General features: G+C 46.9%; 9 protein-coding genes and 4 long non-coding RNA genes across 18 annotated transcripts; 9 read left to right on the top strand and 4 right to left on the bottom strand.

Annotated features, from left to right (window-relative positions):
* The first annotated feature begins 13,527 nt into the window (after positions 1-13,527).
* LOC309520569 (immunoglobulin lambda-1 light chain-like) lies at positions 13,528-44,899 on the top strand. Of its 2 annotated transcripts, none has more exons than XM_082202511.1 (6): positions 13,528-14,241; positions 16,457-16,777; positions 19,972-20,289; positions 22,064-22,162; positions 43,786-43,835; positions 44,703-44,899. In XM_082202511.1, exons 1-6 carry the CDS (start codon positions 14,199-14,201, stop codon positions 44,733-44,735), a joined length of 864 nt encoding a protein of 287 aa, XP_082058637.1. In that variant the 5' UTR covers positions 13,528-14,198; the 3' UTR covers positions 44,736-44,899. The 2 variants fall into 2 exon arrangements, with proteins under 2 accessions (XP_082058637.1, XP_082058638.1); XM_082202512.1 differs by lacking the exon at positions 13,528-14,241 and adding an exon at positions 15,251-15,385.
* Positions 22,168-23,114, top strand: LOC309520758. The gene is made up of 2 exons (XR_014214383.1): positions 22,168-22,312; positions 22,925-23,114. It is a non-coding gene; the product is annotated as an uncharacterized lncRNA (long non-coding RNA).
* On the bottom strand, positions 31,675-34,128 carry LOC309520781. Its single transcript, XR_014214414.1, has 3 exons — positions 34,015-34,128; positions 32,736-32,782; positions 31,675-31,820 (listed from the first exon to the last, which is right to left on the bottom strand). It is a non-coding gene; the product is annotated as an uncharacterized lncRNA (long non-coding RNA).
* LOC309520740 lies at positions 36,005-58,668 on the bottom strand. Its single transcript, XR_014214361.1, has 4 exons — positions 58,557-58,668; positions 56,302-56,500; positions 37,301-37,645; positions 36,005-36,308 (listed from the first exon to the last, which is right to left on the bottom strand). It is a non-coding gene; the product is annotated as an uncharacterized lncRNA (long non-coding RNA).
* On the bottom strand, positions 51,009-174,456 carry LOC309520579 (uncharacterized protein). Its single transcript, XM_082202544.1, has 5 exons — positions 174,140-174,456; positions 54,503-55,364; positions 53,198-53,542; positions 51,935-52,243; positions 51,009-51,331 (listed from the first exon to the last, which is right to left on the bottom strand). Exons 2-5 carry the CDS (start codon positions 54,537-54,539, stop codon positions 51,219-51,221), a joined length of 804 nt encoding a protein of 267 aa, XP_082058670.1. The 5' UTR covers positions 54,540-55,364; positions 174,140-174,456; the 3' UTR covers positions 51,009-51,218.
* On the top strand, positions 56,263-65,929 carry LOC309520583 (immunoglobulin lambda-1 light chain-like). Of its 2 annotated transcripts, none has more exons than XM_082202550.1 (5): positions 56,263-56,397; positions 58,667-58,987; positions 60,339-60,650; positions 63,219-63,317; positions 65,523-65,929. In XM_082202550.1, exons 1-5 carry the CDS (start codon positions 56,355-56,357, stop codon positions 65,528-65,530), a joined length of 783 nt encoding a protein of 260 aa, XP_082058676.1. In that variant the 5' UTR covers positions 56,263-56,354; the 3' UTR covers positions 65,531-65,929. The 2 variants fall into 2 exon arrangements, with proteins under 2 accessions (XP_082058676.1, XP_082058675.1); XM_082202549.1 differs by having other exon boundaries at positions 63,216-63,317.
* On the top strand, positions 70,613-74,501 carry LOC309520558 (uncharacterized protein). 2 transcript variants are annotated; one of them, XR_014214271.1, is made up of 6 exons: positions 70,613-70,870; positions 71,117-71,964; positions 72,120-72,576; positions 72,677-72,793; positions 73,218-73,264; positions 74,017-74,501. XR_014214271.1 is itself a non-coding variant. In XM_082202496.1 (6 exons), exons 1-6 carry the CDS (start codon positions 70,792-70,794, stop codon positions 74,065-74,067), a joined length of 942 nt encoding a protein of 313 aa, XP_082058622.1. In that variant the 5' UTR covers positions 70,613-70,791; the 3' UTR covers positions 74,068-74,501. The 2 variants fall into 2 exon arrangements, 1 of the variants encoding a protein (XP_082058622.1); XM_082202496.1 differs by having other exon boundaries at positions 71,117-71,452; positions 72,265-72,576.
* On the top strand, positions 78,261-93,002 carry APH1A (aph-1 homolog A, gamma-secretase subunit). The gene is made up of 7 exons (XM_082202545.1): positions 78,261-78,419; positions 83,027-83,197; positions 84,213-84,286; positions 85,126-85,248; positions 87,208-87,335; positions 89,627-89,750; positions 91,513-93,002. The coding sequence occupies exons 1-7, from the start codon at positions 78,307-78,309 to the stop codon at positions 91,575-91,577; spliced, it is 798 nt and encodes a 265-aa protein (XP_082058671.1). The 5' UTR covers positions 78,261-78,306; the 3' UTR covers positions 91,578-93,002.
* CA14 (carbonic anhydrase 14) lies at positions 96,029-127,976 on the bottom strand. 2 transcript variants are annotated; one of them, XM_082202454.1, is made up of 11 exons: positions 127,557-127,976; positions 118,376-118,396; positions 109,634-109,813; positions 107,835-107,977; positions 105,447-105,542; positions 105,221-105,287; positions 103,582-103,739; positions 102,527-102,653; positions 98,934-98,954; positions 97,079-97,163; positions 96,029-96,753 (listed from the first exon to the last, which is right to left on the bottom strand). In XM_082202454.1, exons 1-11 carry the CDS (start codon positions 127,612-127,614, stop codon positions 96,684-96,686), a joined length of 1,026 nt encoding a protein of 341 aa, XP_082058580.1. In that variant the 5' UTR covers positions 127,615-127,976; the 3' UTR covers positions 96,029-96,683. The 2 variants fall into 2 exon arrangements, with proteins under 2 accessions (XP_082058580.1, XP_082058581.1); XM_082202455.1 differs by having other exon boundaries at positions 97,027-97,163; positions 127,557-127,969.
* On the top strand, positions 128,167-140,308 carry LOC309520752. Of its 2 annotated transcripts, XR_014214376.1 has the most exons (4): positions 128,271-128,372; positions 130,070-130,311; positions 131,221-131,289; positions 139,718-140,308. It is a non-coding gene; the product is annotated as an uncharacterized lncRNA (long non-coding RNA). The 2 variants fall into 2 exon arrangements; XR_014214375.1 differs by having other exon boundaries at positions 128,167-128,372; positions 130,070-131,289.
* CIART (circadian associated repressor of transcription) lies at positions 161,531-168,783 on the top strand. Its single transcript, XM_082202338.1, has 5 exons — positions 161,531-162,733; positions 164,104-164,179; positions 165,924-166,002; positions 166,573-166,702; positions 168,044-168,783. Exons 1-5 carry the CDS (start codon positions 162,170-162,172, stop codon positions 168,602-168,604), a joined length of 1,410 nt encoding a protein of 469 aa, XP_082058464.1. The 5' UTR covers positions 161,531-162,169; the 3' UTR covers positions 168,605-168,783.
* A 13,166-nt stretch (positions 174,457-187,622) lies between the features above and the next one.
* Positions 187,623-193,171, top strand: MRPS21 (mitochondrial ribosomal protein S21). Its single transcript, XM_082202678.1, has 3 exons — positions 187,623-187,756; positions 189,307-189,468; positions 192,531-193,171. The coding sequence occupies exons 2-3, from the start codon at positions 189,386-189,388 to the stop codon at positions 192,709-192,711; spliced, it is 264 nt and encodes an 87-aa protein (XP_082058804.1). The 5' UTR covers positions 187,623-187,756; positions 189,307-189,385; the 3' UTR covers positions 192,712-193,171.
* A 2,500-nt stretch (positions 193,172-195,671) lies between these two features.
* Positions 195,672-217,247, top strand: PRPF3 (pre-mRNA processing factor 3). Its single transcript, XM_082202152.1, has 17 exons — positions 195,672-195,824; positions 199,858-200,014; positions 201,141-201,271; positions 202,892-203,038; positions 204,712-204,795; positions 205,637-205,860; positions 206,029-206,085; positions 207,038-207,344; positions 209,987-210,153; positions 210,989-211,071; positions 212,087-212,230; positions 213,250-213,349; positions 213,638-213,751; positions 214,458-214,576; positions 215,023-215,106; positions 215,978-216,039; positions 216,377-217,247. Exons 2-17 carry the CDS (start codon positions 199,870-199,872, stop codon positions 216,521-216,523), a joined length of 2,115 nt encoding a protein of 704 aa, XP_082058278.1. The 5' UTR covers positions 195,672-195,824; positions 199,858-199,869; the 3' UTR covers positions 216,524-217,247.
* Positions 217,248-222,023: the final 4,776 nt, after the last annotated feature.

Raw genomic sequence — 222,023 nt, 5'->3', positions numbered from 1 at the left:
TTTTTTTCATCTCATTATATATCATCTCCCAGAAGCATTTCACCTTTTTACATTCCCACCACATGTGATAAAATGTTCCCTCTTTTTGTTTACATTTCCAACATTTATTACTGACTTTATACATTTTCGCTAACTTGACAGGTGTTATATACCATCTATACATCATTTTCACCACATTTTCTTTTAGGGCATTGCATGCACATTCACCCAAAGTTCTTAAGGGCTTTAATATTCGAACAGTAACACCTTGAACTTGGCCGGGAAGCAAATCGGCAGCCAGTGCAGGTCTCTGAGCACGGGTGGCATATAGGCTGCTGAGAGTTGTAGACCAGTCCCCTCTGGAGAGCCAAAAGTTCCCCCATGCCCAGTCTAAATGAAACCTCCATGTACAGCAGCAGTCTACCTCTGAGCGAATGGATGCAGAGCACCCAGGGAAATCTTATCTCTGTTCACTGCTGTACCCACTGGCTGCTGATCAAGATGGAATGAAATCCATGCTATCAGCAGCCCGATCCACAAACATGCTCCTTGTGTTTGTTGCTGCGTGATTCAGATTTCTGGAAAAGGGAGAGGAAACTTGGTGTGTGTGTGTGTGTGTGTGTGTTGTTTGCTCTTAAGTGTTTGGTCTGGATAATTCAGCTGCTGTCTGTCCGGAACTAGGTATGACATAGTTTCATTGTTTAAGGAAGAGGCTGATTGCTAAAGCAGAAAACACCTGCAGGAGTTAGAGCCTTCTTGGAGGAAGTGAAATCCTTCTCCTCTTCTTCTTTTTCCCCCTTCCAGGAAATGAAGTAAGCCAGCTAATGAAGAATACACATTTTGCTCACTTCCAGATTGGAGACCATGCCATTTGACAGTCCTGCTGCCTGTGTTACCCAAGAACATAAGAAGAGACATGATGGATCATGCCAATGGCCTATCTTGTCCAGCATTGTGTCCTCGCAGTGGCCAACCCAGGGACCCCCAGGAGAAATCTGCAGTTAGGACCTGAGCGCTTTAAAGCCCTAAACGGCCTCAGCCCAGTATACCCGGAGCGTCTCCACCCCCATTGTTCTGCCCAGATGCTGAGGTCCAGCACCGAGGGCCTTCTCGTGGTTCCCTCATTGTGAGAAGCAAAGCTACATGGAACCAGGCAGAGGGCCTTCTCGGTGGTGGCGCCCGCCCTGTGGAACGCCCTCCTGTCAGATGTCAAAGAGATAAGCAACTACCTGAGATTCAGAAGACATCTGAAGGCAGCCCTGTTCAGGGAAGTTTTTAATGCATGACATCTTAGCGTATTTTTGGTCTTTTGTTGGAAGCTGCCCAGAGTGGCTGGGGAAACCCAGCCAGATGGGCGGGGTACAAATAATAAAAAATTATTATTATTATTATTATTTATTATTGCCCTTCTGCCCTCTCCAGCAACTGGTATTCAGAAGCACTGTTGGCTCCGATTGTGGAGGCAGAGTAGAGCCATTGTGCCTAGCAGCCATCAGTAGCCTTCTTCCCGAAATTGTTTGATCCTCTTTTAAAACCATCCAAGTCGGAGGCCATCACCAGGCCCTCCTAATTTCCAGGGACAGCCCCAGATTTACAGAAGCCATCCCAGTTTCTGATTTGATCCCGGAATGTCCTGCTTTTGCTTAAAGTGACCACTGACCATTCGGTCCAGTTGTGGACGACTCTGGAGTTGCGGCGCTCATCTCACTTCATTGACCGAGGGAAGTGGTATTAAGCTTCCGGGTCATGTGACCAGCATGACTAAGCCGCTTCTGGCGAACCAGAGCAGCGCACGGAAATGCTGTTTACCTTCCCGCTGGAGCGGTACATATTTATCTACCTGCACTTTGATGTGCTTTCGAACTGCTAGGTTGGCAGGAGCAGGGACCGAGCAATGGGAGCTCACCCCATCGCGGGGATTCAAACCGCCGACCTTCTGATCAGCAAGCCCTAGGCTCTGTGGTTTAACCCACAGTGCCACCCGCGTCCCTGCTTTTGCTTAGGTTGTCACTATTTTCATCAGAGAATGTTGGAGGGTATGGAGTTATGTGACCTCCCTGAGCCAAGGAAGGTAAAAAAGGGAAACGGAAAGGACCCCTGGACAGTTAAGTCCAGTCAAAGGCGACTATTGGGTTGCAGTGCTCATCTCACTTTTCAGGCCGAGGGAGCCGGCGTTTGTCCACAGACAGCTTTCCAGGTGCTGTGGCCAGCAGGACTAAACTGCTTCTGGTGCAACAGAAGACCGTGACGGAAACTAGAGCGCACAGAAACGCCATTTACCTTCCCGCCATAGCGGTACCTATTTATCTACTTGCACTGTTGTGCTTTCGAACTGCTAGGTTGGCAGGAGCTGGGGCAGATCAGCGGGAGCTCACCCCGTCATGTGGATTCAAACCTCCAACCTTCCGATCGGCAAGCCCAAGAGGCTCATTGGTTTAGACTGCAGCGCCACCCGCGTCAAGGAGATAAGTAACCAAATAACCTTCAGAAGGCATCTAAAGGCAGCCCTGTATTGGGAAGGTTTTAAATGTTTTATTATAGTTTTATATATGTTGGAAGTCACCCAGAGTGGCTGTGGCTGCCCAGTCAGAATTACTATTATTATTATTGAATATGATGTCCCTATTTTCATCGGATAAATGTTGGAGGGCATGCATCACTTCCTCCTGCAAGGCGATGAGTCTTCTCTACACTGGAGAGTATATGCCCCCAAATAATATTGATTTCTGGGAACTCTGAGTAGAGAGCTGTGCTGCTCTTGCACTGAGGTCTTGTTTTCAGGCTGTGATAGGAATTTTATGGCCTTAGATATATGGTAATGTTCATAAGTGTACGTCAAAGTGCAAGTAGATAAATAGGTACCTCTCTGGCAGGAAGGTAAACGGCATTTCCGTGCGCTCCTCTGGTTCGCCAGAAGTGGCTTAGTCCTGCTGGCCACATGACCCGAAAGCTGTACGCCAGCTCTCTCGGCCAATAAAGCGAGATGAGCGCCGCAACCCCAGAGTCGGTCACAACTGGACCTAATGGTCAGGGGTCCCTTTACCTTTACATTATACACTGCTTCACCACTTGCAAAAGGCCTATAGTAGGTGTTGTTCCTCCTTCTATGAGGTTGGCACACAATTCAAGGCAGCCAGCACCCAGAGGTGTCCTGGCCTAGAAAGACCCCTCAATGATCTTCCATCTTTTTTATGGGATTACCTCCTTTTTCTGCATTCACAGCAGACTCCACAAAATCAACACATACTTCCATGAGAAAGCCATTAGCCATTCCTGTCACGTGGCGTCACGGTCACCTAGGAAGAACTTTCTGATACCAAGAGCTGTTTGCCAGTGGAATGGACTCTTTCAGGAGGCGGCAGACTCGCCTTCCTTGGAGATTTTTAAGCAGAAGTTTGGTGGCCGCTTGCCAGGAATTCTCCAGCTGTGATTCCTGCTTTGCCGGGGGTGGGGCTAGATGACCCTCAGGGTCCCTTCCGACTCTACAATTCTCTTGCTAGTTGCTAAGCCCACATTTTATCCTATTTATTTGCCACAACAGCAGAGGAGGCAGGAGAAGGATTTGGATGGCTAGTGATGGGCAACGCAAAGACCCCGTTTGGCTGAGGCAAGGGAAGATCGCTTAGACCAGGGGTCTGCAACCTTTAGGACAAAAAGAGCCACTTGGCCCCGTTTCCGAAGAAAAAAAAAACTGGGAGCCGCAAAACCATTGCGACATTTAAAACAAATATAACATGCCTTTATCCGTGGCTGGCCTACCGGGGGTCCAAAACAGGGACGTCATCTTCCTCCTCGCAGTCGTAGACCTGCATGCGCGCCGCTGCCCTCCAATCTGACAGCGGGCGGGAAGGTGACATCGGGACGGTGCGTGACTGATGCACGCACTGCCCCCATGCGACGTCACAGCCAGTACAGCGCCCGCCACAGTGGGGAGTGTCGGGGTTCACAAATCACCTCCTCCCCTCGCTAGTATCCACCCCAGAGCCGCGGCAAAGGTGTAAAAGAGCCACATGCAGCTCCAGAGCCGCGGGTTGCAGACCCCTGGCTTAGAGGCAGGGATCAAAACAGCCGCCATAGGCATGTGCCCAAGTTTTTGGGGAAGGGGCCAATTGGGCGCTGGGGTTTCAGGATGCTTTGACTACAAAATGCTTGTCAGATGGGGATGAAAGTGAGGAACTGCTCTTTAGAAGACGCGTCCCCAGCCTCCTTTGGCTGCCAGCCACGGGTTTGTAAAGTTTCCTTCCGTTATTATTGTACATTGAGGTTCTTTCCCCTTTTCTAAATGCACGGCCGTCCCTCTCACGTGGCAGCTGCAGACACATAGTCCAAACAGTATCCTTCCTCAGACGTTTCCTTTTCCTCTGGCGCATAGAACACTTTGGGACATTTTTGGTATTCTCTGCGACTGAGACGAGTTCCAGCAGGAAACTCATTCATCTGTTCTTTCCCTTCTGGGTCCCTTAAAACTCCTCGCCTGATAATTAGGGTGTGATGCAATCACCTTCCAAAATAGAATCGAGCTACAAAAAACCATCACCTACGTAGCGGGGAAGGGCTGTAGTTCAGTGGTTAGAGCACCTGCTTTGTGCACAGAATGTCTCCTTCCTCGAAATCCTGGGGAGATGCTGCCAGTCAGTGTAGGCAGTGCTGAGCTACGTGGGACAATGGTCTGCTTCCACTGCTCCTGCCTAACCCAGTGCTTTGATTGGAACCATGAGGAATGGAATCTTGCCCTCTCATAGAAGCATAGAATTGTAGAGTAGGAAGGAACCACATCTAGTCCAACCCCCTACAACGCAGGAATCGCATTGAAAGCATCCATGACAGATGGCCATCCAAACTCTGCTTTAAATATTATTTATACCCTGCCCATCTGGCTGAGTTTCCCCAGCCACTCTGGGCAGCTCCCAATCAAGTGTTAAAAACAATACAGCGTTAAATATTAAAAACTTCCCTGAACAGGGCTGCCTTCAGATTTCTTTTAAAGATAGGATAGCTGCTTATTTCCTTCACATCTAGTGGGAGGGCGCTCCACAGGGTGGGTGCCACTACCAAGAAGGCCCTCTGCCTGGCTCCCTGTAACTTGGCTTCTCACAATGAGGGAACCACCAGAAAGCCCTTGGCACCGGACCTCAGTGTCTGGGCTGAACGATGGGGGTGGAGACGCTCCTTCAGGTATACTGGACCGAGGCTGTTTAGGGCTTTCAAGGTCAACACCAACACTTTGAATTGTGCTCAGAAACGTACTGGGAGCCAATGCAAACCTTCAAGTAAGGAGAGCCCACAACCTCCCTAGGGAGACCGTTCCTCTGTCGCTCAACTTTTCCTGAGGTTTAATCGAAATCTCCTTTCCTGTAACTTGAAGCTGTTGGGTCGAGTCCTACCCTCCAGCGCAGGAGAAAACAAGTTTATTCCCTCTACCGTGTGACAGCCCTTGAGATATTTGAAGATGGCTATCCTATCTCTCCTCAACCGTTCCTCATAAGGCTTGGTTTTCAGACCCTTGAGCATCTCTGTCGTCCTCTTCTGGACACGTTCCAGAATGACGTTGGATAGAACATTTCTGGAGCAGTGGGAACTGCTCCTCTCCCCAGCACACCCATGTTTCTTTAGAGGGAAATGAGCTGGTTTTTCAAGTTTGATGCAGCACTTGGATGAGAACAGCACCAATTGGCTAACACCCAGGAAGTCACGAAGGCGCTTCCTCCCTATCCAAGATCAGTCTCTTTAAAATGATTCTTTCTTTCTTTCTTTCTTTCTTTCTTTCTTTCTTTCTTTCTTTCTTTCTTTCTTGGCAAACCTTGAATGTGTGCGTGTGTGCAAGCAGACAAATGTGACGCTTGGGCATGGGGCAAAAGGAGATGCGCTCCATGAATTCAGCAGTGGAAAGGAAAGGCTTTCGACTCACCTGGCATTATAAATTATGTGCATATTTACATGTCTATTATAATTGCTCACTGTATTTTATTCATTATTATTTATGTTCCATTTGTTGTTGTTGTTTAGTCGTTTAGTCATGTCCGACTCTTCATAACCCCCTGGACCAGAGCACGCCAGGCCCTCCTGTCTTCCACTGCCTCCCGCAGTTTAATCAAACTCATGCTGGTAGCATTGAGAACACTGTCCCGCCATCTCGTCCTCTGTCGTCCCCTTCTTCTTGCGCCCTCTATCTTCCCCAACATCAGGGTCTTTTCCAGGGAGTCGTCTCTTCTCATGAGGTGGCCAAAGTCTTGGAGCCTCCACTTCAGGATCTGTCCTTCCAGTGAGCACTCAGGGCTGATTTCCTTCAGAATGGAGAGGTTGGATCTTCTTGCAGTCCATGGGACTCTCAAGAGTCTCCTCCAGCACCAGAATTCAAAAGCATCCATTCTTCAGCGATCAGCCTTCTTTATGGTCCAGCTCTCACTTCCATACATCACTACTGGGAAAACCATAGCTTTAACTATGTTGGCAAAGTGATGTCTCTGCTTTTTAAGATGCTGTCTAGGTTTGCCATCGCAAACCTCCCAATATATCTTCTCCCAATATATGTTCCATTATAGGTTATTATTTCAGGATTCTAACTTATTTTATCCAACCTTAACAAGTAAAAAGACACAAACACAACCCAAGACCCAAAGAATAGAAATGTTGTCCCAGGCAGAAGCGTGGCATTTATCAAGGGTGCCTCTATTTGGTTTGAGGCGCAGGACCTCGAATGTACCTGCGGTCTGTTTCAACCGTATAGATGGACAACTTCAGCCTAAATATAGCTCTGAAATGGCAAGTTAGAAGCCTGGTTTCCTGTTTTCAGCTTGGGGGGGGTGGAGACAGATGAAAAAGGCCATCAGATAACAAACACACTCCTGTGCTTTTCTAGGTAAACCTAGCCCAAATGATTTTGGGCATGGGGCTAGTCCTCATGAGTTTTGCCAGGCTGGCAAGTTAGTCTGAATCAGGGGTGGGCATCTCAGATGATGGCAACTATAAGGTAAAGGTAAAGGACCCCTGACAGTTAAGTTCAGTAGTGAACGACTCTGGGGTTGCGGCGCTCATCTCGCTTTACAGGCCGAGGGAGCCGGCGTTTGTCCGCAGACAGTTTTTCCAGGTCATGTGGCCAGCATGACTAAGCCGCTTCTGGCGAACCAGAGCAGCGCACGGAAATGCCATTTACCTTCCCGCCGGAGCGGTACCTATTTATCTACTTGCATTTTGATGTGCTTTCGAACTGCTAGGTTGGCAGGAACAGGGACTGAGCAACGGGAGCTCACCTTGTCACAGGGATTTGAACCGCCGACCTTCCGATCAGCAAACCCAAGAGGCTCAGTGGTTTAGACCACAGCGCCACCTGTGTCCCGATGACAACTATAGCTCACTCCTATTATCATCTCTGGCCAACTGGCCATGTCATCAATTGGGGAGCTGAACAACATCTTGGATGGCTGGAATAGATTGTAAGCCTGTGGCTCTATCTTTCTAAATCCTCTTGTTGCCTTTGGCATCTGTCTATCTTGGGAGACCCCGGAGGAGTGTGCCTTTGCAGGTGAAGCCAAACCATCGGAAAGTTACAGCGCCTTCTGTGGCTGTAGAGACTGATAGGGGAGAGACATGTTTTGTTGCAGCTGGGGCAGATGAAGGCGTCCGGTTGTGTTGCTGCAGATGCACCATGGTGTTTCTTCTGTCTGTGCTCCTTCCTGCCATCATTCCTCCTCCAAGGGGGATGTGACTCCAAAAAGTTTGGGAAGCCCTGATTTAATAGTGTTATAAATGAAGGAAGCGAGAAAGGAGTAGTGTGACATTTCCTGGAGCCCTGGGGATGGCAAAAAGTGTGACAAAGCTCGTCTCTTCTGCAAACCCTCCAAGTGTCCCTATTTTCCAGGGACAGTCCTGGATTTACAGAAGCCATCACAGTTTCTGATTTGATCCCAGAATGTCCCGCTTTTCATTAGGGCATTCCTATTTTCAACGGAGAAGTGTTGTAGGGTATGGAGTTATCTGACCTCTGAAGACAATCCTGTATAGGGAAGGGTTTTTTAAAAACAGTACAGTGGTACCTCGGGTTAAAAACTTTATTTGTTCTGGAGGTCCGTTCTTAACCTGAAACTGTTCTTAACCTGAAGCACCACTTTAGCTAATGGGGCTTCCTACTGCTGCCACGCCGCCGGAGCATGATTTCTGTTCTCATCCTGAAGCAAAGTTCTTTACAAGAGGTACTATTTCTGGGTTTCTGAGTCTGTAACCTGAAGCGTCTGTAACCTGAGGTACCACTGTAAATATGGGTTTATCATGTTTTTATGTATGTTGGAAGTTGCCCGGAATGGCTGGGGCAACCCAGTAAGATGTGGGGGGGTATAAATAGTAAAATTATCATTATGGAATGGGACGTCCCTGTTTTCATCAGATAAATGTTGGAGGGTATGCTTCTGCAGTTAGAGTCCAGGGTTCAGCAAACTTTTCCAGCAGGTGGCCAATCCACTGTCCCTCAGACCTTGTGGGGGGCTGGACTATATTTTTGGGGGGAGGGGGGAAATGAACGTATTCCTATGCCCCATGTTACGGAAAAATCTGGGTGCGGGGTTACTCTGCCACCCAGCTCATCGGACTAAGTCCGTGGGTCCCTGTGGAAGAAAATGAGCTCAGCCGGACGCAGGAGCAAACTACAGAAGATCCAAGTTTATTGCGCAACAGGTTCAAGGCGAGATTGAACAGCGAGAAAGGGGTGACATGAACTTTTGAAATTTCCCTCCATATCCCAGAATACAGTGCAAAATACATCCCAGTTACATCATGAATACATTAAGAGGTTGGGTTACACAGATTACATCACGAATACATTAGGAAGAGGTTGGGTTACACCGGATTAACATATGGAGGAGGGAGGGGGGAATATGCAGAGAGCTGGAGATATGCGCAGATAAGCACATCCTGAGAAGACAATGGTCCATGTACACATAGTCTGTCACCTGGCATCGCCCAGAGGAAGGGCTTGGCAGATGGAAATAAATGGATATATTGTAGCGAAGAAGAAGGTGAAGAAGACATGCCCCCCCCCCGTTCCGTATCACCCACAAGTAACCCGGAGATGCATTTTAAATAAAAGCACACATTCTACTCATGTAAAAACACGCTAATTTAGAAGGTGATTGGGCCAGATCCAGCCCCCGGGCCTTGGTTTGCCTACCTATGATTAGAAGCATGCAATCCAGTCCCCTTTTGCATCAGGCCACCTGAAGGCCAACTTCCCCTTCCGCAGGTGGAGGCGCCAATTATTTCCCCTCACAAGGCTCCTGCACCTTGAACAGTGTTGCAGGAATTTATGTATAGGTTGGGGGGGGTTGCCCCTCCAGCAGATATCATGCACATGCAGCCCACTACCAAAATCAGCACAATCACTTTTGCGACTTTTGTGATTTGTCCCCACAAAACACTTCATCACAGTTTCTTCCTATCTATTCAAAGGGCCTTTGCTGCATGATACCAAATGTAAGAATTCACTGATAAATGTATCTATGTACTGGCTCACTGGAAAACTTCAGAAATTCATATAGACATGTGAGCTCAGCTCCTCAGCAGCCCCTCTGCCTGAGGGATAATCCCTGGCCTCCTGATACCTGAGTGCCAGACAGGTAGCCATTCCAGAAATAACAAACCCAGATGAAGACAAAAGGGTGTGATTAACTTGGCTGGGAAACAGAGAAATGTAAAGATCTCTTTTGTTACACTTGATGGGTGTTTGGTGGAGGGCAAGGAGAACCATGGGGCAGGGTCCAGGATGCTCAGATTACTGCCACCAGACCTCCCCTTTCATGATGTAACCATGATCTATTAGTGATGTAGTTTGGGGGGGGTGTAACATGGGGATTTGGGACGCGGGTGGCGCTGTGGGTTAAACCACAGAGCCTAGGACTTGCCGATCAGAAGGTCGGTGGTTCGAATCCCCACGACGGGGTGAGCTCCAGTTGCTTGGTCCCTGCTCCTGCCAACCTAGCAGTTCGAAAGCACGTCAAAGTGCAAGTAGATAAATAGGTACCGCTCTGGCGGGAAGGTAAATGGCGTTTCCGTGCGCTGCTCTGGTTCGCCAGAAGCGGCCTAGTCATGTTGGCCACATGACCCAGAAGCTGTATGGCGGCTCCCTCAGCCAGTAAAGCGAGATAAGCGCTGCAACCCGAGTCGGCCACGACTGGACCTAATGGCCAGGGGTCCCTTTACCTTTAACATGGGGATTAGCAGCTAATAAAAGTTTGGGGGCCCTTTTGTTTGGGGCTTCCATCTTGTTCCACCTTGTGGCAGGTGGGAGTCCTGTTGCGACAAGCCTACTGGCTGCTGTTTTGCTCTGGTATTCCTGGCTGGTGTCCTTGTTTTTTATCCAAGGGAGCCCTCAGATTTCTCCGTTAACAACAGCTTCAGGGCGAGCAGAGAAGCAGAAGGGGAAAACGTAACCTCAGAACCACACCGTAAGGCCACCCCCATCCTCTCTCACCACCAAGGAAATGTAACGAGAGAGTAGTAAGAGAACCCACACAAGTGATGCTGACACAAACCTCACCCCACCCCACTCACCATTCCCCCTCTTCCCCCCTCTTTTCTTCCCAACCTAACACTGCATGCAACACTATGTCTCACAACAAATGAAAAAGGATCTGCAGGAAACACAGCCTGAAAAAGGAGACAATGCAGGGCTGTTGTTGTTTTTTGCAAACTAAGAAATCTTTAATAAAAATAAATTTTAAAAGTAACCTCAGGTGCGGTGCTGCACAAAGTACCCACTGTTCAATTTTTGCTTCTCATACAGCTGTTCAAGGCAGAGGAGCCTTGCCAGCAGGAAAAGTTGGCAACTCTTGCTTGTGCCCCTTCTTCTGTAATCAAATGCAGGGCTTGGGGAGATTTTGGAAGTAGGCAACGGAAACCTCATTCTTCTCTACCTTATCTTTTGTTTATTTGTTCTGGGCAAACAATTCGGGGGTTTCTTTTTCCACTGTTGCTCAGAAAAGTATAAATATCTTGACCAAAGCTGCCTCTATCTTTGTGCGGTTTCCTTCTCCTGTATGTGTGAGAGCCGCAATAATACAACTTAAACCGGCTCAGGTTTGGAGGTGCATAGACTTGCGTCAGAAATGCCCACAAACGCCTCAGGGACATTCAGATTCCAGCCCAACCCCAATAGCAACCCATCACCTCACCTTGCCTTCTAAAATAACATTAAGCAGGCTCTCTGCAGAGCAAAGGAGTGGATTTTTCATTTTTAAAAAAAATCTAAAGCTCTCTCTTTTTTTTAATGTCTCCCTTCAGCCAAAAAGGGTTCAGAGAATGGCTTGCAAATCACACACACACATGCAAATCAATCTTGACCTTCAGGCTTAGGAGTTAAAAATGTTGTTGTTGTTGTTTAGTCATTTAGTCATGTCCGACTCTTCATGCCCCCATGGACCAGAGCACGCCAGGCACTCCTGTCATCCACTGCCTCCCGCAGTTTGGTCAAACTCATGCTGGTCTCTTCGAAGACACTGTCCCACCATCTTGTCCTCTGTCGTCCCCTTCTTCTTGTGCCCTCCATCTTTCCCAACATCAGGGTCTTTTCCATGGAGTCTTCTCTTCTCATGAGGTGGCCAAAGTCTTGGAGCCTCAGCTTCAGGATCTGTCCTTCCAGTGAGCACTCAGGGCTGATTTCCTTCAGAATGGAGAGGTTTGATCTTCTTGCAGTCCATGGGACTCTCAAGAGTCTCCTCCAGCACCAGAATTCAAAAGCATCAATTCTTCGGTGATCACCCTTCTTTATGGTCCAGCTCTCACTTCCATACATCACTACTGGGAAAACCATAGCTTTGACTATACGGACCTTTGTTGGCAAGGTGATGTCTCTGCTTTTTAAGATGTTGTCTAGGTTTGTAATTGCTTTTCTCCCAAGAAGCAGGCATCTTTTAATTTCATGGCTGCTGTCACCATCTGCAGTGATCATGGAGCCCAAGAGTTAAAAATACATAACCCCAAAGGAAAAATGGATTGGGAGGGAGGAGGAATAAAGCAGCCAGGTTCAGGTTCTTAGTTGCCATCTCTGGGGTGGAACTGTCCAGGGTGAAGAGATACCAAAGCTTGCTTTTCTCTTCCCTTCTCTGCTGATTTCTTTATTTTATTATTATTATTTAATAAATTTGCATACCCTCCTACACCCGTAGATCTCAGGGTGGGTTCACAACAGAAATTCTTTGCTGTCTTTTGTAAGAACGATAATGTTTCTGCGTTTAGTGGCACCAATATGTGTCACCAGCTGCTACATACTGTTGTCGGGAAGAAAAACAGCATTTATCTCAGGCTCATTCTCTGAGCGGATGATAAGGATGGGGGAATTTCTCAGTTTCAGGTTCACTCAGGTTCTAGTTTTGCTGATCTTAAGTTTAATGTAATAAGGTCAAAGGGAGTCCATCTAGTCCACCATGCTTTTCTCACAGGGGTCAGTGGCGGATTTACGTATAATAATAATAATAATAATAATAATAATAATTTTTTATTTATACCCTGCCTTCCCCAGTCAAGACTGGGCACAGGGAGGCTAACACCAGGTATAGAAACAATTGATTAAAATACAACTTAAAAACAAGATTAAAGTACAACATTAAAATGCAGCCTCATTTCAGTAGAAACTCAAATAAAAAACGTTTCAATTTTTTATATTTTACATTTTTATTTTTGTTGTTAGCTGTCCTGTGCTCAGAAAGTCAGGCTATGAAAGCTTGATAGAAATAAAATAAATACGATCCTCCACTTTTCTTTCATTTTCTCCCTTAATTCAACTTATATGTTTCCTCATATTTCAACACAAACCACTAAGCAATTTGTATATCCCAACAGAAAAGAATCCATAGTTAAATGTATGTACGTTATCCATTCCAGGTTAAAGCTAAACACTACTTCTAATAGCATTTCCACCTTTTAAGCAATGTACTTAGGCAACCCAGTCAGATGGCCTGCATACAAATAATAAAAGTATTATTATTATTATTAACAATGCACATAAGTGAAATAAGAACCATTGAAGCAAATAATATATGAAATGTAAAAAAAAATCAATATATATGGTATACAATTATGCTATGCATCTTCTCGAAAATCTCAAACGTTTTAATTTCCAGAGATGTAAAAAACAACTTCCACTTTCTCAGAAATGTACCATCCTCTTGCAACCTCTCATAGCTGTGTATATTCTTTGACCCATCAGATGTCAAGGAGATAAACAACTACCTGACATTTAGAAGACTTCTGAAGGCGGCCCTGTTCAGGGAAGTTTTTTTAATGTGTGACATTTTGATGTATTTTTAACCTTGGTTGGAAGCCGCCCAGAGTGGCTGGCAAAGCCCAGCCAGATGGGCGAGGTACAAATAATAAATTATTATTATTATTGAATGATTGTGCAGCTGGAACCATCCTCGCTGTAGCGCTCCCCCCGCCACTAAAAGCACCCCCCCTCCCTGACCCCCAACCTGCATCTGATCTGCAACTTCAAGGAAGAGGTCTAGTCGTGTGGCCCCAGCTTTTTGCAAAGAAACACCTCCCTGTGGGCGGTTCAAGGTGGGGATGGAGCCACTGAGAAAGGTCACTGTCTGCTTCCCAGGCAGACAGCGAGGGGAAATCAACCACCTGAATTCAACAGAACCACCACTGAACCTGAATTGTCTGAGACGTCGAACCGACAGCAGGACTGCAGCTCAGTTTTGATGCCCCGGGTACTGTTTTGAATCCCAGAGCTTAGCTATCAGGTTTCAATAGGCAGATTTGGGTTGTCTCTGCAGCACAGATTGGCAGGTGTTTGGAAGCGCCCAAAAATAAATCTATTTTTTGATCAAAACTGGGGGAAGACTTGGGTTTGCTGCACCGAATTTTGAATCCCAGAGCTTAGCTCAGGTTTTGTCCTACACATCTCTGAAGATCTCTCATGCCGTTAAAAGCCGGCCCTATTATTAGACAGATTCGGGTTGTCTCTGCAGCACAGGTTGGTCAGTGTTTGCGAGCACCAAATGGTTTTCTGTTTCATAAATATATTTTTTTGATGAAAATTGGGGAAAGGTTTGGGTTTGCTGCACTGGAGAGCAAAGCACTAGTCCACATCTTCCTGCTTTCGTGGTTGAGGAGAAAAGAAATCATCTAGCATTCCTTCTCTGGATTTCGCCGGCTTCGCTCCCACGGAATTCGTCACACAATCCCGACGTTTCGCCCTCGCCCAACGAAGGACTACGCAGAACCAGGAAATGTTTGTATCTTTTCTTGGGATCCTGCTACTTTCTCTACGCAGTAAGTATTTCTGGAACCTGATCAGTTTAACAATTCATGGTGAGATGAGGTTTCGATGGATTTTATATACAGTGGTACCTCGGGTAAAGTACTTAATTCGTTCTGGAGGTCCGTTCTTAACCTGAAACTGCTCTTAACCTGAAGCACCACTTTAGCTAATGGGGCGTTCTGCTGCTGCCGCGCTGCCGGAGCCCGATTTCTGTTCTCATCCTGAAGTAAAGTTCTTAACCTGAAGCACTATTTCTGGGTTAGCGGAGTCTGTAACCTGAAGTGTATGTAACCCGAGGTACCACTGTATTGGTTCTGCTTTTAAGACTGCATTCCTGAGATCCCTTCTTATGAAGTAAAGCAGCATTGAACACTGTGAGACTTATTTCTGAGTAAATATTTATAGGATTGTAGCGTGCATGGATGTTTTTTGAATAAAAACATGAGTAAAATCGCCTGTCTTCACCAGCAATGGACAAACCATTCAGTTTTGCCTTCTTTCAGTTTGTCATCCCTTCCCAAGAAACCTGCTTTCCGCCACATCTCTGCATCAATTTGCAAATGTTTGTTAAAAGGCTGTATTGAAATATTTATCCATTTTCACAAGCATTTCCCATAATATATACCTCTTTGTATAACACATGCATATTTGTGAACAATTTTGCAAAACATGTGCATTTTTGCAAGCAATTTCCCATAACATAATGTAGCTTTGTTTTCGCATTGTTTTCACTAATAGCTGCACACTTTTGGGTTGGAGAACTACCCTGAAATATTCAGAGTAACGTGAATTTTGTAGGAATGCTGTGTTTCAATCTGCTTATGTTTTCAGGAAGCACAAATTAGGTTGGTTCCCATTAAAATGAAAGCTGAACAAACTTCTCTCCCATCCTAAATCTTCAGCAGAGTCTTGACAAATAGCAAGATGTGCTTCAATTAAACAATGAGCGTATCTTATATTTTGTGATGTCATGTCTTCTAAATTGGCAAAAAGAAACACTTTAATTCTATATAGTACAATCTACTGATTCAGTTTCAGTAATCAGTAAAGCATATTTATCTCTGCGCACATTGAATAAATATTTGAAGTTTCTTATTTGGAACCTGGTTTAGGAACTTGATTGACATGTCTCCTTCCCTAAGGAGCAAAAAGGAGGTTGGTTTTCTTTTTGCAGCTCTCAGTATATAAAGTTTCTTAAGCACATTTGTTTGGCAGAGCAATTGCTCCCCACAAGAAATCTGCTTAGAATTACAATAGTTGCTAATTATTGAACGTAAAAATTTTACGTTTTAACACTGCATCTCATTTTACGGGGTAAAACATAAATTTTGCAAACTATGTTTTGGTGTGTGGGGAATTCAAATCTGCCATTATTTTTGTGACCGGACAACATTTAGCTTGGTAAGGCCATGTTTGATGAAGAAGCATATAAACTGCTTTCGGAAAACCAGATAATATTAATTTTTCCTTCTGAAAATGTCAAGTAATGCTGAATTAGCAGCAGCAGCAGGAAATAATTAATAATAATAAATATAACTGCAAGTGCATGGCAATTATTTTACTTACCAAGTAAAATTACTTATATTAATTTAACCTAGATATCTTTTGAATTCTCAAGTTTTGTTACAACTTTTCAGCACCCCTCAGAAAATCAATTTTTGTGTGTGCATCCTTTTACTGAGGTTTAGTAATCCTGTATCTTACCCCCCATCAAGTGACAATCCCGACAGGGGCAGGGAAAGGGGGAAATCAGCAAACAGGTCTGTCATAAGGTAAAGGTAAAGGGACCCCTGACCATTAGGTCCAGTTGTGGACGACTCTGGGGTTGCAGCGCTCATCTCGCTTTATTGGCCGAGGGAGCCGGCGTACAGCTTCTGGGTCATGTGGCCAGCAGGACTAAGCCACTTCTGGCAAACCAGAGCAGCGCACGAAACGCCGTTTACCTTCCCGCCGGAGTGGTACCTATTTGTCTACTTGCACTTTGATGTGCTTTCGAACTGCTAGGTGGGCAGGGACCGAGCAGCGGGAGCTCACCCCATCGCGGGGATTCAAACCACCGACCTTCTGATCGGCAAGTCCTAAGCTCTGTGGTTTAACCCACAGCGCCACCCGCGTCCCTATTTTAAAATAAACGTTTTATAGTCATGGGGTGGTCATCTTGGTTTTCTATTTAGTGGGACCAACCAAATGGGACCAACCACACATCCCTTTGCTTCCCTGTTGCAGCTGCTGGATCACGGGGGATCAACGAAATCCCTCAGACGCTGGCAAGGGTCTCATCATCTCCTGGCGCCACTGTCAACATCAGCTGCAACATTCCAGAAAGGACTTTTGTGTCGGTAGTGAGCTGGTACAAAGAGGAACATGAAGGGGGACTGCATAAGATTGCAGACATGTATACCACTCAAAAAACAGGAGCAAAAGCCCCAAGCCAAGTGAATCTGACCCTACACAACATCCAGGGAAGAGATTCTGGGGTTTATTACTGTGCTGGAGCTATTGCTCAGAAATTCACCTTCCTGAGTATGATGAGGCTGATCGTCTTAGGTGAGTGGCTCAGCAGATTTCAAATACTCTTGTTGTTTATTTAATATACACCCAGTCCACTTCCAAATCTGCCATAGGCCCCTAAAGGTAAAGGGACCCTTGACCATTAGGTCCAGTCATGACTGACTCTGGGGTTGCGGCACTCATCTTGCTTTATTGGCCGAGGGAGCTGGCGTACAGCTTCCGGGTCATGTGGCCAGCATGACTAAGCCGCTTCTGGCGAACCAGAGCAGCACACGGAAATGCCGTTTACCTTCCCGCCTGAGCGGTACCTATTTATCTACTTGCACTTTGACGTACTTTCGAACTGCTAGGTTGGCAGGAGCAGGGACCGAGCAACGGGAGCTCACCCCGTCGCAGGGATTTGAACCGCCAACCTTCTGATCAGCAAGTCCTAGGCCACCCGCGTCCCTGCCATAGGCCGCTAGCAAGTTTCAAACAACAGCACACAAATAACTGCCCAATATCTCCTCAAGTGAAGACCCACAAAATGATTGAATTTCTCTGCAATCTCCCCAACACCTTTTAGTCAATCCTTTCACAGCTTTGTTATCTGCCGCACCTGCCTGCCTGCCTAGTTTCCTGCCGCAGATATATTTAAAGACATTTTTATTTGTTTGTCCTAATCTGTTAGAAGAAGAAGAAGAAGGGTTTGGATTTGATATCCCACCTTTCACTCCCTTTAAGGAGTCTCAAAGCGGCTAACATTCTCCTTTCCCTTCCTCCCCCACAACAAACAGTGGGGCTGAGAGACTTCAGAGCAGTGTGACTAGCCCAAGGTCACCCAGCAGCTGCATGTGGAGGAGCGGAGACGCGAACCCGGTTCCCCAGATTAGGAGACTACCGCTCTTAACCACTACACCACACTGGCTCAAGCAATCTGCTCCCCAAACCTTATCTTCTGTTAATTTTGCTTTGTGGGTCTCTCTCCACCCTGCTCCAATCCATGTCTGGACGAAGCTTCCACTTCTTTAAACAACCTCTCTTGCCTTTTTTGTTTTTAGCTTTTGTGACGCTGCTGTATAACCACGCTGGCATCTTCAGTGGCAGGGGTGGGAAATGTCAGGCCCAAGGTGTGTGAATGTGGCCTCTAGGCTCCTCACTCTCAGGGCCTGGGCAGACCCCCACAGGACATGTTCCCACATCGACCATGCCCTGCCCCCTTCAGGTCAACACCCCTCACTGTGTCTGTTCCACTCCCCAGTTTAAATGCTTTCGCCTGGCTGAAATGTGTCATTGAACTGCGATAACGCCTCTTGCTGGGTGGAGGAGGAAGACAGGGTTGCCATATTTCAGGAATCCAGACACAAGTTGTTGACCTTTCCTTTTGCAAAGTTGCTGAGCTTTAAAACCACTTTCTGAGCCATCTTTTTACAAACTTCGGCAAAAACCCCCACAGCCAACCCACTTCCAGAATGGGTTGCCATACGCCTGGGTTTTCCCGAAGATTCGAAACAGCTGCAGAAAATTGATGCTTTCTTGATATGCGGAGTGTTTGTTTGATTTTATTTTGTGATCATGGTAAGCAGCCAGAAGCGATCGTATCTTAAGTGACTCGCCCTTTCAACTTCCTTTCAACAGACCCTCTCCATTGTGACTGGTTTCCTCTCTCGAAAGTAAAAGTGGCTGCACTTGACTTTGCGAGGGGCTTTTTCCCACTGACCTTTGTCTCCCCAGAACCACACAAACGTGTGGCACTTGAAGGGGACGCATTGTGCAATAAAACAAAAGGAAATAACGCCTTATAAACACAGCATCCGGTTTGAAAGTCCCGTTTAGCCCCCACACAGCCCAGTAGAAAACCAGATAAGCCTTTGGGGCCTGCTTAAAATTTGCGAGAGGGGGGCATGTGCCTGGTCTCCGTTGGCTTCCACAGTTGTGGGGGCCACCCACAATTGATGTTGCAGGTGGACATCTGAATGGCGCCTCTGAAATAGATTCTGAAGGGACTCTGGTCTAAAACCAATTGGAGCCAGTGTGAAGCTCCCATTCTCATTTCTCCTGCTTTCATGGTCACCTGAGGCAAGAAAACAAGATGGCACCTTCTCCTTCCACATACAGAATCCAACTGGGTTGACATTGGGATTTCATTTAAGCCCCAGACCCAGAACTGCCTGTCCTCCTGTGTGTGGGGTGAGGGGATGGCAGGGAGGGGGTTACCCCCCCCCCAATATCTGCCATCTGAGGGTAGCTGTGCCTCACTCTAGCAAATTGTGATCTCTATTCTGGGACCTTCTGGTGCCGGGCAAGAAATAAATGTATTAATATGACTATTAATACTAATACAGTCCTACCTTGGAAGTCGAACAGAATCCGTTCCGGAAGTCCATTCGACTTCCAAAACGTTCGGAAACCAAAGCGCAGCTTCTGATTGGCTGCAGGAAGCTCTTGCAGCCAATTGGAAGCCGCAGAAGACCCATCAGACGTTCGGGTTCCAAAAGAGCGTTCGAAAACCAAAACAGTCACTTCCGGGTTTGCAGCATTCGGGACCCAAAACGTTCAAGAGCCAGTGTGGGGTAGTGGTTAAGAGCGGTAGACTTGTAATCTGGGGAACCAGGTTCGCGTCTCCGCTCCTCCACATGCAGCTGCTGGGTGACCTTGGGCCAGTCACACTTCTCTGAAGTCTCTCAGCCCCACTCACCTCACAGAGTGTTTGTTGTGGGGGAGGAAGAGAAAGGAGAATGTTAGCCACTTTGAGACTCCTTCGGGTAGTGATAAAGTGGGATATCAAATCCAAACTCTTCTCTTCTTCTTTGAGAACCAAGCTCTTCAAAAACCAAGGTATGACTGTACTACTAGTAGATATTGGTAGGGCTAGGCTTAATCAACTATGGCTTAGATTTAGATTATGGTCTGTAGCATTTGCTTTATTTATTTATTGCATTTACACCCCCACATTTTTCTTCAAGGAGCTCCAGGTATTGCACTTGGTTCAGCTGCTCCTCACTGATCCCCAAAGCAACCTGTGAGGGAGGCTAGGCTGAGACCGACCCAAAGCGAACTTCCTGAGTGGGGATTTGAACCCAGGTCTCTTCCAGGCCCTAGTCCAGCTCTCTAACTCCTGCAACGGTCATTGGGATGGCTGTCTATTGGGTCTAGTTCATTGAGGAGCCATGTCACCCCCATGAAACCTACGAGAGGGATTAATTAAAGATCTGAGGAGCCATTCTCATGTGATTCTCCTTCTCTCCTAGGTCCTTCTGGGCCAAGACTTTCCCTCCTTGCTCCTTCCGCTGCAGAAGACACTGAGCTCTCCCACCACGTTCCCCTCCTCTGCCTCCTGATTGATGCAAGCCCTGATGAGGATACTTTCTCCTGGGATATTGGTGGGGAAACCTCTCAGGACCGGAAGGATGGTGACGTGATCGATGGGGAAGGAGCCTTCAACATTTGGAGTCTGAAACTGATTCCTCCAGAGAGATGGAGCCAAGGGATGGCTTATTCCTGTTCAGACCAGGAGAAAAGAAACATCAGTGCAGTGGTCCCTTCGAAGACAGCGTCTACAACCCAAGGTACCTAGTAACCAAATAGCTGGTTCACTTTATAGCTTTTCCATGGACTCCATTTCCCTAAATGGTGAGAATTTGCAAGGGCACAGACCTTTCCTGTGGGGCCATCAGGACATGACTTTATTGGGATGTTGCAAAAGTCCTTAAGATCATAAGAAGTGTCTGCTGCCTCAGGCCAAAGGGGGGGCATCTAGTCCAGCATTCTGTCATCACAGTGGCCAAACAGATGCCCTAAGGGGAAACCAGTACAGTGGTAAAGGGACCCCTGACCTTTAGGTCCAGTCGTGGCCGACTCTGGGGTTGCGGCGCTCATCTCGCTTTACAGGCTGAGGGAGCCGGCGTACAGCTTCTGGGTCATGTGGCCAGCAGGACTAAGCCACTTCTGGAGAACCAGAGCAGCGCACGGAAACGCCGTTTACCTTCCCACCGGAGGGGTACCTATTTATCTACTTGCACTCTGACGTGCTTTCGAACTGCTAGGTTGGCAGAAACAGGGACTGAGCAACGGGAGCTCACCCCGTCGCAGGGATTTGAACCACCAACCTTCTGATCGGCAAGACCTAGGCTCTGTGATTTAACCCACAGCGCCACCCGTGTCCTCATAGTACAGTGGTACCTCGGAAGTCTGTTCTTAACCTGAAACTGTTCTTAACCTGAAGCACCACTTTAGCTAATGGGGCCTCCTGCTGCATGATTTCTGTTCTCATCCTGAAGCAAAGTTCTTAACCCGAGGTACTATTTCTGGGTTAGCGGAGTCTGTAACCCGAAGCGTCTGTAACCCGAGGTACCACTGTAGTTAGGAGCTGAATGCGAGAGCAACTCTCCCCTCCTGTGATTTCCAGCATTGCTGCTCCAACTGGGCAGACAGAGCATAGCCACTGTGGCTAGTAGCCATCAATAGCCCTCTCCTCTGTGCATTTGCCTAGTCCTCTTTCATCATCATCATCATCATCATCATCATTTATTATTCATACCCTGTCCATCTGGCTGGGTTTCCCCAGATACTCTACGTGGCTCCCAACAGAATTTTAAAAACACGATAAAACATAAAACATTGAAAACTTCCCTAAATGGGGCTGCCTTCAGATGTCTTCTAAAAGTCAGATAGTTGTTTATTTCCTTGACATCTGCTGGGAGGGCACCACCACTGATAAGGCCCTCTGCCTGGTTCCATGTAAATTCGCTTCTTGCAATGAGGGAACCGCCAGAAGGCCCTCGGGGCAGAACGATGGGGGTACAGACAAGGTATACTCAACCGAGGCCATTTAGGGCTTTCAAGGTCAGCACCAACACTCTGAATTGTGCTCAGAAATGTACTGGGAGCCAATGCAGGTCTTTCAGGACCGGTGTTATGTGGTCTCGGCGGCCGCTCCCAGTCACCAGTCTAGCTGCCGCATTCTGGATTAGTTGTAGTTTCTGGGTCACCTTCAAAGGTAGCCTCACGTAGAACGCATTGCAGTAGTCCAAGCAGGAGATAACCAGAGCATGCACCACTCTAGCGAGACAGTCTGCGGGGAGGGAGGGTCTCAGCCTGCGTACCAGATGGAGCTGGTAGACAGCTGCCCTGGACACAGAATTGACCTGCGCCTCCATGGACAGCTATGAGCCCAAAATGACTCCCCTTTTAAAGTGCTCCAAGTTGGTGGCCTTCGCTGCCTCTTGTGGGAGAGAGTTCCATAGATTAACCTGCTCTCCCCTTTGCCCTAGACTGGTCCACCAGCCTCCACAGTCACTGACCACCTCTTCCTCCCTCTCTCTTCCACCTCTCCTCTCGCAGAGGACTGCAGGAACATATTGCTGATTGGGATACCCTGTTTAGTCATCCTCCTGCTGATTCCCCCTTTGGTCCTGCTCTGCAGAAAACTTCGATCTGGAGGTAATGCCTTTGGGGAATGAACAGCATCACACGGATCTGTTCCTCAGGTTTTCCTTCCGGTTAACTTGTCTTCTTCTTGTCTCTTTTCTCTTCCCAGGGAATGCAGATGCACCACCAGTAAATCGACTGCCCATGAGGGAGACCCCACAGGTAATTCACCATCCCTCCATTGTGAAGTTTTTATTGATTGATTTATAAAAAAAAATCTGTACACTGCTGTGTCATAAAGAATATATCAAAGCGGTTTACAGCGATAAAAGTATAGAACCGTACAATAAAAACCATAAACAGAAGTTGAAAACAGACATTGTGAAAGGATGTGCTCTTAATTGCCTGCGCAGTCCTATTTTATATTTCATTTCATTTCATTTCATTTCATTTCATTTTATTATTTAGGACCTTTAAATGCCATAAATTACTACTGGGCAACTGAGAAAAGAAAAATATTCTAGGGCTAACACCCTGAATTTAAAAACTCCTTTTTTTATCTAGTGAAAATGCTCCTTTAAAAAAATAATAATGCATTACTTTTCAATAGTCGTAACTTTGTAATGTTGCTTTTGCAACGGAAAGTGCGTAAAGCGGCTCACAAGGTGAAAATGACTAATAACCACAGGAAAACAAGATCACTTTTTTAAAAAAATCAAAATGTTAAATTGGTCCAAGAAAAGCGGGGGGTGGGGGGGCGGGCGCTTTGCTTTTGCAAATGTAGAAAATAAAAAAACACTAAGTGGCCTCTGGCTTTTCCATTTCCCGTTCTAGACCGAATATGCAGAAGTCCGATGCAAGAAATGAAAAGTCCCGTTCAGACCAATCAGTGCGGTCAAGTGGTTAAAAAAAAACATGGTTTATTAGAAGGAGAGACAGAAGGAAGACAATCAAATCAAAGTTTAATATATTTTCCTCCCCACTTGCTGAATGTCGATGCTTGTATTAAACTTGATGTTTCCTCCACGAATGTCCTCATTCTCAAGAATGTCCTCATGTATTGTGGCTCAGAGCATCGGCTTCGCATGCAAACGGCCCCAGGTTCATTCCCCAATGGCACCTCCAGGGAGAGACCCTCCAGAGCTGCTGCCAGCCCGTGTGGGCAATATGGAGCTATATGGACCAATGGCCTGACACAGCTTCTGAAAATCATAGAGCTGTAGAGTTGGAAGGGACCCCAAGTCTAATCTGATTCAACCCCTTGCAACCCTGTGCCGTTGCCCTCTCTCTGAAGGACCTTGATATCTCCCCTACAACTGTTCAGTGTTTCTCAGACTTGCTGTTGGACTACAACTCCCATCATCCTTAGCTAGCAGGACCCAGCAGTCATGGATGATGGGAGTTGTAGTGCAACAGCAAATTTGAGAAATGCTGCTTCATCTGCTCCATGTGTATTAGGGATGAAGAATGTCCAGATACAGGTGGACTCCTGTTACGGAAAAATCTAGGTTTGAGGCTGCTCAGTCACCCAGCTCGTCAGGCAGAGCCTGCGGGTCCCAGCGGAATAAAGGAAGGAGTCCAGCCACCAACCAGAGCAAATAGCTGTAGACCAAAGTTTATTGCGCAACAGGTTCAAAGAGAAATTTTGAACCCCAAGGATGGGGTGACAAGGACTTTTAAAACTTTCCCACCATATCCCAGAATACAGTTCGTACAGCATCATTGCTACATCACTGACATGTCACAAAAGGGGAGGGGTAGACAGGGGTTAGGGATGCAGGTGGCGCTGTGGGTTAAACCACAGAGCCGAGGACTTGCCAATCAGAAGGGCAGCAGTTTGAATCCCCGCTATGGGGTGAGCTCCTGTTGCTCGGTCCCAACTCCTGCCAACCTAGCAGTTCGAAAGCACGTCAAAGTGCAAGTAGATAAATAGGTACCGCTCCGGTGGGAAGGTAAATGGCGTTTAAATGTGCTGCTCTGGTTCGCCAGAAGTGGCTTAGTCATGCTGGCTACATGACCCGGAAGCTGTACGCCGGCTCCCTCGGTCAGTAAAGCGAGATGTGCGCTGCAACCCTAGAGTCGGTCATGACTGGACCTAATGGTCAGGGGTCCCTTTACCTTTTAGACAGGGGTTACACTAGTTTAACCTTGGCAAACATGTCCAGACAAGTCCTTGGTACAAGATTAGCATAAGCAGACATGTCAGGGCAAGACTCGGGTATAAGATTAGTGTCAGGGAACTGCCATCAGCTCAGAGACAAGAGATGGAAGGGCAGTTGTGTTACAGGGAGCCTCCGAAAATCTTGTGAAGCAGTTCCTCTTCCGGCGAGGAGGAAAGCCCCACCTCCAGTGGAGAAGAGGTGCAAAGACCAGAGGATGCTAGGGAGAGCCTTAACACCGAGCCTGAGCAAACCGGAGAGGCATGAAGTGCGCCCTTGCCAGCACCCATTCTGCGCAGTAGTCTTCGGCGCAGGGAGGGGCGGAAAAGGCTGGGGGTGACACGACTTTTATGCTGGGGGAGGTACAAAAACCGACCACTCCTGGATTCTGTTACCGATTGAGCCAGACATGAACTTACAATGCCCTTCACTGTAAATAGTTTGCACAAAGAATAAAGCCTGTAAAAGACAGGTTGGAGTCTTGCCTGGTTACTCCTGAGCAACCACAACAGCATCTGACAGTTGGCATAGGCAAACACCTCTGAAGTCCCACCACCCAAAGTACAATAGAACTTCCTTTGCATGTCTGGACCCCTTGGCAAGTCTGGTGATGGGATTAGGCTTTCCTTGGCCAACAATCAGCTCTGCAATTGCCACCTCTGGCAACTTCCTGGAGTCCTTTTTTAAGGGGAGAATAGCTTTGGAATGGAGGAAACTGGCAAAGGAGTTGATTTTATATTATTTTTAAAGCTAGGTAAATTCCGTGAGCTGTCAAGTTGAAAGGATACATTCAGGCATAATATTTGCAACATTTAACAACTTTTAAGATGTGTCCCCCCATAATTTCCGTAACAACTTCCAACGCCCATCATGGCCCCAGCTATCTCTCCCCTGGTGGTGCTGCTGCTGCTTCTTCCTCCTCCTCTCCCAATATTTCCCACCTTCTCCGCTCTGCAGCCTCTGAACTGTGACCTTCCTCAAACCACTGTTCTAAATCTATACGGTCTCCCACTTCTCTGGGAAGTGCAGGAGGAGGGGGGGTCTCCACCATTCCTCCTCAGTCCAGCCCCTGATGTCCAGGAGGCCAAAAGGAGATGCCCTAAGCCATCTCCCTTTGGCGGTCACTCGTAGCCAAGTAAGATTGTCTTCCATAAACATGGTTTTAACAATGAGTCCATAAGTGACTGTGGAGGCCAATTCTGGATCCACACGTCCTTCCACAGTGGGGACATTGGTTTCTGGGAGGGAGTTGATCACGGTGTGGATTTGCCAAGTGTGCCTTCCTCTTAGCACGTTTCTCCCTTGCGTCCTGAGTTCAAGTGTCTTCAAAGCCCGTGACACCGTTGGTAAAGGCTGTTCTCCAACTGGAGCGCTCACAGGCAAAAGTTTCCCAATTGTTGGTGTTTATGCTACTTTTTTAAAATTTGCCTTGAGACAGTCTTTAAACCTCCTTTGTTGACCATTTTTTACACTTTCCATTTTTAAGTTCGGAATAGAGTACAGTGGTACCTCGGGTTACATATGATTCAGGTTACAGACGCTTCAGGTTACAGACTTCGCTAACCCAGAAATAGTGCTTCAGGTTAAGAACTTTGCTTCAGGGTGAGAACAGAAATCATGTGGCGACAGTGTGAGGCCCCATTAGCTAAAGTGGTGCTTCAGGTTAAGAACAGTTTCAGGTTAAGAATGGACCTCCAGAACGAATTAAGTACTTAACCTGAGGTACCACTGTACGCTAGTTAACAAAATGAATGGAGTTAAGATCTCGCTCCCCATTTCTTTTTCAAGCTACATCAGAGAGTGGCCGGTTTAGGAGCAGGGCATCAGAAGAATGTTGGAAGATCCTGGTTCCTGGATCAGGCCAAAATAGCCTCCAACATTTCTCCGATGAAAATAGAAATGTTGTTTATGTTGTTGGACTACAACTCCCATCACCCCTCGCTAGCAGGACCAGTGGTCATGGGTGATGGAAGTTGTAGTGCAAGTTGGACCAAGTTGGAAAGTCCATGGAACAAGCAATCGAAGGTGCATCTTTCTTCTTCGAAGGCGTTTGCAAAAGCATCACCCATGAATTGTAGGCCTGTGAAGAGAGGGAACTAAATAAGACATTTTGTGCAACAGGCTGAGGTAACTCCCTGAGAGTTACGACGGCTGATGCAACGAAAGCCAAAAAAAGATAGGGAAATGCCCAAAGCATTTGTGTGGTTAACAGAGATACGGAAGATACAGTGCAGAAGAACTTCATTACAGAAAAAAGCAATACCAAAAACCTGAACAGATGCTTGTTTTTAAAAGACATGACCCCAAAAAACTCTGAGGATGTGCTTGCTTTTCAATGTTTTGTGCAAAGATCATTTCATGAATTTTCATGAGGGAATTATTATTATTATTATTATTATTATTATTATTATTACTACATATTGATGTGGAAATGTGGAAAACTGAACTTATGACTGGGAAAACAAGAAACAGAGAACTCAGCTACATTGCTAATCTTCTCTGTATCGTTCCTATTTTAGTATATGTGCAGCCGAAGTGAGCACAGGACTCAGCTACCTTGGCAAAGAAAGGACGCTTTATATTGTTGTAAACAAAACCTGCCCTTATTTCCTTACGGGGTACACAAGAGCCCTTATAGAGTCCTTTTGTAGGTTCTCCATCTGTAGGAGAAAATAACAGAGGCCAGCCAGAGAATATTGAGAAGCAAAGCAGCTCGTAAGCCTGATCTTTATTAACTGTTGCAACAGGATGCTCCCCTCACACACAGGAAAGGAGGAGGAACTCAGAACAAAGGTGTGCCCGCCCTTATATGTTGCTGTTGTTTAGTCGTGTCCGACTCTTTGTGATCCCCTGGACCAGAGCACACCAGGCCCTCCTGTCCTCCACTGGCTCCCGCAGTTTGGTCAAACTCATGCTGGTAGCTTCGAGAACACTGTCCCACCATCTTGTCCTCTGTCGTCCCCTTCTCCTTGTGCCCTCCATCTTTCCCAACATCAGGGTCTTTTCCAGGGAGTCTTCTCTTCTCATGAAGTGGCCAAAGTATTGGAGCCTCAGCTTCAGGATCTGTCCTTCCAGTGAGCACTCAGGGCTGATTTCCCTAAGAATGGATAGGTTTGATCTTCTTGCAGTCCATGGGACTCTCAAGAGTCTCCTCCAGCACCAGAATTCAAAAGCATCCGTTCTTCGGCGATCAGCCTTCTTTATGGTCCAGCTCTCACTTTCAACCATCACTACTGGGAAAACCATGGCTTTAACTATACGGACCTTTGTTGGCAAGGTGATGTCTCTGCTTTTTAAGATGCCCACCCTCAAACTCCAGACCACCACCAGAAACATCATACATACATCACAGGGGGCAGTCTAAAACAGAATCCTGAGTGTGTTGTTTATCTCCTGTCTGGCAAGTTACCTGATTGCATTATCTGGGTTTTGGACACTCTTTTGTTATTATAACTACTTAATTCCTGAATCTGGGACGCGGGTGGCGCTGTGGGTAAAAGCCTCAGCGCCTAGGGCTTGCCGATCGAAAGGTCGGCAGTTCGAATCCCCGCGGCGGGGTGCGCTCCCGCTGCTCGGTCCCAGCGCCTGCCAACCTAGCAGTTCGAAAGCACCCCCGGGTGCAAGTAGATAAATAGGTACCGCTTACCAGCGGGAAGGTAAACGGCGTTCCGTGTGCTGCGCTGGCTCGCCAGATGCAGCTTTGTCACGCTGGCCACGTGACCCGGAAGTGTCTCCGGACAGCGCTGGCCCCCGGCCTATAGAGTGAGATGGGCGCACAAACCCCAGAGTCTGTCAAGACTGGCCCGTTCGGGCAGGGGTACCTTTACCTTTACCTTTAATTCCTGAATCTAGGTCACAGGTCACAGGCTCACCCTATCCACACCTTAAATGTGCCCTTAAGGCAGGATTTGTGAGCACAGAGACAATGGGGAGTTCCCCCCCCCCCAGTTCTTCCCTCCTTGCAGAGAAACATTTGGTCAGTCTGGGAGAGTCAAAATGGTTTCAGGGCTGTTTTCCTGTACTGTTTCAGACATGTGGTTTTTGTATTTATGTATGTGTTTGCCTTGTACATTTAATTTATATATTTGAGACCTTAAATTCTTGCATTGTATATTATGCTGTGACACAAGATGGTGCTGTGGAGTCCCATTTTTGCCAACCCGAATTCTCATACAAAGCCAGCAACACGTTTAACTGAATCGATTCTTTGATGCGTCTAGATCCAGCCAGAGTGAAACCAAAAGGGCAGTTTCCTCTTATCCGTAAGCCCAAGGGGTCTTTCCCTCCCTGCCCTGCCTTTCAGCTTTTCTCTCGGGACGCCCAGCTGAATTTATTTGCTCATTGTGCTTGCAACGCCGGGCCGTCGGGAGCCTTCTCAGGCCTGGCTGCTGGAGGCGAGGCGAGAGAGGCGATTCTCCTCACACCTGAAGTGTCGCAGCTATAAAGAGGGGCCCGGCCAAAGCCACACAAACTTTTGCAGAAGCTTCCTGTTTTTATTGTTTTTGCAAGTGAAGAACACGGGCTCAGGGGTGTCAAAACCAAGAAGGGCAGAAAACCAAAAGAGCAGAAAGATTGAGTCAGGCGGGCGCTTGGCTTTTTTTAAAACCGAAGGCGCCTCTAACTGAGGTTCGTAAGCAGGGACCCATGACGTCCCTGCGGTCAGCATCACCCAGAGCTGGACCGCAAAGAGCCACCTAGAACTCTGTGTTTCCACTTTCTTTTCTCTGTGCATCCATGAACAGGACCAGCCAAAGGATCTGTCGTGATGGTGACTTTATGTTGATGCCAGAAGGACAGTTCAGCTAAACTTCTGCCATCTGGGTGGAATAGATGCTGGAGTAGATGGGTGATTGGCTTGATATAGCAGAATCTTCTTATGTTACTCTGGTTCCTAGTCTGGGAGAGACCAGGGTTCAAATCCTCCCACAGGGCCATGAAGCTCACTGGTTGTGATCTTGAGAGCCAGACATTTGCTCTCAAGCTAACCTCCCTCACAGGGTGGTTGTGAGGGATATGAAAGGGGAGGGAGGAGAAGAACGATATACACCACCTTGGACCTCTTGAAGGAAAGAGTTAAATTGTTAACGGAGAAATCTGAGGGCTCCCTTGGACGAAAAACAAGGACACCGGACAGGAATACCAGAGCAAAGCAGCAGCCAGTAGGCTTGGTCTTTATTGAAGACTGTCGCGACAGGACTCCCGCCTGCCACAAGGTGGAACAAGATGGAAGCCCTGAACAAAAGAGCACCCAAATTTTTATTAGCTGCTAATCCCCATGTTACACCCGCCCCAAACTACATCACTCATACATCACGGTTACGTCACGAAAGGGGAGGTCTGGTGGCAGTAATCTGAGCATCCTGGACCCTGCCCCATGATTCCCCTTGCCCTCCACCAAACACCCATCAAGTGTAACAAAAGAGATATTTACATTTCCCTGTTTCCCAGCCAAGTTAATGACACCCTTTTCTCTTCATCTGGGTTTGTTATTTCTGGAATGGCTACCTGTCTGGCACTCAGGTATCAGGATGCCAGGGATTATCACTCAGGCAGAGGGGCTGCTGAGTAGCTGAGCTCACATGTCTATATGGATTTCTGATATTTTCCCTGTGAGCCAGTACATAGATACATTTATCAGTGAATTCTTACATTTGGTATCATGCAGCAAAGGCCCTTTGAATAGATAGGAAGAAAACTCTGATGAAGTGTTTTGTGGGGAAAAGTCACAAAAGTGATTTTGGTAGTGGGCTGCAAGTGCAAGATATCTGCTGGATGGGCCAACCCCCCCCCTCCACCTATACATAAATTCCTGCAACAAAATGTAATCATCATCATCATCATCATTGCTATTTTTCTAGAAAAAGAGGTGTCGGAGCTCACCACAAACTTCTCCCTTCTTCTCTTTGAATGGCAATGGTGCCTGCCTGAGAGGTGGCAAAGCTGAGCTCCAGTGAGCTTTGGCTGAAGGGGAAAAAAGCTCTGATGATTAATAACAACAACAATAATAATAGCTTCCCAAACACCTTGCATAAAAAAATGGAAACATGCCATAAATTATAATCTGAAGGCAATCCAGACAAATACCAAAAGCATCAAATGACCTCCAATCTATAAAATTGCAGGCAATTTTGAATGCAGGGGGGAAAACACCACCCTTGTCTTGTTGACTGGGGATGGCCTGATTGGTCAGTTTCGAATTCTGTTCGTTTCTCATTTTTCCAATCAGCTTTAAGCAATTTTATTTCCTGATAGGAGCTGCCCTGTAATAGGTCAACCTATAAACACTGCGAAACTGGTAAAGAAACAGACTGCTGGCCAATTTGGAAGGTTTATTGTTTTCCATCCACTTGGTTACAGGGCTTGCCGTGGAGCGTGGCAGATCTCTTTCCACCAACCCTCAAAAAATGTCTTTGCATGAATCAGGCTGATGCCAGAATGAGCATCTGTTACAGGTACAGCTGTACCTGCTGAACTCCCCTCTTTTGCCAGTCTGTTACATGCTCACCGGGGATGCAGGTGGCGCTGTGGGTTAAACCACAGAGCCTAGGAATTGCCAATCAGAAGGTCGGTGGTCCGATTCTCCGCGACGGGGTGAGCTCCCGTTGCTCGGTCCCTGCTCCTGCCAACCTAGCAGTTCGAAAGCACGTCAAAGTGCAAGTAGATAAATAGGAAAGGTAAACGGCGTTTCTGTGCGCTGCTCTGGTTCACCAGAAGCGGCTTAGTCATGCTGGCCACATGACCTGGAAGCTGTACGCCGGCTCCCTCAGCCAATAAAGCGAGATGAGCGCCACAACCCCACAGTCGGCCACGACTGGATCTAATGGTCAGGGGTCCCTTTACCTTTACCATTACATGCTCCCCAGTCCTGCTCTGTTTCACACTAGGCCAGCTAAAGACTACAGTTTCTCCTGCAGCCAGGGACGCCAACTATTTCCCTTGCAAGACTCCCGGACAAGGAGAAGCCAGACACTCAGCCATCAGCAATGCATCCCCAGTGGGATTTCTGCTTCTTGCTATGCTGCTTAAGGCAGAGGAGCCTTGCGGGGCGGGGAGTTGGCAACCCTACAATGTGTTCCACCTCGATCGGGAGTGAGCAGCCAGATTCTGAAAGCTGCCGACTCCCCCATCTAAGCAAACCCCACTCTTCTCTTCCTTCTCTTGTGTTATTTGTTCGATGCAAAACTTGTCTTACCTCCCTCTGACTCATAACTGTTGAAAGACCTTGACCAGCCTTCCTGCCGCCACATGTACAATTCCCCTATCTGGTGTGAATGAGCCACAAACGCAGAGCAGAGTTTTTGTCGCAAGCAATGTAGCCTTTCACGATTAAGGTGGAAAGTAAACACCGACTTCTCAAATCGGAGTCTAGCAACTAACGTTTAGCACAACGGAGGCAACAAATCCATTAAATAATTATTATTTTTTAAAATCCTCCCAAATCAGAGTCTAGCAACTAGTGCTTCTCAAAGGTCCTTCAAAGTTTTGGATTTCTTCCCTTGCGCTCCTAGTCTTCTCTTCCTCTCATCTTGGGTCTTTGCTTGGAAGTCCAGTTGGGCGTAGCAAATCCCATCCTGTTATGAAATTTGGAGGAGAGGGCTGTTAGTTGATTGACGGCTTAAATTCAACACCTTTATATCCCATGTGAGAAGCAGCCAGACCTCATGGGGACAAGACTCGTGGACATGTTTTTTGCAAGTATATAGTGTATTTTTGTACATTACGTTCACAGATTTGTTCATTTGCAGGCACACCTCCCCCTAATATATTCATTTTTGTGACTGTTGCTTGGATGGAGGAATGCAATGCAAAATTATTATTATTATTATTATTATTATTATTATTATTATTATTATTATTATTATTATTTATACCCCGCCCATCTGGCTGGGCTTCCCCAGCCACTCTGGGCGGCTTCCAAAAAAATTAAAATACTGCAATACATCAAACATTAAAAGCTTCCCTAAACAGGGCTGCCTTCAGATGTCTCCTAAAAGTCTGGTAGTTGTTGTTCTCTTTGACATCTAGTGGGAGGGCGTTCCACAGAGTGGGCGCCACCACCGAGAAGGCCCTCTGCCTGGTTCCCTGTAACTTGGCTTCAGATATACTGGACCGAGGCCATTTAGGGCTTTCAAAGTCAGCACCAACACTTTGAATTGTGCTCGGAAATGTGCTGGGAGCCAATGTAGGTCTTTCAGGACCGGTGTTATGTGGTCTCGGCGGCCACTCCCAGTCACCAGTCTAGCTGCCGCGTTTTGGATTAGTTGTAGTTTCCGGGTCACCTTCAAAGGGAGCCCCACGTAGTGCGGAGGAGTGCAAAGTTTCAAAGGATTCAAAACGGGTGGATTTGATAGCATGCAAACTGAGCTGATTTTATCCCTCATTCCTATCAGATGTGTGCCCAGATTGCACACCTAAAACTGTGTACGCCTCAAAACCTAGAGCATCTCAAAACCTATATATGTATATATATTTAAAATAGTTCCTACCTCTGTTATCCCTGAAGATGGGGGCTCGGAGATCTTGGTGTGGGAACCTTGAGGAGCAAAAAATGAATAGTAACACACAGGAAATGCACCAATCCATAAATATGAGGACTGCCCACATCCACACTGGAGAGCCAGTGTGGTGTAGTGGTTAAGAGCGGTAGTCTCGTAATCTGGGGAACCGGGTTCGCGTCTCCGCTCCTCCACATGCAGCTGCTGGGTGACCTTGGGCCAGTCACACTTCTGTGAAGTCTCTCAGCCCCACTCACCTCACAGAGTGTTTGTTGTGGGGGAGGAAGGGAAAGGAGAATGTTAGCCGCTTTGAGACTCCTTAAAGGGAGTGAAAGGCGGGATATCAAATCCAAACTCTTCTTCTTCATCATCACCCTTCTGCATTCCATATTTGAGCCTGATGGGCAAATCTGTAAATTTCCACTCTCCAAGTCCCTCATTTTCCCAACATTAAAGTCATTTCTCCACACTTCTGCAGCAATTTGCATTTTTAAAAATTATATTTAAAAAAATGCATGAATATTCATCAGCATTTTAGTGCAATTTATCCTAGTAAACACTTTCGAGATGCACTTTTTACTAATATACACTTCTTTGCAAACAATCTCCCCGATCATATTGCATCTCTGTACTTTTTCTTTCACTGATATATGCATTTTAAAAATCAGGTTTGTTTATTTCAATAGGACTACTCTGAGTAGGACTTGGTCCAATGTTTTGTGATGAGGAAAACGGCTGATTTTGTCTATTATTTTTTTTTGTTCAGTTTGTATGTCTGCTTGTTTTCAACGTTTGTGTAAAACCCTTTTTTGCTGATTAAGCAATATGTACGAATCTTGCTAACTAAAATATAAAATAAATCAGGGGGAGCAGAGGCTGCCTTGTCCACTTCAAGCGGAGAAATTCATTTTTGCCCTCTGCATAAGGAGAAACTGACATAGGGGGTATGTTTTCAGAGTATCTGAAGAAGTGTGCATGCACAAGAAGGCTTATATTGAAAACAACTCAGTTAGTCTCTAGGGTGCGACTTTATAATTTTTAAATTCTTTTAGAAGGATTATTTTAAAGACTTTCTTAGATCCTATAACTTTTCTGAAGACTTGATTCTTTTCAGAGTGTTTTTAGGTTTTTAGGTCTTTTCAACTATCTTTTTAAAGAATTGTTTTAATTTATTTTGACTACGGCAGACCAACATGGCCACCTACTTGAATAGGGGATATTGTTGATGTGATTCCCCCCCCCCGGCCCGGGGTGCGTTCCCCCATATTACCTAGCCTGGAATTGCCAAATCGGACCCAAAGGAAACTCAGGAAGATGATCAGTGATGCCAATCCTGCAACGAAAGCCAACGACACTTTGTGGGTTAAGCACTTTGCGCCATCTTCTGCCAACGAAGCTTTAGAAAGAAGAGAGAGAGAGAGGGAAAAGATTTGCTTACTCAGGAAACGCTGTTTTTGGCAAAAGACTAGAGAAGGACATAAGGAGAGCCTGGCCTGATCTAGTCCATCATTCTGTTCCCACAGTGGCCAAATGGCCCTAAGAACCTTGAAATCCAGATAGACTGCCCCTGGACCTGGAGGCTCCGTAAGAACCTAAGGATAGCCTCGGAGTTGAATCAGGTCCACTTAGTCCAGCCTCCTCTTCTCAAAGTGGCTAAGCAGATCCCCGATGGAAGTCCAAAAGCAGAACCCGAGCACAACAGCACTTGCACTACTTGTGATCAACTGGTGTTATTCAGAGGGATTCTGCCTCCGAAAGGGGGAGGAGATGCTATAAGGAAAGAAACCTGTTCCTTTTCCCTTATGGGGTATTCCAGAATCTGTATAGGTTCCCTATCAGTAGGAGAAAATAACAGAGGCCAACCAGAGTACAGTGGTACCTCGGGATAAGAACTGAATTCATTCTGGAGGTCCGTTCTTAACCTGAAACTGTTCTTAACCTGAAGCACCACTTTAGCTAATGGGGCCTCCTGCTGCCGCTGGAGCACGATTTCTGTTCTCATCCTGAAGCAAAGTTCTTAACCCAAGGTAATATTTCTGGGTTAGCAGAGTCTGTAACCTGAAGCGTCTATAACCTGAAGCATATGTAACCCGAGGTACCACTGTATACTGAGAAGCAAAGCGGCTAGTAAGCCTGATCTTTGTTCAAGGAACTGTTGCAACAGAGTCCCCACTCACCACAGGCAGGAGGGAGGAGAACCCTGAATAATGGTGTGCAAGCCCTATATAGACTCTTGAAATTGCCCTCCCTGTAGCCCAAGACCACCCCCTAAAACATCATCACAGAAGGAGGCAGAAATCCTGTCTGCCAGGATACCTGATAATGGTCACTGATTGCATTACCCAGGCAGCCTGGCCATTCTTTTGTGAAGGCAAATACTTTAGTTCCTGAATCCAGGTCACAGGCTCACTCTAGTCCTACACAAATGCACCCTTAAGACGGGATTTGCAAGCAAAAAGACAATGGGAAGGCTTTCCCCATTTGCCTCCCTTACAGCAGAGGAATATTTGAGGTCATGGGGAGAGTCAAAATGGCTTCAGGATTGCTCTCCCATACTATTTCAGACACATGGTTCATCTATTTAGATATGTGTGCATTTATGAATGTTTATTCTGTATTTGAGACCTTAAAATTCTTCTAACAGAGAACACAGGCATTGTGACAAGTCACCATTGACAACATGGCAATTTCAGTCTTTTAAGTCCAGTTCACATTTCCACATCAGATTGCAATTCTTTTTTCCCCTTAAAACCCACATGAATATTCAGCACCGTTTTAGACCAAATTTCTCCTAACGCAACTCAGTCTGTATGTTACTTTTCACTAATACAGGAGCAAGCAAACTATTGCCCACGGACCTTCCTTCAGGTGGTTTTTCGCATGTACAGTTTGACACGTGCAATTTGAATTCAGATTGTCACGCAATAAAATGCAACATATGCGGAATAAAAAAGCAACAGAAATACAAGCACAAATCACACAGACTCTAGCCCTGTGTATTACTAACCAGTCAGGAAAAAGCAAGCATTTCGGGGGCATGAATATTCAAGAGCCTTTGAGTAATTGAGCAAGTTTTGTAAAACTCTGGACATTGCTAAAAGCAGAAAAGGGCAGTCATTGGTATTATCAATGCAGGGGTTTGTTTTTTTTTTTTTTGGTTAAAATTCAGGATGGAGACAAGACCTTCCATAAGCGACATTGGTGAAAAAGGCCAGCTGATATTCTTATGTCAGGATAAAAAGATTCACTCACCTGCGTTGAACACAGCGGTTTTCTTCACGCTGGTGCTGGAAGAGTTGAACTTGACTTCACAGGTGATGTTTCCCCCAGTGTTTTGTAATTCCATGGGGAGGTGAAGGACACGGACGAAGGTTAACGACCCACTGCTGTTCTTCACCAAAAGGGTCTGGCCCTCTTGCTGGAGACCTCCTGGGATGTCCCAGGACACCTGGCATAAGTTGGACACGCCATGGACCACACAAACAAGTTGGTTCTTGAACCGGGAATCTGGGTCTTGGTTAGAGGGCTGCAAAAGCATCACCCGGGTGCTCGGAGTATAACTGTCTGAAGAGGAAAACAAAGCAAGAGAGTACAACAAGGAGACCCACCTATAGATAACAAAGGCTTCAGAATTTCATCCTGGTGTTGGGCTTTTACGCCAGGAAATCGTGGGGGTTTCAAGGGAAGCTTGTGTGACACTTCTCAGAAAAGATGCTTAGTAACTCCAGATCATGGGACGCGGGTGGCGCTGTGGGTTAAACCACAGAGCCTAGGGCTTGCCGATCAGAAGGTCGGCGGTTCGAATCCCCATGACGGGGTGAGCTCCCGTTGCTCGGTCCCTGCTCCTGCTAACCTAGCAGTTCAAAAACATGTCAAAGTGCAAGTAGAGAAACAGGTACCGCTCCGGCGGGAAGGTAAACAGCGTTTCTGTGCACTGCTCTGGTTTGCCAGAAGTGGCTTAGTCATGCTGGCCACATGACCCGGAAGCTGTACGCCGGCTCCCTCGGCCAGTAAAGCGAGATGAGCGCCGCAACCTCACAGTCGGCCACGACTGGACCTAATGGTCAGGGGTCCCTTTACCTTTAACTCCAGATCAGTGTCCTTAAAAGACAGATCACGGTCACCAAAAACACACTTCCCATGCAGTGCTCATTTGGAGACAAGATTCAGGTGTTGGTTCATAAGGAATGTGCATCGGAAACCCCGCAGCCTGGAATGTTTTACAATGCACAGGGGCGCATGCCTAGGAACCTCTCAGCCCACAAGGCAACATGGGGAAAGTTTCCTTGAGAGGAAGAACATTTCAAAACTTGCTCTGGAGGGCAACATCAACTTACTGAACTCAATAAGCTATCAATCCACCCAAATGTGGTTGCAGCCTGGCAGGGGGTCCATGCCACCTCCTTACATGAAAGCAGTGGCTAAAATTCAGCAAGAATCTTGCTTCCAGTGAATGGGATGATCCTGAGAACTGGCCCTTATTTGACTCTGCTTGAATTCAGACCCTGGTGCCTTTAACACACAGCAGCAAAGCTCCGTCAGCCCTGATCTCTTACCTCCAACAATCAGTGAAGATGTTGCAGTGCTGAAATGCAAGCCACTAAAAGATTCTTGGGCACAGAAATATTGGCCAGAATCAGAGCTCTGCACATGAAAGATCTCCAGTACGGCATTTCGACGGTTAGGATTAACTTTGCAAGCAAATCTGTCTCCGGGTTTTCTATCATTGCAACTTTTGATTAAAATCGGTATTCCATGTTCTCTTCTTTTGTACCAGATGAATGATAATGCCTGATCTTCAATATATTCTACAGAAGTGCATGAGATCTGTGCCGTCTTCCCAATATCCACAAACAGGAACCGCTGGGTTGGATGCAGGATCTGTAAGTGTGCTGGAAACACTGTGGAGCAGAAAGACCACAAGGACCGTTTATGGTTGCCATTTCTCGCTCTGGCTTTTCTTGCAAGAAGATGTTGAAGGAGACATCACACTGTTTGAGAATCCCTACACTGTCCTGCTGGAGGAGAGTCCATTCTGAAGGAAATCAGCCCTGAGTGCTCCCTGGAAGGACAGATCCTGAAGCTGAGGCTCCAGTACTTTGGCCACCTCATGAGAAAAGAAGACTCCCTGGAAAAGACCCTGATGTTGGGAAAGATGGAGGGCACAAGGAGAAGGAGACGACAGAGGACGAGATGGTTGGATAGTGTTCTTGAAGCTACCAGCATGAGTTTGACCAAACTGCGGGAGGCAGTGGAAGACAGGAGTGCCTGGCATGCTCTGGTCCAGGGAGTCACGAAGAGTCGGACACGACTAAACGACTAAACAACAACAACACTGTCCTGCAACTGAAGCCCTGGAAGCAAGTCACATGCTGAAGAAGAAAGTATTTTGCCTGAGCTGAGTGTGGAGGAACTCTCTGAGTGCATAAACATACAACCCACTGACTTTCTCATGCTTTAAGTGTTAAGAGTTTGGTAGAAGGAGCAGAATAAATGTTACCTGTTGAGGCCAGAACGATGTACGCAGCCCACAGCATTCTTGAAAGACGCAGCTGCCAGAAGCTCAAAACCCACATCGGATGTGCAGCAGCTACAGTGAGAAGGTCTAACTTGATGCCAGCTTCTTGTAGTGGACCCACCTCCTTGTGGGCGTGCCATCGAGGGAGCGGACTGGGGCAGAATCAGTCCTGGGCAGCCCACAAATGTCCCTCTTAGTATTGGAGACCTCTAAGCACTAGCAAGGCTATAGAAAGTTTTTTAATTACTGTTTTATGATTTAGATGCACAGATAATAGAACCATAGAATCATAGAACCCCCTTTTTAAAGGACAAATGCAAATAAGGAATGGGAAAGGAAATGTGGAACAGTTCTTGGAAGTATTATAACATGACATTAACCTCATTAGCTTCGCTGTCATTCCTGCATTGCCGGGGTTGGACTAGATGACCACCGGGATCCCAACCCTAGAAATCTACGATTCTGTTATTCATGAGCATGTTTTTTTGTTTCTGGTTTTTTTTAAGGTATCATATGGAGATAGCCAAAGGGAAAAGACTCTTGCCAGCATTGTTGACGCAGAAATTAAATCTCGTCACTGAATATTTATCCTGAGCCCTGTACCTTTGAAGTGTGCTGCTTTGATTTGTACATGAAATAAAATGAGGCCAAATTGCAGGTAGGCCTTTGCTTATTTCTGCTTCCGTCTTGGGAATTCTTATAGAATAGAATAGAGTTTATTATTTATATCCTGCCCATCTGGCTGGGCTTCCCCAGCCACTCTGGGCGGCTTCCAACAAAATATTAAAATACAGTGGTCTGTACCTTATCGTGCTAAAAGTTTCAACTTGGATGATAATGAAGATGAAGGTGATATTTTTCTCCTGAAGGAGCCTGGTGAGGCGACAATAGGCAGGCGTCTGAAGGAGCAGGTCTTCTGTGCCATCTAAGCCCAGCCCTGACATTAGACGTGATGAGGAACTGACCACCAGGAGCAGTTTCTGGCTGCCTTGAAGCACAGTTAGGCATTCCTGGGTACCAATTTGTTTGTTCATTATTGGCGTGTTAAGAATGAATCAGATGACTTTTGGTGGGTGTTATGAACTGCCGCGTGAATTGGTTTAAATCTGTTTTATATTTCATCATATGGGACTCTCAAGAGTCTCATCCAGCACCATAATTTGAAAGCATCAATTCTTCAGCGATCAGCCTTCTTTATGGTCCAGCTCTCACTTCCATACATCACTAATGGGAAAACCATAGCTTTAACTATACGGACCTTTGTCGGCAAGGTGATGTCTCTGCTTTTTAAGATGCTGTCTAGGTTTGTCATTGCTTTTCTCCCAAGAAGCAGGCATCTTTTAATTTCGTGGCTGCTGTCACCATCTGCAGTGATCACGGAGCCCAAGAAAGAAAATTTCTCACGGCCTCCATTTCTTCCACTTCTATTTGACTAAACAACTATACAACAAAAACAAATATTTTTCCTCTCAGAAAATTTGGCTTGTTTACCCCTCCATTTATCACATGTTGGTGTATGTTTGTGTAGGTAAACCAGCTTGGGAAATTTATGCTTTAAATATGCCTGTGCAGATCAAAATCATTACTGTATTTTTCGCCCTATAAGACGCACCAGACCATAAGATGCACCTAGTTTTTGGAGGAAGAAAACAAGAAAACAATATTCTGAATCCCAGAAGCCAGAACAGCAAGAGGGATCGCTGTGCAGTGAAAGCAGCGATCCCTCTTGCTGTTCTGGCTTCTGGGATAGCTGCGCAGCCTGCATTCGCTCCATAAGACATGCAAACATTTCCCCTTACTTTTTAGGAGGGAAAAAGTGAGTCTTATAGAGCAAAAAATACGGTAAATGGTATTCCTATGCTTTGTGGAAAATGGTTATCTCCCCCAGCCCCCATTTTCTTCCCTAAAATTTATGCATCACTTGAACCATTATGTGGTACTCTGTCCTGAGCTCATCTTCCTGCATGCTGAAAGCATATTTGCCACCTTTCTCTCAATCCCCCAGAAGTTGCGGGTGAAATTAGTTCTCCTCTTTTTCCCAAAATCTTCCTGCTTCTGTGGCTTCAAAGCAAAGGTGCTGAAGTCTGCCCTTGTGAGTCTTGTGTGGGGGACCCCGTGCAAGTCAGAGGCGGCTTTCGTTTCCCAACCTTTGACTTTCTAACCCACGGAAATTGGCAGGAAATTGAGAGACGTACGTCACACGCAGCACTAGGCTGGAGGAGAGAGCCATTGAACCAGCAGGCCTGCTTTCAATTTCAGCACCTGAAGATGTCTCTCTCACACTTCCTCGGGCTCCTTCTATTTTATCTGCTGAGTACGTATCTTTATTATCTATAATATGATTTTTATTAAGAATAACATGAAACAATGCAAGCAACAAATAATGGAACAATTATAAATATTGTACAATAGCACCTTACAGACCAACTCAGTTTGTTCTGGGTATAAGCTTTCCCTTAAAGAGGGCATGTATTGCGGTGAGACCTGGAAAACCAACACCTTGTGGGTGGGTACGATTGGTCAGCCACAACACCGGATTGGTAGGTCCCTCATAGCTGGGTGCAATCTGACCAATGGGACGCAGTCCAAATGGTTCGAGGGACCTATTTATGCCCTTGCACATGACCCAGAGCTTCCTCTTTTGGCGCGTGCATTCAGAACACCCACCCACCTCTCCCTACTTTTAGGGCTTTGTGCTTGACCTTGCTATGCCATCTGTGTCGTCTGTCGTTGGGACAGGGGCATGGCAGAAATTTTCCCCACTTGGCTGATTGGCTGTTGCCATTTGGGTTTCGCCTGCCGCGTAGCAAATCGTCACACCTTGGGGTGGAGCAAATAGTATTTCCTCTTCCTCTCGCCCTAACTTCCTGTCTCTCTTTTCATCCAGCCAAGTGCCTGTGTTATGTACTGAGTTGAATAGGATCCAAAAGGCAGCAGTCTGATTGGTGCTAGAACAATAGGGTCCAGAATGCAGCAGTCTGATTGGTCCACAGGAGCCACCCAATCCAGCTCCAGGTGGAAGTGAATCCGCAAAAAGATTGGCCTACAGGTGAATCCTGGAATTAGCCAATCACGTGGGGCCCATTGTGTAAATAACGTATATAAAGCAGACATTCTGGGGGAACTTCCATTCCTCCTCACCACTACAAGCTGAATAAAGAGCATGAAATCCACTCTCGACTCTGAGTATATTTCAGCCTGGAATGCCTGAAATCCACTCAGAGATTGGAGCGGCACATAAGACTATCTTTCTCAACATTCTTTCAGGTGCTTTGAGGCGGAGTCTTTTTGTCGCCATGCCATCCTCCTCAGAGCAGGCTCAGTTGAACCATGCCGCCCCCCTTCCCTGTGTCTTCTTAGATGTTGACCCCAAGGGGGATTTCAACGCCTGGAATACGAGTGGGGAAACATCTCAGGACCAGAATTACATTACCATGGCAAACAGAAATGGAGACTTCAGTATCTGGAGTGTGAAGCTGATTCCTCCAACACAGGTGCCTGATACCTGTTCAGAGAAGAGAAATGTTGGTTCTCCAGCAGGTATAAACACAGTGTCAACCAGCCCAAGTAGATTTGCACTGAATAAGCTCTTCAATGGGGCAGGAGAGAGTGTCAGGCGAAAGCAAAGAGGGGGAGAAGCAGGGAACAAATATGACCCCGACTTTTGTACGGGAATCTACATCCCACCCAGCAGAGGTTTCTCTTTCATCCAGGTGTGAGAAACCTTTGCCTCTCCTGATGTTGCTGAGCTCTCATCACCCCTGGCAAGCGTGTGAAGGGCCAGGGAGATTGGGGATTCTGGTTGAGAAGCATTTGTAGGGCCAAAGATTCCCCATCCTTGACACAGATGCACGCTCACCCCTCTCCATCCTCGATCCAGGCAAGCAGGAGGAGGCAGCGCCACTGGTCCCATATCCATTCCAGCTGCTGTAGATGTGTCTATCCGTCAGGAGTGGGCCAGCAATAAATCACACGGCATTAAGTGAAGTTAACTCTTTGGTAGAAGTGGGCCAGCAATAAATCACACGGCGTTAAGTGAAGTTAAGTCTTTGGTAGAAGTGGGCCAGCAATAAATCACACGGCATTAAGTGAAGTTAACTCTTTAGTGGAAGTGGGCCAGCAATAAATCACACGGCGTTAAGTGAAGTTAACTCTTTGGTAGAAGTGGGCCAGCAATAAATCACACGGCGTTAAGTGAAGTTAAGTCTTTGGTAGAAGTGGGCCAGCAATAAATCACACGGCGTTAAGTGAAGTTAACTCTTTAGTGGAAGTGGGCCAGCAATAAATCACACGGCGTTAAGTGAAGTTAACACTTTAGTAGAAGTGGGCCAGCAATAAATCACACAGCATTAAGCGAAGTTAACTCTTTAGTAGAAGAGACAAGGTCTCCTCAGGAGTGCCAGGCCTTGTGAGCACAGCAACGCTTCTCTGCAGGTCTTGCCCCTAGGAGGCAGTTGCCGAGGCTGAAGGTCCCTGCCTTCCCACAGCTGCCTAAGCCTCCTCCTTCTCCAAGTCCTCCCCAAGCAATCTGAGACTATGCCAGTATGCCTGCCTTTGTTCTTCCCACTTCATACCTCTCCTGGTCATTGGAGACCAGCGGGGAAGGGAGCTTGTTGCAGCAGGAAGGGCAGATTTCTTCACCAGCCTGCCTCATCTCTGCCTCTTGGCCTCCCTCCTGTTCCGGGTTCTGATTCTGGACTGCTCTCCGCCACAGAGGCCTGATGTTCCCCACCTTTAACCTAGTGGGGTTGTCTCAATTTTCTGAGCAACACGGATGAACCACGGATGTTTAGGGAAGCTTTTAATGTTTAATAGATTATTGTATTTTAATATTCTGTTGGAAGCTGTCCAGAGTGACGGGGTATACATAATAAATTATTATTATTAATTATTATTATAATTCTGGTGGTGAGTCTGCTCAGGAAACAGAGAGGAGACGTCTGTTTACAGGGTTGCCATATTTCGAAAAGTAAAAAACCAGGGCCTCCTGAAAGTTGTTTGGGAAGACCCCAAAATTGTCTGGGAAAATCCAGGCGCATGGCAACCCCGGTTTCCTAAAGTTTCCTCTGGTCATCCCAGGACAGGCAGCACCCCAGTCTTGTTGCTTTTAGGTAGCTAAGAGGACATTATTTTGGATGCTTTAGTTGAGATTCCTGCATTGCATTGGTCTAGATGACCCCATGGGTACCTTCCAGCTCTGCAGTTCTGTGATTCTATGAAATGGAGAGTCTTTGCTTAACATTGTTCTCTGCCAATGGCCGGTCTAGTTGCTGACCCATTTCCCTCTCCTTCTCATTGACAGAAAACTGCGTCTCCATACTATATTTTGGGGTGCCCTGCGTTGTCGCCATCATCCTCCTGATCCCGCTCTCAGCCCTATTCTTCAGAAAACTTCTTCACACAGGTAATCCTTTTGTAAGATAAACTGTGGTCGTTATTCAAGGGGCCGTGAGGCACACTGGGAGCTGGGAGCAGCTTCTGAGTAGACCAATAAAACGTCCCTTCTTTTTTCCTTCCTCACAGGGAATGTAGAGAAACCAGGAAACCAAATACTCATGAGGGAGATCCCACAGGTAAACTCTGGCTTTGTGTACTGAAATTTCAGAAAGATGTGTGTTCCTGTATTTTGCAGGAGGGTTTGGAAGGAACCAGTCCTAATTTTGGACAACCCAGGAACCCAGGAGGCAGATAGGCAGACACACAGAGAAAGCATACCGGTAGTGGCAATTTTGGCAATTTCTGGGAAAAATAGCTCTAAAACCTCTTTTTTTATTTTGCAAAATAAAAATGAACAACTCTTCTGTCCAGATTTTCTGAAATATGGCAACCCTAGGTAGTACAGAAGTGTGGGTTGCATTTGAATGAGGATTTTTGGATGTGAAAAGGCTTGTGAATGATCGCCTCTGGTGAGGGGAAATGGTATTCAGGTGACCAGGCATTGAAGCTTTCCTGAACTGAAAGAGAGTTTAAATGTGGTTTGCAAGCTGCCCAGGAAATGTTTATTGATGATGGGTAATGATTAAGGGTGGTGGTGGTTGAGACCACTCGGAGTAGAATTCTCTTGGATACAAATTATTATTAATTAACATAATCATCATTATTATTAGGCCTTTGATATTCAACAAATGCTAAAGTGAGGAACAGGACAGGTAAGCTTATGGTCTGCCAGTGACCATAAACACTTTTACTAGGCTGTAATGCTCTACTTTGAATATATCCTTCTCTGTAAGTAACTTTCTGGTAGAAACTACCTAAGGTAACTAAAAAGTTTTTTGTTGTTTTCCCCCCAAAATTACCATTTTTTTCCAACACCCATTCATGCAAAAGAGATAAACATTCTAGTAAAAACATCAAAAGTTCGTTTGATTTTACAGATGTGGGAAATCAACTTTTACAACGTGTGAGCAGCCTATAACTGCTCTGCTTCCTTCCCCTTCCAGACAGAGTACGCAGAGCTACGTTGCAGCAAATGAAATCTGGATCAAACTGGAGCAATGAAGAAAGAAAAGCAAAACCGAGACTTTCATAGAATTGCAGTGTTGCAATCCCAAAGGGCCACCTACTCCGACCCAACTTTGATATCTTTTAACTTGCTGAACATAGATACTTGTATTAAATATTTTCCCCCTTCTTTGGCGATCACTCGTAGCCGAGTAAGATTGTCTTCCATAAACATGGTTTTAACAATGGGTCCGTAAGTGACTGTGGAGGCCAATTCTGGATCCACACATCCTTCCACAGTGGGGACGTTGGTTTCCAGGCAGGAGTTGATCACGGTGTGGATTTGCCAAGCGTGCCTTCCTCTTAGGACATTTCTCCCTTGCGTCCTGAGTTCGAGTGTCTTCAAAGCCCATGACACCTTTGGTAAAGGCTGTTCTCCAACTGGAGCGCTCGCAGGCCAGTGTTTCCCAGTTGTCAGTGTTTATACTACATTTTTAAAGATTTGCCCTGAGACAGTCTTTAAACCTCTTTTGTTGACCACCAGCATTACGCCAGCCATTTTTCCTCGCCGGAAGTCCCCACATGATGTGTTGCGCACAAGATAAATCATATGGGGACTTCCGGCGAGGAAAAATGGCGGGTGCCACAGCAGCAAGCAGCGAGCAGCTTCTGAAGCCAGCCAGAGCCAACTGCGCTACCAGGCTGGCTCCGGGCTGCTGACTGACGCTGACGCCGCCACTGCCAAAAGGGAACCAGGGACATCCGGCAGCACAGATCAAAGGGGGAAGGCTAGGGAGTCACGGGCAGGTGGCACGCCATTGCCCAGGAGGGGTGCAAGGCACGCGGTTTCTCTGCCGAGCAAGGTGCAAAGCCCTTCTTTCGCACCCTGTGAAACATAAATGCGCAGAGTTTTTTAAAAAACTGGGCAACGGCGCGCTGCCCGCCTATGACTGCCAAGCCTCACCCGATCTCCTGCCCCCTTCCCTGTTAGGTACTGAGTTGAATAGGAACTGCAGCAGTCTGATTGGTCCTAGAACAATAGGATCCAAATTGCAGCAGTCTGATTGGTCCTAGAACAATAGGATCCAAATTGCAGCAGTCTGATTGGTCCTAGAACAATGCAGCAGTATGATTGGTTGGCAGGAACCACCCAATCCTGCTGCAGATAGAATTGAATCCACAACCTGAATGTCTTACAGTAGAATTCCGGGATTAGCCAATCATGTGCAGCCCATTGTGTAAATAATGTATATAAAGCAGATACTGTGAGGGGACATTCATTCATTCCTCCTCACCACTATGAGCTGAATAAAGAGCATGAAATCACTTTGCGACTCTGAGTATATTTCATTCCCCCTTTGTTTTGACTGATCGGGGGAGGCTCGGGAGTTTCTGGCAGACGGCCATTGCTTGGTTTTTTAAAACTGCGCATTTATGTTTCACAGGGTGCGGAAGAAGGGCTTTGCACCTTTATACAATATGCATGTGTGCTTGGGCCCAGGGTCTTTTGCCTCACCATCCCCACTACTGACTCCCTGTTGTTACCCAGCTTAAAAATAAAAAATAAAAAAGTGTCCCTGGATACATTGAAAAATATCTGGTAACCCTAGTTTAAGGCTGCTTCTTGTGAGCCTAAAACAGGGAAGACTTTAGCAGCACAGACAGCGGCTCCACACCCTTTCCTGTGAGCAGAAAAGCCCCAAGTGCAGCAAGACTGGTTCAGACCCAAAGACCACAAACGGTGTTTGGACCCTCACCGTAACAAATGTGGTCAAACAGCCTCGAGCCCCTTCACCCTCTGACATGCGTTAAGGCAATTATTGTGGCTTCTTCTGATACCCGCTGTGCAAGTGATAGCATCTCTTGTTTGCTCATCTTGGTCACAGGCTGCTGAGGGGTAGAAAACTGTTGTATGTTTGCTTTTGCCTCCTTCTGGTCCTCTCTGCCTGGGAACCACTCTGCCCTGACGATTCGTATGGCCAAATCTGGGAGTAGTTCCAACGCCAAGGGTGACCAGGGTTGGGCGTTTGCTGAGAGCCCACAATCCAGCAGGGCCCCTGGGTTGAGGAGGCAGGCCCGAAGAAGGAGGCTGCCTTGGCCTAAACTTCCGGAGGAAAGATTCGAACTCGGGTCTCCGTTTCCGCCAGATGTTTGAATGCCGAAATCCAAGCGATAAATGAGCAGGGCAAGGTTTAAAGGCACAGCGGGTGAATTGCACAGCGAAGCGCAAATTGGGATGTTGATAGAATCACAGAGCCGTGGGGTTCGAAAAGGACCCCTCCAATGTAGGAATCACAGCAAAATCATCCCTGACAGGCACACAGTGGCGTAGCGTGGGGGTGCAGGGGGTGCCGGCTGCACCGGGCACAACATCTGGGGGGGCGCGCTCGCACTCACAGCTCTCTGCCCCTACCTGGGTCACTCACTCTCTCACACTGCAGTGTTGGCTGTGTGAATCCGATCCGAGCCGCCGGGTCGCCGCCCACTGTGGAGGGGGTGGGTGCCAGGCGTGCGGTGCGGAGAGAGAGCGAGGGACTATCTGGGGGAGGGACAGTGCAGCGGCCGCCCAGCGCAGCGCTGAGCGCGGGAGAGAACCACACCAGACCAGACCAGGCAGCAGAAAGAAGAAGCTGGCAGCGGCGGCAGGTTAGGGGTTAGGGGGCGCAAATTACTTGCCGTGCCCCGGGTGCTGACAACCCACGCTACGCCGCTGCAGGCACACCACCTTGGGCTCGTTGGAGGAAAAGGTGGGATAAAAAATTTAATAAAGTAAAAACAGTGAATAATAAAATTCTTTATTTTATTGTGGAAACGCAGTTTTCCTGAGGAACTTAAATGCAAAGAGCAAATACTAAGTTCCTGAATCCAGGTCACAGGCTCATCCTATTGATACACAAATGCACCCTTTAAGACAGGATTTGTGAGCAAAGAAACAATGGGGAGGTTTTCCCCTTTCCTTCATCAGCTGCAGAGAAGAGTCGAAATGGCTTCAGGGTTGCTCTCCTGTACTATTTCAGACACGTGGTTTATATATTTACGTATGTGTTTGCCTTGTACATTTATGAATGTGATATATATATATATATATATATGCTTTCGTAGATTTTCACGGGTATAGGAATGCAGGTTTTGGTGTCTTCGGGTGTCTTCCCGTGTAAGAGTCGGGGTGTCTGGGCGACGTTTCGACGAGGTCTCACTCGTCATCTTCATGAAGATGACGAGTGAGACCTCGTCGAAACGTCGCCCAGACACCCCGACTCTTACACGGGAAGACACCCGAAGACACCAAAACCTGCATATATATATATATATATATATGCTTTCGTAGATTTTCACGGGTACAGGAATGCAGGTTTTGGTGTCTTCGGGTGTCTTCCCGTGTAAGAGTCGGGGTGTCTGTGCGACGTTTCGACGAGGTCTCACTCGTCATCTTCAGGCTGGTGCTTTCGGCTTCTTGTTACTGGAACAGAGCAGAATCTGGTATTTGCTTTCGTAGATTTTCACGGGTACAGGAATGCAGGTTTTGGTGTCTTCGGGTGTCTTCCCGTGTAAGAGTCGGGGTGTCTGTGCGACGTTTCGACGAGGTCTCACTCGTCATCTTCAGGCTGGTGCTTTCGGCTTCTTGTTACTGGAACAGAGCAGAATCTGGTATATATATATATATATATATATGCAGGTTTTGGTGTCTTCGGGTGTCTTCCCGTGTAAGAGTCGGGGTGTCTGTGCGACGTTTCGACGAGGTCTCACTCGTCATCTTCAGGCTGGTGCTTTCGGCTTCTTGTTACTGGAACAGAGCAGAGTCTGGTGTTTGAGTTCCTATAAATACTGTTGAGGGGTGTGGTGTATAGCCTCCAACGTTCTGGGCAAAGAGGAAGTTCCTAGATTAGTGTGCCTTTTCTTCTTTTGTTCCTTAATTACTTGAGGGATATCTTGGGTGATTTCATGAGTGATATTCTGAATATCACTGGGTGGGTCATTAAGTGTAGATTAGTTGCTAAAGCTTTCGTGTCTTGACCTCTTGAGCTTGTGAAGAGTTTTTCTGAGAAGATGGCTGTGCTGCATTTAGTTGTGCTCTGGCTTGGCTTCGTGTATAGGGGCGAGCTATGGTTTTGTGCCTTGTGCCAGCCAGATCTGTGTAGGGATTGCAGGGGGGTGCAGCATCCGGAGGTGCCACTATAGTTTGGCTACTGGATGGAGTCTGTAATATGTCTGTGGAGAGGGTCTGGGTTTGGGTCTGGTGTGGTTGATTGGTGACGGCGTTCTGTGTGCCTCTGGTTCTGGTGTCGGTTTTTATGGGGAGGGCTAATTTCCAGATGTCTGGCAGGCGGGACGTGTCGTCACGCTTGTTCATGTTGTGAGGGTGTTTCTCTATCTCGATGGCTTCCATGATTATTCTCTTGTGGTGATGTTCCATGTTAAAGAGCAATTTGGAATCTGCAAAATTAATTTCATGTCCTGTTTCTTTCATGTGTTGGAAAAGAGAGGAAGTTTTTTCTTCTTTTTTGACGGCATTCTTGTGTTCTGCGATACGTGCATTTATTCGTCTGTTTGTTTGTCCAATGTACGTGGCTGGGCAGACTTTGCAGGGTATTTCATAGACCCCTTGGTTTTCCAGCTGGATTTTGTCTTTTGGGTTTCTGAGGATATTGGCTATTTTTTGGTTGGTGCAGAAGGCTGTTTTGATATTGTGTTTATGGAGGATTTTGCTGATTTTGTCTGTAGTGTTTCCCCCCAAAAACCAAGACACAGAAGAAAACAATGGCATGGCCCTCCTTCCTTATATCAAGGGCACTACAGACAAAATCAGCAAAATCCTCCATAAACACAATATCAAAACAGCCTTCTGCACCAACCAAAAAATAGCCAATATCCTCAGAAACCCAAAAGACAAAATCCAGCTGGAAAACCAAGGGGTCTATGAAATACCCTGCAAAGTCTGCCCAGCCACGTACATTGGACAAACAAACAGACGAATAAATGCACGTATCGCAGAACACAAGAATGCCGTCAAAAAAGAAGAAAAAACTTCCTCTCTTTTCCAACACATGAAAGAAACAGGACATGAAATTAATTTTGCAGATTCCAAATTGCTCTTTAACATGGAACATCACCACAAGAGAATAATCATGGAAGCCATCGAGATAGAGAAACACCCTCACAACATGAACAAGCGTGACGACACGTCCCGCCTGCCAGACATCTGGAAATTAGCCCTCCCCATAAAAACCGACACCAGAACCAGAGGCACACAGAACGCCGTCACCAATCAACCACACCAGACCCAAACCCAGACCCTCTCCACAGACATATTACAGACTCCATCCAGTAGCCAAACTATAGTGGCACCTCCGGATGCTGCACCCCCCTGCAATCCCTACACAGATCTGGCTGGCACAAGGCACAAAACCATAGCTCGCCCCTATACACGAAGCCAAGCCAGAGCACAACTAAATGCAGCACAGCCATCTTCTCAGAAAAACTCTTCACAAGCTCAAGAGGTCAAGACACGAAAGCTTTAGCAACTAATCTACACTTAATGACCCACCCAGTGATATTCTGAATATCACTCATGAAATCACCCAAGATATCCCTCAAGTAATTAAGGAACAAAAGAAGAAAAGGCACACTAATCTAGGAACTTCCTCTTTGCCCAGAACGTTGGAGGCTATACACCACACCCCTCAACAGTATTTATAGGAACTCAAACACCAGACTCTGCTCTGTTCCAGTAACAAGAAGCCGAAAGCACCAGCCTGAAGATGACGAGTGAGACCTCGTCGAAACGTCGCACAGACACCCCGACTCTTACACGGGAAGACACCCGAAGACACCAAAACCTGCATTCCTGTACCCGTGAAAATCTACGAAAGCATATATATATATATATATATATATAAAACCTTAGAATTCCTATAACACCACCTGAGGAATCCTTGCAACGCTAAGCCTCTCTTGCTGCAACCCTGGACACACACAAATAAAATTCCTGACAGGGGGGACGATTCCATACCCGTCCTGCAACATGTGAAAATGACGTTTACCGTATTTTTCGCTCTATAAGACGCACCAGACCACAAGACGCACCTAGTTTTTGGAAGAGGAAAACAAGGAAAAAAATATTCTGAATCTCAGAAGCCGGAACAGCAAGAGGGATCGCTGCGCAGTGAAAGCAGCAATCCCTCTTGCTGTTCTGGCTTCTGTGATAGCTGCGCAGCCTGCATTCGCTCCATAAGACGCACACACATTTTCCCTTACTTTTTAGGAGGGAAAAAGTGAGTCTTATAGATCGAAAAATACAGTATTTGTTTGCTTCTACTTCCAGCATTGCACTTTGCAGCCTGGGCAATCAAGATACAGACAACATGTAAATATATTCAGTTATACGGTGGTCTAACTTCTGCCCACCCCCTAGGATATTATATAAACCCTCCTAATAATCCTGTGGATTTCCTTCTGCATGGAGCAACATGTTGTCCTCCTTTAAGTTTTTTCTCGGATGTGGTTCCTGATGCCATTTAGGAGTCTGAAGGGTAGAATCGAATCCAAAGGAAGTTTAGTGGAAGTAGCAGCAACATCAGTGTATCCAGGACCCATGTATATCTGAAGTGGCACTGAGGAATCTCTGCATCTACAGGGGAAATTTTACAAAGATAAGAAACATCAGATCAGTTCTCTTAGGACTTCCTTCCCTGGACAGAGAAGTCTTAACAGTTTCTCTAGCTCCTTGTTTATACCACCAGCCTCGGAGACAGTGACGGATACTCAAACATTTTTCTGCAGCCCTGGCACCGGTGGTGTTTGACGCAGCTGTGGCACGATGCCGTTCTCTATATTTATTTATATTGTACTAATAGGGGCTACACCCTTGTCCGCCCTGCTTGCCAGTCCCCCACCATTCCCCCCATATTAACTCCCTACAGCATCCCCGTCTCACCCCATTCTGCCACTAAGCTCGTAGCTCAGCTGACTAGAGCACGGTGCTGATAAAACCAAGGTTGCGGGTTTGATCCCCGTATGAGACAGCAGAATATTCCTGCATTGCAGAGGGTTGGGATAGATGACCCACAGGGTCCCTTCTGACTCTACAAGTCTATGAAATCACATTTCCCCCTTCAGATGTCTCCTTCTCCCACCTGAACTAGGTGGACCAAGGGTCTGATTCATAACAAGGCAAGATCCTCTGCTCCTGTGTCTTATGGTAGCAAGGTCAGCGGCTTGCAGAATTACTCACATGCATTGAACACAGAGCTCTTCACACTGGTGCTGGAAGAGTTGAATCTGACTTCACACGTAACATTTCCACCACGGCTGTGCAATTCCACGGGGAAGCGAAGGAGACTGACAAAGGTTAAGGACCCACTGTTGGTTTTGGCTAAAAGGGTCTGGGCTTCAGGCGGGTGATATCCCAGGACGTCCCAGGACACCTGGACTAAGTTGGACACGCCATGGACCACACAGACAAGTTGGTTCTTGAACTGGGAATTTGGGTCTTGGTTAGAGGGCTGCAAAAGCATCACCCGGGTGCTCGGAGTATAACTGTCTGGTGAGGAAAACAAAGCAAGGGGCACGGTAAGATCATTCTCCGAGGAAGAGATGCGTTTCAGATTTCTGCCCTGGAACTGCGCTTTTGAAAATTACAAAGATCAACGGAAAGGTCTAGTTCAGAATCAATGGCAATGATCTGCCTCCATGGTCAGTAATGTTTCTGGATGTCATGGACTGGTTGGAGGCAGAAGAATGGGGGGGCCAGCTGGGGAACCCCCAAGGGGGGAAAAAGCTCAGGGACTGGTGGTGGAACAGCGATGGGTGGCCAGAGGGAGAAGTCTGGGAAGAGGAGCTGATTTACATACAGGCTGCCTCTGATCTTGGGGGTAGTACAGTGGTACCTCGGGTTACATACGCTTCAGTTTACATACGCTTCAGGTTACAAGAAATAGTGCTTCAGGTTAAGAACTTTGCTTCAGGATGAGAACAGAAATCGGGCTCCTGCGGCACGGCAGCAGAAGGAGGCCCCATTAGCTAAAGTGGTGCTTCAGGTTAAGAACAGTTTCAGGTTAAGTACGGACCTCCGGAATGAATTAAGTACTTAACCTGAGGTACCACTGTATACAGTCATACCTTGGAAGCTGAATGGAATCCATTCCAGAATTCTGTTCGACTTCCAAAATGTTCAAAAACCAAGGCGCGGCTTCCAATTGGCTGCAGGAAGCTCCTGCAGCTAATCAGAAGATGTGGAAGCCCTGTCGGACGTTCAGGTTCCAAAGAACGTTTGAAAACTGGAACACTCACTTCCGGGTTTGCGGCATAATAAAATGCAATTGCACCTTTCTCGTTCTTCCTGACTCCATCTCTTGGTCGGAAATTGGGCTCTGCCTATCCAGGGAACGAACAAAGGGCTTAGTTTTTGCCCCAGTGGCTTTAAAATTAACAAACTGAAATCTGCCATTGACATGAGTAGTGCCACTGCAAAGCTCCGTCAGCCCTGATTTCTTACCTCCAACAATCAGTGAAGATGTTGCAGTGCTGAAATGCAAGCCACTAGAAGTTCCTTGGGCACAGAAATATTGGCCAGAATCAGAGCTCTGCACATGAAGGATCTCCAGTATGGCATTTCGACGGTTAGGATTAGCTTTGCAAGCAAATCTGTCTCCGGGTTTTCTAACATTGCAGCTCTTGATTAAAATCGGCATTCCGTGTTCTCTTCTTTTGTACCAGCTGAATGATAATGCCTGATCTTCAATATCTTCTACAGAAGTGCATGAGATCTGTGCCGTTTCCCCAATATCCACAAACAGGAACCGCTGGGTTGGATGCAGGATCCGTAAGTGTGCTGGAAACACTGTGGAGGAGAAAGACCACAAGGACCGTTTACGGTTGCCATTTCTCGCTCTGGCTTTTCTTGCAAGAAGACGTTGAAGGAGACATCACGCTGTTTGAGGATCCCTACACTGTCCTGCAACCGAAGCCCTGGAAACAAGATACATGCTAAAGGAGAAGGTGGAAAATATTTTAACTACCGTATTTTTCGCTCTATAGGACGCACTTTTCCCCCTCCAAAAATGAAGGGGGAATGTGTGTGCGTCCTATGGAGCGAATGCAGGCTTTCGCTGAAGCCTGGAGAGTGAGAGGGGTCAGTGCGCACCGACCCCTCTTTCTCTCCAGGCTTCAGGAAGCTATCCGCAAGCCTTCGGAGCGCGGTGGGAGTTCCCGCCGGGCTCCCAAGACTTGCGGATAGCAGCCTGTTCTGGGGGCTGTGGTCGGGGGAAGCTCGGGCTTCCCCCGCCCCAGCCCCGCGCCTGGGGGGGGGAATTATTTATTTTCCTTTATTTCCCCCCCCAAAAAAACCCTAGGTGTGCCCTATGGGCCGGTGCGCCCTATAGAGCGAAAAATACGGTAATCTGTAGAAAGTTTCAAAGCACATAAATATTCAACCCACCAAGTTTCTCAGGTGCTCAGACTGCTTCCAGAATCTCCTTGATTTGTGGGTGGGATTCAGTCCCATCCTGGTAAAATCTAGGTTACAATTAGAGCAGATTTTGCCTTAATGCACAACAACACCGCCCCCGCGCCCCCAAAGACCCATAAAACTTATTACAGTAAGGAAAGTGATGAGAAGCGTAGGGAAACTATTGCTTGGAGTGATGTTGCAGACAAATCGGAACTGAAACGCAAGAAGTAGCCAACGTAGTCTAACCTCCCTTTTGTGCAAACAAATCGGGATGAATGCTCAACAAACAGGGTTTGTCTGGAAGCATCCCAAGAGTTAAGAGTCAGATAAAAGCATCAGAAGAAATTTTACCTGCGGAGAATAAAAAGAAGTACGCGGTCAGCGGCATTGCAGCAGCCGGAAGCCCAAAGCCCACATCGAATGTGCAGCAGCTTTAGTGGGGAAAAAATCTAATGTGGCGCTGGCTTCTTGCAAAGAAACCACTTCCATGTGGGCGTTGAAATATCTTGATGGGCAGCACAGAGAAAAATCAGTGGTGGGGGCTGTCTCACTAATTCACCTTTGAATACTTTGCTGGTCAACAGATCACTGGCCTTATTCCAGAACAGTTTTAGGTTTTCCAAATCTCTTGCTTCTCTGCTCCTTTCCAGATATTTGTGTGTGCTATGTGTGTGTTCTGCTTCAGGTTTATTCAGCAGTCAAGTCAAATCACCCTGCTGGTTTCAGAATTTGGGTGCCTAGTCTGGAGGCAAGATTGCCTGTCAGCTGTTTGGGGACACCAGTTTGTTAGCGACTGATTGCCATATTTTCACAATGAGTTGGCAAGGGATCCGGTTTCCCACCTATTGATTCCTGGGCAAATGCACATCCTGCGTGGCATTCGCTGTGTCTCTGAGTCCCACAACTTGCAAAGTTCCTGGTGGAGTATAGGGTCAGGTTCAAGGTGCTGGTCTTGACCTTTAAAGCCCTTTGTGGCTTAGAGCCCTCGTATTTTGGGGACCACCTCTCCTGGTCTGCCCCACAGAGGACCTTAAGGTCCATGAATAACCATAGTTTAGAGGTCCTGGACCCTAAGGAAGTCAGATTATCCTCCACCAGGGCCAGGGCCTTCTCAGTGATGGCCCCGACCTGGTGGAATGCTCTGTCCCATGAGGCCAGGGCCCTTCAGGATTTAACCTCCTTCTGCAGGGCCTGTAAGACAGAGCTATTTTGCCTGGCCTTTAATTTGAATTCAGCCTGATCTTTCATTTCCCTTCTCTTCTCTCCCCCTCCCCTTTTATGAAGATCACCCTCTCTGAGACCCCACAGCTAATTCTCCCCTGGCCTCCTCGCTGGCCCAAGTAGGACCAATTGAGCCAGCTAACCATGGGTATTATCTAATTGATTTTTGATTTTGATTTTTGTTGTTATTCATGTTTTTATATTGTATTTTATGCTGCTTTTATAATTACCGTATTTTTCGCCCTATAGGACGCACTTTTCCCCCTCCAAAAATGAAGGGGAAATGTGTGTGCGTCCTATGGGGCGAATGCAGGCTTTCGCTGAAGCCTGGAGAGTGAGAGGGGTCGGTGCGCACCAACCCCTCTCGCTCTCCAGGCTTTAGGAAGCTCTGCGCAACCCTCCCTGCACTCCCGGCCTTCGCGCAACCCTCTGGAGCCTGGTGCGAAGTCACGCCGGGCTCCCAAAGGTTGCGCAGAGCTGCCTGCATTCCGAAGCCTGGGGCGCGCAGAAGAGTGTGCCAAGGCTTTGTGCACCTCTCCGCAAGCCTGGGGAGACCAGCGCGACTCCATAGGCTTGCGGATAGCAGGCTGTTCTGGGGGCTGGGGTCGGGGGAAGCTCGGGCTTCCCCCGCGCCAGCCTCGTGCCGGGGAGGGAATAAATCTTTTTTTCTTTCTCCCCCCCCCAAAAAAAACTAGGTGCGTCCTATGGGGCGAAAAATACAGTAAGTGTTTTAAATTTGTTGTTAGCCACCTTGAGCCCGGTTTTTGAACTGGGAAGGGTGGGGTCTAAATAAAAATTTATTATTACCGGTATTTTTAAAGGAAAGCAGCTGGTGGGAGTTGCTCGTGCCTTTATAAGCAACCTCTGCTTGTGTGTGTGTCAGCAGGAAATGAAAAAGTCACCAGAAGTACCAGGAACCAGGAACCCACCCCGATAATGACCAGATCTGCTTCACAGTTCAGAAGCCGAAGGAGCCTCTGAGATGCTCTTGCATTTTGCAGCGATGATTCTGCTCCTTCTGCATAGTATGTACAATTTTTTGCTTTTTAAATAGGATCTCTTTAAAAGTTTCTTCTCACACCCGTTGCTTATGTTCAGGAAAACCTCAAGAAACAGCTGGCGTTTTATCTGATTTACATAAAAACAAGTAGAATTAGTTTTTAAAACAGTACACACAATAAAGTTGGGTTTAAAAACAAGACAGAATAACCCCTAAGGCAGGGAGAGGCTTTCACCCAGGCAGGAAAACTTGTAAAAACAAAAATGTCTCCAATAGTTTTCAGAAAAATCATTTAAATATTCATAGTTTGTTATATCTAATACGGCTTCAGTAAATGTATATTTTTTGAACATGTTATATCTTTCTATCATCTATCTATCGATCGATCTGTCTATCATGATATGTTATTGATTAACAAAAAAGTGCAAAGATAACAACAAAAGAGAAAACAAAGAATAAAAAATGTAAACCACAAAGCCTGGGTGGAGAAAAGTACAATGCAAAGATTCCCTTTGCAAATAATAAAGATATATAAAAATGAAAGTATTATCCACCTCTGCATTCTTTCATTGTTAAGAATAAATGTACTGCAAAGGCTTACATGAGCCAGACATTTACATATACAGTACCAAGTGACCATGTGCCTCAGTATTTATGTAAGAATTAAAGTAATGCCCAACAGATAGATAGATGATAGATAGATAGATCATTGGAACTCTGCTGTTTAGATATTTTCACTTTATGAAAAGTTTTTCAAGAAGGACAGTTTGCAAAACCCTTGAATACCTGCACTCCAAATCATTATAGCTTAATTTTTTATAGCTTATTAAAATCAGAATATTTGTGTTCTTACATTCCCATTTTTAAAGCAAAAAAGAAAAGTGTGCCACAAATATTCCACCTTACCTAGGGCTTTAAGTAAAGCTTTGCTTGGATGCCTCAAGTAATGGTTAAAGAATAGGCATGCCTGCCGTTAAAATGCATGAAATTGACAGTCGCCAAAGACCCACGGTCCAAAACTTGTGATGTGAATTAATAATATCAATGCCGGTTGTATAACACATGCGTATTTGTGAACAATTTTGCAAGCAATTTCCCATAACATAACGTAGCTTTGTTTTCACATTGTTTTCACTAATAGCTGCACACTTTTGGGTTGGAGAACTACCCTGAAATATTCAGAGTAACGTGAATTTTGTAGGAATGCTGTGTTTCAATCTGCTTATGTTTTCAGGAAGCACAAATTAGGTTGGTTCCCATTAAAATGAAAGCTGAACAAACTTCTCTCCCATCCGAAACCTTCAGCAGTCTTGATGCGCTTCAATTAAACGATGAGTGCCATTTCTTTTAACTTGGCAAAAAGAAACACATCTTTAATTCTATATAGTACAATCTACTGATTCAGTTTCAGTAGTCAGTAAAGCATATTTATCTCTGCGCACATTGAATAAATATTTGAAGTTTCGTATTTGGAACCTGGTTTAGGAACTTGATTGACATGTCTCCTTCCCTAAGGAGCAAAAAGGAGGTTGGTTTTATTTTTGCAGCTCTCAGTATATAAAGTTTCTTAAGCACATTTGTTTGGCAGAGCAATTGCTCCCCACAAGAAATCTGCTTAGAATTACAATAGTTGCTAATTATTGAACGTAAAAATTTTACGTTTTAACACTGCATCTCATTTTACGGGGTAAAACATAAATTTTGCAAACTATGTTTTGGTGTGTGGGGAATTCAAATCTGCCATTATTTTTGTGACCGGACAACATTTAGCTTGGTAAGGCCATGTTTGATGAAGAAGCATATAAACTGCTTTCGGAAAACCAGATAATATTAATTTTTCCTTCTGAAAATGTCAAGTAATGCTGAATTAGCAGCAGCAGCAGGAAATAATTAATAATAATAAATATAACTGCAAGTGCATGGCAATTATTTTACTTACCAAGCAAAACTAAATTATATTAATTTAACCTAAATATCTTTTGAATTCTCAAGTTATGTTACAACTTTTCAGCACCCCTCATTTTTCGAAGTTGAAAGTTGAAAAATTCAACATGTCATTTTGTGTGTGTGTGCATATTTTTCTTAAGATTTAGTAATCCTTCTGTATCTTACCCCCCCCATCAAGTGACAACCCAGACAGGGGCAGGTAAAGGGAGAAGCAGCAAACAGGTCTGTCATATGCACCCTATTTTAAAAGAAATGTTTTATAGTCATGGGGTGGTCATCTTGGTTTTCAGTTTAGTGGGACCAAACAAATAGGACCAACCACACATCCCTTTGCTTCCCTGCTGCAGCTGCTGGATCACAGGGGATCACCGAATTCCCTCAGACGCTGGCAAGGGTCTCATCATCTCCTGGCGCCACTTTCAACATCAGCTGCAACATTCCAGAAGGAACTTTTGTGTCGGTAGTGAGCTGGTACAAAGAGGAACATGAAGGGGGACTGCATAAGATTGCAGAGATGTATACCACTCAAAAACCAGGAGCAAAAGACCGAAGCCAAGTGAATCTGACCCTACACAACATCCAGGGAAGAGATTCTGGGGTGTATTACTGTGCTGGAGCTATTGCTCAGGAATTCACCTTCCTGTGTGGGGTGAGGCTGATCGTCTTAGGTGAGTGGCTCAGCAGATTTCAAATACTCTTGTTGTTTATTTAATATACACCCAGTCCACTTCCAAATCTGCCATAGGCCCCTAAAGGTAAAGGGACCCTTGACCATTAGGTCCAGTCATGACTGACTCTGGGGTTGCGGCGCTCATCTTGCTTTATTGGCCGAGGGAGCTGGCGTACAGCTTCTGGGTCATGCGGCCAGCATGACTAAGCCGCTTTTAGCGAACCAGAGCAGCGCACGGAAATGCCGTTTACCTTCCCGCCTGAGCGGTACCTATTTATCTACTTGCACTTTGACGTACTTTCGAACTGCTAGGTTGGCAGGAGCACGGACCGAGCAACGGGAGCTCACCCCGTCGCAGGGATTTGAACCGCCAACCTTCTGATCAGCAAGTCCTAGGCCACCCGCGTCCCTGCCATAGGCCGCTAGCAAGTTTCAAACAACAGCACACAAATAACTGCCCAATATCTCCTCAAGTGAAGACCCACAAAATAATTGAGTTTCTCTGCAATCTCCCCAACACCTTTTAGTGAACCCTTTCACAGCTTTGTTATCTGCCGCACCTGCCTGCCTGCCTGGTTTCCTGCCGCAGATATATTTAAAGACATTTTTATTTGTTTGTCCTAATCTGTTAAGCATTCTGCTCCCCAAACCTTCTGTTAATTTTGCTTTGTGGGTCTCTCTCCACCCTGCTCCAATCCATGTCTGGACAAAGCTTCCACTTCTTTAAACAAACCCTCTTGCCTTTTTCGTTTTTAGCTTTTGTTAATACAAATACAGTCGTACCTTGGAAGTCGAACGGAATCCATTCTGGAAGTCCGTTCGTCTTCCAAAACGTTTGGAAACCAAAGTGCAGCTTCTGATTGGCTGCAGGAAGCTCCTGCAGCTAATTGGAAGCCACGGAAGACCCGTCAGACATTCGGGTTCCGAAGAACGTTTGAAAACCGGGTTTGCGGCATTCTGGAGCCAAAATGTTCAAGAACGTAGCTGTTTGAAAACCAAGGTACGAGTGTACTACTAGTAGATATTGGGAGGGCAAGGCTTAAGCAACTATGGCTTAGATTTAATTTAGGGTCTGTAGCATTTGCTTTATTTATTTATTATTGCATTTACACCCCAACCTGTGAGGGAGGCTAGGCTGAGACCGGCCCCAAGCAAGCTTCCTGAGTGGAGATTTGAACCCAGGTCTCTTCCAGTCCCTAGTCCAGCTCTCTAACTCCTGCAACGGTCGTTGGGATGGCTGTCTATTGGGTCTAGTTTGTTGAGGAGCCATGTCACCCCCATGAAACCTACGAGAGGGATTAATTAAAGATCTGAGGAGCCATTCTCATGCGATTCTCCTTCTCTCCTAGGTCCTTCTGGGTCAAGACTTTCCCTCCTTGCTCCTTCCGCTGCAGAAGACACTGAGCTCTCCCACCACGTTCCCCTCCTCTGCCTCCTGATTGATGCAAACCCTGATGAGGATACTTTCTCCTGGGATATTGGTGGGGAAACCTCTCAGGACCGGAAGGATGGTGACGTGATCGATGGGGAAGGAGCCTTCAACATTTGGAGTCTGAAACTGATTCCTCCAGAGAGATGGAGCCAAGGGATGGGTTATTCCTGTTCAGACCAGGAGAAAAGAAACATCAGTGCAGTGGTCCCTTCGAACACAGTGTCGGCAGGTAGAGTGATATGAATCTGTGGGGTCAGACTGTATGATGATGATGATGATGATAGTTGTTGTTTGTTATTTATGCCCTGTCCATCTGGCTGGGTTTCCCCAGCCACTCTGGGCAGCTCCCAACTGAACATTAAAAACACAATATAGCATTAAATATTAAAAACTTCCCTAAACAGGGCTGCCTTCAGATGTCCTTTAAAAGTAAGATAGTTGCTTATTTCCTTGACATCTGAAGGGAGGGCGTTCCACAGGGCAGGAGCCACTACCAAGAAGGCCCTCTGCCTGGTTCCCTGCAACCTCACTTCTCACAGTGAGGGAACCGCCAGAAGGCCCTCAGAGCTGGACCTCAGTGTCTGGGCTGAAGGATGGGGGTGGAGACACTCCTTCAGGTATACAGGACCGAGGTAGTATGATGCCCTGAGTCCCTTCCAGTTCTTGGGTTCCTGCACTTTGGAGCATAGAAGTGATGAGAGCAAGTTTGTCAAACCAGTCCCTTCGTCTGGGAAGTGGTTGTGGCTCACACCGCAATTAGTGTAACCAAATATTTTGCTCTGTGCCATACAATGAGTGAATGTACCTTCCCATCCCCTCACCTGCCTGCTAGGTAGGTGAACCATTGCAAGAAATGTTGGTATCTGAAGAAGTGTGCATGCACACGAAAGCTCACACCAATAACAAACTTAGTTGGTCTCTAAGGTGCTACTGGAAGGAATTTTGTTTGTTTGTTTCCACTGCAAGAAAGAGAGTGGTTTGTAAAGCTGAGCAGGAATCAGGCTGGAAGCTGGAGATACAGGGACCTGCCTGCTCTGCGCTGGATCCAAAGTGGTGAATAACGGAGCAGCAATATATTTTGGGGTGTTAATGTTGCCATGCTCAGTTTGAATATATATATGTGCAAATGTTCCTACTGGAAGACCGGACAAATGCTAGAACATTAGCAGTGGCAAAGTTTTTATCGGTGGTTGCAAGAACAAATGATTCCTATATTCTGAACAAAATGCTTGTTTAACCTGGAGGTAGGCTGTCTGAATTGTGTATTGCTTTGTAATGATTTGTTGGGTCTCTGGACCGTAATAAAGATTGTATTGTACATATGTGCAAATATAACCAGATATCCTGACGACACCACAGTCTCCGCTGACCTTCATTCCAAGGAAACCGAACTCTGGTTAAGTGCCCTTTCACCTCTCAGAGATTGGGGTGGCATGCAACAGTATGATATAATGGGTAATTCAATCTATCTGACGTACAGGGCACAAAAATACTATTCAAACAGAAATAAATATTATTGCAAGAATAGGAAACTGCAAGCGCTGCAGTAGCTGGAAGCACATCATCATCTGTGGATGCAGGTGTGTTACGATGTAATATCGCTCTTCCAGACCATTTTTCAGGGCATGTTGTGCTACACAAGCACACCCTTTTATGGTTAGAATTTGAAGATAGCGTAGAGCTTCTAGCAGTGCTGCCAGGGCAGGAATCTGAGGCACAAGTCTATGTCCCTCAGCGGTCTGTGAGGGGGTCCCCAAATACAGGACAGATGGCTTACCCCCCCCGCCGCATTTTAAAGGAAATTAAGTACAGTGGTACCTCAGATTACAGACGCTTCAGGTTACAGACTCCGCTAACCCAGAAATAGTACCTCGGGTTAAGAACTTTGCTTCAGGATGAGAACAGAAATTATGGGGTGGCGGTGCAGCGGCAGCGGGAGACCCCATAAGTTAAAGTGGTACCTCAGGTTAAGAACAATTTCAGGTTAAGAACGGAACCTCCAGAACGAATCAAGTTCTTAACCCGAGGTACCACTGTAATCCACAATCCCCGCAAGACCCCAGCACCACCCTCCATCTCAAGCTGCCAAGAGACACTAATCCATGTTGTTGTTGTTTAGTCGTTCAGTCGTGTCCGACTCTTCGTGACCCCCTGGACCAGGGCACGCCAGGCACTCCTGTCTTCCACTGCCTCCCGCAGTTTGGTCAGAGTCATGTTTGTAGCTTCGAGAACACTAATCCATATCTTTATTTTATTTATGTTACTTACAAATCACCCTTCCTCCAGAATAGCGGGGTGGGGGTGGGTTGTACAACAATATACTAAAAACAAAATACTTAAAATCGAAAGCGTATTCAGACTAATCTTTAAAAAAAGGAAACCACTGATTCACATCGCTACCGATGGCTAAACATCTCATAATCTCAAACTGTGCAAGTTTGGATGTGTTTAAAATGTCGTTCACGCTGACATCTGAAGACCAGCAAGGTGCGAGAAAGGCAGAATTCTATGGGGGAGACTGTTCCAGAGTCAGGGCCACAAAGAGAGCCCTTTTAGGGGTTCCCTCGCCGCAAATTGTGGCAGGGACTATAAGTGGACTCGGGGTTGCCATTATGGAACTCAGTAGGGAAGAGAAAGGTGGAGGCAATGCTGGGATTAATTGGCTATGATTGTCACTGGCTCTGCCGCCACCTGCTGGTGGCCTCCCTGCCTTCCGCCCTACCAGTCTCAGTGAGAACATGGGTCCATGGGTTACTCGGCTTAACACTGCTGTTTCTCTGTGTTCTTCTTTTAGCAGGAACCTGCTTCCTTACGTTGTATTATAGAGTCCCCTGCTTAGCCATCCTCCTGTGGATCCCGCCGCTGGTCCTCTGCTTCAGAAAGCGTTGGAGCAGAGGTGATTATGTGTTTGCAAGCGGGAGTAAGAATTGCTGGAGGAAATGTGGAGTGATGGGAACGTACAGTCATATGTGGTGGGATTGTCCGTTAGTTAATGAATTCCGGAAACAGATTGGTATAGAAATATCGGGAATTGTGGGTAGGAAGGTGGAAATATCTAAATTAATGGTTCTTATTAGCCTGAGTGGCACCGAGTTAGAAACAAAAGAGGAATGTAAATGGGTAAAATTGATAGTAACTGCAGCCAGACAGGTTATAGCGAGTAACTGGAAAAATGCAAAAAGAGCTAGGGGTAAACCAATGGAGGAAAAAACCAAAAAATATTATAATTTTAGAATATCTAACTATGAAAATACACAAAATGAAAGGGTATAAGGTCAGTGAGAAGAAGGAGGGTTGGTCTGAGAAGATATTGGATTATTTGGGCAGGTTTGAACAATTTGGGGCAATTAAAATGTTAAAAGTTAAATAAACCTTGTGGAGGGAGGAGTGTTAATGTATATAGAATTGAACATATGGTTGATTTGAATATGTTATTATTGATTATGTATACCCAATGTATCAGCCGCCTGGTGGGGTTTCACTGTTTGTGTTTTGGTTGTTGGTAAAAAAAAAATTACTGTAATTTAAAAAAGAAAAAGAAAAAGCGGGACTGCATTGAACCCAGCCAATCGAAGCCTTTTATGCCTCCTTGGGAACCCAGAACCACCAGCAAACAAGGATCAAAGAGGGAGACCCTATAGGAAACTGCTGGTGGGGAGAAGGGCAGGTGAACCCCATAGAATTCAATGGGTTCTTTTCTCTTCACTGGCTGACGTGGGAAAGGAGGGGGGGGGAATCAACTAAGGTTGCAATACTTTGGTCCCAAATGTGCAGCATTAGCAAAGAGGGTTCCAGATCTGACCCCCCCCTTCCTACTATTGCAGGAACTTCCAACTCTCTGTCCTGGTCAGAGATTTGATGTCAGTCAGGCTAAAACGGAGTTTGGGGTTTTTTTTGCGGGGGGTTGCAAACAAAGAAACAACTTGGATCTGAAGTACAGGGGTACCTTGCTTCCCGAATGGCTTACCATATTCTTCGCTCTATAAGACACACTTTTCCCCTCCTAAAAAGTAAGGGGAAATGTGTGTGCGTCTTATGGAGCGAATGCAGGCTGTGCAGCTATCCCAGAAGCCAGAACAGCAAGAGGGAGCACTGCGCTCCCTCTCACTGTTCTAGCTTCTGGCTTAGCCGCGCTCTGTCCCTTCCCCCACCTCCTGCAAAAGCCCGCAAGAGCTGCGCGGAGCGTGTGTGAGGCTCTTGGGGGCTTTTCCCTGAGGAGGGAGCGCGGCTCTTGGGGGCTTTTGCGGGAGGCGGGGGAAGGGACAGAGCATGGCTAAGCCAGAAACTAGAACAAGTGTGTGCAAGCGCCGCACACACGCTCCACGTGGCTCGTGAAAGGGAGCGCTGAGCAGAGCCTGGGATGCATACAGGCTCTGTTCAGCGCTCCATTTAAAGAATTTTTTTCTTGCATTCCCCCCTCTAAAAACTAGGCGCGTCTTCAAAAAAAATCTAATATCTTTAATACGGTCAGTGACCAGGAAGCAATTTATAAAATATGACATTAAGCGTAGTATTGTGCTACAAGTAGCAGTAAAAATATGGCCAATTCTCAGAATTGGTGCTTATATTTATGACCAGGTTTCGAGTTTTAAGTTTTTAAAATTCAATTCAGGAGTCGCTACTGTTTATTAGCGTTCTTTCGATGTTTACAGTTTGAACTCCTTTGTAGACATCATTGCTCGTCTTATTCTTGTTGCAATGTAACAGTACGCGTCTTGTGGTCAGGTGCGTCTTATAGAACGAAAAATACGGTAGTTGTCGAACAAATCGGATCCCGAACGCAACAAACCCGGAAGTGAGTGTTCCGGTTTGCGAACATTTTTTGGAACGTCCGGCGCAGCTTCCGGTTGAGTGCAGGAAGCTCCTGCAGCCAATTGGAAGCCGCGCCTTGGTTTTCGAACAGTTTCGGGAGTCAAACGGACTCCCAGAATGGATTAGGTTTGACAATCAAGGTACCGCTGTATGTCCAAAGCGGTCCAGGTCCCCCAACATGGGATCTCAAGAACCACTCTAAACCTCTCCATGCGATTTCTCATCCTTCGATCCTAACAAAGCATCTCTCTGGAGTCTGGCTTTTGACCTTTCTGTTTTCTGTTCCAAGCTGAATAGGTCACAGCAGCTAAGAAGAAACATGGAGTCTGCAGCAGGAAGGTGGAGAAGTAGGAAAGGAGACTTCTGTATTTAACACCCTTTGCTAGCCTATTCTCTATTATTTCTTTCTAGATTAGTTTGCTTCTTATTGTATAACATGTTGGAAAACCTTTAATAAAATTGTAAAAAATATAAAATGTGTTTTATTAGGATCATTACTATTATGGTGGTTTTTACTATTTTATTTTGTTATTTTTCTCTTTTTCCTTCTTCCTTTCCTTTTTTATGCATTGTTCTCTATTATTTCTTTCTTGATCAGTTTGTTTTTAATTGTATAATACGTTGGAAAACCTTTAATAAAATTGATTGTAAAAACAAGAAATCATTCTGAATGATGGACACCCAGGGGAATTTTTGTAAGGGAATTCTGCAGCATATTCCTTTTTTTAAAAAAAAATAATATTTATTGAATTTTAAAGGGTTACAAAAAGAAAAAAAGAAAAAACAGCATATTTAAGAAATACAAAACATCACATCACAATAATAAAAAAAGAAACAAGAAAAAAAGAAAAAATACAATAAATCTTCCCATATCTTATCTTTCATTTGCTTATTTCCTTGACCTCCTCACACCTCCCTTTTTTGTATTCTAGTTCAATTAGCTATTTCAGCAAATCCTTTCCATCTTTTCCAGTTTTTGTCCTCTATTTTATCTTAATATAATGTAACTTTACTTTCCCTCCTTCACCATTTAGCAATCTATTTTTCCTTAATCCGCATTCTGCTGCATATTCCAATGGCCCAGTTTTACGTGCCATTGCGGAAGGGAGACTCCTTTAATTTGTGTTTCTCTCAGTTTATCACTTTCTCATTCTTCAGTACCCACTTCTCTAAATTTCCACATCAGATTGTGAGTCTTGAAAATAAATCAGCATTTTGGTGCAAGTTTCTCCTAATATACATAGGCTAGAATGCGATTTTGCCTAATACGCACATAATTATTTTTTACAAAGCAATATACTGGAATATGTTTGCCACAGAATACTCATTCTGAATTTGTAGAATGATGATGATGATGATTTATTATTTATACCCCACCCCAGTTTCCCCAGCCACTCTGGGCAGCTCCCAACCAAATATTAAAAACACAATACTGTACAGCATTAAACATTAAAAACTTCCCTAAACAGGGAATGTGTGTTTCAGTCTGATTTTTATCTTGTTGAATGTTTCAAGTAATGTTTTTAGCTGTTTTTACGCACACTTTTTTATTATTATTCTTTTTGTAAACTGCTTCGAGGTTCTTTACAATCAAACAAGCACAGAAGTTTTATGAAATCAATAAATAAAACAAACCTTTCAGTAATAGCTTCATTTTTATGTGTATTTTTTATCTTTTTAATTTTCAGACCAAATCAATATTTATCTGCATAAGAAAATGCATTGCAAAATTAATGTTAAGTATAAATATGAATTAACTCTCCCTCTACCCTGGAACACTATTTCAGAATTATTTTCCTGCACACGTTACCCTAATACATGTATGTTTATTTTATTTTTATTTTGCACACGTTACATGAGAAGAGAACCGCATTGGAAAATTGGGGTGCAAATGCAAATTTCAGGCGATGGCTAGGTGCAGTTTGCAGATTGCTTTGGGAAGTGCAAATCAGTTCGGTTCCACTTTAAATGCAAACTGGATCAAGTTTCTCCCCCCTTTCTCTCTCCTAGGCTTTGTTTAGGAGAGAGGCAGAATGTTTTTCCCCCTGGCAGAGCAGGGAAAACAATTCAACAATTCAAGTTGACTTAGCAGGCCATTTTGAGCTACGAGGCGTCCTTCCTGCCCAGTCAGACTACCAACATTTCATTACCGTTACAAACAGCATCGAAGCCAAAGCTACACAAACTTCTGCAAAAATTTCCTGTTTTTATCGATTTTGCAAATGAAGAAAATAGGCTCAGGGGTGTAAAAACCAACAAGAGCAGAAAGATTGAGTCAGGAGGGTGCTGGGTGCTTTTTTCTTAACCAGAGTTACCTCTGAGATCCACACCCAGGGATTTTGTGTGTCTGTGGTCTGTTGAAGCTGCAGAGGTGGCCAGCCAGCTACTACCTAAATATAGCTCTCAAAGAGAAAGCTTTTAGTTTGATTTCCTACTGTCTTTCTTGATCTATGGAGAGGGGTACTGAGGATAAATGTGCCCCTGGGTATCTCCAGGGAAGCCTAGCCAAAAGATAAAGCTCTTGGCCTTTTGTAGAGCCTAGACTAGGATTTAACTGACCTGGTTAAACTTGCAGCTTCTGGCACCAAAGAAATAATAATAATAACAAAAATAATGTTACTTTTAGGGTCGCGGGAGGCACTGTGGGTTAAACCACAGAGACTAGGACTTGCTGATCAGAAGGTCGGCGGTTCGAATCCCTGCCACGGGGTGAGCTCCCGTTGCTCGGTCCCTGCTCCTGCCAACGTAGCAGTTCAAAAGCACATCAAAGTGCAAGTAGATAAATAGGTACCACTCCGGCGGGAAGTTAAACGGCGTTTCTGTGCGCTGCTCTGGTTCACCAGGAGCGGCTTAGTCATGCTGGCCACATGATCCGGAAGCTGTACGCCGGCTCCCTTGGCCAATAAAGCGAGATGAGCGTCGCAACCCCAGAGTCGGTCACGACTGGACCTAATGGTCAGGGGTCCCTTTACCTTTACTAATGTTACTTTTACGGGTACCAAGCATAAAAACTCCTGGATCTATTTGACTGTAGTTTGAAAAGTTTTGTCAACTCAGGAATGGGCTACTCTGCCTGCAGATTTCATTCACTTCTGCCAAAAGGGAAATAAATGCCCTAGACATGTTTTGCAAGAGAAAAGGCGTTTCAGGTTCAATCTTTGGCATCCTCCAGGCCAAAGTAATGTCCTGTGCCTGAAACCCTGGAGAGATGCTGCCAGTCAGTGTAGACAGCACTGCGCTAGATAGGTCTAGCTTAGCAGAAAGCAAGCTCCTGTGCTTCCTATAAATCAGGATGGAAATCTGTTGCCAGAGTTTCAGCCTGGACCTGAAGGCAGTGTGTCCATTTTTTAAAGGGTAAGATGTGTCATGCAGACATTTTGCCATTGCATATACATTTAGGCAATAACAGGGCATTGAATAAAGCAGGGAGTGCTGTTAGGGGGCTTTCTGGGAGTGATTCCTCCCTGTTGACCTTTCTCATTTATTTTTTTACATATAATTTTTATTAATTTCTTTTTTAACACAATATTTCCAACATTACAACAGCAAATAAAAATACTCTTTGCTCTGCTGAGCTCGTGACTTCCCTCCACTCCTTCAACTTTTTTTTGTTTTCAAGTCTTTATGTCGCTGTCAGGGCTGCCTCAGGTCTCAGCTCACAAAAGACCAACGCCAAGCTCTTCTTCTATACAAGGATGTTTATTGCAGTTCATTATTGGTTCCACAACCGAGGCGCGCAGCCCCGCGTCTCTTTCCCCTAGACATTAGAAGTCCCCTCTGAATCGGTCCCTCCCCTACACCAGTTTAATAAGCTAACGCTGCTCCACCTCTTTCTCTCTTTCCTTTTCCGCAGGGTCTTTCTGCCCGTCGGGGTTCCCCCCCCTCCTGCTTTCTCCTGAAGCGGAGTCTCCAGACTGCTCCTGCCCCCTCCTGCGGGCTTTGGGTCCTGGCCCCTCCTCCTCCGGGCTCCCTGTTCTCCCGCGCGCCTCCTCATTTGAACTCGGCGCGCGCGCCCAACTTCTGACCTTCCTTTTGACAGTTATGCTACTCCCCTCACTGCCTTCCCCCCCTTCCGGGAGAACGGCTTGCTCTGATCCCTCCCCTTTCTCTGTCGCCGGAGCTGCTCCCTCTGACACACTGGAACCTCCCCCTCCCTCGCTGCGCTCTGGTGGGGAGGCTGGCCCCGATTCCCAGCTGCCGCTTTGGGGTCCCCTGCTGGCCCCCCCACTTTCCACCCGGGGCTCCCCTTGCCCTTACCACAGGCGCCCCTTTCTGGGAATCCTCTGATTCGCTGGAGAGACTCATGGAATCCCCTGCGTCATTCCTATCCTCTTCCTCGCTCTCCTGGGATTCCTCTCCATCGCTCTCCATTTCCTGCCTTCCCTGTGCCTCTGTCCCTGTACCCCTGACAGTCGCACTTTAAAACCTCCACTTCTGACCTTTATATCCTAATAATAATAATAATAATAATAATAATAATAATAATAATTTATTTATACTCCGCCCATCGGACCGGGTCTCCTCAGCCACTCTGGGCGGCTTCCAACCAAATATAAAAAACAATAAACAGGGTCGCCTTCAGGTGTCTTTTAAAAGTAAAGTAGTTGTACTAGTTATAAAATAGTTGTAAAATAGTTGTTATAGTCAACTCTGTCTCTTTGGTCTAGAAAGTTATAAAATGTTTTAGGTTTCATTGCAGGATTTATTTCAATCCCGCTAGTGTCTTCACATTTTTGCCACAATTATTCATATACCCAATAAATTTACTCCAGCCTCTTTGAAACTTTTGGTCGTCTTGGTTCCGGATTCTACCGGTCAGCTTGGCTAATTCCGCATAGTCCATCATCTTCGTCTGCCACTCCTCAGTCGTTGGCAATTCCTGCACTTTCCACTTTTGAGCTAATAAAGTTCTTGCTGCCGTCGTGGCGTACAGAATTAGTCTTAGCAATTTCCTCTCCCGTCAAACCCAGCAAAAGTGCTTCTGGATTTTTGGGGAAAGTATATCTAAGCATAGGGACGCGGGTGGCGCTGTGGGTAAAACCTCAGCACCTAGGACTTGCCAATCACATGGTCGGCGATTCGAATCCCCGCGGCGGGGTGCGCTCCCGTCGTTCGGTCCCAGCGCCTGCCAACCTAGCAGTTCGAAAGCACCTCCGGGTGCAAGTAGATAAATAGGGACCGCTTACCAGCGGGAAGGTAAACGGCGTTCCGTGTGCTGCGCTGGCTCGCCAGATGCAGCTTGTCACGCTGGCCACGTGACCCGGAAGTGTCTGCGGACAGCGCTGGCTCCCGGCCTATAGAGTGAGATGAGCGCACAACCCTAGAGTCTGGCAAGACTGGCCCGTACGGGCAGGGGTACCTTTACCTTTACCTTATATCTAAGCATCTTTTTTAGCTCGTTATAGATCAATTCCCAGAATGCTTTTACTTTATCACAAGCCCTGCTGACCTTTCTCAATGGCCCCCATCACCCCACTGCAACGCCCACATGAAGGTGGTTCTCTGGCAAGAAGCTGGTGTCACATTAAACCTTTTCCACTGAAGCTGCTGCACATTTGATGTGGGCTCTGGACTTCTGGCTGCTGCCGCTACTTTCAGCAATGTTGTTGACCACATACCTTGTTTTGTCCTCCGCAGGTAAGATTTATTCTGCTGCTTTTGCCCAACTCTTAAAACCTGAGAAAGCGATTGAGTTGAATATTTTTTATAGACTCTGAAACTTTCTGTAGTTTTGGTAAAACATTTCCCACTTTTTCCTTAAATGTGCATCTGATTTCTAATGTTTCAGTCACAGGGCAATGTAGAGATCCTCAAGCGGTGTTAAAAAGTCAGGGGTGAAAAACTGCAGCCGTTAACGGTCCTCGTGGCGTTTCCCCTCCACAGTGCTTCCAGCCCACCTTTTGTTCCTGTATCCAAATCAGAGGTTCCAGTTTGTGGGTATTGGAGAGTCGGCACAGATTCCGTGCACTTCTGCCGAAAAAATTGAGGACAACGGATTATCATTCAGTTGGTATAAAAGAAGAGAAAGCAGATTTCCAGTTTTAGTCAAACGTTGTAACGATGGAAAAACTGGGGACAGATTTGTCTGCAGAGCTAAAGCTTACAGTCAAAACTCAACGCTGGAGATCTTGAATGTCCAGAGGTCGGATTCTGGCATATATTTCTGTGTCACAACAAATTATAATGTCAGGAAAGGATTATGCCTACTGGTTGTTGGAGGTAAGAGATTAGGTCTGAGATTTACACTAGAACCACTCAGTGGGGCAGTTAAGTTAGCATCTGTTCTCAAGATCATCTCATACGTTGCAGGCAAGGCTGTTGTTGAATTCTAGCCTTGCTCTTACATATTTCATCCTGTCACAAAATACCAGAAACCAGCCTCGTTCGGCCTCCATTGGCACCAAGAATCTCATGGAGGGTCTGCCACAGCCCTCAACTGCTCGGCTGTTTCCTACGATTCTCTCTAAGAAACTGCTCTGGCCTTTGCAGGAGCAAAACATTAGCCCAGCCCTTCCCCATAGCATTTAAGGGGGCCTCACCCCAAACCTCCTGACGAAGATACAGCTTTCCTAGAACAATTGAGAAAGGCAGATCCATCCTAGGGATCCTTAGGAATGGATAAAAATTAAAACCGCCCGCATCATAATTGCATGACCCAAATATCTCATGCAAGCCACAATTGGGATACTGTGTACAGTTCCAGTTACCTCACCTGAAAAGGGATATTGTAGGCAGTGGCGTAGCGTGGGGGGTGCAGGGGGGGCCGGCCGCACCGGGCGCAACATCTGGGGGTTAGGGTTAGGGGGCGCAAATCCACGGGTTAGGGGGCGCAAATTACTTGCCTTGCCCTGGGTGCTGACAACCCACGCTACGCCACTGATTGTAGAGCCAGTAAAGGTTCAGAAGACGATGGAGGAGGAGAGTTTGGTGCTTTTTAGTTTTTAGAAAGGGCAAATAAGAGGGGGCAGGATAGAGGTGGATGAAATTATGCAATGATGAATCTGTCCTCTCCCTGTTTTTTTTGTCATCAGACAGTTATACTGCAAGCACCCGGGTGATGCTTTTAAAACCCTCTAAGCAAGGGCCGTCTTCCCAGCTGCAAAACCAGCTTGCTTGCGTGGTCCATGGAGCGTGCAACTTAGTCCGGGTTTCCTGGGACGTCCCAGGAGCTCTCCCTCATGAGCCCTGGACCCTTTTAGCAAAAAACAACAGTGGATCCTTAACCTTTGTCAGTCTCCTTCGCTTCCCCGTGGAATTACACAGCAGTGGGGGAAATATCACCTGCGAAGTCAGGTTCAACTCCTCCAGCGCCAGCGTGAAAAGGACCGCCATGTTCAATGCATGTGAGTGATGCGTTGTTGACTTCTGTCGACAGCAGAAATTCCTGAGTAAGCAACGCTGGGGTTTTTTTTTTAATATATTCTTTCTCTCCTTTTTTGAAAGCTTCTTCCACAGACGATAACGGGAACTGCCAAGTCTACACAGTGTTCTTTGCTGTCGTTGGTGTGTTGGCATCACTGCTCATCTTCCTGAGTTTTATTTGGATACGAATTGCCCCAGGTAATATGAGGAGCTACACCCCGGGAAAGAACCATGACAATATGCCCTAGGTCAGTGTCTCTTTACGCAGAGGGGAAAAGGAAATTTTGCTGCCTGTAGTGGACAAGGCAGCCGGGGCTTCCCGCTATTTGTTTTATGTTTTAATTAGCAAGATATATATCACCTAATCAACAAAAATCAGTTACATAAAAAGTGCAAAATGTGCATAAGAAAATACTGTAAAAATCAAATATTAAATTTGTGTGCATGTTTATCAGGGTGGTCCAACCACTTTTTGGCAGCGCTCGACAACATTCAAGAAAAAAACACATCTTAAAGCCTTTTTTAAAAGTGTGTCATGTGTTGTTAATGATAGCACATACATCTGTTTGTGTGTTAAATTTGTTTAATAATAAAATATAGTAAAACTGTTTTGCTCCCGAAGGGTGTCACACCAAGATCTCTGAACCTCCTCCTTCAGAGGAAGTACAGGTAAGGGGTCTTTTTTAAAATATAGATGGGTGATAGGGATGGGGAATAAATTTGATTCCGTTTGCATTAAATTTAGAACTATCAGATTTGCACTTTCTGAAACACTATGAGAACTGAAACGCAGCCAACCTTTGAAGTTTGCACTTCCACAAATTTTGCCCATATTTTGCAGTGTAGCTCTCCATTCAAACAATGTTCACAAAAATGAATATATTTATGAAAATAATGTACAAAAATGCATCCCATTAGGGATAATTACTTGAGAAAATCTGTTCATGAGTCAAAAGTGCATACAAAATGGAATCTGCACTAAAATGTTGTATGGTTTTCTTGAAGCTTTTTTAAATAAAAAACCCCCTCAAATTGCTGCATAAATAATAATCATTATTATTTATACCCAGCCACTCTGGGCTAAGGTTACCAGATTTTTTTCAATGAATCCGGGGGCACTTATTGTTCGCTACATACATGTGAATGCTGAGAAAGCTGTAAATCCGGGTACTGTCCCCAGGAAACAGGGACGTCTGGTAACCTTACTCTGGGCAGCTCCCAACAGAATTAATGATAATAATATGAATAAAGTGATAAAACATCAGACACTGAAAGCTTCCCTAGATGTGGAGAACTGTATTTAAAACTGGAAAAATAAGAAAGGGAGACAGAGAGGTCTGGATGCTTTTCACATGGCCAAAAAGGCGTCGAATTTAAGCCATCAAGCAACTAACAGTCCTCTCCTCCAAATTTTATAACAGGATGAAATTTCCTATGGCCAACTGGTCTTTCAGGCAAGACCTAAGATGTGAGGAAGAGAAGACCAACAGTGCAAGGGAAGAAATCCAAAATTTTGAAGGACGTCTGAGAAACATCAGTTGCTATGAAGTGACAGGATACCCAAATCCTGTCTGTGAAATTACCCCAGGCCTCAAAACTGTCCAGAATTCCTTTTGTCTTGTAAAAATCCAAAACAGCTTTTCTCTGCTCTCCTCTGCTCTATCACAAGATGCTGTGCATAGGCAAAATGTTACTTTTAAAAGCAAATGAATAGCCTCTGTCAATGCCAAGAATACTCAGGCCTGAGAAACGAATGTTATCTCATTCAGTTGCAACATCTTTGGACATGCTGAACTGCTCTCATTCCCCCTTTCCTGGGAAGAGTCCAAAATAGTCCCAAGACAGCTTTCTGTTCATGCTCAGAGGAACTCAGGGGCAGGACTCTGGAAGAAGGGGGAGGGATCTGGAAGGGTACAGTGGTGCCCCGCAAGATGAATGCCTCGCAAGACGGAAAACCCGCTAGACGAAAGGGTTTTCCGTTTTGGAGGTGCTTCGCAAAACGAATCTCCTATGGGCTTGCTTCGCAAGACGAAAATGTCTTGCGAGTTCCTGCGGGGTTTTTTTCCTCCCCCCCCCTTTTTCCCAAGCCGCTAAGCCGCTTATCAGCTGATCCTAAGCCGCTAAGCTGCTTAACAGCTGATCCGCTAAGCCGCTAATCAGCTGATCCGCTAAACCGCTTATCAGCTGATCCGCTAAGCCGCTAAGCCGCTTATCAGCTGATCCGCTAAGCCCACTAAGCCGCTAATAGCGCTAAGCCGCTAATGGGCTTGCTTCGCAAGACGAAAAAACCGCAAGACGAAGAGACTCGCGGAACGGATTATTTTCGTCTTGCGAGGCACCACTGTATATATGTTTGTGCACATGATTGTGAACTCGTGCATGCTTTTTGTGAACTATCACACTTGCTCCTTCTACCAGTGCATGGATGGTAGAAATAAAAAGCCTTTTCTCCGAAACTATTCCTTGAGTGTCTGTTGACTCCCACTTCCCTTTCCCGGGCGCAATATTTTTCCCAACCGAGGGCAAAGCCTCATAAGGCTACAGCTAGACTCTGATTTGGGAAGATATATATATATATATTTATGTGATAGATTTGTTGCCTCAGAGCACCTTAATCTCTCTCAATTGTGCAAAACTTCATTTCCAGCAGGCAGCTGAATCCCTCTTGCAAAATGCAGACACTCTGCAGGTGGCCACAAATAAAAATAAAAAGCGGCGAATGTAAGATGTAACGTCTTTTGCCTTTTGCTGCTCTCTGTGGTAAACCTGCTGTGACCAATGCAGGAGCTTTTGAGACATGGAGATCTTATCGCTCTCAAGGACCACAACGGGGCAATTTTGCATTTCACAGGCCGGGGGAGACTGTGGCTTTTTGCAAGTGCAGGAATTTGAGGTGTGACGATGCCATGGGCCACTTGTGACAAAAAGCGTTTGCTGTGCCTAACTAAAAGCCACTTTTGCTGTGTGTTTGTGGCTTGTTGACATCAGATAGCAAAATTCTACATGGGGAGGAGGTGGTTCAAGAAATTTCTACCATTCTGAGAAAGTTTTACACTGAACAAATCACACAAGCGAAGAGGGAGGCTTGTTGACGTGGGGTATTGACATTTCTCAGAAAGGAGCCCTTCCCCAAATCTCTGAATAAAAAGAAACTTTACTCGGAGCCCTCCATACTGAGCTCAGAGCACCCAAAGCTACACTATTAATAATAATAATAAAGCAGAAGCTGTTAAAATAATCAAATTAATTGTTGTCAAATCCAGCAATGCACGCAATAGACCCTCCTCCCCTTTCTTCCTTAAGGCGTTTTGTCTTGAATTTAAATTATTGGCCTGCAGACAGAATCTGCTTTAATTTTCAATTTAGCTGATTTGAGAAATTTGTAAGTGCCAACAGTGTTTCATCAACAAATCCATGAGCTGACAAGAAACAACTTTTGCCCAGAATATTGTTAAACCCAGCAATGCCTCTTGAGTTTTGCAAGTGTTTCTTTAAAAGGTGTGTCTTATTTTTTGTTTGGTTTACATGCATATTTTCAGCTTTTGGGTATTGCTTTTTTTCTGTAATAAACTTGATTTGCTTCACAGTGTGTCTTCTGTTTGAGTCTGACTCTGCTATTTGCAAAAAACAAAACATTTTTCATTTTCGCACCTTTTTTGGCTTTGTGTCGGCCATCTTCGCTCCCTCAGTTACCTCGGTCTGTCGCACAAAACATTATTTGGTTTTCTCTCTTTACAGGCCATGCAAGACAAACAAGTACTTAAAATTATAGATTCCTAATAGGCCAAAACATAATAATCTTTTCAGTTTCAGTTTAATTTGGGCTACGGAGTTTTCAAAGCAACCACAGCAAAAAAGAAAGAAAAAAAGGACAATCAACTGTGTCTTTTAAAATGAAACATTAGCAATATATTTAGACGTAAACCAAAGAATTTTGACATGGGAGGTTGTTTATTTATTTCCCTCACCAACTTTTGACATTTATTTATGGTTTCATTAGGAAATGGAGCGTTGTTGGTTTTTTATATTTACTTATCAGTAACACACACACACACACACACACATATATATATATATATATACACACGATTTTGAGTTTAAGTTGCTGTGACCTTGTCCAGAGAACACAGCTGGACATAACAAAATAGCTAGTCAATACATTAAAACTTAAAAGGTTCTTTAATTCTATCTATAAAGAATATTCAGATGACACAAACTTGATGGAAGAAAGTGAGGAGGAATTAAAGAACTTTTTAATGAGGGTGAAAGAGGAGAGCGCAACATATGGTCTGAAGCTCAACATCAAAAAAACGAAGATCGTGGCCACTGGTCCCATCACCTCCTGGCAACTAGAAGGGGAAGAAATGGAGGCAGTGAGAGATTTTACTTTCTTGGGCTCCATGATCAGTGCAGATGGTGACAGCAGTCACGAAATTAAAAGACACCTGCTTCTTGGGAGAAAGGCGATGACAAACCTAGACAGCATCTTAAAATGCAGAGACATCACCTTGCCAACAAAGGTCCGTATAGTTCAAGCTCTGGTTTTCCCAGTAGGGATGTATGGAAGTGAGAGCTGGACCATAAAGAAGGCTGATTGCCGAAGAATGGATGCTTTTGAATTCTGGTGCTGGAGGAGACTCTTGAGAGTCCCATGGACTGCAAGAAGATCAAACCTCTCCATTCTGAAGGAAATCAGCCCTGAGTGCTCACTGGAAGGGCAGATCCTGAAGCTGAGGCTCCAAGACTTTGGCCACCTCATGAGAAGAGAAGACTCCCTGGAAAAGACCCCGATGTTGGGAAAGATGGAGGGCCCAAGGAGAAGGGGACGACCGAGGACGAGATGGTGGGACAGTGTTCTCGAAGCTACCAGCATGAGTTTGACCAAACTGCGGGAGGCAGTGGAAGACAGGAGTGCCTGGCATGCTCTGGTCCAGGGGGTCACGAAGAGTCGGACATGACTAAACGACTAAACAACAACAACATAAAGAATATCCATCTAGCTTTAGAGGAGGTCCCCTCTACACTATAAAAAAATTCCTTCCAGTAGCACCTTAAAGACCAACTAAGTTAGTTCTTGGTATGAGCTTTCGTGTGCATGCACACTTCTTCAGATACACTGAAACAGAAGTTGCCAGACCCTTCTATATAGTGAGAAGGTGGGGAGGGGTATGACTCAGAAGGGTGGTGGGAATGGGAGATTGGCAGATGGCTGAGATGAGCCTGTTGACGACTCTTAACGACTGTAATAGGTCTTACAGGAAAAGGCAATTTTTCCCTTCTGAGTAACACCCCTCCCCACCTTCCCACTATATAGAAGGATCTGGCAACTTCTGTTTCAGTGTATCTGAAGAAGTGTGCATGCACGCGAAAGTTCATGCCAAGAACTAACTTAGTTGGTCTTTAAGGTGCTACTGGAAAGAATTTTTTTTTTATTTTGAACGTAAAGAATATCTCTCTAGCTTTAGAGGAGGTCCCCTCTACCCTATTCACACATCTATGGAGCTGAGGGCGGGGCGAGTGGCGCGCTCCGCCCTTTCCCCCCCCACCTCTCACCTGAGGGACTACAATTCCCATGAGGCCTTGCGGGACCGGCCCCTCCTTATGGGCGTGGCTTCCCCTCCCATTGGCCGCCTGTGGCCCCGCCCGGGCTCTCTGCCGGAGCCTCCCTCTTTGCCTGGCTCCCGCTGCCTCCGGCGCTGCTTCTCGGGGCGATGGGGGCGGCGGTGTTCTTCGGCTGCACCTTCATCGCCTTCGGGCCGGCCTTGGCCCTCTGCCTGCTCACCGTGGCCGGGGACCCCCTGCGCGTCATCATCCTGGTGGCTGGGTCAGCAGGGGGCTGGTTTTTTTTGGGGGGGAGGAGGGGGCTGCTGGGGGGGGAATCCTCTCTTCTTTCTGGGGGGAGGAAAGTGGGTCCCGGTTGGGGGAGGGTGACGTGGAGAGGGGGCTCCGGGGCATGTGCAGAAAGACCTTCCGTGGCAGGTCTCTGCCTAGCAAAGAGAGGAAGGTTATGATTGAACGGTAAATTGCAAAACAAAAAACAGGATTATTCCCACATTTCCTGTTTGCAGGCAGAGAGATCATAGCCTTGTTTTGTTCACGTGTTTTTTTGTTCTTGGGGAGGGGAGAAGGCTCTGGCCCCAGCCTCTTGGTTTGGGGGGAAGGGGGCTGCTGGGGGGGGGAAATCCCCTCTTCTTTTTGAGGGGAGGTGATGTGGAGTGGGTGGGTGACGTGGAGAGGGGGCTCCGGGGCATGTGCAGAAAGACCTTCCGTGGTAGGTCTCTGCCTAGCAGAGAGAGGAAGGTTATGATTGAACGATAAATTGCAAAACAAAAAACAGGGGAAAAAACAAGATTATTCCCACATTTCCTGTTTGCAGGCAGAGAGATCATAGCCTTGTTTTGTTCACGTGTTGTTGTTTTTTTGTTCTTGTGGAGGGGAGAAGGCTCTGGCCCCAGCCTCTCAAAGAGAAGGGGGGGGGCTTTCCATAGAATCATAGAATGTAGAATGAGGGGACCCCCTCAGTGCAGGAATCTCAACTAAAGCATCCAGGAAAGGTGACCCCCCCCCCAACCTCTGCTTTAAAACCTGCAAGGAAAAGAGCTCGCCGCTTCTTCCTGATGTTTAGCTGGAATCGCTTGATTGCAAAATTACGAGGCCCACCTTTTCCTTTTAAGGCAGAGATCGTAGTCTTGCTCACAGATTCTGGTGGAGGGGAAAGAGGAATCTGGGGCATGTGCAAAGCACTTCCTTTGCAGGCTCCAGGCAAGAAGGGGGCAGGGAATTAATGACAGGTTGCAAAATTGTTACTACCACTTTTTTTCATTTTAAATCGGAGATCACAGTGTTTTGCTTGGTTTTGTTTTGTTCATATAAGGTGCAAACTTCCACCCATTTCTAAGGGTGGAGTAAGCTCAGTTTGAGTAGACCTGTAGAGGGTTGTGGGGCCTGGAGTGGGGGAGGGGGCAAGAGTCCCTCTGGGGGCAATAGGGCTGGTGGGTGGAGGCCTCCTCTTTTTTCTAGGGTCAGGGTCTTCTTGAGGTTATGTGGGTGATATGGAAACACACTTATGAAGGTGAAGGTGGGGAGGGGAGCTCCATTCACAGACCCGCCCCCCCCTTTGAAGGTCGCAGTGTAACAACAAGAGGTTATAACTGATGGGTTGCGAAACTATTATCTCACCTTTCCATTTTAAGGCAGCTTAATTATATTTGGGTTTTTCATTTATGTTTGCTTAGGTAACCAGCTCTATATCCATACTTTCACCGGGGAGTAAATCCCATTGTAATCTGTGTCATTTTAGTTCTTGAGGATTATTTATTTATTTGCGCATAACCGCGCAACGATGTGAAATCGCTTAAGCGTCTTACATAGAAAGGCGATTCTCGAAATTGTTTTGATATGCTATTATAGGAAGCAACTCATAAATATAAACAAACAAACAATCCTTTGTAAAAGAAAGAAAAGTATATTTCTCTCTCCCTCTTATTATAACCAACAACACGGTGCAAAGTGGTTGGGCATAAACTGGCCCATTTGCAGTTTATTGGCCAATTCTGCCCACCTGTGCCCCCTCCCACCAAGACATTAACTAACTTTTCAGGCACTTCGTCTTCCTTTCTCCCTGATAAAGTACCCGGTTTAAAATACTGTACTATCTTAGCATCAGTGCTGCTATCCCAGCATGGAAATAATCATCTTTTTTTTAAAAAAAAACAGAAACCATTTTTCTTGTGGTTTTTCTAAGGAGCTTGTCTGTCTTAAGAGCTCCTGGAAGTCACACAGTCTTCTCTGGGTCCTCTTCCCTTAAAACCCATAATTTAGGACCAGTGGGATTTAAGCTGAGTCAGACCCCTGGATCCATCTAGCTCAGTATTGTCCACTCAGACTGGCAGCAGCTCTTTGGGGTTTCAGGCAGTGGGACATTCCCAGCCTGACCTGAAGATTTTGAGGATTGCACTCTGAGATCTCCTGTGTGCAAAGTACCGTATTTTTTGCTCTATAAGACTCACTTTCCCCCTCCTAACAAGTAAGTGGAAATGTGTGTGCGTCTTATGGAGTGAATGCAGGCTGCGCAGCTATCCCAGAAGCCAGAACAGCAAGAGGGATTGCTGCTTTCACTGCACAGCGATCCCTCTTGCTGTTCTGGCTTCTGAGATTCAGATAATTTCTTTCTTGTTTTCCGCCTCCAAAAACTAGGTGCGTCTTGTGGTCTGGTGCGTCTTATAGAGCGAAAAATACGGTATGTGCTCTTATCACTGAGTTGCAGCCTTGCCCTCATGATTCCAAATAAAGGGATTGATTTACTGCTTTGTCAATGATGTAGAATCATAGAGTTGGAAGAGACCCCAAGGGCCATTGAGTCCAACCCCCTGCCAAGCAGGAAACACCATCAGAGCACTCCTGACATATGGTTGTCAAGCCTCTGCTTAAAGACCTCCAAAGGAGGAGACTCCACCACACTCCTTGGCAGCAAATTCCACTGTCAAACAGCTCTTACTGTCAGGAAGTTCTTCCTAATGTTTAGGTGGAATCTTCTTTCTTGTAGTTTGGATCCATTGCTCCGTGTCCGCTTCTCTGGAGCAGCAGAAAACAACCTTTCTCCCTCCTCTATGTGACATCCTTTTATATATTTGAACATGGCTATCATATCACCCCTTAACCTCCTCTTCTCCAGGCTAAACATGACCAGCTCCCTTAGCCGTTCCTCATAAGGCATCGTTTCCAGGCCTTTGACCATTTTGGTTGCCCTCCTCTGGACACGTTCCAGTTTGTCAGTGTCCTTCTTGAACTGTGGTGCCCAGAACTGGACACAGTACTCCAGGTGAGGTCTGACCAGAGCAGAATACAGTGGCACTATTACTTCCCTTGATCTAGATGCTATACTCCTATTGATGCAGCCCAGAACTGCATTGGCTTTTTTAGCTGCCGCGTCACACTGTTGGCTCATGTCAAGTTTGTGGTCAACCAAGACTCCTAGATCCTTTTCGCATGTACTGCTCTCAAGCCAGGTGTCACCCATCTTGTATTTGTGCCTCTCATCTTTTTTGCCCAAGTGCAGATTTAACCCCAGACCTTCTGTGTGCAAAGGCAGGTTCCCTACTGCTGGGCCAGGTACTGTTGGCTGTGATTTATTTATTTTTTGCAGAAGTTACAATCCATGTCCTTGTTTATTATTGCCTCCAGAGTGTAGGAAGCCTGGTCCGGAGCACATTTTGCTGGTGACGACTTGCTAGGCTCTGTTACAGATGGCGGGAGCTTGCTATGATGAGTTTTGGAGATGTATTGAAAGCAAGCAAGGTGGAGTCGATGCCTTCCTCTTCCTTGCATTTGAAGCCTGTACTTGTAAAATGCGCCTGCAGCATTTATTCCCACTGAGAAAATCACAGCCCCAAAGGTGCCAAAACGTCCCTTTGGAAACTGTGAGAAAGCGCCTTTGGTTGACAAAAGGGGGCATTGTGTGTCTCCTCTGCAAATCTAGATTTTCCAGTTCTGCTGTTTATTTACAAAAAAACAAACCCCAAAGCCTGCATTGCATTCCTTCCTTCCTTCTTGCAATGGAGCGCATGACAAAGGTTTGCATCTGACCAAACTTCCCTTAGATAGCTCAGAGGAGAGAAGTTAGATACATCATCGGCGCATGACAGCCTTAAAGAATTTTTCTCCTTCCAATAAAGTACATCAGAAAAATTGTCCAAACACTTCACTTACTAAACCTCACAATAATGTCATAATTATCTGTCTATGTATTTCTAATCATAGTATAAACCAAATCAGTAATTTTGGATATGACTGTAAAAGCTACTCTGAAAATTTATTATTCAAAAAATGAAAACTTCATCTGGTTGTAAATGTTAAGATTATACCAGCAAGAATGAGTCTTTCTGGGGGAAAAAAAATATTTAAATCAAGTCTTACTGACTAGTGATTTAAATCGTGATTTAATTTGATTTGATTTTAAATCAAATCCACCCTGATTTAAATAACGGGGATAAGGCTTGACAGGGTGGGGTTTTCTGGCAAGTGGTACAGGCATGGGAGAGGGGCTGTTCAACTCAGCTGTTGTCAGCCTGAGGCCTTGCAGCTGTTTTGAACTACAACTCCCATCAGCCCCAGCGGTAGTCTGGAACATCTGGAGGGGCCCAAATTTTGATGACTGTTGGCCTTAGCTTCTTCCCGCGAAGCAGACAAAATTCTGCATAGTAGCACATGATTTAAACAGGTAGCAGAAAGTGGGTTATCCTGGTGTGAATCTCTCCTCCCCAAGTTCAGAGTAAAGTGGTACCTTCGTTCTCAAACGCCAAAAACCCGGAAGTAAGTCCGTTTTGGAACGGACTTCCAGAATGGATTAAGTTTGAGAACCAAGGCACCACTCTGTGTGCACACCTGTTGATAACGGTTAATGTCCTTTTATTCCTCTCGCTGTCTATCCAGGGCCTTTTTCTGGCTGGTCTCCCTGCTCCTCGCCTCTTTGATCTGGTTTATTTCGGTGCATCTGAGTGACCGGGAAGATGGGCGTCTACAGTACGGCCTTTTGATGTTCGGGGCGGCTGTCTCGGTCTTGCTCCAGGAAGCCTTCCGCTTTGCGTACTTCAAGCTCCTCAAGTAAGAGTGCCTTGCTAAGCTGTGGCAAATATTCCCACTTCTGTGCCAATTTTTATTTTAGTTTTTTATTTATACTTTTCAAATTTATGCATCCCATTAGTTTTACAATCAATTTGACATTTCGAAATTTGACTTCCTTCTCCCTCTTTCTGTGGTCCATTTTTATAATGGTCTTTTATTGATAAATTTAATGCGGCGTCCTTTTTTTAAAAAAAGGAAACCACTCAAAAGGTTTTTTATTGCAATCAAGTGGTGTGTATAAACCTTGTTGAATAAATAAAAGTAAATTGATCCATCCATCTCCTTTATATACACACAAAGGATACAATAAATCAAAACATAAAATTGGAGTCTGTTCATAAAAGGAGATACTGTGAGATAAAACTAATAAACAAATGGAAAACAATTGTTCACTGAAATTTCCTAAATACAGTGGTGCCCCGCAAGACGAATGCCTCGCAAGACGGAAAACTCGCTAGACGAAAGGGTTTTCCGTTTTGGAGGTGCTTCGCAAAACGAATCTCCTATGGGCTTGCTTGTGAGTTCCTGCGGGTTTTTTTCCCCTTCCCCCCCCTTTTTCTAAACCGCTAAGCCACTTATCAGCTGATCCGATAAGCAGATAAGCCGCTAATAGCGCTAATCCGCTAATCCGTCAATGGGCTTGCTTCGCAAGACGAAGAAACCGCTAGACGAAGAGAATCACAGAACGGATTCTTTTCGTCTTGAGAGGCACCATTGTAAAAGATGGCAGGGGGAAATGCAGCAGTGCATCGCAAATAAAATCGAGTATGGTTCAAAAGAAAAACAAAATTAAAGAGTCGGAACCTAGGAGCTCTTGGGTAAACATGGAAGTTTTTAAAGAGCATTCGGGGATTATTTAGTTGTGATTTCTGCATTGCCAGACTGCCCAACCCTTGATGCCTCTTCCAACACTATGCTATAAAAATCTCGTGACTGTCTCTGCCTCACAAACCGTCGACCAATTTCCTGCTTTCTTTTTGCATCCTGCCCTCAGGAAAGCTGACGAAGGGCTGGTGACCATCAGCGAAGACGGCCGGTCTCCCATCTCGATCAAGCAGATGGCATATGGTGAGTGAATTGCTGGCTGTTCCCTTTCCTGCGTGTCTGTCTCCCTACGTGCGTCACAACTGTCACTGAAACAGTTCCTCCTTGTAGAATCCAGATGTCCTTTTCTGGCCTTAAAAAGCAGCCGCCTGTAACCGACAAAGCTAAGGCAGAAGCCCTTCACGCTTCAGAATTCGGTTTCCTTTAAAGCTCCATTTTCAAAGCGGCCTCTCCCAAGTGAAATACAGTGGTACCTCAGGTTACATACGCTTCAGGTTACATACGCTTCAGGTTACAGACTCCGCTAACCCAGAAATGGTGCTTCAGGATGAGAGCAGAAATCGTGCTCCGGCGGCGCAGCAGCTGCAGGAGGCCCCATTAGCTAAAGTGGTGCTTCAGGTTAAGAACAGTTTCAGGTTAAGAACAGACCTCCGGAACGAATTACAGTGGTACCTCGGGTTACATACGCTTCAGGTTACACACTCCGCTAACCCAGAAATAGTGCTTCAGGTTAAGAACTTTGCTTCAGGATAAGAACAGAAATCGGGCTCCGGCGGCATGGCAGCAGCAGGAGACCCCCATTAGCTAAAGTGGTGCTTCAGGTTAAAAAAAGTTTCAGGTTAAGAACAGACCTCCGGAACGAATTAAGTACTTAGCCCGAGGTACCAATGTAACAACTTTGCTGACTTTTTCAGACCTCTTGAGTTGCCCTTCCCCTGTGTGTGCAAATTCCATTATAAACTGCTCTCACAATGGAGGTTGCTAGTTTGGAAAGTAATGTCCTGTAAGATGAGGCACAGCATAGCAATAAACGTTCTCAGAGTGCTGTGAAATGGGTTTGTCCTTCGTACTCTCTTCCGCAGTGTCAGGTCTCTCCTTTGGAATCATCAGCGGGGTCTTCTCCGTCATCAACATCCTTGCGGACTCCATTGGGCCAGGCACTGTGGGAATCCATGGGGATTCGCCCCATTACTTCATCACTTCAGGTATTACACACCTGTAAGGTTATATCATATTGCAAAATCTGGGAGTAAGAATTGCTGGAGGAAATGTGGAGTGATGGGAACGTACAGTCATATGTGGTGGGATTGTCCGTTAGTTAACGAATTCCGGAAACAGATTGGTATAGAAATATCGGGAATTGTGGGTAGGAAGGTGGAAATATCTAAATTAATGGTTCTTATTAGCCTGAGTGGCACCGAGTTAGAAACAAAAGAGGAATGTAAATGGGTAAAATTGATAGTAACTGCAGCCAGACAGGTTATAGCGAGTAACTGGAAAAATGCAGAAGAGCTGGGGTGAACCAATGGAGGGGAAAATTGAAAAAATATTATAATCTTAGAATATCTAACTGTGAAGATACATAAAATGAAAGGGTGAGAAGAAGGAGAATTGGTTTGAGAAGATACTGAATTATTTGGGCAGGTTTGAACAAATTGGGCAATTAAAATGTTAAAAATTAGATAAACCTTGTGGAGAGAGGAGTGTTAAGGTATATAGAATTGTACGTATAGTTGATTTGAATATGTTATCATTGATTATGTATACCCAATGTATCAGCCGCCGGGGGGGGCGGTTTCATTGTTTGTTTTCACTGTTTGTGTTTTGGTTGTTGGTAAAATAAAAATAAAAAAATCACTTCAGGTGGCATACTTTTGGGGACATAGGAAGGCCATCGATACTGAGCCAGAGCTCTGGGGTCCATCTAAGTTCTCAGTGTTCCCTATGGGTGGGGAAAACCTTTGGCCCTCTAGAATCCTAAAGGAGAACATGTGGAATGGTCTCAGCCCTTATATACCTGGCAGACACCTGCACTCCCCAGGTGAGGATAGCCAGCTTATCAGGAGGCCCATTCCATACAATAGAGCAGACATCCCCAAACTCGGCCCTCCAGATGTTTTTGGGACTACAATTCCCATCATCCCTGACCACTGGTCCTGTTCGCTAAGGATGATGGGAATTGTAGTCCCAAAACATCTGGAGGGCCAAGTTTGGGGGTGCTTGCAATAGAGAAACAAGGCCTTCAAGGTTGTGGCACCTCTCATTTGGAATTCTGACATGCTAAATATTGGAGAGGTGCACCAAATGAGGGGAAACTGTTGAGTTTTCTGTTTTATAATTTAAAAGATTCATTTAAACAACCTTAAAATATCAATGACTTCTTCTCTTTCCATGGTTCATTTTGCATAACATAAATCCCTGCATATTTTATATAAACTAAACCATTCAGTAATCCATTATTGCACCCATCAAAGCTTATTTACACTGTCGAATTTATCTTAATGCTGCCAGTGTTTTCAAATGTACACAATTCCCTCCCCCCCCCCCCCCGTATTTAATAAACGCTTTCCAATCTTCTTTAAACATACGTTCTTCTTGTTCTCTTATTCTATAAGATAGGTCTGCAAGCCACGCATACTGTGTTCTGTCAGTTTAAGTTGCCATTCTTCTTTGCTTGGGACCTCGCTCGTTTTCCATTTTTGGGCTAACAAAACATGGGCCGCAGTAGTAGTAGCATACGTAAATAACCTTTTTTTTGTCTAGAAGAGATCTTTCCTAGTCTTTGGTGTGTAGCGGGATGGATTTTAAGAAGTCTGATCACTCCTGCCTTTGGGAGGAAGGATATATGTTTAACAATAGATAAAATAAAACACGCATCCATCATCTCTGAATGTTGGCTAATGGGAGTTGCTGTCTAAAATTATCAGGATGGCCAAACTTTCCCCTGCCCTGCTCCACACTGACTAATAAAGCCTCTCCGGTAATGGGACAATGGCAGCCCTACCTGGGGTGCTGGCCACTTGGCAGTCCAAAAAAGATTGTCAAATGCTTCTGTAAACTGGCACTGTCCACATGGAACAGACTGCCAAACCACCGATTTTGAGAAACAGCGTAAATCGTACTCGCCGCAATATGGCTTGACCATTCTCCTGCCCTCCTTCCAGCCTTTCTCACGATGGCGCTGGTTTTCCTACACACGTTCTGGGGCACAATCTTCTTCGACGCCTGCGAGAAGGGCCGCTACTGGACTCTGGCGTTGGTGGTCATCAGTCACCTGGTCACGTCTGGCTTGGTGAGTAGAATGACCCGTGTTACATCGGAACATCAGGAGAGCACTGTTGGATCTGGCCCCAGTCTATTCCAGCATCCCGTTCTCGCAGTGGCTGAATGCCTCCAAGAACCTAGGAATTCAGATAGACTGCCCCTGGAGCTGGAGGTTCCATACGAAAGTTAGAAGAGCTCTCTAGCTGGGTGAGGTTAGACATGGATGCAGGAACACTCCTGCAGATTTCTTCACGCAGTGCGTGGGTTAAACTACGGAACTCCCTCCCGCAAGAAGAAGAAGGAGGAGAGTTTGGACACAGACTCCCTCGCTTTACTGGCCGAGGGAGCCAGCGTACAGCTTCTGGGTCATGTGGCCAGCATGACTAAGCCGCTTCTGGCGAACCAGAGCAATGCACAGAAGCGCCGTTTTACCTTCCCACCGGAGTGGTACCTATTTATCTACTTGCACTTTGACATGCTTTCGAACTGCTGGGTTGGCAGGAGCAGGGACTGAGCAACGGGAGCTCACCCCGTCGTGGGGATTCAAACCGCTGACCTTCGGATCGGCAAGCCCTAGGCTCTGTGGTTTAACCTACAGCGCCACCCACGTCCCGACTGAGCTAGATGGGCCCAAAGGTTTAGAGAATAGCTTCTCTCTCTCGTAACCTTAGATCTTGGGGATATCCAATGAAGTTGAACGCTGGAAGGTTCAGGACAGATAAAGTACTTCTTCACGCAGTGCATAGACTATGGAACTCGCTCCCACAAGAGGCAGTGATGTCCACTAAGTTGGGTGGCTTTAAAGAAGGATTGGACAAATTCATAGAGTGAAGCTATCAGTGGCCACGAGGCACAACGCTTACGTTCTACCTCCACGGCCGGAGGCGGCGATGTCTCTGAATTCCAATTGCTGGAAACTGCAGCAGGGGAGAGATTCTCTTGTGCCCGAATTCTGTTTGTGGGTTTCCCACAGGCATTGGGTGAGAGCACGATGGGCTTGATCCTGCTGTTTTTATGCTGTCCATTTATCCTGTTGTTTATTGGTGGGGTGGGGATTTCTCCATTTAATAGTGAATATTGAATTTGCACAGTAACGTGAATAGTTTTATTCCTGCGCCCCTTTTAAAAATCTTCTGGTGTTAAAGGTCTCAAATGAGATGTGGTATCCCGGCTTAGTTACAACCACCCCTCTCCCCAGATTTCCAAAGGCTTTCCTGTGTGCTTTTCCTAGTGTTGCAAAGGAGAGTGAGGCCTTTGAGCAGGACTCTTGATTTGTTTTCCTCGCACCCGCTACCTGCTCCGCTCTTCTCCTTAGCAGTGTAGGAGGAGGAGAGGCTGGTGGGAGGACGTTAAATGCGAGATTTGCAGTCACATGAAAACCATCTGGCCTTCTAGAACAGCAGGGAATTATCCCCTAAGCCACATCGGTCAGCCGCAGTTGCCGTGGAGACGAGCCTGGGCTGCCTGCTTTGAAGAGGTTTATGGGATGTGGAAGGGATTGGCAGCAACCGCAAGGAGAGGATACAGGATCAGATCATACAGCTGGAAGGGCCCTCCCTAGGTCATCCAGCCAACCCCCTGCAATGCAGGAACCACAGCTAAAGACTGGATTTGGAGCTCCATTTGGTACGCAGGATGAGACTCTACCTGCTCACGGACTGTCTCGCCAGACTGGTGCATGCTCTAGTTATCTCCTGCTTGGACTCCTGCAATGTGCTCTACATGGGGCTACCTTTGAAGGTGACCTGGAAACTACAACTAATCCAGAATGCAGCAGCCAGACTGGGGACTGGGAGTGGCCGCCGAGACCTACATTGGCTCCCAGTACGTTTCCGAGAACAATGCAAAGTTGGTGCTGACCTTTAAAGCCCTAAATGGCCTCAGCCCAGTATACCTGAAGGAGCGTCTTCACCCCCATCATTCTGCCCGGACGCTGAGGTCCAGTGCTGAGGGCCTTCTGGCGGTTCCCTCGCTGCGAGAAGCCAAGTTACAGGGAACCAGGCAGAGGGCCTTCTCGGTGGTGGCACCCGCCCTGTGGAACGCCCTCCCACCAGATGTCAAAGAGAAAAATAACTACTAGACTTTTAGAAGACATCTGAAGGCAGCCCTGTTTAGGGAAGCTTTTAATGTTTAATAGACTGTTGTATTTTAATATTCTGTTGGGAGCCGCCCAGAGTGGCTGGGGAAAGCCAGCCAGATGGGCAGGGTATAAATAATAAATTATTATTATTATTATTATTATTATTATTAATGGAGCAGATTTATTGTGGTCTGAAATCCTTTGATCTGAAATCCTGTCTTTCTCTCCCGTCTCCACAGACGTTTCTAAACCCTTGCTACGAAGCCAGCCTCATCCCCATCTTCATCATCACCTTCTCCATGGGGGTCTGGGCTTTCTTCACCGCCGGAGGTTCCCTGAGGAGCATCGTCACCTGCCTGTCATGTGAGGGTCGCACTTCTGTGTGGGAGAGGAACGGGTGCAGGGCAATAGCTAAAACAGACACACACACACACACACACACACACACACACACACACCAAGCCCACCTGGGTTTATACAGGCATGGGTAGGAGCAGAAACAGCTTGCTTGACCTAAGCAAATCCCGTATCTTTCACTCTATAGGACGCACTTTTTCCCCTCCAAAAATTAAGGGGAAATGTGTGTGCGTCCTAGGGAGCGAATGCAGGCTCCTTGGCAGCAACGCGAAGCCTCCAAAGCGCAGAGGGAGTGCTCCTCTGCATTGCTTTCGCTGAATCCTGGAGAGCAAGAGGGGCTTCAGGGATAGCTGCCTGAAGCCTCCGGAGCACAGCGCAAAACTCGCACTGCGCTCCGAAGGCTTCGGGTTCCTTTTGCTGAAGCCGGGAGACCCAGACTCTGCTGGCTTCAGCAGAGAGGGAGAGCTGCGCAGCGCCCCTTCAGCGAAGCGGGAAGAGAAATGGAAGGGGCTCCGTATCTCCTGCCGCTTCGCTGAAGGAGCACTGAGCAGAGAGGGGGAGAATTATTTTTTTTCTTGTTTTCCCCTTCTAAAACAAGGTGCATCTTATGGTCAGGTGCGTCCTATAGAGCGAAAACTGCGGTAGCTTTAGTTTAAAAAAAACCATTAAAACCCAAGTTTCTAGTCCATATGTCTGCAGGGATTTCAAGTGTTTGAGCCTTGTTGGTTTAGAGAAAAAGGCAAGCGAGAGGTGACGTGATAGAGGAGTCTTATCAAATTCTGCATAGCATGGAGAAAGGGCAGAGAGAAATGTTTTCCCCCCTCTCTCATAACATTGGAACTCATGGGCTTTGGAGTATTCAGGACAGATAAAAGGAGTTCTTCTCCACACAGCGCCGTGTTAAACTTGGGAACTCGGTCCTGCAGGAGACTGAGCGATGGTTCCCAGAGTGGTTTAATAGCCGGTTCCTTCTTTCCAGGGAATTCTGGGAGTTGTTTCTCTGGTGGGAACAGAGGGTCTCCTCCTAGCAACTCTCAGCACCCTTAAAAATCTACAGTTCCCAGTGGTTATGTAAGCTTTCAGAATATTTAGAATTAGCCAAATCGACAGGCCTAATAAGAAAAAAACCAAAAAGCGAAGAGAAAAAAGTGCCTAAATGAATACCTTAAAAGCCAAGGTTCGAGGGCAGAAATCTGTCTGAGTCTGGAATAACCTTGTGAAGTGAAAGGATAAGAAAGAGGGATTTATATCTAGATGTTAGAATGGAGACGATCAGGAAAACAGGAAGAGGCAATGAGAGGTAAAGGAGGTGCTGTGGGATTGGTGGAAGTCAATGTTTGTTTTTCTTATTAGTGTTTATATTATTAACTTGTAAAATACGGATTTGTGGTTTTTTTGTTTTTTGAATGTTGGTTTTTGTGTTTTGTGTATTGTTATTTTTCAGTATTTTTCGTGTTGTTGTGTGGAAAATACTAATAATATATATATATATATAGAGAGAGAGAGAAATATTCTGAAACACACACACACACATATATATATAAACTACAGTTCCCAGGATCCTTTGGGGGGAAGCCATGTCTGCCTAAATTGATCCAGTTTAAAGTGCTTAAGATAGGGCCAGAGTCTTACTAGCAGACAACTGGCCCAAGATTGCCCAACTGGCAGCAGCGACCACCCAGATAACGTGGTTTAGATGGATTCCAGCCAGTGGTTGCCTCTATGCGTCTCTCTTTCTCTGCACTGACACAGCCCCCTTTTCTTCCAGGCCGGCGGAAGGAAGCTGACCAAGTGATGGTCTACTCTGCGCTACAGCTTCCCGTGGAGGACTGAGCCCACCCTTTCTCAGCATCCTGGATCTGAGGATGCTCCTGAAGACCACCCAAGTGCCCTTCCGTTGGCTGCAGCCTCTGCCAATCAAATCCACGCCCTCTCTCTTCCCTCCCCCCTCTGTCTGGGAGGCACAAGTCCAGAGTCGACCCTCCTAGCCCAAGGGATGATTCCTTTGGCCCGAACTGACAGCTCTGATGGCAGGATGATAACTACTCCCAAGAAGTGCTCATTACATATTCCATGTGGTTGGGAATTCAATATTCCATGTGGTTGGGAATTCAATATTCCATGTGGTTGGTTTCCCTACCGTCCCTCCAGTGTGTGTAAGGAGGTATATTTTCTTGACTCTGATCTGCAAGAGGGAGAACGTCGGCTAATCTCTTAAGCAGTTTCATCTTTTCGGTAGAGGCAAACAAGGCCACGTAATTTGTCCTCCGATGTTTTCTTGGGACACACAATTTCTTGGAGCCAAAATGAGCCCCTTTTCCCTCTTCTTCAACGTCGGGGAGCTCAGGATATACAACCAGTTCTCTTTCTGGGATGTGTGATGTTGACGTAAAAGTGGTGCGAAGTTAGTTGTGCCTAGGCTAGCCACCCATTTCTCCTGGTCGGCAACTTTGGCCGGAGGGCCAAGAGAGGAGAGCAGGCCTGCTTGACCACAATCCACCCTCCCCGAATGAAGTGATTCCCATCAGCATCGTAATAGCAACTGGAAGCTGGTTGGAACTGTTCAAGAAGGCCCGGATTTGGCCCTGCTGCCGGGAGTTGCCGATCCTGCTCTAATCTGCAAAGAGAGCACGATCCCTTCAAGTGACCAGGTTACTCTAGATCAGTCTTGCTGACGGCAGTGAAGGTCGGTCACCTACTTTTTGCTGTTAAAACTCCCAAACCGGAATGATCCCTTGTTCTGAAAGAATCCTTCCTCTGTGTGCAATTGATTTTGTTTTACTGTCGTGCTTTTTCAAGGACAAAAACTGAACTGAAGTTTCTTTTTTTTCCTTCAAGAGGACAGAAGAGGTGGCGCATGAAAAGCCTTTGGACTGAAATGCCTTCCTGTTGTCCTCGATGTGTTGAAACACTGGAGCCCTGGATTTTTAATATATGTGTGTCTGAATGCGCAAGGGCAGCCCTAAGTTGTTGGGGGCTCCCAGCTCCCAGCATTCCCTTGCTCCTTGGCCATCGTGGCAGGGGCTGAAGGGAGCTGGACTCCTAGCAATATCTGGTGGGCCACAGGTGGACTGACTCCCTCAACTCTGGCTGCGGTCAAGCCCAAGCACCACGAAAGATAGCAGGCCCCTTAGACGATGAGAGCGGCCTTCATGGGATATTTGAGGAAGGGAAGAAGGTTTACGTCCAGCTGAGTGTGTACGGTTGCCATATTTCAGAAAGTAAAAATCCGGACAATAAAGTTGTTGATCTTTCTTTCTTTCTTTCTTTCTTTGCAAAAAACCCCCACTTCCAACATGGATTTCCCCGGACTTTTTAACCAATTACAGTGGTACCTCGGGTTAAGTACTTAATTCGTTCCGGAGATCTGTACTTAACCTGAAACTGTTCTTAACCTGAAGCACCACTTTAGCTAATGGGGGCCTCCTGCTGCTGCCGCACCGCCGGAGCACGATTTCTGTTCTCATCCTGAAGCAAAGTTCTTAACCTGAAGCACTATTTCTGGGTTAGCAGAATCTGTAACCTGAAGCGTATGTAACCCGAGGTACCACTGTAATTGCGTAGTTCTTCCTAAGCCTAGTGGGAATCTCCGTTATTGCTGTTTGAGTTCATCGGTTCTTTAAAGCCCTAAATGGCCTCGGTCCAATATACCTGAAGGAGCGTCTCCACCCCCATCGTTCTGCCCGGACACTGATGTCCAGTGCTGAGGGCCTTCTGGCGGTTGCCTCACTGCAGGAAGCCATGTTACAGGGAACCAGACACAGGGCCTTCTCAGTGGTGGCAGCCACCCTGTGGAACGCCCTCCCACCAGATGTCAAAAAAGAAAAACAACTACCAGTCTTTTAGAAGACATCTGAAGGCAGCCCTGTTTAGGGAAGCTTTTAATGCTTAATAGACTACAGTGGTACCTCGGGTTATGAACTTAATTTGTTCCGGAGGTCCGTTCTTAACCTGAAACACCACTTTAGCTAATGGGGCCTCCTGCTGCCGCGGCGCCACGTCTGCACAATTTCTGTTCTCATCCTGAAGCAAAGTTCTTAACTCGAGGTAATATTTCTGGGTTAGCGGAGTCTGTAACCTGAAGCGTATGTAACCCAAGGTACCACTGTATTGTATTTTAATATTCTGTTGGAAGCTGCCCAGAGTGGCTGGGGAAACCCAGCCAGATGGGCGGGGTATAAATATATTATTATTATTATTATTATTATTATTATTATTATTATTATTATTATTTTATCAGTTTGGCCTCTGCCCTTTGGAACAGCAGGAAACAAACTTGCTCCATCTTCCATGGGGCAGAAGGAAGAGGTCCGAGGGGGAGTTTTCCTCCCCCAACCCACAGCAAAAGCCCAGAGATACCCCACCTCGCAGACCGAGGGGTCTTCTTTGCTGGGAAAGGTGGTGTTTTTAAAACGCCCGACTCTCAGAGGCCTCTGGCTATTTTTGGCAGGGAATTCTGGGATCAGCTGATCCTGTGTTGGCAACGCTCCCTGTGCCCCCGCCACAAACTGCATTCCGCTCCCAAGTGGTGGCTGGTGTGGAATGTAGCGGAATTCCTAATTGCGGTTCCCATGTCAACACGCAAATAAGGAATTGCAGGGAGGGGGGTTGTGTTTGGCCATTCTCATGTACAATCTGTGGTGTTGTTTAGTCGTTTAGTCATGTCCGCCTCTTCGTGACCCCCTGGACCAGAGCACGCCAGGCACTCCTGTCTTCCACTGCCTCCCGCAGTTTGGTCAAACTCATGCTGGTAGCTTTGAGAACACTGTCCCACCATCTCGTCCTCTGTCGTCCCCTTCTCCTTGTGCCCTCCATCTTTCCCAACATCAGGGTCTTTTCCAGGGAGTCTTCTCTTCTCATGAGGTGGCCAAAGTCTTGGAGCCTCAGCTTCAGGATCCGTCCTTCCAGTGGGCACTCAGGGTTGATTTCCTTCAGAATGGAGAGGTTTGATCTTCTTGCAGTCCGTGGGACTCTCAAGAGTCTCCTCCAGCACCAGAATTCAAAAGCATCCATTCTTCAGGCATGCTATATATGAAGGTGGGAATCCTAGCATCATAGCACTGGAGAACTGAACTGTTGGAAGGGACACCCAGGAGCCATCTATTCCAACCCCAACTCACTTGGCAGAGCGGCGCCGGGTTCAGTCCCCAATGGCGTCACTAGGCAAGGCTGGAAGAGAGACCCCTGCCCGAAAACCAGAGACCCGCTGCTGCCAGTCAGTGTATAGAGTCTATAGTGTAAGTTATGCTGCACTTCATGGACCAAGGGGCCAATTTGGTACAGGGCAGCTTCCTGTTTGAATCAGTCCAGGACCATGAGGACTAGACACTTGCATCGTTTACAATGGGAGGGCTGTATCTCAGTGGTACGGCATCTGCTTTGCTTGCGGAATGCCCCGGGTTCTGTTCCCTGCCACCCCTTGCCCAAAACCCTGGAAAGCCAACTGCTGCCAATCAGTGTTGGCAAGTACTAAATTGGACCCTGATGACCTGATTCAGAATATGGCGGTGCCCTGTTGTCTGTTGGCTTGGGAATTACAGAAACCATCTCTATGCTTTGTGGCTCCTCCCCCCCACCCCACATTTCAAAGAGATTGTGAAACAGATCATTATGAACCAGGCAGAGGGCCTTCTCGGTAGTGGCACCCTCCCTGTGGAACGCCCTCCCATCAGATGTCAAGGAAATAAACAGCTATCTGGCTTTTAGAAGACATCTGACGGCATCTGAAGTTTTTAATGTCTGATGTTTTATCGTGTTAATGTTCTGTTGGGAGCTGCCCAGAGTGGCTGGGGAAACGCAGCCAGGTGGATGGGGTATAAATATTATTATTATTATTATTATTATTATTATTATTATTATTATTATTAGCTTTGCTCACGCTACCTAAGCTAACAGACCATCCCCAAAGGGTCTCGTAGTGCTAATCCGAAGCAAGCATAAAATGAGCAAAGGTTTGGACCAGCTCCCTTTCAAATCCACGTTTATATCCCCTAATCATTCATTCATTCATTCATTCATTCCATCAATATAGGTGGGAAACCTGGTTCTCTCCCCTCCTCTTTTAACCCACACAACAGACCTGTGAGGTTGGCCGACAGGCAGCTACCGGCCTAAGTTCACCCACTTCATGTCCGATCAGGGATTTCAACCCTGGTCTCTTCCCAGTTCCGACACACTAGAGATTTCCTCCCCAAAGAGATTTGTGCCCCATCTCCCCTTGTCTCCCCACCACCCTTTCCCCCACCCCAAATCCAAAGCAGTATGCAGTCACTGGGGCAAAAAGAGGGGAAGAGACTTTTATTTCTTTTATAAAGTGGTTAGATGGAAACACTTTGCTCAAAAGGGGGCTCAGTCTACATCTGTTTGCAACTGGCTCCAGGAAGAAATGCGGTGTGTATGTGTGGGTGTTTTAAATCCATGAAAATAACAAGAATGTTCTGATTCTGATTCCCCCCCCCCCCCGGGTGGAAAGAAATCGCAAAGCGGACAAACCCAAAACTCTTTGTACATCTGTTCCTTGTCAAACCTAGCAGGCTTTTTTCTTTTTAAACAACTTGGATTTTCCTCCCTTCTTATCAGCCTTGCATCTCCAGATGTTGACCCTGTGAACATCCTCAACTCGTCAGTTGCACTGGCCGATGGGAGTCGGAGTACATTATCTGGAGGGCAGCTGCTTGAGAGAAAGGCCGCCCTAAATTCCTGCTCTCTGGGCAGAACAGAGGTGGGGGACCTTTGGCGATCTGGGTGCTGCCGAACTATAACTCCCACCCAGGGAAGGGGGTGGGAGTTGTAGTTCCTCAACGTCGGGAGGGCCAAATTTCTGTGGCCTCATCCGCTGCCCTTCCTGGCCCTGCAAAATGCGTAATTTTTGTGTGTGAGTGAGGGCAAAGGAGGAGGAGATGGTTCAGAAGGAGCCTGTTTGCGTCGCAAGTCAAGGTGTCAGTCCAAAACGGCTCGCCGGGAAGAAGATGTGAAGACGACGCCCTTTTGTTCCTCCATCCTCTTCTCCCTGGTTGAGAAGGAGGGAGGGCGAAAGTCATGGAGGCGGCAGAAATAACTTCTTGAGATCCTACAGCAGCTGTGGGGATTCTGCTCTAAGGCGCTGGCTGAACTACAATTCCCATTGCCACTTGCTGAGCCTAATGGGAGTTCCCCAGTCCTGATAGCGTCTTAAGAGGCACCACAGCCCTCACCCCAGATTAGCACCCATCTCCGGGGGGGGGCATGTCTGGGGTACCACTTCTTGGGGTTTTTTTGGCATCAAGTTAACCAGGGGGGATACCTCCTGCCGGAAGAAGGAACCAGCTCGGCCTCAGTCTGTGTCCGCATCTCACCGTATTCTCTTCGCCACAATCCAGCCGGCGAGGAAAATGCCCAGGCAACCCAAAATCACCCCGAAAATGATGGCCACAATCTCACCTGGAAGGGAGAGAGAGGGAGGGAGAGAGCGCCATTCATGTTTCTTCTTTATAGTTGAATATTTTAGACTGTCTCCTACAAACCTCTTAGAGGCCTCATAAGCGGTGCATAAATTTTGTTAAATAAATAAAATACAGAGTCCCGAGTTGGTTGGGGTGGAATGTGCGTAGCTTCCTCACTGAGGACTAGCGCAGTGGAGCAGCTGAAGAGGCTATTTCTTTACATACTTGCTTGAAACTCAAGGAGAAGATGGAGAGCGCTGTTCTCTCTCTCCTGGAATATAGGAAACACTCCTTTCTGCCGCCCAGCCGCCTAGATCAGTAGTGTCTGCACTGATTGGTAGCAACCCTCCACAGCTTTGGGCAGGAGTCTCTCCCAGTCCTGACAAGGTGCTGGCGGGGACTGGCTCTGGGACCTCCCGGGTGCCAAGTAGCAGGCACTCTAGCACTTTCACTTAAAAGTAATAGTAAGGTTCCAGTCCTCATGGTTCTTCAGGAAGGGCTGGCTTAAATAGGAATAAAGGAAGCTGTGTTATACAGACCCCTCTAGCTCATTATTATTGGCACTAACCAGCAGAGGGTCTACCTGGAGATGTTGATGGGACATTATGCACGCTCTATCCCTGAGCTTCAACATAAAAAAAAAAGATCATGGCCACTGGTCCCATCACCTCCTGGCAAATAGAAGGGGAAGAAATGGAGGCAGTGAGAGATTTTACTTTCTTGGGCTCCATGATCACTGCAGATGGTGACAGCAGCCACAAAATTAAAAAACGCCTGCTTCTTGGGAGAAAAGCAATGACAAACTGGACAGCATCTTAAAAAGCAGAGACATCACCTTGCCAACAAAGGTCCGTTTAATTAAAGCTCTGGTTTTCCCAGTAGTGATGTATGGAAGTGAGAGCTGGCCCATAAAGAAGGCTGATTGCCGAAGAATGGATGCTTTTGAATTCTGGTGCTGGAGGAGACTCTTGAGAGTCCCATGGACTGCAAGAAGATCAAATCTATCCATTCTGAAGGGAATCAGCCCTGAGTGCTCACTGGAAGGACAGATCCTGAAGCTGAGGCACCAATACCTTGGCCACCTCATGAGAAGAGAAGACTCCCTGGAAAAGACCCTGATGTTGGGAAAGATGGAAGGCCCAAGGAGAAGGGCAGGACAGAGGACGAGATGGTTGGACAGTGTTCTTGAAGCTACCAGCATGAGTTTGACCAAACTGCGGGAGGCAGTGGAAGACAGGAGTGCCTGGCGTGCTCTGGTCCAGGGGGTCACGAAGAGTCGGACATGACTAAATGACTAAACAACAACAACAAATCCCTGAGCTTTGGCCCTTTCCTTAAAAACTAAGCAGGATTCTAGTCCTCAAGATACTGAGAACACAATTCTAATACATGGGCCTCTCCTAACCCTGCCTGGAGATGTCAGAAGTGGGGACTGAACCCAGGACCTTGTGGATGAACAGCAAATGTTCTTCCACTGAGCCAGGGCTCATTCTCTGGGATGTTTAAATAAATATTTCCAGTTGCGGTCACCTCTTCCACCTGCCACCTCGATGCCCCCTGCCAGGCTCTGCAGGATTTGTGACCACCCCCAGATCCTGCCTGGCTCCCTCCATAGCCCTTTCCCAGCTCCCACCCTCCATCCCATCATGTCAAGCCACCACCCTATGCCATTCTTGCAAATTTCACCACCCCGCGGGTAACACCTCCAGGTGACCCCTCCATAGAGCAGCTCCGTCCATCCCGCTGAACAAACAAGAGGTCCACGTACCTGCAGAATATCCTAGCGACCCTGAAAGGTAAGATGAGAGGAATTTTCAGTGTTATGCATTTTCAGGTATGCATTACATACCGTATTTTTCGCCCTATAAGACGCACCAGACCACAAGACGCACCTAGTTTTTAGAGGAGGAAAACAAGAAAAAAAATATTCTGAATCTCAGAAGCCAGAACAGCAAGAGGGATCACTGCGCAGTGAAAGCAGCAATCCCTCTTGCTGTTCTGGCTTCTGGGATAGCTGCGCAGCCTGCATTCGCTCCATAAGACACACACACATTTCCACTTACTTTTTAGGAGGGAAAAAGTGAGTCTTATAGAGCAAAAAATACGACATGATCTCTTTCAGCTTCTGCCTTCTGGAAGAAGGTACAGTGGTGCCTCGCAATACGAAATTAATTCGTTCTGCGAGTTTTTTCGTCTTGCGAATTTTTGGTCTTGCGAAGCACGGTTTCCCATAGGAATGCATTGAAAATCCAAAAGGAAACAAACTTGCAAGACGTTTCCGTCTTGCAAAGCAAGCCCATAGGGAAATTTGTCTTGCGGAGCAACTCAAAAAACGAAAAACTCTTTTGTCTTGCGAGTTTTTCGTCTTGCGAGGCATTCGTCTTGCGAGGTACCACTGTACAGGGTTATAAAGACTAGGACTAGCTGCCTGAGAAACAGGTTTTATCCAAATGCAATATTGGTTTTAAACGCAGCGTAAGGTAGTCTCTGTGAGAGTATATTGTATTTAATTATGGGGTGTTTTTAGGGGGTTAACCAAGCTGGGATAGCTGGGATAGCAGGTTTGTTGGTTTTTGAATGTCTGGGGTAGATTTTTTCAATTTCGTTGTTCTGTATGACACAATGACAATAAAGATTATTGTATCATATCGTATTGTATATATAGCTCAGTTGGTAAGAGCATGACACTCTTAATCTCAAGGTTGTGAGTTCCAGCCCCACGTTGGGCAAAAGATTTCTGCATTGCCCAGGGTTGGACAAAGTGACCCTCGCAGTCCCTTCTAACGATTCTATGATTTTATTAAGTTTGATTGTTTCTAGTCCTCAGGGACCATTGCAAAACAAAGGTTCAACCCAGTGGTTTCTGGAATTTGGGGGGGGCACCATTCCGCCCCCACCCCCGACACTAGATCCACGAACTTCATCCCCAGTACTCCCTGCTCTACCCTATAAAAAGCATTATTCAGAATAGCAGTTTGCACAACCTGCTAAGGGAGATAACAACACAATAAAATTCAGAACAGCAACGATTAATTGCACATTTATTGAAAATCCAGTCAAAACTCTGCTTAGTTTGATTAATTAAAAGAAGAAGAAGGATGACTTTGATTCAGCAATGCCGACTTTTCAAAGCCGATAGTCATTTGCACCTCCGACACCTTGCCCCCTGCCACCCTCTTGCCTATTAGCACCCCCTTAAGTAATCCCACGGGACGCGGGTGGCGCTGTGGGTTAAACCACTTGCCAATCAGAAGGTCGGCGGTTTGAATCCCCGTGACAGGGTGAGCTCCCGTTGCTCGGTCCCTGCTCCTGCCAACCTAGCAGTTCGAAAGCACGTCAAAGTGCAAGTAGATAAATAGGTACCACTCCAGTGGGAAGGTAAACGGCGTTTCCGTGCGCTGCTCTGGTTCGCCAGAAGCGACTTAGTCATGCTAGCCACATGACCCGGAAGCTGTATGCCGGCTCCCTCGGCCAGTAAAGCGAGATGAGCGCTGCAACCCCAGAGTCGGCCACGACTGGACCTGATGGTCAGTGGTCCCTTTACCTTTAAGTAATCCCACCCGGATAGGGGAAAATACCATCCGTTTGGGGAACCAGAGACATATGTAAGTAAAACATGGTAGCAGAAATAGAAATGGACCAGGACATGAATATTCCACAGCATTGCAGGGGGTTGGTCTAGATGACCCTGGATCCCTTTCCAATTCTACAGTTCTATGATTCTGCAACATGAGCCAGTTTAGAAGGCTGGATTTCCTTTGCAAATCACACCTCGGCCCTTAAACATGGAAAGTTTATTGCTCTTAACCAGGGGTCGGCAAACTTTTTCAGCAGGGGGCCGGTCCACTGTCCCTCAGACCTTGTGGGGGGGCCTGGACTATATTTTGGGGAAAAAATAATAATGAACGAATTCCTATGCCCCGCAAATAACCCAAAGATAAATTTAAAATAAAAGGGCACATTCTATTCGCTGATTCCCGGGCCATCCAAGGGCCGGATTTAGAAGGCGATTGGGGCGGATACGGCCCCTGGGCCTTAGTTTGCCTACTCATGCTCTTAAATTCAGGACCCATCACCTGTACCCAACCCTCGCTGTTCATATTCCCTTTGTGGCTGCTGGGCCACTTTTGTCCACTAGAGGGTGGCACCTCCCTGCCTGTTTTCCCCACCATTCCTAGCTGGCAACTTCGCCCAGAAAGAGCGAATTCCATTTGCCCATTCCGAGCCTCTCAGACAGCTTCTCCCGGAGCCCTCAATTACCAGCTCAGCACATCAAAAATTAACAGATTTGCACAGAAATAAATGCCATCCCCCTGCTCACTGCTGCAGGTGAAGCTGCTGGGAAAGTCGTAGTCGCACGGCCCCGCCTGAAAAGTTGGCAACCATGATGCACAAGGAAGGGCTGCTATGCCAAATGCTCACTTTATTTATCTATTGGTTCCTTAACGTCTTTGCCACCCCCTCCATCCTCCCATCAGAGTGAAACCTTTGGCTGCCGCGCGGAAGACGGGGCGAGCTTTTTTTCTCCTGCTCCGGAGGGTAGGACTCGAACTCGTGGCTTCAAGTAACAAGGAAGGAGATTCCGACTAAACATCAGAAATAACTTTCTGGCAGTGAGAGCTGTTCGGCAGTGGAACCGTCTCCCCTGTGAGGTTGTGGACTCTCCTTCCTTGGAGGTTTTTAAGCAGAGGTTGGGTGTCCATGTGTCATGGATGCTTGAGCTGAAATTCCTGGATTACAGGGGGTTGGACTAGATGACCCCGGGGGTCCCTTCCAGGTCTTCAATTCTATGATTCTAATCGCTCGATTGCTTTGCACGGGCTTTGGAAATTCTTCCCACTGCTCCATTGTGTGGTTGTACTTTGGAAAGCGAAGGCAGACGCTCTCTGCGTACTTAAATATGAAATAAATCATTTTGGGCTCAGTGAGGCTTACATCTGAGTAAACGGATTTAGGGCCGGCTTGTGTGTTGCTAGGATTCTCTATGCATACATACACACTGTAGCAGTGGCGTAGCGTGGGTTGTCAGCACCCGGGGCAAGGCAAGTAATTTGCGCCCCCTAATCCGTGGATTTGCGCCCCCTAACCCTAACCCCCAGATGTTGCGCCCGGTGTGGCCGGGCCCCCTGCACCCCCCACGCTACGCCACTGCACTGTAGGAGCTGCTATCCCTGCTTGGGTTGCTCACCAGCCACCCCTCCTTTTACACCTCCCCAAGGTGGGGTTGTGGGGAGGGTTGGTGAGCAACTGGAAGAGAGCCTTGCGTGTGCATCTCCTCCAATATTTATCCGACTTACAGAGACAGACAGAGAGATATGCGTGTTTAAGCAGAATTTTCCTGCGCAAGAAGGTGGCACTCACCCACGGGGAAAGAGGCAAGAACCACTCGGCCATTCAAGGATTGCGGAGCCCGGAAATTATCCACGAGGAGCTCTGGGTGAGCTTCGCCTTCCGCTGTACTATAGACAGATTTCTGCAGCTTCTCTAGCTGAAAGAGAAGAGGTAGATAAAGGTGGACTTGAGGCAGCCCTGTCTCTGTACTGTGGGAGGAGGAACTCTCCACCTGTCCCCCGAAAAAAACCTCGGCTCGTTGACCCAGAGTCACCCAAGGAACTGACCTTTTCCATAGTTAAAAGCCCGCTCCTCATTTAATCCCCTCTTTTTAAAAAAAGATATTTATTGAAGTTTTACAAATTATATCAAACAAACCAATACACAAACACAAAAAAAACCCAAGTATAATTTCAGAACCTTATTTTCTTAAAACTTACTTCACCGACCTCCTCATACCTCCCCTTTCTGCATTCCCATTTTAAATATTTAGTTCAGCAAATCCTCACCCTTAATTTTATCTAATTGTCAACCTTTCTTTTCTTTTAACTTAATCTTTACAGCTGTACTCCGTTTAATTTTTAAAGCCGCCTCATTCTAACACACATTGATTTTGCAATATTTCTTAAGATAGTTCTTAAATTTCTTCCAATCTTCTTCCGCCATCTCTCTTCCCTGGTCCCGGATTCTGCCGGCCATTTCTGCCAAACCCATGTAGTCAATCACCTTCATCTCCCCTGTGAAGGAGGCCAGGCTGAGAGGCTGTGACTGGCCGCAAAGCCACACCCAACGAGCTTCATGGATTTGAACCCTGGTTTCCAGGGTCCTAGTCTGGCACTCTAACCACTATGCCACACCGGCTCACGAGCTAAAACCCCCTAGGATTCTCTGTGGCTGTGAAATGGGTACAAAACCAAGGGTAAGGTAAGATTCCGGCATTTCGGGGGTCAGGCTAGAGGACCGCCAGGTCCCTTTCCCCATGATTCTAAATTTCCAGTGCAGCCCTTCCCCACTCACCTAGCACTGAACATCGCTCTGGGTTTTCGGGGGGTGAGCCTAAGGGTTTGTGTGTGATGAGAAGATACCTGGGCAGCCGAGAGCTGGACGGGCTGGTGGAAGACAGTCCACAGCACGCTCTGGAAGCAAGGCGGGGTGGTCAGAGAGCCGTTGTAGCGGAAAAAGTGGCCCAAATGTACCGGCAGGAGGTCGCGGACGTTGAACGGGGCAACGGTGGTTTTCTGTTCTGTCCGGGAGATGTGAGCAGAGGAAAGAGAGGAGGAGAATGAAGCGCCCATAACGCAACAGGACAGCTTCAGTGGCTGTTTATCAGCTCCACCTGGTACGCAGGTGGAGACCCTCCCTGCCCTCAGACTGTCTTGCCAGAGTGGTGCATGCTCTGGTTATCTCCCCCTTGGACTACTGCAATGCGCTCTACGTGGGGCTACCTTTGAAAGTGACCCGGAAACTGCAATTAATCCAGAATGTGGCAGCCAGACTGGGGACTGGGAGCGGCCGCCGAGACCATATAATACAGGTCTTGAAAGACCTACATTGGCTCCCAGTACATTTCCGAGCACAATTCAAAGTGTTGGTGCTGACCTTGAAAGCCCTAAACGGCCTTGGTCCAGTATACCTGAAGGAGCATCTCCACCCCCATCGTTCAGCCCAGACACTGAGGTCCAGCTCTGAGGGCCTTCTGGCAGTTCCCCTACTGTGAGAAGCCAAGTTACAAGGAACCACGCAGAGGGCCTTCTTGGTGGTGGTGCCTGCCCTGTGGAACGCCCTCCCACCAGATGTCAAAGAGAACCCACAACGCCACCTGCGTCCCTACAATTCTCTGATTCTATGTGTGATGGCCTGGGACTCGGACTCAGGCTTGGGCTCGGAGCCAGAGGAGTCTCAGTCCACACCGGATCCTTTCCCTCAGGCGGCAGCTGAACCTAGTCTGGGGCCTGATTCTGAAGAGTCCCAGTCTGCACAGGCTCCCCTGCAACAAGCACCAGCTGGGCCGAGTCAGGGACCTGATCCTGCCCTGGCTCCAGATGTGGGGATGACCTCGTTGCCTCCAGCTGGGCCATCCCTTACAGCTGCTCCACTACCGGTTGGGTCAGGGGAGGCTGAGGCGGCCTCTGGGTCTAGTAACCCACCAATGTCTCCCGAGCTGCAGAGACTGAGGTCTGAGAGAAGGTGAGACCTGAGTACTCGCAGGAGGAGTGCTTGCCTTCGGCTGAAACAGGGAGGTGAGTCGCCGGGGGATCAGGACCGGCCAACAACGATAAAAGGCTGCTGGACGTCGCCCCAGGTTGCGGGAGCAACATTGCTGTTTGCCAGAACCTGCCTGTGACCCTGTGCCTGACCTTGCCTGGTTTCCTGCCTCGTGTCCTGCCTTGACCCTGTCGGACTGACTCCTTGCAGAACCCTTGTATTCGGGACCAGACCTGGACCGCGTTACTCGGGTTACCCCCGGGCCCAGCACACTGTGTGCCATTGGCTTGATCCAGCAGGGCATTTCTAATGAAACCTCCAGCTCCAGAGGCAGTCTATCATCCTTTCTAGGTGCTTAGGGGTATTTGACCACTGGGTGAATGGGATGCTGGACTAGATGGGTCCTCCTTTTTCAAACGCTGCTCTTTTTCACGTTCCAAATCCCATTTCTCTCTCTCTCACACACACACACACACACACAATCCTGCCTGCCCTAATTGGTCAAGAGGGACGATTCACCTGCATACTGGATCTTGTCCAGGAGGTCCAGGATGTGGTCGTAGGCAGGATTCTCCGCATCGCCGGCCTGCCAGACACATTGGGAAGAGAGGAGATCGGACGGGTGAGCTATTGTTATTTCCTTATTTCTGTGGTGCCCTGAGAGGTTCCTGCCCCAGAGAACATACACAAGCTTCATATGGACAGCTTTTCAGGCGCATTGTGGCTTTGCTATTGTAATGCTTACCTCCAGGAAAACGCCCAAGACCGCCAGTCCATCTGGGTGGTGCATTGCCAAACTCACGTTGCTGTACTTCTCCGAGTTGTAATGGACAACGTGAAGCTGAGAGAGAAAGAGAGACAGAAAGAGAGATTGAGAAAGAGAATCAGGAGATCTACTGCATGTGGCTTAGCGAGGGGCGCAGATCACCTGCGATTAATAATAATAATAATAATAATAATAATAATTTAAAAAAAATTTTATTTATATCCCGCCCTCCCCAGCCGAAGCCAGGCTCAGAGCGGCTAACAACAGTAAAAGTAACACACTTTACATAAAATCACAATCAATTAATTGAAATACATTCTAAAATCAATTCATTGCCTTGCTGTAATCTAGCTTTGACCTTTGATAATGCCTGTGACTTTTAAAAGCAATTTGGGGGGAAAAGAGGACAGAGCAGACCCAGTCCTAGCAGCCACCCGTTCCCTCATTCTGCCACAATCCTTTGTGAATCCTTCAGGCAGGCTCTGTAAGTCACTTTCAGGCACTTTTGTGTAAGAAGCAATAGATAAATGTAATAAACCAGCACCTTCAAACCTAGTGATGCTCAGGAATTCTAAGCAACAAACAAACAAACAAAATCGGTCCAATTTTTTGAACTCTGGGTTCAGAAACAGAGCAGTTTTGAAAGCGGTGCTTAAAACCGGCGCACTTTCGGTGGTGAAAATCAGCACAGTTTTTAAACTGGTGGGTTAAAATCAGCATTCTTTTGAAATCGGTGGTTAAAATCAGTGCCCGCTTCGACGGCCCAGTCAGCTATCTTGATTTCAAAATGGCATCCAAAAACACAAGAAGGAAACCTGCTTCTCGTCCTCAGGAACCGCCGTACGAAATTCGGCGGTGACATCTTAAGGGGTGTCCGAATGCACCGCGAACAAACGGCCTTCCATAGCAGGGAAGAAAATTACAAGGATGAGCCGTCGTCCTGCCCCGGGTGCAAAAAAAAAGGCGTTTCTGATTCCCCCAGCCCTCGGGGCGTCTGCTATGAGTTTTAAGCCGGTCACCCGTCTACTGTTGCCATGGCTGGGTCAGCCCAGGTCTCCTTTAGCGCTTGCTCTGACAAAAGAACTTCAGCCATTTCCCTCCCCTCTTTCTTCCCGCGCTCTTAATTCTCGCTGTCCCGGGCTGCCCTCATTAATCCCCCACCGCCCCTCCGTGAACTGGAGGGATCTTAAATCCGGCCAAAGTCCTCCATCTTTCTGGAGCAATTACACAAATTTGCAAAGGTGGCTCTGCCTCCCGTTTCAGGGCCTGAAGCTGCCCAGAGGAAGGACGCTAAATCTCCTGCGTCGTGCATTTTCGTCGCACGCTACCTGGTTATATTTTCTACGGAAGTGCAGTTTTGTACAAATAAAAAAAATTAAGTGTGTGAGAGAGAGGGAGGGAGGGAGGGAGAGGTGAACTTGTCAATTCCAGTGTCCTTCAGCTTCTCATTTTTCCAATCATAAGTTCAACACTCTGCATTAGCTTGAGAATCTAATTTTAAGTTCCCCGTGAAAATTCACCGGCAAATTTTTAGCACAGATTTCCCCCTGATTCATACATTTTTAGAGAGAGTCCGTGTGGACTGAAGAGTGGACTGAAGAGACCAGGGCTCCAATCCCTGCTCAGCCAGGAAACTCGGTGGGTGACCTGGAAGGAGGTGTGGGGTGGAAGCAGTTCCTGCCTCTAGGCCTGACCTACCCCACAGAGTTGTTGAGAAGGTTAATTGGGGAGGAGACATGTGTACGCCACCTTGATCTTCTTGAAGTGTGGGCTGCAAGAATAAATAAATGTCTGATAAAATGAAATAACTACATGCAATTTTGCCTAACATGCTTGTTTCTGCAAAGCCTCCTCAAGTTAAACCTTTTTGTGTGTCATTTCCCCTGATATATCGATTTTTGTGCGTACTTTAGTATATATACTTTACTTTAGTATATATAGGGACGCGGGTGGCGCTATGGGTTAAACCACAGAGCCTAGGACTTGCCGATCAGAAGGTCGTGGTTCGAATCCCCGCAACGGGGTGAGCTCCCGTTACTCGGTCCCTGCACCTGCCAACCTAGCAGTTCAAAAGCACGTCAAAGTCCAAGTAGATAAATAGGTACCACTCCGGCGGGAAGGTAAACGGCGTTTCAGTGTGCTGCTCTGGTTCGCCAGAAGCGGCTTAGTCATGCTGGCCACATGACCCAGAAGCTGTACGCTGGCCAATAAAGTGAGATGAGCGCTGCAACCCCAGAGTCGGCCACGACTGGACCTAACGGTCAGGGGTCCTTTTTTTAGTATATGCATTTTCGTATACGTGACTCAGCTGAAGAACTACAGTGCAAAATTTGGAGGAGTGTGAATGTTTTGCTCTGGCCTACTTACTTCTGCCGGGAAGGGCCTCCCATCCACCTTGTGCTCTGAGCCTTCGATGCTCCCCTTCCTCCCCCAGTGGAGGTGCAGCTGAACGGCCGTAAACATCTTGGGCAAACCGTGCAGTTGCATGCTTGGGGGCAGAGACATCTGCACTGCAAGAGAAAGAGGGAGGGAGAGAGAAGCCACAAGGTCCTCATTCTGGTGGTTGCAAACCCTCCAACCTTTCTCCGTTGAAAACAGGGACGTCCCATTCCATATTGATAATTCTATTATTTATACCCCATACCGTCTTACTGGGTTGCCCCGGCCATTCTGGGCTACATACAGTCATACTGAAGGGACAGGTTACCCAAACCTGACTGTGTAGTCACCCCAACTAGGCCCCAAACTTCCCAAATTCTTTCTTTGAGGGTCCATTAGCTAAAATTCATTAGCTTGAGCTATATAACACAAAGTAGCTGAATAAACAAAGCCTTCTCCTTTATCAGTCCATGAAGGCGTAATAGATGGCCTTGTCAGTTCCGAGTAGAGACGGGATGGCGCTTCCAACTTATCTTACCAGTTGTAACACGCTGATGCACAGACCCCAGGAATGGCGCCAGGAGTGCCAGATAAAAGTACAGAAACAATTTCTACTCATGCTCAAGGATGCAAATTTATGTGTACAAATTCATGAGGCTGGATTCCTGGGGAGGGGGAAAGGGGACCTACAGGGAATATAGGCTGTATGTAACTGCTCTTTAGGTGTGCTTGCTTGTGACTGATCACGCAGTGCCTTTCTGCTATTCCAGAGAGCAGAAATAAACTCTTTCTCTGAACCTACCCTCGGTGTCAGTTGGCTCCTTCCTCCCTCCCGGGAGCAACCTCCCGGGAAAGGTCTGAAAAGCTACATTTCCTCCGGTTACGAACCCTGCGGGTTGCACGTTTTCAGATTGCGGACCACGCCGAACCCAGAAGTACCGGAACGGGTTACGTTCGGGTTTCGTGCTTGCGCAGAAGCCCAAAATGACATCACGCGCATGCGCAGAAGTGCCAGATCTCGTCATGCGCGTGCGCAGATGTGGAGCTGTGGGTTGCAAACCCTGCGGGTTGGGAATGTGCCACCCGCACCGATCACATTCGCAACTCAAGTTACGACTGTATATAAAAACATAATAAAACATTAAACATTTTTTAAAAAAACTTCCCTATACAGGATTGCTTTCAGACAGCTCAGGGGTCAGATAACTGCATACCCGCCAACATTTTCCCAAGGAAAATAGGGACGTCCTAAGGAAAAGCGGGACATTCCGGGCTCAAATCAGAAACTGGGATGGCTTCTCTAAATCGGGGATGTCTCTGGCAAATAGGGACACTCAGAGGGTCTGTGATTGGATGGGGAGAACCATTGCTTTCTTCAGCCCTTCATTGCAAGAAGAAGGATTATTATTCGCATGTGCAAGGAGAATGGATCTTGCCCTGGAGTTGCCAGGTGAACAACTGGCCACATTTCGTCACCATGGTAACGGACCAGCATCTTCCCTGGTACAGAGGTCTCCATGGCGACGTGGAGGGGAGTCTTCCTGGCACCAGAGATTTTGCAGGCCTGGGCTGTAGCCATGGGCCAACCGCTGTTCAACAAGGTGATTATACATGACAGGACATGTGCTAGCATCTTGCATTTTTCTATTTTTGTGTATCGAATCTGCCTTTCCATCCTGCAGCGTTCTGGCAGGGAGCGTTCCCTAACCCCAGGAAAATAGAAAATACAGATGGCAGATGGGGTTGGGGAAAGGGGGAGTGCCGTTAAGTCCCATAAACAGCCTCACCTGTGTGTCCGTTATTTATCAGGGTGAAGTCATCGCCTCCTGGATTCCGATACCCCGATGTCTCAACCGGAGGCAAGGAAGGGTCGTATTGGACTGTTCCCGTGTCAATATCGATAGGGGACTGAGCTTTCCACCCACAGTCTGGGTAATTGTCCGGCCAGTGCTCCTGTCCGTGGGACCCTGAGAAGGAAGAATATAAACTGTTATGTACTGAAGTTCTCACCCTGGGCCAGCAGGGGGATACTGTAGATAGTTATGCAAATAAGGGTTCGAAAATGACGTTCAGTGATTGGATAGATTTAGAAAATTGTTACAGTTACGTTGTACTGGAGCTCTATATAAGCAGGCTGACTGAACCCTTCAGTTCAGTTCTGTCCTGGCCTATGAATAAAGAAGAGCTGTTTGAAGAATCGCTGTGTTGACTGATATGTTCACCCACAACTTAACATAAACACTGATCACTGAGGCAGCAATGTGCTAGTGGGGAGGAGAGATTCGGGGCAGATAAAAGAGCATCCTTCTTCACACAGTGCATAGTTAAACTATGGAACTCCCTGCCACAGGAATCAGCGATGGCCGCCAATACGCAGGCAAATTTGGAGGGGAAGGCTATTGATGGCTACTAGCCAGGACAGCTCTGTTCTGCCTCCACAGTCGGAGGCAGAAATGCTTCTGTGGATGCTGGAAACCACAGGAGAGGAGAACCGGTCCTGTGTTCAAGTCCTGATTGTGGGTTTCCTGAAAGAGGCATCTGTTTGGCCACTGTGAGAACAGGATGCAGGATAAGATAGGCCTTTGGCCTGATCCTGCAGGGTCTTATTCTGTTTTTAGGGAAAATCAGGAGTTGGTAAATGCACAACTTTGAGCCATCTCTCTCTCTCTCTCTCTCTCTCTCTCTCTCTCTCTCTCTCTCTCTCTCCTTCCTCTCTATTGTTTAATTTTTATTAAGTTTTTCTATTTCACATTTTAGAATCTTCATTTAAACAACTTTAAAATATCAGTGACTTCCCTTCTTCCCTTTCCATGGTTCAGTTTGCATGCCATCGATCCCTGCATATTTTACATAAACTAAACCATTCAGTATTGAATTTTTACATCCATCAAAACTTATTTACACTGCTGAATATATCTTAATGCTGCCAACGTTTTCATACGTACACAATCTTCACCCATATATTCAATAAACATTTTCCAGTCTTCTTTAAATGTATATTCTTCTTGTTCTCTTATTCTATAAGTTAAGTCTGCAAGCTGAGCATATTCCATCAGTTTAAGTTGTCATTCCTCTTTCGTTGGGACCTCGCTCGTTTTCCATTTTTGGGCTAACAAAACACGGGCCGCAGTAGTGCCATAAATAAGTAACCTTTTTTGACACCTGGGAATTTCTGTCTGAATTATCCCCAACAAAAAGGACTCTGGGTATTGGGGGGGGGGGTGTTTTTGTTTTTGAAAAAGTGCTTTTAAACATTCCCTTGGTGCATCAACCTCCCAGCAGTGCCATAAGTATATCGCCAAGTGACTCTAATTTCATGCCCCACACTGGATACAGTGGTACCTCGGGTCACAGACACTTCAGGTTACAGACGCTTCAGGTTACAGACTCTGCTAACCCAGAAATAGTACCTCGGGTTAAGAACTTTGCTTCAGGATGAGAACAGAAATCGCGTGGCGGCAGTAGGAGGCCCCTGAAGTGGTGCTTCAGGTTAAGAACAGTTTCAGATTAAGAACAGACCTCCGGAACAAATTAAGTTCTTAACCCAAGGTACCACCGTACAACCCTTGATTTCATTCATGAGAGATGTTCTTTCAAATCACCTATCCCTGTACAAGCCCATTCAGACCTTGAGGTCAATCTCCAAGCTCCTTCTCTGTGATCAGCAAAAGAACGGTCCTTTTCTGCCATAATCATTATTCATTTAAGGTTCTTTCCCCCCATCTAACTTTTATTGAAGTTTTGAAATTATAAGAAAAGGAAAAATTTCCAGAACGAAAGCGAGAAAGAGAAGAGAGAAGAAATTGTGGGGATTAAGCATTAAGCACCATCAGGGCAGAGACGGAACATCGGCAGAGGAGAATATCTTCCGTGGTGTAAACAAATGCTTCTAAGTATTTGGAAAAGGAAACGTTGTGCTAATACATGTGATGGATCAAACAAGAATGTGTTAATCTTAATTCCCTTGCTTTCTTATCACATACAGTGGTGCCTCTGGTTGCGAACGGGATCCGTTCCGAAGCTCCATTCGTAACATGAAAAGAGCACAACCCACAGCGGCGCATCTGTGCATGCCCAGGTTGCGATTCGGCACTTCTGGGCATGCACGTGACGTCATTTTGTGCGTCTGCGCATGCGGCAAAACCCGGAAGTAACCCTTTCTGGTACTTCCGGGTCGCCGCAGGACGTAACCTGAAAGAACGTAACATGAAGTGGACGTAACAAGAGGTATGACTGTATACAACATAGGAATAGAGAGATGATAAAATTAAAATAAAAAAGCAAGGGTGTGCTGTATCTTGCTGATAGTATGTTCTTGTAATGCTTACTCTATAGTAACCTGCAAGGACCATCTGAAAAAGCTATTGCTTAGCTTTGAGGAGCACATGGAAAGCTTTGAGATGTCCCTAGTCCTCCAGCCTAGAAGGCTGGAAGACATCAGACCAACCGCTTGGGCGCGATGACAGCTCCTCAGACATGGCCTCTCTCAACACAGGCCGCCGGGCGCGAGAGCAGGCGGAAGGAACTGGTAGCGCAGAGGTGTTCTGGGGTGATTATTTGGGGTCCAGACCGAGGGAGGAAGGAAAGGGCATCATCTTTGAGAGCCTGTTGCTGACAGAACACCAAACTACTGGCAGCCAATTTGGAGCGAAGGGGCCTCCAATTTGGACCAAAGCCCCCAAGCCAGATGAGCGCGTAACCCCAGTTGGTCTCTAAGGTGCTACTGGACAATTTTTTGTTTTTTTACATATTTCGAGATGGGTGGGGTATTCTTATTATTATGGAATAGGGCGTGTCCCTATTTTCTTCAGAGAAATGTTGGAGGGTACGAAATCTTGTTGCTTTCAGTAAGAACTGATGCCCAGTGCAGGCTCAAAAACATTTCCCCCCGTAGTTGCTGACTGATACATAAAAGCACTTGCTATGGGCAGGAACTGTGGAAAAACGGGATTTTTAAGTATATATGCGTGTATAATTGGACACCCATGTGAAAAGGCATTTTAAATTCTGGAGTTTCTAAGCCAGCAAACGTAAAAAAATGAAAAAGCATGAGACCAGAAAAGATTTATTCAAATTAACCATAAAAACTGATCCTGATGAATACACAGCCTGCATCTGACCATGCCCAAAATCTGTGCCACTGTCCACCGCGCTGCCACCCACAAAGAGTTTTTTGTCTGTCCTCATCTGCTTCCTAGCATTGGCACCCAGTGCCAGTTCCGCCAGTAATAAGGGACGTCTTTTCCTCGCCAAAAAAAAAAGGCGAAAAGGCAAGTCAGGTCCTCTTTCTTTCTGTGAAAGAGGTTTGCTTCTGAATGCCCCCCCCCCATGCAAGGCATGAGAAGCACATCACACGCTCCCTTGCATCTGAATTCAAGCGCTCGCCGGGCTCTGCGCTGGCTGCAAAAGTTTTCCTTCCATGCGGGGAAGCAAGGATAAAGCTGTTTGCTTTTTCCCTGCCTGGCGCAATTGTCATTCCGGTGGCCTAAGAGCTTAAAATGACAGCAGCATGGTTGGAGGCTTCGGGAATTGTTTTCCCGTCCCTTGGAATGAAAATTCGCCGCCACCACCAAACAGTTAGCCCGACCTATTGGAAAAGACATTTGTTTAGTCGTGTCCGACTCTTCGTGACCCCCTGGACCAGAGCACGCCAGGCACTCCTGTCTTCCACTGCCTCCCGCAGTTTGGTCAAACTCATGCTGGTAGCTTCGAGAACACTGTCCCACTATCTCGTCCTCCGTCATCCCCTTCTCCTTGTGCCCTCCATCTTTCCCAACATCAGGGTCTTTTCCAGGGAGTCTTCTCTTCTCATGAGGTGGCCAAAGTCTTGGAGCCTCAGCTTCATGATCTGTCCTTCCAGTGAGCACTCAGGGCTGATTTCCTTCAGAATGGAGAGGTTTGATCTTCTTGCAGTCCATGGGACTCTCAAGAGTCTCCTCCAGCACCAGAATTCAAAAGCGTCCATTCTTCGGCGATCAGCCTTCTTTATGGTCCAGCTCTCACTTCCATACATCACTAAAAGACATACAGATGACTAAACCTGAGCCCATGAATTTCACTGGGTTCTACTCTGAGTAGAGCTTCGTCTCGTGCAGCCCTTTGTTTTTCTGCAACTACGAAAAATGAATGAGGCAAGTGAACAACCTATCAGGGCAAGATTTGTATTAAAAAATAACTTTTCGGGAAATGAAGTCCTCGCAATTTCCCAGCCGTCGCTCATGCTTCTCAAGCCCTGCCCATTGTAGGAGGGGCCTGGGATGAACCAATGAGAGCTCAAGAGCCTTCCGGGGACTTTGACACCATTCTGCTTGGTTGTTGCCCCTCCGATTTTCTCCAACAGAGCGCCAACAGGTGAACTGACTAACCATCATGGTACACTGTTTTCTCCAATTTGGGGGTCATTTTTTATTATTTGCTGTTCAGGAGAGGTGAAGACATCAATATCAGCTTGTCTTGTAGGCTCATAGACTTGTCGGAAAAGACCCAAAGAGTCATCACAGGCAATGAAGGCATCCCAGTTTCTTCTTTTTTCAACATTTCCGAATCTATTTACCCTTTTTTTAAAAAGGTACTGGTCCTCATGAAAAATGATCAGCATGTTAAGGCAAATTTATTCCAATATGTGCACTTTCCCCATGTGATTTCCCTTAATAGAATACTTTTCTAAAACATTATTTTCACTGATAGATTTTGTGTGTGTGTGTGTGTGTGTGTGCGCGCGCACACACACACACACAATTATTAGGGAAACGATCACCCCCCAAAAAAAAAGCATCTCCATGCTTTCCCCTGCAAATGCATTTTTGAACGCGTTGCTTCGTCAGAGGCCTGCGTTGCAAAATTCAGAGAATTCCGAATTTTAAAGGGTGGCCGTGATTCGCTCTGCAGGGCATTTTGGGAAAAGCAAATTCGGATAGGTTCACCTTTAAACACGAACCAAAGAGAACCTCTCCCCCTTCATTGCAAATAACGCCAATCCCAGCTGAGGGATCTCAGCCGGCCTTCGCCGCCACCACGGCTAAGCCCTTTTCAGCCCTTCAACATCAACAATGCCTTTGTTTCTTTCCCATGAGTTGGCCACTCTGGGTGAGCTTAAGGGGGTGGGATGGAACTGGATTACTCCCCGTGAAAGAGGATCAAGCTTGCCTGGCTGAGTGCCGCAATGCTAACCTCATTGGAACGTCGCCGGTTCCTTTGCTAATTGGGACGGTGATTTGGTGCGGAAGGTTTTAGCTGGGGGAAAACAGCCGTGCGGCTGTAGAAAACACACTCAGCAGTTACAAAAGGGAATTTGGGGGCTTAGAGGCCAGAGGGGAGAATTGTTTTCTCTCTCTCCATGTAACACAGCCGTTCCCAAACTTTTTAGGGCCTCTCCCCACCTTGATTCCACAAACTCATCCCCGGTGCCCCTTACCCTGCCCTATACAAAGCATTATTCAGAATAACGGTTTGCGCGACCCAGTAAGGGGAAAATACTAACACACACACACACAAACTGAAAAAGCAACAACTAGTTGCACATTTATTGAAAATCCAGTGGAAACTATATGGTTTGATTAGTTCAGCAAAAGGGGGATTTGATCCAGTGGTGCCAGCCTCGAAAGATTCCATCAACGGTGTCTCCGAAAAATCTTACACATCACTTGGGAAGACAGGTGAACTAATAACACTGTACTGGAAGAAGCAAAGATCACCAGTGTTGAAGCAATGATTCTTCAACATCAACTTCGTTGGACTGGTCATGTTGTGCAGATGCCTGATCGTCTTCCAAAGCAACTACTCTACTCCGAACTTAAAAATGGAAAGTGTAATGCTGGTGGTCAACAAAAGAGGTTTAAAGACTGTCTCAAGGCAAATCTTTAAAAATGTAGTATAAACACTGACAACGGGGAAACACTGGCCTGTGAGCACTCCAGTTGGAGAACAGCCTTTAGCAAAGGTGTCATGGGCTTTGAAGACACTCGAACTCAGGACACAAGGGAGAGGAAGGCACGCTTGGCAAATCCACACCGGAATCAACCCCTGCCCGGAAACCAATGTCCCCACTGTGGAAGGACGTGTGGATCCAGAATTGGCCTCTACAGTCACTTACGGACTCATTGTTAAAACCGTGTTTATGGAAGACAATCTTACTTGGCTAAGATGATCGCCAAAGAAGAAGGAGCAGCTTTGCAAAGTCTGAGTCATTTATCCCTCCAATGCCCCCCCTTGCCTCTTGGCACCCTCTGGGTGATCCCACCCACCCTCAGGAAGACCACCTCTTGCTTTGGGAACCCCTGATTTAATCTATTTACATCCCGCCTTTTCCCCAAGTTGGGATCCATATTGTTGTTGTTTAGTCGTTTAGTTGTGCCCGACTCTTCGTGACGCCCTGGACCAGAGCACACAAGGCATTCCTATCTTCCACTGCCTTCCACTGTCAAACTCATGCTGGTAGCTTTGAGAACACTGTCCCACCATCTCATCCTCTGTCGTCCCCTTCTCTCCTTGTGCCCTCCATCTTTCCCAGCATCAGGGTCTTTTCCAGGGAGTCTTCTCTTCTCATGAGGTGGCCAAAGTCTTGGAGCCTCAGCTTCAGGATCTGTCCTTCCAGTGAGCACTCAGGGCTGATTTCCTTCAGAATGGATCAGTTTGTTCTTCTTGCAGTCCATGGGACTCTCAAGAGTCTCCTCCAGCACCAGAATTCAAAAGCCTCAATTCTTCAGCGATCAGCCTTCTTTATGGTCCAGCGCTCACTTCCATACATCACGACTGGGAAAACCGTAGCTTTAACTATACAGACCTTTGTTGGCAAGGTGATGTCTCTGCTTTTTAAGATGCTGTCTAGAGATCCACATAGAAGCATATAATTATAGAGTTGGAAGGGACCTCTGAGCATCTGCAATGCAGGAATATGCAGCTGTCCCGGACAGGGATCGAACCCACAACCTTGATGTTACCAGCACCATGCTCTAACCATCATAACGCAGCTTATGACATTTAACGGCAGTGTTATAAAATGCAAGGTGGCAAAAGCAAACTTGCTCAAAGCAGCCCCTAAAACACATCAGAGCACACTGAGCCCCTGCAATTTTCACTAGTGGCCAAAATTGTGGGGGAAAGTGTATTTTTGAGGTTTGATTGCCCATAACACCACCTTTTTGGGGAGCAATGCCATAAAATTATATATCAGTGGAAAGATAATTTAATGGAGAATGTAATGCAACAATGTCCATTCAATTATCTGTATTCTATCAAAGGTTATGGCCAATTAACCAGAAAAAGGAAGCAAAACTTGCTTAGGCTGCTATGCAGTACCTTTCCTTCATTTGAATGTAGCCAATGCGCATGAGTGTTTGCCCAGACAGCAGCATCATCTGAACCTTCGTTTCCAAAGGCCTGTCTGAGCAGGAAGGCGTCAGCCTGCCGGCGGAAGGATAACAAAGAGGGAGCCAGTCTAGACTTTCCCGGGAAGGAATTCCACAGTCTGGGAGCTGCCACAGAAAAGGCCCTGTCTCTTGTCACCACCAACCGGGCCTCTGATGCTGAGGAGACCAAGGGAACAGGAGCAGATCCTGGTAATATGCCTCCGCGTGTGAGGCCACTTCACAACCTCCCACCAGCCCTCGCAGCGCTGGCTTAAGCCAGGTAAACAAGGCGTTGGGTTTTGGGAAGGAATTGCAAGGCTCTGGCAGTCTGGTAATGGCTTGCCCAGCTTTGGGGAGGGGGGAGAGGACTCTAGGACCCTATCAGACCCTCCTTCCAGAAGCTGGGCAAACACCTACTAAATAATAATAATAAATTTTGTTTATACCCTGCCCTCCCCAGCCAAGACCGGGCTCAGGGCGGCTAACAACCGATATAAAAACAAATTAATTGAAATACAACTTAAAAACAAGATTAAAATACAACATTAAAATATTAAACCGCAGCCTCATTTCAATGGAAAGCTTTTTGGGGATGAAAACATCCGGTCTTCACCAAGGCTAACTAAGGCTAAATCCACCTTTGCAAGGTAATCACCAGGGATCTTAACACCCCGGTTGGTTTGCCTAGGGAGAAGCAATCTTTCAGGTTATTTGCCTCTCCCAAACCTGCATGAAACGAGCTTAATTATTTACTCTCTCTTAATTTATTGCATATGTGTTGCATTTATTTGCAATGTACATAGTAGTCTCCATTTGATCCTTGCAACAAGCCTACAGGAAAGGTTAGGACAAGAGTGAGCGACTGCTTCACAGGTCGCCCAACCAGCTTCACGGCAGAGTGGGGGATTCGAACCCTGGTCTCCCAGGTCCCCCTCTAACCGCTACACCACGCTGATGCCATAGGGAAAGAAGGCCGCTAGGCAAAGACCTTCTGTGCATGCTCAGGAGCTTTTTGTCGGACTACGCAGCCTGGCATTGCTTCCTTGGTGCTGGCTGCAACTCCGGGGAGGGGGCCTCCTCGAACGTGGCGCTGTGGCAAACTTACCACTGGCAGCAAATGAATGTGTTTGAAATTCTGGAAAGCAAATTCAGACACCGGGAGGACGAACAGCCTCTCCTTACCTTCGTATGTCCAGTGGGATCCTGCAAAGGGAGAAGAGAAGTGGTGAGTCAGTGTTGCTAAATCTTAGTATCGTCAGCAATAATCACCATGTATAAGTTAGATAAAAGAAAGGACTTAGTCACACAACACATAGTTAGACTCTGGAACTCCCTGCCACAGGAGGCAGTGAGGGCCAACAAAATGGGGGTCTTTGAAAGAAGATTGGTCAAATTCACAAGGAGAGGGCTATCAATGGCTACTAGGCATGCTGGCGATGCTCTGCGTCCACAGTGAGACGCAGTGATGCTTCTGAATACCAGGTGCTGGAAATTGCAGGAGGGGAGAAGGGTCTTGTGCTCAGGACTCTGTTTTCCTCTATTGCCCTCCCCCCCCCCAGCGATGCCCCATTGCAGGGCAAGAAGACACCAGCCCTCCCCTGCTGCTGCTCATTTGTATCTTATAATCTGAGGTAAAGGTAAAAGTAAAAGTAAAAGTAAAGGTAAAGGGACCCCTGACCATTAGGTCCAGTCGTGACTGACTCTGGGGTTGCGGTGCTCATCTCGCTTTAATGGCCGAGGGAGCCGGAGTACAGCTTCCGGGTCATGTGGCCAGCAGGACTAAGCCGCTTCTGGCGAACCAGAGCAGCGCACGGAAACGCCGTTTACCTTCCCGCCGGAGCGGCACCTATTTATCTACTTGCACCGGCGTGCTTTCAAACTGCTAGGTTGGCAGGAGCAGGGACCGAGCAACGGGAGCTCACCGCGTCGCGGGGATTCGAACTGCCGACCTTCCGATCGGCAAGTCCTAGGCTCTGTGGTTTAACCCACAGCGCCACCCGCATCCCATAATCTGAGGTAGACTGCATCTGATCCTGAGGTTCCATCTTGTCCTGTTAAGACACCTTTTGACAGCCGCAACTGCTCTCTCACGCACATCCCCGTCATCCCCATAATCCCATGTGGCATTTTGAAAAGTTTATTGGCCAGTACCACAGCCTTGCTCTCAGAGAGGTTCTGCCCTTTTAAGCTGGCTCCTTTCATACGTTTTGTTTTTTTAAAAAGACGAAGGAGCTTTTACAAAAGGTCATTCCATCCCCAGGGAATGTTTGAGAGTCCGCTCAAACACCGAATCTAAAAAGCCCATCTCCGATTACACTTTGGGAAAGCCAGTGAATGCTTTTAAATTTATTTGTAGCCGAAATATACATATCTTTACGTATACATGAATGCATGTATGTAGAGAGAGGGATATGTTAAATCACACCTGGGACCTAAAAGTGGCGAGCAGTCAGCTTCAACAGAAGAAACCTGAGTCGAAGCCGATAAGTGAATTGGAATTTCGTTCCATGCCTGGAAAGGAAGCCAGTCCCTTGCCAGGGATCTGATTTGCAGGAGAGTTTATCTCCGGCCGCTGCTAAATTTACCTCGGTCGCGTGAACTTGGAAAAAAGTGGGGGGGGAGTCTTCCTTCCCTCCCCAATAGCTTGGAAGAAGTTAGGGCTACAAGACGGGAGATTTCTGCAAGAGGAAATTCCGACGAAAGAAGAATGGCTGACAAAATTAACGGACTACGCAGAATTAGATAAAATGACAAGAAGGATTCGAAACCTGCGGGACCAGAGATTCACAGAAGATTGGAAGAAATATACGAACTATTTGAAGAGCAACTGTAATCAACAAATTATGCTAGTAGGACTACAAGAAGTTTTGTAAGGAGGGATATATGAAACATTGTAAAGTAGAGAAAGAATAGAGGTATTTGTTATGAGATTTGAATGTAATAGTGAAAGTAAGAAATGTAAATTAAGTGAATAGATTGGAAAATGTTCAGATGTGGTTGATGGGAGTCAAAAAAATTGTATAAGGGTGGGGAGGGCGGGGTATAAATAAACATTTTATTTTTATTATCATCATCATCATCATCATCATCATCAACAGGTTGTGTTTTTGGGGGGGCGTTATCTAGCCTCGCTATTTACATTTCCTCTCCCTCTCTTACACCCACGTGCTATGTGTATAAATGCCCGCCAACATGATGAAGTCCACTCCTTTACTCCATAAGACCATAGGAAGAGTCTCCTGTATCAGGCCAACGGCCCGTCTAGCCCAGCGTCCTGTTCTCACACTGGCCAAATTACCCCCAAAGAACCAAAGAATCAAGATAGACTGTCTCTGGACCTGGAGGTTCCATAAGGACGTCAGAAGAGCCAATGGCTTCCGTCGCACGCTCCTAAAAGACTTCAATGCAGGCACCAGGCTGAATTTTGTCATGAGGACATAAAAAGAGCTGGAGGGGATAAGGGCAGTGGTCCATCTCTCCATCAGGCAAGGAAGCTCCCTGCGGCTGCTGAGTCAGTGTCTGGGACGCTGCCATGGGCTGGGCAGGGGCCAGGAAGCTGAGATTGGGTCTTGACAGACAAAGGGAGCTGGGAAGTTATTTTTTGAGGCATTTCTTGTGAAAATAAGAAGAGCCGGCTGGATCCGGCCCGCCCAGTCCACAACCCTGGCCCCACAGAGGCATGTGGGAAAACCAGCAAACAGGATACAAGATCAATCTCTCCTCCTGAGGTTTCCAGAAACTGAGATTCAGAAGCATCGTTCCCTCACAGCAGTGGAGCAAGTTGATCGGGCGCCTGGGGTGGTGCGCGTGCCCTGCACCCAGAGGCCGGGCTAATAATAATAATAATAATAATAATAATAATAATAATAATAATAATTTATTTATATCCCGCCCACCTGGCAGAGTTTCCCCAGCCACTCTGGGAGGCTTCCAACAGAATATTAAAATACCGTAATACATCAAACATTAAAAGCCTCCCTAAACAGTGCTGCCTTCAGATGTCTTCTAAAAGTCTGGTAGTTGTTTTTCTCTTTGACATCTGGTGGGAGGGAGTTCCACAGGGCGGGTGCCACTACTGAGAAGGCCCTCTGCCTGGTTCCCTGTAGCTTTGCTTCTCGTAGTGAGGGAACTGCCAGAAGGCCCTCGGCACTGGGCCTCAGTGTCCGGGTAGAACGATGGGGGTGGAGACGCTCCTTCAGGTATACAGGACCAAGGCCGTTTAGGGCTTTAAAGGTTAACACCAACACTTTGAATTGTGCTTGGAAACGTACTGGGGGCAGCCAGAGCAGGATGTCCCATGGTCTGCCCCGCGGAGGAGCTTAAGGTCCACAAATGACAACACTTTGGAGGTCCCAAGTCACAAGGAGGTTAGATTGGTCTCAACTAGGGCCAGGGCCTTTTCAGTACTGGCCCCGACTTGGTGGAACGCTCTGTCCCAAGAGACCAGGGCCCTACGGGCTTGACATCTTTCTGCAGGGCCTGCAAGACGGAGCTGTTCCACCAGGCCTTTGGCCAAGGCACAGTCTGACCCCCTCCTTCTGTAATCCTCATAGAACTCTAGCCCAATGGTTGCCATTAATTTGATTCTGAATTGATTTTAGAATGAATTGATTTCAGAATGTATTTCAATTAATTGACTGTGATTTTATGTAAACTGTGCTGTTTTTACTGTTGTTAGCCGCTCTGAGCCTGGCTTTGGCTGGGGAGGGCGGGATATAGAAATATATACCGTATTTTTCATCCCATAGGATGCTGCGTCCCATAGGACACACCTAGTTTTTTTGGGGGGGAAATAAAGGGGGGAATTTCCTTTATTTCCCCCCCAAAAGCAGGTCGGGGAAACCGAACCAGGTCGAGGAACAGCGGGATGGCGGCGCTGCGCCTCCCTGCTGTCCCCCGAGCTTGTGGGGCTGGCCGATGTCTGCCCGGCGCGAGGGGCGCTCTGCTTCAGGGCGACCCGCCTGCCGGGCGGCAGGCTGCTATCCGCAGCCTAGACATCCCTGCAGGACCTCCCGTAGGGCTGCCTAGGCTGCGGATGTGTTCCTGAAGCCTGGAGAGCGAGAGGGGTCAGTGCGCACCGACCCCTCTCGCTCTCCAAGCTTCAGCAAAAGCCTGCATTCGCCCCATAGGACGCCCCCAGATTTCCCTTCATTTTTGGAGGGGGAAAAGTGCATCCTATAGGGCAAAAAATACGGTGTGTGTGTGTGTGTGTGTGTGTGTGTGTGTATATAAAAAATTGGGGCAGCGGGTGCCCAAGTCACCGCTTCACTCCCAGGAGAGATGTGTGGCTCTGGCACGCTGCAGGCCCCGCGGTGAGTGCCGGCCGCCATTTTGTCACCCCCCTCAGTGCTGACACCCGGGGTGGCCTTCTCCCCACTGCCCCCCTTCCTCCACCCCTGCTCCCTCCGACTATGGCAGCTAAGCATCGCCATCCTGGCTAGTAGCCATTGATCGGCTTCTCCTCCTCTGTGAATTTCCCAATCTGCTTTGGAAAGCATCGAAGTTGGTGGCCTGTGGCAGGGAGTTCCGTAGTTTCTTTCCATCTGCCCTGAACCTTCCAGCATTCAGCTTCACTGAACGCCCAGAGTGTTAGGAAAGGAGTGGAAAACCTCTTTCTGTCCTGCCATAGCTAGTTTGGTAGAGCACAAGGCTCTTAATCTTAGAGTCACGGGTTCAAATCCTGCATTGGGCAAAAGATTCCTGCCTCGCAGGGGGGTTGGACTAGATGACCCTCAGGGTCCCGCCCACCTCTACAGTTCTATGATTCGATTATTCTATCCGCTTTCACCATGGCAGGCCCAGTTTTGCAGACATCTGTCATGTCAAGAGAACAGGATGTTGTGGTAGTTTTCTCCACAATAAAGCTGTTCGTTTCTCACCTGGAGGATGTCCGGCTAAGACCTCTGAGAAATGCAAACACGTGCAGAGCTTAAGCACACTTTCCATGCACCATTCATGCTTCTGTGTCTGAGAACCCTCTTTTTGCCCCAGAGGTTTCCCCGTGAAATCGTGCTCTTTGCCACTGAACCAGAGTAAACAGCTATCCACCCGAATTGCCGCTTGTTGTGCTTCAGCGGCGAAAAACAGTGCTTGGATCTGGGCGAAATGGATATGCCTTTTAAGATGGTTTAAAGAAAAATATCTCCCTCTCGCTCTCAATCTCCTCTTGAGTTAGGCTGGCCACAACCCTCTTACATTTCGGACAGGTCTGTCCAGTTAGGGCTGGGGGGAATCCCTTCCTGTAAAGCCAGCAGTTCTCAACCTGTGGGTCCCCAGATGTTGTTGGACTACAACTCCCATCATCCCTGACTAGGCTGGCTAGGCATGATGGGAGTTGTAGTCCAGCAACATCTGGGGACCCACAGGTAGAGAAACACTGGGGAACCCTGGAGGGAGGCTGGAGAGATGCAGACAAGACTGAGTGAAAAGGACCCAAGGGCCGACGTGGTGAGAAGCATCTCCTTCTCTTCCTCTTTAAATCAGCCGTCTGTTCGCTAGCACCTTGCTTTCTCTCCTGCGCAACAGTCCAGTGAGAGAGCCCCAAGCGGGAGGTTCCAGGTTTGATCCCCAGCATCTAAGCCTGAAACCCTGTAAAGCCTCTGCTGGCCCGTGTAGTGGTGCCCCGCAAGACGAATGCCTCGCAAGACGAAAAACCCGCTAGACGAAAGGGTTTTCCGTTTTTCGATGCGCTTCGCAAGACGAATTTCCCTATGGGCTTGCTTCGCAAGACGAAAACATCCTGCGAGTCTTGCGATTTTTTTTGCTTCCCCCCCTTTTTTCTAAGCCGCTAATAGCCTTTTAGCCGCTAAGCCGCTAAGCCTTTAATAGCCGCTAAACCGCTAATAGCGCTAAGCCGCTAAGCCGCTAATAGGGTTGCTTCGCAAGACGAAAAAACCGCTAGACGAAGAGCCTCGCAGAACGGATTATTTTCGTCTTGCGAGGCACCACTGTATTGAGCTAGGTAGAGCAAGGGTCTCTTGGTTCAAGGCAGCTTCTGATATTCCTGTGTACCAGCAGCATTTTGCAGGCCTCGAAAGCCTTTATTTTCTGACCACGGCTCTTCTACGTGGAAGCATATTTCTTCCAAATACGTTATCTGCTCTGCTTCGTCAGAGCTCTGCTTTGGTGTTTTCTTTCTTTTTATTTCACAGTATTCAATACGATCATCTTTATTGTCATTGTCCCATACAGAACAACGAAATTGAAAAAATCTACATCAGACATTCAAAAACCAACAAGCCTGCTATCCCAGCTATCCCACCCTGGTTAGCCCCCTAAAAACTCCGATACCCCATTTTAAAATACAATATACTCCCATAGAGACTACCTTAAAGGTAAAGGGACCCCTGACCATTCGGTCCAGTCGCAGACGACTCTGGGACTGAGGTGCTCATCTCGCTTTATTGGCTGAGGGAGCCAGTGTACAGCTTCCAGGTCACGTGGCCAGCATGACTAAGCCGCTTCTGGTGAACCAGAGCGGTGAACGGAAACGCCGTTTACCTTCCTGCCGGAGCGGTACCTATTTATCTACTTGCACTTCGTGCTTTCGAACTGCTAGGTTGGCAGGAGCAGGGACCGAGCAATGGGAGCTCACCCCGTCGTGGGGATTTGAACCGCCGACCTTCTGATCAGCGAGTCCTAGGCTCTGTGGTTTAACCACAGCGCCACCCGCATCCCTATAAGAGACTCCTTACACTGCGTTTAAAACCAAAATCGCATTTGGATTATTCTCCACTGTTTCCTCCTAATGTATTAGTATTAGTATTAGTATTAGTATTAGTATTAGTATTAGTATTATTCTCAGCATCAGCATCATCATCACCTGGGTGCAAAGGTGTGGACAATTCCAAATAAACAAACCACTCCCTGTTCTTTTAGGTAGAGTATGGGATTTCCACTCCTCAGATTTTGAGTCATTATCCTCTCTTGACTCCTTGAGAGTTTTGCCTAGGAGGCTGGAAGGCAGGGGTGTGTTGTTGTTGTTGTTGTTGTTTGTTGTCACACACCTCTTTGCCCTGCCCTTTGACACCTGAGATAGACATTTACAGAATCCACCCTAGTCCTTCAACTGCTTTCAATACAGTGGTACCTCGGAAGTCGAATGGAATCCGTTCCGGAAGTCCGTTCTACTTCTAAAACATTTGGAAACCAAGGCGCACCTTCCGATTGGCTGCAAGAAGCACCTACAGCCAATCGGAAGCTGCAGAACCCTGATTGGACATTTGGCTTCCGAAAATAGTTCACAGACTGGAACACTCACTTCCAGGTTTACGGCATCCGGGAGCCAAAACGTTCGACTCGCAAGGCGTTTGGGATCCAAAATATGACTGTATTGAATTTTAAATTGCTGTAACCTGCCCTGCAGTCTGGTGGAGAAGGGTAGGCAAGAAATCATGATAAGGCTTTCTGGGAAATGATATATAATGAACTGAAAAAGGTATTTAAATATACCTTCCTGAAGAAACCAGAGGCCTTTCTCCTGGGCATTGTCGGCCAATTGGTGCCAAAGAAGGATAGAACTTTCTTTATGTATGCAACAACAGCAGCAAGAATACTCATTGCAAAGTACTGGAAGACACAAGATTTACCCACTCTGGAAGAATGGCAGATGAAGGTGATCGACTACATGGAATTGGCAGAAATGACCGGCAGAATCCAAGACCAGGGAGAAGAGTTAGTGAAAGAAGACTGGAAGAAATTTAAAGACTATTTACAGAAATATTGTAAAATTAATGAATGCTAGAAGGATGTTGGATAGAAACTAAGGGGTTTCCAGCTGTAATGCTTTAGGAGATACGAAAAAAAGGTTTACAAATGGGTAAAAGCTTAATGGTAAGGATTTGCTGAACTAACAAATTGAAGTGGAATACAAAGAAGGGAGGTATGAGGAGGTCTGGGGAAATAAGCGTAAGGAAGATATGTTATGGAAAATTATTGGTTTTTTAATTGTTTTTATGTTGTATTTTGTATTTTGTTTTTTTATTTTTCATTTTCATTGTTATATTTTAAAAACTTTAATAAATATCTTTTGGGGGGGAAGAAATCATGATAATGGTGATGATGATATTAATAATAATAATAATATCAACAAAAACAGAAATAACTAATATTGATGAATTGTTAATAATATCTTACAATCACTAGTAATTAATAATCATTTACTATTAATGATAATAAAAACAGATAATAATAACTAGTAATCTATATTATTACTGTTTGTAAGAGCAATAACGTTTCATAGAGGTTGCAGATCAGAATGGATGGGTCTGTCAGTTCCTCCTTTCCCCAGTCCTAAGTTCAGTTCGCCACACGCTTGCGTGTGTCCACATTAGTTTTGTTTCTTAAGCCCTCTCGAAAATTCACCAGCGTTTTTGTGCATATTTTTTGCACGCAAAAAAAAAATCAGCACACTTTTTGACACGCAATTTCTGCTGACGTGCTTTTGTAGACTCCTCTGGCATGCACTTTGTGGACACTTCCCCCGCCAAGCCACCCCCCCAAAAAGTACGCATATTTTCACTTTTTTTGGGTTGGCTGGTTTGTTGTACAGCTGCATTGCAAAATTCAGAGAAGGGCAATGTCAAACGATAGTTGTGTTCCTGTACTGTCTTGGGACGCGTCATGCGGGAAGCAAAGAGCAAATTCCTCCCCTGTGCCAAGTTAGGAATAGCAAAGTATATGTCCTTCTATATGACATTTGTTAGCTCTGGTCTAAATGAATTATTATTATTATTATTATTATTATTATTATTATTATTATTATTTTGTTGGAAGCCGCCCAGAGCCAGATGGGTGGGGTATAAATAATAAATTGTTGTTGTTGTTGTTGTTGTTGTTACTATTATTATTATTATTTGCACAACTGCGAGGGAGGCTGAGCTGAGAGAGGCAGCGTCTGCCCAAGCAAACACCCAGTAGCCTACTGGGGCTTCGAACCCTGGTCTCCCCCAGGTCCTAGTCTTCATTTAATTCCCACAACCCTGCAAGATTGGTTAAGCTGAGGTCACTCAGTGATCTTCAGGGCCAAGTGGAGATTCGAACCCGGCTCTCCCGGGTCCTAGCCCAACACTCTAACCACTAAGCCACACTGGCTCTGCAACGGGAGCAAAGTCTTTGCAGATGCCCTTCAGGGGCACGTCTGCAGCAGAGGTAGTAGCCGTCGATTCCGTCCGAACACTGATTACTTGGGGGTTTGTTTGTTTGTTTGCAAAAAGAGTCGGGGCTGCTCTGTTTATTTGGGGGAGAATCATGCTCTAGCCACCCACAAACGGTTGACAACAAGGGGCTCAACTGCACCTCATTCCAACAGAGGGGAAATCCACCCGGCGGCAAAAGAGCAGAAATTGTCAAGGTGAAGACTTACCGCCGCTCCCAGTCCAAGCTTGGGGCAAAACTTGCAGGAAGAGAACAGCAAGGAGCATCTTGGAATGGCAGAAGACAGGTGGATGAGGATTTTTTTAAAAAAATAGATGGATGTTCTCTGGTCCAAATAATAATAATAATAATTGCCTTTTTATGCTTCCTTCCACTGTGGCTTTAGTATGCGCAAAGGTATACTCAGTTCCCCAAAACAGAATGGATTCAGATGGATGTCCAGGTCACCACGAATGAGGTCTGCCTTCTTTTTACCTTGTCCTCTCCCAGGGAGTCATCGGAGCCACTTTGCCAACCACAAAAAAAACACCTGGACTTTTAAAATTTTGTTTTTAAGGTAGCTCTGAGCAACAGAGGGAGTTTGCCCGGCGCCCGAGGTCCCTGCTCCTTAAATACGTCGTCCACAGAAGTCTGTGGAGTCCCAACGGTGTTTGGACAAGGCGAGAGAGAGAGAGAGAAAGGGGACGCGGGGAGGGGGGGCTGGAATTTGGCCGCTGTTCAGGCCTGTGCCAGCCAAGTCCCTCTGCAAGAGGCCGTCCGCTTTGATCCGCTGGTGCTAACAGAGGAGACGGGCTGGAGTGGGGGACGTGGGAAAGGGACGGTTCTGGCGGTGATTATAAAATGGCAAAAGAGGGTCTGAGGCCAGGGACTCGTTTGCCTGCGCCAGGAGCCTGTTAGGACGCCTCTGATGTAACAATGAAGGCAAGGGTTCCACTGAGCATACACAGAATGCCCTGGAGTGCAAAGGTTCCAGTTGTCACCGTCTCCCTTGTCCCTGAGATATGGGGCACCCTCTATTGAAAAGGTCAGTGCCCTACAGATCCCTGACTCTGTGCCTCAGCCGTCTGAGTTAAAGGGCAGAGTCACTCCACCTAGAGGAAATTGTCCAGTTACTATCTGCCACGTGGCGTTACGGTCGAGGGTCCGAGGGTCGGGGTTTGGCGGTGGTAGGGAGCAACTGATTTGCATGCAGAAAGCCCAAGCCTGATGGAGCCCAGGGTCTGATTTGGTGAAAAGCATCTTCCTACCTTCTTCTCAAGGGACGCAGGTGGCGCTGTGGGTTCAACCACAGAGCCTAGGACTTGCCGATCAGAAGGTCGGCGGTTCAAATCCCTGCCACGGGGTGAGCTCCCGTTGCTCAGTCCCTGCTCCTGCCAACCTAGCAGTTCGAAAGCACATCAGAGTGCAAGTAGATAAATAGGTACCACTCTGGCAGGAAGGTAAACGGCATTTCCGTGCACTGCTCTGGTTCGCCAGAAGCGGCTTAGTCCTGCTGGCCACATGACCCGGAAGATGTACGCCGGATTCCTCGGCCAATAAAGCGAGATGAGCGCCACAACCCCAGAGTCGGTCACAACTAGACCTAATGGTCAGGGGTCCCTTTACCTTTTTACCTTCTTCTCAAATCAAAACCATGAGGACTAGACTCTTACTTTTGCAGGAAGATGTCGAGAGAGCACGTGCCCTGCACGCAGAAGGGGCCAGGTTCAATCGCCAGTGGCTTTTCCCGGTAGGGCAGGGAAGGTCTCCTGCCCAAAAGCCTGGAGAGCCTCTGCTGCCAGTCAGTGCTGGTAATGCTAGATGCTAGATGGAACAATTGGTCCCGGACACATTGTTGTTGTCAGCCAACAGCTTCCTGCATTCTTACACAACGCAGAACTAAAACCCGGACTCTGGCAACGTGGCGTCTGTTCCACAAAAGCTTATGGATGCTGTCAGGGGTTCAGGAGCAGAGGCGAGGGCAAGGGAGGAAACAGAGAGCGAGGGGGAGGAGGCAGAAGAAAGGATGAGTGATGACGACGACCCGAGATCTCCGAGTCTTTCCAGTGAATCAGAAGATTCACAAAAAGGAGCACCAGTGGCCAGGGCAAGGGGGGAGACTAGGGGGACACCCCAGGAAGAAAGAGCCAGAGGGGACTCAGAGGGGAGCAGTTGGAGATCGGGACCAACGTCACCGCCAGAGAGTAGGAAAGAGGAAGAGCGCCAGGGAGCAAGCGCTGGCAGCTCGCAACAGGAGGGAGGGCACGAGTCAGGAGTGGCCACACCTTCATCGGGGAGCGAAGTGACGGTTAGACGGAAAGTGGAAGGTTGGGCGCGCGCGCCAAGTTCAAATGCACAGGAAGGTGGCGCAGTAGGCAGCCCGGAAAGGGAGCCAGGTCCTAAAGCCCGGCGCAAGGAGACAGGAGAGTCAGGGGGGTCAGCGTCAGAAGAATCCCGGAAGGAAGAGACCCAGGGGGGCAGAGGGACCCAGAGGAGAACTGTCAGGCGGAAAAGGTGGAGCAGGGCTAGGATATTAAGTTGGTGCGCAAGGGGCGGAGACTCAGACGGAGCTTCGCCGATCTAAGCATAAGACGTAGGGTTGCACGCAGCAGCTTGAGAATGGAGACTGTAACTCAATAAAGACTTTTATTTAACAATCGCTGGCTAGCGTGATCCTCTGTGAGCTAGGATCTGGAAGTAACCCTGACAGATGCTCAAATGTGCTTGCTTTTTTCTTTTAAGGCATCTGTTGTACCACGAGGCTCTCCCTCGATTTGGCTCTCCGGAGGCCTGGAAGGCAGCGAAGATGACCAAAGAAGAATGCAATGTGGAGTCCAGCCAAAAACAGAGGCTGTGGGAGACTTCTCAAAGCTGTTTGTCGGCCTCGGCAATGTGTCCAGGACGGATGTCAGCCCCTTCTGGACCTCTGCGAGGAGCATCAGTCTTCAAAATGAATATCTGACGGGAGCGTAAGGAGGATTAAGGTGGCTAGCATTGCACTCTGACACAGATGCTTTTATTTATTTTCAAGTTTAACTGCTTTCGCAGTTGGGGTTGCAAATATCGACGTTTGCAAACCACCCGAAATACTTAGCTACATAGGTGGTAAACAAACAAACAAGCGTGCTCCTTCGTGGGGCCAAAGTGTGGAACTCCCTGCTGCAGGAAATCATCAAATTAGATGGCTTTAAAAAGGGGAATCGGAGAAATTTGGAGAGGGTAAGGCAATCAGTGGCTGCTTAGCTTGAGAGGGATTTATTCTGCCCAAGTAAGCATGCACAAGATTGCAACCCTTAAGCGTTTTTAAATTCCACTGATTTCGGTGTTGACTCCTAAAGAAATATTTCCATTCCTTTGAAGGCTTCCAGACTGGCGTCTATTTATGAGGTGAGGGGCTTCCCATTCATGAAAGTGTATTTGTAGCAATCACGTGCCGCCTTGCTTGCATTGAAACTCCAGCCTCCCCCCTCTCTCTTTGCATTTAATCTGGGTTTTACCCTTTCTGGGGGCCGTCCAGTAATCCCTTTCTGGAAGGCCAATGCTACCCTCATGATCAGCCTTGCTTTGAATATTAGTTGTGAGTTAGCAATAGCAGGAGAGGGCAGTTCGACACCTCGCCCTTCTTGTGGGCTTCATAAGAACGGAAGGACTCCCCTGCGGCTGGTTCAGGCCAAAGGGATGTGGGAAATTGCAGTTAAACATAATTTGCAAGCATAGAGCTAGTTAAGGCATGAAAGGGTTAAGACCACAGAGCTGCATTGCTAGACTCACACCCCCTCGCCTCCATTGAGGGAGGAAGTGAATCTTCTTTCCTTATTCTTCTTTGTGCCATGTAACATACCAGGAAGGACATGTCTGATCTTGAAACTATCTTTCTATATATTGTACCCAAGAGTATTCTACCTGTGTTCTCCTTGCTGCCACGTGGAATGATACATGAACCAGACCTTTGGATTTTGCAAGTAAAACTTTTAAACTTACTTAAGAGTGTGGTCTGTTCATTGCGATGAGGGAAGCACGTAAGCAAGCTATTTGGGGTACATAAAAGCATCTAACAGCCTATTATTCCCCTGCCTGGCATTATGATTGTTTTAAAATCTGCAGGGGGCTCTCTCCCACAGGAGATTGTGCTAAGACCAATCTAGGTGTCCAACCAATTCTTTTATTAATTACAGTCATACCTCGGGTTACAGCTGCTTCAGGTTGCGTTTTATCACTTCCAGGTTTCAGCGGTCACACATGCGCAGAAGCACTAAATTGCGCTTTGTGCATGTGCAGAAGCACCGAATCGCAACCCACACATGCGCAGACGCGGGTTGCGAACGTACATCCGGCACGGATCACATTCACAACCCGAGCATCCACTGTACTCCATACGGGTGAGCTAAATATATTTACCTCCATCAGGGGCGCACATAATAATAATAATAATAATAATAATAATAATAATAATAATAATAAAAAATTTATTATTTGTACCCTGCCCATCTGGCTGGGGTTCCCCAGCCACTCTGGGCGGCTTCCACAGAGACCAAAAATACACTAAAATGTCACACATTAAATACTTCCCTGAACAGGGCTGCCTTAAGATGTCTTCTGAATGTCAGGTAGTTGTTTATCTCTTTGACATCTGATGGGAGGGCGTTCCACAGGGCAGGCGCCACTACCGAGAAGGCCCTCTGCCTGGTTCCCTGTAGCTTTGCTTCTCACAATGAGGGAACCGCCAGAAGGCCCTTGGCACTGGACCTCAGCGTCCGGGTAGAACAATGGGGGTGGAGACGCTCCTTCAGGTATACAGGACTGAGGCCGTTTAGGGCTTTCAAGGTCAGCACCAACACTTTGAATTGTGCTCAGAAACGTACTGGGAGCCAATGTAGGTCTTTCAAGACCAGTGTTATGTGGTCTCGGCAGCCGTTCCCAGTCACCAGTCTAGCTGCCGCATTCTGGATTAGTTGTAGTTTCTGGGTCACCTTTAAAGGCAGCCCCATGTAGAGCGCATTGCAGTAGTCCAAGCGGGAGATAACTAGAGCATGCACCTAGTTCAGGATCCTCTTCTCACAGTGACCAACCTGCGGGAAACTCTTGAGCAAGATTTCAGCACAAAAGCAACACTCTCCACCAACTGGGATTCAAAAGCATTTCCTGCTTTCTTGCAGAACAAGGCCTCCGTGACTGATAGCCATCTATAGTCCTTTCTGCACACAGAGAGATTCACACAGAGACGCACAAGGTGAGGTGGCAGATTCACCAGCGCTCTCAAAAATAAATGCGTGGACCTCCTGAGGTGTAGGAATCACGCCAGGCTCTGCTGCCCATGAGGCATGTTGGCATGGCCACAGCGGCTGGATCCTGGACACGTCATGTTGTAACATTAGCCGTGGCCTCTTCAGGATTTGAACTGTACCCTTGTCAAGTCAGCTCCCTGACAGACCAAACATTGCGGGCCGGAGTTCTGCTCTATTCATAGGTCTGCTCTTCGCCGCTGCAAACGGAGTCACGGTCACAGTGCCCTGATTTCTACACCGCAAGCAGTTTGCTTACCTTCCGTTAGGTTTTACCTGCATCCTGCTCCCGCCTCGCCTTTCAACAATGCGATGTCAATATAAACTCTTTATACAATCTATACAGGACATTGAACAATATGAAATATATGAAATAGGCACTCTCTGCAAAACCAAAAACAGTGGTACCTCGGGTTAAGTACTTAATTTGTTCCAGAGGTCCGTTCTTAACCTGAAACTGTTCTTAACCTGAAGCACCACTTTAGCTAATGGGGCCTCCTGCTGCTGCCACGCCGCCGGAGCATGATTTCTGTTCTTATCCTGATGCAAAGTTCTTAACCTGAAGCACTATTTCTGGGTTAGCGGAGTCTGTAACCTGAAGTGTATGTAACCTGAAGCGTATGTAACCCGAGGTACCACTGTAAACAGAAATCTTCTAAATCTTTGAAAGTCACAAAATGTGCACTCTTGATGGATTCTCTTGAAAACCTAGAACCAAATGAACAGGTGTCTTATAGGTCTCTGAAAGTCTGTGTGGGCTATGCAGGTCTCTGAGAGAAGCAATGGGTAAGATTCTTATCTGGTGAAAACAAGCCGTAAAGCTTTGTTTTATGACGTCCAATGCTGCCAAAGTGGTCTGCAAGGAGACATTGTGAACAGTGATTCCGGATATCCCCCCCGTTTCGTGGAATTCTTCTTCAGCACAGCAGAAGGATACAGAAATGCCTCATAGCAATTGTTGTTATACAGTTCCATTCACCATATAGCTGGGTTTATGAAGCATTTCTGTAGGTTCTAGGTTTTCAAGAGTGCATATTTTGTGACTTTCAGAGATTTAGAAGATTTCTGTTTATTTGGTTTTGCAGAGAGGGCATATTTCACATATTTCATATTGTTCAATGTTCAGTATAGATTGTATAAAGAGTTTATATTGACATCACATTGTTGAACTTGCTCATCGTGTTGCCACTGAATATTACTGATATTTGTTTGAAACATAGGGGTTTGATCGTTTGGTTACCACCTCCCCTTTGTCGGAATGGCAGGGAGGGGAGAGCTTTAGTGGGACGAGAGCCAGTGTGATGTAGTGTGTTCGAGTGCCGGGCTAGGACCTGGGAGAGACCAGGGTTCGAGTGCTGCCACTTGGCCCTGAAGCTCTCCCTGGGTGTGGCCTTGGGGTTTCCTCTCAGCCTGACCTACCTCACAGGGTTGTTGTGGCGACCAGGGAAAGGAGAGAACCACGTTTGCCCCTTGGAACTCTTCAGAGAAAAATGTGGGGTTTGAATGCAGTTAACAACCACCTTTCGGCTGCGTCTAAAGGTAAAGGTAAAGGTACCCCTGCCCGAACGGGCCAGTCTTGACAGACTGTGGGGTTTGTGCGCCCATCTCACATTTATTGGCCGGGGGCCAGCGCTGTCCGGAGACACTTCCGGGTCACGTGGCCAGCGTGACAACGCTGCTCTGGCGAGCCAGAGCCGCACACGGAACGCCGTTTACCTTCCCGCTGGTAAGTGGTCCCTATTTATCTACTTGCACCCGGAGGTGCTTTCGAACTGCTAGGTTGGCAGGCGCTGGGACCGAACAGCGGGAGCGCACCCCGCCGCGGGGATTCGAACCGCCGACCTTTCGATCGGCAAGCCCTAGGCGTTGAGGCTTTAGCCCACAGCGCCACCCACGTCCCCCTCGGCTGCGTCTAGGCGCGGGCAAATCTGTCAATTCCATTTTCTCTCAAAATCTCTCTTTTTAATTATTGACTTCAATTCTCCACATGACCAAATTAGTTTGCGATTTTATTAATCGTTAAAAATCGGTCATTATTATTCAAAATCATGAAAAATTATTAGCATTTCAGTACCAATGCCTGCACACACAAACACGTGCTTGCAATTTTACCAACTTTGCAGTTTTGCAAAGCAATGCTGCCTAATATTGTTCAGTTCCTGTATGTCGCTTTCCTTAAAATTGCATTTTAGGTGCACTCAAACCTAGCCTACATTGTTCATATTTGTCAGAGCTGCTTCCAGATCCCAGCTCACATAGGACCACGCTAGCCAGCGTTCACTTTATAAAAGTCTTTATTGGGTTACAGATTCCATTTCCGAACTGCAGCGTGCAGCTCTACGTCTTCTACGCTAGACCGACGAAGCTCCGTCTGAGTCTCCGCCTCCTGTACACCAACTTAATACCCTAGCCTTGCTCCACCTCTTACGTCTTTTCTTTCTCCTCTGGGTCCCTCTGCCCCCCGTGGTCCCTTCCTTCCTGGACTCTTCCGACGCTGACGATCCCCCGGACCCTTCTGCCTCCTTGCGGCGGGCTTTAGGACCTGGCTCCCTCTCCGGGCTGCTTACTGCGCCGCCTTCCTGTGTATTTGAACTTGGCGCGCGCGCCCAACCTTCCACCTTCCGCTCGACCGTTTCTTCGCTCCCCGATGGAGGTGTGGCCACTCCTGACTCGTGCCCTCCCTCCTGCGGCGAACTGCCTGATCCCGATGCCTGGCGCCCTTCCTCCCCCCTGCGCTCTGTTGGGGACGCTGGCCCCAATTTCCAACTGCTGATCTCTGAACCCCCTCTGGTTCCTTCTCCCTGGGGTGTCCCCCTAGGTTTCCCCCTTGCTCTGGCCACTGGCGCTCCTTTCTGTGAATCTTCCGATTCACTGGAAAGACTCGGAGATCTCGGGTCGTCGTCATCACTCATCTTTCCTTCGGACTCCTCCCCCTCGCTCTCTGTTTCCTCCCTTTCCCGCGCCTCTGCTCCTGAACCCCTGACAATATTGAACAGGGCTTTTTTCTCTTTTTAACCAGTCAGTATTTAATGAATGTTTTTAGGGGTGCCTTTCTTAAAATTTGTAACACGTGGGACTCAGCTCACCCACCTAGAAATATACTTTGACCTTCCTGTTCCTCCATCCCCATCTCCCACCCCCCAAAAATATATTCTGGTGCTGCCCCTGTCTCCGTTCCCTTCCCCTGCTTTCTCCCCATGTCAATTTCTAAATTGCAATTCCCTTGGGGCAGAGACCTCTCTCCCCTCCAAATGTCACACCAACTCATAGGAGTGGGGATTAAAAGTATCAGAAATAACAGGAGAGGGGAAGTTGTCATCCTTTGCCCTAAAAAGCTCCCAGTAGTTATTCGCCTAGCTATGATCCCTCTCTCTGGTGAGGGATCTTTTTGTGTACACCTCCTTATCTGATGAAGTGGAGCCAGAGGCCTTTGAGGCGATGAAACTCAGCACCGGCCGTGCACACCATCTACCTCTTTCCAAGTGATGGAAAAAGAAGTTCACCATGAGCAGGAAAAATAAGCAGGTCCAGAAACTGCAAAGACCTGCTTGGCGCTCATACGTAAAAGATAATTTGAACAGTAGAAGAGTGGCAGCAGAAGGTTATGGAATACGCAGAAATAGCCAAACTAACGGGGGAAATTCGACAACAGGGTGACGAAAGGTTTCAAAAAGAATGGGGAAAATTTATGTCATATATAGGAAAGACAAGGTGAAATAGTGAAACTAGTAGAAATAAATCTCATAATGGGAAAATACAAAGAATATGACTAGAAAATAATAAAATGTAACATGTGACCAATGTAACTAACAGTATTTGTAAATGAATATAGACAGACAACAAGAAACGTATATATAGAAATATTTATTTGTTTACAGACATTTTATGGACAAAAGTGGAAGAAGAACAATATACAAAATGGATAATGCGGAAAATTTAGAGACGATATAAAAAAGCCAGAAGAAGGAAGGAGGGAAGTCAGCTCCTAGGAGCAAGTATACATGTAAAATGTAATGTAATATGTGTGTGTATACAGTGGTACCTTGGGTTAAGTACTTAATTCGTTTTGGAGGTCCGTTCTTAACCTGAAGCACCACTTTAGCTAATGGGACCTCCTGCTGCCGCCGCGCCACCAGAGCACGATTTCTGTTAGCCCAAGGTACTATTTCTGGGTTAGCGGAGTCTGTAACCTGAAGCGTATGTAACCGGAAGCATATGTAACCTGAAGCATATGTAACCTGAGGTACCATTGTAGTATGTAATTAAGGGACATGGTTGGTGCTGTGGGTTAAACCACAGAGCCTAGGACTTGCCGATCAGAAGGTCGGCTGTTCAAATCCCCGTGACGGGGTGAGCTCCCATTGCTCGGTCCCTGCTCCTGCCAACCTAGCAGTTCGAAAGCACGTCAAAGTGCTTATCAAGAATGTATAACTTGCTGTTGAAATGGAATACACAAGATGAAACAGTGAAATCAGCTATGATAAAGTGGGCACAAGATATTGGTCATAACATTATGTTTGCTGACTGGGAACAGTTGTGGACCACAGGTATGAAATTTACGGCATGTAATGCCCTAAGAGAGAATATTATGAAAATGATTTACAGGTGGTACATGACCCCAGTCAAGCTTGCAAAAATCTATCACTTGCCCGATAATAAATGTTGGAAATGTAAAGAAACTGAAGGTACATTCTTTCACCTTTGGTGGACGTGCCCAAGGATTAAGGCTTTCTGGGAGATGATATATAATGAAATGAAAAAGGTATTTAAAGATACCTTCTTGAAGAAACCAGAGGCCTTTCTCCTGGGCATGGTCGGTCAATTGGTGCCAAAGAAGGATAGAACTTTCTTTATGTATGCTACAACAGCAGCAAGAATACTTATCGCAAAGTATTGGAAGACACAAGATCTACCCACCTTGGAAGAATGGCAGATGAAGGTGATGGACTATATGGAACTGGCAGAAATGACTGGCAGAATCCGAGACCAGGGAGAAGAGTCGGTGGAAGAAGATTGGAAAAAGTTTAAAGACTATCTACAGAAATATTGTAAAATTAATGAATGTTAGAATGATGTTGGATAGAAACTAAGTGGTTTATAGCTGTAATGTTATAAGGGAATATGAGAAAATGGATTATTAACAGGTAAAAATCCAATGTTACAATATTTTAAGATTGAAGACGAGGATAAACAAAGAGGGGAGGGATTTGCTGAACTAACAAACTGAACTGGAATACAGAAAAGGGAGGCGTGAGGAGGTCCGGGAAATAAGCAAATGAAAGATAAGTCATTGAAAGATTGAATTGTTTTTAACTATTTTGATTTTGTATTTTTCTTTTTTTCTTTTTTTCTTTTGTAATATTTTGAAAATCTTAATAAATATCTTTTTTAAAAAAAACACGAAAGCACGTCAAAGTGCAAGTAGATAAATAGGTACCGCTCCGGCGGGAAGGTAAACGGCGTTTCCGTGCGCTGCTCTGGTTGACCAGAAGCAGCTTAGTCCTGCTGGCCACATGACCCGGAAGCTGTACACTGGCTCCCTCGGCCAATAAAGCGAGTTGAGCGCCGCAACCCCAGAGTCGGCCATGACTGGACCTAATGGTCAGGGGTCCCTTTACCTTCACTCTGATTAAAACATAGCTTGGATACCACCATCCACTGATCTGGCTGATAGGAGTCACACTTTGCTTTGTTATTGAAAACTGTGCATTATGTTCTGAAATCACATTGGTTTACACTGCCCTCTGGTGGCTCAGATAACAACATGCAGAAGAAACATGTGGCGAGTTTAGGATTTGAAACGGGGACATTCGCATCAGCGATCAAAACTGAGACCACCTGTTTGCAGTCCAGGTGCTCAATCACTGAGCTACGGCCCTTCCCCTTAAAATAAAGCAGGATTCTAGTCCTCATGGTTCTCAACCAAGGGCTGGTTTTTAATTGGGGCAATTGGCCCAATTGCTTAGTATTAAGGTCCGTATAGTTCAAGCTATGGTTTTCCCAGTAGTGATGTATGGAAGTGAGAGCTGGACCATAAAGAAGGCTGGATGCCGAAGAATGGATGCTTTTGAATTCTGGTGCTGGAGGAGACTCTTGAGAGTCCCGTGGACTGCAAGAAAATCAAACCTCTCCATTCTGAAGGAAATCAGCCCTGAGTGGTCGCTGGAAGGACAGATCCTGAAGCTGAGACTCCAATACTTTGGCCCCATGATGAGAATAGACCTCCTGGAAAAGACCCTGATGTTGGGAAAGATGGAGGGCACAAGGAGAAGGGGACGACAGAGGACGAGATGGTGGGACAGTGTTCTCGAAGCTACCAGCATGAGTTTGACCAAACTGCGGGAGGCAGTGGAAGACAGGAGTGCCTGGCATGCTCTGGTCCAGGGGGTCACGAAGAGTCATACACGATTAAACGACTAAACAACAACAAAGCTTAGTATTGTCAGCACTGACTGGCAGCACCTCTCCAAGGTGCTTTCCCAGCCCTAGCTGGAGATCCTTCCAGGAACTGAACCTGGGACTGGGGCGGAAATAGACTCGCAGCAAACTTTTACTCATTTCACACGTCTCCCCTCCTCGGGCCCTTTCCCAAAAAAGCACACCCAGCAATCAGCTCAGATTGCACAGCAGCGCTTCCTGAACCCGGTGCCAACCTTTTCCAGACGGTTCAGGCCGGCCACTTTCACCAGTTCGCCGTCACCTTCCTGGCCCAACAGACCGGTTTGCTCACACGTGGCTTCCCTTTGCTTTCATAAGCCCAACCTTTGCCCTGCCCTGGAGAGGCTGGCTTGTTGACAGCTGAGGTTTTGCAAATGCAGCCGCCCCTGGGATGGCGCACTGTGTCAGCACATCACTCTTTCCCACCTCCCCAGTAAAAAGGCTTATGAAACATCCCTCTGTTGTTGCAGGCCTGAGAGCATTTAGAACATGGGTAGACAAACTAAGGCCCAGGGACCGGATGCGGCCCAATCGCCTTCTAAATCCGGCCCACGGACAGTCCGGGAATCAGCGTGTTTTTACATGAGTAGAATGTGCCCTTTTATTTAAAATGCATCTCTGGGTTATTTGTGGGGCATAGGAATTCATTCATATTTTTTCCCCGAAATAGAGTCCGATCCTCCACAAGGTCTGAGGGACAGTGGACTGACCTCCTGCTGAAAAAGTTTGCTGACCCCTGGCTTAGAAGATGCCTGCTGGAGACCTCCGAAAAAGCACCCCAAGTCTTTCAAAGCTGGGCCAAGCTTCGCCTGTTGGATTTCTGCCTGCTCTGCAGCTTTTTCAAGGGTTGGGAGGGGACGAAGTGGCCACCTAACACCCAAGGATACAATGTCTGGCACACAGTAACAAGAAAGAGTTATTTGGTAGCAATAATAACAGTAAATTTGTTTATTTGCAAGTATCTCTAAACTGTTCAATCTAAGAGCTCTCTAAGCAGTGGACACACCTTTAAAATTGTAGCTCAGATACGGCTAAAATCCACAAAACTATTCAAAAGCAAATACAGTGGTACCTCGGGTTACATACGCTTCAGGTTACAGACTCCACTAACCCAGAAATAGTGCTTCAGGTTAAGAACTTTGCTTCAGGATGAGAACAGAAATCGGGCTCCGGTGGTGCGGCGGCAGCAGGAGGCTTCATTAGCTAAAGTGGTGCTTCAGGTTAAGAACAGTTTCAGGTTAAGAACAGACCTCTGGAACGAATTAAGTACTTAACCCGAGGTACCACTGTATGCATAAAACAAGTATCACTAAAACACAGAGAAAATAAGTAATATTTTTTTTAAAAAAGGGAACATAGGAAACTGAATTATATGCCTAGGGAGACTTCTGGAAATAAATCAAGCTTTATGGAGGCATCTAAAACAATACAGAACGGGGCGTTGTGATGGTGTCGGTGTTTGTGACGCAGCGACGAGGCCATTTTTTTGTTGTTCCATTATAAATTGTACATCTCTTTTCTTCTGTTATGCAAACCATGGCAGCACTAGATGGGAGCATAGCTGTCAACCGTCCCTTATTTGGTGGGAAAGTCCCTTATCTCAGCGCCGTGTCCTGCTGCTGTCCCTTATTGATGATGTCCCTTAAATTTCCCGGGTTTCAAAGGAAGCAGCTCCTCTCCCTCCCTCCCTGCCGGCCAGGGAGGAGGGAGGCTCCAACTGTGTTGCTTGGCTGCGTTGCTCACCCAATAAGGAGTCTGAGAACGACTGGGGGGTGGAGCTTGCATGCCTTGTGCCGATCAAATAGGCTGCGTTGCCTGGGGACTCGCCTTTGCTCAGCGCTTCCCAGCGGAGAGGTGACGGTGGTTTTCCTTGCTGCATCCCCTTTGCCGGGTTGCTGCGCTGTGGGAACCACCGCTTGACGCTTCGTTTGGCTCCCGGCTGGGCTTTCTGCCTTTGGCTCAGAGGGGCTCAGAAGTTGAACATACCTGTGTTTGGAAAATCCCTTATTTTGGCTGCTGGTCCCTTATTTTCAAATCTGTAAGTTGACAGCTATGGATGGGAGTCTCTTGGCATCCTCTGTCGATATTGTGTACTGGTTAGAGTGCTGGACTGGGACCTGGGAGAGACCTGGGTTCGAATCCCCACATGGCCCTGAAGCTCACTGGGTATGACCTCTCAGCCTGGCCTTCCTCCGAGGGTTGTTGTGAGGGTGAAATGGAGAATTGGAGAAGTGCGCAAACACCATCTTGTGCCCCTTGGAGAAAAGGAGGGATATCAATGAAACGATAAGTAAATAAGCAGGTGTTGATGATAGAATTTGTTTATTTATTTATTTATTTTACATAAACCAGATTGAGGTTCCTTGTGACCAAAAGCGGCATATAAACATGCGAAAGGAAATAAAATACCTGTCAGGCGCTGCACAGGATTTTAAAGAAAAGTCTCAGCAGAATCTCACAACTTAATTTCCCTGAAGCCAAACCCAGCATCAGCTATCCCTGGGAGAAACTGCTACGGACCAGGGGTCAGCAAGCTTTGTGGGGGCCGGACTATTTTTTTTGGGGGGGGGTAAATGAACAAATTCCTATGCCCCACAAATAACCCAGAGATGTATTTTAAATAAAAGGACACATTCTACTCATGTAAAAACACGCTGATTCCTGGACTGTTTGTGGGCTGGATTGAGAAGGCGATTGGGCCGGATCCGGCCCACGGGCCTTCGTTTGCCTACCCATGTTCTAGTCCATAAGAAGTACAGTCATACCTCGGGTTGAAGTCGTTTCAGGTTGAGGGTTTTCAGGTTATGCTCTGCAGCGACCTGGAAGTAACGGAATGTGTTGCTTCTGGGTTTTGCCGCTCACGCATGCGCAGATGCTCAAAATGACGTCATGCGCATGCGCAGAAGTGGCGAATCGCGACCTGCACACGCAGGTTGCGTTTGCTTCAGGATGCGAACGGGGCTCCAGAACGGATCCCATTCACAACCAGAGGTACTACTGTACTTAGCAGACATGCATCTTTTTTCATTTTTATTTTTATTCTATGCATTCATTTATATCCCACTTTTTCTCCAAAGAGCGCATGGGTAGACCCGGGGGTGACATGTTACTCTCCCCCCCTTTTCACTGCTTTCTCCTCACAACAACCCTCTGAGGAAAGTTAGGCTAAGATAGCTCCTAGGTCACCTTCAGCGAGCTTCATGCGACTGAGGCATGGGAGTAGCCGGGGGGGGCAGCTGCCCCCCATCAATAAAAATCCATAGCAAACTGAGGTTCTGCCTCTCCCCCCCCCCATAACAAAAGGCCTGCCTCCTCCCCCCCACCAAAAATCCTGGCTATGCACATGGCCACTGAAGGGAAATTATTTGAACCCAGGACACTCTACACCAAACCTTATTTTTTGTGATTGTAGCTTTTTAAAAAACAAACAACCCCCCCCCTTTTTTAAAAAAGTTGTGCTTTAATTGTTGCAACCCACCCGTGAGACTTAAGAGCGAAGGAAGAGTAATTAATACTACTAATAGTAATTAATAGTTCTACTAATAATAAAATAAAAAATAATACTAATAGTACATCTAATTGGCTCTTCAAACGTGAGTTCCCTCCGCGTGGCAAAAAGCAACCTATTTATCTATTTTAATTTAATTTATGCTGCTCTTGCACATACAACTCACCCACCCAGAAGTGAAATTATTCACGTTATTAACTAAAAAAAGGAAGGGGATCTTTTCTCAAGACCGATCAATAGGTCCAAATAAATTTTCCAGATGCGCCATGAATCAATAAAAAATGGTGACGTTATGAAAAGCGAATTACACTTCTATTTGGGAGCTAAGAGCCCCATTCGGATCCTCATCCCCACGACCCTCTCTCGTCCTGCGCGTCGCGGGTGGGGAAAAAACCGAAAGGGACACGCGGCGCGTGCGAATGCGCGCTTGATTGACGCGGCAGGCGACTCATTCATTCTTATGTAACTTTCACACACGCCGCGGGTGCCGAGAACCGCCAGCGGGCTCCCCATTGGCCCGTCCCCGCCGGATGGAACGCCGCGCCATTGGCCGCCGCCTGGGTGTGGGCGTGGCCCGGGGAACCCATTCATGGCCCGGCCGCCGCCTCCTTACTCCTGCTCAGACACGTGTGCGGCCCGGAGGGGAGGGAGCGGGAGGCGTCGGCGGGCCGCTGCCTTGTTTACCTAAAAGTGGAAGGAAGATCACTGCAAAGAGAGAGAGAGAGAGAGCAGGGAGAGGAGTTTGCCCTCCCAGAACATTCCTGCCCATCCAGATTCCTCAAAGCAGGCTGCCTTTCAGCACCCATAGGTGCAGCACCCATAGGCGCAGCTGCGGTGTGGCCGGATGACAGAGTGGGGCTGGGGCAGGGGGCATGACCTGTGGTGCCCTATTATTTCTCTGTCTGTTTGTTTATTTTTAATTACCCAGCCTCCTTAATGGATCGCTGCCTTGCCATGGCGACGGGGCTTGAATAACTCAGAGAAGCTATGAGCTATGCCATGCAGGGCCACCCAAGATGGACAGGTCATAGCCGAGAGTTTTGACCAAACGTGATCCACCAGGAGCAGGAACCTGCAAGCCACTCCAGTATCTTAAAAAAGATTTTTAAGACAGCATCTTAAAAAGCAGAGACATCACCTTGCCAACAAAGGTCTGTATAGTTAAAGCTGTGGTTTTCCCAGTAGTGATGGATGGAAGTGAGAGCTGGACCATAAAGAAGGCTGATCGCCGAGGAATGGATGCTTTTGAATTCTGGTGCTGGAGGAGACTCTTGAGAGTCCCATGGACTGCAAGAAGATCAAACCGATCCATTCTGAAGGAAATCAGCCCTGAGTGCTCACTGGAAGGACAGATCGTGAAGCTGAAGCTCCAATACTTTGGCCACTTCATGAGAAGAGAAGACTCCCTGGGAAAGACCCTGATGTTGGGAAAGATGGAGGGCACAAGGAGGAGGGGACGACAGAGGAGGAGATGGTGGGACAGTGTTCTCGAAGCTACCAGCATGAGTTTGACCCAACTGCGGGAGGCAGTGGAAGACAGGAGTGCCTGGCGTGCTCTAGCCCAGGGCGTCATGAAGAGGCGGACATGACTAAACAACAACAACAGCAAAAGGTCCCAGGGCAGGTTGCAGCTTTAAACCACAATATTTAGAACAATTAAAAACAACTTAAATCATGCACTAACCATTGGTCATGCTGGCCGCTGAGGGTCGCTGGGTGTCCCAGGATCATTCCCCTCCAAGCAGGGCTGGGGGAGACTTTTCCTGAGACCCTGGACAGGCACTTCCAGTGAAAACCCTGGAGAGCCGCTGTCAGTTATGGAAACGTGATTGTAGAGTTGAAGGGACACCTGGGGGTCATCTAGTCCAACCCTCTTCAATACAAGAATCTCAGCTAGATCTTACATGACAGATGGCCTACCACCCTCTGCTTAAAAACCTCCTAGGAAGGAGAATCCAACACCTCTGGTGGGAGTCTGTTCCGCTGCTGAACAGCTCCTACAATCAGAAAGTTCTTCCCAATGTTTAGTCAGAATCTCCTTGTAATTTGAAGTCACTGGTTTGAGTCCATCCTTCATGCAGACAGCCCTTCAGCTATTTGAAGATGACTACTGTATCTCCTCTTGTTCTCCTTTTTTATAGGCTAAACCAGGCTTCCTCAACCTTGGCCCTCCAGATATTTTTGGCCTACAATTCCCATGTTCCCTAGCTAGCAGGACCAGTGGTCAGGGATGATGGGAATTGTAGTCTCAAAACATCTGGAAGACTGAAGTTGAGGAAGCCTGGGCTAAACAGACCCAATTCCCTCAACCATTCCTCATCAGGCTTGGTTTCTAGACCCTTGATCATCTTGGTTGCAGACATTCCAGCTTGTCAACATCCTTCTTAAATTGCGGTGCCCAGAATTGGACACAGTATTCCAGGTGTGGTCTGACCAAGGCAGAATAGAGTGGTGCCATTACTTCCCTTTTTTGCTGCTGCGTCACACTGTTGACTCCTGTTCAGATTGTGGTCTGCGAAGACCTGTGCATCCTTTTCATATGTACTACTGGTAAGCCATGTACTGCTGGGACGCGGGTGGCGCTGTGGGTTAAACCACAGAGCCTAGGACTTGCCAATCAGAAGGTCGGCAGTTCGAATCCCTGCAATGAGGTGAGCTCCCATTGCTCACTCCCTGCTCCTGCCAACCTAGCAGTTTGAAAGCACTCAAAGTGCAAGTAGATAAATAGGTACCACTCCGGCGGGAAGGTAAACGGCGTTTCCATGCGCTGCTCTGGTTCGCCAGAAGCGGCTTAGTCATGTTGGCCACATGACACGGAAGCTGTACGCTGGCCAATAAAGTGAGATGAGCGCTGCAACCCCAGAGTCGGCCACGACTGGACCTAATGGTCAGGGGTCCCTTTACCTTTACCTTTACTGGTAAGCCTGGTGTGTCTCTCATATTTGTGCAGCTGGTTCTTCCTGCCGAAGTGCAGAACCTATTGAACTTCCTTTTCTTAGTTTGGGCCCAGTTCTCCTATCTGTTAAGGTCATTTTGAATCCCAATTCTTTCTTCTGTGACATTAGCTACCCCTCCCTGCTTGGTAAAAAAAGGTAAAGGGACCCCTGACCATTAGGTCCAGTCGTGGCCGACTCTGGGGTTGTGGCGCTCATCTCGCTTTATTGGCCGAGGGAGCCGGCGTACAGCTTCCAGGTCATGTGGCCAGCAGGACTAAGCCGCTTCTGGCGAACCAGAGCAGCGCATGGAAACGCCGTTTACCTTCCCGCCGGAGTGGTACCTATTTATCTACTTGCACTGGTGTGCTTTCGAACTGCTAGATTGGCAGGAGAGAACTGCCGACCTTCTGATCGGCAAGTCCTAGGCTCTGTGGTTTAACCCACAGGGCCACCCGCGTCCCTTGGAATCACCTGCAGATTGAATGAGCATCCGCTGAGTACCTCATTACTGAGCTAGATTCAGTTGAAGGCACCTTCCTGTCCCTGAACAATGAGGGCTGGAATCTTACTTTTATTTTTAAGGGAAGAGTTGTGGCTCAGTGGCAGAACACCTGCTTTGCAGGTCCCTGATTCAATCCGTGGTAGAGACGGGGGCGGCTCCCGGCCTGAAACCCTGGATAGCTGCTGCCAGTCAGTGTGGGCAATACTGAGGTCGATGGACTCAGCAGCCTGAATCTTTGAATTGACCCTTCATTCAGAACCACGAAGAGCAAGGTTTCTATTTTAAATGGTACCCTCTTTCCTCACTTCTACGAGGACCGGGCGAGACTGTACCTTAGTTACGTTGCGTGCAAAAGGTCCCAGCTCCTGGAACACCAGGAGACCTGCTGCCAGCCAGTGTCAGCAATACTTAGATGGATGGACCGAAGGTCTGACTCAGTGCAACTCCTGTGTAGTGTGGCGTTGCTTGTTTTTAATACAAAGCGGTGTTCAAAAGCATGACCCGCCCTTGCAGTCTAAAATGGTGCGCTTTGATAATACCACCCAGGGCTTTGCCATCTTCCCACCTCATTTTGTTATGTAAATAGTTCAACCTGTTGGCAGAAGACAGGGCTCATCCAGAACCTGTTTCCGCTGCCAGGGTGTGGGCTACCTTCGCTTGGAACACCTTAAAAAAACTGCTTCTGAAGATTCTCCGTAAGCAACTTTTTTCTCCCTCTGGCATGAAGTGCAACCTGGAACTGCACCTGTTGAATTTCTTCCTCACATGCAGCAGAAAAACGGACTTGCCTTGCTGCCTTCCCCACACCACCGCAATGGCAAGGGTCAAAAAATTCACAACTTTTCTTCTGGTGGCATCTGAGATCTTTGCCCAAAGCTTCTCCAGTTGAAACTGCTTGGTAGTGTCAGCAAAGGAAAAACGGACCCAGAACGATGGTGTGCAAGACCTTATAAAAACTTTTGAAATTTCCATCCTCTAGGTCAAGCCCACCCCCAGAAACATCATGCATACATTACAGAAAGGAGAGGTTGAGGGAGGAGTTGTGGTGGTAACCTGAGTGTCCTGTCACCTGGCTGGTTCCTCCTTTCCCCCTGCCCATGAGTCACTTCCAGGAGACAAAGGGGAGTTGGCAGTTTCCTGCCCCCAGAGGGAAGATCTGATCATTGTCCTTTGTTTCAGTCCAGGCTGAATCCACTCCCATATGCAAGTTCTTTGTGATCTTGATTGTCTTCTGTCTAGGACCATCAGGGTTGGCATAGCAACTGGGCAGGGCTCCTGTGGATGTGCTGGGATGGTGAAGGGATTATGGCTGACCAGAACCAAGCCACCCCCCTTTGATAGTCCTTGTCATATGGAGTAAAACAAAAATGGAACAGTGCAAATCCGATGTATGGTTGATTTTTCTATGAATTTATAACAGAAGTGTGGCCTATGTAGTGTGTGAGTGTGAGTGTGTGAAGTTTGTACAAACTGAATGATTGGGGTGGGGGATTCCTGCTACACCACCATTAAAGGCAAGACAGGGGAAGATGCAGTGGTGATTCCCATAGGGAACATATCTACTGGGAGGTTCTCCTGTGGAAACCTCCCTAAGGACATAAGGCCCTTGTTTTTCCCGATGCATAGGTGGCCACCCTATCATTCAGTGAGCATCAGGTGCAAGGGCTGCTATAAACTACTGTGCTGCCCCAGAAACAACTGCATCATTGGCTAAATAAGTACCGTATCAACCTGGAAAAACAGTGACCATTGTGCTAGGGAACTTGTTCTCTTATACAGTGGTACCTCGGGTTAAGTACTTAATTCGTTCCGGAGGTCTTTACTTAACCTGAAACTGTTCTTAACCTGAAGCACCACTTTAGCTAATGGGGCCTCCCGCTGCTGCCGCACCGCCGGAGCACGATTTCTGCTCTCATCCTGAAGCAAAGTTCTTAACCCGAAGCACTATTTCTGGGTTAGCGGAGTCTGTAACCTGAAGCGTCTGTAACCCGAGGTACCACTGTAGTATTAATCAGGTTATGGCCATGTCCTTCCTCCCTCGTCAGAGGCAGTGCGCTTGACAATAACACTTGCAATTGGTTGAGTGTGTTGTTGCACTCCTGCCCTGCTTAGGGCTCCTCACTGAAGCATCCGATGAGCCACTTTGAGAACAGGATATTGCACTAGGCGAGCCGGATCCTGCCTGACTCATCTTACATTGCTCCAGTCACCAGTCTCCAAGGAAGGGGTCAGCAAACTGTTGCCGGTCTGTTGCCATTGCTCTGGTGGCCGACAGCCAGAGCCTGTCGACAGAGCTGCCAAACTTAGCAGCAGTTTTTGGAAGGGGAAAAAAATTATCTCCCTCGATGGCGCGATGTTGCTGCTGACTCACCGCTCTGTTCCAGGCAGCTGGCTTGGGAGAGGCTGATGTCGAACAGGAACGCAGTGTTCCCTGCGCTCAGGGCGGGAATATCTCCCCCCACTCTCTTAAAACAGAAAGGGCCATAAAACTTCACGACCTGCCAGTTATGTAACAGATTCCGGAGTTTGGATAGAGAAGTGTTATTGCAACGGCTAATCGGCGGAATTTGCGGTGTGGCGCATTGCGAGCCTCTTGAAGGCTCGGCAAAGCCACATCTTGGTGTGCGACCATGCTGGGGGGGGGGAATCAAAGCTCTCCCCTGCCCCCTTGGACTCAGCGAGAGTTGCTGCAACAGAAGGTTGTTGGTTTATTCATGCCACCTTTTCCTCCCCCGACAGGAAATCAAGGCAGCTTTCAAATAAATGAAGAATAAAGATAAAGGTAAAGGGACCCCTGAACTTTAGGTCCAGTTGTGACTGACTCTGGGGTTGCAGCGCTCATCTCGCTTTATTGGCCGAGGGAGCCAGCGTACAGCTTCCGGGTCATGTGGCCAGCATGACAAAGCCGCTTCTGGCGAACCAGAGCAGCACACGGAAACGCCGTTTACCTTCCCGCCAGAGCGGTACCTATTTATCTACTTGCACGTTGATGTGCTTTCGAACTGCTAGGTTGGCAGGAGCAGGGACCGAGCAACGGGAGCTCACCCCGTCGCGGGGATTCGAACTGTGGACCTTCTGATCGGCAAGTCCTAGGCTCTGTGGTTTAACCCACAGCGCCACCCGCGTCCCTTTAGCTGAATTTATTATTATTATTATTATTATTATTATTATTATTATTATTTACTTTATACCCAACCCATTTGGCTGGGTTTCCCCAGCCACTCGGGGAGCCTTTCAACCAAATATTAAAAACAATACAGCGTCAGACATTAAAAACTTCCCTAAACAGGGCCGCCTTCATGTGTCTTTTAAAAGTAAAATAGTTGTTTACTGCCTTGACATCTGCTGGGAGGCCGTTCCACAGGGCAGGCGCCACCACCAAGAAGGCCCTCTGCCTGGTTCCTTGTAATCTCACTTCTCGCAGCGAGGGAACCGCCAGAAGGCCCTCGGTGCTGGACCTCAGTGTCCAGGCAGAATGACGTGGGTGGAGACATTGGGGGGATGGGAACAGTGTTTTTAAAAATAAATAGAAATTGATAGATAGATACAGGTTAAAGTTGCTTCAGGTTGAGCGTTTTTGGGTTGCGCTCCGTGGCAACCCGGAAGTAACAGAACGTGTTGCTTCCAGGTTTCGCCAGTCGCGCATGCGCAGATGCTCTAAATGACATCACGCACATGCGCGGAAGTGGCGAATTGCGACCCGCACATGCGCAGACGTGGGTTGCGTTCACTTCAGGATGCGAAAGGGGCTCCGGAACGGATCCCGTTCGCATCCAGAGGTACCACTGTATTTAAAACATACTGATAATTGCAATAAAAACACCACAGCATTAGCCCTTTTATTAAAAAAAAGTCAGTTCCCCCAAGCCTGTGGGAACAAGAAGAGTTTCACCTGCCAGTGGAGGACAGCAAGGAGGGAGCCGGTCTGGCTTCTCCAGGAAAGGAGCTCTAAAGTTGTCTGAGAGGAGCCACCACCGAGAAGGCCCTCTCCTGTATCCCCACCAAGTGGGTCTGGTAGATAAGGGCCTCTCCCGAAGATCTCAAAAGCCAGGCAGGTCCGTATGGAGGGTCCAGTCATTCAGAGAACTTGGACCTGAGCTTTGTAGGACTTTGTAGGGGATAACCAGAATGGTACTCGGAAACAGACTTGATTGCCCGTGGAGCCGTTCCAGCGTGCGAGTCTTGTCCGCTCCCGATAACCAGCCCAATCAGCACTCTGGCTGTAGCAATCTTTGAGCCAGCTTAAGTTTTGGAGCCCTTTTCAGAGGCAACCCCCCATAGAGAACATTGGTAAAGGTAAAGGGATCCCTGAACATTAGGTCCAGTCGTGGCTGACTCTGGGGTTGCATCGCTCATCTCGCTTTATTGGCCGAGGGAGCCGGCGTACAGCTTCTGGGTCATGTGGCCAGCAGGACTAAGCCGCTTCTGGCGAACCAGAGCAGCGCACGGAAACGCCGTTTACCTTCCCACTGGAGTGGTACCTATTTATCTACTTGCACTTTGATGTGCTTTCGAACTGCTAGGTTGGTAGGAGCAGGGACCGAGCAACGGGAGCTCACCCTGTAGCGGGGATCTGAACCGCCGACCTTCTGATCGGCAAGTCCTAGGCTCTGTGGTTTAACTCACAGTGCCACCTGCGTCAGTCACCCAAATGGAAGTAACTAAGGCGTGTGTGTCACTGTGGCCAAAAAAGACATCTCATTAAATGAGAAAGTGGTACACCAAGTTGAGTTCTTTGGAGAAAAAGATTGGATTCAAATGCAATGGAATAAATAAACATAGACCATGGAGAGATGAGGGAGGGAGTAGTTCGTAGGATAAAATGGAGGGGGACAACTTTTTCTTCAGATTTGCTTCAGCTACCCTGATGGTGATGACAACTTACGGCAGCAAAGACGAGTCAGACATTTTTTAAATCAATGGCCAGTTTCTGCTGGCAGAGTCACACTACGCCATGCTCAGCGATGCGCCGCTTGCCCTTACGACTTTCTCAGACGAGCCAGCGGGAGGAACTTAATGAATCACGAAGCCGCCGCTGCGATTGGCGGAGAGTCATTCACAATTACGCTCCCTCCTTTTGAGAATGGGCTTGCTGCGCAGGGGAGGGGTCTCCCTGTCGCTTTCATTCGGGCTGGGGTGACGGAGCATGCGCTCATGCGCAAAGGGCGGCAACCGGAAAGAGAATGAGATGCCTGCAAAAACAAAAACAAAAAAACACAAGATGCCGGCGCTCCAAAAAAGGCGATTCTTCCATCACAGCGAAACTCCTGTGGTGGGTTTACAAGTGCGCTGAATCAATAAATATTGGCAGCGCTGCAGCAAAATGTTGCTGCGTATATTTCTTACCACGACCCACAAATATCACCCCCATGTTTCTCCAAGGCCCCTGCTTAGTACCCCTTTCTGAATCAGCACTCACCATTTGAGTTCACAGTTAGAATGATGGTCTAGAGCAGGGCTAAGCAACCTAAGGCCTGGGGGCCGGATCCAGCCCAATTGCCTTCTCAATCCGGCCCGCGGACGGTCCAGGAATCAGCGGGTTTTTACATGAGTAGAATGTGTCCTTTTATTACAAATGCATCTCTGGGTTATTTGTGGGGCATAGGAATTTGTTCATTATTTTTTCCCCAAAATATAGTCTGGTCCCCCACAAGGTCTGAGGGACAGTGGACCAGCCCCCTGCTGAAAATGTTTGCTGACCCCTGGTCTAGAGGGCAAGAGGGTTCATTTCGGGGTACAAGCCTAATGGGGTACAATCCACTCTCCTGCACACCAGCTTCCGTTGCAATTATTAGCTAGACGACCGCGCTAGCAGGAGCCCTCACCAGAAGCTGCCCACACTTCTCTGTTTTTATCCACAATGAGGACTAGAAGATTGCTTTCAAAAAACAGAAGTGGAACACCAATAAGGTTCTCCTCCCCCCCCCCAATTCCTCCCTCTGCACATAAAACAGAGGCATAAAAATGAGAACTGCCAAGTGGTTAATGGAATTTCAGTTACTTAACCTGTTGGGCACGTTTGAATATGAGTAATCTATATATTTCCAAAGGAGGAAGCATAATTCATTTTGAGATGCGGTGCAACAGACATTGAACTCCCCCCTGTGTGTCAGAGAAGGAAAAATTAATATATTATCTATTAGTATTTATAGACATCTACACATACACAGAGCTGCCTGATTAATTGGGCACACCAATTAATTCACCACCCTGGCATACAAACTTAGCTGGGAGTTAAGTCCCAGTGACTTCAGTGAGGCTTCCTTCTGAATGGGCACAGTGGAAGTTTGTATTTTTTGGAAAATAAAAATGTTGCAGCTTTAATAATGGTAATAAATATTTGCGGAGCTTGCCGTGCGGCGTGCAGAGGGGCTATTGAGTCACGATATCTTAAGCAAGCCGCTCCAGTCCTCTCCCTGCTGGAGGGGCATCATTCTGTCCTACCTTAGAGGGCTTTGGAGAGGAAGTACTAAGAGATAACACATGAGCTACTGTGAATTAGGGATGCAGGTGGCGCTGTGGGTTAAACCACAGAGCCTAGGACTTGCCAATCAGAAGGTCGGCGGTTCGAATCCCCGCCACGGGGTGAGCTCCCGTTGCTCGGTCCCTGCTCCTGCCAACCTGGCAGTTCAAAAGCACAAAGTGCAAGTAGATAAATAGGTACCTCTCCGGAGGGAAGGTAAACGGCATTTCCGTGCGCTGCTCTGGTTCGCCAGAAGCGGCTTAGTCATGCTGGCCACATGACCCGGAAGCTGTACGCCAGCTCCCTCGGCCAATAAAGCAAGATGAGCGCCGCAACCTCGGAGTCGGCCACGACTGGACCTAATGGTCAGGGGTCCCTTCACCTTTACTAAGATATAACTCCTGAGCTACTGTGAAATATCTGAAGCTCAAATAGATCCATGCAGAATCTCCGGTGGCCTGCTAAGGACAGTCTCCACACAATAGGTCAGGCTCCTCAAACTCGGCCCTCCAGTTGTTTTTGGCCTACAACTCCCATGATCCCTAGCGAGCAGGACCAGCGGCCAGGGATGATGGGAATTGTAGTCTCAAAACATCTGGAGGGCCGAGGTTGAGGAAGCCTGCAATAGGTTTTTGGAAACAGGAGTGTAGCAGAGTGGTTACAGCAGCCGACATCTCTGAACTCGGTCTGTTCTACCCTGCCTGAAACCCCGGACAGCTGCTGCCAGTCAGTGTAGACAATACTGAGCTTGATGGGCCAATTGCTCTGACTTTATTCATGAGGAATAGAATCTTACTTCATTTCACAGGGAAGGCTCAGAGAACCCGCTTTTCCTGCAGAAAAGGTCCCAGGGGTTCAAGCCTTTTCCGGGAACCCTGGGGAGTCACTGCCAGTCAGTGTTGGCAATGTTGAACTAAATGGACCCAGAGGTCTGACTCAGCTCCTTTTGTTCCAAACTTAGGCGTAACAGCAAAGTGACTCGCTTTTGCTGGAAGAGCCTTACTATGCCAAGACTGTTGGAACATCCTGACCTGCTTGGATCAGTGGGGAGGAGCTGAGAGGTGGAACCAGAGCTTGGCTATGGGGCAGCGAGGCAGAGGAGCAACAGGTTTGGCTCTGTGGAAAGTGGGGGGGAGCAGGAATTGCAGGAACAACAGAGTGGGAGCTCTCCTGCATCGAAGTCATCTGGGCCATCTGGGGCAGCACCCCACAGCAGCCGGCAATGTTTCCAGGAAGCCCCAGAAGTGGGTCATGAGGCCACAGAGACGCCCTTTGATTTTCCATCGGCAGGAGAAGTTCTTTACGCAAGATCTGGTTTTTGACGCAATGCGAGGTTCACCTGTGGAACTCCCACAGGATGTGGCAATGGCTTTCAAAGGTCCTTAGGGAAATCCGGAGGAGCTTCATCGAAGGCCACATCAGCAATGATAAAAAAATGATGATGAGCAAAAAATGGAGATAGACTGCCCCTGCTCATGGGGGTTCCATTTTTTTAATTTAAAATAATAATTTATTGCTGGCACCACAAATAAATCACTGGTGAATATGCAATTCAATTTCTGGTAGCATCTTAAGGGCTGGGAATGCCCCCCATTTCTGAAACCCCGGAGAGCCCTTGTCAGTCGCAGTAATGAGCTAGATCAGGCATAGGCAAACTCCAGCCCTCCAGATGTTTGGGACTACAATTCCCATCACCCCTAGCTAACAGGACCAGTGGTTAGGGATGATGGGAATTGCAGTTCCAAACATCTGGAGGGCCAGAGTTTGCCTACCCCTGAGCGAGATGGACCTCAGTGGTCTGGCAGCTCCTAATTTAGCTAATTCCCTTCTGCAGCCATTGAAGCAGGAAAGTAGTTTTTGAAAAGTTCCTGTTTTGCAGAAGCGATCCAGTCCTAGCCTGTCTCATATAGCAACAACACCGCCTCTTGCTTAAAACTGCCACCCATTTTTCTTATTTATTCAAAGCTGTGTTCTTTGCTTGGCAATGCAGGAACATTTTAATAAGCAGACTAGAAATAATTCCGGTGCATACCTTTCCTGACGCAGCCGGCAATTTCATTGCTGACGAAGGGACTTTTCAAAACAAGGACAGTGATAATTAAAGGTTCCGGAAGTGGGGTGGTCCTTACGTTCAGGGCCGACAAAAGACAAGGAGTGTGTTTGTTTTTTCTTCACCTATTGCATGATTATTATTTTTTTCAGGGAGTTTCGTTGCTACAAGCAGTGCCGGATTTATGTATAAGCTAAATAAGCTATAGTTTATGGCCCCACTCCCTTAAGGCCCCCCAAAAAAATTAAAGGGGAAAAAACTGGATGTACATTTCCAAAATATAAGATAAAAAACAAATAAAATAAAACCTACATACAGCAACAGTATTTTGTGTTGTGTAGGCTCCTATGATGTAAGTAATGGGTCCATAAATTACCATATAGCCTATATTCAACACACAAAAACAGTGGTAAACGGCATTTCCGTGCGCTGCTCTGGTTCGCCAGAAGCAGCTTAGTCCTGCTGGTCACATGACCCGGAAGCTGTACGCCGGCTCCCTCGGCCAGTAAAGCGAGATGAGCGCCGCAACCCCAGAGTCAGCCACGACTGGACCTAATGGTCAGGGGTCCCTTCACCTTTACTTTTACCATTAAGAAGAAGTGTATTAATCATGTTCGCAACCCACAGCATTCGCAACCTGCATCTGTGCATGTGCGGGTTGCGATTCGGCGCTGCGCAAAGCACGATTTAGCGCTTCTGCTCATGCACGACCGCCGAAACCCAGAACTAACCCATTCTGGTACTTCCTGGTTTCAGCGGTCCGCAACGAGGTGTGACTGTATTAAGCTCAAACGGTATGTAGGTTTTATTTTGTTTTTTATCTTCTATTTTAGAAATGTACATCCAGGGTTTCCCCCCCCCTTTACAGTGGTACCTCGGGTTAAGTACTTAATTGGTTCCAGAGGTCCCTTCTTAACCTGAAACTGTTCTTAACCTGAAGCACCACTTTAGCTAATGGGGCCTCCTGCTGCCGCCGGAACACGATTTCTGTTCCCATTCTGAAGCAAAGTTCTTAACCCGAGGTAATATTTCTGGGTTAGCAGAGTCCGTAACCTGAAGCGTCTGTAACCTGAGGTACCACTGTAATTTTTTGGGGGCCCCCAAGAGAGTGGGGGCCTAAGCTATAGCTTGATTAGCTTATATACGTAAATCCAGCGAGTGGCAACGGCTCTTCAGCGACCCTCCTCCTCCTCCCCGCCTTCTCGACCCCCCCCCCCTATCCTTTGATATTTGGGTCCCTGCCCCACTGACCATCCATTTACCCATGTCTTAGCCCTCCCACTCCCCCCCCCCATGTTTCTTCTTACACCAGGGTCTCCACCCCAGAGATCTTCCCTCCCTGGCTCCTCCTCCTCCTCCCCGCCCTGCCTGCATTTGCCTCGCCTCCCTGACTCCGGCTGGCACGCCGCTGCCACGTGCGGAAGCCGCCGGCCCCAGACACGGGGCGGGCCACCCCACCGCCAGCCCTCCGCTCTCTCTCTCTTTCTCTCTCCCGTGCAGGCCACGTGTAGCAGCCTGCGCCCTCGCTCCTCGCGGCCTGGCCAATCCGAGCTCGGGGCGGCGAGGGGATTGGGCGGAGCCGGAGCGCGGAGGGCCAATGGGGGCGCTCGGAACGCGGAGGCGGGGGAGGGCCGCGCTACAATGTATCGGCTGGGCGTTCCACGGGGGGCGGATGAAAGGCGAGCGGGGCGGGGCCCGGGCAGCACGTGCGGCGCCGCACGTGGCCGCGTGGCGCCTGCCCTGAGCCCGGCGCGCCTGGGCTCCTGCGCCCGCCTTGGTGTAGAGGCTGAGCCGGGAAGCCGGGAGCTCAGAGCCGCCGAGAGGAGCTGGTGAGTAGATCGCTGCGGAGGGAGCCTCCGCTCCGGAGCCCCGGCCCGGATCCTGCCGGCTGCGGGGCTCAGAGCCCCAATCCTGCTTTTATATATACTGTATATACTAATATATGTACTGTATATACTAATATATACTACTTATTTATTATATGCTATTCTATAATACGGGTGTAAATACGTATGTATATATTATAGATGCTTTTAGAATCGAAGCAGGTTTTCTGCATCTGCGGAACATTCGCGACTAAGGCGAGCTGCCTCTGGGCGTACGCAGAGTGCACTTTCTGATTTCAGAGCTTTCGGTGCAGCATTGGGGGATAGGGACTCAGAGCCGGAATCCTGCTTTTATATATACTGTATATACTAATATATATATACTATTTATTTATTATATGCTATTCTATAATACGAGTGTAAATCCGTATGTGTCTATTATAGAGGATGCTTTTAGAATTGAAGCAAGTTTTCTCCATCTGCGGAACATTCGCGGCTAAGGCGAGCTGCCTCTGAGCGCGTGCAGAGTGCACTTTCTGACTTCAGAGCTTTCGGTGCAGCAGTGGGGGATATGGGAAGCCGTAGCGGAGGAGGAGGAGGAATCCGGATTATCTCTCGGTTCCTTTTATTTTCGGGAACTCGTCCGTAGTCTGGTGGTGTTTCCGATCTCTGCATTGGGGAGATCGGGGTCGGGGGCGGCGGATGAATCGGGGCCGGAGAAGGAGGCGAAAGGGGTCGGATTAGTGGTATGGGGAAGGATCGGGAGAAATTTTATGTACAGTCGTCCACCCAAAGCGCCTCCTTTTAGGTCATTAGGATTGGAATTGACATCTGAACTGACGTCACAACCATTTATGTCAGAAGAAAGTCGGTTTGAGTTTTGTGGGGCTTTGATTCCCAGGTTGGCCGGGGGTCTAGGATTGCATGCCTACCTGGGAGTAAAGTCGGAATGGACGGCTAGCCAGCTTAGATCCTATGCAGCTACTCACTTATTTGTGACTTGTTTAATTTTTGCAGCGTAGATACATAATTTTTTTAAATAATTGCAATTGTGCTCAAAGAAAGGAATGCGATTTAACTTCATTTGCAGCGCTTTGGGGTGCCCTCCCTATAAATGTGCAGATAGACTAGCGTCTGTTCTTTTTACTACGCCTTGTGCAAATAAAACGTTTTATTGTATGCTATAAACTTGCGAACACTAGTCATAAAATCTTAAGTCCTGCCTGGAAAAGGATTTGCAGGCTCTGTTGGGTTGATGTCTGCAGACTTATTAATAATAATAATAATAATATGAGCATGTTCTGGTATACTTTAAAAATTTGCTAGTCATTTAATGCTTTAGTGTTGCAGGTTGTTTTTTTTAAAAAGATGCATAGATAACTTCCACTGATGCTAAAAGTATAGGTGGATCCTGACCTGTTTGCTGAAATTCTTTGCTTGCCGGCTCAAAAATAAGTCCAAATGGGTCCTGATTCCTGTGAATGGTTACAGACTCTTGCTTTTATTTGGCTTTGTGAAAACACCTTTTAAGATTTCCTTGTGGGTATATATATATTAAATATTGGCGTTATAGCTATAGCAGCCTGCAAGTTCACTGATAACTGCTTGCCTGTGGCGCTTAGGACCAGACGACCAGACAGATAACATGTTTGCAAACTGGGAGAAAGTTTGGGTTCTGTGTGTTTCTCACACACAATCTCACTTTCCTGGCATTATCCAGACAGTTCCAGGAATAGAGAGAGCTCAAGGAAGTTGTTAGATACATTCACAAGGATGGCATCTTGCGTTCGATGAATTCTACAGTTGGTGTTGTGTTGCTGATTTGCTATTATTAAGTAATAATATTAACCTTCACTGCCGCAAGATGTGGCAACAGCAGTGAGAGGTTAGACAAGTTTGTGTCTAATAATTTGATGAGCGGCTATTAACCAGAACAGCTAAGTAGAGCCTCTGTGTTCAGGAGCAGTTTAGCATTGAAGTCCAGCTACTCCTTTTCCATGACCCACTTGTGGGCTTTTTGAAAACAATTGGGGTTGGTGGCCGCTGTGGAAAAATGGGATGCTAAGCTTTTTCAGTCGCAAGCTGCTGTTGTAGTAGCAGCAGCAGAAAGGGTTCCTTCCCATGCACCTGATCCTGTACATGCTTACTTGGGAGTAAGCCCCATTGCTGCCTTTGGGAACTCTTTGCGCTCCTAGCAGCAACACTCAAAACCTGCCTGCCTGCCCTGCAGCTCAGACTTCAGGCATGTTTTTACCCAGGAGTAAACCTCACTGGCTTCAGTGGGGCTTTCTCTGAAGTAAGTGTGCAGCTTTGCAGCAGCAAAAAAAAAGGTGTGCACTTATTTATTTACTGGTAGGTGAATCTCACCTATAGGATTTACTCCATATTTTCTGGAATTTGACTGATACCTGATTTTTATCCTTATTTATCATGAGCATCCCAACCTCCAGAAATAGGTAAGAATCATAAGAAATTGAAGGTGGTTTGGGGGTCAGCCAGTACCTATCATTTTCCCAGCTCAGTGCTGGAATTTTGCAACTTCCAGCATCCCTGACAGAGGTCTGGTCTCTGTTGCAGCATTCCTGGAGACTGTCTTGCCTCATATTCCCAGATCTTGTTGGGTAGCAAGACAGATTTCCATGGAGCAAGAGTTAAGGCACACTGTTCTCTCTCTTTTTTTGGTGTGTTTAAAATCAAATTCCGTGGCCCCTAGCCTTCTCCTCCTCCATGAATTTGTCCAATCCTCTTCTAAAGCTGTCTGGGTTAGTGGCGATCGCTGCCTCATGTGGCAGCGAGTTCCACAGTTTATGCTCTGCACAAAAAAGAGCTTTTCAAATCTTCTTGGGCAACAGAGGGTTAAGCCACCTTCTGATTTGCTGATGAATGGATCTGATTTACTGGGAGGGCTGTATGCATGAATGGGGAACCTGGGAAGCAAATGGCCAATGAGATTTGCAGCTCTGGTACCCAGGGAAAAGCAAGGCAAAAGGGGGATCTTTTTAAAAACAAAACAGAGGCTTTCTCGCTGATGTAATTATTTGTGGGGGGGAAATGTGTGCGGCAGAAAATCTCTGCCCCTTTGATAGTCTGGCTGCATGTATCTTTTGGCTGCGCATCATCGGAGGCAGGAGGTGGGGGCACATGGTCTGCTTGCGTAGAGAGAAGCCCAGGCTCCCGGCTGATGTGCTCAGAGTCACTAGCCCACCCCAAACGCCCACATTAAGTGCGCAGAGTTCCCAATGGCTTTATTTCCGTCGCAGCATTTCCCGTGGCGGAGAAATCGATAGCAGTGGCTTATCTCACGCCCCTGTGGGAAACTCGCAAGTAGGATTTGAACCCAAGAGCAGCTGTCTTCCCTCCTGCGGTTTCCATAAACTGCTTTTAGAAGCATCCACCTGTGTTGTGGACTAGGAGCCATCAGAAGCCCTCCCCTCCTCCTAAATTGCTGGCCATCTCTGGGAGGGAGTTCCATAGTTTAACTGAGTGAAGAAGGGCTTTTTATCTGTCCCGAATTCAAGTTCTGGTGTTCCGAGAGAGGAGAAGGGAGAAACCCGTTTCTCTGCCCACTTTCTCTGCACCGTGCATCATCGGTTCTGGGTTCGAGTCCTGAAGGCGTCTCCCGGAAGGGCTGGCTGGGAGACTCCCTCCCTGGAACCCTGGAGCGCTGCTGCCAGTCAGTGTCTGCTGAGCTGAGTGGACCCAGTGAGCTTCCTTTGCTCCTATTTAAAGCTAGCCCTTTGCTCAGGATCCTGAGGACTAGAAACTTAGTTTATATCAATGGCTTTAACCTTACCTGCCCAAACCTATAAACTTTATTTCTCTGTCCACTCAGTGCAACAAGGGTGGAGGGCATTTTCACAGTTGCATATCCTCCCAGTGAAATCAAATACCCCTAACTTTAATTTGTCCATTTCGGTGGGTCTACTCTCGAGTAGGGCTTATTTGGAGCCTGAGCTCTGAGTTGCATCCTCCCTGCCCCCTTGGAATCTAGTGGCAGCTGAGCTATCCACATTGGTTAACCACAGTGGGTCTACTCTGAGCAGGAGGAGCAGCTGCGGGTGGCTGCCCTCTTTTTCTTTGAATCCTTGGCGGGGCCGACTTGGCACCGATCCTTGACCTACTTTGACGGGATGCGTGGCCTGCCACGAGGCTGGCTGTTGTTCAGGAAGCGCGCCGTGGATCCAAACCTCCGGAGGACAGGGCGCGGGTGTAAATCTCTTCCTCCACTTTTCAAGCTGGTTGTTACGTTCAGTCCTGGGGAGGACACAGTGGGCAATTAGCAGGGCATTGTGTGTGCATCACCGGGTTGTGGACGGAGAGGTGCGTGGCACCCTCTCTCTCTCTCCCTCCCCCATACTCTGTAGGCTCTGCCCAGGTGGCTGTGCAGGAGATCTTCCCACAAGTGAGGGCTCAGCAACACCCCTTTGAGGTAGGGCGACAGTGGGTCGAGTTTCTCTCCCAACGCCAGAACGCTGGGAGATTCGGGGAGGATAGGAGAAAGGACTTCTTCGTGCAGTTAGACTGCGGAACTCACTGCTACTGGAAGCAGCGATGCGCACCGGCTCGGATGGTTTTAAGAGAGGATTGGACAAATTAAATGGAGGAACAGAGGGCTACCGATGGCTGCCAGCCAGGGTGGCCGCACTCTTTCAACACAGCTGGAGGCAGCGGGGCTTTTCAATGCCGGTTGATGGACGCTGCATTGCTCCTGTGTTTGGATCCTGTTTGAGGTTTCCCCTTGGGGCATCGGGTTGGTCACTGTGAGAACAGGACGCTGGACTGGTTGAGTCACTGGACTGACTCACCTCTTCCGGTGTTCTCATGGAACCTCCAGGTCCAGGGGCAGTCTATCTCGTTTCCCAGCTTTTGGGGGGTGTTTGGCCACTGTGAGACCAGGATGCTGGTCTGGATGGGCCGGGGGCCTGATCCAGCTTGCAAAATGGCTGCTTAGCCACTAAAAAAAGTGCTTCCCCGTTTATTTTATGTGGTTATTTACATTTTATAAAGTCAGCTGGCCTGTGCTGACTAAATTACTAATGTAATCAGTAATTACTAATGTAATTAGTAATTTAGGTTGGAGGGGCCTGTCTTTTGAGGAATTACTTGGGCGCAGAATCCAAGTGTATTTTAATTTTTTTATCTTGTTCTAATTCTACTAGAGTGTAGTTACTTTTTAGCAGTTGTCTTTTGTAGGTTTTTAGCTTTTTTATATTTTACCTGTGTTCTTTTAATTTGTGCAAGCCATCTTGAGTCCCAATCTGGGGGGAAAGGCGGGATATAAACCAACATTTATTTATTTTTTGTTTCACAAGATTTAGGCTGTTTGATCACCCAAAAAACCTCAGAGTGGTTTACCAAGGGGAGAAAACTTGTCAGGAAAGCAACTCTTTGCTGATTAATATTCTACATCCTTTTAAATGGTGCTTGTGGGAGTAGGGATAATGGGCTTGTTCTGTTCTTGTGATGCATATTTTGTTTTTAGATTGTGTTGTTGTGCCGTGAGTCACCATGAGCTCTTCAGAGGAAGGGTGGTTTACACATTTAATAAATAGGCAAAATAAATAAAACCGGGAATAAATAAACTAAAAAACAGACTGGAACATGCCTTAGCATTCCACCTGCCTGTATGGAAGCTTGTCTAAACAAAAAAAAGGGTTTTAGCAGGCTCCGAAAAGAGCCATTTGCTTGATGTCAACAGGCAGCGAGTTCCAAAAGTGCCATGTGAAAAATTGGTTATTGTTGTTAGTAACAATGCTAAATGTTTTCTTAACTGCCTGTCCGCAAGCTGCGTTGGTTAACTTTCCCCGTGTCTTTCCTTTGCTGCAGATATTATCTCAATGGCAGCCATGGATTCTTCCTCAAAGAGTGTCTCTTCCGGCGAGTCTCTGTACTCCGTCGAAAGCGCCACGAGCGAGGACGACGACGACCGCAGCGCCGACTTTGACGTCTTCTCGGACGGCGGGAGCGATGCGGAGAAGGAGCACCCGAAGCACCGTAGGGGTGCCTACTCAGGTCGGCAGCCTTTCCTCTTCTCCCCGGAACCGCTGGGGCGGACTAGTCCAAGCCTGCCATGCCGGGAGCGCAATCGCCGGACGAGAAAGCCGCTCGGTTTGCTGGCTGCGGCCAGGCTAGGGCCTACGGGACCTTGCTGCCGTCACCCGGTGACCCTCGACGAGGCGTACTATAGCCGCTTGGCGGATACGGGCAGTGGCCTGCGGAGGAATCCCACGGGCCGAAGACGGGCAGAGAGCAGCAGGTGCCAGAATGGGGGCGTCCAGCCCCACCCATACGCAGCGCAGCCGCCTCTCCGTGGAGTAAAGAGGCAGAGGAACCATGTGGCGGACCGCGAGGACGTACGCTCTCCTTGCTGGACCGAGAGGGACCATATCTTCGCACAGAAGGTCAGTGGCCAAAGATGGCGGAGTCAGTCGATTCACAAAATCAAAACGCAAGCTTCTAGTCCTCAGGATGGGTGGGGAGCGCATAGGTGATGCTAGGGCTATTGATACATCCTCCAAAAATTGGTCCGAAGTCCACATTGTGATACCAGTTTCATAATTTCCGGCTTTTCGATGTACAGTGGTACCTCGGGTTACAGACGCTTCAGGTTACAGACTCCGCTAACCCAGAAATAGTACCCCAAGTTAAGAACTTTGCTTCAGGATGAGAACAGAAATCGTGCTCTGGCGGTGCGGCGGCAGCAGGAGGCCCCATTAGCTAAAGTGGTGCTTCAGGTTAAGAACAGTTTCAGGTTAAGAACGGACCTCCGGAATGAAATAAGTACTTAACTTGAGGTACCACTTTATCACAAATCGTCACGTTCGTGTCCTGGGCCAAAATCACACTGTGCCTTATTTAGCTGGTAATCTATCACGATGTTGGAAGACAGATAAATTTGTTTCTTGGAACTCAAACGCCTTGGCTCCCGAACGATCAAAATCAGGAAGTGGGTGTTCCGTTTTTTGAACGTTCTTTTGGGAGCCAAACGTCCGACGCGGCGTCCGATTGGCTGCAGGAGCTTCCAGCAGCCAATCGGAAGCCGCGCTTTGGTTTCCGAACATTTTGGTAGTCGAATGGAGTTCCAGAACTGATTCCGCTCACCTTCCAAGGTACAGCTATATTGCCCATCCCTTGGCGATGCCGAGCGATATTGTAACAGCGAGAGAGGGCATTGTAATCAGGATTTGTTGTGCTTACGGGGTTGAGTGTCCTATGTGCAATTTTCCTGTCTCCGTAACTTAACATGAGGTGCTTAGTTATAAAAAATAAATGAGAATGAACATGCTTGGTAGTAAAATCAATTTAAAAATCACCGTATTTTTCGCTCTATAAGACGCACCAGACCACAAGACGCACCTAGTTTTTGGAGGAGGAAAGCAAGAAAAAAAATATTCTGAATCTCAGAAGCCAGAACAGCAAGAGGAATCACTGCACAGTGAAAGCAGCAATCCCTCTTGCTGTTCTGACTTCTGGGATAGCTGCGCAGCCTGCATTCACTCCATGTGACGCACACACATTTCCCCTTACCTTTTAGGAGGGAAAAAGTGAGTCTTATAGAGCAAAAGATACGGTAGTTAATGCCGTATATGTTATGTAAAACTCACTTTGTGCACATTATAGAGGACCCATTACTCTGCATTTCTTAGAATCGTGGATTTGCAGAGCGTGAAGGGGCACCCAGGGGTCATCTATCCCAACCCCCTGAATTACAGGTTCCTGCCTGTTTCAGTCTGCTGACGCTTCTCTCCTTTTACCCCCCTCTTTTCCACAGTGCTTGGAACTCCAGGGCTTCATCCATCCGTTGGTGGAGCTTCTCAACCGGCTGAAGATGGGCCGCTTTGACCGAGGTAAGAAAGTCTGGCAGCTGGATGTTTTGAGTTGTTGAGGAAATTCAGCTTCCTCTTCCCCACCCCTCTTCTGTTGGTTCGGATTTGAACATCTGTTTGTGTGGTCGCCAGCCAGGTGTGGGGCAAGGCTTGAAATGTACCATGAAGCGCCTCCACTTTGGAACTTCCCTGCCACTTGAATATCAGGCCGGCGCTTTCACTGCCCTCTTTTCAGTGCCTGCCGGAAACGTTTTTGTTTAGACAAGCCTAGATCCTGACATGCAGAACGTTGAGACTCCTTCTAATCCGTTTTTAGTCTAATGTCGTTTTTAACTTTTCGAAAGCCTTAGAATTCAGCCTTTCTCAACCTGTGGGTCCCCAGATGTTGTTGAACTACAACTCCCATCACCCCTAGCTAGCAAGGCCAGAGCTCAGGGATGATGGGAGTTGTAGTCCAACAACATCTGGGGACCCACAGGTTGAGAACCGCTGCCTTAGATTGTTGTTAACCTTTTTTAAAAAAATTGTAAACCACTTTGAGGGGTCCTCCCCCCCAGTCATAGAATTCTAGAGTTGGGACCCCTGAAGGTCCTCTAGTCCAACCCGGGTTCAAACCTTAGCATTTCCAGATGGGGCTACAGATAGACTCCCTGCCTTGAAAACCTGGGGAGTTTCTGCCGGCCAGTGCCAACAACACTCAGCTAGGTAGGCCCAAGGATCTGACTCTGTCTAAGGCAGCTAGCTCCTAGTGGCCTCTCGGGGTGTTGCCAGCTAATCAGAGGCAACCTTTCCACATTGCAGATGCCTTCATTGCATATTTTTAGGTGCCTGGCAAAAATTTTCCTCTGGCGCTGTGGGTTAAACCACAGAGCCTAGGACTTGCCGATCAGAAGGTTGGCTGTTCGAATCCCCATGATGGGGTGAGCTCCCGTTGCTCGGTCCCTGCTCCTGCCAACCTAGCAGTTCGAAAGCACACCAGTGCAAGTAGATAAATAGGTACTGCTCTGGCGGGAAGGTAAACGGCGTTTCCACGCGCTGCTCTGGTTCACCAGAAGCGACTTAGTCCTGCTGGCCACATGACCCGGAAGCTGTACACCGGCTCCCTCGGCCAAGAAAGCGAGATGAGCGCCGCAACCCCAGAGTCGGCCATGACTGGACCTAATGGTCAGGGGTCCCTTTACAGTGGTGCCTCGCAAGACGAAATTAATCTGCTCCGCGAGTCTCTTCGTCTTGCGGTTTTTTCGTCTTGCGAAGCACGGCGCTTAGCAGCTATTAGCGGATTAGCAGCTATTAGCGGCTTTAAGAAAAAGGAAACAAACTCGCAAGAACTCGCAAGACGTTTCGTCTTGCAAAGCAAGCCCATAGGGAAATTCGTCTTGCGGAACGACTCAAAAAACGGAAAACCCTTTCGTCTAGCGAGTTTTCCGTCTTGCGAGGCATTCGTCTTGCGGGGCACCACTGTACCTTTATCTAATAATAATAAGTAATACCTAGTAATAATAAGAATTCCCTCCTGGCAGGAGCTGGGATATCTTCCAGCTCCGAAATCGTTCTCACGCACTGCCTGCTCCCATTCCCCAGATGGTAAATTTTGAGGTCTGTAAGGGGACACTTTTTGATGGGGGACGCAGTGAGTGAGTCCCCTGGCTGCTTGCTTTAACATGATCCTTCCTGTTTCTGTGAACCTTTATTGATCAGGAGATGACTTTGAATGCCCAGGAAAGGTGGACTAATCTTTCTCTCTCTCTGTCTTTGATTTTTCCAGGGCTAAGCAGTTTCCAGCAGAGCGTAGCCATGGACCGCATCCAGCGCATCATTGGTGTTCTCCAGAAACCAGAAATGGGGTAAGAACCTGGCAGCAAAGGGGGAGGAAGGAATCCCCTCCGGTTCGGCATTTAAAGGCTGATTTAACTTTTAAATGGGAGGGAGTTCCATAGTTTACGCTCTTTGTGGAGAAGTGCTTTTCTTTTTCCAATCGTTGAATTCGTTGAATCGCCAAGAGTTCTAGTCTTACGAGAAAAGGAGGAAAAAGCTCCTCTGTCCATTTCCTCCATGCCATGCGATTCCCCTAAAAATAATAGCAAGATTCTAGTCCTCATGGTATGAAAGAATGGACCGATTCAATGAGGAATTGTGGAATTTGCCTGATGCTAGGTCAGGCTCTTGATCCATCTTTCTCAAGAGTTTCCAAAACTTGGGTCTTCAGCTGTTTTGGGACTACAGTTCCCATCATCCCTAGCTAGCAGGTGAAGGATGATGGGAATTGTAGTCCAGAAACAGATGGAGGCCCAGGTTTGGGAAATCCTGACCTAGCCCATTGTTTCCAACTGTGTGACACGACAGCGGCTCTTCAGGGCTTCTGACTGCCTGGCCCCCAGGTGTTTACGAACTTGTTCTCCTTTTTTCCTTTCCAGGGAGCGTTACCTGGGCACTCTGCTGCAGGTAGAGAGGATGCTGAAACTCTGGTTCCCTCACATCGCCGTGAGGAATGCATGCGCTGACTGCGGTGTGGCAGCAACGCAGGATTCGTGCGATACAGCCGAGGTGAGATGAAGCATACTTCCCTCCTTCCACTTTCCTGTATTTCTTTTGAGCAAAAATAATCAGCCACTATCTTGTTTTGTTTTTTGTTTGATTTTATTTTGTTAAATCGTTTTTATTAATTTTCCAATAAAAAACATCCAATTAACATATCAAACAATCCAATTAAAATAAAAAAGACCAAATTATTATTATTATTATTATTATTATTATTATTATTATTATTATTATTATTATTTTGGGGACTTCCCATAGTCTGGACCTTGAAGCATATCTCCAAATCTCGATCCTGCCTCTCTTCGTTGTTTCCATATTTTCCACATCTTGATTTTTAACGCTTTACTATCTTGAATCCGTTGGTTTGAGGTCTCAGGCTCTGGAGCAGCAGAAACAGGCTTGGTCAATCTTCCCTGGAACAACCTTTCGCTTGTTTGAAGATCGCTTCTTTGCCTTCTCCAGACTAAACATACCCAACTCCCTCAACCGCTTGGTTCCGAGGCCCTTGATCATCTCAGTCGCCTGCTCTGCCTCCTTCCAGGCTTGGCCTTCCTAAATACTTCTCCCCACCCACCCACCCCATGGAAATTCTCCCAGCATGTAAAAAACTAGAAGGTCAAGGTTGAAAGGCCTGATCTTGACGTCACACACATTAATATATGGGATACAGAACTCCTCTTGCTGAAATAAAACGTGTTAATACGAATGGAAGTCAAAAACTCTGCAGCTGTTGATAAGGGATTAAGATCAAGACTGAGTGTAATTGGATTAATTAAAATTTCGGAAGCAGAGTGAAATAAAATCATCTCGCCTTGAAATCTAGCAAGCGGAAGGCCGCACAAAATGTATAATTGGCTTTATGATTGATATATATTTGAATTGCAATCTGAGATTGATAAAAGACTGAAGGCAGTCCTGTTTCGGGAAGTTTTTAATGTGTGAAGTTTTGTTGTATTTTTAATATTTTGTTGGAAGCCGCCCAGAGTGGCTGGGGAAAAACGGCCAGATGGCTGGGGTATAAATAATAAATTATTATTATTATTATTATTATTAATTATAAAATGTGGTTTATATTGGATTTTAGTAATGGCTGGGGAAACACAGCCAGATGGGCAGAGTATAAATACCAAATAATAATAATAATAATAATAATAATAATAATAATAATTATTATTATTATTATTATTAGTGGTTTATATTGGATTTTAGTACTCTAAAATTGATAAAAAATTGCATTTTTATTTACATAGAAAGGCTTGATCTTGGCCTGATCCAACAAGCTCTACTTAGGTTCTCAGTCTTGTGCCTCTCAACCTCTGACGCCATCTTATTTTTCCTTTTGCGTAGCCGTCATCCATGGAGGAGAACCTCCCCGAAACCCAGGGCCCCGCACAAAGCCCCCCCACGCAGGAACTCCACCAGGCGCACCTTGGGGACCTGGCTTCCCCCGGCGACAAAACCACCGCTCCGCTGGGGGAGACGCCCCGCTTCCTGGGTGGCGACTGGCCCGCCATGAACTTGACGTGGATTCACACCTCGCCCATTTCGACACCCCCCTTGGGGAACGCGGACGTGGGCCGGGCCACTTCCGTCTTCGGGCAGACCCTGCTGGCGCCCAACTGCACAGCCTACGGGCTCGTCGTCTTCCTCCAGAACAACCCCTATGGCCGCCCCACCTCCTCGGCGCCCGCCTATCTCTCCATGGGCTGCCGCCACAACAACAGGCTGAACCCGGGCCCAAGGGAGCCACCGCGGTGTCAGAGCCTGCCGGGCGCAACGGCGGCGGGCAGCTGCCTCGGGCAAGGGCCCCATAGCGGCTTTTCTCGGTCTATGCCCCACTTGCCCACATCGGGCGAGGGGCACACGGCGGCCAGCGACGGGAGAGCCGCCTACCACTGCGATTCCTGATGCCCGCCTGGCAGGCATCTCCCGAAATGTGTGAATTTTATTTTATTTCTCCATCCCGTTCTCCCTTTTTACAAATGTTCTGCCTTTTCTTTTTTAACTTAAAAGCATTTCATGTGTGTCGGCAACGCGTAGCCTGGTCTCCGTTCGCCAGGACATGTTTGGTTTCAATAAAAGGCACCGTGAATGGTTGCCAAATGAGGTTTTTGTTATGTGCGTTACTTTCTCTACTGTTCGTGCATCACCCACGAACCTACTTATTTAAAAAAAAAACATGCCTGGGTTGCTTTTCCTGAGTGTTCAGAGCAACTAGGTTTCCTTGGAATAAAAGAAAAAATCAACAACAACTTGAACTTGGAATAAAAGAAAAAACAACAACGTGAACTTGGCTCAGTAGAAAATCCGCAACCAGCGCAGATTTCTTATCCCCACCAATATATTTTATTCAGATTTGAAGGAAAATAATAGAAACGTTAAGATGGAATATCCAATATCTTTTTATTTAAAGAGAGGGGAAAAAAACACAAATCAAAAGGGGGGAGTGAAGAATGAAAGCAGAGGGGGGCGGAGGAAGGGAAGGAAAAGAGGGAAGGAAACTTCCAGTTCTCTTGTTAGCTATATGGAGAAAATGATTCAAAACACCCATTCCAAAATAACACCTAACAATTCCTCTTTCTACTGTATAAAACAATATTTTATTCTTTCCTCAAAACCCCAGATAACATAAGTTCTTTTTCATGCAAAAAGTCTATAAGGAGTTTCCAATCTTTGGTAAAAGTTGACAGTGATGTTTCCCGTGATTAAACAACCTGGCTAAATCCAACCATTTTAACCATGGTTTGACCACTGCTGAAGATTTCTGAGCAGAGATATTGAATGCTGAGAAGGCCCCACTCCTGTCAGCAATTACACTGCAGCATTTTGCAACCTGCACTAACCTGTGTGCTGGTTTTTGAAGAAGAGGAGTTTGGATTTGATATCCCGCTTTATCACTACCCTAAGGAGTCTCAAAGCGGCTAACATTCTCCTTTCCCTTCCTCCCCCACAACAAACACTCTGTGAGGTGAGTGGGGCTGAGAGACTTCAAAGAAGTGTGACTAGCCCAAAGTCACCCAGCAGCTGCATGTGGAGGAGCGCAGAAGCGAACCCGGTTCCCCAGATTGCAAGACTGCCGCTCTTAACCACTACACCACACTGGCTCTCAACGCATTTTAGGAAGGGGATGGAGGTGGGGTGTGGAATTTGGATTCTGCCTCGAGACAAAAGTCCTGCGGTGTCCGTGTCCGTGTCCGTGTCCGCCCCAGTTGCAAAACTGCCTGGCTTACTGTTGTTTCCCAAACACACACGTGCTCTCTGGCTTCCAGAAAGATCTCCAGCTAGTTAGTTTCTGTGGCAACACTTTGCTCCCAAGCTTACATAACAAAGCAGATACTTAACATAGCCTGTTTAAGCTATTTATGCAACAAAAGAATTGGTCTGGACCAGGCATGTACAAAGTCTGTTTACGGAGGCAGTCAGTTTAATCCGGCCCCTGTGACAGTTTATTTCCTGGGGTAAAATCCTAAAAAAAAAAAAGGTCATCAACTTTGGGGTAAAATCATAAAAAAGGTCAACAACTTCAATCCTGAAAAAAGGTTAATATCTTCCCTCACGGCCCTTCACTTCATCAAATCTGGCCCTCTGAAAAAAGTTTGGACACCACTGGCTGGACATTCTAGCTCCCCTCCACCCAACAAAAATCCAATCTTGTAGCTCTACAAACCACAGGTGGAGGTGCAGGGTGGGAGGAATTTGCCAGAAAGGTAAAGGGACCCCTGACAGTTACGTCCAGTTGCGGACAACTGGGGTTGCGGTGCTCATCTCGCTTTACTGGCCAAGGGAGCCAGCGTACAGCTTCTGGGCCATGTGGCCAACATGACTAAGCCGCTTCTGGCGAACCAGAGCAGCGCACGGAAACACCCTTTACCTTCCTGCCAGAGCAGTACCTATTTATCTACTTGCACTTTGACGTGATTTCGAACTGCTAGGTTGGCAGGAGCAGGGACCGAGCAATGGGAGCTCACCCCTTCGCAGGGATTCGAACCGCCGACCTTCCGATCGGCAAGCCCTAGGCTCTGTGGTTTAACCCACAGCGCCACCCGCGTCCCTCTAACACAACCTCAAAACATTTCACACACTGACTGCCCTTTTTGTAATTGGTGTGTTACCTGCTTACGTTTTTCCCCAGGTCTAGGGGAGGACAATTAGTGGAGCAGGTTAGTTGAGCAGGCGGATTCCATTAGCAATGTGGGTTCCTCTCCTCCCCAAGGGAAAAAGGTGGTTCTTTTATAGATAAGGCTCCAAAAAGCTCTGCATCTCTGGATGCAAAGGCAGGCTTCTCCCCACTTGTCTCGTGGGAAGCACCTGGTGTGCAAAAGTGCTCACCTGTGGTGCCGTTGCTGAGGAAAGGTGTACATTTCCCCCCCCATTTTTTGGGGGGGGGGTTGGTTTCAAATTTATAACAAACATATCCACAAACATAAAAAGAAGACATCAAAAAGAAAAGAAAAAGACAAGCAAACAAACACATATCTTGACTGTAAAAATTCCACTTTTGTTATCATTGTTAAGTGACTTCCTCAAATCCGCCTGCCTGAGTTTCCATATAAATCATTGTAACAGTTTTCCAAAACTGAGTTCACATAAAATTTGCCTAGTCCATTAACATCTTTTTTTTCATTTTAACTTTTATCCATAGTATTCTATGACATCACATATTTAAATCCTAGGCCAATCTGATACCTGCAAGTATTTCTATTTAAGTCATTTTAACATATTTAACTAAACAGTCTTTGAATTTCTTCCATTCCTCTTGATACTCCTCCTCCTCCTGGTCACGGACTCTTCCAGTCAGGTTGGCTAGCTCTGAAAAATCCATCATCTTCACCTGCCATTCCTCCACTGTTGGTATTTCTTGTGATTTCCAGTTTTTGGCCAACCAAATTCTAGCTGCAGTAGTGGCATACAAAAACAATCTAACATCTTTCTTGGGCAATTCCAAACCTATTATTCCAAGTAGAAAGGCCTCTGGTTTCTTAATAAATGTATATTTCAACATTTTTTTTCAATTCATTATAAATCTTTTCCCAGAAGTCTTTCACCTTGGGGCAAGTCCACCACATATGGTAAAAGATACCTTCTTTTTCTTTACATTTCCAACATAGATTATGACTCTTGTGGTAAATCTTTGCTAGTTTTACAGGGGTTAAGTACCATCTATACATCATTTTCATAATATTTTCCTTTATTTTTATTTTTTTATAAAATATTTATTAAGAATTTAAACAATAAAACACCATTCACATACACAACCCAAAAAAGAAAAAACACCATACAAAAAAAAGACAAAGAACAAAAAATCATAAAAAAGACATGAAAAATTGTTCAGTTTCATGAATAAAATTTCCATAACCCTCTTTTCTGACTCCCTCACATCTCCCTTTTCTGTGTTCCCATTTACAAAATATTATTCAGCAATGCTTCACCTTCTCTCAAAACTTATTTTAAATTATACGTTTCAGCTATTATGTCTCCAATTTTCCCCTTTGTTATCAAATATTTAAGCTTGACATAATATTATTCAAATTTCGCCTTTGTTCTTATGAATCAATTATTTTCATACTCCTTTCAGCTATGTCACTAATGCCATATTATCTTTATATCCTTCATAATATTTTCCTTTAACACTGTACATGCAGTGAACTTGACCCTGTGGGAAGGGGTACATTAAGCTCCAAGCTTTGCAGCAGAATCCCAGGCTACCCCAGCTGGTTAGGTGTGGCAAGTTTAAAAATGGCCTTGGACGTGACCAACTTGGGCTTCCTTGCTATGGCTGCTGATCTCTCATTCTCTGTGATAGCAAGGGGGCAGGGGGAGGAATGTGCATGCTGTGGGTCAATAGGAGCCTGGACCAATCACAGTGGGGCAGAATTGAGAGGACAGGCACCCATAATTGGTTGACCACAAACTTGACATGAGCCAACAGTGTGACGCGGCAGCTAAAAAAGCCAATGCAATTCTGGGCTGCATCAATAGGAGTATAGCATCTAGATCAAGGGAAGTAATAGTGCCACTGTATTCTGCTCTGGTCAGACCTCACCTGGAGTACTGTGTCCAGTTCTGGGCACCACAATTCAAGAAGGACACTGACAAAATGGAACGTGTCCAGAGGAGGCAACCAAAATGGTCAAAGGCCTGGAAACGATGCCTTATGAGGAACGGCTAAGGGAGCTGGGCATGTTTAGCCTGGAGAAGAGGAGGTTAAGGGGTGATATGATAGCCATGTTCAAATATATAAAAGGATGTCACATAGAGGAGGGAGAAAGGTTGTTTTCTGCTGCTCCGGAGAAGCGGACACGGAGCAATGGATCCAAACTACAAGAAAGAAGATTCCACCTAAACATTAGGAAGAACTTCCTGACAGTAAGAGCTGTTCGACAGTGGAATTTGCTGCCAAGGAGTGTGGTGGAGTCTCCTACTTTGGAGGTCTTTAAGCAGAGGCTTGACAACCATATGTCAGGAGTGCTCTGATGGTGTTTCCTGCTTGGCAGGGGGTTGGACTCGATGGCCCTTGTGGTCTCTTCCAACTCTATGATTCTATGATTCTATGATTCTATGAATCCCAGAGTATCCAATCAGAGGAGTCTGCTTCCTGCCACTCTGTATGATGTCCTGTCCTCTGAGACTTGAATTCTGCCCCTTACCTGGGTTGGGCGCATTGCAAAGGGCGCTTCCCTGGGAATTTTGTTCCGCCTTTGGGGTGGGGGAGAAATTGGATTCAGTTTGCATTTCAAAGCAAACCACCCTAATTAGATGTTTCTGGAACAAGAGGAGAACTGAAACTCGGCTGCCCTTTGAAATCTGCACGCTTCTGAATTTTGCAAGCCTAGTAATGTGTACAAAAACACCCCCACTGAATAACCTGTTGCGCTTACAAATTTCTAGATTTGTGATAAGAACATACACAAATGCATTATATTACAGGATATGGCTATGCAAAATGGTGCCTTTTCAGGCAAAATTGCATCCCAAAATATGTGTCTTGGTAGTGGTGGTGAATTGCATTTAAATGAGTTTTCATTCATTCATTTATTTCATAAACTTGATACACTTCTTGACTGTTTAAAAATAAAAGTCCTCAAAGTGGTTTACAAAGAGAATAGAACATTATCAATAAAACCAACTCTTTAAAACATTCAAAAGATAAAATCAGCAATAAACTAAAAGCTGATTAAAACTTACCTCCACATTTTACGTGTCTGGGAGGCCTGCCTAAACAAAAATGTTTTTAGCATACACCAGAAAGTCCAGTGAAGCTGCTTGCCTGATATATAGTTTAGAGGTCCCGGGCCCTAAGGAAGTTAGATTATCCTCCACCAGGGCCAGGGCCTTCTCAGTGGTGGCTCTGACCTGGTGGAATGCTCTGTCTCATGAGACCAAGGCCCTGCAGGATTTAACCTCAGGGCCTGTAAGACAGAGCTAGTCCACCTGGCTTTCAACTTGAACTTAGCCTGATCTTTTATTCCCCTTCCTTCCCTCCCCCTCCCCTTTTTATGAAGATTACCCGCTCTGGGATCCCACAGCTAATTCTCCCCTGGTCTCCTCGCTGGTCCAAATAGGACTAATTTAGCCAGCTAGCCCTGGTGATCATCTAATGTTTATTGGATGGATTTCCCCCCTAAATTGATTTTTCAATTCTGAATTGATCGTTATTCACGTTTTATACCATATTTTATGCTGGTTTTTTGTTGCATCAATTAAGTGTTTTAAATTTGTTGTTAGCCACCCTGAGCCCGGTTTGTGAACCGGGAAGGGCGGGGTATAAATAAAAATTTATTATTGTTTTATTATTATTATTATTATTATTATTATTATTATTGGCAGGGAGTTCCAGCGGTCAAGTGGGCATATAATGGGGTAAGGCGATCTCACAGGTAGAGTGGTCCCAAGTTGTTAAGGACTTTATATGCTAATACTAACACCTTGAACTAGACCCGGTAGCAAATCCGTGGCCATTGCAGCTCTGAGAACAGGTTTTCATAGAATCATAGAGTTGGGAGAGACCACAAGGGCCATCGAGTCCAACCCCCTGCCAAGCAGGAAACACCATCAGAGCACTCCTGACATATGGTTGTCAAGCCTCTGCTTAAAGACCTCCAAAGTAGGAGACTCCACCACACTCCTTGGCAGCAAATTCCACTGTCAAACAGCTCTTACTGTCAGGAAGTTCTTCCTAAGGTTTAGGTGGAATCTTCTTTCTTGTAGTTTGGATCCATTGCTCCGTGTCTGCTTCTCTGGAGCAGCAGAAAACAACCTTTCTCCCTCCTCTATGTGACATCCTTTTATATATTTGAACATGGCTATCATATCACCCCTTAACCTCCTCTTCTCCAGGCTAAACATGCCCAGCTCCCTTAGCCGTTCACATAGCTGTTTCTATGTTGACAAGGCCTCCCTCCTGTCAGCAATCGGGTTGCAGCATTCTGCACTGACCTCAGTGTGAGGGGAAGCCCCACAGTGAGTGCACTGCAGCAATCCAGTCTTGAAGTAACCAATGCAGGAAAAAGCTGCAGCCAGCTCTTTCAGCCAGGTAAATCTCAAAGCAATGTGGGAAGAGATTACAAAGCCGAGATGGACAGGTTTGCCCATCGCAGGCTCTGAAGTGGGAGAGACAGCCTGGGCACGTGCGTTCCACCTGCTGCCCGCTTCGGGAGCCCAACCCGTTCCAGGTGTGCCTGGCTTCACCTCTTTGCCTCGTGATGATGCTGACAGGTGAGGCGGTCCATGCCCTGACTTGCAAGAGTCACCGCAGAGTCTGGTCTCAGCCCACATCAAAAGCAGCTGCTGCTCTCTATCACCCACAGGGAGATCTTGTGGGTGAACCAGCTGTTTCGCTTTGGCAAGGAGATGCTTTGGCAAGGAGAACGTCTCTCTCTCTCTCTCTCTCTCTCTCTCTCTCTCTCTCTCTCTGTCCTGTAAAACAGGAATTGGGGGAGGATAACCAGAGACATCACCTTGCCAACAAAGGTCCATATAGTTCAAGCTATGGTTTTCCCAGTAGGGATGTATGGAAGTGAGAGCTGGACCATAAAGAAGGCTGATCACCAAAGAATGGATGTTTTTGAATTACGGCGCTGGAGGAGACACTTGAGAGTCCCATGGACTGCAAGAAGATCAAATCTATCCATTCTGAAGGGAATCAGCCCTGAGTGCTCACTGGAAGGACAGATCCTGAAGCTGAGGCTCCAATACTTTGGCCACCTCATGAGAAGAGAAGACTCCCTGGAAAAGACCCTGATGTTGGGAAAGATGGAGGGCACAAGGAGAAGGGGACGACAGAGAATGAGATGGTTGGATGGTGTTCTGGAAGCTACCAGCATGAGTTTGACCAAACTGCAGGAGGCAGTGGAAGACAGGAGTGCCTGGCGTGCTCTGGTCCAGGGGGTCACGAAGAGTCGGACACAACTAAACAACAACAACAGTGGCATAAGAACTTAAGAAGGGCCTGGCTGCTGGATCAGCACTCTGCTTTTCACAGTGGCCAAATGCCCCATAAAACATAGGGATCCAGACAGACTGCCTTTGCAGAAGCATTTTTGTTAGGGATTGTAGGACAAGAGCTGCCAAGGAAAATAAAGAACTTACGTATTTATGTATACTACAACAGCGGCAAGAGTCTTGATAGCACAAGGATGGAAGAATGAGGAAACCCCGACAGAAGAACAGTGGCAAGAGAAATGGATGGATTATGCGGAATTGGCGAAACTGACATGCAAATTGCGAGATAAGGGCAACTGTGACTTTAAAGAAGAATGGGAACTTTTTTTACAAATTATTTAAAAAGGCAACAAAATGAACTGGACTCCTTGGCAGGTTTTGAATAAACATGCAGAAATTTATTGAGGGTTCATATAGTAGACAGATAATATAAGGATGTATACAATTTTACAATATGCAGAGGACAACATGAGTTGAGAAATCAGAGAGAGGAGCTGAGGGAAGTTTTGGGGGGGTGGAAGGGAGGGTTGTTGGGGAGGGGGGAAAGGGGGGAAATAATGAAGATGATTTGTTTTGATAATTTGTTCTGTTTAAATTGTTAAATAAAAATTTATATATATAAAAAAACAGATAGACTTCCTTTGCACCTGGAGGTTCCATCAAAGCATCAGAAGAGGCCTACTGGGTCGGGACAAAGCAGGCCCATTTAGTCCAGTGTCCTGCTCTCACAGTGGGCAAACAGATGTCCCAGTGGGAGCCCCCCCCCCAAAGCAGGACCTGAGCATGAGAGCTCTCTCTTTCCCCTCTTGCTATCTCCAGCAACAAAAGGTTCCCTAAACAGGGCTGCCTTCAGATGTCTTCTAAAAGTCTGGTAGTTATTTTTCTCTTTGACATCTGGTGGGACGGTGTTCCACAGGGAGGGCGCCACCACTGAGAAGTCCCTCCACCTGGTTCCCTGTAACTGTGCTTCTTGCAGTGAGGGAACCGCCAGAAGGCCCTCGGTGCTGGACCTCAGTGTCCGGGCAGAATGATGGGGGTGGAGACGCTCCTTCAGGTATACTGGACCGAGCCCTTCTCCTCCATGAATTAGCCTAATCCTCTTTTGAAGCCATCTAAGTTGGTGGCCTCATGTGGGAGGGAGTTCCAGAGTCTAACTATGCACTACACTTCTTTTATGTGCTCTGAATCTCCCAACATTCAGCTTTCATGAGTTCTAGCGCTGAGAAAGAGGGAGAAACACTTGCCTCTCTACGCTTCCTCCACGCCATACAGAATTTTATAAGCTATCATGTGACCTCTTATTCGTCTTTCCCCTGAGTTGAAAAGTTCCAAACGCCGCAACTTTTCCTTACAGGGGAGTTGCTTCAGCCATTTGATCGTTTTTGCTTGCCCCTTTCTGTACTTGCAGTCCAACTAGCCCCCATCCTCCATCAACTTAGGTGACCATCATCCAGGCAAAATTGCAGCTCAGGGACGCTGCCTGTGTCTCTGTAACGAAGGCCTCTACCTTGAAAGAACGACAACAGGTTCGTGATTCAATTAGTTGACGCACCATGCATCAAAGTGGAGTTTGGCCTGTGTGTGTGGACACCTGTCGTGTATCTGCTTGCAAATCTGGGTACTGCCTGTTGGCTGGGAGCCTCGGCTTTCAACGCAGAGGTTACTGTGCTTTTTCTACAGTGTTGCGAAGGATCAGTTCTCCATGTGTGGTGCTGCTTGTTCTCTGAGGATCTGAGTAGATCAGCAATACCATCCTTTGGTTTCGGGTTGTTTTTTTCGTTTTCGCTTTTTCTGCATAAACTTCAGTTTAAAACAAAAAAACGCTTCATGTCGGTATTTTGAGATAAATGGGCATTAATGATTCCAATGGGAACACTTCAATTTCCTTAGAAAGTTACTCATAATACTGAAAGCGTGCTGCAGTTAAGCCAGAGAATTTTAGGTTGGACGTTTGCCCCCAAAGATGGACTTCTTGCAATGCTTGGAAGCACAGCTAACGAATCCCTGAGAGATCGGCCAATCAGCCTCTGCTTAAAGATCTCCAAGGAAGGGGAGTCCATCACCTTATTATGCAGTCTGTTCTTCCATTGAACAGCTGTTACTACCAGAAAGTTCTTCTTAATGTTTAGTTGGAACCTCCTTTCCCATCATTTGAACCCATTGGTATGGAGCCGTTACCGTTCAGAACAGCAGGAAAGCAAGCTGACTCCGTCCTCCATGGGACAGAAAGCCCTTCGGGTATTTTAAGATACCGTATTTTCCGATCCATAAGATGCACGTGACCATAAGAAGCACCTTATCAGTATGCAGATGACACCCAGCTCTACCTCTCCTTTAAATCAGAACCAGTGAAAGCGGTGAAGGTCCTATGTGAGTGCCTGGAGGCGGTTGGAGGATGGATGGCGGCTAACGGATTGAGGTTGAATCCTGACAAGACAGAAGTACTGTTTTTGGGGGACAGAGAGCGGGTTGGTGTGGGGGATTCCCTGGTCTTGAATGGGGTAACGGTGCCCCTGAAGGACCAGGTGCGCAGCCTGGGAGTCATTTTGGACTCACAGCTGTCCATGGAGGCGCAGGTTAACTCTGTGTCCAGGGCAGCTGTCTACCAGCTCCACCTGGTACGCAGGCTAAGACCCTACCTGCCCGCGAACTGTCTCGCCAGAGTGGTGCATGCTCTGGTTATCTCCCGCTTGGACTACTGCAATGCACTCTACGTGGGGCTACCTTTGAAGGTGACCCGGAAACTGCAATTAATCCAGAATGCGGCAGCTAGACTGGTGACTGGGAGTGGCCGCCGAGACCACATAACACCGGTTCTGAGAGATCTGCATTGGCTCCCAGTACGTTTCCGAGCACGATTCAAAGTGTTGGTGCTGACCTTTAAAGCCCTAAACGGCCTCGGTCCTGTATACCTGAAGGAGCGTCTCCACCCCCATCATTCAGCCCAGACACTGAGATCCAGCGCCGAGGGCCTTCTGGCAGTTCCCTCATTGCGAGAAGTGAGGCTACAGGGAACCAGACAGAGGGCCTTCTCGGTAGTGGCGCCCACCCTGTGGAACGCCCTCCCATCAGACGTCAAAGAGATAAATAATTACCTGACATTCAGAAGACATCTTAAGGCAGCCCTGTTCAGGGAAGTTTTTAATATGTAACGCTGTACTGTTTTTAACACTGATTGGGAGCTGCCCAGAGTTGCTGGGGAAACTCAGCCAGATGGGCGGGGTATAAATAATAATAATAAATTATTATTATTATTATTATTATTATTATTATTATTATTATTATTATTACCTAGTTTTTTGAGGAGGAAAACAAGAAAAAATAAATAGTCTGAACAAAACAGTGGATGTATGATTTTTGTGGTTCATGCTGTGGCCACAGACATGTGATTTGATGGTGAGTTTGGGGTAGCCCAATGCAAAAATACTGAGAACCCATGTGGATCCGTGCCTTGTAACCACGTTTTTGCACCATTGTGGCCCCACGCAACAGTAGGTGCTTGATTTTTTTTGGTGCAGGCTGTAGCCATGGACATGCTATGTGATCTGATGGTGAATTTGGGGTGACCAAATGCAAAAATCTTGAGGCTCCAGGGACCATGCATTCGCTCCATAAGATGCACAGACGTTTTCCCTTGCTTTTTAGTAAGAAAAAAGGGCGTCTCATGGAGTGAAAAATACGGTAGCTATCATATTGTTGGACAATTCAGTGCAACTCGGCTTGCAGAAGAGGGTGCATGCATCAAAAAAGCCCACGCCAACCCTTGAAAATTTGGCGCAGTCAGCAGTACACCGTCAGTAACCGTCAGAAAGCAGTGACTAACAAGAAGCACACATCACCGTCACATGTCAAAAGCAGGCAGCCAAACCGGACTTGCCAATCTCAAGCCAAATCAGCAAATTGTTGGGTGATGCCAACTTCTAAGGATGCGGCTAAAGGGCTTTGTTTGCAGGTTTCCAAAGTTTATGGTTTAAGAACTTAATATGTATGCAGTGGCATTTTTGAGCTCGGCACTGCAAGGCCATACCCTCCAATGTTTCTCCAGTGAAAATAGGGACGTCCTATTCCATAAGAATAGAGGGACGCGGGCAGTGCTGTGGGTTAAACCACAGAGCCTAGGGCACGGGTGTCAAACACAAGGCCCGCGGGCCGAATCCGGCCCGCCAGACCTCGTCATGTGGCCCGCGTAGCCGCCGTTCTCGCTGCTGTTCTCGCCCGTCCAGTGCACCATCGCCTGGTTGTGCGCCGCGTCGCCTTTCAGCACGAAGGAGGTGGTGAGCAGAGAGGCCGCCTCCGGAGGTCCCCCACCGGCGCGACCCCGCAGGCTGCCCGCCTCGTCCCACGGGCTGCCGCGCCTCTCCAGGGGGGGGGGGGGGAGGCTTCGCAAGGCTAAAGAGGAAGCCAGGGCAGGGAACACATCCATCCCGTTCGCTGCCTTGGCTTCCTCTTTAGACTTGCGCGCCTCTCCAGGGGGGGGGGGAGGGGGGAGGGGGGAGGAGGCTTCGCAAGGCTAAAGAGGGAGCCAGGGCAGGGAACGCGATCCATCCCGATCCATCCCGTTCGCTGCTCTGGCTTCCTCTTTAGACTTGCGTGCCTCTCCGGGGGGGGGGGGGGTGGGAGGCTTCGCAAGGCTAAAGAGGAAGCCAGGGCAGCGAGCGCGATCCATCCCACTGCCCTGGCTTCCTCTTTAGCCTTGCATGCCTCTCCAGCCGCAAGAGATCTACCAGAGGTAGATCTTAACCCTTGCCTCACCTGGGAGCTTCTCTGGGCAGGAATTCCCTTAGCTTAAGTGGGGTGGGAGAAGTGTGGCAGGTAGGGGGGTACCTGCCTAGACACTGAAGCCACATGTCTCTCAGATGAAAATTGGGAGTGGGCATTGTGTGAAGTGGTCTGATGGTGTTTCCTACTTGGCAGGGGGTTGGACTCGATGGCCCTTGTGGTCTATTCCAACTCTATGATTCTATGATTCTAAGTGGCTGTGGATCTCCTGCTGCAGAACTGTAGGACTGTATAGAGTTGGGAGGGCCACCCAAGGGTCATCTAGCCCAGCCCCCTCACAATGTAGGAATCACAGCTAAAGAACGCCAGACAGATGGTCCCCCAACCGCTGCTTAAAAGCCTCCAGTGGTGGAGACCCCAAACACCTTCCGAGGTCATAGAATTGCAGGGTTGGAAGGGAACCCCAGGAGTCATCTAGTCCAGCCCCGGTGGACAGCGGGCGCAATCCATCCCGTTGCGCAAGACTAAAGATGCTGCGCAAGGCTAAAGAGGAAGCCAGGGCAGTGAGTGGGATGGATCGCGCTCACTGCCTTGTCTTCCTTAGCCGCGCTGGAGAGGTTTAGCTCCTAGCTGGAGAGGTTGCGCGGCTATGGATCCCGTGCGCTGTCTTGGCTTCTTTGCTCTTTGGGGCTGGTGGGGGAACCCGGGCTTCCCCCGCAGCCCCGAGAAGCTCTGGGAGAAGCAGACAGGCTGCACGCAGCCTGTCCGTTGCTCTTTGGGGCTGGGGGGGAGGGATAATATTTTTTTTCCTTGATTTTCCCCTGTAAAAACTAGGTGCGTCCTGTGGTCCAGTGCGTCCAATAGAGCGAAAATTACGGTAAAAGCCCATCAACTTCAGGGGGCTCAGCCTGCTCAAATATTTTAGGCCGATACAACCGGCCCTTTGAGGGTGACCAAACTGCTGGTGCGGCCCCCGATGAATTTGAGTTTGACACCCCTGATCTAGATCAAGGGAAGTAATAGTGCCACTGTATTCTGCTCTGGTCAGACCTCACCTGGAGTACTGTGTCCAGTTCTGGGCACCACAGTTCAAGAAGGACACTGACAAACTGGAACGTGTCCAGAGGAGGGCAACCAAAATGGTCAAAGGCCTGGAAACGATGCCTTATGAGGAACGGCTAAGGGAGCTGGGAATGTTTAGCCTGGAGAAGAGGAGGTTAAGGGGTGATATGATAGCCATGTTCAAATATATAAAAGGATGTCACATAGAGGAGGGAGAAAGGTTGTTTTCTGCTGCTCCAGAGAAGCGGACACGGAGCAATGGATCCAAACTACAAGAAAGAAGATTCCACCTAAACATTAGGAAGAACTTCCTGACAGTAAGAGCTGTTCGACAGTGGAATTTGCTGCCAAGGAGTGTGGTGGAGTCTCCGACTTTGGAGGTCTTTAAGCAGAGGCTTGACAACCATATGTCAGGAGTGCTCTGGTGGTGTTTCCTGCTTGGCAGGGGGTTGGATTCGATGGCCCTTGTGGTCTCTTCCAACTCTAGGATTCTATGAAAGTTGTATAGTTACTTATCTCCTTGGCTTGGGGATCGCATGATTCCATACCCTCCAACATTTCTCTGATGAAAAGAGGGGTGCACTAAGGGAAAGCGGGGCATTCTGGGATCAAAACTGGGACGGCTTCTGTAAATCTGGGACTGTCCCGGGAAAACAGGGACACTCGGAGGGTCTGCAAGTTGGGGAAAGAGTTTGTATGGACACAGGGCTCCATGTGTCTGGTTTAGAAAAGGAACCACTAACTTCTCCTGACAATGACCCCCCTTGGCTAAAGAGTCCTCCGCCAAAAAAACTGACCGGCAGCTTGTGCCGTGTGTCTCAGGGAAAATAAACCGATTCTCATCAAATGCGCTTTGTGCCAATCACCTCCACTCATGGTTCGGGTCAATCATAGGATCACAGCCAGGTCTCTACACCCCCTGCCCCCCGCCTCTGTCAGAACCTATTAGAGCATGGAGGCCTTAGTAGGGGATTGGCTTTCGTCTCTCTGGGCTGTGGGTTTGCGTGTCAGAGGAATCCTCAGAGATTGTACTAATTCCATTTTCTGCCAGAAGGCTTAGGACCCAGAGATAGGCGTGTGAAACGCAACCTGTCCCCATAAGGCCTTTTTTTTGGGGGGGGGGCTCTCAGGTGTATTAGTATTACCTAGGAGTATGGGCAGTGAGGAATGGAGGCAGTGAGAGATTTTACTTTCTTGGGCTCCATGATCACTGCAGATGGTGACAGCAGCCACAAAATTAAAAGACGCCTGCTTCTTGGGAGAAAAGTAATGACAAACCTAGACAGCATCTTAAAAAGCAGAGACATCACCTTGCCAACAAAGGTCCATATAGTTAAAGCTCTGGTTTTCCCAGTAGTGATGTATGGAAGTGAGAGCTGGACCATAAAGAAGGCTGATCGCTGAAGAGTTAATGCTTTTTAATTATGGTGCTGGAGGAGATTCTTGAGAGTCCCATGGACTGCAAGAAGATCAAACCTATCCATTCTGAAGGAAATCAGCCCTGAGTGCTCACTGGAAGGACAGATCCTGAAGCTGAGACTCCAAGACTTTGGCCACCTCATGAGAAGAGAAGACTCCCTGGAAAAGACTTTGATGTTGGGAAAGATGGAGGGCACAAGGAGAAGGGGACGACAGAGGACGAGATGTTTGGACAGTGTTCTCGAAGCTACCAGCATGAGTTTGACCAAACTGCGGGAGGCAGTGGAAGACAGGAGTGCCTGACATGCTCCATGGGGTCACGAAGAGTCGGACACGACTAAACGACTAAGCAACAACAGGGGTATGGGGGCACTCTGGGACAAGCTAGATGCCCCTACCAGGCCTCCAGGTCTGTCCTGAAGTCTCCAGGTGGTATCTGGAGGGCTTGAATGTCCAGGTGGGCACTGCAGGAGTTGGGTGCAAATTATAGCATCCATACTCTGGGTTTGCCTTCCTCTGCTCCCCTCTCCTAATAAACTTGTCCGTGGAGCCAATCCCTGTGACATCTTGGGGGGGGGGTGTTTCCCTTGACATCATCAGGGTCCCACCCTAGGTCTCCAGTTTGTGCCTTGAAATTTCACGGTCTGGGATGCTCCATCTACAGACAACAGACTTCTACACATTTCTTCCATTTGGGGTACTCTCACGAGGACCCTAGTGCATATCACCCATAAAATGCATCAGGGGGGTGGATGCACCGGGGGGGGGATATCCACTAGAAATAAGTCAGAAATTAGACCGTTTTAACAAAAGAAAAAAATCTCTATGGAAAATTGTGTTGGAAAATTTGCTGCTCTCTGGTGCCATCTGGTGGTGCATGTTTATAGCGCATTCAAATCACTTTTTCTTTACAGTGGTGCCTTGCAAGACGAAATTAATTTGTTCCGCGGGTTTTGTCGTCTTGCGATTTTTTTCGTCTTGTGAAACACGGTGTCGGGAAAGTTTTGGAAAAGCTTCCAAAATCACCAAAGTCTTTAAAAACCTCAAAAAAGGCTACCACACCGCGTTCTATGAGTTGCTCCTCGAAGTCAAGTCGCAACTGTATTAACGGTGTTAAGAAAAAGGAAACAAACTTGCAAGACGTTTCCGTCTTGCGAAGCAAGCCCATAGGGAAAATCGTCTTGCGAAGCAGCTCAAAAAACAAACAACCCTTTCGTCTAGCGAGTTTTTTGTCTTGTGAGGCATTCGTCTTGCGAGGTACCACTGTACTAATGTAGCTGAGTCCATGGTTCCAAAAGTATTTAAAATCATCATAATCATCATTTGATGCCTTCTTGCTGCCGCACTGGAAGGATAATTAAGTGTATCATATTTTAGACAGTGCTATGTCAAGATTGAAGCTTAACAATAGCAGCCAGCATTGTGTTATTCATTTGTTCCGTTTGTTAATCACCTGATACAGACCAGTCTCTGGGCAGCTTTAAACCAAGTTAGAAGCTTGCAAAGAATGTAAAACCATAGCAACCACAATAATAAAGCACCATGAGGGTTGTCCTTGGTTATCGCAGTTTATTTATTATTTGTAATAGTGCATTGTTATATTAATTTATTAATTTATACACACCTCTTTACCCTGGCTTTTAATGTTTGCATTTCTTTAATTGTTTGAAACTGTTTATGATATTATGCAATTTCAATATTAACCTGTCCTGTGAGCTTAGGTTGAAGGTCAGATAGGAAGAAGAAGAAGAAGAAGAAGAAGAAGAAGAAGAAGAAGAAATATTGTGTATTGTGTCGTCTATATAAGGTATTTTGTGTGTTTAATACATTTTTTAAACTAACAACCCCCTTTCTTGGCATCACACCTTGACCCACTTAAATATTGCCCTCCTTTCCATCCATCCACCTTGAAATGGGTTGATTTCTCTGTCCTTTGGTTAACCAGAATGCACTGAACACCAGAATTAAGTACTGTAAAGTCCTAGCTCCCCCTCCTGGCCACTAAAGCAATAGCCAATCCATGCATGTCAATATACCTGAATGACTGAAGAAAATAATTTGCATGGTGCTAGTTCTGTTTTCTGAACCAATCAAAATGGAATAACTGATTGGTTATGAATAACAAGATGGTGGGACAGTGTTCTCGAAGCTACCAGCATGAGTTTGACCAAACTGCGGGAGGCAGTGGAAGACAGGAGTGCCTGGCGTGCTCTGATCCAGGGGGTCACGAAGAGTCGGACACGACTAAACGACTAAACAACAAAAAGTTCTGTTTCAAGGGTCAGTTGGCTTTCACTGCTGCTGTCTCAGTCCTGTGTGGAAAAACATTTTTGTTGTTGTAAAAAAAAAAAAAAGGTTATTAATTGCCAGGCAAGCCTTTATTTATTTATTTATTTATTTATTTTAATCAACCCATCAATACATAACAATAAAAAAATCAGTGCAGGCACACATAATAAATGCTTGAACCTGTGCTTTACATATTATACAATTATTAAGCACTGGTTTTTTATTTTTATTTTATAAAAGATTTGCCTAGCAGTTGAGAAGCCACGGATAGTTCAATGCTTTTATTTTCATGAATAGTTTTGCATTGACTACTGGCTGATTTTTTTTGTAAAAAAAAGGTTGCAGTGGGAAAGCTATTGATAAATCAGCAACGAGCTTAATTCGTTTATTCATAGAGTTATTAGTCATTTTATTGCTATGGGGTTGGTGTTTTTTTCCTACCTCCTTCCCCCCCCCCCCCTTATGCTATTGCTTTATATATTTGCACAAGGCCTCTTTCTGAACATGAGCCATTGCTGGCTCTTTTATTTATCATGCAATGTTCTTAGGTAGGGGCAGGATAGTGATTTCCAATATGGCCTTTTAAATGTTTAAACTACTAGTCTAAAGCTTTTAATATTTGATGAATTTTTGTATCTTAATATTTTGCTGGAACCTGCCCAGAGTGGCTGGAGAAACCCAACCAGATGGGCGGGGAAGGAAGGAAGGAAGGAAGCAAGGAAAGAAGGAAGGAAGGAATACAACAACAACAAGAAGAATGGCAGATGAAGATGATGACCTAACCGGAAGAGTCCGCAACCAGAAGGAGGCGTATCAGGAAGAGTGGATTAAATTTAATGATTACTTAAATATGTTAAGTTAAATGAACTGAAAACAGCTTGCAGATCGTTAATTGGCTCAGGATTTTATTTATGATGTGTCGAATTAATATGTTTAATTTTATAATGTGAAGATCTAAGAATGTTAATGTTTAAGTTGAATTTTATAAGAACTGTGATTTGGAAAACCGTTAAAAGGACATGCAATGAAATTCAACCAAGGGGAAGCGAGGAAGTCACTTAACAATGTTAACAAGTGTAATTTTCAATAAGGCTACGATTTATGTTTGTTTGTCTTATGTGTTTGTTTATAATGTTGTGAAAACCATTTAATTTTTTTTTGGAAAAACATCAACAACAAAACAACCACCACAACTATTATTATTATTATTATTATTATTATTATTATTATTTTGCAGAGCATGAAAGCATAAGGTGCTTTATTTAATTTTTTAAAGTAATATTTATTGAACAATCAAAAGCTTCAAAATTTAAACATAAAATACAAAAGCCAAAAAAAACCCTACAAAAATAAGAAAATACAAAACAAAACACATAAAGGTACACAATAGAAAACAGTTAACAGAATAGAAGAAAAAGAAGAAGAAAACACCAAAAAACAAAACAGAAAAAAGATTAGTATTTTCATATCCTATACTTCATTCACTAGTTTCTTGACCTCCTCACACCTCCCCTTTTTGTATTCCAGTTCAGATATTTAGTTCAGCAAATCCTTACCCTCTATTAACATCTTAATATGTTTAATTTTATACTGTGAAGATCTAAGGATGTTAATGTTTAAGTTGAATTTTACAAGAACTGTGATTTGGAAAACCGTTAAAAGGACATGCAATGAAATTCAACCAAGGGGAAGCGAGGAAGTCACTTAACAATGTTAACATGTGTACTTTTCAATAAGGCTATGATTTATGTTTGTTTGTCTTATGTGTTTGTTTATAATGTTGTGAAAACCAATTAATTTTTTTTTGAAAAACAACAACAAAAACAACCACCACCACAACTATTATTATTATTATTATTATTATTATTATTATTATTATTATTATTATTATTATTATTATTATTAATTGATTGGGGGGGAACCGAAAATAGCAGTAAGGAGGCCGTCCCTATTCGGTGACAACGGGAGAGGATAACTTTAGCGCAGGAGTTTGACCTCCTCGTCTCCCAGCAGGCCTTCCCGTTGCCATGGTGACCAGGACTAGGCCGCAGGCCGGAGAAGCAAGAAGGGGGGGAAAGGAACACGCGTTTCCGGTTCCGGTTTGCGGCTCCGTCCTGACTCCAGCGGCGGGTGAGTGTAGTCCTTGGCGGGGGCGCGCGAGGAAGCCCCTCTTGGCCCCGCTCCCCTTCGGGTCCGCCGTAGGCCGCGCGCATCCCCGGCCTCTATTAGGAGCTCCTGCCCCGGGAGGAAGCGCGGGAGGCGGGCTGAAAAATAATCATGTGGCGGTTCCCTCGAAAGATACTGTTCCTCTCCCTGTCGCCGTGGAAATTATTAATTTTTTTTGGGGGGGTTAACCTCCCCCATTGAGGGGGGGGGCTGCCCTTAGTTTTTGTTGACGGGAGAAGTTGGGGCGCTCCCCGTTTTATCTGATTTGTTGCATTAAAATATATTTCGTGCCCCTTCTTTTCCTCCGAGGGAGGTCGAGGCGGGGGAAATTCATAACCCCCCCTCCTTTTCCCCGTTTTACCTTCTCACGGCGACCCTGTGAGGTAGATTAGGTTGAGAGATGAGTGACTGGCCCAAGGTCACCCCAAAAAGGGGGAGACCCCTCCGCAGTTTCCTCCAAATTGGGGTGTGTGTGTGAACGGCCTCCCTTCATTATCCTCCCCTTCGTACATAATTTTATGTTGTTTATTATTGTCAGGTAAATTGGTTTAGGTGGCCCCAAAGAGCCTGGAAGGGGCAATGAAAACAGCCGAGGGTTGCCTCCAGCTTATTTCTACTCAGTTGGAATCAATGGACCTAAGTTAGTCATGTCTCTTAACTTCAGTGGGTTTGCTCTGAGTAGGAGTTAGCATTGGATAATAATACTGATTTTCACAATTTCAGAATTGGGCCATGAACTGAGAAAATAGAAAAACCCAGTATTTTATTTTTTAAGAAACAGTGCCTGGAGTTTCAGCACTCTGCATGGATCTACTTTGAGATCTGCCAACTGGACAGCCAAATGAGAAATGATTACTTTACTACATTTATTATTATAATTATTGACTCTTGTTGTTTATCACATGTATTGCCTTTTTTAAAAGTATCTCAAAGTTACTTACAGCAATAAATAAATAACATAGGCATTTAACACCAGCATAAAAACAGAGAAAATTCATTCATATTTTTCTAAAGGCAGGACTAAAAAAATCCCACCCACTGAAGGAGGCAGCCAATAATAAAAAGCCAAAGGCCTGTGTACCCACACAAGACACTTAGAATTATTGTTTTAGGTATGAATTCATGAAGTGCCTTTTACGTGTATGCCTTGAAGCAATTCATGGTCATGTCATTAAAACAGCTATAATAGTTTTTAAAGCAATACAAAGAAACCCCAGATTTGTAAGAAGGCTTTAAAAACAATACAAAAGGGGCACCGAAGTCAGAGAGACACCTGAGTGGTGGTGGTCTCCTAACAACTCTCAGCAACCACAACAAAGTCCAGTTCCCAGGATTCTTTGGGGGGAGCAATGCCTGTCAAAAAAGTGGTATGAAAACTTTAAATGTATATTGCAGATGGGGGTCAGAGAAATTTGAACCAGGACTTTCGTGTGCATCTAGCACTAACAGTAGTCCCCCAATATATTTTATTTATGTTTAGCTGTGAAGTGTCCTTTTATTATTATTTTTAAAAGGTATCTTTGGGAGATTCTCTTGTTTGGGCCAGAAGCCGATGGCCTCCAGTTCCTGGAGTTAGAAACAGCTACACCTAAGATGGCCAATCACTTGAAATTCATCGCTCGGACAGTGATGGTGCCCAATGGCAATGTGGAGGCTGCCTATCGAGTCCTCAACAGGTAAAGACATCCTTTGGCCTTGCTGCACCCAGGACTGGCTGCAATGTTTTGAATCTGCGCTATGGGGTGAGCTCCCATTGTTTTGCTCCAGCTCTTGCCAACCTAGCAGTTTGAAAGCATACCAGAGTGAGTAGATGAATAGGTACCACTGTGTTGGGAAGGTAAATGGTGTTTCCATGCGCTTTGGCACTCGTCACAGTATTCTGTTGCACCAGAAGCGGTTTAGTCATGCTGGCCACATGACCCGGAAAACTGTCTGCGGACAAACGCCAGCTCCCTCAGCCTGAAAGTGAGATGAGCGCCACACTCTAAAGTCAGATTCAACTGGACTTAACCATCCATGGGTCATTTTCACAATGTTTCTATGAGTTGAATGAGTAGCTTTTGCTTTTATTTCCTGGTTGTATTTTGAGCAGCCATGTGTGACTGCTAGGGCAAAAGCACGTAGGCGATTTGTGTTGTCAAGTTAGGTGGTTTTATGCAACCTTCATCAGGAGAAAGGGAGAGTCGTGACTTGTAATGCTGTCTTGTAAGCAAGCTTTAGTCAACATGTGGCTGTCATGCCCTCTGCTGGCTGGATATCATAAATGGAACTTTTTAAATGATGGGCTCAGGCTGTATGCTTTAAAAATATATATACAAATAGCTTGAGTTCTGTTTTTCGGAACCAGCGCCTGCTGCTATATGAGTGTTCAGGCTTTTGAGTTGCAAAGTGTGCCTTTACAGGATTCATGTGATACTTAATTTGGCTGCAGAACTTTATTTGTGTGTGTGTATCTTGCAGTGTCTGCTTATAATGTGGAGGGTGGGTGACCATTCAGCAAAAATGGGTGCCCATGGCATGGTAACCCAAAAGCATTTTTGTTCTTGGTTAGTGTCTGATACCAGCTATGGGTCTGTGATGGGGAGATGGGCTATGCCCTGTTCCCATGAAATATTACCTGTTTTTGAGAGAGATTTACTGCATAAGGCAGCTTCTTCTGTTCTTAGATTGCATGCAAATGCAAGGAGGGTTGAGTGAGACAAGGAGAGAATGAGAGGGCTCGGTAAGGACTAAAGACTAGATGTTTGAGGCTGCAGGAATGTTTTGCAACACCTGTCTTCAGCTGGTGGACCTGCAACTGCGATGTGGCCTGACCCATGCAAATATTTAGTAAAAGATTAAGAAACGAGTCCCCAAGTGCATGTCTGGTTTAAAAGTGAGCCCTGAGCTTCAAAGGTTGAAGATACCTGTGTTATGATATATGTGCTGGCTGCGAAAACAAAATTGTCCAATGGACAGAATTGCATAGGCTATAAAACCTAAAGGCCTTTACGTCCAAATTGCTTGGGGATGAGTGCCCACCACATTCTGCTGGAAGTTTGGGTGCCAGGAAGGAGAAGGCAGAAAGTTGCAAGGACACCAGACACGGCAGCGTCTTGGCAGGCTGAGAAAACAATCGTTCCTGACCTCCCTGCTACCTGCGATGCATCAGGGAGCTTTCCTCAGAGAGCGGGGATAATTGCAGGGTCAGAGCAAATTGCTTCCTGGTTGCGGGGGAAGCGATTTCCCCTCCAATAGCTCGCCTGCCTCTCTCTGCGTTTTTCTCAGGCTTCCAGTGAAGGGTTTAAAAATAGCTAGAAGTACAGTTGCTGTGTGTGTGTGTAGCTTTTTTTGCTGCGCCCTCTGCATGTTCCCTTCAGATGCCTGTGTCGCCAGCTAGCCAAACATGTGTCTTCCCTCACAGTCCCAGCCCATGAGACTAGGAGCAAGGATGTGCACGAGGTTGCATAAGCCCATTCTGAGAAACCTCTGGCCTCGGGATTGGCTGGCCCGCTGGGTGGAGGGGGCCACCGAGCTCCCTCTCGTTGGGTGCCGGGTGCTGGTGGGCGGAGCTTGGAGCTCATTCAGGATTATTTTTCATCCAACCCTGACAGGCTAGCACTCCCAGGCCATGTGAATGCAAAACGAGGCAGAGCAAGCCAGAATTGCTTTTAAACTCTCATAAAGAGAAAATTGGCATTTATATTTTTCGTTTTGTTTTGTTTTTAAAGCTATCCGGGCTGCTGCTTCTGTTGTGCAGAAATAAATTGCAGATTTCATCTTATAATTCATGCCTGGGAGAATTGCCGTTGAATAGTTTTTGGAATCTCATGGGTCCATGCAATGATTGGCAAATATCTTTGTCTCAGCTACCTTACCGTACGGTAAGGTAGGCTGATATTATCCTCATCCTGCAAAGCAGAGAGAGCTGATTCTGTGACAGGGGAATGACTTGCTGGCTAAGTGAGATTCGAATCTGCAGGGCTCTCCCTGAGCCACTATCCAGCTTCCATTTGTCAACCTCTCAGGGTCGGTTAGCTACAAAGGTGTTCAGTACTGTATATGGCTTTCCATAATTGCAGCCTCACCTCCTAATTCTCCTTCTCACCCGCCAGCCTATTGCAATGCATTGGGTCTCCAGCTTTTTTTGGTGGGGGCTGTTTTTATTTTATTTTACAGCCTTCCTGCGAGTCCCTAGATCGCCTTGCCTGAATCTCAGGTTTGGAACCAGGATGTGGGGGGGGGGGGACCCTTGCCCCAGTAAGATGTCCTTTTGCCAAAATTATGATAGCCCTAATTGATATTAGAGAATTTTTGGTGGCCTAGATACTTTGCAAGTCATGGTGGTGATGATTAAAGATTCAGTTTATCACCCACCCTTCACCATCAGGTCCCAGGGCGGGATCCAGCAATTTAAAATTCAACACTACAAGCTGTTCAAACAAATCACAGTCACGGAAATAGGGTGGGTCCTAAAAATACATATCTCAAGTGTCAAAGGCTGGGGAGAAAAGGCGTGTCTTCAGCATGATCGTCGTGTTTTTATGGCATTTCCTCTAAAGTGCTTCAGCATAAAAAAGAAGAGGAGGAGGAGGAGGGTGGTTATTTTAGTTCTGTATTTTTAGAGTGGGAGTTGGGCACAGCTGGCAGCTATCAGCTTTTCTGTATTTGGCACAGAGGAAGATGGTGGGTTGCTAGCCTGATTCTGGCCTCATCTGACAAGAATTTGACCCTGTTCTTCTTTTTGTTCTCTGCTCAGGGTCCTAACTATGGACGGGATCATTGACAGGAGCAAGCGCCAACGGTATTATGAGAAGCCCTGCCGCAAGAGGCAGCGGGAGGCGTACGAGACGTGCCGGAGGATCTATAACACGGAAATGGCTCGAAAGATCAACTTCCTCATGCGGAAGAACCGCTCAGACCCCTGGATCGGTTGCTGAGCTTGGAAGGCACATTCAAGCATAGTAACTGCTGCAAAACCGAGATGAGCTGTTTATGACTTTTCTGAGCAAAGCTAACACCCCCCATCCACTTCAGTGGGATCTCTGAAAGACTGACTCCCCCCTTTTTTTTGTTTGAAAATATTTTTATGTTATCTTTTTTTTTAAAAAAAAAATCAACATTCTATATTGTTTGTCAGCAACAAACTTCACTAGTGTGCTACCCTTTGATATCTTGTGTGTTAAGCAAAAGTCGCTGGGCAGTCCATCCCAAGCAGGAGGTGTTGACTTGGGTTGTTGAACGCTTCAGAATTATGGGGAGGATCGGCCCTTTGCTGGGAGAACTAATACACGAGGCAGAGACTTTGTTGCATACAGTTCTACATGCTGGCATGTTTGCTTTCTTGGGTAAACATTAAAAAAAATAAAAACAGGCTTCTCCCTCGACAGTTGACAGACACTCTCATTGTAGCTTTGCTTATTGACTTGGCTTATGTCCAGCTTCCGGCCATTTTAATGGACTTCTCTTTCAGAGGCCAATAAAACGAGTCAGTTTTTAAAGCAATTTTGAGGTGCTCTTGTCTGGATAAGGGCTAAAGTAAGAAATACTCAACGTGGTAAAGGGGAGAAAATGTAAAGGAAAGATGTACAGCATGCAAGGATGTAGTAGTAGTAGTAATATATTATTTATACCCTGCCCATCTGCCTGGGTCTCCCTGTTGTTGGAAGTGGAACTGAGGAAGCTGTCTTCTGCTGAGCCAGACTCTTGGTCCATCTAGCGCAATACTGTCTACAAGTGACTGGGTTTGGGGGCAGGGAGCAGGTGTATAACTTGCACCACACTGTTCAACACCCCTGATTTATTGCACAAAGGTGTTGCTGCATAACAGCGCTTAGCAAAAGTAGGCTACACTCCAAGGGTGATTTAAATTGTCTCTTTATAGCCACTTCCAGGATAATTACAGTAGCCTATTCTGCAGAGTTGTTGTTCGCCATTCTTTGCCTGGGCCCACCTCCCACCTCTGATATTGCCAGGACTACATTTTATAGGGTTTTTGCAAGTCATGGTCTCTTTACCTCCCCCACCCCCATGCTGCACACACACACACACACACACACACACACACACACACACACACAGCAGCCTTATGCAGAATCAGCTTTGATCAAGCTAGCAGAAGTTTGTGTGCTCTGGAAGCAACTCTCGGAGGTTTCAGACAAGAGTCTTTTTTTCTAGCCCTATCTGGAAATGCTGAGAAGTGAACCTGGCATCCTCTGCATGCAGAACAGGTTCTTTTCCACTGAACTATGACTCGCTCATGAAATGTTCAGTGGCCTACTTTTAAAAAAAGAAAATGATTTTTTGGGTCATTTTTCATAATAGAAGGGATACAGACATAAGCAAATACAGAATGCAGTAAAAATGATGGTGCAAACAAGAATACAGAAGAAAGGGAGGAGGAAACTGCGGAACAAAGGAGTGTGCAATGCAGCTTGAAACAGCAATTGTATATAAAGAGAAGAAAGAGAGTTAATTTAGTTTTCAATAAAACCTCCACGTTTATCCACAAAATGGGGAACTAGTGGGCTGTGCATCTGGTTTAACATAAGATCTTCTGCCATGTTCTATTTTAGACAAACCATTAAAAACACTCTTTTGGGGTGTCAAATGTCCCCTTCCCTTCCCTTCCCTAGCCATTCCTCCTGTGAAGTGAGTGAGTTGGGCTTTTAGTGGGAAGCCACCCTACTGCAGTGAGAAGCACAAAAAGATCGATGCAAAATGGATGGGTTAATGCCGCACTCTAGGGGAGAGGAGCACCAGGGCTGGATCCGGAGAGAGCACCTGGGATGTGATTGTAGAGGTGGTGCTATATATTTGACTCCAGGATGCCTGAATGGTGGCAGCAACTACAAGTGGTACCTCTGGTTGCATACTTAATTTGTTCTGGAGGTCCATTCTTAACCTGAAACTGTTCTTAACCTGAAGCACCACTTTAATTAATGGGGCCTCCTGCTGATGCCGTGCTGACGTGCAATTTCTGTTCTCATCCTGAAGCAAAGTTCTTAACCCACAGTACTATTTCTGGGTTAGCGGAGTCTGTAACCTGAAGCGTATGTAACCCGAGGTACCATTGTACCTGACTTTCCGAAGACATCAGATGGCAGCCCTGTTTAGGGAAGTTTTTAATGTTCGCTGCTTTACTATTCTGCTGGGAGCTGCCCAGTCAGATGGGCGGCATACAAATAATAAAAAATATTATTGTTATCATTAGCAATCCCAGTGGGTGTGAAGCAGCGTCCCAGGCAGCATAAATCACGGAAACCTTTGCCAAATCTGGGCAAGTGGAGTCTAGTGCCATCTCGACAATGTTTTTTTTAGCCTACACTGCAGGGCTTGCATCACATGCGATTCCACGACGGGGCTGTCCTAAGCCCCCATTTACAATATAGGATCAATCAAGGCAATCCTTTGTTGTCATTTTATTTATTCAATATATATCCCACCCTTCCTCCCAAAGGAACCCAGGGTATGAACTGCACTCGTCCAGCATGGTTTGCAATTCAGGACCAGCGGCCTACACGGCAGGGCTGTTGTGCGCAATTCGCTATGCAAAACACACAGGCTTGGCGGCGGCCTACAGCACCGCAGGGCTGTTTTAAACACGCAGCCGCCTTATTGGCTTATAACGTAATTTTAAACGCCTCCGGGTTTTATAATGGCTTTTTTTTTTTTTTTTTGGTATCACACAGCGATAGAAATCAGCGGGGAGGGATGGGCGGTTGATGGCTTAGCCGTCGCCATGGTTACCAACGGGCGGCCCCCGCCGCCACCAGAGACAAAATGGCGTCGGAGGCGGCCCACCCGGAAGTCCCGCCTCTAAACGTGAAGACTCTCCGTAAGACTTTCGAAGCGCGAGGGAACGGCGGGGAGGGAGAAGCCCGGCACCTCTATGGTTCGGGGCCAACTTCCGTTTCCCGAGCACGCCTTCCGCTTCCGGCCCGAGCGCGCCGACGACGTTCCGTCTCCGTCCGTGGGAGTTCTGTGGCGCGGCCTTTTCCCTTGCCTGGCCGAGGAGGACGAGGAAGAGGGAGGGCCGCCCCTCCGCCGCCCGGTGAGTGAGAGGAGGGCGAGGAAGGAGAAGGGCCGGCAGGGGGCCGCTTGAGGGGATTCGGGGGCCGGCAGGGGGCGTGGCCTTTCCTCGTTGGGGGAGGGGTTGGGGGCCTCCTCTCCCCCTCTCAGGAAGGGGGAGGGGATGCTCTTTTTGGGGTCTGTGGGTCAGGCCGAGGTGGGTTTGCCAGGCTCGCTCCTGGGAGCCCCACAAGCAGGTCCTGAAGGCGGGAGGTCCTCCTTTCTCCCCCAGCATTTTGGGACTCTGTACAGGTAGACTGCTCTGGTAAGTGGAGGCTCCGTCCCCGTTTACAGCGGCTCCTTTCAAGAGAACCCCTCCTGGGTCGATCCTGAGGTCCTAAGAACGTCAGACGAGCCCTTCTGCTGGATCAGGCCAAAGGTTTTTGTTTTTATCAAGCCCAGCCTCCTGGTCAAATAACCCCAAGAACTTAGGAGGTTAAATGGAGTGCCTCTGGGCCTGGAAGCTCCATAACAGCATTTGAAGGACCCTACTAGATCAGGCCGGGACGCGGGTGGCGCTGTGGGTTATACCACTGAGCCTAGGACTTGCCGATCAGAAGGTTGGTGGTTCGAATCCCCACGACGGGGTGAGCTCCCGTTGCTTGGTCCCTGCTCCTGCCAACCTAGCAGTTCGAAAGCACCTCAAAGTGCAAGTAGATAAATGGGTACCACTCTGGCAGGAAGATAAACAGTGTTTCCGTGCGCTGCTCTGGTTCGCCAGTAGCGGCTTAGTCCTGCTGGCCACATGACCCGGAAGCTGTACACCGGCTCCCTCAGCCAATAAAGCGAGATGAGCGCGCAACCCCAGAGTCGGCCATGACTGGAACTAATGGTCAGGGGTCCCTTCAACTTTACCTTTACTAGATCAGGCCAGAGGCCCCCCCCCCCATTTAGTCCTGTATCCGGCTCTCACAGTGGCCAACCAGATGCCTCAACAGGAAGCCCCTAAGCAAGCGGATCCTGAGCGCAAGACCAACTATGCCTAGCAGGACTCCCTGAAGAGTGAAACATTTTTTCTCCTTCCTCTGCCATCCCTTGTCAGCCTGATTATTATTATTTTCTTCCCTTTTCATGGCTTGTTTTCATATTCTGGCATTCAGAGGCATGCTGCTTCTGAACATGGATGTTCCATTGTGCTATTGTATTTATTGTTGTTGTTTACTAAATTTTTATACTGCCTTCATCCAAAGATCACAGGGTGGTTCACAACATAAAAATACGGAACGAGAACACAGAATACATAATAAAACAAAAACAAGCCAATTGTAGTTTATGCAGACTAGATTAGGGAAGGAAGCTAGCAGGCAGTCCAATTCATGGGCCTGCTCTGTCAGAGAAAGAGTTGAATAAGAGAAGAGCCTGGCTGAATCAGACAAAAAGAAAAAGTCTAGTGACCTCTGGAAACCTCGCAAGTTACTGGTCCTCAGAGATAAATTGCCTTTCCACATTGAGCTTCCTCCAACTTCTCCTGCATGCTAGCTCCTGAGGGAGCCATCCAGGAAAAGAAGGAAAGCAGCCAGCTAATTTCTCTGTTGTGAAGTTCACAAGCAGAGAATTAAGGAAGGAGTAGTCTCCAGTTGTTCGTCTCCAGCGCTGTGTTTTCAGATATGCTCCCTTTGAACGTGGAGGTTCTGTTTCTTATGGCTGCCTTCTTTTCCTCTTGTGAATTCATCCAATTCTTTTCTAAAATGACATCAGGCACAACTGGAATCAGTGGAATTTGCTGCCAAGGAGTGTGGTGGAGTCTCCTTCTTTGGAGGTCTTTAAGCAGAGGCTTGACAACCATATGTCAGGAGTGCTCTGATGGTGTTTCCTGCTTGGCAGGGGGTTGGACTCGATGGCCCTTGTGGTCTCTTCCAACTCTATGATTCTACAACTGTGTCTTGTGGCAATGAATTCCTTTCTAAAAATTGTGCTGTGTGCAGAAATACTTTATTCTCTCAGTGATGAATGAATTTCCAATCAGTTTGAGGCATTGTACCATGAGATAGGGAGAAAAAACCTACCCTTCACTTCGTCTTCACCATGCATATTCTGTCATGTCTTCTTCCTCCCAGACACCTATTGACAGGAAGTCCTGAATGTCGGCCCTTTTTCATTGGTGAGGAGGTGCCTTTTTGCTCTCCGCTGATCAGTTCGCTTTCCTTTTGCTTGAACCTTTTGCAGTGCTGTAGTATCATTTTTTTTAGCAGGCATAATTGGAACTGTGCACAATATTTCACAGGCCACTGTGACTGCATTTAATAATATGTATTTCTATAGGGAATTACGTGCAGGCTTCCAATAAAATAAAGGCACCCTCACCCTGCTGCCTCCTGCACATTCCCATTTATGTTGCAGGCCCCTTCTTGGGTAGGGACCCTCTGTTTTCTGGCCCCCAGCCTGTGTTATGCTCTAAAGCTGAGGCTTGCAGACGTCAGATTTGTGGGGATCTAGTTTGTGTTTTTGGTAGAGCTCCCAAGATCCACCAAGAGAGAGGCAAGTTGTAAAATAGTGCCTCAAGGGGAGAAGTCCTATCAACATTCCATGGACATAGCATGCATAGATGCATATAGATCTACATCTGAGGCTACACAACTGATCAGACATTTGAACACCTACATCTCTAAAACTTCACCCAGCAGAGACCTGGCAACCAGGTAATCATATTTTACAGGAACACAAGGGCTGGCAAATGATTTGCACAAGGCCAGCCATGATATATAATTATTGGGTGAAGTTCATTGCACTAATATAATCATACAATCAGCGCAAACCTTTCTGCTCGCCAGAGATACCTCCTTGCCAGAGGGGGAGCCCTTCACACTGTTGCAGGGGTTCTTCTGACTAAGAACTTTGGGGGGGGGGGCATTGTGCCAATGGCACTCATTGCTCTGGCTCCTGCTAGTTCAACTATTTCGCTGAATCCCTCTCGTTTATTTTTAACTTGAGATTTTTCTTGCAGTCGTTGAATTGTTGGGAGTCAGATCCCGAATTACCTTTTGCCCACCCTTGTTCTAAAGCACATACTGCTGTGATGTATGCTTTGTCACATAGGTAGCAACCTCTCCCCCAACCCTTTACATTTTCAGGTGCCCAGCGAAAACATTCCTCTTCAACCAGGCCTTTGGCTGATTAATATCTTTTAATATCTTTAAAATATCTTTGCGGGCATTATTATATTGTTTTTCTTTTAACTATTTATATTGTGCTTTTATCCTGTATTTTTATCTTGTGAACTGTCCTGAGATCATCAGTATATAAATTTAATTGATGAAAATAGATAGATAGATAGATAGATAGATAGATAGATAGATAGTCTTCCAGTTCGAAAAGCTTTTGCTGTACAGCACAGAGGCTGGGGTAAGGTGGGGGTGCTTCCATTGAAGAAAGGCAAGCCAAAGGCTCAATTGGGCATTCAGAACCGGTTGTGTGATTCTCTGGATCCCAGCTAGATAAAACCCTGGAGAGATCTGACCACTAATCTGATAGCTTAAGCCTAAAAGAAGATATTACAAAGACAGTTTATTTGTTCTATTGTTCAGTACAATCTGGTAACAAATGGCAATGTTCAATCTCATTGGAGTCTGGAGTATTCTTAGGTGTCCCTCAATAAGTAGGAAGTGGATTTTGGGCTGGGAAGAAGAGGATTCCGCCCCCCCTCCTCTGCTGCCATTGGTGGACAGTGAGGGAAGAGGCAGCCTGACAGGCTATGAGAAAGCTACGCTGGCTTATACCCAGCTAACCTATACTCAGAGTAGACCTACTGAAATTGATGGTCCTCAGTTAATTGTGCCCATTAACGCCAATGGGCCTAATTAGTATGGCTAATGTTGAACACAACCCAAATAGTGCTTCTTAGGAATTACATGCCTTCTTTGTTGATGTGTACAAAGTTTGTTGATGTGCACTTTGTTGTGCGTGTACAAAGATACATAAAAGGAGCACAGCTATTCTTTCTAGCGTGAGTGTGACTGGTTTGTGATCACTTTGTGACAGCTTTTTCAAGATGTGCTTTCCTTTCCCGGACCACTCAGACTCTCCTGAAGATGGCGCTCTCCAAGCGGGAGCTGGACGAGCTGAAGCCATGGGTGGAGAAGACCGTGAAGCGAGTCCTTGGCTTCTCGGAACCCACCGTGGTCACTGCTGCCTTGAACTGCGTTGGGAAGGGGATGGACAAGAAGAAAGCTGCCGGTAGGTCCTTGGAGCCAACTCCTGGGGGCAGAGAATTGAGTTCCTCTGTAGCTTGTTAAATTCTGATTTTATCCTTGCCGACCAACCCCCAAATACTTCACGCTTTAGTAACTCATCTATATCAACATGCAGTGGTTTCTTGGTTTAAGAACAGCTTAGTTTATGAGCAACTTGGATTAAGAACGCTGCAAACCCGGAAGTAGGTGTTTCGGTTTGTGAACTTTGCCTTGGAAGCAGAACATGTTCCGCTTCCTGTTGAGTGTGTTCCATTTGTAAATTGAGTCCCCCGCTGCTATGGGAAAGCACGCTTTGGTTTAAGAACAGACTTCCGGAACGGATTAAGTTCGTAAACCAAGGTACCGCTGGACAGAGCGATTGTCCATCCAGCCCAGTATGCACTTATGTTTCTCAGTGTGTTGTAAGTCACTTTGAGACTTTGGGGTAACAAGCTTAATATATTATGGAAACAATGATAATAATATGCTTGGTCTTGAAGATGAGATCTAATCTGCCTAACTTCATGTAGAATCAATTTCCTTAATGGCCTTTTAAAACTTTGGGTGGGTGGCTGCTTAATGAGTTTTGTTTCCCAGTGTTATTTATTTGGTAAAATGGTTTCATGCCTTATTTTATATTTAAATTGTAAGCTTCCTTATGGTGCAGCTAACAAATGAATAAAAAGCAAGATTGTTGCAGGTGGAGTTCTTTATATTTGCATGCAGTTGCTTCCAGGGACACATCCACACTGTGCAGCTAAAGCAGTATTGCACCACTTTAACAGTCGCGGCTTCCCCCAAATAATTCTGGGAATTGTAGTTTATAAAGGGTGCTGAGAGTTGTCAGGAGGAGTCCCGCCCATTTTCCTCAGAGAACTTCAGTTCCCAGAGTTCTCTGGGAAGAGGAATTGATTGTTAAACCACTGTGGGAATCGTAACTCTGTGACAGCAATAGGGCATTTATTCTAACAACTGTCAGCATACCTTATAAACTACAGTTCCCAGGATTCTTTGGGGATAAGGAAGTCATGGCAGTGTGAAACGGTGTAATAGTGTTTTAAATGAAAAGTGCAGGCGTGGCCTAGATTGCTTATCTCTCTTGCCCCCACCTCGCTCTTCCACCCCCACAGATCACCTGAAGCCTTTTCTGGATGACTCCACTCTGCGGTTTGTGGACAAGCTCTTTGAGGCCGTGGAGGAAGGCCGGAGCTCCCGGCACTCCAAATCCAACAGCGACCGGAACCGGAAGAGGGAGCTGAAGGTGAGATCAACGCTTCATCCTCTTTTGTTATGAAGGCAGCAAGAGTTTCAGATCTGGCTGTGGAGGTGGCAATAACGCCTCGCTGCATTTTCTTCTTCCAGGGAGTGCTGTGTGTTGAAATGCCTAAAAATTCAAGAGAAAAGGCCTTTTTCCTTTATGGCAACAGAAAGTGTGTGCATCTTTCATTCTTTATTGGTCTTCTTCCTACATCTGCCTTCCTCTTCCTCTCAGTCCTTAAATCTTGACTTGTCAGAGATTTTAGGAGACTTTAAAAGCACACATTTCTTTAGAGTACAAATAATTAATTGCTGTGGCCAAGCTGCTTCTCTTGAACTGGTAGGTGTGCCTCAAAGCTCCCTGTTTGGATGAGGAGCCATCCATGTAGGGTTTGGCCCATAATAGCAATGAAGGCAGTTCAGCTAAGGCTTGCAGGCGGTTTGGATTTGTGTATCTATGCATGCCGTGTTTTTGTTTGCAGATCATAGCAGCTTCTTCCCACAATCAACCAGGTCCCTTTTCTTGAGACACAGCAGGGAAGAATTTGCTTCCCTTGGCCCAGTGGAGTAAGGAGGACATGGATGGTGCTGTGAAAGACCATGTTAATAATAATAATAATAATAATAATAATAATAATAATATCTTTATTGTCATTGCCCCCTCTTCGGGGACAACGAAATTACTTGGCTGCTCCATCCACCCAGGTAGGGCACTCCACACAAAATCAAAACAACTATAAAAACACTAATTAAAACAATACAGTATAATACAGCAAGGAAGATTAGATGACTTTCAAAGTCCAGGCTTCCCATTCAGGGCCGAGATCGCTCTGGAGAAGAAGCTGTTCTTAAGACGGCTCGTTCTTGTCTTCATCGTCCTGTATCTCCGTCCCGACGGCAGGAGCTTTCATTTTGGAGGGTGGGAGGAGGAACATAAAATCTCACGCAGGTTTAGATTAACACTGCTCCATGTGTAAAAGGGTTTCTCTGCTGACAGGAATGCATTTAAAATTGTGTGTGTGTGTGTTATAGATAATAATAACAACAAAATATATTAATGCTTTTATAGCAAAATGCTTCAGTTTTCACATTCTTTGGCTGCTTCTTAGACTGAAGAAAGCAGAAGCTGAAATGTGTTTGCAAAAATGCCTATTTTAAGCCACTGTACCAAATGCATATTTTAGTGATTAACTGCATCTTAAAAGTATCCAGAGCATAATCCATTACGATTGGATATGTTAATTGGATGTTTTTTATTGGAAAATTAATAAAAATGACTTAACAAAAAAAAAGTATCCAGAACAAACTTTTCAGAAAGTGCTGTGTGAAGCTTTAAAAATCCGTATGTGTGTGTGTATAGGACATGGTGTTTCCCCCTTGCAATTTTGCCTGAACTCATGAGGACCAGAAACTTGTTTCACCTGAAAGCAGCTGAGGTGCTCAAGAAGCTGTGGGTTGGTTGTTGGTGTGTACAGCCTTTAGCCTATCGTATGAAGGATAATTCTTTGCTGTGAAAGTTCCATGTGAAGCCTCCACTAGTCACATGACTTCACCTGGCTTGTGTTGCTTTGGATGTCTCGGTGCTGGTCACTGTCAAAGTTTCCTCTGCCCTCTTTGTTTATAGGATGTCTTTGGGGATGACTCTGAGATTTCCAAGGAATCTTCAGGGGTGAAGAAGCGCCGCATCCCACGCTTCGAAGAAGTGGAGGAGGAGCCCGAGGTGATCCCTGGACCCCCGACTGAAAGCCCTGGGATGCTAACGAAGCTGCAGGTTGGTCTCAGATGAGCAGAGGCAAGGCATGGAGTGCTTGTCTGGGACAGTGATGATGATGATGATGATGATGATGATGATGATAATAATAATAATAATAATAATAATAATAATAATAATAATAAATTTATTTATATCCCGCCCTCCCCAGCCAAAGCCAGGCTTGGAGCGGCTAACAGCAATAAAAGTAACACAATCAGCTTGCTGGGATGGCACATCTGTTGAGCCAGAGTACATATCCTCACACAGGCACCAGATGACCTTGGACTATCCTAGCTGCCTCATAGACAGGGTGGATTTGATTTAAATTAAATCAATTTAAATCACTAGTCAGTAAGACTGGATTTAAATCTTTTTTTTACAGAAAGACTCATTCTTACAGAAAGACTCATTCTATAATCTTAATATTTACAAGCAGATGAAGGTTTCATTTTTGGAATAATAAATTTCCAGAGTAGTTTTTACGGTTATATAAAAAATTACTGATTTGGCTATACTATTAGAAATACGTTGACAGATAATTATGAAATTATTGTGAGGTTTAATAAGTTAACTGTTTATATTTGGACAACTTTTCTGCTTTACTAGAAGGACAAAACAAATCATTTCCTCAATAACAATTTAAACAATTTATTTAACTAAAACAATAACATTATAGCATATGTATCCATGTTTGTTAACTGATGTGGTTAAACTTTTTTTAAAAAAAACTTAGACTGAGTTTGAGCACACATGAAGAACTTAAAACAAATCCTTATTTCCTGATGAATAGCCTTTGAACTATAATGTAACTTAAATATAAAACTACCTTTAGAAAGATTTTTCCTCCAAAAGCATTTTATTTTAAAAATCCAATTTAAATAAAAACATTTGATTTAAATAAAAAAAATCCTATTTAAATAAGAAAAAAATCCGATTTTTATTTTTTTTTAAAATCATTGAACTTTATCCACCCTGCTCATAGGGGTGGTGAGGATCAACTGGGCAGGGAGGAAGGGGTTAACCAGATGTGGCATCTCAAGCTCTTTGGCGGAAAGGTAGAATATAAACGTAATCAGTGCGCCTGTAGATTTCCAGCTGTTTGTGGACCAAAAGTTCAGGGGGCCTGGCTTTTTACATGGACACTAGACTGGTGACTGGGAGTGGCCGCCGGGACCACATAACATCATTCCTGAGAGATCTGCATTGGCTCCCAGGACGTTTCCGAGCACAATTCAAAGTGTTGGTGCTGACCTTGAAAGCCCTAAACGGCCTCGGTCCTGTATACCTGAAGGAGCGTCTCCACCCCCATCGTCCAGCCCGGACACTGAGATCCAGCGCCGAGGGCCTTCTGGCAGTTCCCTCATTGCGATAAGTGAGGTTGCAGGGAACCAGACAGAGGGCCTTCTTGGTAGTGGCGCCCACCCTGTGGAACGCCCTCCCACCAGATGTGAAGGAAATAAGCAGCTATCCTATCTTTAAAAGAAATCTGAAGGCAGCCCTGTTCAGGGAAGTTTTTAATATTTAACGCTGTATTGTTTTTAACATTTGATTGGGAGCCACCCAGAGTGGCTGGGGAGACTCAGCCAGATGGACGGGGTATAAATAATAAATTATTATTATTAAGCTGCGTTATACCAAGACAGGCTGTTGGGGTCCAGTTCTAACATCCTCCCCCCTCTTCCCACTTTCAGATCAAGCAGATGATGGAAGCTGCCACACGTCAGATTGAGGAGAGGAAAAAGCAGCTGAGCTTCATCAGTCCGCCTGCCCCACAGGTACAGCCTTGTTGCAGCCTGCAGGAGCCATTGCACTGGTGGTTCTGCAGAGCCGAGTCCTTCCTGAGATTTAATTCTTCCAAGGCACATCCATACTTAAGTTTGTGGGCATGAAATACTGAAGCCATGGGAGGGTCCCACTTTGAGCATCGCAGACGGTAGGCACCAAAGCCCCTCATCAATACAGACTTGAAATAAAGTGGCGTTTTATGCCCTGGCCGCAAAAAAAGATTAGAAAGCGGGAGTTCAATAACATTGCTTTAAGTTCAGAAAAAGGTTTCTGAGCTGTAGAAGCCGGGGGCTGTCTCCCACTAAGTTCCACTAAGAGTAGAATGGACTTCAGTTAGCCGTGTGTTCACTTCAGTGGGTTTACTCTTGAGTAGAACTGTTATCTGCTTATTGACGGCATTTTGATCCTGCTTTCCAGACTGACCTCAGAAAGCGGTTTACACAAGATGATTGCAACCATTTTTAATTCTTTATTTGATTCCTTCTTTGCGGGGGTTTGTTTTTTTTAAGTTACAGTAGAATGGAAAAGACAAGTTGTTGGTTGGGGGGGGGATGATGCGGCAAGATGGTCCTTCGGATGCCCCTGTGGTGACACTTTGGGGTGGAGGGAGAGGCCACCATGGGAGCTGGAGGGTGACTCGCGCTGGATGCAGCCCAGGCTTCCCACCCTCTCCGGCTCGTGCCTCCCTGTCTGTTTCTCTCTCCTCGCCCCCTTCTTACGGCTTTGCGCCCTATCGCAAGGGAGGCGAGGCTCTATCTCTCTTGGAGGGCCCCAGAGTCAGCCCTGCCTGCCCGCTGTTCCAGCCAGTGACTCCCCTCTCTCCCTCTGCAGCCGAAAGCCCCGACAACCACCACCCAGCCAGAGCGCCTCCCCATTGGCAACACCATCCAGCCCTCGCAGGCGGCCACCTTCATGAACGACGCCATTGAGAAGGCCCGCAAGGCGGCCGAGCTGCAGGCCCGGATCCAGGCCCAGTTGGCCCTGAAGCCTGGCCTGATCGGCAACACCAACATGGTTGGCTTGGCCAACCTGCACGCCATGGGGATCGCCCCGCCGTGAGTATCGCAACACTCTGCCCAGGGGGGGGCGGTTGGGGGGTGGGATGCGCTTTCGGTTTGCTTGCTTTGTTTGTGTTCTTTTTTCTTTCTTTCTCGTTTTTATTGGTCTGCAAAGTCTGACAAGCCTGATGAAACGCCACTGAATGGTTTTTTCTCATTGGACAGAAATGGATCACATGGGCAGAAATGTCCCATCACACAGGGATTTGCCCCTTGTACGCGGTAAGCCAGTAGCAGCCAGCCCTTCCTGGCAAGTGTGACTCAAGAGAAGAGTCTCAGGCAGGGGTGGGGAACCATTGCCAACTCCCTGGAGGTGGGGTCAGAGGCCAAAGTGGACAGGGCAACGGGTGCATGATTCTTCCCTTGCCTCAAACAGGAGGCTCCATCCGTCCACCCATCAATGCTACAGATTTCTCCCTTCGGCCCCGATTAAAAATCATATACTCATGTAAATTATGAATATGGAACTGTCACATTTCACGCCAAAGCCCTCATAGAGGGTGGGTGTGGAGGAGAGCCGGCAAGGGGTGTTTTTCTTGGGGGGAGGGCATGTCCGTGTCCCAGGGAGCAGCTAGCAAGGCCTGGAGGGGCCACATTTGGCGCCCAGGCCAGAGGTTCCCTACCCCTGTTCTAAAGTGTGGGTGGGCAGACTTCAGACTTGTGAGATCTATTTTGTGATGTTGTTTTTCCTAGACCCTCCCCTCCCTCCCCACCCCAGCTGGGTTCAGGTGGAAAAATAGTGGCTTAGAAAGAGGGGTTGGGGCAGAGGACGTGCACTCGAGAGATGCCCCGTTCCATAATTCTAAGGGTATCTTAGCCCAGAAATTTGCTTTTAGAAGCAGAGCTGGGAAATCGCAGTCCTTCCACACAAATGCCTTCCCTTGCCCACCTTCAAAGCTTTATTTCAGCAGCGTAGTTGGTGGCAGGGGTGGGGGCGTAGTCTAGAGTCAGAAATCCTACAGATCCTTTCTGTACACAACCCCGACAGGCAAAAAAAAGGGCCAGGGCTTTCTTTGGGTTTTCTTTATGGGAGGCGGCTTCCCAGAATCCCTTGTTCCGTAGGTTTTATTTCAGACTAAGTGGGCTTGAGACTCTTGCCCCATTCCCAGTGGGATCAGGGCCGTTGGTCAGGGCTGCTTTGTAACCAGTTTGCCTTGGGGATGTCTTGGTCCAGGAAAGTGGAGCTGAAGGACCAGACCAAGCCGACGCCGCTGATCTTGGACGAGCAAGGCCGCACGGTGGACGCCACCGGCAAGGAGGTGGAGCTGACACACCGCATGCCCACCCTCAAGGCCAACATCCGGGCCGTGAAGAGGGAGCAGTTCAAGCAGCAGCTGAAGGAGAAGCCCTCCGAGGACATGGAGTCCAACACATACTTCGACCCCCGGGTCTACATCACCCCGGCCCAGCGGCCGAAGCGGACCTTCAAGTTCCACGACAAGGGCAAATTCGAAAAAATCGCCCAGAGGTTGCGGACGAAGGTACAGCACTTTCCTTCTAGCAAGCAGACATAACCCTCTCACCCAACATCCTGGGAAGGGGCATCATAGAGAGCAGGAGCAGGGTATAGATAGGAAGAGCTTGCAGGATCTGGCCGAAGGGGCCCTGCATTCTTTAGCAGGAATGGTGTCCTCCGCACTGATGCCTGTAGGAAACTCGTAAGCAGGACCCCAGCGCAAGAGCCAGTCTCCCCTCCTGTTGTTTCTAGCAACTGGTGTTCAGAAGGATCACTGCCTCTGAGCATGGAAGGAACATAGGAATCTGCCTTATAAAGTGGTACCTCTGGTTGGGTACGGGATCCGTTACGGAGCCGCATTCACAACATGAGCAGAACGCAACCCGCTTCTGCGCATGTGCGCGGCGTCATTTTGAGCGTCTGCACATACGCGAGCGGCAAAACCTGGAAGTAGCCCTTTCCAGTACTTCCAGGTCGCCACAGGACGCAACCTGAAAAGATTTAACCTGAAGCAAACGTAACAAGAGGTATGACTGTACAGTGGTACAGTGGTACCTCGCAAGACGAATGCCTCACAAGATGGAAAACCCGCAAGACGAAAGGGTTTTCCGTTTGCGAGTTGCTTCGCAAGACGAATTTCCCTATGGGCTTGCTTCGCAAGAAGAAAGCCCATAGGGAAATCTCCGGGGACCTCTTTTAAATGCTGGCGGTGGGGAGCAAAGCCTCCCCTCCCCTCCGGCCTTCAGAAGAGGTCCAAGAAGGCCGGCGGGGGCCGAAAGGCTTTGCTCCCCACCGCCAGCATTTTAAAAGCAGTCTGGGATAGCAGGGAAGCGCTTCCCGCTATCCCGGACGGCTTTTGAAGGCAGGCGGGGGGGAGCAAAGACTTTTGCCCCCCGCCGGCCTTCAGAAGAGGTCCTGGACCTCTTCTGAAGGCCGGCGGGGGGCAAAAGTCTTTGCTCCCCCCTGCCTGCCTTCCCGGGAGAGCGGAGAAACGCACTGCGTTTCTCCGCTGTCCCGGACGGCTTTTGAAGGCAGGCGGGGGGGGGGAGCAAAGACTTTCGCCCCCCGCCCGCCTTCAGAAGAGGTCCAGGACCTCTTCTGGAGGCTGGCGGGGGACGAAAGTCTTTGTCCCCCCTGCCTGCCTTCCCAGAGGCTTTTAAATCGCCCCGGACAGCGGAGAAGTCCTCCGCTGTCCCGGGGCGATTTTAAAATGCTGCCCGCCAGCATTTTAAGATCGTCCCGGACAGCGGAGAAGTCTGGGGGTGGGAAGAAAAGCCCTTGTCCCCCCCCCCCAGCCTTCAGAAGAGGTCAGGGGACAGACTGTCCCCGGACCTGGTCTGAAGGCGGTTTCCATAGGAACGCATTGATTGATTTTCAATGCATTCCTATGGGAAACCGTGCTTCGCAAGACGAAAAACTCGCAAGAAGAAAAAACTTGCGGAACGAATTAATTTCGTCTTGCGAGGCACCACTGTACCTCGGGTTAAGTACTTAATTCATTCCGGAGGTCTGTTCTTAACCTGAAACTGTTCTTAACCTGAAGCACCACTTTAGCTAATGGGGCCTCCTGCTGCTGCTGAAGCAAAGTTCTTAACCCGAGGTACTATTTCTGTGTTAGCGGAGTCTGTAACCTGAAGCGTATGTAACCCGAGGTACCACTGTACTGAGGTGTTGCACACACACGATGCCTTTGAAGCATATTCGAGGCACATTTCTCTCGCTCAAAGAATTTTGGTCATTGTAGTTTATCCCTCGCAAATTTACAATTCCCAGCAACCCCTTGGCAAATTAATTACAAGTCAAAACTTGTAGAAAGGGGCAGAGAAGCAAGTCTGTAAGCAGGAGCTCAGCACAAGCGGACGCTTTCCTCCTGTCCTGGGAAGGCAAAGTGTGAGTCACAGTCAACCCATGTATATAGATAGCATGGTACTCTTGCTTGCTTGCTCTTAAGGAAAATATACCGTATTTTTTGCACCATAACACTCACTTTTTTCCTCCTAGAAAGTAAGGGGAAATGTCTGTGCGTGTTATGGAGGGAATGCCTGCGGGTGGCGGAGGGGATCTGCTGCAGTCGTGAGCAGAGGATCCATGGTTCCCCTTCCTTCCCTCCTCCGTGATTACAAAGCAAGGATCCACATGGATCCTCAGGATTTTTGCATTGGGCTACTCCAAACTCACTGTCAGATCACATGTCTGTGGCCACAGCATGAACCACAAAAATCATATATCCACTATTTCGTTTAGAATATTTTTTTCCCTTGTTTTCCTCCTCTAAAAACTACGTGCGTGTTATGGTCTGGTGCGTGTTATAGAGCGAAAAATACAGTATTTCTTAGGGAGCGGGGAGCAGAATATCCTCCTTAAAAACAACCTAAAATAAATAACTACATTGAACTTCATAAAGGCTCCCTTGAATGCTCACCTGCTGGCAGTGCGTATTCGCTGCAGGTGAGCAGACAAATGGTTTTTTTATCAGGCTGATGCTGGCGAGGGCTGGATCAGGCCCACTGCACTGGGGGCCTTTGACTTCTCCAGAAACACCCTTGCCATGGATACTTAGAAAGCACCGTCAGAGGGAACTGGCGCTTCTGGGGCAGTTTGTATTTTGAATTAGGCGTTTTATTTCTCTTCCGTTCACCTCCCTGAAAACCCTTCTGTCTCCCTCAGGCCCAGTTGGAAAAGCTCCAGGCCGAGATTTCTCAAGCTGCCAAGAAGACGGGAATCCACACCTCGACCAAATTGGCCCTTATCACCCCCAAGAAGGAGCTGAAAGAAGGGGACACCCCCGAGGTGGAATGGTGGGACTCCTACATCATACCCAATGGCATCGATTTGTGAGTTGCTCTGCCTTTCAGCTCTTAAATCTCTGGGCTAGAAATAATTCTGGAGTGAGTGCACCCTTCTTGCTGCCTGCTGAATTTCTTTCCTGAATTTGTAAGACCACATTTCTTCAAAGAACTGAAGGCATTCAGTTTTTAAGTGTGGGGGGTGGACGGATGTGTAGCCACCCAAGTGTTCCAGTACTCCAGTACTCAGCATGGCCAGTGGTTAGGGGCTGGTGGGAGTTGTAGTCCCACAAATTCCAGTGCGCTACAGATTCCTCTGTCTCTGCTGTAGAGCAGGGATGGGGAGCCCTTGGCTCGTGGGCCAAATTAAGTGTGCTAGGCCATGGCTGTTTTTAGTTGCACAGTCTCGCCCGGCGTCCTGTGACATCAGGAATAGAGCAGGTGAAGCCCTTGTTGTCCAGGAGCACTCAGGAGAGCTCTTCATTTCTTTCCAGCAGGGCCTGCTGTTTAAATTTGGCACCAGGTGCCAGCCCTGCTGAGATGGTTCCCAAATTGGAGCTGTCCACTGGACTTAATCCATGTCAGCAGCCAGGCTAATAGAACAGAACACAGCACAGCAGCATAGTTACCTTGGGCGTTTGATGGGGGGAAATCAAGTCGGGGGCCTTTAGCTCCCAAGTTAGCTGTTCTGAGGAGGCAGCTGGGGCACTGCCATGGAGAGGGTTTTCCTAGATGAGCACTTAGCCCTCCTAACCCTAACCCTCCCAGCCTCAGCTCCTTGCAGCAGGCATAAGCAGTGTGAGGATCAGAATAGGTTAAGAATAGGAGCACCCTCCTCTTGAGGCGTCACCCGCAACTGTGCAAATTCTCCTTCCGGTTTCAGAAAAGCCGCCGATTCGCTTAAAAAAGAGGACTATTTTGGCATCACGAACCTAGTGGAGCACCCAGCTCAGCTAAACCCTCCAGGTGAGCACACTCCATCTCTTTGCTTCTGCATCGGGGGGAGAGCGGAATCCGTAGAGACAAGAAGATTGGAAGCAGAACAGATGGGTGCAGAGCCCAAACCCTGCTCTGTTCCCCTTAACCCCCACCCTTTCTGTCCCCAGGGAATGGAGAGCTTGGTGAGTCTGAAAGCCCCAGGTCATTTTATTTATTTAGGGGTGTTTGTGCGCTGCCTACTAACCACAGTTCTCGAGGTAGCTTGCAATACGTTTTAAACACAGTGAAATGGGAAATGATCCAATAGGCAGTACAACTGGGGAAAGCTGTGGGTGTGATGTTCGCCTGATGCTCCAATCTCCTTGCTTAGGATTGACTGCTTTATTAGCTAGGTGTCAACCCCACACAGGGCATGACCTTCCTCAGCGGGCTGCTACTGCTGCTGTATCTCACAATCCACCCACAACCAGTGCAGGAAGCTCTGTGAAAGCAAAGATCTTATCTGCCTCGCCCCCAGTCTTCAGATCAGTAGTCTTTGAGGAACTGAACAGTATGGGGAATGTGTGGATATTGGGAAAGGGGGCCTAACCTTTTTGAAAAAAGAAGGCTCCTATAATATCACAGGCACAATACTCAATATTCCGCACTTTAATCTTTGTTGGAAGCCACCCAGAGTGGCTGGGGAAACCCAGCCAGATGGGCGGGGTACAAATAATAAATTATTATTATTATTATTATTCCCAGACACCAAACAGTCTAAAAATCACATAGAATGAAGCACACACAAAGGTGTGGGAGGGAATAAGCTTCCTGCCAAAGCTTCCTGCTGCTCTTATGGGTATAATGTATTTATTTTCATGTTTTTAAAAGTGTTGTAAGCCACTCGGAGACGTTTAAGTGAGCAACACGTCTAAGTAATTATAACGGAGGTGGGAAGGAACAAGCTTGGTGGGTGAGCCCCATTCTAAAAGGAGAAAACCCTGCTTGTCTCTGACTGTGTTTCTGCTTCGTTGTCCTTGTGATGTGTGTCCCCCAACCCCAGTGGACAGTGACATGCCGGTGACCCTGGGGGTCTACCTCACCAAAAAAGAGCAGAAGAAACTACGGCGCCAGACCCGGAGGGAAGCGCAGAAGGAGTTGCAGGAGAAAGTGAGGTTAGGCCTCATGCCGCCTCCTGAACCAAAAGGTAGGGATTTTTGTAGGGGACAGGTGGGGCTTCTGTTGAGAGAGGGAGAGAGATAAAAAAACAACCCCTGAAACTTTAAGTTGGAATTCTAACGCATAATACTAGAACTCAGGATGGGGGCTATCCAGTGATGCTGAATGTGGGAAAGACAAAATGGAAGACTTAATCACACAGCACCTCATTAAACTCTGAAACCAGTTCCCACGAGATACAGGCATGGTGGTCACCTGAGGTCAGCAGACCTTTTCAGCAGGGGGCCGGTCCACTGTCCCTCAGACCTTTTGGGGGGCCGGACTATATTTTGAATAATAATAATAATTATTATTTATACCTTGCCCTCCCTGACCAGAGCTGGGCTCAGGGCGGCTAACACCAGTAAAATTACAATAAAAACACGATAGGGGAGGGGGAAAAAACACCATTTAAAATACAGTTTAAAAATACAATTTAAAATGCAGCCTCGTTTTAATAATAGCCCATAAATCAAAACAATAAGGGGAGGGAAACGTAAGGGTCAGACTGAGTCCAAACCAAAGGCCAGGTGGAACAGCTCTGTTTTGCAGGCCCTGCGGAAAGATGAACGAATTCCTATGCCCCACAAATAACCCAGAGATGCATTTTAAATAAAAGCATACATTCTACTCATGTAAAAACACGCTGATTCCCGGACTGTCTGTGGACCAGATTTAGGAGGTGATTTGGCCGGGTTCGGCCCCCGGGCCTTAGTTTGCCTACCCATGGTGGTCACCAACTCGGATGACTTGAAAAGAGGAGCCACAGTGGCGATGTTCTGCCTTCACTGTCGGAGGCAACATGCTTCTGAATGCCAGTTGCTGGAAATGGCGGGATGAGAGAGGTGCTGTTGCTCTCAGATCCTTCCCGTTTTGGCGTCTGGGTGGCCACTGTGGAAACAGGGTGCTGGACTAGATTGGCCCCTTTGGCTCGATCCAGCTGCCCCAGGGCTGTTTTTCCGTTCTCCACTTCTGCTCTCAATGCCATCGCTGTTTCTTCCTCTGCAGTCCGAATCTCTAACCTGATGCGTGTTCTGGGAACGGAAGCCGTTCAGGACCCAACCAAAGTAGAGGCTCATGTTCGTGCGCAGATGGCCAAGAGGCAAAAGTAAGGTTGATGCTGATTTCTTTGTCGTGTGTGCATGCATGTGTTTGTGTGTGCGTGCACATAAATTGGTACCATCCCAACCCAGTTCTCTGTCCTTGCTGATGCATCATCACACAGGAGTCTTTTATTTCAAAAATACAGTAACGATAGCAGAGAAAGAAGTGTGCATGCACACGAAAGCTCATACCAAGAACTAACTTAGTTGGTCTTTAAGGTGCTACTGGAAGGAATTTTTTTATTTTGACGATAGCAGAGAAAGTAAATGCATATATAATCTTGCTTCCCCAGAGCTCACGAAGAGGCGAACGCTGCACGGAAGCTCACCGTGGAACAGAGGAAAGCCAAGAAGGTTAAAAAGCTGAAAGAGGATATTTCACAGGGGGTCCACGTAGCTGTCTATAGGTGAGTCTTCTCCATCCCCAGAGGCAAAGGCCTCTCTGTGGCCTTTGCCCACGCCTTCTTCGCATCCCTGTCCCCCCACACCAGAGGAAAGCTTTTAAAGAGAAAAGCTTTAACGCGTTTTTCTTCCCTCTCTCCAAAATTCCAAATGAATTTTGGAAACAGGTTGGTACAGAAATATCGGGAATTGTGGGTAGGAAGGTGGGAATATCTAAATTAACGGTTCTTATTGGTCTGAGTGGCACCGAGTTAAAAACAAAAGAGGAATGTAAATGGGTAAAATTGATGGTAACTGCAGCCAGACAGGTTATAGCGAGTAATTGGAAAAATGCAAAAGAGTCAGGGGTGAATCAATGGAGGAAAAAACTGAATAATATTATAATCTTAGAATATCTAACTGTGAAGATACACAGAATGAAATGGTTTAAGGTCAGTGAGAAAGAGAAGGATTGGTTTGGGAAGATACTGAGTTATTTGGGTAGGTTTGAACAATTTGGGGCAATTAAAATGTTGAAAGTTAAATAAACCTTGTGGGTGGAGGGGTGTTAACGTATATAAAATTGTACATATGGTTGATTTGAATATGTTATTATTATTGATTATGTATACCCATTGTATCAGCCGCCTGGGGGTTTCACTGTTTGTGTTTTGGTTGTTGGTTAAAAAAAAAATAAAAATTTTAAACATCTCTTTCCTCTCTCTCTCTCAGAGTCCGAAATCTAAGCAATCCGGCAAAGAAATTCAAAATTGAAGCGAACGCCGGCCAGCTGTACCTAACAGGAGTTGTGGTTTTACACAAAGATGTCAATGTGGTGGTGGTAGAAGGAGGTGAGGCGGGCGAGGATGGGTTGTGCTTGGTTTACGTGTTCTGGGACGTGGGTTCCTTTCCTACACTGGAATCACTCGGCAGCAGAACAAGGCCTGCTTCATGCAGCCCCAGCTTAACGCATGGAATTCCTCGCTGCAGGATAGTTCTTTGCAGTGGGGAGCTTTTATCAAAGGACTTTCTCCAGAGAGCCTGTGGGGCTTGCAGGAGGGTGTGCGGGTTGGATGTGCAGCATGGCTTTCCAAGACTCCGTTCTCCCACCCAAGCCTTTCACAGAGCATTTTTTTCCAACCCTCGTGTTCAAAATGTGCTCAAAGGAATGTGGGCAATCCTGCTGCTTTTTATTAAAACCTTTCGCAATAACATAACAACGCTGCTTTTTTGGCTGACTGCCCACACTCCCTTCAGAATTAAAATGGCCCTCGGTGATCTTTCTCTTCCCTCCTAGGCCCTAAAGCACAGAAAAAATTCAAACGGCTCATGTTGCATCGAATAAAGTGGGATGAGCAGACATCAAATACAAAAGGAGACGGTAAGGACACGCATAACCCACCACAATCGCATAACCCTCTTATGCCCAGCATAAGGGAGTATAGTATTTATTTTAAATGGTGTTTTAAAATAAATCAGGTGCTATAAGAAATCTGCAGAGATAGCGCAGGATAGTACGCACCCTGGAAACGATCTCTTTCAGCTTCTTCCTTCTGGAAGAAGGTATAGGGTTATAAAGACTAGGGCTAGCTGCCTGAGAAACAGTTTCTACGCAAATGCAATTCTGGTCCTAAACGCATCATAAGGAGTCTCTATAGTATATTGTATTTTAAAATGGGGTTTCAGAGTTTTTAGGGGTTTTTGAATGTTTTATGTAGATTTTCAATTTCATTGTTCTGTGTGGGACAATGACAATAAAGATCTCGTATATAATTGTGGTTCCACTCTCTCAGTTGACAACACATCAAAACTCTAAGCACTTATCAGAGCATTTAAAAAAACAACCAATAGCCACAAGGCCTTTTGATCAGAGGAGAGTGCTATCAATGGCTCCCAGGCATGATGACTGTGTTCTGCTTCCATGGTCAGAAGCAGCAAGGCTTCTGTATAACCACGGGAGGGGAGAAAAGGGCTCTTGCGTTTGGGTCCTGCCTTTGGGCTTCCCATTGGGGCATCTGAATGGCCCCTGTGAGAACAGGATGCTGGAGTAGACGGCCCATTGGCCCGGTCAGCAGGCTCTTGTACTAGCTGATTTTTGGAATCTCCTTACCAAACAGAGGTCCCAGTCTGATGCATGCAGCACTTGAGAAAAAGCCCTCCTTCAGGCTGATAGTCCAATAGTGTTCAGCTTTAAGCACAGCCTTTTCTCTCTCTCCCTCCCACCCCCCCCCCCCCGGTTTTCCTTTCTTCAGATGACGACGAATCCGACGAGGAATCTGTGAAAAAGTCAAACAAATGTTCTCTGGTTTGGGAGGTAAGTATCCACTTAAATCCCTGGGTCTTTGCACTTCGTTTTCTGGGCCACTCTGAAATTGTTGGACCCCACTCTTCCAATATCTTGCCTGGATCTCCCCACCCACCCACTGCAACAGCCACCAGACTGTTTGTGAAAAGATACCGAACCTATTCTTGGGATTGCCAGCCTCCTCCCTAGAACTCTGTTTTGTTTGGAGGGTCTTCCTGGTTAAAACGAGTTTAAGCTTCAAGTGTTTACTTCCTGGTCCACAGCGCTAAGCACGTTAGTGGCCTTTTTTCTTTTCTTTTAACTCCTAAACCCAATTCCACCCCCTCTTTGTCTTTTCCCCCCTCAGGGCACAGCAAAGGAGCGCAGCTTCGGGGAGATGAAATTCAAGCAGTGCCCCACCGAGAACATGGCACGGGAGCACTTTAAAAAACACGGAGCAGAGCACTACTGGGACCTGGCTCTGAGCGAGTCCGTATTAGAATCCACAGACTAAAGGGCCCCCCCCCTCTCTCTCGGCTTTTTGTGGTGTTCAGTTTGGAGAGTGAGAACTCAGCTGAGACTTTGGCCTTGGAGGTTCCTGCCCCCCCCACCATCCAAGCGCCCCCCCCCAAGCCCACTTTCTCCCTCAAGTTCCCTGCAGTGTGACAGCATACGATTAAAAGAAATATTTTTAAAAAACAGAGCAAAACTACCTAGGGGTTTTTCTGTTTTCGTTTTGGACTGAAACAGTTCGTGGATCTTGACGTGCGCTCTTTTTAGCTTCCTTGTCATGCCCTCTGGAAACAATCCGACTTGGAGGCCGTGGAGAAAGCGTCGAAAGAAATCCAGGTCTTCTCTTTTCCAAATCCATTGGCTTCCTAACCACACGCAGCTCTTTGGTTTTTTCGTTCTTCTTTTTTTGCCAGTTCAGTAGGTTTGTTTGGACATTAGGCAAGTCAGCCAGGCACCTCCGTCATGGGGAGAAAGGAGCACTTGTGGGGTCACCGACTTCGATGGACGTTAAGAGGGCAGATCGCAGCGTTGGAAACTTGTACAGCAGATTTTAGGAGCTGGGGATTTAGCCCGCATCCTACATTTACATAATAAACTTTTTTTTTCTTTGGTAAGAAGTTAAAAGCAAAAAAAAAAAAAAAAGGAAAACCCAACCATGTTTCTTTACCTGTTTCTTTTGAGCAAGTCTGCTCACTGTGCATTAAACAAAGTGGTTATGATTTCAAGGCTTGGCATGACCGAAGACCAACTGCATTGTGGGTAGCAGCTGAAAGTGTCGTCCTGCTGGATCAGACAAAGGGTCCCATCTCACCATTGATCTTGCTTACCGCAGGTCACGTCTACACATTTAAAACACATGTCTTTCTCCAAAGAATCTTGGGAACTGTAGTTTATGGCGCTCAAGGCTACAGTTCTCAGCATCCACAACAATCCACAATTCTCAGGATTCTTTGAGGAGCGAGGAGCCATATACGGTACTTCAAACGTGTTTTTGTTGTTGTTCCATAAATATGTCCCACCTTGCCTCCAAGGAGCTCAAGGTGGTGTACATAATTCTAATTTTGTCCTCACAGAAACCCTGTGAAGTAGCCTAGGCTGAGAGCGAGTGGTCGGCCCAAGATGTTACACCTAGTGGTCTCCTGCATCCCATGGGTGGGCAAACTAAGGCCCGGGGGCCGGATCCGGCCCAAACACCTTCTAAATTTTGCCCATGGATGGTCTGGGAATCATCGTGTTTTTACATGAGTAGAATGTGTGCTTTTATTTAAAATGCATCTCTGGGTTATTTGCAGGGCATAGGAATTCCTTCATTTCCCCCCCCCCTTCCAAAATATAGTCCGGCTCCCCACAAGGTCTGAGGGACAGTGGACCGGCCCCCGGCTGAAAAAGTTTGCTGACCCCTGCAACTCCACACTGGTGTGGATGTCAGCCTAGGGCCTTGTCAAATACAGTGGTACCTCGGGTTACATACGCTTCAGGTTACAGACTCCGCTAACCCAAAAATAGTGCTTCAGGTTAAGAACTGTGCTTCAGGATGAGAACAGAAATCGTGCTGCGGCGGCAGCAGGAGGCCCCATTAGCTAAAGTGGTACCTCAGGTTAAGAACAGTTTCAGGTTAAGAACGGACCTCCAGAACGAATTAAGTACTTAACCTGAGGTACCACTGTACCTCTGGGAAGCCCCCCTCCCAGCCTTTCACCAGGAACCATTGATCATGCTTGTTGGGGCTGGTGGGAGTTGGAATCCATCGATATCAGGTGGGCCACAGGCCCGCCATCCTTATGCTAATTTTTTGCTTTCAATAAATGTGCTCTAGAAGCAGCATTTTTCACATTTCAGCACCGCCCTTCAATTTAAGGATAGGAGAGTCTGCGGGATCAGGTCAGAGGAGGCCCATCTACTCCCAGCCTCCTGTTCTCAGAGTGGCCAGCCCAATGTATTGGGATTTGGGACTAGAGTCTGTATCTGTTCCATACAAAATAGAAGGTGCCCCATCATTCCCAGCTTGCCCCTCTGCAGAGGAAAGTAGGTGAAGTTAAATTTTGGGACAAAGTAGCTTGATACCTTAGGGCCGGCTATTGCATTGTGAATTGTGGTGTCCAGGGCTGTGCCTTCAGAAATTCTTATAAATGGCGTTGTGTCTATGTCCCGCTGCGATCCTTGGTGTCACGATAAGGATGTTAAATTCGCATTCGCTTACTTAGGCCCTTTAACTTCAGTGGTTTTATTAGGGATGAGATACACTTGGGTCTAGAGGTGGTATCAGTCCCTTTGAAGCAATATTAAGTTCCGTGCAAGGTTGTGAGGGTGAAGCAGAACTGTGCTGTGATTTGGTAGAAATGTGTAAACTCCAGGTGAGGGCTCTGGAAAACGAAGGATCCCAGCGATGGCAGAATACTTCTTTGTTCCTGTAAAGTTGGTTAGGTCTGGTCTAGAGGCAATCTTTCAGAAAGCTGTCCACTAGCCAGGATTTTATCTCAGGACAACAAAAGTATGAATGCTTTTAGGGGATGCTTTTATGCTTCCTTTCTAAACTACTTTGGGTTTGGCTTCCCCTTGCAGCACATGTTCAGAACTGCTTTTCATTTTTAAAAATTCTAATTTCTGCAGCAGCCTCTGAATCCTTTTGGAACTGATGGGAGTTGTAGTCTGAAGAAGTTGGAAGGCGCAAGGTTCGCAAAGACTGTTCCAGAGGAGTAATCTTTAACCTTTTCAGAACCAGCCTTTAATCATGCAACTGGGGACCCATTCCTTAATTTTTTTACCATATATTTGAACGGTGGTAGTGCTCCTGTTGCGACTCGCCTTGAATCAATTGGGCTGTGACCCTGTAAGGGGTCCTGACACACCACTTGAAGGCCAGGGATCAGAGGTGACAACTTGTGAGGGAGATTTGTGTGTGTGTGTGTGTGTGCGTGCGCATGCATGCTTGCATGCTATGTCACACATGTGACATCCCAATGTCTTGCCAGAACGTTGGAGGAGCCAGGGCGCAGAGCTGAACGTGGCTTCAGTGGCCAATGGCTCCTGCTACTGTCACCACCGGTGGGGGACTACTTTTCCTGAAGTTGTAGAAGCTGGCCATTGAAGCTACACTCTGCTAGGCTCCGTGCTTGGCTCCTTTTTGGACATTGGGGGGCTGTGAAATAATGGGGCAGTGAAAAATGTTGGGCCCCTTGAATTTTCAAAATTCATGAATTATAAACGTTGATGAGGGGGGAAACCAGAAAAGGGCTCCCATAGAGATATATATTGATGTAGAGCTGGAAATATTTAAATTTATGGTATTAAGGGTTTTTTAAACATTTCAAAAAATAAATTTATTTATTCATTGTATTCATACATCACCAACGGCGATTTACTGTTTTAAATGATACCAGTATGTAAAATAGGGAAGTAGAAATAGAAACCTTGGCTTATCCCCCAGTGAATGCTGGGAACTGGCCCATGGAATTATGGGAGTGTGGCCAAGTTGGTGCGCAATGGCTTCTGGGAAGTGACTGTGAGCCGACTCACATTTTACTTATGCTGCACATCGGCTTCGCGCTATCGAGAGGGAGTTTGGGTTGGCGCACGTTGCGCATGCGCCGCTGGGGCTTCGGGCCCGCGCGCTGGGCATGCGCACGCGCTTTTGAGTATTAACGTTGCGTGTAAAGCGGACCCCCCCCCTCTTGCTATATATAAAATGGCGGTTTGTCGAAGCCTGTCGTAGCAACGGCGTTCAAAGCGTCGCTGAGCCTTTAAACTGGATGACGGCGACGGTTTAAATCGCCCTTCGCCTCACGGTCGAAAGGGGGCGGGGCACTCAACCCTGAAAGGAGCCGCTGCTGCGCTCTTTGGCTCCTCCGCCTCTCGCTTCCCATTGGCTGCGTCGCGCCGCCGCTGCCTCCTCATTGGGCTTTCTCAGCTCTCCTGTAGCTTCCCCATTGGTGGCTGGGTGAACGCGCGCGCCGGCATCCACCAATCGCCGCTCGAAGAGGACTAAACTTTTGACCGGCTCGTCGGAGGCGGGCGGGAGGAAGCAACCCGAGAAACTTTCGTTGCTTGGTCACGTGGGAGGGGCGGCTGCTTTTGCTGCTGCTGCTGCGGCTCCGTGCAGGGGGCGGGGCTGCCAGTTGGAATATATATAAATAAATCCATTGCCAGCGGAAGAGGTTTTTTGTTTTATTTTTTACCCAAAAAAAAGTCGGTGCAAGGAACATTTTGCAGTGACAAAAAAAAAAAAAAATCGGTGCAAGGAACATTTGCACTGACAATTTTTTTGCATACAAGCTGGGCAAGCAGCGATTCCCTGAATCGCTGGGAAACCTTTGCAAAAAAGCGAGGGGCGCAAGTGACGCTGGCTTTACTTTGCACCGCGGCGCGTGATCGGGTTCGGAGGAGCGTGGAGCAACTCGGCCACACCCCCTCGCGCACGGCGGAATCCGCGTTAGCCACGGAGCGGAAACGAGGAAAAAACCCCAAAACCCTGCGCAGCGCGGCTTCTAGACAGTGCGCGGCTGTAAATGCATCACCACCATTAAGATTATGTTTATTAACGCAATTAACAAAAGGAATATTCTTATACCAATATAATATTATGGTGATGTTATTGCAACGATGCTCATAAGCATAATTATCGTAGCTATCGCCACAATACCAGAGGTCAGCAAACTTTTCCAGCAGGGGGCTGGTCCACTGTTCATCAGACCTTGTGTGCGGCTGGACTATATTTTTTTTGGGGGGGGGGGGATGAACTAATTTTTATGCCCCACAAATAACCCAGATGCATTTTAAATAAAAGCACACATTCTACTCATGTAAAAACACGCTGATTCCTGGACCGCCTGCAGGCCGGATTTAGAAGGCGATTGGGCCGGATCCGGCCCCCCGGCCTTAGTTCGCCTACCTATGCAATAAACAGAACAATTGTGCTGTTTCATTGTTTTCAAGTTATTGCAACAAACTGACACAATAGATATCGGCGTATTACCAGTGTAATAAATGCAATGTGATACAATGCAGCCAATAAATGTATTTGTATTCACAGGACTCCTGTAAAATTAGCAAAGATATATCATAACTGTGACAATCTATGTTGGAAATGTAAAGAAAAGGAACATTTTATCATATGTGGTGGACCTGTCCCAAGGTGAAAGACTTCTGGGAAAAGATATATAACGAATTGAAAAGAATGTTGAAATATACATTTATAAAGAAACCAGAGGCCTTTCTTCTTGGAATAACAGGTTTGGAATTGCCCAAGAAAGATGTTAAATTATTTTTGTATGCTGTAACTGCGGCTCGTATTTTGTTAGCTAAAAAGTGGAAAAACCCAAGAATTACTAACAATAGAAGAATGACAGATGAAGATGGATTTTTCAGAGCTAGCCAACCTAACCGGAAGAGTCCACGACCAGGAGTATCAGGAAGATCAAATTGAATGATTACTTAGTTAAATATGTTAAGTTAAACTAACTGAAAACAGCTTGCAGATACTTAATTGGCTTAGGATTTTATTT

The sequence above is a fragment of the Podarcis vaucheri genome, assembly GCF_965113315.1.
Source record: "Podarcis vaucheri genome assembly, chromosome: 16".
Classification (NCBI taxonomy): Eukaryota; Metazoa; Chordata; class Lepidosauria; order Squamata; family Lacertidae; genus Podarcis; species Podarcis vaucheri.
The sequence above is the reverse complement of the archived record's forward strand: the minus strand, read 5'-3'. Positions and strand labels throughout refer to the sequence as shown.

What these genes read in the sequence shown, in the direction of transcription:
- LOC309520569 (XM_082202511.1), top strand. Translation starts at nt 14,199, where the DNA reads ATGTTTGTATCTTTTCTTGGGATCCTGCTACTTTCTCTACGCA. An exon ending in GACAGCGTCTACAACCCAAG is followed by an intron (nt 20,290 to 22,063) that starts GTACCTAGTAAC and finishes CTCCTCTCGCAG; the next exon opens with AGGACTGCAGGAACATATTG. An exon ending in TCATGAGGGAGATCCCACAG is followed by an intron (nt 43,836 to 44,702) that starts GTAAACTCTGGC and finishes TTCCCCTTCCAG; the next exon opens with ACAGAGTACGCAGAGCTACG.
- LOC309520579 (XM_082202544.1), bottom strand. Translation starts at nt 54,539, where the DNA reads ATGCCGCTGACCGCGTACTTCTTTTTATTCTCCGCAG. An exon ending in ATCTTCACTGATTGTTGGAG is followed by an intron (nt 52,244 to 53,197) that starts GTAAGAAATCAG and finishes TTTCCTCACCAG; the next exon opens with ACAGTTATACTCCGAGCACC. An exon ending in GAGCTCTGTGTTCAATGCAT is followed by an intron (nt 51,332 to 51,934) that starts GTGAGTAATTCT and finishes TTTCCCCTGTAG; the next exon opens with ATGCAGAGATTCCTCAGTGC.
- LOC309520583 (XM_082202549.1), top strand. Translation starts at nt 56,355, where the DNA reads ATGCTCTTGCATTTTGCAGCGATGATTCTGCTCCTTCTGCATA. An exon ending in GGTGAGGCTGATCGTCTTAG is followed by an intron (nt 58,988 to 60,338) that starts GTGAGTGGCTCA and finishes CTTCTCTCCTAG; the next exon opens with GTCCTTCTGGGTCAAGACTT. An exon ending in TTCGAACACAGTGTCGGCAG is followed by an intron (nt 60,651 to 63,215) that starts GTAGAGTGATAT and finishes TTCTTCTTTTAG; the next exon opens with CAGGAACCTGCTTCCTTACG.
- LOC309520558 (XM_082202496.1), top strand. Translation starts at nt 70,792, where the DNA reads ATGTGGGCTCTGGACTTCTGGCTGCTGCCGCTACTTTCAGCAATGTTG. An exon ending in CCTTGTTTTGTCCTCCGCAG is followed by an intron (nt 70,871 to 71,116) that starts GTAAGATTTATT and finishes TCCCCTCCACAG; the next exon opens with TGCTTCCAGCCCACCTTTTG. An exon ending in TTGGATACGAATTGCCCCAG is followed by an intron (nt 72,794 to 73,217) that starts GTAATATGAGGA and finishes TTGCTCCCGAAG; the next exon opens with GGTGTCACACCAAGATCTCT.
- APH1A (XM_082202545.1), top strand. Translation starts at nt 78,307, where the DNA reads ATGGGGGCGGCGGTGTTCTTCGGCTGCACCTTCATCGCCTTCGGGCCG. An exon ending in CCATTACTTCATCACTTCAG is followed by an intron (nt 85,249 to 87,207) that starts GTATTACACACC and finishes CCCTCCTTCCAG; the next exon opens with CCTTTCTCACGATGGCGCTG. An exon ending in ACCTGGTCACGTCTGGCTTG is followed by an intron (nt 87,336 to 89,626) that starts GTGAGTAGAATG and finishes CCGTCTCCACAG; the next exon opens with ACGTTTCTAAACCCTTGCTA.
- CA14 (XM_082202454.1), bottom strand. Translation starts at nt 127,614, where the DNA reads ATGCTCCTTGCTGTTCTCTTCCTGCAAGTTTTGCCCCAAGCTTGGACT. An exon ending in GGACAAGATCCAGTATGCAG is followed by an intron (nt 103,740 to 105,220) that starts GTGAATCGTCCC and finishes TCTCCCGGACAG; the next exon opens with AACAGAAAACCACCGTTGCC. An exon ending in TCCAGCTCTCGGCTGCCCAG is followed by an intron (nt 102,654 to 103,581) that starts GTATCTTCTCAT and finishes CTTCTCTTTCAG; the next exon opens with CTAGAGAAGCTGCAGAAATC.
- CIART (XM_082202338.1), top strand. Translation starts at nt 162,170, where the DNA reads ATGGCAGCCATGGATTCTTCCTCAAAGAGTGTCTCTTCCGGCGAGTCT. An exon ending in CTCCAGAAACCAGAAATGGG is followed by an intron (nt 166,003 to 166,572) that starts GTAAGAACCTGG and finishes TTTCCTTTCCAG; the next exon opens with GGAGCGTTACCTGGGCACTC. An exon ending in ATTCGTGCGATACAGCCGAG is followed by an intron (nt 166,703 to 168,043) that starts GTGAGATGAAGC and finishes CCTTTTGCGTAG; the next exon opens with CCGTCATCCATGGAGGAGAA.
- MRPS21 (XM_082202678.1), top strand. Translation starts at nt 189,386, where the DNA reads ATGGCCAATCACTTGAAATTCATCGCTCGGACAGTGATGGTGCCCAAT. An exon ending in GCCTATCGAGTCCTCAACAG is followed by an intron (nt 189,469 to 192,530) that starts GTAAAGACATCC and finishes TTCTCTGCTCAG; the next exon opens with GGTCCTAACTATGGACGGGA.
- PRPF3 (XM_082202152.1), top strand. Translation starts at nt 199,870, where the DNA reads ATGGCGCTCTCCAAGCGGGAGCTGGACGAGCTGAAGCCATGGGTGGAG. An exon ending in GGATTTGCCCCTTGTACGCG is followed by an intron (nt 206,086 to 207,037) that starts GTAAGCCAGTAG and finishes GTCTTGGTCCAG; the next exon opens with GAAAGTGGAGCTGAAGGACC. An exon ending in AGCTCAGCTAAACCCTCCAG is followed by an intron (nt 211,072 to 212,086) that starts GTGAGCACACTC and finishes CCCCAACCCCAG; the next exon opens with TGGACAGTGACATGCCGGTG.